The sequence below is a fragment of the Dromiciops gliroides genome, chromosome 1 (assembly GCF_019393635.1).
Source record: "Dromiciops gliroides isolate mDroGli1 chromosome 1, mDroGli1.pri, whole genome shotgun sequence".
Lineage (NCBI taxonomy): Eukaryota > Metazoa > Chordata > Mammalia > Microbiotheria > Microbiotheriidae > Dromiciops > Dromiciops gliroides.
The window spans coordinates 320,780,514-321,068,871 of NC_057861.1; the positions used below are offsets into that span (position 1 = coordinate 320,780,514).

The 288,358-nt window shown below is 40.4% G+C and overlaps 2 protein-coding genes, 1 long non-coding RNA gene, 1 other non-coding gene and 1 pseudogene across 10 annotated transcripts; 3 read left to right on the forward strand and 2 right to left on the reverse strand.

The window, feature by feature from the left end:
• The first annotated feature begins 29,272 nt into the window (after window positions 1-29,272).
• Window positions 29,273-30,753, forward strand: LOC122748727 (annotated as a pseudogene).
• A 942-nt stretch (window positions 30,754-31,695) lies between these two features.
• On the reverse strand, window positions 31,696-144,537 carry SLC14A1 (solute carrier family 14 member 1 (Kidd blood group)). 6 transcript variants are annotated; one of them, XM_043978887.1, is made up of 11 exons: window positions 86,787-86,822; window positions 85,434-85,510; window positions 84,078-84,219; window positions 78,860-79,016; window positions 71,975-72,164; window positions 62,275-62,403; window positions 60,682-60,874; window positions 47,743-47,890; window positions 47,488-47,622; window positions 37,517-37,566; window positions 31,696-34,889 (listed from the first exon to the last, which is right to left on the reverse strand). In XM_043978887.1, the coding sequence occupies exons 3-11, from the start codon at window positions 84,207-84,209 to the stop codon at window positions 34,716-34,718; spliced, it is 1,308 nt and encodes a 435-aa protein (XP_043834822.1). In that variant the 5' UTR covers window positions 84,210-84,219; window positions 85,434-85,510; window positions 86,787-86,822; the 3' UTR covers window positions 31,696-34,715. The 6 variants fall into 6 exon arrangements, with proteins under 6 accessions (XP_043834822.1, XP_043834824.1, XP_043834825.1 ...); XM_043978889.1 differs by lacking the exon at window positions 84,078-84,219 and having other exon boundaries at window positions 86,787-86,845; XM_043978890.1 differs by lacking the exons at window positions 84,078-84,219; window positions 85,434-85,510; window positions 86,787-86,822 and adding an exon at window positions 144,418-144,537.
• On the forward strand, window positions 136,799-136,905 carry LOC122737438. The gene has a single exon (XR_006354273.1). It is a non-coding gene; the product is annotated as a U6 spliceosomal RNA (small nuclear RNA).
• A 19,372-nt stretch (window positions 144,538-163,909) lies between the features above and the next one.
• Window positions 163,910-240,961, reverse strand: SLC14A2 (solute carrier family 14 member 2). 2 transcript variants are annotated; one of them, XM_043975849.1, is made up of 20 exons: window positions 240,788-240,961; window positions 238,068-238,242; window positions 235,708-235,897; window positions 231,253-231,381; window positions 225,345-225,537; window positions 219,320-219,467; window positions 217,472-217,606; window positions 214,014-214,063; window positions 213,114-213,288; window positions 211,240-211,242; window positions 194,244-194,366; window positions 187,738-187,820; window positions 184,258-184,420; window positions 182,733-182,922; window positions 180,486-180,614; window positions 177,293-177,485; window positions 173,262-173,409; window positions 172,439-172,573; window positions 166,050-166,099; window positions 163,910-164,110 (listed from the first exon to the last, which is right to left on the reverse strand). In XM_043975849.1, the coding sequence occupies exons 1-20, from the start codon at window positions 240,959-240,961 to the stop codon at window positions 163,910-163,912; spliced, it is 2,787 nt and encodes a 928-aa protein (XP_043831784.1). The 2 variants fall into 2 exon arrangements, with proteins under 2 accessions (XP_043831784.1, XP_043831783.1); XM_043975848.1 differs by lacking the exon at window positions 211,240-211,242.
• A 33,436-nt stretch (window positions 240,962-274,397) lies between these two features.
• Window positions 274,398-277,581, forward strand: LOC122741482. The gene is made up of 3 exons (XR_006354846.1): window positions 274,398-274,528; window positions 274,620-274,751; window positions 277,447-277,581. It is a non-coding gene; the product is annotated as an uncharacterized LOC122741482 (long non-coding RNA).
• The last annotated feature ends 10,777 nt before the right edge of the window (window positions 277,582-288,358 follow it).

The following is a 288,358-nucleotide window of genomic DNA, read 5'->3' on the forward strand; positions in this document are numbered from 1 at the left end:
AGACACACAAAGACCTACCCTAGGTCCACTCCTTCCTCCCACGAACCTGGGTTTCTGTTCAAGTGGTACCTTGACCAGATCCCACAGAGATAGTGCCTGAGCCTGATGGGGATTAGGTTGCTTTTTCCAGCATGGGCACTGGCACTTGGAGTTCTCAGAATGGGAGCAAATCCATATTTTCTCCAAGAAGTTCAAGTTCCTGTTCCCACTGGCAGGATTTGTAATTGAATTTGGTGGCTCCCTGTCAAGGAAGTGATTAAAAGCTTGGACAATTACTGTTTGTTGTTGAAGTCACAAGGGATTAATTGGGATTAAATTTGCCAGCTTTAGCATTAACCTCGCATTTCCTTTCATTTAATGTTCATGTCGTATTTTCTTGGAAAGTAACTTAGGATGGACCGGTGTTTGCTGAAACCATTTGGAATAAAATAAAACTTTTTTCTTATCATTCTCTTTCTTCTCCTTCCTCCTACCTTAGCACCATCTCCTCATTTTATATACCCATTGTTGATGTATAGTGGAAAGAATATGGAACTAAATTTCAGTAAAATTTAGATTCTAATCTTGATGCATCCAATCCATTTTGCACATCAGCATGAAATAATGCTTTGATAGATTCTTAATTTCATAAATATGCGCATTCCCTCCATGAATGGGATCTCAACCTTTCTGTATCTTTGTATTCTGGGTAATTCTTATTAATTTTCTGCCATAAATATTTCATAGAATGCCTACTCAATGACTTGGTGTTTGTCTTCTAACTCTTTTAATAACTAGTGATGCCAAGGTCCAGACTTTCCTCACTCTTTTTAGGCTATACAGGATCTTAGTAATGCCTTTTGTGCCATTTCTCATGGACAAATTATCATTGGTATTAAGTGAACACGCTTTCTATTTTTCAGGGTGGTTAAGTGACTTGACCCAGGTCACCTGCCATTTTGTTTTTTTTAGATGTTGTGGTGTTCCATGATTTGAAGTCACATGGCATCGAAAGAATGGGGTTGTAGAGAACACCTTGAGATCATTAATAGTGCTATACAATTTCACAAACACAATCCAATTTCACCTCCTCTTATTTCTGAGTCAGTTCATTGTCCATCTGCAATGCCTGTCCAATATACACATATTGTTAGACTGTCAATGGCTTGTCCCTCTAGGCTGCCATAGCCAAAGAATTTAACAGTTGGTAATGATGAACTTCTTCCTTGTGAGCTAACATGTTCCTCAGATAGTAGAAACATTCTGTTTCTAGGTAATAATTTGAAGACTTTTTTCTTGGGAGGCAATTGGGGTTAAGTGACTTGCCCAGAGTCACACAGCTAGTAAGTGTCAAGTGTCCAAGGTCGGATTTGAACTCAGGTCCTCCTGAATCCAGGGCTGGTGTTTTATCCACTGTACCACCTAAATGCCCACTGCCACCATTTATGTAAAGACATCCCTTACCCAAATGTTCTTATAGGACTTTGAATTTCTCTTTACCTTATTTTTGAATCAGTTTATAATTTATATACATGCTATATCTCCCAATTCCACTTGAATCACAATGCTTTCTTGAAGAAAAGCACGATGTTTTTTTTCTCCATTGTATTCCAGTGCCTAGCAGCAAGATGGTATAATGATAAGGAAAAGATGCTGAACATGACCTGAGTTAAAATCCTGCTTCTTATACATTATCTGTGAGACCCTCCCTGAGTCACTTAATTTCTCTCAGCCTCAGTTTCCTTAATGGGAAAATAATACCTATCTCACAGGGTTGTTGTTGTGTGGGTCAAATGAGATGAGATAACTCTTAAGTATACTTTGAAAACCTTAAGTATCTCCCTAAGTACCTTAAGGTACTACACAAATGTTAGCTGATTGACAAATGTTGGAAGGTACTATTAGCTACTATACTAGACAAAAAAGTAGGGGATCTAGGATAAATAGAGCCTTGGGAGACCCCCATATTTAGAGAGTATGATCTGGATGATAAAATAGGAAAGGAGATTGAGAAAGAGAAGTCAAGAATGTAGAAGGAAAACGAGGAAAAAACAATGTCACAAAAATCTAGCTAGGATAGAGTATCCAGGAGACAGATATTATAATATAGGGCACTACAATATAGTGTGGAAGTTAGACATGAACAAATAAAAATTTAATAGAAGAATTCAATGCAATTTAAGGCAGTAATACAAGTACTGTTACAAGCCAATACTCCTCAGTTAATGGTACCAACAGTAAGAGGAAGACATCAGGAGAAAACATAAAATCCCTAGATTTATGATGAAAAATGCTATCCACCTCCAGAGAGAAAACTGATCAACTCTGAGTGCAAATTGAAGTATATTTTTTCACTTTTTTCCACTTTATATTATTGCTTTTAAAAAATGTTACTTTTATTCCTTTCCTTGTTGCAACAAGGCTAATGTGGACATGTAATTGATATATTGCTTACCTTTTAAGTGGGTGGGGGAGAAGGGTGGAAAGGAGAGAATTTAGAACTCAAAATTAAAAAAAATACATGTTGGTTGTTTTTTAAACAAGCAAAAAATAAAAATTTCTAGGTGTTTGTCTTGGTATTACTAATAAATAGATGCTTGACCTTGAGTAAACAGCTTTTCTTTGGGCTTTTTTTTTTGTTATTCATAAAAAGAAGGCTTAGGAAACAAAACTATCACTCTTTGCAGACAATATGATGTTATACTTAAAAAGTCCTAGAGAATCAATTAAAAAACTACTCAAAATTATGGGGCTGCTAGGTGGCACAGTTGATAGAGCACCAGCCTTGGAGTCAGGAGGACCTTAGTTCAAATCCAGCCTCAGACCCTTGACACTTACTAGCTGTGTGACCCTGGGCAAGTCACTTAACCCTAATTGCCTCACCACAAACAAACAAACAAAAACAAAAACAGAAAAAAACAACCAAACAAAAAACTACCCAAATTTATTAACAATTTTAGCAAAGTTGCAGGATGTGAAATAAACCCACATAAATCATCAGCATTTCTATGTATTACCAACAAAGTCCAATAGCAACAGATAGAGAAATTCTGTTTAAAATAACTGTAGGCAGTACAAAATACTTAGGAGTCTATCTACCAAGAACTATATGAACACAACTATGAAATGCTTCTCACACAAATAAAGTCAGATCAAAACCATTGGGAAAATATTAATTGTTCATGGGTAGGCAGAACCAATATAATAAAAATGACAGTTCTACGTAAATTAATCTATTTATTTAGTGCCAAAACAACCAAACTATTAAAAAATTATTTTATAGATCTAGAAAAAATAATAACAAAATTCATCTGGCAGAACAAAAGCTCAAGGATATCAAGAAAATCAATGAAGAAAAACTGCAAAAGAGGGTGATCTAGCTGTACTAGATCTCAAACTATATTATAAAGTAGTAATTATCAAAACAGTCTGGTACTGGCTAAGATATAAAGTGGTGGATCAGTGGAATAGGATAGGTACTAATTACACTATACCTAATAACTATAGTAATCTAGTATATGATAAACCCAAAGAACAAAAACTCATTATTTGACAAAAACTGCTGGGAAAACATACTAGAAAACAGTATGGCAGAAACCTGGCATAGACCAACATCTCATACCATATACTAAAATAAGGTCAAAATGGGTACATGATTTACACATAAAGTATGATGCTTAAGCAAATTAAGAGAGCATGAAATAGTTTAGCTGTTAGATTTATGGATAGGAGAAGAATTTAGGACCAAAGAAGATATAGAGAATATTACAAAATATAAAATTGATCATTTTGATTATTTAAAATTGAAAAGCTTTTGCACAAACAAAACCAATGCAACCAAAATTATAAGGAAGCAGAAAACTAGGAAAGAATTTTTGCAACAAGTATCTTTGATAAAGACCTAATTTCTCAAATATATAGAGAACTGAGTCAAATTTATAAAAATACAAGTCATGTCCCACTTGATAAATGGCCAAAGGATATGAACAGGGAGTTTTCAGACAAAGAAATCAAAGCTATCTATATATGAAAAAATGTTCTAGATTGCTATTGATCAGAGAAATGCACATTAAAACAACTCTGAGATACCACCTCCCACTTATCAGAGTGGCTAATAAAACAAAAAAGGAAAATGTTGGATGTTGGAGGAGATGTGGGAAAACTGGGATACTAATCCACTGTTGGTAAAGTTGTGAACTGATCCAACCATACTGGACAGCAATTTGGAATTATGCCCAAGGGGCTATCAAACTGTGCATACACTTTGGTCCAGTAATACCACTGCTAGGTTTATATCCCAAAGACATCCAAAAGAAGAGAAAAGGACAAAAATATTTATGGTAGTTCTTTTTTGTAGTGGCTAAGAATTGGAAATCAAAGGGATGTCTCTCAATTGGGGAATTGCTAAACAAGTTGTGGTATGTGATTGTAATGGAATTTTTTTGTGCTGTAAAAAATGACAAGCAGAATGGTTTCAGAAAAATCTGGAAAGACTTATATGAACTGAAGTAGTGAACAGACCCAGGAAAACATTTAACATAGTGAATGACAGTTACTCAACAATACAGTGATCCAAGATAATTCTAAAAGACTAATGATGAAGCATACTGTATACCTCCAGAGAAAGAACTGATATTGATCGAACATAGGCTGAAGAATGCTATTTTTCCCTTTTTTTCATCTTTCTCTTTTCTTTGAATCTTCTTATACAAAATGACTAATATGGAAATGTTTTACATAATTGCCCACATATAACCTATATCTGATTGTTTACTGCCTCAGGGAAGGAGGAGGGGAAGGGGGAGAGAAGAGAGAGAGGGATAGAATTTGGAAACTCAAACTTTAAATAAAAATGTTTATTAAAAATAATTTTAAGGGGCAGCTAGATGGCGCAGTGGATAAAGCACTGGCCCTGGATTCAGGAGTACCTAAGTTCAAATCCAGCTTCAAAATCCAGCTTCAGACACTTAACACTTACTAGCTGTGTGACCCTGGGCAAGTCACTTAACCCCAATTGCCTCACCAAAAACAAACAAACAAAAAAAAACAAAAAAAAATAATTTTAAAAAAAGGAAGTGTAGTATTGGGTGATCTCTACATTCTGTTCAGGTTGTAACATTTGAATGTAAATTCCTAAAGGCAGGGACTGTTTTGTGTTTTGCTTTCTATCCCCAATGCTTCGTTTAGTGCCTTGCAGAGTATGCATTTAATAAATGCTTGTAGAATTTAATTCTGGGTGTTTTGGTGAGCTTAGAAAAGGTGTCACAGAGGAGGTAGGATTTGAGTTGGGTCTTGAAAAGTGGGTAGAAGGAGGATGGAGAGTAGGGGGAAGGGCATTCTCCAGGGGTGAGTGGAGGAAAGGACACATGAAGAAGTGTAGTGGTGGGAACATGATGCATCATATCATGCATCACACTTCCTTTTTCACATCTAGTCCTCCCCTTGTAATTTGGGTGAACCACATTCCTGGTGGGTTCACAGGATGTGACACTTCCCATCTAGAAGAATCTCATCTGGGACCACATACACTATCTGAGTGATGGAATCCTGTAAGGTTTCACCTTACCTGGCCAAAGACTCCTTGAGTAGTGCCCAGAAGAGGCGGTTGTAGACATGGGATGTGCTTTAGGTGGGAAGAAAAGGGACCCATATGACTTGGGGAGAACAGGAAGCACATACAAATTTTATGGGACGCTACATAATGGGAGAGAGAGATTTGTTTTCAGAGATTGATCATTCTGATCTATGAAGCCTGTTCAGACACAGCTAATGGCTTACTCAGCCCTCAGGTATGTGTGGCTGGAGGAACCCGAGGGTTTCAGTAGGAGATTTCCTATGAACGGCAGGGACTGGGCAATGGAGGTGACATGTAGATTGAAGACGAGGTAGCCTTGTCCTTCTCACCAGGCGCCCTCTCTTTGTCCTCCTCCATTCCTCCTTTCCACCAAGGAGTTTCACAGGTATTCTCTCCCCACCCTCCACTCTGTCCTCTCAGGGTCCTCTATTCTCCCTAGCCAGTACTTTCTGAGACATTCTCGGGTTTTTTGTTTGTTTGTTTGTTTGTTTTTAGGACTTTAAAGGTTGAGGGGATGACAGTTCAATCAGAATGACTGTAATCTCCCATTTCAAAATCCCAGTCTGAGGCCTTTTTAAAGGTAGCAATTTTCAACAGCAATTTTCCCATTTGGTTATACAGACTTTGTTTTAAAGTGGCCAATAGTAAGTTATACAGAGACATGTGTGTATAAATATTTATATATTATAATTATGCAATTATAAGATACATATGTGATATATATTATATATAATGTGATTATATACATTATAATTATGTCATATTATTATAGCTGTCTAAAAGCAAAATGGACTGGCTCTGGAGGCAGGGTATTCTATAATACTAGAGATTTTCAAGAAGAAATGAGTTAGCTATTTGTTGGTCATGTTGCAGATGAGGTTTCTATCAGACGAGATGTCCTCTGACATTAGGGAAGCAGCTTGGTACAATGGGAAGAACACTAGCTTTGGTTTTATGTACTGCCTCTGACACTATAAGCTGGGTGACCTTGGGTAAATCATTGAACCACCCTGGCCATCAGGTTTCTTGACTGTTAAATGATGGGGTAGTTGGACTAGATGGTTTCTGTGGTCCCTTCCAGTTCTAGAACCATGATCCCATGATTTCTTCCAGCTCTCAAATTCTGAGATAGTTTGTGCTGAGAAATCTTGGGTTCCCACCAGCCAGATTTGGGACCCTTTAAAGACATGGTTAGATTTTTGGGAATGGCATCTGCTATATTAGTGGCACCTATGTTACACTAGGTATTCAGGGGCTGACCTTCAGGGATTAGAGAACCCCAGAGTGGGGTCCCTAATGGTATCCATGGAACTAGGAGCATTAGAAGCTGAGATCCCTCACACTGCTGAGACTCTGAAATCTGGGATTCTATTTTACTCCCACCCAGAGGCATACCTATTCACCAGAGAACTCCTGATTAGCTCAAAGGATGGACCTCTGATATAATTATTTTTTCTTTTCTTTTCTTTTTTCAGGGCAATGGGGGTTAAGTGACTTGCTCAAGGTTACACAGGTAGTAAGTGTCAAGTGTCTGAGGCCGGATTTGAACTCAGGTTCTCCTGAATCCAGGGCCAGTGCTTTATCCACTGCACCGCCTAGCTGCCTGTAATCTGACTTTTGACCTGGTTTCTCAGTGCAAACTGCTCTCTCTAAAGTTACCAGAAGTCTCTTTAAAAAAAAAAAATTAATATTTTATTTCACTCCCTCCCCCCCCAAAAGGGAATAACACACACACACACACACACACACACACACACACACACACACACACGTATGTATGTATATATATATACCTGAAGATGTATTTTATTCCCTCTTTTTTTTTTTCAGGACAATGCGGGTTAAGTGACTTGTCCAGGGTCACATAGCTAATAAGTGTCAAGTATCTGAGGCTGGATTTGAACTCAGGTCCTCCTGAATCCACGGCCAGTGCTTTGTTATTCCCTCTTTGAGCCAATTTTGTTGAGAGTAAGGTTCACATGCTTCCCTTCTCTTTGCCTGATCCCCATTTCCCCCTTCCACTGTAAAATTTCTTTTGGAACTTTGTAATGTCAGATAATTTACCCAATTCTACCACTCCTTTCCCCCTTCTCCCAATGCAATCTTCTTTCTTATCTCTTAATTTTACTTGTTTAGATAATTATACCATCACATTCAACTCACACTTGTGCTTTCTGTCAAAGGATATTCCTTCTAACTGCCCTAATTATGAGAAAGTTTTTAGGAATTACAAGTATGTTTTTCTGGGGGCAGCTAGGTGGTGCAGTGGATAAAGCACCAGGCCTAGATTCAGGAGTACCTGAGTTCAAATCCGGCCTCAGACACTTGACACTTACTAGCTGTGTGACCTTGGGCAAGTCACTTAACCCTCATTGCCCCACAAAAAACCCAAAAAAGCAAAAAAACCCATCCAAGTATGATTTTCCCATGTAGGAATGTAAACTATTTAACCATATGTAATCCCTTATTAATTCTCTTTCTGTTTATGTCTTTATGCTTCTTTTGAGTCTTGTATTTGAAAGTCACATTTTCTATATAGCTCTAGTGTTTTCATCAGGAATGCTTGAAATTTTTCTATTTCATTGAATATCCATTTTTTTTTCCTGAAGGATTAGACTCAGTTTTGTTGGGTAGGTGATTCTTGGTTGTAATCTTACCTCCTTTGCCTTGTAGAATATGATATTCCAAGCCCTCTTATCATTTAATGTAGAAACTGCTAAATCTTTTGTTATCCTTACTATGGCTCTATAATATTTGAATTATTTCTTTTTGGCTACTTGAAGTATTTTCTCGTTGACCTGGGAGCTCTGGAATTTGACTGTAATATTCCTGGGAGTTTTCATTTTGTTATCTCTTTCAGGTGGTGATCAGTGAATTCTTTCCATTTTTGTTTTACTCTGTGGTTCTAGAATATTAGAGCAGTTTTCCATGACAATTTCTTTAAAGATGATGAGTAGGCCTTTTTTTTTTTTTTTAAATCATGGCTTTCAGGTAGTTTAGTAATTCTTACATTATCGCTTCTGGATCTATTTTCCAGGTCAGTTGTTTTGCCAATTAGATATTTTACATTTTTTTCTATTATTTCATTCTTTCGATTTTCTTTGACTGTTTCTTGATATCTCATAAAGTCACTAGCTTCTACCTGCCCAATTCTAACATTTAAGAAATTATTTCCTTTGGTGAGTGTTTATAGCTCCTTTTCCATTTGGCCAATTTTGTTTTTCAATGCATTCTTCTCCTCATTGAATTTTTATACCTCTTTTTACCATTTAGCCTATCCAGTTTTTTAAAAAGTTTTTTTTCATGATTTTCTTGCCTTGCTCTCATTTCTCTTCCCAATTTTTCCTCTACCTCTCTTACCTGATTTTAAAAATCCTTTTTGAGCTCTTCCATGGCCTGGGGCCAATTCATATTTTTCTTTGAGGCTTTAGATGTAGGAGGTTTTACTTTTTTTATCTTCTTCTGAGTTTGTGTTTTGATCTTCCCTTTCACCATAGTAACTTTCCATAGTCAGGATCTTTTTCTGCTGTTTGCTCATTTTCCGACCTATTTTTTTACTCTTAACTCCATGCTAAAGTGGGGCTCTCCTTCTGGAGTGGAGGAGGCACCAGCCCAAGCTTCAGGTTTTTTGTGCCGCAATTGTCAGAGGTAATTCTGGGGATCTGTAAGATTTTGGCTTTTCTAAGGTGGTATGATCTAGGGGGAGGTGTGTTTACTACTCTCCTGTACTATGTTTAGTCTGTGAGTGACTACAAGTACTTTTTCCACCCTGGAACTGTGACCAAGGTCCCTATTCTCCTAGTCACAAGATCTGATGTGCTAGTGCTCCTCCTTGCCCTGGGAGCCCTCCTCCTTCCACCCAGGAGTGAGACCCAGATCCAAGTATAGGTGATGCAACAGAGTCCTGCCCCTGGTGCCAGCAAAGGGACCCCTGTAAATCTCCTTCTGACCTATTATCCAACCCTCTTACCCTCTATGGTCTGAGAGGTCTGGAAAGCACCACCACTGCCACTGCTGATTTAGTAGCCCCTGAAGTCAGTTCCTGGTTTGCTCAGGCACAGTTTGTGTAGGTACAGCCTGTGCTGGACTGTGCTCCAATCTCACCCTGGTGCAACAGACTTTTCCTGGTAACCTTCTAATTTATTTTGGGCTAGAAAATTTGTTTTACTCCATTGTTGTGGGTTCTGCTGCTCTAGAATTTGTTTAGAGTCATTATTTAAAGTATTTGGATGAGTTTGGGGGAAAGCTCAGGAGAGCCCCTGCCTTTACTCTGCCATCTTGGCTCTGTCCCACCAGCATTTTCTTTTTGTTGTTGTTGTTTTTTTTTTTTAAGTGAGGCAATTGGGGTTAAATGACTTGCCCAGGGTCACACAGCTAGTACGTGTTAAGTGTCTGAGGCCGGATTTGAACTCAGGTCCTCCTGAATCCAAGGCTGGTGCTCTATCCACTGCGCCACCTAGCTGCCCCCCACCAGTATTTTCTTAATGGTCAAGTCTTATGTTTATTTCTCAGTCCTAATCCTTTGTGGCCTTTCTTCAGCATTTTATACTGTTGTATATCCCCCCCTCCCCCTCCCCCTGGACATGCTTTCCCAGCTAGGTTTTTATGGTATTGCTTATTTCTCCCACCTATTAGACCAGTCTTTCTCATCTCATCTATATCTGGTCCCTAATTGGATGTTGCACAAGGCTGTCAACTGGACCCCTTTGTTTTTCTTTCTCTCTCAAAAGAAGTATTTAAAATTATTAGCAATCATATGAAATATTATTCACATCATTAATAATAAGAAAAATGTAAGTTGTACTGATGCTGACTGAGAGGAACAGAACCAGGAGAACATTGTACACATTAATAGCAACATTGTATGATGAGCAATGGTGATAGACTTGGTTCCTCTCAGCAGTGCAATGATCCAAGACAGTTTCAAAGAACTCATGATAGAAAATGTTCTCAACATTCAGAAAAAAGAACTGTGGATTGTGAATGCAGATTGAACCATACTGTTTCTACTTTGGGGCTGGTTTTTTTCCCCTTCTTTTTTGAGGTTTTTCCCTTGTGCTCCGATTCTTCTTTCACAACATGACTAATGCAAAAATATGTTCAATGTGATTGCACATATATAACCTGTATGAGATTGCTTTCCATCTTGGGGAGGAGTGGGAGAAAAATTTTGAACTAAACATCATATGAAGACAAATGCTGAAAACTATTCTTATATGTAACTGGAAAATAATAAAATACTTTTTAAAAAGAAAAATATAAGTCAAAACAACTCATCTCATATTCAGCAAGTTGGCAAAGATGATAAATAATGGAAATGTTGTTGGAGGAACTGTAAGAAGACAGACACATTGATATGCTACTGATGAAACTATGAATTGGTTTAACCATTCTGGAAAGACATTTAGAATTATACTAAAAGAAAGTGAGTAAAATGTCAATTCTGTGATCCAGAGATGTTACTGTCTGCTATGTACCCCAAAGACATCAAAAATGAGAAAATGGGTCCCAGATATATCAAAGTATTCATGGTAGCACTTTTTTGTGGTAAGTAAAATTATAAGCAAACTAGGTGCCCATCAATTGAGAAATGACTAAACAAATTTTGATACATGAATGTAATGGGTGCCCTAGGAAATGATGAATTTGAAAACTTCAGAGAAACATGAAAAATATATATGTATATATTATATATGTAATATAATGCATAATATCATATCTATAAACAAATACAGAGGGAAGTCAGAAACAACTAATGGAAATGGTACACAATTGTGATAATCTAAATGGAAAGGATAGTAAGATAAAACTGACCACTGTAATTATAATGGCTAATGATAATATAACTGGCCCTTTATATTGATTATATATGTAATTATGATATAATAACTTTATTATTGATTATGATGATACAATAAATGATATTGGAAAAAGATGAGAAGCTATGCCTCTCTCTCTTCACTGAAGAGGTGGGGAATTCTGAGTGTTGAAATATTATATATTCTATCAGAAGTAGTTTATATGTTAGCTGATTTTGCTGAATTGCTTTCTTTTAAAATCTTTAAAAAATATATGGGGAAGGGGCGGCTAGGTGGCGCAGTGGATAAAGCACCCGCCCTGGATTCAGGAGTTCCTGAGTTCAAATCCGGCCTCAGACACTTAACACTTGCTAGCTGTGTGACTCTGGGCAAGTCACTTAACCCCAATTGCCTCACCCAAAAAAAACAAACAAAAGAAAGAGAAGGAATGGGGTTTGGAGGGGGACAGGTGTTGCACATAGCTATGTGCATGTTGTCTCCATCAGACTGAGAGCACACACACACGCATATATATATATGTATACACACACACACACACACACACACACACACACACACACACATCTATCTTATATATGTACATAGCCAAGGAGAGAAGCTGTTTTGCTTGGCTTTGCATATTTGTTATAAGGAATTTTTTTCCAGTAGGGTGAGTGAGAGAAAATAGGTATGTTTTATTGTTGTTATTCAGTCTTTTCGCTCATGTCTGACTCTTCATGACCCCATTTGGGATTTCTTGGCAAAGATACAGGTGTGGTTTGCCATTCCCTGTAAAGCTCACTTTATAGGTGAAGAAACTGAAACAAACACGGTTAAGTGATTTGCCCAGGGTCACACAGCTAGTAACTGTCCGAAGCTAGATTTGAACTCAGGAAGATAAGTCTTTCTCTAGGCTTAACACTATCCACTGCACCACCTAGGTGTCCTGTTTATTAAAAACACTTAAAAATAGAGAGGGGGTGATGGGGTTCTACAGATGTGGAATGTTGCAAGCCCTTTTAGAGGAGGTCACTGTATTTGTTTTAGCGAATCATTTTCCTTTGTTACAAGAGAGCATCCGTGGAGTGGGGGTAATCTGGAAATGTTTAGTAAAAATAAAACATGTCCACCAAACTTTTTAAAAAATGAAAACTAAGGTTCTAGTGTTGGCTACTGTTATGTCCTGGCTAACCTTAAGCAAGCTATTTAACCTCACGAAGCCTCAGCATCATCACTTGTGAAATGAGGGAGTTGGATGACCTCTGTTCACTTCAAACTGTAAACCTGTGATTCTGTCATCGTGTAGTCTTCATTGTGTATATCTGATCTGTCACTAGGAGAAGGGTACTCAAGATGATAGGGGCCATCGTTGGACCAAATGGTCTCTAAGGGTATTTGCAACTCTAAAAGTTAATGGGCAAGGTTTGTGAGAGGTGGAGGTGAATGCACCTGGATTAACTCTGGCTCCAATGTTTTCTATGGGTGAGCTCGAGGGAGGCTGGTTTACTTCATCACAACATTCATTCCAAGGGCTCTGACTTAAGTCTCAGAGCTCCCCAGAGGAGGTTGGCTCCCTCTATCACATGTCTGCCTCAGAAGCTTCTTGAGGCAGAAAGAATAGCCCCCTTATGCCAGCCCCCCTAACTACCCCCAACCCACCCCTGCCCACAACCCTTCCAAAGGAGCCGGTCCAAATCTCTGTCCATGTTCAATAATGTCTAGGAATTTCCTGCTGCTGACTCTAAAATGAAGTGATTCATTTCTCCGAGATGACTTTTTGCTGTCTATGAGATTTAAATTCATCACATTTTCCCTGTGTATGAACCAGCATTTTCCCTCTGCATCATTCCTTCCTCTTGGATTCCTTATAATGTTACTAGGGCACATTGTCTAGATGGGAACCAAATGACCCAGCCTTAATAGGAAATGAACTTTCCTGGTTTTGTTTTTTTGTTTTTAATTTGCCCTCAAAACCAGAATCGACCTGGAATAGCTATTTTCAAGACTTTGCTAAACTAGAACTTAGTCTACACAATACCATTCCTTGGAGAACATGCTGACGTGGAATATTTTTAGATCTGTTTGAACCACTCTGTGATGGAGGCAGTGTGATGAGGCAGTGTGATAGAGTAAAGAATCCTGGCCTAAAGGTCAGGGGATCTGGATTCAAATCCCAGATCTGTTACTACATGTATGACCTTGGACAAGTCACCAAATCTCTATGGTTAAATTCCTTATGTATAAAATGGACTATTTTCAGCTCTACATCTATGACCCAGGACAATAACAAAGAATGACAGCTCACTAGTATACCCAAGCACAAAGTCTCACTCCATGGGAATTCAGTCAGCCTTTGTTTCAGCTGAGTTCTATTTTTTCTTTTTTTTTTTCCTTTTTTTTTTCCAGGGCAATGAGGGTTAAGTGACTTGCCCAGGGTCACACAGCTAGTAAGTATCAAGTGTCTGAGGCTGGATTTGAACTCAGGTCCTCTTGAATCCAGGGCCAGTGCTTTATCCACTGTACCACCTAGCTGCCCTCTGAGTTCTCTTATATAACCTGGGTTGATAATTGGATCCTACAGAATAGAAAAAGTGTTGCACAGAAAATAAGCTGCCTTTGTGGAAACAAAGGAATGGACATTCTATTACAGATTTCTGACTCCCAATGGCATAATTAAGGTTGTCCAGGGAAAAGATGGAGCCAATTATGTGGCCAAGTGGACAGAGTGCTAGGCTTGGAGTCAAGAAGACTCATCTTCCTGAGTTCAAATTTGGCCTCAGATATTTACTGTGTAACCCTGGGCAGGTCATTTAACTCTGTTTGCCTCAGTTTCCTCATCTGTAAAATGAGCTGGAAAAGGAAATAGCAAAATAATTCCAGTATCTTTGCCAAGAAAAAAATCCCAAATAGAATCATGAAGAGTCGGACACAACTAAAAATTACTTACCAACAAAGTAAGAGATGGGTGAGCGTAGTGGCATACCTCAGCACCTCCATCGTGCTCTCACTGGCATAGTTCTGCTTGATGCCCCTTCTAATCCAGTAGACTAAGGAGCTTTCAGGCTTAAAGTCAGATGTTTATGTTGGGGAGGGAAAACCATGGGTTCCTACCATATACATCTGGAGGGTTCCAATGTGCTCTTCATGCTAAATAATTACAGTGTTACTATAGCAAGTTGGGGTGAGGTCCCATATATAACTAGCAGCTATGTGATGCAGTGGATAAAGCATTGGCCCTGGACTTGGGAGGACTTGAGTTCAAATCTCACCTCAGACACATCATACTAGCTGTGTGACCCTGGGCAAATCACTTAACCCTAATTGCCTTAAAACATCCGGGGCCACCTCCAGTCATCCTGATATATATCTTGCAACTGGACCAGAATGGATCTGAAGAAGACAGTGAGGTTGGTGACCTTGCACAGCCCTTCCTTCCTTAAATCCAATTCAGTACAAGTCATGACATCACCTGATGTCATAGTTCTCTTGGGAACAGACAAAAAACAACAGAGTCTGTTTACTTGAGTGTATAGAGCTAAATTTTGCACCTGGGCAGGTGCAGGGAGAATTTTCAGCTGGTGAAGTCACCTGGACAACTTCACTTTCATTAGGGACTATTGTTCAGTCATTTTTCAGTCATGTACAACTCTTCATGACCCCATTGGGGGTTTTCTTGGCAAAGATATTAGAGTGGTTTGCCATTTCCTTCTCCAGCTTATTTTACATATGAGGAAATTGAAACAGAGTTAAGTGACTTGCTCAGGGTCACACAGCTAGTAAATGTCTGAGGCTAGATTTGAACTCAGGCCTTCCTGACTCCAGGCCTGGTACTCTATCCACTGTGCCACCTAGGGGCTGCAAGAACATTAATGCCTAAAGCTAATACAACAGCAGAAAAACCTATCACTGCGGACAGGGGTGACAGGACACCTAGCCTCAGTAGCTTCTATGCCAAAGTTCCCAGGCCTCACCCTAAGTGAATAGGGGGTGGTTGTTTCAGTATACTCTCATCTCCTTTCTTTGGTGAGAAGTCAAGGGATTCTTCCTCTCCATCCCTATTCTCAGCTCCCACTGAAAAGGAATAGTGGCTCCCAGAGCCAACACTTCCTCTCAAGTTTGTGCTAAGCTACTGTCACTAAATCATGCCAGTCAAGATTTTCCACCTGTCATATTTTCATTTATATGAAGGGGAATAAATAGATAGCAATGAAAAAGACAGCAAACAATGCAGGGATGGGGGGCAGCCTAGATCATGGCTACTTGGGGGCTTTAGTGGTAGGGGACAGAAAATGCTTCTCTCCCTTATCTCTTCCCCTCCCAGAAAAGAAGTAGAGACAGAAAGCAGTTAAAGGGGGGAGGGAGATTGGGGGAGGTAGGGATTATTCTTTTACCCAAAACACAGAAGGGACTCCATGTACTTTGTTTTATCAGTAAGATCTGGGGGAGAGGGTGGTGAAAGGGGAAAGAAGGGAAGGAGCTCATAGCAAGATGCATTTCCCCTCCCAACTTGGCTCCATTCAGTGGATTCTCTCTCTCTCTTTCTATAGTTCAAGATGTTGCCGTGACTGTGAGCACTGGACAAAAGTCTTGACCTGATGTCTGGAGTCTTTGTAGCAATGCTCCTACTTGGCCAGCTGGGAAGTGAAGGGTTCATCATTACTATGTTCAGGGGCTAGAACATAGGTCTCTCCCCCTCAATTATCTTTGCCAGCTGGAATAGGTAGTAACCTGGAACATCTCCAAATGGCAGGAAATGTTTTTAGAATGCATTATAGCACTTCTGTTACATCAGGCTTACTTTCCTGATTATGTTTTTTTTTTTTCTTTGCCCATAAATCAATTGAGAGTGAGATGAGGCAGAAGAGAAGCATGTTGTAGGGTGGGACAATCCAGATGCATCTTAAATCATAACAATTCACAATTTGACATGGCTTTTAAGTTTATTTCCCTCACAACAACCCTGTGAGACATAGAGTATAAGTATTACAAAACCCACAAATATTTTAATGATAATAGTAATAGCTGACATTTATATAGAACTTACACTAGATACTATGCTAAGCGCTTTACAATTATTATCTCATTTGATTCTCACAACAACCCTGGGAGGTAGGTGCTATTATTATTATCTTCATTTTACAGATGAGGAAACTGAGGCAAAAGAGGTTAAGTGATTTGCCCAGTGTCGCACAACTAGTAAGTGTTTGAGACCAGATTTGAACTCAGGTTTTTCTGACTCCAGGTGAGAGAAATTAATATTATGCTATTATATTTATATTATACCATAACATTAATATATTGTACTATAATATGGTATAATATATTATACTGATAGTAATGAAAAAGATAGCAAACAATGCAGCAGTAGGGGGCAGCCTAGATGATGGCTACTTGGGGGCTTTAGTGGTAGGGGACAGAAAATGCTTCTCTCCTTTATCTCTTCCCCTCCCAGAAAAGAAGTAGAGACAGAAAGCAGTTACTATAATATAATATATCATGTTAATATTGTATTATTAATTTGTGATCTACCCTTTTCTTTCTATTTCTGTTCAACCCAACTCCTAGAAAGGTCAGTCAGGCTCTGAAGGGCTGACTGATGAGATTGCTCCTAGCCCTCAAAGAACATGCTTATTATCTTTGGGCAAGACCCTACTCAACTGAGATATCTAATTTGTGTTTAGAGAATAAACAGAATCCTGTCCAGGTGAACTTTTGCCTGGAGGAGGAACCTCCTTGTCCTTGGTGCCATCCATTAGAGTTTGGATCTACCCAGCTCATGAAGGAGAAAACTAGCTATGGAGATCCCAGTGGAGATGGTTTCCCCTGACCAGATTCGTTGAAGCTGCTAAATATCAAGATCAAGTTATGTTTTCAGTATGAGGAACTGAAGACTTTAAGCCCACTTCCCCATTAAATGTCTACCAATCAGGGTTGATTTTCACTTGTCAAGGGAGTTCCCTTTCAGAAAGTATTTAAGGCATTTCAGGATCTCCCTTGGGGTCTTTGGTTACTGAGGGAAACAACTGACCATCAAGTTATTGATTGCTGGCTAGCCTAATTAATAAATTGATTATCGGGGGCAGCTGGATGGTACAGTGGATAGAGCACCGGCCCTGGATTCAGGAGTGCCTGAGTTCAAATCCGGCCTCAGACACTTGACACTTGCTGGCTGTGTGACCCTGGGCAAGTCACTTGACCCCCATTGCCCTGAAAAAAAAAATTGATTATCAATTACCCAGAACCTCTCTCAGCGTTTTCATTCATTTCACAGACCCAACACTTTCTCCACTGTGCCAACTAGCTGCTGCCAGCAGGTGAAGAAAAAAAGCTTTCTAACACTTATTTATGTTAAGAGGCTTAAAAAAAATAAAGTTATGGAAAGGTCTGTTTTTTATTTGATACGATCAAAATCATTCATTTAAAACCAAGAGCCAGCATTGTTTGCAATGAAGAAACACTAGACATTTTCCCACTACAGATAAGTATAAAGCCAGGATGTCCCTTCTTCCCAGTATTATTTGGCATAGTTCTAGAAATGCTAGTCAGAGTAATAAGACAAAAGGACAAAAGCAAAAGTAAAAACAATGACAACAAGGGAGTATATATATCATTAGTCCTATTTTACAGATGAAAATAATAGAACCTCAGATTAGGAAGGTGTGAGAAACAAATTGTGAGAAACCCCATTTAAAAATTTTTGGGACTCAGTGTTGGAGAAGTATCAAAGGCCTTCTGCTCGAGAATGGGCCAGCTCCCTAATGAAAATGACAGCAAGTGTGGGACTCAGGAGCCCTTTTATCTCTCTCCTTTTTTTTTTTTTTTGGTAAGGCAATTGGGGTTAAGTGACTTGCCCAGGGTCACACAGCTAGTGAGTGTTAAGTGTCTGAGGTCAGATTTGAACTCAGGTACTCCTGAATCCAGAGCCAGTGCTCTATCCACTGCACCACCTAGCTGCTCCTCCTTTTATCTCTTAACCTGGTTGGCTCTGCCCTTCTTCCTTAGTTACAATCTTCTGGCTAAGAACTGGTGCCAAACGCTAGCCAATTGGAATGCAGTATAGTCAAAGGGGCAGCCCTCTAAACTTCTCCCCCACTTGACCAGCCTTGGGTCTCTTTCATCATGTGATCCTGATTGCTGGGAAGCAGGGAAGGAAAGGAGCCATTAGTAACCACCCTTCTCCCAGCTGAAATTCACCTCCCAGACAACTTCAATCAGCTTTTGAGGGGGACCCATGTTTTCCCACAGAAGGGACCTTAAGTATTTTGTCTTTCTTTTAAAAATTAAAGTTTTCAATGAACAACAATCTGTTTTTGCCTCCTCCATACCCTTAAAAAAAACCCCAAACCGAAGTATTTACATAAATATACATAGTCAATTGAAACAAATTCCTGCATTGGCCATTTAAATTTTTTAAAAAATGTCTCTGTACCCTGAGTTTATTATCTCTGTCAAGGGGTAAGAAGCTTTATCATCAGTCCTAGGGAATCATGGTTGATAATTGCATTGATAAGAGTCCTTAAGTCTTTCAAAGTGTAGAAAATGGAAAACCCTCTGTGGTGACCTAAAGTGACAGAATGTGCAAGTAGTAAAAATCCTGAAGCCAATTAAGCACATGCCAGTTCATCTACAGAGATCATACCCCTGAGCTATTTGGGGGTTTATGGTCCTTTCAGGGACAGCCTTATCTGCTAGAGTGCTGTTGTTTTTGGTCTTTCTTTCACTAAGAGGACCAAGATATCCGGATAATACCATGACTTATGCTGAATTGTATTTAAGTGAGTGAGGGAGGGCTGTGCAAGGTTACCAACCTCACTTTGTCCTTCAGAGCGATCTGGGTCCAGTGGCAAGATATATATCAGGATGACTGGAGATGACCCTGGATGTTTAAGGCAATTGGGTTAAGTGACTTGCCCTGGGTCACACAGCTAGTAAGTGTTTGATGTGAGATTTGAACTTAGGTCCTCGACTCCACCAGGGCCAGTGCTGTATCCACTGTACCACCTACCTGTCCATGCTAGAGTGCTAGAGACTCTCTGTCTCACCTCTCTAACATCCCTGAGCCATTTGGAGGTTTATAGACTTTTTTGGGGGGGTGAGGCATTTGGGGTTAAGTAACTTGCCCAGGATCATACAACTAGTAAATGTCAAGTGTCTGAGGCTGGATTTGAACTCAGATCCTCCTGAATCCAGGACTGGTGCTTTATCCACTGTGCCACCTAGCTGCCCCTTATAGACCTTTTAAGAGATCTTTATCTGCAAAGATCCTGCTTCACATCCCCTTATCACAGTGTTTGCTTCCAAGGCTTGATTTGTCAGGCTGATTGCAAAATGGAATAAAGATCATCCAGTTGTAGACCAGACCTGATTGACAGCAATAAACCTATAAGCCCAAACTAGATGCCTTAGTATCTCTGAAAGTGTAGCAGATCCCAGCTGCACAAACATCTTGTGCCTGAGGCCATTAATCTTAACTATCCAAGGAACTGCTGATTCCAAATACTCCCCTTGCTCAAGTTAGAGATAGCTCCTCTCCAGAGAAGCTCCCATGCATGCATGTTTTGTTTTGCTGAGCAGAATAATAATAAACAGGTATTTGTCCTACTGAGCTGTCCCTCACTCTGGTTTATGGGGAACTAGTTTTCTCACTGTTTACTGTGGGGACAATTCTCTTATTGACAAAAGTCATCTGTCTTTACAATGTTGTATAAAACATTCTCCTTTTTCTATTTACTTCACTCTGCATCAGTTCACACAAGTCTCTTCAGCTTTCTCTGAAACCATCCCTTTCATCATTTCTTTTATTTTTTATCATTTCTTATAACACAATAATTTTCTATCACAGTCATATACTATATTTTGTTCATCCACTTCCCAAATGATGGGTATCCCCTTAGTTTTACAATCTTTGCTGTCACAGAAAAGAGGGTATAAGTATTTTTGTACCTGTGGGTCTTTCCCCTCTGATTTGGTCTCTAAAACGTATAGGCCTATTAGTGGTACTGCTAGGTGAAAGTCTGAGTAATATTTTGGGCATGGTTCCAAAGCACTTTCCAGAATGGCTTAACCAATTCACAGATCAACTAAAAGTCCATTAATGTGCCTGTTTTTCCCATAGCCCTTCCACTGATCATTTTCTGTTTTTGTCAATATTACCAACATATTAGATATGAGGTAGAACAACTTAGTTACTTTAATTATTAGTATTTTGGAACATTAAAAAAAATATGGGTATTGAAAGCTTGGAATTGGGGACTTTCTTTTTTTATCATAATAATAGCTCAGATTTATGTAACACTCTATGAAGTATTACATTCATTTCCTTTTTACCATCATCCAGCTCCCATTCATATCCCAGCTCTGCTATTTCCTAGCTATGTGACTTTGGGCAAGTCATTTAACCTCCTTGAGGTGCCCTTTCCTCATCTGAAAAATGAGGGGGCTGGACTAGATGGCTTCAAAAGGCCCTGGAAGCTTCAAATCTTATGATCCTTGATAGATCAGTCTGTCTATTTCTGTCTGTCTCTGTCTCTGTCTCTGTCTCTGTGTCTGTCTCTGTGTCTGTCTGTCTGTCTGTCTGTCTCTCTCTCTCTCACACACACACACACACACACACACACACACACACACACACATACATATCCAGTTATCCTTGGCCAATATAAGAACATAGGGGGCCAGTGCTTCCAACTGCACACAGCTAGCTGGAAATTCAACTAGAAAAATCCATCTCTTCCTGTGTTCTTGGTTCTCCTCCCTAGCCTCCATTCCTGCCCTCATCCCTCATCCCCCAGCTTCCCCGCCACCTAGTCCAAGATTGAGGCTTTCGGTGTCCGTGAGGGGACTGTCAAATGCCCAGTCTGCCCAAACTCCGCCCCATAACCTCAGCTGCCTAGCTGGTAGCCTGGCCCAAACAAGTGGTGTAGGGAAGCAGCCAAGTGTGGTCCAGCTCTGGCTACCTTTAACCTTCCCAGACTGGGGAAAAGGAGAAAAACAGTCCCGCCCACCCACTCCACTCCCAGGCCTTAGCAATGGGTTCAAAGCTCATGCTTTTGGTCACCACAGCAAAAACTTTCCACAAAGAGCCTCAAGTGCTAAATGGAATAGAGAAACACACACACACACACACACACACACACACACACACACACACAGAACCATTTAAATGAGGGCCAAGGCCTGTGAATGTCTGAGGGCCTCTGTCCCTCCTCATCGAGCTGAAGAGTGTACCCTCGCCCACTATTCCCTCCTCCTTTTCCTCCCTTTTTTCCAAGTCCATTTAAAAGCCCCTGTTTAGGGAGGCCACCCCCTCCTAACATCTCCCTTGAGACAGTCTGAAACACAGGCTGTGGGTGTTAGGAACAGTATACACACTGTGTGACACCCACTGAATGGAGTGCATTATTTGAGATGTTGAAAGAACCATCCAGGGGCCAGAAATGAGCCCCCCACCTTGCTGTTGCTGGGCAAATTTAGTGTGGCTGATTCTCTGGCTGTGGAAGGGTTCTGGCTTTAGAAATTCAACTTATTCTCCCCATCCCAATTCCTATACCTGCAGGTCTGGGACCCCATGGGCCCCTGTTAAATAAGGAGAGAGGGGCTGGTACTATCTTGTCTGCAGCCTGGATCTCAGGCCCTTGTAGGAACAAACTCATGATCTCTGGCATCTGCTTTTGCCAGAACCGTTTCCCAGGTAGTTTCAAAAGAAAATAAATAGTGTTTTACGGTGGGGTGGAGTTGTTCCCTTGGAGGCTTTTGACAGAGTCCTCCCTAAATAATCATAACAGGAACATTAATGCGATTAATCATTTCTAAGCCCTTATCATCCCTGATTAAACTAACCCCCCACTTTCAAGGGGGAAGGATTTGTTCAATAGGGAGGGAACTTAGCTTTAGTTTCAAGCGTAAGGGGGGACTTTCTTTTTTATGACCAATTTTGAATAAAATTTCTTTAATAGTCTGATGATGAGTGACTGTTCACGATATCCAGTGACAGGAACTTACTGCCCCCTAAGGTTACTCATTCAGCTAATAGACAATTCTAATTGTTAGGAATTTTTCTATTACATGAGAGCTCAATCTTCCTTGTCCATCCATTGTTTCTAGTTCTGCCTTTGGGCAAAAAGAAAAGGTCTAATGTTACTTCAAATACTTAGAATTATCTCTATATCTCCAGTTCTTTCAATCTGTTCTTACATGACATAATCTCAAAACCTTTCAGCATCTTGTTCACCCTCCTCTGGATACTTTGTAGTGAGAGAAATGATTATTTCTTTCTTATATTAATAACAGTTATTGAATTGGGGCTTAGGCTTTTCCACTTCCTATTTCATCATTAAAAAATTAGCCCCTGTAGATTATTCAGCCAACCTTTGAAGGGCAGGACCAATGATAAGATGAAATATTGGGCAAGATACACTCAACTGGGAAAATTCAGATCTGATCAAAAGCTAAAGAAATTCTAGTTTAGGTGAATTGGTGAATTCTGGTCCATTGTGTTTTAGTCACACAGGTCTGAGTGGAAGAGGATCCCCCTTTTTGTCTAGATTGTCCTAGACAGGGGATGATCTGGGCAAAGATAAGTTTCTTTGTCTAAGACTGAGTGATCAGAATCACGTCCCCTAGCCCCTCATTAGAATAAGCCCGCCTCTTATTATAATATCATTCTTTCATTGATCATTAACCAATCAGAGTTGATTGCCACCTGTCAAGGACACCCACTCTTCTAGGGGCATGTAAGCATTGAGAGGCCTCCAGGAGTAGTATGAGAGATGGCCAAATGATCATCCTTTTATTAATTACTCACTAGTCATAATTAATACAATGATTAATTACCCAGAAATTATGTCTCATGAACTTTTCATACATCACAGTTGCTTACCAATATCCTTCCTAAAATATGGTGCCTAGAACTAAATCTAGTGCTCCAGATGTGGACTGATCTGAGCAGAGTACAGATGTGCTTCGTTCTTTATAATTCTTTGTAAGCTTTATAATGACCCTTTTTTCAGTCTGATGTCACAATCAGTTTTTTGGTTGTGGTGTTAGGAGGCTGTGGCTCAGAATTAAATGATGTGTCCATGGTTATACAACTAGTACAATTGCTGGGATTCTGTGTCAAAGAAGACCATATTCCCCAAACTTCTTATCTTTCCATGCATTAGAACTGATTTCTGGCTCTGCTTCGTGGTCCACACCCTGCTTGGCAGCACTAAAGAACAATTTGAGGATGGGATGGAGGTAATCTTCTTTGAGCCCATTCATAAATAGCCTTTAAAAGTGAGAGGTGCCTCATAAATACTAACAGCTTCTTTCATTAATAACCCATTATGTGTATATTCTGTATCTGGTAATTTAATGGGCTTTGATGAGTGGTACACAAATCAAGAATGGAAAATACACAAATCTGCTGCTATTGCCTAGTGAATAAATACACTGTTTTGTCTTAACTTAGATATGTAAATAATGTATTATTTGTATAGTTCTTTACGACTTTCACACAAATATGCACAACAATGGAGAAAAGAGCTTATAATATTTACACTTTCACACAAATATACACAACATTGGAGAAAAGAGCTTATAATATTTACACTTTCATACAAATATACACAACAATGGAGAAAAGAGCTAATAATATTTACACACCTTACCTCACCTGGTTACTGTGAAGATTACATAAGATGAGTATGCAAAATGCTTTGTAATAACTAGAATGTAAACTCCTTGAATGAATGGGGCATGTATGTATAGGATGTATAAGTAAATTATTTGTGGCTAGACTGGATTTTCTAAAATTATTATTACTACTTATATATTAATGGCTATTGCACCAGTTTTGGCAGTAAGCATTTATTATTAATTAATATCACATATTAGAAAAGTATTGGGGGCAGCTAGGTGGTGCAGTGGATAAAGCACCGGCCCTGGATTCAGGAGGACCTGAGTTCAAATCCAGCCTCAGACACTTGACACTTACTAGCTGTGTGACCCTGGGCAAGTCACTTAACCCCCATTGCCCCCCCCAAAAAAACCCCACAACAACAACATAAAAACAACAACAACAAAAAAAGTATCGACCACATGTTTCCCTGACTTCCCCATTAGCCACAGGCTTACGGGCCTAAATAATTATCTACCCAGCATTCTGAGCCAAGATGGTGGGCAGAGAGAGAGAGAGAGAGAGAGAGAGAGAGAGAGAGAGAAAGAGAGAGAGAGAGAGAAAGAGAGGAGAGAAAGAGGAGAGGGTACATGGGGAGCAAAAGAGACTGACCCTAGTGTGTCTGGGAGTTTTCTTAGATAGAGGCCAGTCACCATACATTGATCTAAGCTAATTGGTTATAGCATCATTTAGCTCCATTGATTGGCATGAATTGAGGGGTGGTCTTAGAGAGGACAAATTCCAAAGTTTAGGTGCTTCTTCCCCTAGCTAAACAAAAGAATCAATCTGTATTTTTTTTGTTCACCTGAGGGCTCATCCCAGGCCAGTTTCTGGGGTTCAAGGGAAGAGAGCAGTTAAAACTAATGTCTGGGTTTCTCTTAGAAATCCATTTTTTTTTTTCTGGGGCAATGAGGGTTAAGTGACTTGCCCAGGGTCACACAGCTAGTAAGTGTCAAGTGTCTGAGGTCAGGTTTGAGCTCAGGTCCTCTGGAATCCAGGGCTGGTGCTTTATCCACTGTGTCACCTAGCTGCCCCAGAAATCCGTTATTAATAATTATTTTCTCACAGGGGGAAAGCATTTATTAAGCACTTAGTGTATGTAAAGTTCTGTGCTAAGTACTCAGCACACAAATTGAAAAGTAAGACAATTCCTGTTTTCAGGGACCGTATGTTCTAATGGCGGACATAACACATACGGAAAGTTTCAGTGACGAGTTAATTGGAAAGGCCCCATAATCCTTGGGGTGCAGAAGGAAAGGTTTTGTCTTTAATGTTACTTCTTCTTTTAAAAACATTTTTATTTAAAGTTTTGAGTTCCAAATTCTATCCCTCCTTCCCTCCCCTCCTCCCTCCCTGAGGCTGTAAGCAGATATAGGTTACATGTGTGCGATTATGGAAAACATTATCATTATTAGTCATTTAATGTTAATTCTACTGATAAGATCGTATCTTATGTGTCTAATGTTGAACCATTTGACAGTTTCAAGTTCTTTGGCATCAAGAACTTCCATTTCTGTGTCTTCAGTAGCTTCATCTATAGCACCTGCAGGAGTGGTGGCCAGGCTACATCTCCATAGTGTTTGCTTCCCAGGATCTTGGCTGTGGACAATGGGTTGGAAATGCTGCTCTTCCAAAGTCTCTTTGGTTTGGGGACTTGGACTCTCTCCATCAGGGTTGGAAGAGTAATGGTGGTCAAGATGGTGGTGGTGATTTGACTTGCCTGGTGCATGCTGCTTCCTGCTGCCTCCAGGATAACTTTTTGGTACCCTTGAGGAGAGAAGATAATTTTCTCTTTTATATTTGTGCTACCTAACACATGCTAATGTGTTGGGTGAGCACAGCTGCCTCTTGGAAGCCCTACTTCCCCATAAAACTCAGTTTAAGGGGGCAGCTAGGTGGCACAGTGAATAAAGCACTGGCCCTGGATTTAGGAGGACCTGACTTCAAATCTGCACTCAGACACTTGATACACACTAGCTGTGTGACCCTAGAAAAGTCTTAATCCTCATTAAAAAAAAAAAACAAAAAACAAACTCAGCTTAAGTGCCATTTCCTTAAAGATGCTTTCCCTTACTTCTCATCTTCCCAGAAATCACTTTGCATTTATTTGTATTTATATCTCCTGTGAGGGCCAAAATTTGATATAGAGCGTTATTAGGGTGACTCACCTTAATATTGGGGTCCCAGAAATATGAGGGACTCTTTTAGGTTTAATCTCCCCTTTGAACTTTCCTTTTTATATATTCCTCCCAGGCTAATAAGAAAAGGAGCCTCTGAGCTTTAGTTCATAAAGGATCAGGTTTTATTACTTGGGAATTAATTAAACCACGAAGGTGAAACCAATTAAAGAAATAAGGAAGTAGAAATACAGATAGTCTTAACTCTAAGCTTAGACTATGCAATCCCAGAGCGTTCCCAATTAAGCTAGTTAAAAGGAATTTAGGATTTTCTGTGACTCACCGACCCCAGGGTCAGTATGCAGTTTTCCAGCTCCACGCTGAGACCCAGACCACTAACATGATACCGCCACACCGAGTGCCACCAGACTGCTTGCCAGGCCCAAAGAGCACAAACTTTTTGAACACACCCCACCTCCCAGAAGTTCTCTCCCTTCTGGTTGAGTTCAGTTTTTCCTCCCCCAAAAGGGGAGGTCTGGCATTTTCCTCCCGCAAAAGGGGAGGTCGTTCAAAAGCTGCTCAGTAGCATGCGCAATCTCAGGGTGGGCCAGGTGTGGTTCCTCCTAAATGATTCAGCTAAAACTTTCAATATTAATCTTTGCCACAAATAATTTTTACCATATTCCCCCCTTTGTTTTATTGAAAAACTTGAATGGATTTGCTCAATGAAATAGCTAAAAATAACAGAATATAATATCCTATGCTAACTAACAATATATTAATATCAATATGGAAAAGGGAGAGAGAAAATTTTTTTCCAGAGGGGTGGTCCCTCATGAACGTGACACTTTGACATTGATCTTGTAGAGGGTGGGCCTCTGCAGAGAGTACATGTTACAGATGGTGTATATAATAACAGAAGGAGAAAACAAAACCAACAAAACAAAACTGTTCATATAAAGTCTCTGAGTTCTCTTGTCTTCTTGGAGTGGTAAGATGTCATCAGGAGAAAACTGGACTCTGGTCTTGAAAGCTGGATTCTCTTCTTTAACTGTTTGAACTGCTGGATTTTTACAAAACCTTAGCATAGTGTTGTCAATGATCAAATTAATATATTCCATTACACTCCTATAATTCTTTTTTTTTTTTTTTGCAGGGCAATGGGGGTTAAGTGACTTGCCCAGGGCCACATAGCTAGTAAGTGTCAAGTGTCTGAGGCCGGATTTGAACTCAGGTCCTCCTGAATCCAGGGCTGGTGCTCTATCCACTGCGCCACCTAGCTGCCTCCACTCCTATAATTCTTTATTTCAATTCTTTGTATTTCAATGATAGAATATTGAACATACTATATTCCCTCCAGTAGAAGGGAAGTTTCAAGAAGGGAGAGACTGTCTCACTTTTGCCATTGTATCCCCAGTATGTAGCATCATGCTTGGCACACATTTAATGTGTTAATTTAATTAAATTAAAGACATTTAATGCATGTTTATTGATGGATAGGCAGAGTAGGTATTATCACTATTTTACAGAAATACATTTGAATTGTGGATCATGGAGGTTAAGTGACTTACCTAAGATCACGTAGCTTGTCAGTAACAAAGCCAGTACTAGAATTCAACTCCCATTTTTTTTTATCATAGTACAACACAATAGTTAATGTATGACTCCAATATTACAGAGATCTATAATTTTGTCAATGTTGGTACTTCCTCTACTGAGGTATGTTTGTCATCCTGGAACTTCTCTCAGTGCCTGAGGCCTCCTCACCCTGGAACATACATCATCCCCAGGCGGCCTTCTCATGTTGCAACATACACCATGCCAGCCCCCTTTTCTCACTGGTCAGTTCCTTCTGGCCAACCTTCATTCCAGGCTCCACTTCTGACCTTTTGGAATCCATGTGCCTATAAGGGTACCCTTCTTCCACCCTGTTTTTCTGATCCTTTTCTTGTGTTGTCTTCCCATGTTAGAGTGTGAAGTTCTTGAGGGCAGAAGTTGTCTTTCTTTTTGCTTGTATTTGTATTCTTGGCACTTAACACAGAGTATATAGCACATAGTAAGAGCTTAACAAATTATTCTTGCTTTGCTTGACAGGATCTCAATCTCTCTGTAATTTAATAGATGTTCTTCAAAAGTTGTTGGGCTAAACATTTCAGCCCTTGCAGCCAACCTGATGTTTAGCTTTTATGGACTTTGGTAGGTTGGTCTTTGAAGAAGGTGCCCTATAAGAGTAGTCTATCACTGAGTTATTTTTCTTTTTTTTAAAAAAATAGTATTTTATTTTATTTTTCCAGTTACATGTAAAGATATTTTTCAACATTCATTTTTGTAAGATTTTGAGTTCCAAATTTTTCTCCCTCCACTCTCCCCAAGACAGCAAGCAAGCTGATATTGGTTATACAGTGCAATCATGTTAAATATATTTCTGCACTAGTCACATTGTGAAGGAAGAACCTTAACCCAAGGGGAAAACCAAGAGAAAGAAAAAAACAAACAAAAAGCACCTAACAAAAGATGTGAAAATAGTATGCTTTGGTCTGCATTTAGACCCCATAGTTCTCCTGGATATGGAGAGCATTTTCCATCATGAGTCTTTTGGCATTGTCTTGGATCATTGTATTGCTGAGAAGAGCTAATTCTATCACAGTTGATCATCATACAGTGTTGTTGTTACTGTGTAAAATTTTCTCCTAGTTCTGCTCACTTCACTCAGCATCAGTTCATGTAAGTCTTTCCAGGTTTTTCTGAAACCTGCCTGCTCATCATTTCTTATAATACAATAGTATTCCATTGCATTCATATACTGCAACTTGGTTAGCCATTCCCCAATTGATGGGCATCGCTTTGAATTCCAATTCTTAGCCACCACAAAAAGAGCTGCTATAAATATTTTTGTACATGTGCATCTTTTCCCTGTTTTTATGATCTCTTTGGGATATAGACGTAATAGTGGTATTATTAGGTCAAAGGCTATGCAAAGTTTTATAGCCCTTTGGGAATAATTCCAAATTTGAGCCATCTTTCAATATCCCAAGCAACTGAGTGTAAGCTAGTGATTCTGTGACACCTCCATCTCAGAGGAATAACCCAGGAGTCCCCTTTGCTTCCCCAGAGACCCATGGCCTTCCCACTTCCAGCTGTCACCATGAACAAGAAGAAGATGTTCCTGGGAATGCTTGCACCCCTTGCTTACATGCTGGGTGGAGGAGGCGCTGATTTTACATCCCAGTTGGATATTGGGTCTGCTTGGGATGCCAGTGACCCAGTGGATGATTAACATGCTCCATTAGGCAAGAGGATGGAAGGGGACCAGATGAAGAAAAACCAGGCGGCAGACGATGATGATGAAGATCTGAATGAAACAAACTATGATGAATTTAATTGTTATGCTCGAGGTCTTTTCTCAAGTGGTCCTTATGAAAAAGATGATGAGAAAGCAGATGCTATTTATGTAGCATTGGACAAAAGGATAGATGAAAGAAGAAAAGAAAGGAACATAAGGAGAAAGAAGAAATTGAGAAATACTATATGGAATGTCCATACATACTCAGATCTGAAAAGAAAGTTGGCAGAAATTATGGAAGAAGACTGGCTAAATATTCCTGAAGTTGATGATGCTAGAAACAAACACCATTGGAATCCACAATACAATAAATTTACCCCTATTCCTGATAGTTTCTTTGCTAAACATTTACAGACTGGAGAGAACCACACTTCAGAAGATCTCTGATGAACCCAATTTGGAGGTCTTAATACACCCTACCCAGGAGGATTAAATATTTCATATCTGGGTTCAGTGACACCTGGGTTAATGACACCTAGAACAGGTGAACTGGACATGAGGAAGATTGGCCAAGTCAGGAACACCTTGATGGATATGTGATTGGGTCAGGTGTATGATTCGGTGAGTCAGCAGACTGTGTGGGATCCCAAGGATTATCTCACAGATTTTAATTCCATCATTCCCACACCTGAATAAAATATCAATGATATTTTTAAAAGCCTGTTTATTTTTAAAGTCTGTGAGAGAGATAAATCCTCATCATCCTCCAGCATAGATTGCTTCAGCCCACCTGGAAGAGGTCATTGGAAAATTGTAAGTAGCTCAAATCTCATTATGAAAGGAACAGAAACATGTCTCAAGAGTGAGGATGTATGGCTAGAAGCAACCCATCTCCAGCCTGGTGATATGGCCAAGGTCATGGTTGCTCAAGATCTCTGTCACCTCCCATAGTCTGTCCAGATTTATATCAGAGCAGCAGAGCTAGAAACAGACTTCTGAGCAAAGAAGTGTGTTCTTAGGAAAACTCTTGAACATGGCCTAAACTCTGTTCACTTGTGCAAGGCAACTGTGGAGTTGGAAGATGCAGAAGATGCTAGAATAATGCTAAGCTGAGCTGTACAATGCTACCCCACTAGTGTGGAGTTTTGACTTTCTTTGGTGAGGATGGATGCCTATGAGAATACCAGTGAGATCTTAAACAAAGCACATGAGATTCCCACAGATCTGCAAACCAGATTACTACAGTGAAACTAGAGGAAGCCAATGGAAATACGCAGGTGGTGGAGAAAATCATCGACTGAGCCCTCATTTGCACCCACAAATGTGCTCCAAAAATGGACTAGTGTAAAGGTGGGGATCATGTGTAAAAGGGAGCCTTGGGTGCTGTACAGTCTTAGAGTTGCCTGAGGGTTTTAGAAATTAAGTGAATTGCTTGCAGTCACATGGATAGCATTAGAGGCAGAATTTGAACCTGAGTTTTCCCTTGCCATTGAACCATAATATTGTGGGAAATAATGATTAATAATCGGTATCTTGGGGATTACCCAGTGATTCTCCCCTTCTTTTGTAGTCTTTTCCTCCCTCCCCTCCCCCACTCTAAATTCCAATTCTCCTTGAAAGTAAGTTTCATCTGGGTTAAAGAGTCTTGGGTGGAGACAGATCCATTTATCTGGATGGATGAAAGGCTTTACTGATGAGATTTGGTCTCTCTGTATCACACTTAGGTAGAAACTACTGTGCTCAGATCAGTTTGGGTGGGGGTGTACATTCTTTCTCTGATGTCATTCTTAGGAAGGTTTAAATGCCCTAAGTCATGTGTCCCCAGACTTCATTTTAATATAACCCACCTCCAAATCATGCCAACCAATTAGATTTGATTGCTATGTGATGGACCTCCTACAGTTAGAAGGGTATATAAACTCCACCCCATTATGGGTCTTTGGTCTGAGAGATGACCAATGACCATCCTTTTATTAACAGACTGCTGGCCTATTGATAAAATGATTAAATTATCCAGAAACTGTCTCTCATATTTTTTATCATCATAATATCTTACTGTCTCTTTATTTCTCTCCAACTCCTTCTTTCACATGGTGAGTACCTGGTTCTGTACCTCTCTAATACATTTATTAGGTAATGTTATATATTATAGCTAGCATTTGTCTTTTACCTCCCTTGCTACAGAAATGCTTAAAAAATATTTTTGGGTGAATGAATGAATGACATATCTATGTATCTTTCTGCCTGTCTTTAAAACAAGCACTTATGACTTAATTGTGTCTATATTTATTTATTGGCATATGCTCACATAGAAACGTGTAATACAAATGATAGGAAACACACACATAAGTGCTCTTCAGTGGAACAAAGATAAAAATATATACATGTTATTAGAATAATACTCATTCTATAACAGGATACAAAAAAATTAATACCATTTTAGCTTGTCCTATTTACAGTGCTTTCAAATGAGTATATTTACAGTTATGTGAAATCCTTTCATGAGAAGTTCTATTCAGAACAGAAACTCCCCCATCACCAATCCACTCTGAACATGAGTCATGCATGGATCATCTCCATGGTCGCTCCTTCACTCATAATTGGAGAGGAGATTTCAGAACCTATGCAGCATTCTGTTTTCTTTGTTGTTTGTTGTTATTGTCATTAATTATCCTCCCTGATTTCTAAAGCTCTAATTTCACAAATCCCCCTAAAAGGTAAATGTCAATTCAAACACTGAAAATTTCCTTTTTCCAAAGGCACGTATTTGTATTTAGAATAGTTAACTAGAGGGCAGGGTCTGTGTTTGTTCTTGTCTTTGTATGCCTAGGACCTAGAACATACCTGACATATAATAAATGCTTGTTGAACTGAATTGCAGTTGTAAACTAAAGAAATCAAAAAGCTTTGATCACAAGGGCATTTATATGAGAAAAATTGGTATATTTTCCTAAGTGGAAAAATAGCTATGGTCTATAATCTCCTCCTTGAGTAGTTGAATAAAAGACAAGCTTCTTGAGAGCAGAGACTGCCTTTGTATCTCTATTTCCTAGCCAATTGCCTGGCACATTGCAGATACTTAATAATGCTTATTAAGTGACTGATTACTCCTTTGCTACCCGTCCATCACTTCAGTGAGTTTAGATATGGACTTTCCATTTAGAAACCATAAATAAAAACCAATATTTTCTAAAACTTCCAAAATAACAGATTAGTATTTTAGCATGTATTTTGGTGGCATGCATGAAATGTGTTATAATAACCAACAAGGGGTAAAAGCACCACCACGTTTCCTTGCATTATCTTCTAAGCTGTAACTGAACTGGGCCACTGAGGCAAGTGAGAATGCTCTGTTTACCTCCCCTCCCTGCATTTCCTTCTGAAGAGATGAGAGCTAGACTAAACAGTAGACTGGTGTCTGCTGCTGTTCTAGTGTTTTTTGGCAAAGCAACTATAAACTTCGTGTGTCCAGCTGCTACCTGAGACCTTTTTCTTGTGTGGAAAAAGTGGAAGGGTCTTGAAGGAAGAGGATACATCCATTATTTTTGGTGTTCTAGCACTTCCTGTCACTTGCTAGCTGAGATGTCAATCTGTATCAAGCCAGCCAGCAAAAATATAATTAACCAATTTAAATGGTCACTGGTTGGGCTTGATGCTGGCAGACAGCTCAGTCAGTCGATTGCACTGATTAAAAGAGGCAAAGGGATCATGCTCTATAACTCTTTCGGGGACCCTTAATAGAATATTTTAGCATATAGACTTGAGTGTCATAGAAGTAATCATCTACATCCATTTGGCAGCGTAAATTCCTTTGGTTTCTGAAAGCACAATAGTATTATTATTCTACATAAATTAATGAGAAAGTTTTGAGCATAAAAGTTATTGCATTAATTTAATAGACTATTAATTCAATAAGTAACACCAAAAAGAAATCATTATACCCAATGGAAAAAGCCCCAGGCTTTGAAAATATGAAAAAAAAGTCAAATCTGAAAAAAATGTGACTGTAAATTGCCAAAGGATTAACAACCAATTTTCTTTTAGTCATATTCATGGAGTATTCAAAATAATTTTTATCAATTTAAAGTAAATTGGCCCTGCCAAGTATTTCAAAGGCTAATTCAATCAATGTGTAACTTTCTTGTAAATTTAATGAGATGGTGAAGTTGGGAAGAGAGGTTCATTCATTTTCTTTTCTTCAAAATAACTCTATTCTCAGGAGACAGTGATTTTGAAGTTATTGCCAGACTTCAGCAAGAGTGACAATGCAGGACAGATACTAATCACATCATGTCTCCCTCCTACTCAGCTGTCAGTCTGGAGGCCAAGGAGCCCTGTAACTGGGGGGGACATTAAACAGTAATGGACAGAAACTTGACCTCACTTCTTATAATTAAGTGAAGATTCCTTTAGCTGATGTGACTATTCACCCGGCCATGCTCACAATGTTAGATTTCATAGTGTAGCCAGCACTGAATGTTTCAAGCACATTCCTTTCTATTTGAAGTAACCTTTGGACCATCTGTTGCTTTGGGCTCTCTATTGACTAAAGGCCAGTTAGGCATAGCACTTAATATTTAATACTGTTAATACCTTTTATGTATCTGTTAATTACAACCATCCTATCACACACAGGGGAGAGCAAAACAGCACAGCTGGCTCTGTACTCACTTCCTCTTCTCTGTTAGTGAGTGGAGGGCTTTTAAAGCCCATGACCAATACATTCCTTCATTCTCCAACTCTCCTCCAAATCAAGTATTTACAAATCCATAGCCCTTTGCTCCCTGTCAGAGTATGGGCCTACTGGATTTTTTTTTTTTTGGTGAGGCAATTGGGGTTAAGTGACTTGCCCAGGGTCACACAGCCAGTAAGTGTTAAGTGTCTGAGGCCAGATTTGAACTCAGGTACTCCTGACTCCAGGGCCGGTGCTCTATCCACTGTGCCATCTAGCTGCCCCTAGGGCCTACTGGATTTTGAACTGAAAGGGAACATAGAGGTCGTGTGTTCCAACCTTCTCATTCTACAGATGAGGGAACAGGCCTAGATAGACATAGTGACCAGCTGGGGCATGTTACCTGCTATCTTAGATGAGCTGAAATCAAAGGCATCTATCTTATTGGCCAGAAAGCAACAAGCAAATGAAGGATAGATTTTTTTTTTTATCAAGAATAGAGAGCAGTAAATTGCTGCATGGTTAGTTTAAAAGATTCTACTATAGTAGAAGATATTAGTTCACAGATCCTGCAAGTTGATGGTGCCGTCTGGGTTTGAAATTAGATGGATTGGTTTTGATTTGGTCTTTCCATTACAAAGGGCTTTCTGCTAACTTTTTCTTTGCTTTCAGGTAGAAGGTGCGGTTCTCCTCACAGTAAGTCACTTTGTTGAGTGGCAGCTTGTAGATCGAGTGATTTTTTGTTGTTACTAAGAGGAAGATGAGTGTGGCCAAGCAGAAGGGCCAGGTACACGATGGCAAACCAAACTGGAAAAGAGGGAACAGGAAACAGAGGTAGTTTGAGTCCTCCTGGAATGCTGAGGTAGGATCAGAGTCTGAGAGCTCAGGGACCATCCTGTCTAACCCCCTCACATTACCTGTAAATAAATTGAGGTTAAATAACCTCAGGGAGGTCAAATGACTTGCCTAAGATCACATGGATAGTAAGCATTAGTGGTGGGATTTGAACCCAGGTCCTCTGACTCCAGCATTAGAGCTTTAGCATACATTCCACTTGGTCCATCCCTTCTCCCAGCCCCGTTCCCTCCCCCACCATACTCAAGAAACTCCAGTAATTCCCTATTGTCTCTAGGATAAAATATAAACTCATATATTTAGCATTTAAAAACCCTTCACAATCTAGTACTTTTTAGACTTATTCTACATTAATACCCTTCAAGAATTGTACTTTTCAGCCAACCTGGTCTTCTTGCAATTCTCCATACACAATATTCTGTCTCCCAGACCTCTTCTGGGCTAATAGGGGATCTTGGCTGACACACATACTTGGAAATCATTCTCTCTTTAATGCCCCCCCATAATCCTGAAATGCCATCAGAACTGAACTCAAGCGCCAACTCCTACAGGTTTTGTTATTGCTGAGTTGATTAGTTGTATCTAACTCTTCGTGACCTCGTTTGGGGTTTTCTTGGCACAGCTACTGCAGTGGTTTGCCATTTCCTTCTCCAGCTCCCTTTACAGATGAGGAAATTGAGGCAAACAGGGTTAAATGACTTGGGCAGGGTCACACAGGTTTGAACTCCAGCCCTCCTGATTCCAGGGTTGGTGCTCTATCCACTGTGCCACCTAGCTGCCCCTAAACTCCTACAGGAGGCCTTTCCTAATCTCTATTTGTTAGGACCCTTCTCTTCTTCTCTGGGAAAATATTACTTTGTATTAACTTTCCATCTATTCTGTATCCGAGAAGCAACATGGCTGGTCTTGGAGTCAGGAAGACATGGGTTGAAGTACTACCTCCCACCCAAATTGTGTGTGATACCCTGGGCAAGTCACTTAACTTCTCAATGCCCCTGACAGCTCTCCAAGATTCTAAGTTGCAGAGGAGGTGGCAATCTATATTCCTAGTGAGGGACTCCTTATGCCAATGAAATAACAACTCTTCTAAAAATGTATTTATCTGTCATAACTAGACCCCTTTGCTATCTTTCCGGTCTTTTCATGCCTTAGTCCCCTCTATAAGTGCTGTGTCCTGTGTTCCTCGAACAAGACCCTTCATCTCCTGTCTGTGCATCTTCATTGGCTGTCCTTCATGCCTGGAATTCTCTGTCTCCTCAGCTCTGCCTCCTAGATTCCCTGGTTCCCTCCAAGCTTTGGCTAAAGTCCCACTTTCTATAAGAACGCTGTCCCATTTCTCCTTAATTTGAATGCCTTCCCTCTTAGTTTACTCTCAGTTTATCCTCTGTGGGTGTGGGTGTACACATCCATACAACACACCCACACAGGATAAATTGAGAGCATATACATATGTATACATATATACACACATATACACATATATGAAAATTTGTACATAGTAGTTTGTATGTTGTCTCTCCCCATGAACTTGAGAGCAGAGATTTTGCTTTTGTATTCTCAGTGTTGACCATAATACATACTAGACTCTTAATAAATGCTTATTGATTAACTGACATAGTGTTTCCTTCCAGTAGAATATAAGTAAAGTCGTTGAGGTCAGGGACTTTTTTTTTCTTTGTGGCTCTCCAGTTCCTGTTACAATTGCTGGCACACAGTGGATAATTACTTTTTAAAAAAATAATTATAGTATGCAGTGTTCAGTAGGCACCTCAGGTTGCTGCAAAGCAGTGATCAAAGTTGAGCTTCAGAGAAGGTGTTTACCATGGAAGTGGTAGGATCTAGAAAGGATGGGGAGGACTGCAGCTGAAGAAGGAAGGGCAGGGAAGGCATTGTAGGCCCAGGGAATCACATGTTCAAAGAATTGGGTCTTTTTCTTTTCTTTTTTTTTTGGTGAGGCAGTTGGGGTTAAGTGACTTGCCCAGGGTCACACAGCTAGTAAGTGTTAAGTGTCTGAGGCTGGATTTGAATTCAGGTCCTCCTGACTCCAGGGCCAGTGCTCTATCCACTGTGCCACCTAGCTGTCCCCAAAGAATTGGTTTTGCTGAAAGCACACTGCCTATTTAAGCCATAGCTGTGCTCACTAAATGTCTATTGATCAATTGACTGATATAAACAAAAGTTTGGAGGAATGAGAAGTGATTTTTTAAAAAAAGGAGCCACTAATTTTGGGGGGGTGCTGTATACTGGATGGCTGATTTTTTTTTCTTTTTGCAATTGTCCCCCAAACCCCAAAGACTACCATCTTGGTGTATCCAAAACTGGAATACATTGAGAACTCACTTTTTGCCTATCTGACTAGGTGATGGAATTGTGGCATCTAACAGACAACCTGAAAAATAGCATACATCACCAGCTTTAGATCACATGACTTGGTATTTTCAACAGACCCGATGATAAAATGGATGGTGGATAAAATCAAACTCCTTTGCGTTTGATATAAACCAGTCTAGAGACGTTCCAAAAGAGCTTACAGTACTCATTCTAACACAACAGGAAACTCCAGATAAAGGCATACTTACCACAGCCATCATATGTGCAATTGCTATGGTCAGGTAAGCAGTAAACAGAGCTACAAAGGAAATAAAAGAAGTCTTGGTAAGCAGTTATTATTTAAGGAAAGCACAGTTGCTTTCCAAAAACCCAAACTGCAATCAGAATTAGCTTTCTTTCTTTGGGTTCCCTTCTTTTCACTTATATGCCTTTTTTGGTTTTTAATAGAATTTTACTTCTAGAAAGTAATGAAGAAATCATCTACTCTACTTTTCTTATCTTTTCCAAATAATGAAATTTAGGCCTAGAGAAACTGGGTGACTTTTCCATATCCTTTGTTCCCATTCTGTCCCTGTTTCCACTGATAAGTCCTACAATGTTGTTTTTCAGTTGTTTCAGTCATGTCCCACTCTTTGTGACCCCATTTGGGGTTTTCTTGGTAAAGATACTGGAGTGGTTTGCCATTTTCTTTCTCCAGCTTATATTGCAGATGAGGAAACTGAGGCAAATAGGGTGAAGTGACTTGCCCAGGGTCACACAGTGTCAGAGGCTGGATCTGAACTCAGGTCTTCCTTACTTCAGACCCAGAGGCAAAGAAGTGGTCCAGGCAAAATGTTCTAGCAATATTTGAGGAAGGAGAAATCACCTTCAGCTGAAGGTATCAGCTAAGGTTTTGTGGAGAAGGTAATACCTGAGCTAAGCCTTGAAGGAAGAGAAATATCTTGATGCTCAGAGATGAGGTGGGGGAGGGTGTTCAATGCACAAGGGCAGCCTGAATAGATACATGGGATCAATTATTATTTCATCATTATCTCATTCTTTTTCATTTCTATTTTTCCTAGTTGTAGTCTATAATGATTACTACCATAATACATGCATATAATTTATAAATGAGTAAATATACATATGGTCAGCTAGGTGACACAGTGAACAGAGTCACTGGAGTCAGGAAAATCTGAGTTCAAATCCAACCTCAGATACTTACTAGCTGTGTGACCTTGGGCAAGCCACTTAACCTTGTTTGCCTCAGTTTCCTCATATGTAAAATGAACTGGAGAAGGAAATGGCAAACTACTCCAGTGTCTTTGCCAAGAAAATTCCAAATAGGGTAATGAAGAGTTGGTTATGACTAAAATGACTGAACAACAAATGTAAAATATTAGAAGTATATGTTCAAAAATGTTTACTCATTGGGGTAAATGATCAAGAAAATTCAAAAACCACCAATCTAGTCTAACCCTATAACTCCTTTTCCCCCCAGTAACTCTCTTTTTTTGTGGGGCAATGAGGGTTAAGTGACTTGCTTAGGGTCATATAGCTAGTAAGTGTCAGGTGTCTGAGGTCAGATTTGAACTCAGGTCCTCTTGAATTCAGGGCCAGTGCTTTATCCACTGTGCCACCTAGCTGCCCCCTCCCTATAACTCTTAATATTACAGGCAAGAAAACTAAGACCTAGAAAGAATAAATAATTTGACTGATTTTACATAGGTAAGAAGTAACAGATTTGGGATTTGAATTCCGTTCTTCTGCCTTTAAATCTTCACTGTGGTCACATCCCACCCCCCTCCTCCCCCAACCAAATCAAACTACATAGCACTTCTGGGATTTGAAAACAAGGTCTCTTTTTGCCAGATTGTTAAAGCCACCATGTGAAAGGATTAGACTTGTTTTACTTGGCTTCAGAGGGCAGAGCTAGGAATAATGGGGGATGGAAGATATTGGCTTGATGTAAGGAAAAACCTTTTCGCCAAAAGTGAGAAATAGGCTGCCTCAGGAGGTAATGGTTTCTCCATTGGTCAGTGACCAAGAGGAGGATGGATGACCCTTGTTTTAGGGATGCTCTAGAAGGGGATTCTGCTTAGGCACAGGTTAGATTTGATGGTCTCTGAGCTCTCTTGTAACTTTGAGATTCTGGGACTCTGTGATGACTCTAATCTCTAAAATAGGGATAATGCTAACAGACTTCAGAGAGCAACAGTGAAGATCAAATAACATAGTATAGAAAAAGTAACACTGGATTCAAATCCCAAAGTCTGTTACTTGATACCTATGGGAAAAGAGATGCTTTCTCAATAATCGGATTATTTAATCTTTCTGATTCTCAATTTTCTTACCTGTAAAATTAGGCAGTTGGTGGCTAGGTGGCCTCAGACACTTACTAGCTGTGTGACCTTGGGCAAGTCACTTAACCCTGTTTGCCTCAGTTTCCTCACCTGTAGTATAAGCTAGAGAAGGGAAATGGCAAACCACTCCAGTATCCTTGCCAAGAAAACCCCAAATTGGATCATTAAGAGTCAGACATGACTGAAAAGACTGAACAACAACAACAAAAATTGGGGGATTAGATCAATAGTCTCTGAGCACTTTGTAACCCTAAAGTGCAACAAGAAACTGTACTTGAAGATTCAGCTCACTGATCAGCAGCAACAGTCCATTTTTCTTTTCTTTCTTTTTTTTTTGTGGGGCAATGGGGGTTAAGTGACTTGCCCAGGGTCACACAGCTAGTTAGTATCAAGTGTCTGAGGTCAGATTTGAACTCGGGTACTCCTGAATCCAAGGTCGGTGCTTAATCCACTGTGCCACCTAGCTGAGCCCCAGAAACAGTCCATTTTTACTGAAGTTGGAAACAGCTACCCAGAGGACAAGTGGACAGTTTCAGGGTGAGGCAGACAATGTAGATTCTTGTAGCTGAAGGCCTTGGCCACTTGGCCATACCTCCTGCCACTACTGATCTCTGAATGTATTCATCAACTATTCTCCCTTTTTAGAATTTTAGGAAATGATTTTAGGTGCCTTGGCCAGGAAATTAGGGGCAGGGTCTCAGTCCCTGTTATTAATATTATTGTAGAAATTAGTCTTTCTTTCCACTGCTGACATACGGTTTGAAATATGGCTATTGAGGACGCAAGAATTCTCTTGTCTCTGCATTGCCTCATGTCCCCTTCATACCACTGTTCTAGAATCAAAGAATCACCAGTCAAGCAGACAAGGGGCTTCTAAGGGCCATCACACATGCTTCACAGATGAAGAGACTTGAGGCCCAGGGAAGTTAAGTGATTTGTCCAAGGTCATACTGTTAGTGCTAGAAGTAGAATCGTAATCCAGGTCCTTCATTTCAAGAGCCAGTGCCCCTTTCATTGTGCCACAAAGCACCTGTTAAAGTTTCCACAAAATTCAATTTTAGAGCCTTGTCTGTGCCAGGCCAATTATTGAAATGGCTTGAGGAATTTGTTCCTCTCAGACTTCTACTGAGGAGCTGTTATTCTTCAGCTTTAAGTCAGAAACCTTCTTTGTCTGAGGGAATCAATCTAGCTTGACTGTCATCTACATTTACCAGACCTCACTCGAGTGAACCTGCCTAGAAATGTTGTGCTCCTGAATTTCTGAATCTTCTAGCTGTTGGGCTTGTATTCTCCTATTGAGGGATCTGAGCAAAAAGGTTAGGATTCTAGTCCTGACACAGGAGGCCACTTTTACCGATAAGCAAAAATTCGATAGCTACCTTGCTCATGGAGCCTTGCCAAATAGCTTATGTGCATATAGATTTACAATGTACTTTCCTCAAATCTTATCAGCCTTCAGGATAGCAGTGCCCCATAGACCAACAGACCCACTTCCAGCCATCATCGAAGGGAGAAATCATGGTGAACATGAGGCCTACCTTCCTTATCACTACCAACAGCACCTGTTGACCAACTGCCACTAATAGGCAGAGAGGCCCAGGAGCCCAGATGGTGGTCCCCAGACCACCATTTCCATTTTCAGCCCATCCCTCATAACCATCATCCAGGGAAACAACTTCTGTGGGAAAAGGACTAGCCATGCATGCCCACTGTCAACCAAATGTTACTCTCAGGGCAGGCACGCCAGCCTAGTTGGAGCAGCAAGACTTTCGAGGGAGATCCAGAAGGCAGTGTGTGACAAATAAGTCAACCACTACCTCCTCAGACCCTAATGGAGAAAGCCTGGAACCCAGAAACCAAGAGCTCTGGTTATAGTGACATTAAAGAAAGACATTGTAATGAAAGGCATTAACATCTGCTTGGCTGGTGCTCCTTAAGAACAATAAGGTTTTTTTTCATCTGTCTCACAGCTGAAATCTTCCATAGGTGTCATCTCCCCTTATCTGTCTTTTCTATTTGTATCTCCAGTGCTTAACACAAAGTAAATGCTTAATGAATGTGTTTTTCACTTGTTTTTCAGCTGTGTCCAACTCTTAGAGACCCCATTTGGGGTTTTCTTGGCAAAGATACTGGAGTAGTTTGCCATTTCCTTCTCCAACTCATTTTACAGGTGAGGAAACCGAGGCAAACAGGGTTAAGTGACTTGCCCAGAGTCACACAGCTAGTAAGTACCTGAGTTCACATTAGAACTCAGGTCTTCCTGACTCTGTCTGACACTATCTACTACACCACCTAGCTGCCAAAATAAATGTATTATTCATTCATTATTTCATTCATCCATTCAACGTAGTCCAAATATCATTATCCACATTTTGTGGATGAGGAAATTGAAGTTAGGTGCCTTATTTGAATATACACAGTTAGTTCATGACAGAGCTGCAACGTGAGTCCTAGTCTTCTGACTCCAATGCTTTTCCCCAGTACACTAAGTTGTTTGGATATTTCAGCTCATATTGGTCCTTCCTATTTCTAGGCTCCTCTAGCAGTGTTTTCCAAGTCAGTTTAGACCATAGTACACTTCAGGGCTTCTTGAAGATCAGCTAGTCCTGGGGCAGAGAGATGGCACAGGGGATAGAGCACTGGCCCTGGAATCAGGAGAACCTGAGTTAAAATCCAGCCTCAGACACTTACTAGCTATATGACCCTGGGCAACCCTGTTTGCCTCAGTTTCCTCATCTGTAAAATGAGCTGGAGAAGGAAATGGCAAAAACATTCCAGTACCTCTGCCAAGAAAACTCCAAATGGGGTCACCAAGAGTTAAACACGACTGAAAACAACTGGAGAATAACAAGGACAACAAGAAAAGCCCCAAATGGCTGAAGCGACAGTTCTATGTCAGGGACCCTTTAGAGCTTTCCAGAACTTCTGCTGTTCATGGACATTGTCTCTTCCAACAGGCTATGATGGGCAAGGATCACTCTAATTCAAGCAAATGAAAATCACCACTGTGATAACCTGGCCAATAAAAGATGCCATGTATTTTTCCCATTTTGCACTGATAACACAATAAAAATTAATAACTTAATTATGCCAGATCGCATTTAAAAGTCGACTTGGAGCAGACAGCACTTGGGGGCTTTTATCTAAGTTGTACCAAGTGACCTTACCCGATAAAGGAAAGGAATAATTCTCTGCTAAGTCTTGGTTATTTATCTACTTGCTCAACTTGAAATGGCAAGTCATTTTGATATCACTGTGAAATGGGCACCGTGAAACTGGATGCAACATTTTACTTGCCAAGAATGTGCTTTACCTCAAAGCCCTGTGTAAACAAGCTTTGTTATACCTCCCACCTGTGACATGGCAACACCTTAAAACTGTCCCTCCTGGTGAGAGCATTCTTTATTCTTGACCTTTGAAGGGTTGCTAAGGGTTTCCTCACATCTAGGCTGGCACACTCTCTCCCCTCCAAAAAGTGTCTCTCTTCTCCTTCAGGACTTATGTATATCTCCCTCCTCCCAGAGCTCTTCCCTGACTGATGCTGATGAACATAGTTCTCCTTATTCTATATCTTACTTGAAATTAATAATCAGAAGGTCATCAACATTATTTTTTCTTTCTTTCTTTTTTCTTTCCTTTCCTTTCCTTTTCTTTCTTTCTTTCTTTTTTTTTTCGGTGAGGCAATTGGGGTTAAGTGACTTGCCCAGGGTCACACAGCTAGTGTCAAATGTCGGAGGTCAGATTTGAACTCAGGTCCTCCTGAATCCAGGGCTGGTGCTCTATCCACTGCACCACCTAGCTGCTCGTCAACATTACTTCTAATGTTATATACTTTGCAGAATCTTGTATGAGTTTAACTCTTACAGGGGAGATACCTTGTTGAAGGTGAATCTTTGAAGTGACACTCTACAGGATCAAAGGCTATTTCTGTAGCCAATGAACCAATCAATACCATAGGATATGATATTCTCTCCACCTTTTATCAATTGTGTGACTGTAAAAATATGGCTTGCTTTGGAATGCTATTTGTGAATTGTGTGATTGTTCCCTTCCCATAACTTAAGGATGTCCCTGATATATGTGTGTGTGTGTGTGTGTGTGTATACATACATACATACATATATATATACATATATATATATTACACACACAATATAAATGTACATTATTCTTAAAAAGATTTTATAGAGATGGGAAAATTGGCATATGGATCAGTGGTTACTGATTTTTTTTCTTGGTGTCTTTTTTGGGGAACCAATTACATCTGAGATTTTCCAAAGCATTTGGTATCTTCCCTTCTTTCAAGTATCTTGAGAATCAGTGTCTAAGAGTCTTCACATTTGTGTCACGTTGAGCACAGCTCTTGCCTGTGTCTATTTGGTCCCATTTAGCTGTTTTTACCAACTTTGTTTTCTTTAATGCCATTTTTATATACAAGATATTTGCTGTTTTACAGGTAGTTGATTTTTTTCTCCTAATTTAATCCTGTAGTGCCTTCAGAATAGTCTGGCTTAATTGTGTTTCATTCCACATGTGGCACAGTGGAAAGGGCACTGGTTCTGGAATCGAAGGACCTGGTTTCATATCCTACCTGATATTTACTAGCCATGTGACCTTGAGCAAATCACAAGTCCTGTAGGCCTCATTTTCCTTATCTGTAAAATGAGGGGCACTGGACTAGATGATTTCTAAGGTCCCTTCTAAGTTCTCTACTGCTTTTTTCAGTTTTATATAGTGATACCATGCACCATCTTCCATAATTTTCTTCTATGCAATTTTGCACCTGAAGTTATACTTGAAATTGGTGTTGACCCAGGATACTGGGTATTTTTTGGTTGGCAAGATCATGCATTTCTTGGTTAAAGTAGTTTCCAGGTCATTTTGGGTATTTTGGCAATGACTTCTATGTTAAAATAAGTCAGTTTCCTTTTTAGTGATGCTATTCGGTGCTTTCTATGTTCAGTGCCTCCTGGCTCCTTTTTTTTGTTTTTTGTTTTTTTGGCAGGGCAATGAGGGTTAAGTGACTTGCCCAGGGCCACACAGCTAGTAAGTGTCAAGTGTCTGAGGGTAGATTTGAACTCAGGTCTTCCTGAACCCAGGGCCGGTGCTTTACCCATTGCGCCACCTAGCTGCCCTTCCACTAACTCTTTTATTTGCCTCCCTATGGAAAGCCTATGAGCTGTCCTTCCATTTGGCTGCAACTTCTTTTTTTCAGATTCATTTATAGTGAGGACTTTAAGATTGGTGTAATTCAGTTCCTTTAGTAGTATGTCAATTTGCTCATCCCAGGATGAAGAGCTCGCATTTAGAATGTCAACACTGATGTTTATGTTGATAGACAGGATATAAGTCTGCTATTCTTTTCATATTCTTCCCTTTTCACCAGTCTGCCATCATCAGTGAGAAGTAGTAGGGGATGGGCTGCCCAGGAGTGAGGAAAGCTATTATGGATTTTCCTTTGTTTTATGGATTCTTATGACTAAAGAGATCAGCTAGGTGGCACAGTGCATAGAGTGCTGGACCTGGAGTCAGGAAGACTCATTTTCCTGAGTTCAAATCTGGCCTCAGACATTTACTACTTGGGTGATCCTGGGCAAGTCATTGAACCCTGTTTGGTCCAGTTTCCTCATTTGTAAAAAGAGCTGGAAAAAAGGAGGGGGGACAGCTAGGTGGCACAGTGGATAGAGCATCAGCCCTGGAGTCAGGAGGACTTGAGTTCAAATCTGACCTCAGATACTTAACACTAACTAGCTGTGTGACCCTGGGCAAGTCACTTAACCCCAACTGCCTCACCAAAAGAAAAAAAAAAGAGCTGGAGAAGGAAATGAAGAAGCATTCCAGTATCTTTGCCAAGAAAACCCCAAATGGGGTCATGAAGAGTCAGACACCACTGAAACAACTGAACATCAATGACTAAAGAATTCCTCACCCAATGACCTGGTTCCTGGTGATGAGCTTCTTGGTACTTAGTCTATCTCATTTCTGAGGACCAACCTACCTATCATTGAGACCATTCTCTAAGCCTTTGTAGCATAGTAGGATGTTCTAGAGTTTGTGCTCCATTTTTAGAGACCTTCAAGACCTCAGGGTCACCTCCAGGCCATGATGAGGCAAAGAGATAAGTCAGCTTTTAAAAACCACTTCATGGATGTGAGAACTATAGGAAAAATAGTTGGCTTTTTAGACCCTCAGTTAATGTTCTAATGTCCTGGAGCCATAGTTGGCCTGGTGCTACATGGAAGGAGGCATTGTGCTGTAGCAGTAAGAACACTAGCAGAGAAATCAGGAGATACAAGTTCTAGTCCCAGCTGGACCACTAAGGAGCAATGTGACCTTGATACCTTGAGCAATGGACTTCTTTTTTCTGAACCTCACCCATAAATGAGTTAACAAGGTGCCCCTTATCTCTAACATGCTTTTGATTAGACAATTAATGCATTCCCCAAAGTTTGCAGCCTAAAATCAGCTAATGCACCTAATGGGGTGGGCTTAGTATTTTATTTGAAGGAATTTGCTAATGTTTTCTTTGGCTTGAAACGTTCTTCTGATGATAACAGTAATCTAGATCATTTTATGGCTGAGGAAACCGAGGTCCAGGAGGTTAAGAAACTTACCTAAGGTCACACAGATTCTTCATGTCAAGAGTACTAGACTAGGGCAGCCAGGTGGCACAGTGGATAAAGCATTGGCCCTGGATTCAGGAGGACCTGAGTTCAAATCTGGCCTCTGACATTTGACACTAACTGTGTGACCCTGGGCAAGTCACTTAACTCTTATTGGCCCGCAAAAAAAAAAAAAAAGTCAAGAGTACTAGACTATAGGACAACTTATATTCATTTTCCCCTGAGTAATAATAACAATAATTGCAGCTTACATTTTAATGGCACTTAGTACTTTTAAGTTGTTTCATCCTTATGATCTCTTATTATATTCAAAACAGCCTGGTGAGGTAGATGGGAGATAGATATGATTATTCCCATTTGACAGAGGAAGAAATTGAAGTCAGGTGACTTTCCCAACATATAAAGATCCTAAGCAGAAAGAGTCATATTCTTGACCCATTTGGGATGCTTTTGGTTTTATTTATTTAGCCCCTGCTGTTTAGGGAAAGAGAATCAATATTATCAGACTTTACCTGTCTTGATATTCCAGACTCCCTGCCCAACCCTCTGCCCTAAAACTCACTTATACCCTATCTTCTTCTGAATCTTTGTGAATTCTGTTTCCCTATCACCCCCCATCCCCCAATTCCCTTAGGGCAACTAAGACAGAGGTTGAATTTTTCTTAAGGACTTTGCCAGCTGCCAAGACAAAGTTGGTAGAACACATAAATTTACAGGATATAAACTTGTTGAGTCACAGAGTGTAGGAGGATCCTAGCCCTCATTGGTCAGTGCTGCTTCTTGAGCTAAAGAGCCCCATTTTTACCCCAATAATCTCTGGACCTTGCCCTGCTGTGTGGTCAGCTACCATACTACCTAAAGGGAAAGCTATATGTATATGTATATATACATATATGTATATGTACATTTAAATCTATATGTATATGTATACGTATATATCCTTGTGCACCTTTCATCCATCTTCCAGTTCCTTTTTGTTTCAAAGAGGGGGACCTTTCAAGTCCTTCCCTATTCATAAAGCAGGATCAGTCTGCCTTATACAGTATATCTTTTTTTTTTTTTTTTTTTGCGCGGGGCGATAGGGGTTAAGTGACTTGCCCAGGGTCACACAGCTAGTAAGTGTCAAGTGTCTGAGGCCGGATTTGAACTCAGGTCCTCCTGACTCCAGGGCCAGTGCTCTACCCACTACACCACCTAGCTGTTCCACCAACCCATAGTTATTAACCCAGCTCTGGTGCTTCATTGGATACATACCACAGGCAAGTGATAGGAGATGAGTCTGCCAAGTGAGAGCCATGAACATCCCTCCTATTGCGATACAGGCCAGAGAGCTGTTGAAACCCCATAATCCAAAGTAGATATTTTCAAAAGGAGCTGAAAGGGTCAGGCCTATCACACAAGAGAAGTGGCATCAGTGCACATTTAGATAAGGGAACCAGTATATTGAAAGGAGCTGGAATAGCAGATGCTTCATGAGAGTCCCACCCCTACCAGGGACAGTGGGAGTACCTGCTATTATCCCCACTGTGGATCCAATCGCTGCGTGAAAGCCCGAGAGTGGGGAGGAGAAGAGAATGGCAACCAGGAAAAGGCCACCAGTCCAAGGATTATCACAGCCGTAGATCTGACCAACTCCCACTGGGATGGCTTTGAGTAACTGTAAAATCACCCCCCCCCAAAAAAAAATACAGGTTACTATAAAGAGCCTCAAGTGAATATTGCTAATAGCTATAGATTTGGAACCAAGTCTCACAGGAAAGATGAGACAGAAGGAAGCATGCAAGATGGATTTCTGGTTTGACACTTTGGAACTGGTGTAAATTGGATTGGTGTGGGCACTCCTTCCAATGACTATAGTCACTATTCCTGGACAAGATAATTTCATGAACTGCTATGCTTGAGAAAATATAACTATTGCTAATGTTAATAATAATTCTCGTTATTACAGACCAAACTATTGCCCAGATATAATATTTTGGTTTTTTGTTTTGTTTTTAGTGAGGCAATTGGGGTTAAGTGACTTGCCCAGGGTCACACAGCTAGTAAGTGTCAAGGGTCTGAGGTCGGATTTGAACTCAGGTCCTCCTGAATCCAGGGCCGGTGCTCTATCCACTGTGCCACCTAGCTGCCCCAGATATGATGTTGACTCACAAAAACTCAAGAACAATATTTTTAACGTCGAGATGCCAAATGGTTATATTCTTCAAGCACCATGGAATAAAAAACTTTTAAATCAGAGAGACCTAGCAGAGGAGACCATATTCATGTGGGAAGAGAAGGAAGTACATATTGTCCCTGATGTCCTGTGTGCTACTGAGGATGCCTATGGTGAACCTACCAAGAATGAATTTCCAAACCTTCTATTTTTATTCAACTAAAAAATCCTGTGTCAATTAAACATTGAATAAAAAGATATAATAACAGCATAGCTTCTTGTTCCAAGACCATTTCTATTTGAATTCCAACAAAAAGAAGGGAAGATAACAGTAATAATAAATGTTGTTAAAGACTTGAACTTAGTCTAAAACTTCCATAAAATTAGAAGCAATTAAAAGTATATTGATTGGGGGCGGCTAGGTGGCGCAGTGGATAAAGCACCAGCCCTGAATTCAGGAGTACCTGAGTTCAAATCCGGTCTCAGATACTTGACACTTACTAGCTGTGTGACCCTGGGCAAGTCACTTTACCCCCCCTTGCCCCGCAAAAAAAAAAAAAAAAAAAGGATATTGATTTGGGGGCAGCTAGTTGGCACAGTGGATAAAGGACCGGCCCTGGATTCAGGAGGACTTGAGTTCAAATCCGGCCTCAGATACTTGACACTAGCTGTGTGACCCTGGACAAGTCACTTAACCCTCATTGCCCTGCAAAAAAAAAAAAGTATATGATTCACTAGGACCATCCTTACAGTTCTGTTACTGACTACAAATATTTGTCTAAAGTTTTGGGGGAAGCAAGGTGGTGCAGTGGATAGAGTAGCAGATGTGGGGTCAGATACTTAATAGCTCTGTGACCCTGGGGAAGTCACTTAATGCCTATTCGCCTCAGTTCCTTAAATGGGGATGTGCTGGAGAAGAACATGGCAAACCACTGTGGTATCTTTGCCAAGAAAACCCCAAATGGGGGTCACAAGGAGCTGGACACAACCGAACAACAAGCTCTTCTTTATGTCAGTCATCATTGGCAATCAGTACCTACTATTCTTAAAGACTCAACTATGTAGATATTTCCTGATTACATTTCCTACACAGGTCCAGGCTCAGTATTTTTTTCACAGAACAGGATTCCCAGGAAGGCCTAGGATCTGACTTCAGATAATAAAAGTTTATCCTTGACAATAGAACTATTGATGGAGACCAAGTGATTAATTTTCTCATGACTATTTCCCTGTTTGTCTTGGTTGTTAGGTGGTATACAAACACACCTTAAATTATTTCAAGATGATATATGTCTATGGGCTTCATTAAATCTTTGTGCACTTTTAAACTGTAATAACTTAAGTCTATAGCCATGACTGAAACAATTTTATGACATTTAAAAGAGAATTCATCTTAGGTGGAAGCAATCTCGTTACACAGCTAGCTATCTTACTATACAACTCATTACACAATCTCATTACACAATTTCATATACACAACTATACATTACACAACTGTACGTTACAGATTCATATTTCAGATTCCATGATTGGGGAAAAATGGTTACAGTCAAAAAGGAGGTGAAGCAGCTGTGTCCTGGCAAACAGGCCCAAGTCCAGCTATGGGAAGGAAACTGAAGTTATCTTCAAATGCCAGTGATGGAGAAGTACTACTCTGTGGTAGATAGAGCACAGGAATCTGAGCTGGGGAGACCTGGGTTTGGATCTCACTTGAGACACTTATTAGTTATGTGATGTTGGACAAAGTACTTAACATGTCTCAGCATCAGTATCCTCATCTGAAAGAATGGGTATGATAATAATTCTTCCCGGACCTTCCTCACAGTGTTATATAATGTACTTTAGCAACCTTAAGGACTATTCAGGGTGTTCCAAAAGTCTTAGTGCAGTTTTAAGTTAGAGTAGCTTAACTTACTTGAATAGGTCAGGATTGATTTATTCCAGTGTTACACATTATTCTTTCTTTCACTTTCCTAGTAATTTTGACTTTTGATTTAACTAGGAGTTCTTGTTGTTGTTCTTCCTTCATTTTCCAAGAGGACCAATGACATCACAGGGTGATGTCTTGACTTGCCTGTGAATTGGATTTAAGTGAGGCAGAGTTGCGCAAAGTTGTCAACCTCACTCTCTCTTCCAGAGTCATCCAAGTTCAGTGGCAAGACAAAAGTCAGGACAATCGGTGATGGTCTGGGATACAGCAGATAATCTTGGCACTTTAGATATCTGACCAAACTCTAAGCACTCCATAGCGTCTGCTTCAGCCGCCTTCATGGCCATTAGAACAAATTGTTTTCATCTTCCCATTCTGCCCAGGGGAAGTCTTCACATGCTTGGGGGTAGACATGTCCTAACTCAGTGATGGTTTTGAGGCTTCTAAGTTACCCTCAACCTGGTTTAGCCTGTCTGCTGAGATGGATTTACCAGGTTGTGCACAGTACACAGCTATAAGTTCTTGGAGCCACAGGTGAGTGTTGGGTGACAGGTGGACACCCAAGGTGGATGAGTAGCCCTGAAAAGTGCTCAGCAAGCCCTCACACCAGAGGTGCTAGTCCTCCCTGAACACCCCATACATCCCACTATGAGCTCTAATAAGATAGATTATATACAAATATCTGGTTCAGTAATGACTCTAAAGTTATTATTTCCTGTCACTTAAAATACCAATGAGATTATATTTAATTATTTTGTGATTTTTTTTTCATTGCTTCCCCCCTCCAGTGTCCCACAATTCTCTTGTCAAAGAAAGTATTCATGAATATGGGTGTAAGGTTTCTGTGTTGTTTAAAAGGCCTTTGGTCTTATTCCTTTTCCTGATCCAGTTTAATAATGTAATTCTCACCATCCTCACCTTTTTCTATTATTGCAGTGAAATCACCAAGCCTCAAACTATATGTTGATTTAATTTGGAGGTTCTTTTCAAGTTGTTCATAAAATCTACTTTGACAATTTGACTAATATGAAATATGTTTTACTTGATTGCACATATATAACATATCAAATTGCTTACTTTTTTAGGAAGGAGAGAGGGAAGAAAGGAAGGGAGAAAATTTGGAACTTACATTTAAAAAAATTAATATTAAAAATTATCTTTTAAAGCACTGGCCTTGGATTCAGGAGGACCTGAGTTCAAATTCAGCCTTAGACACTTGACACTTAACTAGCTGTGTGACCCTGGGCAAGTCACTTAACCCTCATTGCCCTGCCCCCCCAAATTATCTTTATATATAATTGGGAAAAAATAAAATACTATTAAAAATAAAAATCAAATCAAATCCATTGCCATCATTGTTGTTTCATAGGCTAAAATTAGTCTCAATTTTTTCCAAATTTACTTTAATGAGCACTGAAATATGAGATGAACAAATGAACTGTGAAATCGTTTCCTGTTGCCTTTCGGCACACAATAAAACTGACTTTCCTAATTCCTTTAATCTTCAAGGAGAGTCTACAAGACATTCTTCCCCTTAATATCTTAAAATCCTACTGTTAAAAGTTAGAAAGGATCTCAGAAGCCATTTAGTCCAACAGTTTCATTTTAGAGATGAGAGAACGGAAGCCCAGAGAGGTTGTGACTCGCCCAAGGTCATATAGGTTTTAGATGGTAGAACTGGGCTTCAAATTCAGGTAATTTAATTCCAAATCCAACACTCTTTCCACTGTCATTTTTCCTTCCTCTTCCTCTTCCTTTAGTGAGACTATAAAGACTGATAGGATTCAGTTCTTTCTAGTAGCACATGTACTTGTTGGTCACTGGAGAATGATCTCACAATCAAAAGTACAAAAGCCAAATTAGAATGTGCTGCTGGTTTAAAAGATATGTACTCCTTAGCATCCTTTGCTTCCCCCCTACTCCAGTCATTATGCCTCTCTAGTCACAGAAGTGGATGGGGGCTGCCCAGGACTGAGGGCTACTTGGTAATTTCCTTTCAAAGGTTGCTGGCTTCAGAGAAGTCATTACTGCATGGGCAGTCTCCTGGTGAAGAGCCTTTATGTACTTAACTAGGCTGATGGGGCAGCTAGGTGGCACAGTGGATAGAGCACCATCCCTGGATTTAGAAGGACCTGAGATCAAATCTGGCCTCAGACACTTGACACTAGCTGTGTGACCCTGGGCAAGTCACTTAACCCCAATTGCCTCACCAAAAAAACAAACAAACAAAAAACCCTAGGCTGATCCTCAGAAAGCTGACTCTATCTGTTGCCAAGACTGTATGGGACACCTTTCTGGTTGGGTAATAATAACAGTATTTATATGTGTGTTAAGGCTTACAAAGTGCTTTATATAAATTATTTCATTTGATCCTCATAATAACTCTGAGATAGTTACTATTATCCCCATTTTACAGACGAGGAAACTGAGGTTGAGAGTGACTTTATACAGAGTCTGAGGTAGTATTTGACCTTCCTGAGGTCAAATTCAGCACTCTAGGCCCTGGGCCACCTAGGGAACTAGAGTAGAAGATGACAGAGCTCAACCTTTGGGAACCCAGGGTCACTCCCATTGGTGTAGGAATTTGTGGAGGATTATTATCATTTCCCTCTTCATCACTGTTTCCATTGATGCAGGTGTGTTAGAGTATGGCTAGGTTGTGCAGTGGATAGAGCACCAGGCCTGAAGTCAGGAAGATCTGAATTCAAATCCAGCCTCAGACGCTTACTAGCTGTGTGACCCTGGGCAAGTCACTTAACTCTGTTTCCTTATCTGTACAATGAGCTGAAGAAGGAAATGGCAAACTCCCACAGCATCTCTGCCAGGAAAACCCCAAATGGGGTCATGAAAAGTTAGACACAACTGAACAACAGTGTATAGAATAGAGGTTAAGTGACTTGCTCAGCACTGCACAGCCAATGTGAGCCAGTTTTCCCTGCCTTCAAGGCCTGCTCTCTATCTACTATGCCATGCTGTCTCTCATTCTATCAGCCTCCTGCATCCACCCGGATTTCCTGCTTTCAGTGTCTCCTGCTCCAATCCATTCTTCACATAGCTGCAACAAAAATCTTCCTAGGGCACAGAACTGATCACCTCACCCCTGGCTCAAAAACCTTAGTGGTTTCTACAATACAAATTCTTCCTCTTGATAGTTTATAACCCTGGACAATTTGCCTCTAACCTGACTTCCTTTTCAGTCTTATTTCAAATGAATCTCCTCGGGGACAGCTAGGTGGCGCAGAGGATAGAGCACCGACCCTGGAGTCAAGAGGACCTGAGTTCAAATCCAGCCTCAGATGCTTGACACTTACTAGTTGTATGACCCTGGGCAAGTCACTTAACCCTAACTGCCTCACACCCCCCCCCCAAACCAAATGACTCCCCTTTCCATTATCCACATTCCATCCAAATAGCATTACTAGCTGTTTCCCAAACTTAACATTCTATTTCATTTTACTTCTCCTCCCTGCTTGGAATCTACCCCTCCTTTTTGTCTCTCAGTCCTCATCTTCAAAACTCCACCTGGATGTGGGTCCTATGAAACTCTTCTTAATTTACCCGAACCCCAACTACAGTGAGTGCTCACTCCCTCCTTAAACTGACTTTTATTGAGTTATCTGTGAACACATCTGAGAGGCTACTTGGAAGCAGGGATGATTCCAATTTGTCTTTGTATCCCCAGCACCTAACACAGTATCTGGCTCATAATAGATGCTTAATAAATGTCTCTTGATTTGAATTGAATATTAAAATCCCAATAAAATGGTATCAGGGTTTTTTTTTCCCCTTTGTATCCCTAGCATGTAATCATAGAGTTGTGAATATACTAAACACTGAATAAATGGTTGTTGGTATAAACAACCTATGGTTCTTTAACTACAACCAAAGTTATACAAGTTTCACTTATTTCATTACTTCAGGGATCTGCAATTTCATCCATGTGGGTATTCTTTCCAGTGATGATAATTGCAACCCCTCTGATTTTTTAGATAATTTTTTAGAGTTTTTATAGTTGAAAGATTTATCACTGTGAGGTAGATGTGGTGACGAGTCTCTGAACTTAGTCTAAACATAAGATCAGAGATTTAGAGTTGGAAGGAACCTGAGAAATTATTTAGTTCAACACCTTCATTTTACAAATGAGGAAACAGTCCCAGAGAAGCCTCAACTAAGGCTTGACCAAAGTCACATAGGTGCTAAGGGATAGAGATGGGATTTGAACCCAGCTCATCTGACTAAATCCAGTGTTCATTTCCAGATCTGGCCATATGAACTCACCTAACTCAACCACTTCCAGCTGCTTCCCATTGCCACTAGAATCAAATAAAAACTTCTTTCTTTAGCTTTTGTAAGATCTAGATGACCTGCCTCCAACCTATCTTTCCAGGCTCATTGGACATTATTCCCTTTCCCACACTCTTCAGTGCAGCAAAATCATCTTTCTCTTTGTTTAGCCCTCACAGACACCAACATCTCCAGTCTCTATGTCTTGGCACGACTATCTCCTATCCCTGGAATGCATTTCCTCCTTACCTCTGGTAGAGAGTTTCCTTTCTTTTAAGATATACATCATATACCATCTTCTCCCTGCAGACTTGCCCAATCCCTGCAGCTGTTAGTGCCCTACTTCCCAAATTACTTTATGTTGAATTGCTTTGCATTTGTATAATGCATATACATATATAACACATATTAATTTCATGTATATGCTACATATATTTTATAAGTATTTGCCTTCTCTCTCATTCATTTGAATGTAATCTTATTGTGAGCAGGGGCTGTTGCATTCTTTGTATTTGAATCCTCAGTGCTTAGCATGGTGCCTGGCACATAGTAGGCATTTAATAAATGCTAATTGACGGACTAATTTGTTGTACTATGTTGCCCCTCTAGATGACTGATACGCCATCAGGCTCATAATCTAAGCCCTTACAGGTTGGAAAGATGTCTGAGAGTTCCTGCTTCTGTTGGTTTGGCTTTCAATTGCTTAGGATTCCTTCTGTGCCACCATGAAGCAATGGAAAGCATTTTAAGGAACTTTAAAGGTAAAAAAAATGTAATTGGCCCAAGGACTTTATCAGGACATTGCATAATACAATTAGCAACATTAGCTATTATTAACCTGTAAAATGAGGAAGTTAGATTAGTCCAGAGGTTCTTGACCCAGGGTCTATGAACTTTAAAAAAATTCTGATAATTATGTTTCAATATAATTGGTTTCCTCTGTAATCCTATTTTTTAAAAAAATTCTTTAATTCATATAAGGACTGTGAGAAGAGGTCCATAGTTTTTTTTACCAGATTGCCAAAGGGGTCCATGAAACAAAGAGAAAGGTTAAGAACTACTGGTCTCTTGCTGTTCAGTCATTTTTCAGTTGTGCCTGACTCTTTTGAGGTTTTCTTTCTTTCTTTTTTTTTTAAGTGAGGCAATTGGGGTTAAGTGACTTGCCCAGGGTCACACAGCTAGTAAGTGTTAAGTGTCTGAGGCCGGATTTGAACTCAGGTCCTCCTGACTCCAGGGCCGGTGCTCTATCCACCGCGCCATCTAGCTGCCTCCTTTTGAGGTTTTCTTGGCAAAGATACTGGAGTGGTTTGCCATTTCCTTCTCCAGTTCATTTTACAGATGAGAAAACTGAGGCAAACAAGGTTAAGTGACTTGCCCAGGGTCACAAATTTAATAAGTGTCTGAGGTGGGATTTGAACTCGTGTACCAAGAGATTCCAGGGCTGGCAATCTATCCGCTGAGCCAACTATCAGCCTAGATGATTTCTAAAATCCCTTCTGGCTTTCATGCTCTTATCCTTTGCCTTACTAAAACATTAGCTAAGGTGGTCAGTCAGTGGGTGAAAGGATGCTGTTCTTATAATCTCATGGGTTTCTGAGAAATGCATAAAGACTGTCTGAGGGGGCAGCTAGGTTGCTCAGTGGATGAAGCACCGGCCCTGGAGTCAGGAGGACCTGAGCTCAAATCCAGCCTCAGACACTTGACACTTACTAGCTGTGTGACCCTGGGCAAGTCACTTAACCCCCATTACCCTGCAAAAAACAAACAAACAAACAAAAGATTGTATGGAAACTATTTACAAGGGTAGCTTACTTATTCACCAATGTATGCATTTTCTTGGCTTATTATGCATTGCAGAAAATCAACTTAAGAGACAGGGGCCACTAACATTTGATCTAATTGCCAGCATGGCTTAAAGTCACGTGCTATGAGACAGCAGTCTAACTGACTTTTTCTTTTCCCCTCCTCTCTCAGTAGTATCTAATTTGGTGATGTTACTTTGTGCCTGGAGACTCATCCCTATTGATGTCAAAGTGATTAGTTGGAAAATGAAAACTTCAGCCCCATATCTAGTTGTTTGGCAGAATTGTTTGTCTTTGAGCAGAATTTGCCTAAATTGACCCATTGTTGGGTAGAATCTGAACTGCTGTAAAAGTCTGCTCAGAGCTGGTGCTGGGGGAAAATTGGGAGGTTACAGTCATAATGATGACTCCTTACTGCTTTAGATAGAAACATTTATGGTTTACAAAGTGCTTAACATCTATCATCTCATTTGTGTCCTGCAAATAGCATTCCCTGGGGAATGCAGCATAGTATAGTACAACATAATTGGGTTGGAGATCAGGAGACCAGAACTGGGGAGGACTCTCCTACCATCTGGGTGAGTTTAGAGAAGGCATACATTTTCCAGACCCCAGTTTCCATATTTATAAAATAGAAAAATAATTTCTTTCCTCCCTTTCTTCCTTCTAAGTACCTTCACACCCTTCATCACCCCTTGACCTGTTTTCCATGGTGCAACACCCTACCCAGCATTGACCTTTCCTCACCTTCCCAATGAACCTTTCCTTCTCAGGACAAATTCTTGGTTCTTTCTTTTGGTTAACAATTGGCCAACGTGATAAACTCGTTCAAATGAATGTGTCAGGGGCAACTAGGTGGCTCAGTGGATAAAGCACCAGCCCTGGATTCAGGAGTACCTGAGTTCAAATCTGGCCTCAGACACTTACTAGCTGTGTGACCCTGGGCAAGTCATTTAACCCTCATTGCCTTGCCAAAAAAAAAAAAAAAGTACACTGTCAAATGAATGTGTTAATAGGAGAGGCCTAGAGTAGGTCTCCTCCTCATTCTCTTGGTGACCTTCCTCTTACTTCCCTCCTAAAAACATGCATGCATTTTCACAGGGACCTTCTGGAGACAATGACTCTAAGAGTGGGAAATGCAGAGCACATAGGAAGGCGAGAAGGGGACTGTCACATTAGGCCGAAGAAGTTATATTTTATGTGCAGGTAGTACCTGTTTAGGTGGTTGTTTCCCTTAAGGCTATATCTCCCATAGACTGTATTTATCTTGTAATATGTATGTATTTATGTGTGTGTTGTCTCCTCTACGATAATGTAAGCTCCCTGAGGAAAGGTATCATTTTTGCTCTTTCTTTGTATTATCAACCCTTAGCACAGGTCTCACACATATTCTACTTAACAAATGTGTGTTAATTGTTTGATTCTTATTCCATCCATCTGAAAGCCTGGTTCTGGATCCTTTGTCCAAGAGCTATTAGGAGTAATAGCTTTGTTTGGCGATTGCGAGCTATACTATGGGTTTGGTTCCAACTTAGGACAGCACCAATGTCTGTACAGTCCTAGCTGCGGAGCCAGGACCATTCCGAAGGCACTCTGAGATCATCCAGGGAAGCTTTCAAATATCTCTGGTGTCCTCTGGACCACTGACAAAGGGGAAAAACAATCACTCATAGACTAACTTATGTTGCTGGGTAATAGCAGCTATTTGGAGTGTATAGAGAGATGAATAGCTATCTGGGGCCTTCACCTGGAAATTCACCAAAGCACTTTTCATAGTCTTTTAAAACAAGCATATGGGTTAAAAGGGTCAAGTTTCCTCTCATTTCCTCTAATATCAAGTTCTCTCTGTTTTGCAGTTATCAAAATGACCTTAATTACATTTGCCAAATAAACATAAAAAACCAGAAGTGACATCTTTCAGTTCTACCTCCAACCCTTTTTCTTTTCTATTTCCCCCATTTTCTTTTTTTTTAATAACATTTTGGGGGGCAGGGCAATGAGGGTTAAGTGACTTGCCCAAGGTCACACAGCTTGTAAGTGACAAGTGTCTGAGGCCGGATTGGAACTCAGGTCCTCCTGAATCCAGGGCTGGTGCTTTATCTACTGCATCACCTAGCTGCCCCCTATTTCCCCTATTTTCAACCCCTAATATATACACATGGATGAAGTTAGATGGCACAGTGGACAGGGCCCTGGCCCTGGATTCAGGAAGATCTGAGTTCAAATTTGAACTCATATACTTACTAACTATATAACCTTGGCAAGTCAATTAAGCTGTTTGCCTCAATTTCCTTATTTGTAAAATGGGGATAATAATGTGACTTTTCCTCCCAGGGTTGTTGTGAGAATCAGATGAGATAATAATTGTAATGTGCTTAGCATAGTATCTGGCAAATAGTAAGCACTATGTAGTTTATTATTATTATTATTATTAATGATTATTATCATCGTTATTTTCCTTAGTGATCAGAAATGGAAAACTTGGATGTTGGCTCTACTACTTACTATCTGTGGAATCTTGGGTAAGCCACTTAATTGCTGTGGTCCTTGGTTTCTTCAATAATTAAATAAGAGGATTGGATTAAATCTATGATCCTATCATAAAATGAGCAAAAGTCAGGTTACAGTAATGGAAAAGGACAAGGAACCAGGACATCTGCTTTCTAGTTCTAGATCACCCATTTACTAGTCATATGACCATGGACAAGTCAGTACAATTCTCAGTCAGTTTCATTTTCGGTAAAAGGGAGGAAGGCAGCTGCATGGTATAGTAGAAGGAACACTGGTTTGGGAGCCTAAAGATCTGGGTGTGAATCCCTTCTCCACCTCTTAGAGCCTGAGTTGCTTTGGGCAGATCCCTTCCTCTCTCTCGGGGTCTTAATTTCCTCATCTACAAAATATGAAAGGTAGACTAGATGGTCTCCAAGTTCTATATCTGATGATCCCATGACTGGAAAATGAACAAAAGTCACTTTTATATGGTTCTTTAAGGTTTACAGAAAGCTTTATTCTCAACAATTCTTCCCCTTAACCCACCTCTCCCCCACTTTATATAGTGCCTACAGGTGAGAGTTGGGTGGACACTAAAGGTGGATGAGCAGCCCTGAAATGGACTTGGCAAGCCCCAGAGGTGCTAGTCCTCCCTGAACACCCAATCCTGGGCCATCACTAGTCATCTTGACTTTGTCTTGCCACTGGCCTTCAGTGACTCTGAAAGAGAGAGTGAGGTTGATAACTTTGGTTTTTGTTTGTTTTTTTCAGGGCAGTGAGGGTTAAGTGACTTGCCCACGGTCACACAGCTAGTAAGTGTTAAGTGTCTGAGGTCAGATTTGAACTCAGGTCCTCCTGAATCCAGGGCCAGTGCTTTATCCACTGTGCCACCTAGCTGCCCTGAGGTTGATGACTTTTGTGCAACTCTGTCTCACTTAAATCCAATTCACAGGCAAGTCAAGACATCACCTGTGATGTCATTGGTCCTCTTTGAAAACAAAGGATGAACAACAAACTATAACCCCTACTTATCTGCCAAGCACTATGCTAAGCACTATAAATACTATCTCATTTGATTCTTATAACAGCCCTGCAAAGTAGGTCTTATTATTCCAGTTGAGGAAACGAAACGGAGGCAGAGTTTAAATGACTTGCCCAAGATCATACCACTAGGAAGTGTCTCAGGTCAGATTTGATCTCAGGTCTTCCTGAGTCCCAGGGTCAGGCCTCAATGCACTGTGCCACCTACCTGCCTCCATGTATATTTGTTGGGGGTTGGAAATAGAGAAATAGAAGAGAAAAGGGTTGAAGTGGTCTATTCCCTGTGCCACCTAGCTGGCTATGATAGAGGTGGTGAAGGGGTCATCTCTAAGATTCCTTCCAGTTGCACAATTAATTTTTTACCTAGGATCAATGTTAATGACCTTCTTCAATCAATGTTCAAGCAATCCATAAAATACTTGCCTTTCCAGGCAGTTACTCTGAAGTATTATCTCTATTTTTGTTGTTGTTCAGATAGAGTTCCATTAAAAAAATTAGGATGTTTGCCTCGAGCCAGTAAACTCACCTCATAGTATCTAGAGCCCAATGGGCTTTACAAGAAGACTTTGTTTTGAACCTGATTTTCAAGAAATGTTGAAACAACATTTCTTAACAATGGCAATTCTGATGACTTTAAAACACTATTATAGGTGCCTTGGACACACAAGGGCTTTTATATCCATGCAACAGACCTCTCGCTATATTTTATATAAGGAGGAACTGTGAAAAGAGAATGTAACTCTTACCTCAGGGACATTGATGTGAGACCAGGTAACATTGGGAACAGACGTTACAGGTTCAAATAACTTGGTGGGAAAGAAAGGGTTGTAATGTCCAGTGGCTGCCAAGTACATTGTTAGTGCCATGTTGAAAGGCAGGGTGAAGACAGGGAGGTCCCATTTACAGAGCACTGAGCCCAATGCACTTGAAAAAATTGTACTGAAAAACAAACGAAAGCAAAATATCAGACCAGGAAGACCAACTCAAGAGCTAGAGTATAGGCAAACTTGACTTTATTTTATTAGGTAAACATGCTCATGCAAGGTTGTGTGTAAAATTAGCTTCATAAAGTTAGGATCCATATGAATGTATTAGGGGTGCTACACTGAAAATAATCTGTTGCACATTGAAAAATACTGCTGTAAAGAAAAGCATCTATTCTGTAATTTAATCTGTGTTACTAATTGGGATTTTCATATATTGAAGTTGCGTACAAAAAGGTAAACCTTTACTTTGAAAATGGGTTTCATGAAAGGTAGCATGGGGTAGTGGCTAAAGAGCTGGATTTAGCAACTGGAAACCCTTGGTTCAACCTCCCTCACCCATACCCCCCGCCCCCCAACAAGCTGTGTGACTCTGAGCAGGTCACCTAACCCCAGACAACTTTCTGAGAGTATAAATTATACAGAGCTCTCTATGAAAATAAAATCCCAAGATTTAGATCTTCTCTTCACACCACCTCCCTGCCAAAAAAGAAAGGGAAAAAATTTTTAAATTTGTTTTTTATCCTGCATTCTGGACTAGTTAGAGACTGTGGTCCATGTTCCCTTGAGTGATACTGATTTCTATATCCTCCATTGCATAGAAGAAAACCAAGAGGAGGCACCTTTGCATGCATACAGTGTAGAAGAGAGGGGATTAGTGATTAAGCTATTTTCTTGAAAATAGCTTGAAAAATTTTCTCACGAAAATATATTGAATTATTAGAAAATTTGGAACACAGCCTTGAGAATGTTAAACATCATGGAGATCTATGCTTTGAAGCACTTGCCATCATGAGGAATTTTTCAAGACTGGAAACCTCTATTTTAAAACCATAAGCATGAAGGAGAGAGGCAGCAAAGGAAGAGAGAAAGCTAGATTTGGAGCCAGGAGGACCTGGGTTCAAATCCCACTTCTGACACTTACTAGCTATGCAAATCTCTTAAATTCTCTGAGCCTTGGGCAGCTCCCTGGAACTTATTTGGATATAACCCCATTGGTTTGTGATTCTCACTATAAGCAAAATCACTTTGATGTTAGGATGAAGTAAGTCAACCTTGTCTAATTTTGGCACCAGACATGTATATTTTGCCATTTTCTCACTTGTTATTAGAATGGTATATATTCAATATACCTATATTAATATGGGATGCCATCAAAGAAGAATTTGAGGCTGTATATTTAGAGCATAAATTTGAATAACTCATTTCAACATAAATAGCAATTGAATTTGCTAATTTTTTTTAGCTTGTGACCTCAAATAAGCAGCAGCATTAAATGTTAGTTTTTTTTCAATTGTATGCATGTCCTTGATGTAAATGAAAAAGCATGTATTTCTAAAAACAGGTTGCACTCACCATGTCATGGACATGACAATCACAGGGAATAAAAGCCACCAGTAATAGTCTCCCTTGTTGCAGAAAACAGCCATGAGTATTCCCACCAGGGTGGCATTATAGCCATGAAGCCCAGCTGCTATTGCTGACCTGTAGGAAAGAAGCATTATACATGAAAGGCTGAAATGTGGAAGAAAGATTACACCTGTTCTGCTTGACCCCAGATGTGAGCAATGCATAAATACTAATGATCTAGGTTCCATGCAAGGACACTGTCCTACTGATTACAGCTCTCCTTTTGGGACAAGTTTGGTATGTAGAAAGAACCCTGATTTTGGAGTCAAAGGACTTGGGTTGACATTCTTGCTGTTCAGTTGTTTCAGTTGTGTACAATTCTTCATGAACCCATTTGGGGTTTTCTTGACAGAGGTACTGGAGTGGTTTGCCATTGCCTTCTCCAACTCATTTTACAGATGAGGAAACTGAGACAGATAGGGTCAAATGACTTTCCCAGGGTCACATAGCTAGTAAGTGTCTGAGGCCCAGTGCTCTATCTACTATGCCATGTAGATGCTTCTCATGTACTGTCTGTATTATCCTGGGTGAGGCATCAGACATACATATTCTGCCATTTTCTGTCTCCTCATCTACAAAAAGAGGAAATTGGACTCAATAGCCTTCAAGGTCCCTTCCTACTCTGAATTCTATAATAATGGAATAAAGGATTCAGGGACAGTGAAGAGGGAATAGTGAGTGCTTCTCATATGGTTGATATTGAGTAGGGAAGTGTGTAGGCCTAGAACAGGGTTGCTATATTGCAAGATTAGGGGGGAATTGAAGTCCAGAGGCCAGGATAAGATTGAAGAGCAGGAGTAAAGGAAGAGGGAGAGGAGGAAAACAGGAGATGGTGACTAGAGAGAATTTCAAAGTTCAGGATCATGGAGATGTAACAGTTTCCAGTGATAGGGAGATGTAAGGTAATATCACCCTCTTGAATAGCTGACATAGGGCGGGGGTGGAAGTAGTGGGAAAAGTTAATCACACAAATATGTAATCAATTAACAAAAATATATTTCATTTATTCAACAAACTCATTTCAGTTCAACAAGCATTTACGGAATATAAACCATGTTTTTGTTTTTTTAAATGGGCATGGTTTAAAAAATACAAATAAATACTCATTTCCATGTATGTTTCTATCTTTCTTATTTTGGGGGGGGAGGCAATCAGGGTTAAATGACTTGCCCAGGATCACACAGCTAGAATGTGTCTGAGGCTAGATTTGAATTCAGGTTCTCCTGACTCCAGGGCTAGTGTTCTATCTACTGTACCACCTGGCTGTTCCTATCTTTCTTATTGTTAAAAGGAAGGAAGAATAATTAACAAATTCATGTACTTCTGGTTCTTTTTAGCCTTCTCTTTCCAAAGTCATATTTATTTTTTAGCAACACTTTTTTTTTTTTGTGAGGCAATCAGGGTTAAGTGACTTGCCCACGGTCACACAGCTAGTAAGTGTTAAGTGTCTGAGGCCGGATTTGAACTCAGGTCCTCCTGACTCCAGGGTCGGTGCTCTATCCACTGTGCCACCTAGCTGCTCCAGTCGTGTTTATTTATTATTTTTTTTAAAGACACTTTTTTTTTTTTTAGTGAGGCAATTGGGGTTAAGTGACTTGCCCAGGGTCCCACAGCTAGTAAGTGTTAAGTGTCTGAGGCCAGATTTGAACTCAGGTCCTCCTGACTCCAGGGCTGGCGCTCTATCCACTGTGCCACCTAGCTGCCCTTCGTGTTTATTTTAAAAAGGATTTCTGCCTTGCTTAGAGATTTTTACTTATGAAAGTCTATTTTTCATAGATAAGATAGCTAGGTGGCACCATAGTGGATAGAGTGCTAGCTATGGAGTCAGGAAGACTCATCTTCCTGAAGTCAAATCTGGCCTCAGATACTTACTAGCTGTGTGGCCATGGGTAAGTCACTTAACCCTGTTTGCCTCAGTTTACTCATCTGTGAAATGAGCTGAAGAAGGAAATGACATACTTCTCTAATGTCTTTGCCGAGAAAACCCCAAATGGGGTCACAAAGAATCACATATGAGTGAAAATGACTGAATCTATAGTCTCTGAGGTTCCTTCTGGTCCTAGAGCTACAACCCTATGAATATCTCCTGCAGAATGTACAACTTGTAAAAGCCATCCAGCTTCTTATATATAGCCTTGGCTGTACGTACCCTTAGCTTGGTACTATGGAAAGAGCACAGACTTTGAAGTAAGAAAAACAGTTCAAATCCTACCTCTGACTTTATTTTGGTGACCTTTAGCAAGGCACTTACCTTCCCTGGATCTCAGTTTCCTTATCTATAAATGAGGAGGTTGGACCAGATGTCCTCTGAGGTCTCTTCCAGCTCTGGATCTATGATGCTAGGACCTATGTGTCTATAGATACTGATACTAATGGTCAAAAGAACTAAGGACTGGGGGCAGCTAGGTGGCGCAGTGGACAAAGCACTGGCCCTAGATTCAAGAGGATCTGAATTCAAATCCAGCCTCACACTTGACTCTTACTAGCTGTGTGACCCTGGGCAAGTCACTTAACCCTCATTGCCCCACAACCCCTTCCCCCCCAAAAAAAACCAAAAACATCAAAAGAACTGAGCTCCATAGATGCTGAGTTAACACATGCATAGAGCTTTGTAAACTTTAAATATACAAAGGCTATTATCATTATCATTATTATTTTTATTACTACGTCACCTTCTCAGTGCAGTAGATCTGCCAAGGGTTTTTTACATGTTACCTCAGTTGATCCTCATAACAATTTTGTTAAGATGTATGTGCAAAAGATACTACTGTACCCATTTTATAGTTGAGGAAACTGAGGTACAAAGAGGCTAATGAGCTTGCCTAGTCATACAACAAGGATCAGACATGGGATTTAAACCCAGGTTTCTCCTGACTTCAAGCTCTCCACTGCTCTGAGCTGTCTCCCAAAGAGGGCTGACTGCTGTAGCATTTAGTAAGTCAGACTCCTAACACTATGGCGTATTTAATTAAAATAAAGCAAACCTCATTAAATCAGAATCAGCTGTTTGGGATATGCAATCATATACAGAGGCTCAAGTTTGCTTGTGCCTTGTGTTTGCAGAAAGAATTTACTAGGAAAATTAAGAGTTGTTATTGAGTTGTTTCAGTCACATCTGACTCTTCATGACCCCATTTAGAGTTTTCTTGGCAAGGATACTGGAGTGGTTTGCTATTTCCTTCTCCAGCTCATTTTACAGATGAAGAACCTGAGGGAAACAGAGGTTAAGTGAGTTGCCCAGGGTCACCCAGCTAGTAAGTGTCTGAGGCCAAATTTGAACTCAGGAAGATGAATCTTCCTGAATCTAGGCCTGGTGCTCTGTCCACTGCTCTACCTAACTGCCCCCAAATTAAGAGTATTAATCCACAAACCACAAACATTTAATAAATACCTAACAGAAAGCAGGATTGTAAAAGATAATATTTAAACTGAAGAGTTAACTTTAAAATCTTTCCATAAATTCTCTCCTATGCTGGAATGTTCTCCTTCCCCATCTTGGCCTTTTCCCTCTGTAACGATTGGAATAACGCCACCTGCTGGATACTAACTGTAGAAGAGTTCTGCCCATGAAGCGAAGGTCTTTGAGGGCAAGACCAGGAGTCTTTGGTATCAGGAAGTGACGCGGACTAGTGGGAGGAGGAAGGAGGAGACGGAGGCGCTCTTCCTTTTGGACTCTGGCGGAGAGCGGAGCTAGAAATGTGCTCTCCCTTTAATAGATAGGAATCTAGGCCTTTCTTTTTCTTTACCAAATTCTTATTCTCCTTAATAAATGCTTAAAAGCCTAACTCTTGCTAAAGCTTCTAATTTATTGGCGACCACTCATTAAATAGTTTAGACAGTTTAGCTAGAATTTTAGCCCTTAACAGATGGCAACCACGAAGGGATAAGCTGAACCTCACTTCTGATCTTTCGGTTGGGTAAGAAATTTCCCCTACCCTAACCCTTTAAATCTTGAGTACTGCTGAACTGCCTGGTGTTTTCCCTTTAAATTTTTTCAAATGGACCTTTCAAACTCCCTAATTACCCTATTTTTGAGTTTAGTCTGTTTAACCAGACAAATGGGAGATAAGATCATGTTAATGCTTTGTTTTGCAAATTGCCCTGGTCCCTCCCCTCCTCTCCAAACCCCACCCTCTACTCCTCCCATGGCCAAGCCCATTGCTTCCCCTGCCTGGGAAGTCCAGAGATTTGATGCGCATGCTCAACTTTCTCTAACTACATTTGCAGCTTCAGGCTCAGCCCTTCCCCAGCCTGGCTGTGCTTCTGAGACAACCTTAGAAAACCCTTTAAATTCCAGATATACTCGTTTTGTTCATAATTTTGCTAACCTGCTTTTGTCTTTAATTAGTAATCTTATAAAGCATTTGTATGGTGAAAAGACTGACAGACAATATAGAGGGGTTAAAGAAGAAAAACTTAAGCTGAATAAGAATGACAATCATCACCATAGTTCAAGACTCCGCTTCTTTTGCCATGGAAGGGTATATATTGTACAGAAATGTAGAAGTAAGCAGCAAGGTACTGATATGAATATTGGGGATTTTAGATATCGGAATCAAGAGTGTTCTGAATTCACTCAGATTATTAATGTCAGTTCAGAGGTTACATAGGATTTCTATGCTATTACATATACATTTTGGAATTAATGGTATAGGTTTATTTTCATAGAGATTTTAATGCTTTTGAGATTGTGTCTTATACTTAGTTTCTAAAACAAGGAGAATATTTGTAAAAGCTTTTTATAGTCATGCGATCAAGTTTATATTTTGTAATACTCTTATTAATATTAAGTTCATATTCATTTAGATTTCCCTAGTTTGAATTTCATTGTCTTTTATTATTCCACATGTATTTTCTTCTATTCATTCATCTATCTAATTTTGAAACATGGTTTTGATTTCATAATACAATGTTAATTCTAGGAGTATTGTGCTCCCATATTCTGAGTTGTTTGTTTTTGTTATTTTTTTTCTCAACTGATTATTTGATCAAACTCTTTAAAGCATTTCCCTGGCAAATTGTTTGCCATGGCAAGTGTAAATTGATTCTAGAAGTATTATTTTTGATAAGCATATTCCCAAAAAAAAAAAGAGGGGAACATTTGTAAAAGTTGTCTTTGAGATTGTGTTGTGCTTTAACTTTTATTTAAATATGTTCAGATTTTTCAAAAAAGTAATTGTATACTAAGTAAAAAAAAGGGGTATTATTTGAAATTGTTGCATAATTATATATTGTGTTCTGAGTCAAGATGTATTCACATTTTTTGCAATCATTATTATCCTCAATTTTTAAATCCATATGAGACTTGGATTATGGGAACTTATCATTTAAGACATTAATTGCCTTTATTCTGAGTTATCAGATGCCAGTTGGCCAAGATGCCATCCAATCACAAGAGGAATACATGCAAGAGCAGACACTGAATTGTCACATGAGGGGAGACATGCATGAAGTCAAGGTATGGCCGAGGGAATGGCTTTTGACTAATGTTGAGGTTGGATTCTCTTGGTTTAATATTTTATTTTATTTTTCCCCACAATATTGTACAGATGGCTGGAAGTATTCATCCCACCCATCTTATTCTACGCCTGGCTTCTATGCTCCCTCCTATATGCCTGATGCCATGGACATCTCAATCCCATGCATCTGATTAAGTCTGACTCAGTTTCCTCCAATATGTTCGGTGGCATGGACATATATTCCATCCACCTATTTTAAGCCTGGCATACTGTATGGGCAGTACATATTGCTCAAGTGTGGGAATGCTCATATCCCATCATTTCTCTGTTCTTTTATGGTAACCCCCATAATTATCTCAGGTGTCATGATAAATACAGTGTTGAATTTGGCCTTGACACCTGTTACCAATTATATTAGATTTTTTAAATTTCTCATAATGGCATGAGGATGATTAGGCAGATGATGCAAAAAGTGATGAAACAAAGATAAAAATTATTTTGAAAAATTAATATCACAGCAATTGTCTTCTCAATTACCCTCCATAAGGGGGGGACTATAGTAATATTATATAATATATAATAGTAATATTATAATTTTAAAGAATGTTTCAATTTTTGTTTTATTATATGTTTCATGTGTAACAACTAAGATTCTGAATTCCCTTAGACATGTTTTTGAGAACTTTCATTGTTTGATTTGATTATTGACAAAGCTATTTTAAAGTTGTGTTAAGCTCAATTTTGTAGGAAATTTCCTGGCTGATTACCAGTATCCACACATCAACCCCTGAAAAGACTTCCATTCCACGACTACACCTAGAGGACATCTGAGAAAAGACTTTCAGAGACTTTAAATGAACAGTTTTGTTTTGTTTTTTTCTCTTTTCTTTTTTGGTTATAATATACACCATCTGTAATATGTACTCTCTGCAGAGGCCCTCCCTTTGCAAGACCAATGTCAAAGCGTCGGTTCATGAGGACAAAAAAAAAAATCGCCCCTCTGGACAAAACTTTCCTCTCTTCCTTTTCTATATTGTTGTTCACATATTATTAGTTAGCAATAGTTATTATATTCTTTTTACTGTTCCGTCAAGGAAACATTTTGTTTCTTGAGGAACAACAGGGGGGACTGTAACGATTGGAATAACGCCACCTGCTGGATACTAACTGTAGAAGAGTTCTGCCCATGAAGCGAAGGTCTTTGAGGGCAAGACCAGGAGTCTTTGGTATCAGGAAGTGACGCGGACTAGTGGGAGGAGGAAGGAGGAGACGGAGGCGCTCTTCCTTTTGGACTCTGGCGGAGAGCGGAGCTAGAAATGTGCTCTCCCTTTAATAGATAGGAATCTAGGCCTTTCTTTTTCTTTACCAAATTCTTATTCTCCTTAATAAATGCTTAAAAGCCTAACTCTTGCTAAAGCTTCTAATTTATTGGCGACCACTCATTAAATAGTTTAGACAGTTTAGCTAGAATTTTAGCCCTTAACACCTCCTTCTAAACAAAGCCTTTTCTAATCTCCACCTCCACCCCAGTTGTGTGAGTTCTCTGACCTCTTCCTCAAATTATTTTGTAGTTTGTTTTCAGTGTATCTAAAACTCAAGTCTGGAGGGCAGGGACCATTTCTGTTTCTACTGGGGTATCCCTGGGCCTATCAGGCAGGGTACCACCACAAAACAAAACAAAACAAAAATTTAATAAATATTTGCTGAATTGAATTGGATTTCAGGGATGCAGATAGTCCACAAAAGCAATTGATGTGCTAATTATGTATTTGTATCTATTATGAAGGTGCCTTACAGTCTGCCTCATAGTCCTACATTGCCATCAATGGCTAGTACAAAATGATGGGAAAGTGGGGCAGGCTGCTTGTGTGGGGAGAGGGGGAGAAGGATCACAGATTGGCCAGTCCAGGCCCAGAACTATCGCTTATGAAGTATTCAAAGACTTAGAGCATGTGGGAGGCTAAGGGTATTCCTTCAAATGGCTCTCCATCTTCTCAGTCAAGTAGGCAGAAAGATTATCTGTTGAGATTAAGGGAGGAGGAAATAGGATTGGAGGTTGAGGAAGAGAAAAGTTTGGAAAGTCTTTCTGGATAATGTGCAAGAGGTCAATACATATGAGCAAAAGAAATGTCATTCTGTGCACATGTTCTTATCCTGGAGTCCATTAAATGGTTCTTTAAAAAATATTTTGATAACCAATATGATCGATTTTCTTTGTAATCCAATGTAGGACATTTTATGCATTATTCAGAGAAGGGGCCATAGGTTTCACCACGTAGTCCATAATACGAAATAGGTTAAGAACTTTTGACCTAGGGGGCAGCTAGGTGGTGCAGTGGATAAAGCACCGGCCCTGGATTCAAGAGGACCTGAGACATTTGACACTTACTAGCTAGTGTGACCGTGGGCAAGTCACTTAACCTTCATTGCCCTGGGGGAAAAAAAAAACAACTGTTGACCTAAAGGAAGACCTTTTTCCACAGTTAGGGTCAAGCCCTCTGTGGAACCTTGACATTGGAACAAGAGTCACTAAGAATGAAAAGGCATAGATGGGTTTCAATCCACTTCTAGAGTGGGATGGCGGGGGAAAAAGATGAAAGGCATACCTGCATCGATAAGACCTCAAATTGTTACAAGAATACAAGTACCCTCTGGGATGAAAGGACAACTTCTACCAGGCTGTTCACTGTTGTCTTGGTTCTGGTTTCTGCATGAGCTTAAGAGTTACAGAATGTAGTATGACCTGGAAGTGACCTTCCCTATCTATCATCCTATCCAAGTCAACTAAAAGCAACTCAGGAGGTTTTTTTTTTTTAAAGTACCTAGCAGTGGCTCTTTTCACCAAAATAAAGGATTGTAGATAGATTCATCTCATATTCATATGCAATACTTTGTATTAATCTATCTTGGAGTTAAGTAAAGTTTAGGCCTAGAGCACAGAGGAGGCCCCACTTGGTCTCCCCCTCCTTAGCTGCAGTCGACATTGTGCTAGCTTCAGAACTTTTCTTTCCTGGGAAGAGGACAATAAGGAATTTGATAAACTCACTGTACAAGCATACTAAAGGGAAAAGACTGTAGGCCCTTTCCATGAATTCCCAGGCTGCACACATTTGCTCAACAAAGCCCTTCTGGAGATAACTACTCTATGGTGTTAACACGATATTGTACTCTGCTAACAAAATAAAAATGTATAAACCTTTGTATAGGAAGAGGATGACATAAGATCTTTTTGGTATCAGTTAAATGCAGGCTCTGAAGTCTAAACCTTGGTTCAGATCTCCCTTCTGACGCCTATTTCCTGTGTAATCTTGGGTAAGTCGCTTAGCCTCCATGGCCCTCGGGTTTCTCCTCTGTAAAATGAGGGGATTAGACAAAATGGCCTCCGAGGACTCTTTGCTCCATATCTATGATGCTGTGATGTAATCTCATCCTCTCATTGTACAGATGAGGAAAATGAAGCCATGAGAGGTTGCTCATGGCTGCATGATTAGCAGAGGCCACTAGGTGGCACAGTGGAGTCAGGAATATTTATCTTCCTGAGTTCAAATCTGACCTCATACACTTACTAGCTGTGTGATCCTGGGCAAGTCACTTCACCCTGTTTGCCTCAGTTTCCTCATCTATAAGATGAGCTGAAGAAGGAAATGAGAAACTACTCCAGGATCTTTGCCCAGAAATCCCCAGATGGGGTCAAGAAGAGTCACACACGACTGAAAACAACTGAACAACAACAAATAGCAGTAGAACCCGGGTGTCCTGATTTGAAAGGATTAAAATTAAAATTTTTTATTTTTTTATTATTTTTTTTTTAGTGAGGCAATTGGGATTAAGTGACTTGGCCAGGGTCACACAGCTAATAAGTGTTAAGTGTCTGACCAGGGCCAGTGTTCTGTCCACTTCGCCACCTAGCTGCCCCAGAAAGGATTAAAATTTAAAGGGGCCTCAGAAGTATGAAAAGGTCCTATAATTTGTATACAACATCCAATATCTGTTATAAAAAGAGGAAAAAAAATTATGCTTTTGGACCCTGACTGAAAAATACAAAGGACTTTAAAAAGTAAAGAATCACTTCCTTTAAGAACACATTCGTGATTGTTCTTTCCTGATGAAATTCTTCATTCCTTACTAGCACTAAATTTAAGGGTTGTAACAAATAAGACAGACAGATCCACAGGGATGTTCCCTACCTGTCCTGACTGAGCAGTAGTGCTGTCAATGTGGACACTATATTTCCAAGGCAGCCTGTGAGGGTCCACCAGGCACTCTGGACCAGCAGCCCAATTATGATGATGATTCCACTGATGGGATTATTAATAAACACCACTTGGGATATGCCTCGAAGGATCCAGTCAAGGAACTGAAGTATGACAGGTTTATCTGAAAGAAACCAAAAAGTGTAAGGAAGATTAGTCATTGCTGAGTATTGAAAGCAAGGGCATGTATTCACAGGATCTCAACAGGACAATGAACTTCAGAGGTCATCTAGGCCCTAGCTGCTGCTGCTGCTGCTGCTCCTTCTTCTGCTCCTCCTCCTCCTCCTCCTCCTTCTTCTTCTTCTTCTTCTTCTTCCTCTTCCTCTTCCTCTTCCTCTTTCTCTTCCTCCTCCTCCTCCTCTTCCAATTCCTCCTCCTCCTTCCCTCCTCTTCCTCTTCCTCCCTCCTCCTTCCCTCCTCCTTCCCTCCTTCTTCCCTTCTTCTTTCTTCTTCTTCTTCTGGCAATGGGGGTTAAGTGACTTGCCCAGGGTCACACAGCTAGTAAGTGTCAAGTGTCTGAGGCCAGACTTGAACTCAGGTACTCCTGAATCCAGGGCCGGTGCTTTATCCACTGTGCCACCTAGCTGCCCCTAGGACCTGACTTCTTAAACTGTGGGTCCTCTCCTCATGTGGGGTTGTGTAACTGAATGTGGGGGGTCATGAAAAATTTGGCAACAGTAAAAGGTTATTTAAACCTATTTTATATACCTTTATATTTGGGGTCATGTGAAGATTTTTTGGGGCAAAAAGGGGCCACGAGTAGAAAAAGTTTAAGAAGCCCTGGTCTAGTCCATCTCATACTTGAATGGGTGATGTCTTGACTTGTGAGTGAATTGGATTTGAGTGAGGCAGAGCTGCCAAAGTTGCTAGATTCACTCTCTTCTCCAGAGTCATTGGAATCTGTACCCATTGGTAAGAGTACATGGCAAGGTGGGTGTACCCTAATAGACTTCCAGCTCTAGGGGCAGCTAGGTGGCACAGTGGATAGAGCACCGGCCCTGGAGTCAGGAGGACCTGAGTTCAAATCTGGCCTTAGACACTTAACACTTACTAGCTGTGTGACTCTGGACAAGTCACTTAACCCCAATTGCCTCACCAAAAAAAAAGAAAAAAGAAAAGAAAAATAGACTTTCAGCTCCTCCTGCCCTAGTGGGGCAGCTTGTTATCTGGACCCTGACAGAGTGAGTAGAGTATTTTTTTCTCAGTCTCTGAGGATCTCTGATTGCTGTAGTTGCCCTGGCCATTATTCCAGCTTCTTTCCTCCACTTCCATTCTCTTCCCTTCCACTGCTTCCATAAGGGAGGCAGTGTGGTAGCGTGGAAAGAGCCTTGGATTTGGTGTCAGAGAATCTGAATTTCAATCTTGCTTCTGATATTTACTATCTATTTGACCTTGGGAAGGTCACTTAATTTCCTCGGGCCTCAGTTTCCTCATTTATAATATGAAGGTATTGGACTATATAGCCTCTAAGGGCCCTTCCAATGCTAGCTTTCTTCTGCCTTTTCAATGGCTCTGGGACAGAAGGAAGAAAGACGTGGCTTTAGTGACTTGGCTAAGATGCTCTTCCAGGTTCTCTCCAAGGTGCTAGCTCACCTCTTCTGAAGATGTTTTTGCTGGGTGGGGTCCAGGCCCTGATTCTGAACATTATAGATAATACTTTGAGCCCAGCTTTTCAGCCACTTTGACTACCAAACTGCACTCTCATCTAGTTTCTGTCTTTTCATCTCATTGACAAGAACAGCATGAGAGACTTTCTTAAATCCTTTGCTAAAATTAAGTAAATTACATTTATGGCATTCCTGATCTAGGAACCCTGTCCAAAGAGGAAATAAGCTAAATCTGGTGTGACCTATCCTGGCTCTTTATGATCACTAAGTCACTTCTAAGTCCCCAGATGGTTCACTAGCTCTCTCTTTAATTATAAATTTTACATTTTTGCTAGGAATTGAGATCAAACTCACTGGCTTATGCAGACTCCACTGTCTTCCATTTTTTGGTAATCAGGACAACACTTGCCCCCTTCCAAACCAGTGGTACTGGCCTAGCTCTCTACAATGTCTCACCATGGTTACATTCACATTTGTCAGGTCTTTAAATATCCTAGTTCACCTGAACCAAGCCACTTGAACTCATTGAGAACAGCTAGTTGCCCTCATACTATCTCCTTACTTATCTGGGGTGTTAACACCCTATCAGCCACTTTCTTCTGTTCTTTACAATCCAAGGATTATACTCCTTTGAAAAGAAAACAGACTCACAATGGTAAAACTGTTCTGCCTTCTCTTTTATGCATTATCATCATTCTTTCCACTCCCAGATCTCTGGTTCTCTCACTTTTTTGATCCTCCTTCAGTGTAGCTTTAAAATTCTTTTTGGTGCCCTCAACTTTGCTTGCCAGCCTCAGAATTTTCTGAGACTTAGCATTTCTAAAATGTTCTTATATTTATTCATTGACAGTTCTTCTACCTTAAAAGTTTTTTTTAATTAACAAATATAAATTGTTCCTCCATCTTTTGAAGGATAAAATTAACACATTGATTAATTGTTTTGCTTTTGGCAGAGAGACTTCCAGAGGATGTAAATTGATAACTAAGTTCCCCAATGCTGTTATATCATATCTCTGTGCCAAACTCATGATTTATTTCCTGAATTCATCTATTTCTTCTTTCTGTCCAGGTGGTCTGTAGTATACCTCAATGACAATATCACTTCTGTTTCTGATTCCACTGATTTTCACCCAAATGTTCTCTGCTATGCTATCCTCCCCTGGTTTTGGATTTCTTCCCATGAGTATATTTTAATCTATGATATAATTCTATCCTTTTTATTTATCTGATTCTGTTGAATAAGGTATATCTTTCCAGAGTCATATTCCCATTACACATCTGATCCCATCAATGGGCAGTGATTCATACCTATGAGGTTTAATTTGATTTTGTGAGTGTGTCAGGACCTCGAGTTAGTTTTGTTTACCTATAGTTAATACCTTTCATGTGATAATCTTTCAAATATATGAAAACAGAAAAGTGCTATCTTGTCACTTGACAAAAAAGTACTTCTCCAAAATTACCAGTGATCTCTTAATGGCCAAATCTGATGGTCTTTTTAAAGTCCTCATCCTTCCTGACCTATCTGCCTGCTGTATTTGAATCTGCTGACCCCCCTCTCTTCTGCATAGTTTCTGATACCACTCTCTTTCTAGGTTTTCTTCCTACCTATCTTTCTCAGGTTTTTGTTTTGTTTTGTTTTTGGCTGATTCTTTATCCTGATCTTGACCTTTGTTTTTTGGCTCTGGCCTAGGCCCCCAACTCTTTTCAGTCTACACTTTCTTGATGACCTATAATGTCCATAGCTGTGATAATATTTTCTATGCTAGTGGCTTCCACATCTACATATCTAACCCCAGTCAAGTGCATGAAAAGTAATATGTGAAATTTCTAAAAGGAAGGTGCACCAGATGGTGACGAACTTTCAATCTTAGAAAGAGAAATTTCTATTTACTACAGAGGCAGTGGAATCCTCTTAAGGTTCCTGAGCAGGAGAATCATGTGCTTTAGGAAGATCATTTTATCAGCTGGAGAAGGAAGAGAATGGAAAGAGAATTATTAAGAGGCTATTGTAATTAATAGTCCAGGATAGAAGTGATGAATGCCTGAACTAGAGTGGTGGGTATATGAATGCAGAGAAGTTGATAGGTGAAAGAGATGATGAGGAGGTATAATTAATGACATTTAGCAGCTGACTGAATATAGATTGGGATGGGGTAAAGAAGGGGTAAGATTCAAGGATGACTGAGGTTGTGAACCTGAATTATTAGAATTATTAGGTGTTATCCTTTTTTTTGGAGCGATCGTGTCATTAGTTCGGGAGCTCACTGCCTTTCCTCCCAGGTGTTATCCTTAATAGAAATAAGTTGTATGGACAGGTTTAGAGGAGAAAGAGAAATAATTATGTTTTGGACTTTTCAAATTTGAGAAGCTTATGGTATATCTAGGACAGCTAGGTGGCACAGTGGATAGATTGCTGGGCCTGGAGTCAGGAAGACTCATCTTTCTGAGTTCTTATCTGGCCTCAGACAATTATTAGCTGTGTGACCCTAGACAAGTCAGTTAACCCTCTTTGCCTCAGTTCCTCAGCTGTAAAATGAGTTGGAGAAGGAAATGGCAAACCACTCCAGTATCTTTGCCAAGAAACTCTCAATGGGATCATGAAGAGTTGGACATGACTGAAACAACAACAAATAACAGTATATCTAAGTGGAACTGTCCAACAGGTAGTTGGATGATGTGGGACTGGAACTCAAGAGAGAAATGAAGGCTGAATATTTAGATATAGAAGTCATTTGCATGGACATGATAACTGAAACCAAGGGGGAGGATAAGATCACCAAGGGAAATGATCTGTAGATAGAAGAACCTTGGGGAACACCCCTCGTTAGAAGATGGGATGATTTAGCAAAGGAGACTGAGAAGGAACACACTTCTTACCAGCGTATACTTTAAAACGGAGCACTCAGAAATGAACACAAAATTCCAGGGAGGAGAATAGCGTGACCATCACATCCCCCGTTTTAAACACGATACTTTTGTTCATGCATATTAATGCTTCTGGCTAGTATGTCACACTATTGAATCCTATTGAGCTTGCTGTTCATTAAAACCCTCACATGATATGCTACAGTCTGGCAGCATATGTCCAATATCCTGCTCCTGTGCAGTCGATGTTTTGAAGCCAGTTATAGGTATTTACACACACTTCTATTAAATTGAATCCACAAATTTGATAAGTATGACAACTTTGTCTTCATTCAAGTTACTGATGAAATATTATAATCAGAGCAAGATCAGAAACAGATGCCTGGGACATGCAACTGGAGACCTCTCTACAGGTCATCATTGATCACTGCTTTCATCCAGACATATAGTTAGTTCCAAATCCAATTAACGGCACTATACCTCTCCGTGTCATCCATCGGGTATCAGGACTTTGTCTAATGTCATACAGCAATTCTGACACGTAATGATGCATAACGCATTTCCCTAAGCTGATGAAAAGGAAATATGAAGCCAATAACTCATTCTTAAACCAGGTAGGTGGTGCAGTAGATACAGTGCCAGACGTGAAGTCAAGAAGACTCATCATCATGAATTCAAATCTGACCTCAGACACATACCTTCTCCCTAGGGTTGTTGTGAGGATCAAATAAGGTAATATTTATAAGGGGCAGCTAGGTGGTGCAGTGGAGAGAGCACCGGCCCTGGAGTCAGGAGTACCTGAGTTCAAATCTGGCCTCAGACACTTGACACTTACTAGCTGTGTGACCCTGGGCAAGTCACTTAACCCCCATTGCCCGGCAAAAAAAAAAAAAAAAAAGATAATATTTATAAAAGAACTTAGCCTAGTGCCTGACACATAGTAGGCACTGAATAAGCTCCCTCCCGACTTTCTTTTTTTCTCCTTGCCTTCCTTCTCATCCATCCCATTAGAATGTAAGTTCCTTGAAGATAGAGACTCCTCCCCTCCCTTTCTTTGTATCCCCAAAGATTAGCACAATGCTTGGTACATATTAGGTTCTTTAAAGCTTGTTAATTGGGGGCAGCTAGGTGGCACAGTGGATAGAGCACTGGCCCTAGAGTCAGGAGGACCTGAGTTCAAATCTGGCCTCAGACACTTAAAATTTACTGGCTTTGTGACCCTAGGCAAGTCATTTAACCCCAATTGCCTCACAAAAAAAACAAAACAAAAAAGAGTGAAGGAAGAACAACAATACAACTCATAAGATAGTGATGAAACAATGAGATAATGAATGAGATAAAGCTTGTTAATTGACTGACTGATAGACTTTCAAGACCACTGGTTTTAATTCTGATTTGACTTGCCCAGGGTCATACAGCTAGTAAGTGTCAAGTGTCTGAAGTCAAATTTGAACTCAGGTCCTCCTGAATCCAGGGCCAGAGCTTTATCCATTGCACCACCTAGCTGCCCCCAAAAGGAACTTTCTTACCATTGTCTCATTTATCTTGGGTTTCTACTATTAACCATCTTTGTCCTCTCCTTTCCTTGCCTGAAGATCTTAGACTAGGATATTCACTAGGATATTTTTCACCTAAGAGAAAAAAATATTTCCAATAACTTGAGGTAAAGAAAAGGGAGGAAGCGGATTGGTTCTTACTACTAGGACCAGTGTCTAGAAAAAAATCTGCTATATGTAAAGTTAATCTTTATATATGACCTATTGGAATGCAAATACTCCTCCTTCCCCCACTTTTCACACATACATAAACACATAAATCCTTGTCAGTCATTGACACTTTAGTATTATTTATACCAAATGTTAATTAATTAATTGTCACCTTTACCAGAGTGGCTTTTATAGAGGGAAGAGGAAACAGAGTCAGAAGAAACTGGAGCTTTTGAGGTGAGAAGAAACCCCTTGGGAGCAGGGTACTACCAAGAGGAGAGAAGGGCACAGAAATGTAAACTTTACACATAGAAGATTTTTTTTTCCAGACACTGGTCCTGGGAGAAAGAACCAATCTCATTGATGGAGCTTTATAAAGATAACATCCTTATAGGAGGGAAAATTGAGACTAAGAGATAAAGTCATTCATCCAGTGCCATCGGATCTTCCACTGAGATTTTTGTGTGTATGAAGGCTTTAGATAGGAAGGAGAAGGGAGAGAAAGGGGTGCCAAGGAGGAAGAGAAGTAAGTGAGAGATGAGAAGAGGAAGAGTATTTTTGAATGTTTCTTCCTCAGACAGAATCCAGTGGCAGAAAAACCAGAGAATTATGCCCGCAACTGATATAAAGATAGATACCTTTGAGCCAGTCTGCATACTCTCTCATGTCTCCGGTGACGTAGCCAATGACTCTGGGCATGAACCTTCTCCCTTGCCAGGATGGACTTTGCCCCTCATGGCCGTCCCTCTTAATGACAGTGGGGTTATCCTCCATTGTTATTACTTGCCTAGGCTCCTTAAAGAAAGAGGAGAGCTGATTATTATTTTTCCATTCATAAATCAGATGCTTTGGAAGATCAACTTGGTTAGGGCCATTTCAGTTGGAAAAAGGAGAAGATGCTCAGGAAAGAAAGCACCACTATTTTCCTTTAGAAAGGGAAATAAAGTTGGAGAGGATCACTTAAATATAACCAGTCACCAAAATCTCATTGATCCATAAGATTACATGGAGAAGAGCAGGACTTCATTCAATCGTGTCATTTCCCAAATGCAGGCTAGCTGTCAAGGATGCCCTTGTTTGTACGATAAGGAATGGGCTTATAAGGATGGGGATGGGTTGCCCTAATATTAGTGTAATTTAGAGATGTATACATATGCACAAAAATAATTTGTTTCTCAACTAAGAAAGACAGCTTTCTTAGTTAAGTTTTTTTCTTTTTTCCCTCCAGAAAGGTCTTGTTTAAATGAACATTTTTAAGGGAAAAAGATTTAAAGAAACCACAAGGTATAAAAACCCAGCTTAATGAATTAATATTGCAATTGAATTGATTATTTTGCAAAAGTATTGCCTGAGGGCAGCTAGGTGTCGAAGTGGATAAGGCACTGGCCCTGGATTCAGGAGGACTTGAGTTCAAATTCGGCCTCAGACCCTTGACACTTACTAGCTGTGTGACCCTGGACAAGTCACTTAACCCCAATTGCCTCACCAAAAAAACCCAACAACAACAACAACAACAACAACAAAAACACAAAGTACTGCCTGAGGGAACCAGGAATCCAGATCTCCCTTACCATAGTTTAAAAATGATCCAAATTAAAATCGTATTGAGGTACAAATTTTCAGGCATATGCTCTGCTGTGTAAAGCGAGATACACTTAAATTATTCTAAAACAAATCCCTTCCCCTGTGAGTCAAAAGGACAAGTGACTACTTGAACTTTTATTCAAGTTATCCAAACATATTGTGGCTGTGACCATGGGGTGCTGGGGTTTTTTTTGTTGTTGTTGTTTTGTTTTTTTGTTTTTTTGTTTTTTTTTAGTGAGGCAATTGGGGCTAAGTGACTTGCCCAGGGTCACACAGCTAGTAAGTGTTAAGTGTCTGAGGCCGGATTTGAACTCAGGTACTCCTGACTCCAGGGCCAGCACTCTATCCACTGCGCCATCTAGATGCCCCGGGTGCTGTTTTTATTGACTATTTGAGTCCATGAAATAGCCCAATAGCATCTTCCATCCAAATGATTTTGGAGAAGTGAAGAAATTGTGGATAACAACAGCAAGAATAAAACAGGAATACCAATGGCATTACTATGAAAAGAATGCAAGAAGCCAATACCAAGAGCATAATTGGGATAAATTTGTCATAGGAAAGTACTGGTGACAAATCTTTGTAACTGCACAAAAGGAAAATGCCAATGAATTACCCAAAGTAAATATGCAAAGGAAAATACCAGACACATGACCATGATAAGTAAGCAAAGAAGAATGCCAGATACACCTAAGATAAGTATTCAAATGAAAACTCAATGATATAAGGAAAACAAGTGTGCAAAGAATAGTGCCTATAACATAACCAAGATAATCGCCCAGAGGGAAAACCTCAATGTCTTACCCAAGAGGAGCATGCAAAGGACAAGACTAGGAAAATTATGCAAAAAGGAATGCCAATGCTGATCAAAATAAATGTGCATATACTGTGCAATCAGGATAAGTGTGAAGAAGCAAAGGTCAATGACATGATGAAAAATAGCTAAGTATGCAAAGGAGAATGCCTTAAATATAATCACACTAACTGAAAAGGCAAATACTAATGACATAAGTATTAAGCAAAAGAGAATACTGATAATATAAGCAAGAGTAATATAGGGGGAAAAAAAGCCAATGACACAACCACAAGGGTACAAAAATACCAACTACCTAGCCAAAATCAGCATGCAAAAAAAAAGCCATATTGATTATGTCAATCAATGTCCAAAAAGAATACCAATTACATATTTAGGAGAAATGTGCAAAATGAGGATGCCAGCACCATACATAGTAAAAGTGTGTAACAGAAGCAGACCAAGGGCATAGCCACAATAAATATGGACTAGAAGAATGCTTATGATACAAGGGTCTAGTACATAGGATCAACCTAGGTTTGGATAATAGCAGTAACTTTTTTTTTTTTTAATATGGGGGTGGGGGAAGGACAGATAGGATCCACACCCATGATTTCCTAGCTGCTGGGAATTGTATGGGAACTTCCTGGACTGTTACAAATAGTCAAGTCTTCTGTAATTTATAGCTAATTTTGTGCCTTAGAGAGTCACCTGGGACAGTGAGAGACTAAGGCCCTTTTCCAGGGCTGTACAGCTTGTGTCAAAGGCAAATTTTGAACTCAGGTCTTCTTGCCTCCAATTCCCATCCTCAATACCCTGACATGCTAACCTCTTATTTATTATTATTATTTGAGGCAACTGGGGTTAAGTGACTTGCCCAGGGTCACACAGCTAGTAAGTGTTAAGTGTCTGAGGCCGGATTTGAACTCAGGTCCTTCTGAATCCAGGGCCGGTGCTCTATCCACTGCGCCACCTAGCTGCCCCCACTAACCTCTTATTTTAAGGAAAAAATGAGGGGAAAAATCAGTGACATAACCTCAGGTATGCATGCAAAGAAATGTGGACAAGGGCAGAATTGCAGTTACCTTACAATAACATACACATGGTAAGAGTACCATAGGAAAATGCCCAAAGCATAAAACCATAATGAGATCAGTAGAGAATATCAGGGTATTACAGGGTATTACTGCTTGATAGCAGAAAACACAAGGCAGGAATAGGATGAGTGTCCAGAGATAGACCCAAGTCCTTTCTCACCAGTCAGGCTGGGAACAGGCACTATTGATCAATGCTAATTGTGAGATTTGCTTTTTTTTTTTTTTTTTTTTGCAGGGCAATGGGGGTTAAGTGACTTGCCCAGGGTCACACAGCTAGTAAGTGTCAAGTGTCTGAGGCCGGATTTGAACTCAGGTCCTCCTGAATCCAGGGCCAGTGCTTTATCCACTGCACCACCTAGCTGCCCCGAGATTTGCTTTTTGATGCCTATTATTCCATTTACAAAAACATTTACAACCAAGATAATTATGAAAGGGCAGTTAATTCCTGAGGTTGCTTACTATATTATTATTATTTAGTATCTGTCTTTTGTCTTGGAATTTTCTTTTACTTTCAGTGGAGAGGTGAACATTTACGCTTTAGCTACAGGGCCACATTACACATCTAGCTGACTTTTAGTGGACTGCCTTCTTCCTCCCCTCCCCCCCAATATGGGAGACTATTAGTTATCAATGGAAAAATGCAAGGTAATTATTTAATGAATTAAAGACCAGTAAAAGAGTCAATTAGCCACTAGAATCTGAGATCCTTGCATTAAGCTTGTTTCAGTAGAATGAAAACTGCTTGAGGCAGGAATCATTAAAAAATCTTTTTATTTCTAACCTTAGTACAATGCTATGGGAAGATAGTAGGCATTTAATAAATGCTTGTAGAGTTGAATTGAATCTTTATGGGAAAGTGGTCTTAGATGGACAACTCCCTGAGGACAAGATATGCATTTAGCATCAGTCAGTTGACTCCAGGCACAGGCGCTTTGAAAATGGCTTTTGATATTACTTGAAGGACTTAGCTGCTAGTTGGATATACCATCCAATAAGAGGCTCAAGCGCTTGGTTTTTTAGACACAGCAAAAAAAAAAAAAAAGTGAGAGATTAAAATTCCTCTTCTGTAATTGTCTCTCTCCTAGAGTATGTCTTCTGCAGAACTGGAAAATTCTATGAAAGGCACAGTAGCCTGGTCAAGACAAAGGTGTTCAATCTAGCAACCTGGCTTTCCATGCATTCAGAATCCTAAATCCTAAATCCTAAAAACAAAAGCAGGGTTATATGTCCACTGATTAAAAAGTGATCTAGATATATGGCATATTCCAGGATGAATATATTCATGTTATCAAACTTGGGGACTTAAAAAAAATCAAACCAAACCAAAAAACCCTCTGTTATTATGGAACTTTGGAAATTGGGGTATGAATGAAACCAGGTATGAAAAATCTGGCCAGGAACAAGTGTCCAAGCTACAGAATTAAAAATAAAAGTCAAATCACGTTATCTTTTCTTCATATTGGCAGCTTGACATAATTAAAGTTTATTATTGTTCTTTTTGCCAACGTTTGTTTCTAGGAGGAAGGAAACTTTTAAAAAATTATTCTTAAAGATCCCTGCCGCTGTCTCCATAGAGTCTTATAGATATTTCTTCTAGATTTCTGGAGTATCACAGAGCAGTTGTGTGCTGCTCAGCCTTTTAAATATTTTGGTTATGGGTAATATGTATTTTGCCAGTTTAAATGGAATTTTTTAGCTTCTGATCACCGAAGAAGTACTGGAATACTTGCTCTCTATCTCTGCTTGTTTCTCCTGCTGACCCATTAATCTAGTCACTAACTGGGCTATTGCGAAAACATTACTTGAGGAATGCCTAGCACCCTTTTACCAACATTCTAGATTTCAGTTATGGAGATTGTAATCTTAGCTAAGTTGACAAAGGCAAAAAAAAAGCAATGGAAAAAAAAATCAATATTACACAAGATTTGACTGCATTGGAAGTTGAAAAATGAAGGGAAAGGGCATTGAATGAAAATTCATCCACTGATCCATCCCAACATTTATTCTACACCTACCGTCTATAGTACTATAAGGAGTTATGATCATATGAATTTCATTTGTATTCTGATTTTCCTTCTTCGTTTGCCAATGATTTGCAGTCATCATTCATTCAATCATTTCTATATGCTAGATGAGTTTCCTTAACTCACCCAATGTGGTTTATTAGTTCCAAATTTCCTGGTACACATTTCCCAGCCTGCCCACCTAATTTCCACTGGTTTCAGAGAAAGTGTCAGATTTTCAAAGACTTCATTAATACAGGTCAGATTGAGTACTTTTCAGATATCAGCCAAGAACTCCCAGGAATTCCCCCACATACACTGCTATGAACCAGATCCCAAAGATCATCCACAGAGGGAGATTGTTTTGAAATAGACCTACCTGCTCCTCCAGCCCATCCACAAGAGGTAAGCTTAGATGTGTGCCTTGGGCTTCTGCCTCAAAAGTTTTGTTTCCAAAATTGTTTGTATTATGTGGGGTGTCACCAATGCCATTCAAAGTACGTCCATTCATCCTTCCTTTCCTCCATATGACAAAGGGTAAAAAATATGTAAATCAGGAAACATGCCCTCTGCTGAAGTGCAGTATGGAGTGTAAGATGGAGGCCAGAATGCCAAGAATGAGGGAGAAATATAATGATCATTCATTACTGGGGCTATTGCACCTCCTAATCAAAATATGCACAAGACCAGGGACAATATGTCCCACTGTTTTCACCAATATGCTAGTCGCAGGAAGAGATGCTTTACTCTAGGATTCTACTCCTCTTTCTAGCATGACACATCAAACTCCCAATAGACCAAGAGACAGACTTTGATTCCAATATTATTTCATAGCTCTTTCTGGTGAATTGTCAGTGTGTTTAGGAACTTTTTTCTCCCAAAACTGAAGATTTCATGCCTTGAAAATAATAAAGCCAAATTGTCATGTCTCCATCTTGTGGTCAAATGCAGATATAAAAAAAGCAGGCAAAATTATGGTGATCTTTTTTGGGCTATAAAAAAAGCAAAAAAAAAAAAAAGGTTTTTTTTTAGGGAGGGGGATTGATTTTTTTTTTTTTTGGACAATACTCACAGAAAGCTTTTATTCACAGCTGAGCTTCTCACCCCATTGCTCAAATTAGGGAATTCTTTTGTTTTCAAACCAGCAGAAGGCTTAAATGAAATCTGTTGGTAGCATGCTTTAAACCATTCAACAAATAATAGGTAATTTTTAGACACTTCCACAAAATATTGTTCCTTCCTCAAAAGTAGGAATTCTAAATCATATTAGAAAGCAATAGAAAGGTAACTAGCAGGACAAAGTCTGTGAAATGGGAAAAGCAATGGGTAAAATACCTAATACCCTTTTCCATTTTTGGAGAGGACTCCCTTATGCCTAAGAATACCACCCTTCCTTATGAAGGTCTGACTAAACTCTTTAATTTCATCTGCTGGGTTGGCCTGGAATTGAAAAGTTTCAATATAACAATTAAGGCATGCTACGAACTGGCCTCCCCCTGAATCAAATCTCTTTCCCTATTCCATGGTGCTGTCTGTTTGAAATCCCATAAACCTGAAGACTGGCAACACTGGAGGCCAGCATTACTTTTAAGTTATAAAATCAATTGATGGGTTTACAATAAAATCTCCAGTTAAATAACTAACATAGAGTTCTTTTCTAAATGAGGACTATTCAAATATCCATGTTCTAGTATAAACAGAACTTTTGTCTCTAACATATGCATTTTGTACTTACAAACAGTCTTTAATATGGGTATTCTCAGCTCTGATGCAGCAGGTGGAGTCCGATCTTTTTTTTTTTTAAGCCAAAGGCTGGAATAAGAAAAAAGAAATTTTCTTGCATTCCCACTCCCTGGTTAGTCCTTTTCTTTCAATTATCTATGAATCCAAGCCTGGTAGTTTGCATATATACAGTTGTACCATCAGAGTCGTCCTAGTCAGTGACTTCAGATGTGATAGAACATCTTTTTCCATTCAGTATGGGTTTTTGTGAAATAAACTCTCTCAGCATGACAAGACACGTAGAAAAGCACACAAATCCATAATTAGGAAGGGCCATACCCTGTGCCTCACTTATTCCCACTGAGTCATAGAAATATAAGGTTTCCTGTGCTATTTAACTATTTCAAGAACACAAGCTTCTTCAGTCTGGGTATCATTCATGAAAACTAGAGGAACCTAGAATCACTGTTTTGGGGTTGGGGGAGGATTTCACAGTTCAGCGGGTCATAAGATCATATGCAGGTTTTTAGAAAGAGAAAACGCCCTCCTTATTTTCTATTATAATAATAATATCTAGCATTTATAACAGTCTTTGAAAATTCACAAATACATGTTATCTCATTTGATCCTCACGACAACCCTGGTAAGTAGGTGATTAATACAGGGGTGTCTCAAAAGTATCAATGCAGTTTTAAGCCTTAATAATTTTGTCTTCATTATTTTAGCTTGATAGTTAAAGCTACATAAAGACTTTTGCTACATTCTATGTTTTCCACATTTTACAGATGAGAAAACTAAGAGAGGGCAAGTGATTTGCCTAAGAACACACAAGTAGTAAAGTGACAGAGCCAACATTTGAACTCCAATTCCATGGCTGTGTCGGATAGTTGAGAAAACTGAAGTTTAGACGATAAGAAATTTGTCCAAGGTCACATAGGTAGTCAATGGCAGAGCTGGTCCAAACCCACCTTCTTTGACTCCAAATTGAGCATTCTACTGAATGACAATTTAGCAGTCAAAGGGATTCCCTTGCCATATATCTTGTTACTTTTGGTCAAGTTTATTCTTCTACTCTGTCTTAATAATCAACAACAAAGAGGAAGCAAATACTTTACCGGACGATAATAGCGCACTCAAGCTTAGTCTTACAGAAGCGGGTGGTTTGGGTTAAAAGAAAACAAGAAACCAGAAGCTGACAGCATTCCCTGAACTGTCCCTTTAGATCTAGTCTATTAGTTCAGGCATACAGAAACTATACAGTGTTCCAAGGAAGGGAGGGGGAAATAAAGAAATGCAGTTAAAAAATAACACAAATTACCCCGTAATGGGGAAAACCCCAAATAACAGACATTAAGAGGGTACTTACAAACTCCCTGGCTTCTCCTTGACAGAAGGCAGCGACTGATAAAGCCTTGGGCCAGGCTCTTTGGAAAGGGAGAATGCTAAGTTGAGGAAGATATGGTTGGGGAGGGAGTCTTTATGTACCACAAACCCTACTCTGCATATAAATACTGGCCAGGTGTCTCCTCCCACTTCTGGTACAAGAGGCCAAGAAATGCTGAAGAACTAGTCATTTGACTTTTCCACGTTAAGTCTTACTTGGTCCCTGACATGGTGCCAAGTACTGGACCATCTTTTCCACTGGTTTCCAGGCTATTTGTCCAGCTGGCCTTCTTTCTTTCGAAGCTTTGTCTTTTCTTTCTCCAAACTGTTGTCTTGGAAACAACCTCCTTCTGCCCATCTCATCTCCTTCCTCTTTTCTCTCCCTCCCAACCCCAGAAGTTCTAACTCTTGAATCGCTTCCCTCTCATTGGACTCCAGCTGGGAAAAGGACAACATGCTGCCATTTTAACCAGAAATTGTTCCTTGGTTTAGGCTGCTCCCCAAATGGGTCCTGGGGTGACGAGACGATTTTTCTTAGGGTGGCATTTTCTCTATGAAAGAATTCACTTCTGGACAAATGCATTCATGAAAATCTAGAACTTGGGATGAAAAACCATCCTACCCAATACCTATGCGGAGTGTGAGCAAATTCAAGCCCCTTCACTGAAAGGAACCCCCTTGCCAGGAGCACACAGCCTCACACCCTGTCTTCCAGAAGCACAGTCTTCTCTCAGGATAAGCTGGTATGTTTGCAAGGGTTGGAGGCAAACATTTCTTAACCAGGTAAAGTTGAAAGCAAAGTTGAAGCTCTCTCCTTTCCTTCCTTCCTTCCCTTTTCTTCTCTGGCTTCGGGATTGTGGCCTTCCTCTTTATAACACAGACCTGGAGGCATCCTCAGTCACCTGGTCTATACTTCAATTGTGAATCATGATGGGGATGAAATGAAAATAAACATAAAAAAGTTGGCAGCCAGCTGCTTTGGCCCCTCCTACCTCCCCAAAGCCGGGACTGTGATAACCCTTGTCTGCCTGCAGCAGAAGTATCTGATCTGAACCGAGTAAACTCTCTTGCACCACCCACTGGATAACTGGACAACGGCCAGGCTTGGTTTGAAGTGTCCAGGAATGACAATGCTCCCTGTCCAGATGGCATCCTCTTGGCAGGGGGGTGGGAGGTGGGGGTGGGGGAGTGGGGTGGAGATTAGAGGATCATAGATTAAGAACTGGGAAGAAACTTACAGCTGATTTAGTCCAGTCCTCCTAAGGCCCAGAGAGGTGACTTGGCTAAAGTCACATGGGTAATAGCAGCATGAAGATTTGAACCTATGGTCTCAGCTTCTAAATATAGTACTCTCTCTACTCTGCCTTAATGATTTTTCTTTCTTTCTTCTTAAAATTAAAAAAAAAATTCTATCATAATGCTGTGCTTTCTAGAATATAGGCAAGGAGGGGGTCAGGAACGTCACTGGAAGGTTGGGGAGCTGGGTGACAGGGGCAGAGGTCATACTATGCATCATGCCTTTTACTCCTCACATTTCGACTTAAGTAAATTATTCAAATGAACATCAAGGACTGAAAATGGGAAGCATTCCTAAAATATGAAGGGAAGTGGGACCTTAACAATGCTGGGGGCTACTAGATGAGAGGAAGAATCATATGTATATGAAGCACGATTGGTAGAGTCACATTCTTGACTTCCTTCCTACAGCTGTCTCAGAGTCACTGACGAGAAACCTGGTCATGACAGGGTTTACTCCCAGAGCCCGGGGTCCTGGGAAATTGGCTGAGCTAAAGCTCTTTTTTGTGTGTGTGTGTGTGAGGCAATTGGAGTTAAGTGACTTGCCTAGGGTCACACAGCTAGTAAGTGTTAAGTGTCTGAGGCCAGATTTGAACTCAGGTCCTCCTGACCCCAAGGCCAGTGCTTTATCCACTGCACCACCTAGCTGCCCCAGAGCTTAAGCTCTTGATAAGGGTAGGAGGATGGTTGTCATAGTATATATGAAAAGTGATGGGCAGTAGTAGAGAGAGCTGAACTAGGAGTCAGGAAGACCCAAATTCAAGTCCCTCTTCAGAGACATATTGGCTGTGTGATTTCGGGCAAGTCACTTAACCCGGTGCCCTGGGCCATTTAGTATAACTATAAGTTGCTGAACACGTGCCGATCTGCATGGATAGGAGCCTCTTGATCTAGAGTTCCATATGCCAGTGAAATCATAGGTGTACTACAAATATAATTATACGTACAAACGTGTGTGTGTGTGTGTGTGTGTGTGTGTGTGTGTATGTGGTGGGGAGGTGGCAGCTACTCACAAGCTTCCAGGTACTAACAAGATAGTTTCCCTCCCTTTAGATTTGGTTAGTTGTTTTGTTCCTGAGATAGAGATAAAGAATTTATAAAGTGTCGACTATATGCCAGGAATTGTGAAGCAAGAAGACAGTTCTTACCCTCAAGGAGATTATATTCTAATGGAAAACAAATATAAATGGGAGCTGGGATATTCTTTTTTGGGGGGGGGCAATGAGGGTTAAGTGACTTGCCCAGGGTCGCACAGCTAGTAAATGTCAAGTGTCTGAAGCTGGATTTGAAATCAGGTTTTCCTGAATCCAGGGCCAGTGTTTTATCCAATGTGTCACCTAGCTGCCCTGGGAGCTGTAATATTCTAATGGAGAAGAACAAGTTGTAAGGGGCTAAAATTCTAGCTAGTCTGTCTAAAATATCTAATGAGTAGTCGCCAATAAATTATAAGCTTTAGCAAGAGTTAGACTTTTAAGCATTTATTAAGGAGAATAAGAATTTGGTAAAGAGAGAGAGGCCTAAATTCATCTATTTATTAAAGGGAGAGCGCATTTCTCTCTCCCCTCTCCACCAGAGTCCTGATGAAAGAGAGCAAGAGAGCCAGCCTCGCCCCCTCTTCCTCCCACAAGCAAACGTCACTTCCTGATGCCAAAGAGCCGGATGTCTTGCCCTTAGACGCCTTCTCCTCATGGCGGAGCTTTGCTACAGTAAGTCTCCAGCAGGTGGCATCATCCCAATCGTTACAAAGTATAAATGGGAGCTGACAAGTGGGGCATGGCATGCAGAACTGGAGGCCAGGTTCTATGCAAGGTAAGAGGTAGGCTCACTTCTCAGAGCCCAGAGTCCCACGGGTGCACCCACCCCCTCTTAAAACAGAAAGATCCTTACTCACACCATTAGGCAGCCAGCTCAGGAGGGTGGTCTTTCCTCTTCTTCCTGCCCCACTTTCTGAATCCTTCTAGCCACTTCCCATAGCTGTCACAGAGACTTCAGAAGCAGAGACTGCAGTCCGCTGGTCAGAGTATCTGTTCACTGAGGGAATGCCTCAAAGGACTGCCTTGGCTGCCCAGCTTGCCTCAGGAGGCATTTATTGTCCTGCTTTCCCGGGCTTTGAAGAAGCCCCCTGAGCTGTGGAATCCCATGCTTTCCTCTTAGCTGAATATTTGTCCTGGGTCTCAGATACAATTGCCTGAGGTACTGCAGGTGTATCCTTGGATCTCACCACCAGAGGAGCCCACGTGACCTAGTAGGTCTTAGCATTCATGTTTCTGTAGTCACCCAGGGTTCAGCTAGTCAGGTTTCTCCTGGTTTTTTGTCGGAAAGCTTTAGAACAAAGACTTGGAAGAGGAGGGTATTTCTTCAATTACTCATCTCTTTCCTTAATTCCTGGACAGGAGAAGGTCAGACATGCTGGGGGGGGGGCAGCTAGGTGGCACAGTGGATAGAGCACCGGCCCTGGAGTCAGGAGTACCTGAGTTCAAATCCAGCCTCAGACACTTAACACTTACTAGCTGTGTGACCCTGGGCAAGTCACTTAACTCCAATTGCCTCACTAAAAAAAAAAAAAAAAAGACATGCTTGGGGACTGTGATTCAGTCTGGCCAACTGAGTGGAGAGGAGTCTGTATCCCACTGAGGACATGACTGGGACCCCATCCTGCTCTCCTACTCTTTCCAGCCTATCATCGGCAGACCTTCATCCTGAGGAGGTCATACTATCAAGGCAAGACACTCCATGTATTCCTTGTTATCCTAAAATATCACACTATGTGAATAGCCGTTTCCTTTCCTACCTCTTCTAAAACTCTTATCCCCATCCCACTCAGTGCCATATATCTCCAGACACAATTTGTTCCTCTACCAATCCCTTCTACTCTTTGAAGAGGCAGCTGGTGGCCCAGTAGACAGAACAGTAGGCCTGCAGTCAGGAAGACATGAATTCAAATCTGGCCTCAGATACTTAATGGCTGTGTAACCCTGGGTTAGTCACTTAACTTCAGTTTGCCTCAATGAAATGAGGATAATAACAGCATCTACCTTGTTCGGTTGTTGTGAAGATCCACTGAGATAATATTCATAAACATACTGCTTACCATGGTACCCAGTACATAATAGGTGCTCTATTAATGCTTATTCTCTTCCCCTTCTATTCTACTATCAGGAAACTCTACTATAAAGATATTCCCCTATTTCTTTTTCCTCAATTTCTCCTTTTTTCCTCCCTGTATTACTCAAAGCCTGGCTTTCCCTTTAGAACATCACATCCCTGGCTAGTTTATCTAAGGCAGCAGGTAGAGCTTCTTAGAATGTGACAGAGGGGTTGGTGTACTCTACCTTGGAGAATTCTCAAGCCATTATCTACCTCTAGATGGATTAGAAAGATGACCTTTGAATTCCCTTCCAACTCAAAGAATCTATGCTTCTAAATGTTTGAGAGTGTACTGGGTTTGTAAGTACTAAAAAGCCAAAGCCAAGTTGGCCCGGCAACTGACGACAAAATTTTCCACTTCCCATTTGCTGTGGCCTGGGAGAGAGAGACTGAATTTAAGGTAATTTTAAATGATTACCTACTTGTAAATCCAGTGATATTTACTTTATTTCTCATTCTCCTCAATCACTATGTAGCATTGATTACTGAAAACTAGCTATCTCCTCCTTCTTGAAAGTCTCTCCTTCCTTGGTTTTTATGTTGTTGTTAACTCTCCATGAATCCATTTGTGGTTTTATTGGCAAAGATACTAAAGTGGTTTGCCATCTCCTTCTTCAGCTCATTTTACAGATGAGGAAACTGAGGCAAACAGGGTTAAGTGACTCACCGAGAGTCACACAGATAATGAGTGTCTGAATATGGATTTGAACTCAGATCTCCCTGACTCCAGTCTGGTGCCCTATCCACTGTACTACCTAGCTGCTCACTTGTCTTTTATAACACCATACAATTCTAGTCCTCTTGCTACCTCCCTTTATCCCTTGTATTTCCTCCTTCATGGGTCCTTCTTCCTTTTGGCCCATCAGTATAGACCTCTCTAAGTTTCTGTTTTGATCCTCTGTTCTCTCCATGTATTTTCTTCATCTACGGCATCATGCCCTCTAATGTCTCCAACAAATTCTTCAAAACAGATGATTTCAATTCTGTCATCTATCAATCTCAATTGGGTTCCTATCCTCCATCTCCCCATCTCCAAATGCCCATTGAACATTTCCTCTTAGATGCCATACTGCTGACTTGAAACTCAACGTGTTTGAACTAATTTAGTGCTCATTCTCCTACAAACCGGCTTCCCTTCCTCGTTTCTCTATTTCTGTCAGTGGTTGCCATCATCCTTCTAGCAACTCAGGCTGAACATCAGTCACCTTGAATTCCTTCCTCTCTACCATCTGCTCATATTCTATCAGCCACCAAGTCCTGAAGATCCTTCCTTCCTAATACTGTATCTCTTAAACCTATTCCTTCCTGTCTATTCTCAGTGCTACCACCCTAGGGTGCACCCTCATTACCTCATACCTGAACCAGACATATAGAATCATAAAGATGAAAGGGACCCTTTGTAAATCCCCTCCACCACATTCTGGATACAGGGACATCCAGCCTCTCCTTGAAAATTTCCCATAATGTGGAACTCAGGAAATGCACAATTCATTCCATTTTCAAACACCTGTAATGTTAGGAAGCACTTACTTGAGCTTTTGCCCTGTAACTTATACCCATTAGTCCTTGTATTGCCCATTGCAGTGATTCATAAGTCCAACTACTTTTCGTTCAAATATTCAATATTAAAATATTTTTAAGGCCATTATCACGTTCCTCCTACACAGTTTCTTCAACAGTTGCTTATATGGCATGGTTTTGAGTCTCACCCTCCTGGGTGTCCTCCACCAGTTTATTCTTGTCACTCTTACAACTTAGAACCTAGAAATAAGCACAATACCCCAGATATGATCAGACCTGGGCAAGGTACCATGGGACTATCAACTCCCTCATTTTGGACACTATCCTTTTATTAATGCAACCTAAGCTCTCATTATCTCCTTTTTGCATGTGCTAATCTAATTTCATTTCAATGTTAATATTTATAACTGATTTTTGAACTTGATGATAAAACTTTACATTTCTCTCTATTCAATTTCACCTTTTTTTTTTTTTTTTTTAGTGAGGCAATTGGGGTTAAGTGACTTGCCCAGGGTCACACAGCTAGTAAGTGTCAAGTGTCTGAGGCCAGATTTGAACTCAGGTACTCCTGACTCCAGGGCCAGTGCTCTATCCACTGTGCCACCCAGCTGCCCCCAATTTCATCTTAATAGACTCTACTCATCATTCTAACCTATTGAGATCTTTTTTGAATCCTCATGCTATAATTAGAAATATTTGCTATACTTCCCAGCTTCATAGGATTTTATAGTGTCAGTAAAGATGTCCTTTAAACTGACTTTTATTGAAATATTTTCATATCATTTACATTTCCCATATAATTCCTTCCTCCTTTTAGACAGTGACCCTTTATAAGAAAGTATTTTTTAAAGAGGAAAAAAAAAGAGGAAAAGCAATAAACACTATTGAGAAAATCTAAGTTTATATGCAATATTTTACACTTGTGTCCTCCTACCTTTGCTAAGTGTCTGGTGGGGGTGTCTTTTATATCTCTTCTCTGGGGTCAAGCTTGTTCTTTAATATTTCACAACACATAGTTTTGATTGTTTTGGGATGGTTTTTCTTTTCCATTTAAATTGTTATAGTCATTGTGTATGGTATTTGTTGACTCCACTTCATTCTGCATCAGTTCATATAAGTCTTTCATGCTTTTCTGCATTCACCATTTTTTGTATTTCTTACACCATAGTAATATTCCATTGTATTCATGTACCACTACTGGTTTAACTATTTTCCTGCCCTCTCCTGAGGGCACTCACTTTACAGCTCTACCAATAATTCATCAGTGTGCCTATCTTTCCACAACCTTTCCAACATGGGCTATCCCCATCTTTTGTCATACTTATAAACTATGTCCACTTAAATTTTAATTCAAGTTGTTGGTAAAATATTGGACACAGCAAAGTCAAGCATAGAATCCTGGGTCATACCACTAGTCCCCTCACTCCATTATGAATGAGACAGATCCATTCAATTATACTGTTATCCAACCAATCCATCTGATTATATTATCATCCAAGCTGACATTTCTCCATCCTACCAAATGAGTACTTCCACTGAACCTTTGCTTCCTTCTTCTTCTTGCTTAGCTATAGCTTTTAAAAGTCCAGTTTATTGCTATTTCTGTTTTCAGGGACCTAAACATTTGTAGGCATTGCAATTCTCAAACCACTCCTTTGTATCTGTCCATAATTATGTGCCTCTGCTTCCATTTTTTCCTACATCTTTTTTTGTAGTTAAACACCCTAACTTTATAAATGAGGAAAGAGCTAGAGTACAACGTCTCCACGCAGAGAGGTTTCACCTCTTTCTGGGTAGGGGCCCACATCCACTCTCCATTCTTGTTCTACTAGAGCCTTGCTCTCTGCAGTTCACCCTCTTTCTCCTCTGATCCCATTTATATGAAAGGTAGAACTCAGATCTCTAGTAGCCAAAATGTCATTAGCCAGTCACCAAAGCTGTGATTGAAGATTGGCTGGGGAAGATGCTATTCTTCTTTCTAAAGGAATATGGAGGGAGGGGTGGGGCAGCTAGGTGGCGCAATAGATAGAGCACCGGCCCTGGATTCAGGAGGACCTGAGTTCAGATCCAGCCTCAGACACTTGACACTTACTAGCTGTGTGACCCTGGGCAAGTCACCTAACCCTCATTGCCCCTCAAAAAAACAAAAACAAAAAACAAAACAACAACAACCAAAAAAAACTAAAGGAATACGGGTCATATTCCCTACGTCTTAGCTCAAAGTCTTCCTTCATCAGCCCACACAATCCAGAGCTTAGCACAGTGCCTGGTGCATAGTATGTTCTTCCTAAAAGCTTATTGACTGACTTACTGAACTCCTTCACCTTCCAGTTTCCCCAGAATTTGTACATGAGCAGCCTAACTTTGTGTCTGAACTTGCTTCAAGGATTTTTCTCTATTAGAACAAGCTCTCCCTTCTCCCACAATTTATTTGCCACCAGGCAGTTACCTTTAGTTAAGGTTCCAGGAATAATAAAAAAACCCACAATACCATAGAGCCCTATTAAGGAGACAAACACTGCCTTTCAGTGAAATGTAACAGGGTCAACAAATACCCAGGTCAAATTACTTGATGGCACTTGACAGCCAGTTGGATCAATTGATCAACCAATTTAACTAGTCTACTATGTTTTTCTTTGTGAGACACTTTTTGTTTTTGTTTTTTTGTTTTGGGGTTTTTTTTTTTTGTTTTTTATTTATTTAGGGTTTTTTTTTTGGCAGGGCAATGAGGGTTAAGTGACTTGCCCAGGGTCACACAGCTAGTAAGCGTCAAGTGTCTGAGGCTGAATTTGAACTCAGGTCCTCCTGAATCCAGGGCCAGTACTTTATCCACTGAGCCACCTAGCTGCCCCCATGAGACACTTTTTGTGATAGCAAAATGTTAGAAACAGAGAATGTGTCCATCAATCAAATTTAACAGAATATTATTACACTGAAAAAAATGATGACTATGAAGAATAGAGAGAAGTATGAAGAGAATTCTATGAATAGATGTAGAGTGAAATAAGTAGAACCAGGAAAACCAATACCCAACTACTACATCAATTTAAGCTGAAAATATAAAGAGAAAACTGAACACTGGATAATTAAAGTGACCAAGTTTGTCTTTGAAGAAGATTGGGGGAATTTGTTATTATTCAGTTGTTTTAATCATCTCTGATTCTTGGTGACCCCATCTGGGGTTTTCTTGGCAGAGATACTGGTGTGGTCTGCCATTTCCTTCTCTAGCTCATTTTACAGATAAGGAAACTCAGGCAAACAGGGTTAAGGGACTTGCCCAGGGTCACACAATTAGTAACTCTGAGGTCTAATTTGAACTCAGGTATTTCCGACTGCAGGCCCAATACCCTATCCAGGGTACCAACTAGCTGCCCAGATGAGAAAATAAATCTTCCAGGGCAGCTAGGTGGCACAGTGGATAAAGCACTGGCCCTGGATTCAGAAGGACCTGAGTTCAAATACGACCTCAGAAATGACAATTACTAGCTGTGTGACCCTGGGCACTTAACCATCATTGTCTTGCCAGAGAGAGAGAGAGAGAGAGAGAGAGAGAGAAAGAATAAATCTACTTTATTTGCAGAGGTGGGAGGTTATGGGTGTGGAACATCATATGTTATTGTTCTTCCTTTGTTCGGGAAGAGGACCAATGACATCAGCAGGATGGTTTTGTCTTGCAAGTAAATTGGATCTGAGTGAGGCAGAATTGTGCAAAGTCATAAGCCTTACTCTCTCCTCCAGAGCCATCAGAGTCCAGTGGCAAGGCAAAGGTCAGCATGACTAGCAATGGCCCCCAACTGACTCAGTTGATATCTTAATTTGGATAAACTGCATTTTATGACTATATTGTTGTCTTCTTTATATATACAATATATATATATATTATATATTATTGTATATAATATTATTATTATATAATGTGAGGGCCAAAATTTGATATATGAAGCATTATTTGGGTGACTCGCCTTAATATTGGGGTCCAGGAAATATGAGGGACTTTTTAGGTTCACCCTCCCCTCTGAACTGCCCTTTTTAGATATTTCTCCCAGGCCAATAAGGAAGGAACCTCTAAGCTTTAGTTCACAAAAGGATCAGATTTTATTACTTGGGAATTAATTAAACAACAAAGGTGAAGCTAATAAAAATCAAAGATAAGGAAATAGGAAAATAGAAATACAGATATTCTTAACTCTAAGCTTAACCTATTCACTGCCCAAACTGTTCCCAATTAAGCTAGTTCAAAAGAATTTAGGGTTTTCCATAATTAGCTCACCAAACCTGAAAGTCTACAGTTGTTCGTGCCACCAGAACAGCTAACACACCACCACAAGGGGAGTCGCCAGACTGAGAGAGCGAACATGTCACCAGCGCAAGGGCCAAGAAGGAAGGGGCCGAGTTCCGGAAGATGCCTAGCGTTCTGGAAGCAGCCTGCCTCCCTTCAGGGAGTGTTCAGTCTCTCCTCCCCCAAAAGGGGAGGTCCTTCAAAAGATGTCTATAAAGAGTTCTCCTTCTGACCTCAGTAGCATATGTAACCTCAGGGTGGGCCAGGTGTGGCCCCTCCCAAATGATTCAGCTAAAACTGCGATATTAATCTTTACCATAAATAATTTTTACCACAATAATATTGTTGTTTATTGTCTTAATAAAAAGGATGGCTCCTTAGATAGGTCAAGGAAAAGCAGCTAGGTGGCACAGTGGAACAAACCACTGGGCCCAGAGTCAGGAAGATTTGAGTTCAAATTCAGTCTCAAACAGTGGTGTGTCCTTGTTCCTGTCACACGAAACTTCTGTCTGCTGAGGTTTCCTTAACTGTAAAATGGGGGTAATAATAGCACCTATTTCTCAAGGTTGTTGTGAGGCTCAAATGACATAATATTTTTAAAGTGCTTAGCATAGTTACTGACATATAGTAGGGCTATATAAATGCTAGTTATTATTTTTTATTATTTTAATTTTTGTTATATTATTATTATTTTTAAAGTGAGGTGTTAATATCAATGCAAAGTAAAACTTTAGATTAATCTCCACCCTTCCCACCACACTATGTGCTCCATATTGTGTTAGATGCTGTGGGGATCCAAAGATAAAAAAACCAACAGCAACAGTGCTTGTCCCCAAGGAGCTTACATTCCAGAAATATCTTCCATGGACTCAACTAGAAATAATGAAAATCCCAAATAAATGCCTGATCCTTTCACCTAGTTAAATCACCCGAGTTTATACCTGGCCACACACTCTGTAATAACAACAACAACAATGACAGAAGGTGAAAAGCACCCGAAGATGCTGCCTTCTTTTCTAACTGAATTGTAAGTTCCTTAAGCAAATCTTAAAGTGCTATATAAATTAAAGTGCTATTAGAAGTCACTGTATCCCTGCAGGGCTTAGTTCTCAGAAGAGTTTCAATGGAATGAGGGAGTTGGACTAGCTGATCCCTAATACCGTCAAAGAGTTGTCAAAGTCTTCCAGTGATTATGATCCCTGAATCCCCCTCAATAGATACTTTCCACCATATTTACTGATTTACACAACAAGGTGATGGATAAAAATGTGGCATTTTCATTTTAAAAAACAGATAGGGCAGCTAGGTGGCACAGTGGATAGAGCACCGGCCCTGGATTCAGGAGGACCTGAGTTCAAATCTGGCCTCAGACACTTGACACTAGCTGTGTGACCCTGGGCAAGTCACTTAACCCCAACTGCCTCACCAAAATAATAATAATAATAATAATAGTAGTAGTAGTAGTAGATTGCATATTTTATTACTGGTTAGACATCATTCAGAGATTTTCCTGATACTGTAGTTTTGATTGATTTGCATAAAAGTAATTTGCTCCTTGAAAAGTGTCTGTTCTATTTTTGTGTCCCCTTGTTAGTCTCTGCAGATTGGAGTGTCCCAGAGGCATTGCTAGGAATTTTGATGAAGGTTTTCCTAAAGAAAAAAGAGCCTGCTAGGAAACGTTTTGGCCCTCGTCCCTACCCCCCAAAAAGTCTGCAATAAAAAGAAATCTGGAATAAACAAAATGTTTCTTTGTGGTTTGTTCTGGGCTGTCCATGTTGGGTATTTATGAGAAACCTTTGATCAGTCAGACAAATGCAGGGGCATGCACAGAAGGGGGAGGGCTCACAGTGACTCAGAACAGAGCTTGGAGGGGATAGCAGCTGCTGTGGCTGGCCCTTACATCTCACAGTGCTAGCTTGACAGGGAAAACAGAGACACCTATAAGTTTTTTTTTACTCAAGGGCCAGAGGGGAGAGTCATACCCCACCTTATACCCTTTAGGAAAGACTCCACCCACTGCCTCTATCTCTAGCCTTGGGGCATTTTTTAGCCCCAAGAGGTATTTAGAAATAGCTCTTTTTACCCCAGGGAATTGGGATGCTGAGGTATGACTGGTGGGGCTTCACACCTTTTGTACAAAATCCTGCTTGAGGTAGAGTGGTCAGAAATTAATACTCTTCTCATAACTCCTATCATATGCTTCTGCTTGTCTCATTTTAAAAATAAAATTGGACATAGGGATAGCACAACAGCAGAAAGAGATCTAACATCTGATAAAATAGGGACTAGACCAAATTCTAATATTTCTAAACTGAACCTTTGAGGTTATCTGGTCCAATTCTTTCACTTTAATAAGATAAAGAGATTGGGACCCAGAAGGAGGAAGTGTTTGGACCGCAGCTAGTTTGTGGCTGAGGTAAGCTTTGAACCTCAGACTCTTGACTTCCATGTCCCTGTTTTTACCTCAGATACCACCTACCTCCCAATGGTCATCCAAAATATCTGTCATTTTAGAGGATGGGGCGGTACGGTAGAAGGGGGTAGCTAGATGGCACACTGGGCATGGAGTCAAGAAGACTCATCCTCAGATACTTACTAATCCTAAAATAATTTGGGTTCTAGTTTAGCTTGTGATTTATTCTGACCTAGCAAGTCATTTGAATCTAGCCTAATAGTTACTACTCATCTGTCCAATGAGTATTAGCAAATGAATAATGAAAAATCATTTATTAAGCACTTGATATATGCAAAGTCCTGTATTAAACACTGGGGATACAAATAGAAAAGCAGTATCAGGGGATGAAAGGAGTAATATATGGGAAAGACTGGAAGAGTATTCAGCATTCTGAAAAATTGAGATATTGAATAATGAAGCAATAGATTTTTAGATCTGAAAAGAATCTTAGCGATTACTTGCCCAGACTTTTCATTTTGCAAAGGCTATGTTGTTATGATTCCTGCCAGGTTTTCTGGAAAGAAAGGCAGATTTGGGGAGTTAACGGCTAGTTAAGAAGAGTCTAAAATTGGCATTTAAATTTCTGGACCTCAGCTTAAACTATAGAAATCACAGAATCTTCTCCAGTGATGGAGTGCACCTAATTAGAGCTAGTAAAAGAGCTGATTATAGTTTTGCAAGTCTCATTAAATGGCTTTAAACTGAAAAGGGAAAGGGAGAAAATGCATTTTTATATCTAACATGCTAAGTATGATAAAGAATAGCTATAACAAAGGAAGAAAAATAGGAATGAAGACTCCCTGAAATTGAGGAGTCAAAATTCTAAAAAAGAGTCAGTAATAAAACCCATGGTGCTCTCCCTCCCTCTGTCTCTCTCCCTCTCTCTCTGTGCCTTCCTCCCTTCCTCCCTCTCTGTATCTCTCTTTCCCCACCCAACACCATACACATTCATTCATATACCCTTCTTCCCACCCCCTCTATCTCTCTCTCTCACACACACACACACACACACATACATCACACAAATAAAGGTAACAAAGGAGGAAAAAAAAAGATTCTAATTTAAGAAAACAAAGGGGGTCTTACAGATATAGCTGAGAATTGGTGGGGTGGCACCTGTGACTAGAATGTGGCTGTGGAAGGCAATATATATATATATATATATATATATATATATATATATATATATATATATATTTTTGGCAGGGCAATGGGGGTTAAGTGACTTGCCCAGGGTCACACAGCTAGTAAGTGTCAAGTGTCTGAGGCCGGATTTGAACTCAGGTACTCCTGAATCCAGGGCAGGTGCTTTATACACTGCGCCACCTAGCCGCCCCCGGAAGGCAATATGTAATTCAAAAAGAGTGGTACAGATAAAAGATGTTCTTTACACTTGGGTTAAAAAAATCAACTTAAGTATAAGATAAGTTAGATATGGGTAGGTTATCAGTCTACTGGAAAGTAATCTAGCAGTCATTGGTAGTCCATTTTCATGGACTACAAACTCAATGAGTTAACATTTTGATATGATAGCAAAAACCAAAACCAAAACCAGTGAATGCAGTCTGAGGCATGGTGTCCAGTGCTAGGAGATGATTCTTTGGCTCTTCCCTTTCCTTGTCAGGTCATATCTGAAATATCATGGGTATTGTATTTTAGGAGAAACACTGGAAACTTAAGGGTATATAGAGGGGCAGCTAGGTGGCGCAGTGGATAGAGCACTGGCCCTGGATTCAAGAAAACCTGAGTTCAAATTTGGCCTCAGACACTTAACACTTACTAGCTGTGTGACCCTGGGCAAGTCACTTAACCCCAATTGCCTCACCAAAAAAAAAAAAAAAGAGTATATAGAGGAGAACAGCTAGTTTGGCTAAGAACCTTAAGATCATGCCATAGAAGGGTGGACTGAATGAACTGGGGAGGAGAAAAGGATTTCTTCTTTGGGGAGGGGGGCGGTGATTTTCAAATATTTTACAGCTTTCCAATAATAACATACTTTCTTGTTCTTGAAGGGATTCATTCTTTTGTGTACGGAAGATTAGACTTTTTCTTCTGGGCCTCAGAGAATGGAACTATGAATAATAGGTAAAGGACAATGATTTCAGCTCACTATTGCACCAAGTACATTGACACATTCAAGAGAAGTATGAGACAGCCCCACTTCTCAAGGACTTACAATTTAGTTGGGAGGTAAGACATATACTACAATTGTGGTCTAATCAAAGTGGATTCTCCATCCAATAGTTCATATTGCATCCCATTCACATCTCATCTGTGATTCTTATCTTTATCTTTCCCAAGATCCTTCAGAAAGGATCTCTCCAATGCACTGAACATGTTTCTCTACATTATCAGTTCTTAAACTTTTTGGTCTAAGGATCCCTTTAAGCTCTTAAAAATTATCTATGGGGATTTTATCTATTGTTATTTATTGTATTAGAGATTAAAATGCCTTGGTATTATTATAAAAATAATTTTCACATCTTGAACCCCTTGAAAAGGTGTTGAGGACACACAGCATTCTCTGGGCTACACTTTGAGAACTGCTCTTCTGTGTATTTCTGGCATTCTGTGAAATAAAGTCACAGAATATAAAGGTAGCTTATTCAATGAGCCATGTGAGATGTTAGGAACCCCCCAAACAACTGGCCACCTCACAGCTCTGTGGACCCATAGAAACTTTTTAATGCCTGGAATTGCTGTTGAGGATCTGATTTTGGTGGGTACTAGGTCCAGATCTGTGTAGCAACCATCTCTATTAACACATGCCACTCAATTTGAGATTCCAAAGACTTGTTTCAGAACCCAGTTTCTCCACTTTCCTGTCAGGCAAGTCATTTGACCTTTCTCTCTTTAAACATTAATTTTATCAATAAACTTTTTTGGGGGTGGGGCAATGAGGGTTAAATAACTTGTCCAGGGTCACACAACTAGTGTCAAGTGTCTGAGGTCAGATTTGAACTCAGGTCCTCCTGAATCCAGGGCCTGTGCTTTATCCACTGCAACACCTATCCCTCCCCCCATTAATAAACTTTTAAAGTGGGGATGTCACACTATAAACTTCATAGGGTTATTGTAAAGAAAGCACTTTGTAAACTGTAAAGCATTACAGAAATACAAGCTATTATTATTAGGATCTATACCTCTCTATATAGCTAAGAGCCTCCAAGAATCTCTGAAATTCCTGAACTCTATTAGTCAGGAATTTAACTGGAGTTACAGGGAAGTTTCCAGCTTCAAATCAAATAGCTGCCTGGGACCATTGACCTCAAATCAGCAGCAGAGTCACTATTCTTCTGACTACTTCTTTCTTACCCTTGGGGTATTCTACTGACTTTTGTTAGCTCTTGTCTACATAGGATAGCTCAGAGTCACAACCACACACTAAGAGAATGTCTAGTTCTTACACCTCAGTAGATCAGAGCAGAGCGTAGCAGATAACCCCCCAAAACTGAAGTCCAGAAGATAATAACAGTGCATACCCCAGCAGCAACCAGCAGAGACAATACCCTGAAAAGCAGGGGTGTGACTCCCAGCAGAGAGAGTATGATGAAAACAAGGGGCATCAGCAGCTCTATAGTTTCTGAGGGATGAGTTGGCCAAGTTATGTGTATATCCTGGCTGCATGTATTCTTGTGTTTGTGCTTTCCAGGAATATGTTCTTCACACATATGACTTCTGACAGGTATGTGTATACACACTATTCAAATATAGAGGTGTCTATGTGTGAAGCATGTGCATGTATACATATACATGCATGTATACACACCATTCACACGTGCATGTTGGGTTCTTGGTACATGCCCCTTCATACATGTTCCTTTATCATGTATTCACTATCTGTATATCCTCCATGTTTCTTCCCTGTTCATGTGTGTTCTGTCTTTCCCCAGTAGTTATACAGTAATCCATGAAAATATACCCCGTTTGTGCATGAAGAAATCCTTTCTAGTCAATTTTTTTTGCTATACTATTTGAACAGGTATCATTTGTTTTAAACTAGAGGCAGCTTGACATTGTGGATAGAGAACCAGTCTTGGAGCCAGGAAGACCTGAGTTCAGGTCTCAAATCTGACACATACTGGCTATGTGATACAGGGAAAGTCATTTAACTCTAAGTCCTCAAGATAACTCTTGAAAACAGGGGTTTAAACCCTTTTTTCCCCCTGTGTAACGTCCTTTGTTAGTCTGGTTAAGCCTATGAACAATTTTTTCAGAATCACATTTTTAAAATAATTGAAGGAAATGCTAAATTTCAATGACAAATTAGTGAAAAGAAAGATGTAATTTTTCCCCATCTTAGTTTATAGATCCCTAAATATGGGAATTATTAAGTTCCCATCTTAAGAACTCCTGCTCTAAGACCAAAAGGTACAGAGAAGGTGCCAATTTATATTGGTAGAAAAAGTTTCTTGAGGTGTAATTTCAGTATTCCAGAGAAATTAAAGGTTTAGTTCCTGTCCCTTTCTTCTATAAATCTTCTATAAATCACGAACAAATGTTCTTAATAATGTTCTGACTGGAATCAGAACATTGTATACAGCAACAGCAACATTGTATGATGATCAACTGTGATAGACTTAGCTCTTCTCAGCAATACAATGATCCAAAACAATTCCAAAGAACTCATGATGGAAAATGTTTTCCACCTCCAGAAAAAAGAACTTGGATTCTGAATGCAGATTGAACCATACTGTTTTTACTTTTGTTTTTTTCCTTTTTGAGGCCTTTCTCTTTTGTCCTGATCCTTCTTTTACAACATGACTAATGCATAAATATGTTTAATGTGATTGTACATATATAACCTATATCAGATTGCTTTCTGTCTTGGGGAGGGGGGAGGGAAGGGAGGGAGGGAGAAAAATTTGGAACTTTAAATCTTATGAAAACAAATGTTGAAAACTATCTTTACATGTAATAAAATACTTTAATAATTTAAAAAATGTTCTGACTGGTAAAAATAACTATATTGGTGGGGGCTCAAATTATTGTTGAATCAGTGCTGATTCATAGATTGTTCTGACTGGCTGGTAAGGATATATAGCTATACTGGTGGTGACTCATGAGCTTTATAATTGAGTCAGTGTTGATTCATAAATTGCCTCAAAGCTGAAGTAATTCTTCTAGGGGCTCATGTCTGCAGGTATTGGAGGAGAAGGATAGTAGCTATATTAAAAACACAAAAACCTGTCTTTGGTCAGCAGCAGGACCAACCAGCTAAGAGGGTATGGATGGAATAGTCCACATCCTCTCCTACAATGGGAAAAACAACTCAAAGTTCATTTTCCATTCAGCTAGCAAATGATTTTCCTAAAACACAGGTCTGACCATGTCAACTGCTATTCAATAACTTCCAGCAGCTCCCTCTTACATCCAGGGTCAAATGTAAAAATTTCTGGCATTGAAAGCCCTTCAGAATCAGACCCCCTCCTACCTTCCCTGGCTTCTTACACTTTGTCTCCTCTTCTCCTTCCCCTCATGTACTCTTGGGATCCAGTATCACTAGCCTCCTCACTGATCCTCACACCAGACTTCATCTTCCAACTTGGTGTTTTTTCATTGGCTGTTCCCTCCACCTGAAGTTCTTTCTCTTCTCATCTCTGTCTCTTGGCTTCCTTCAAGTCCTACTTAAAAATCACACTTTCTACAAAAAAGTCTTCCTTCAATCTTGGACTTATCCTATCGTGTTGTACATAATTGTTTGCATTTTAATCTTCTGCATTATACTAATGTGTGGTCCTTGAGAGCAGACACTGTCTTGCCTTTCTTTATATCCCCAGAACTTAGCACAGTGGTCAGCACATAGTAGGTGCATAATAATGCTTGCTGACTTGACTTTTGAGGGTGGGACAATAACACCATTTTACAGACTATTAGAGCTCTTTTGGCTCTAATACTGCAGAAATGATCTAGCCTATCCCCACCTTTACAGATGAGGGGATGTATGTTCACAAAAATCAATTGACTTGCTTAAGATGACATAAGCTAGTTATTGTCAGAGGTCCTGGAGTGGCAGCAGATGATACATGTTGAATGCTATTAGGCATGCCAGTGCCTCAGAGGCCCTAAGTGAATCATCATCCATTACCCACTCCCTGGCAGGGTAGTTGTTGTATGTCGTGTCTTACTGAACAAGGACAAATCTGGAGGCTCTATCTAATTTATGGGCTTTGCCTTGTGCTAAGTGCTTCATAATTGTCTTGGCTATTCCTTCCCAGCAGTAATCCTAGATTACTATTGATAAGAGACGAGAACTAGAGGCATAATTTAAAACTATTCCTTTGGCAACAGGGAGGAAGCCTGGCAGTGGCAAAATTCCAAGTCCCAGCCCTCTCCATCTCATAACACCCCACTCCTCCAAAGCTGGCACTGTGGGGAGGTTGGTTCTTTGCCCAAAGTTCACGGTAACCTGGTAAAATGCCCCAGGATTTCATGAGTTCTTTTACAATCCTGACTGCTTTAATTTCCACATCCCCTATTTCTAGACTAATTGGTAGTGTAACCGTCTGATGCCTGGAACCTTACCACCCTGATTCCAGAGACATGAGCATCACTAGACCCCCACAGTGCAGTGAGCAACAGGTTGTAAAAGGCCAGGAGCATGTTGTAATGGCAAGAAGTTATTTGTAGTCAAAAGGTTCAAATCTCAGCTCTCTTCCTCCCTGTGAGACCTTGGAAAATTCACTTCTTTCAGACTTATTTTCCTTCCTTACAAAATCACGAGGTTAGGGGGCAGCTAGGTGGCACAGTGGATAGAGCACTGGCCTTGGATTCAGGAGGACCTGAGTTCAAATCCGATTTCAGACACTTGACACTTACTAGCTGTGTGACCCTGGGCAAGTCACTTAACCCCCACTGCCCCGCGCAAAAAAAAAAAAAAAGTTGGATCAAATTACCTCTATGGTCCTTTACAATTCTTGATAAGGCCTTGTTTCCCATGGCCTTATTGTGTGAAACAAAGCCCCAGGGCAGAAAGCTCTAAGGAGCTTGAAGAGTTCAAATCTAATAATCCATCAATCAACAAGGATTTATTAAAGCCTAACATGTTTGGGCCAGCAGACTAGGCATTTGGGATTACAAAATCAAAATAAAATAATCCCTACTTCCAAGGACACCATAGTGTCAGGGAACCACAGGACCAACCTCCCTGCCTATAATCCTATGAATTTACAGGACTGATATTTAGAGTCATGAATAACAATGTTTGGGATAAATTTAGTTGAGAATAGGGAGATTTGTGGCATGGAAGACAGCTTAAATGAGTTTAATTCTGCCTATGACCCAGGAGACAAGACACTAGCTGGGGTACACTAGTGGCAATTGTAGCAGGCTGGGCAAAAGACCTCAAATTGAGGTGTAGCAGTTGGCCATGAGGAAGTTATCAGTGACCTAGGACAAAGGCCTATTCACACTGTGCTAGTCACTGCCCTACTGGTACAATCCAAGCTTTTGACCCATGGTGGTCCCTTCACAGGATCAAGGATTAGCCAGAAGATCCAAAGGCAACTTCACGATGGATTTCTTATATGCTAGTCACCAATGGTAACATGCTGAAGTCTACTTAGACCAATGTATGCCCTTTGGAGAATTCATTGCAACTGTAATTCTTCTGAAATTAAGGTGGCCCATTGTTGGAGCACCAATCAATTAATCAACTAATCAACAAAGACTTGTTAAATACTTACTATGTACCCAGCACTGTGTTTCTAGTGTGCATGTGAAGGTGATATCTATAACATCTATGTCAATTGGTATGATATGTATACTAATCACTTAGATGTGTTGGATCTTAGAGTTATAGAACTGTGCATACCCTTTGATCCAGCAATACCACTGCTAGGTTTATATCCCAAAGAAATCCCCTAAAAGAGGAAAAGACCTATTTGTACAAAAATATTTTTAGCAGCTCTATTTGTGGAAATCAAAGGAATGCCCACCAACTGGGAAATGGCTAAACAAGCATGATGGTGATGGAATATTATTGTGCTATAAGAAATGACAAGCAGGATGATTTCAGAAAGGCCTGGAAAGACTTATTTGAACTGATGTATAGTGAAGTGAGCAGAACCAAGAGAATGTTGTGCACAGTGACAGCAGTGTTGTTTGATGAATGACTTAACTATTCTCAGCAATATAATGATCCAAGGACAATCCCAAATGACTAATGATGAAGCGTACTATCCACCTCCAAAGAAAGATCTGATATTGATTGAACACAGACTGAAGCATGCTATTTTTCACTTTCATTTTTTTCCTTTTATTCAAGTTTTCTTGTACAAAATGACTAATATGGTAACGTCTTACATAATTGCACACTTATAATCTATATCTGATTGTTTACTGTCTCAGGGAGCAGAGAGGGGAGGGAGTGGAGGAGGGATAAAATTTGGAACTCAAAACTTTAAATAAAGGAGTAAATACTCCTGGGAAAAGAAATTGTTGGAACTTTCCTATTTTCCAGGGAACCCTGGCTTGGAAGCTAAGGCTAAAAATAAATCTGAAGCTGAAGTGGTCAATCAGGCCCCTTCACCTGTTTGACATGCTAATTATCCCCTGTGCTTATAACCACCAAGAGGCCTGTATCAGGTGTTCAACTATTGTGTAAAGAGTGCCAGGCATGCTAACCCTGGTTCCTCACTTCACTGAAAAACCACTCTGAGAACTGTTTACCCAAGAACACCTGTGTTTGTAGTTTTCATCCTTAAATATCCCAACCCTGATGTAAGTGGGCAAACCGTCTTTCTAAGAAAGTGACTCTGCTTACAAGTTGTTTCCCTCACTTTAGAAATTAAACTTCTGTTTGATTTCTGACTCTCCTGCCTCTTGCCTGCTCTGTTAGCTCTGGCCACCCACAGATTAGAGACTGGTGTCAATATGGTTAACATTTCAGTGGTGTCAGAAGTGGGATTGTACACAGATGATACAAGCAGGAACGAACTAGGTGCCACTGGAGAGTTTTTGAGTCACACCCCTAATCTGATGAGTCTTCTGCCTTTCTCTCTGCTCCAATCCCCAAGTTCCCACCTTGGTCAAGCTTACCATTCTTTGTGAGGAAAACTCCTAGGCCCTCTGGTGAAGTGATTCATCGTAGTTCTCTCAGGTAAAGATATCCTTTCTTAAACTGCACACCACTCTCAAAATTGTAACTGCATGCCTCTGTTGTTCCTAAACTGCACACCTATGTAATTGCATGCCTCTTTTAAACCAGTAAATGAATGCCCTGTTAGGACTGTAATTGTGTACTCTGGTAAAACTGTAACTGATTTTGTCTCAAATTTGTCTCCATCTTTGTGAGATTGTGAATATGGGACAAGCATGTTTTAAGACTAGGACTGGGACAGGAGGTTTTGCTAGCCCACCTCCTGACGGGACATGCACTTCTCAAATGTATAAGAAATACGACCGCAACTGTCCCTCATGTTGTCAGGCTTGGATGGATTTGACTAAAAATGACAGAAAATTCTCCTGGCTTCATTGGGGTAATTTCAATAAGACCACATTAGATTATTGGAGACAAAAAAAAAATTGATGAATAAGAAAACTCACCCCCTTGAATGGAATTGTTTCAACAAATAATATTAGAAGGCAAAAGAAAGAGAATATGAGTTGGAACTGGAGTCAGTAAAGGAACAGATTAGAACAGTTGAAAATCTCTCCTAGCTGTCTGCAAACCACCCAGCTGTCAGAAATATATCCACTCTCACTGAAACTCTGTTCCTTCCCCATTTTCTAAGTTCCCCTTCAGGGTGCAGCTCAAACTTATCGCTGGGAATACCACTGAGGATATTCACTCACAACCTATGGTTTCAAGCCCTGGCAGTGTGGGGAACTCCAAGCTATTGCTAAGGCATACCTGAACCCCAGGGAAGATCCTATAGGCTTTGATGAGAAGTTCTGACACCTGGTATTTGACCAAGGTATTTGGATCTGTATCAATTCATGGTTACCCTCTTCAGGAGAGGGAAAACTAAAAACTGGTGCCAAAAAGGAAGGAGCCAGAGGAGGATCTTAAAATCAGTTGGGGGGCAGCTAGGTGGTGCAGTGGATAGAGCACCAGCCCTGGAGTCAGGAGTACCTGAGTTCAAATCCAGCCTCAGATGCTTAACACTTACTAGCTGTGTGACCCTGGGCAAGTCACTTAACCCCAATTGCCTCACAAAAAAAAAAAATCAGTTGGGATGCGGAGGGTTGGGGTCAGGAGCCTTAACAAATCACCCAGATTATGGGTGACAAGCTCTTTGAAGTCATATCCCCCCTTGTGTTCCCTTGACCCATTGATTTAACAAAGGTCAGGGTTACCAAACAGAACCTGTAAATGGTTGTGTTCTTTCTGGAGAGCAATACTGAATAAAATCTGTATAACCATTCATATGGTTTGACTAGAAAATGCCAATTTGGAGACTATACCCAAGGAAATTCCTACTCCTTTAAGGTAGTTGTACAACAATGAGATGTTCAGAGCAGTGTTATTTATAATAACAAAAGAATGGAAAAACCTAAATATCCCAGAAGAGAGGCTATCCAAAACATATGGAATTCCATAAAACAATGAAAAATGAGAATCATGTCAACTTGTGCATACCCATGGAAAGTCCATATTAATTTAATCAGCCGCCAAGTCCTGTTAATACTAGCTATGTGATATCACTTTTATCAGGCTTTGCTTCTTCCCTCCTGCTGCAACCACTCAGAGTTCAGTTTCAAAATCCAAAATAAATAGATAGGGAGACATTCAGAATCCTATCTAGAAATATTTCAACCAGAATGAAAATACTTAATAGAGGGGTTGAGAGAGTAGCTATACAGCAGCAGCATAGAGTCTCATAATATACTAGAGGATATAGATCTGGAAGGGATATCAAGGGTCTTCTAGTTCAACCTCTGATCCTGCACATGAAGGGAATTTCCCATTTTCCATTTGCTCTACTTCATGATCAGCTATGCTGGTAAATGTTTAACAATCAGCTTTTCAGGAAAGAAAAGGTACACATGACACATTTTAATTTGCATTATTAATATTTTCTCTATCACTCTATCTAGACAGTCAAGAAAACAATAAATCAAGTTCATGTAGCATTCGCTGATCAAAGGTGTAAATGCTCACACTGAAAACCTAACCTTGGTCTTCAAGTGGTTAGAGCTGGCTCTAGCTCATCATTACTGATGATCCATTAACATTTATAATCAATACACTAAATTTTTGTGTAGTTTAATGTTAGAGTTAAAACAACCTGTTGCCTGCAAGTTGCCAGAAAAAAAAAGTCAGGAGAAATACCTCTGGGTAAACATGAATTAATTACTCTCTTCTTTTGGGGTGGTTTTCACATCAAAGCATTTTAAATGATAAAAATGACTCTAAAATGAACTCTGCTAAAGTGATTTTTCTTATTGCTTCTTAATCCTAGACCCAAAACCATGAAAAAATATGGTGACTCACCTGGAAGAGACCACAGAAGTTATCTAATTCAATGCCCTCATTTTGTAGAAGCTGAGGACCAAAGACAGTATGTGACTTAAAGAATGACAGAGGGTGAACATTAACATTCAGGGACAGTCATCACTGTTAAAAGGATACGCGTACAGTATGGAGTAAGTATGCCCCACCCTCCTTCCTTGTTGGTTTGCCCTGTTCTAGTTATAGGTATGGAGAGAGTAAGAGAACATTTAGCTGTCTTTGATGAATTCAAGTCACTAGGTCTGGATGAACATATCCCAAGTAATATCCCAGAGATCTGGGAGCCTGCCAAGTCTTTGACAGAGATCTTTGAAAAGACCATGGAAGGGGCAGCTAGGTGGCACAGTGGATAGAGCATTGGCCATGGATTCAGGAGGACCTGAGTTCAAATCCGTCCTCAAACACTTAACACTTACCAGCTGTGTGACTCTGAGAAAGTAACTTAACCCCAATTGCCTCACCAATAATAATAATAATAATAATAATAATAATAATAATAAGAAGAAGAAGAAGAAGAAGAAGAAGAAAGAAGAAGAAGAGGAGGAGGAGGAGGAGGAGGAGGAGGAGGAGAAGGAGAAGGAGAAGGAGAAGAAGAAGAAGAAGAAGAAGAAGAAGAAGAAGAAGAAGAAGAAGAAGAAGAAGAAGAAGAAGAAGAAGACGATGACGACGACCACCATGGAGAATGAAAGAGGTATAGCAGATCTTGAGAAGAAAAATTGCAGTCCTAGTTTTTCAAAGTTAGAAAGAGAATAGAGTCTGGAAATGATAAACCAATGAACTTGTTGACTTTGATTATTGGGAAAATTCTAGACTTGATTGTTAAAGTGATGGTGTCTGGGAATAGGAAGTGATAATCATAAAGAGGTAACATGGCTTCATCACAAATAGGTCATTCCAGATGAAACTTATGTCCTCTTTAAACAGGCTAACTAGACTAATTAGAGACAATATGGCAGAGTAGATAGACATCTAGCCTCAGAGTTGATAAGATCTGGGTTCAAATATTACCTCTGACATACACTGGCTAAGTCATTTAGCCTTTTAGGGTCCTCAGCAACTTTCTAACACTACAAATGGCAGAATAGGTGTCAATATACATTGGGAGAAGGAGTTACTTCATCTGGGAATTCCCTATAAAAGTGAAATCATGGATTCAGGACCCATAAATAAGATTTATCCTACTTTCTATAAAGAATTTGACAGTATCTCAGGATACCCCTATGGACAAGACAGAGAGATGTAGGCTAGATTATAAATTATATGGATTTGGAATTAGTTGGATGGCTGCACCACTAAAGTAGCCATGAGTGGCTCTGTGTAAATATGCAGCAAGGTATCTTGTGGAGTCTCCCAGAGGTCTATGTTTGAAGTTGAGCTATTTAACATTACCAATGACTCGGATTATCAAATTTGCAGATGATACAGAGATAGGAGGGACTTCAAAGTTGGGGCTCCAAAAATGCTGTACCATGGATCCAACCATTCTGGAGAGCAATTTAGAACTATGCCCAAAGGGCTATCCATCCGTGTGTACCCTTTGATCCAGCAATATCACTGCTGGTTTATATCCCAAAGACATCCCCCAAAAGAGGAAAAAACCTATTTGTACAAAAATATTTATAGCAGCTCTTTTTGTGGTGGCTAAGAATTGGAAATCAAAGGAATGTCCATCAATTGGGGAATGACTAAACAAGCTGTGGTATATGGTGGTGATGGAATATTATTGTGCTATAAGAAATGATGAGCAGGACGATTTCAGAAAGGCCTGGAAAGAGTTATTTGAACTCATGTATAGTGCAGTGAGCAGAACCAGGGGAATGTTGTGCACAGTGACAGCAATATTGTTTGATGAAGAACTGTGAATGACTTAACTATTTTCAGCAATATAATGATCCAAGACAATCCCAAAGGACTAATGATAAAGCATGTTATCCACCTCCAAAGAAAGAACTTTTATTGATTGAACACAGACTGAACGATACTATTTTTTACTTTCTTTCATTTTTTCCCTTTTATTCAAGTTTTCTTATACAAAATGACTAATATGGTAATGTTTTACATAATTGCACATATATAACCTATATCTGATTACTTACCACCTCAGAGAGGAGAGAGGGAAGAAGGTATAGAACTTGGAACTCAAAACTTCAAATAAAAATGTTTATTGTTATTTAAAAAATGCTTTAGGAGGGAGCAGCTAGGTGGTGCAGTGGATAAAGCACTGGCCCTGGATTCAGGAAAACCCGAGTTCAAATCTGGCCTCAGATATTTGACACTTACTAGCTGTGTGACCCTGGGCAAGTCACTTAACCCCTGTTGCCCTGAAAAAAAAAAGCTTGAGGAGATTATACTGCATTGTGCAATATAAAGCCAATAAGATTATGTTTAATGAGGATAAATGGAAAGTAGATGGCCTTTCCAAATAGTTTAGCTACAATTGATAGAAGAGATATAGGATGATAGTGGGGATGGAAGCATCAAGTTGCTTTTTTCAGGATGAGAGACATGACATGTTTTTAGGCAGTAGGAAATGAGCCAGTAGACGGGGGGGGGGGGATTGAAAATAAGTGAAAGATTAGGGATGACAGAAGATGGAATGGGATCACTGGAATAAGGAGAAGGATTAGGCTTCATAAGGAGTAGGGTCACTTCATCGTGTGAGACCAGGGTAAAAGAGGAGAGAATGACAAAAGACATGAGTGATAGGAGATGAGGAAGAAGGGAAAATACCATTAGTCCCTGAGACATCTGCTTGTTGTCTATAAGCCCCAATCAACTTAACCTGGTGCCATCCTCCCAAAAGAAATGTCATCTGTCCTTGCCTGTCCTTGTGCAATTAGGGGAGATTTGATCTCCTCCAAGAGGTCAGCAAGCCTTGTGGTACTAATCTCCTAAAAAAGATTATAAGAGGTAGATGAGTCACATAAAACAATTAACATTGCTTAATTGTCAGAGAGGGGTGTGATTAGTCTCACACGAATGCCAACTCACTTTTCTTAGGATAGTCATTCGCAATGTTCCATGACTATCAAAACCCCCTTCTTTCCTGCAGGTCAGGAAAGAGGGTCCTCCCACCCCCTTCTCATTGGAGTCTCTGGTCTTACTGAGGTGGTCAGTCTGACTCACTTTGTTAACAGTTTTATTAATCACTGTTAATAACCTGATTTTGCTCAAATAACCTGATTTTGCTCAAAGTTTACCTTTATTGAAGTTACTCAGGACAAAACTCAAATCTCCAGTTCACTTTTCAGCCTATTGAGTGATTTGTATTCCAACTTAAGATATTTTAGGAGACAGAATACTCAGATAGGGTGGCCATGGAAGAAATGGGAAATCTACCCAAATATCTACACAGAACAACAACCTGGGTATTTCTCAAACTCCTTGCATAAGTGGCTGATCTGCTGCTATTCCTATATTCATTGTACGTCAGAAGGTCAGGCTATCAAGGCAAACAAATGATAGGAAGGTTGGAAACCCAAGAGAGGCAATACCCAATTCCAAACAATCATATCATTTTAGGGGCCTAAAGATATGTCAATAAGAGAGTCAGTAGTCTCCTACACTGCAACTTAGTGAAAAAGTTAGCACTGCTAATACCAGTGGAAAATATCAGGGAAGCAGGAAGCCCATTTCCAGTTGGCAGAAATATCCAGGGCTTTGTAGTTGGTAGAAAAAAAGTTAAAAGAGAATACAAATCTCACATTGGTTGAATTACTCTGGTACGATGAAAGACTGTATGGATAGGGCACTTGATAGTCAGGAAAAGGTAGGTTCAAATCCCACTTCAGTCATTGTTAGCTATGTGACCCCAGGCACATCACTTAACTCTGAGTCTGTTTCCTTAATTGTAAAATGAAGATAGTGATATACTCTATTTCCTATGGTTGTGATGAAGATCAAGTGAACATATATACATATATATATGAACACCCATATTTTATTTATATATTGTATACTATATAGTTGTAGTTAATATATAAATGAAATAAATGAAGTATTATATAAATGTCACATATTAATAAATATACATCTCTGTTAAATATCAAATAAATTTATTTTCTATGTTATATATGATACACATAACATATGAATATATAATGAACATATATATCCAAATTGTTATAATAGTATATAATATATATTACCAAATAGATATAATAGTCATAATATTGGATGACATGTATGTGGGGCTTTAGGATTTGTAAAACATACATATTATATATAATCCTTAAGCCCCATATACATGTCAGTCAATATTATGACTATTATAACCATTTGTTAATATATAAGCTAGGGAGATGGGAGGGAACTTAAAACCATAAAGAATTCCTTTTTTTCCAAGGTGAGCTTTTGACTTTGAGAGAGGACTTAAAACCATTAGAGAAATCTTCCTTCAAAGGGAAAAGTTCTCGAGTTACCCCAAGAGGGATTGATATCCTATTTTGGGAAATCTTAAAGCTCAGAAAATTTACGGGGGGTTGGGGGGACTACTGGTTTTTCTTTTTACAAGAAGGGATTCTTGAACTTTAGAGGATTGATTTCTTCTGGAAGAAGCTCTTGGCCTTATGCTAAGAGCCTTATGCTTAAGCCCTGAAGAAGTTCTTCAGTCATTTCAGTCATATCCAACTCTTCATGACCCCATTTGGGGTTTTCTTGGCAACATTATTGGAGTGATCTGTCATTTCCTTCTCCACATCATTTTAGAGATGAGGAAACTGAGGCAAATAGGGTTAAGTGACCTGCCACATAGGTAGGAAGTGTCTGAGGCCAGATTTAAACTCAGGCAAATGAGTCTTACTTATTCCAGTCCCAGTACTCTATCCACTGCACCACCTGGCTGCCCCAAAGGGAGGGGTGCTCTCCACTGAAAGGTAGAAAAGCTCATCTTCCAAGTTGTACAAAAAGGAGGAAACAAAAATTAAGCCGCCCCCCCCCCCATTAGGAGTGTCATGTCTTTGTGTTTCTCTGTGCTTCCCTTCCCTCCAGTACATCTAAGAGAAAATTTCTGAGATTTTGAAGAGCTCCCCTTTTGTTGATAACATGCTAATTAAGTGTGGAAAAAGCTAGGCAGTATACAGTACTAGATCCATTTTTATCATGTGCTGCTTTGCTTTTGTTAATCAAATCCTGTCAGAGATCAGATGGTATTTGTATGTTTTATGCACTAGTTCGCCTTGAGGAACTAGACACCATGGAAAGGAAAATCAGTTTCAAAGCAAGTTTGCAGTTTGAATTTTGAGAACTGTCTTTTTTTTTTTACCCCAAAAAGGAGAGGTTTATTTGAAGGAAGGAGTGTCTCGAAGGGGACTGAAACTTGGCCTTTATTCTTATTTATTTAATTTGTTTTTTAATTGTTTTTTTTTCCATTTGTGTGTGTGTGTGTGTGTGTGTGTGTGTGTGTGTGTGTGAGGCAATTGGGGTTAAGTGACCTGCCCAGGGTCACACAGCTAGTAAGTATTAAGTGTTTGAGGTGGGATTTGAACTCGGGTCCTCCTGAATCCAGGGCCAGTGCTCTCTCTATCCACTGCATCACCTAGCTGCCCCGTTTTTTAATTGTTGAGAGGCAATTGGGATTAAGTGACTTGCCTAGAGTCACAAGCCAGTTAAGTGTTTGAGGCTGAATTTGAACTCAAGTTCTCCTGACTCCAAGGGTCCCTGCTCTACACTGTGCCACCTAGCTACTCCATCCTTACTTTTAAATATCCTGAGTAGAATTTATTTTAAATATTAGAAATTGTAAATCCATATTTAATTGGGCTCTGAAACTTTTTTTTCCTCAAAGAATGACCCAGGGTAGCATGAAAAAGAAACTGATAAGTTAAAAAGATATAGCCCAGGGTATCTAAGATAAAAGTAGCCCTGGGAAGTATTAGATACAGATGATTGCTGTTGAGCTTAATTTTCATGATGCTACCCAATATTTGGCATCAAGGCAATGTGTTCAAAAATAAGTTTTTGTCCTTAAAGTATACTTTGATCAAGATTTCTCTATAATGGCCTTGAGGGCAATCAATTAAAAATGTCAGCAATTAATATTTAAAAATATATGCTACTAAAACAACAAAAAACACACAAAAAAATTTAAAAAATAAAAATAATATATGCTACTATGCCATTATATAAGGAATGTTAAGAACTGAAACATGTAACTCTTGATTTCGACATTACAGAATGTTATCTGGGCATTTTAAAGAAAGGAGGGGAAAAGAAAACTATCTAGATTCTGAAAAGTGAAAAGTATCAGTGAGATTCCCAAATGGAGTAAGTAAAAAAAGAAAGAAAGAAAGAAAGAAAGAAAAGAGAATAAGTAAAATTTAAATTAGAAAAACGTTTTAGTTTACTTCTGTGAATGACACAACAGAACTTAATTGTTGGTTGAATAGATCAGGTGTTTGTAAACTGCTAACACCCAGTGCATCGTGGGCCATCACTAGTCTTTGACTTTTGTTTTGCCACTGGACTCTGATGACTGTCAGAGGCAGTGAGGCTGATGACATTTGTGCAGCTCTGCCTCACTTAAATCCAATTTACTATTAAGTCAAGACATCACCCTTTTGATGTCATTGGTCCTCTTCTGGAATGAAGGACAAACAACAATAAAAAACAAATATACTGGGAGAACCTGGAACCCCTTTCCTGTGCCTCAATAGGACTATAAGCTGCTCCAGGCTTCTTGCCTTGAACTGTAATACTTTTGTAAATTTCATGTTACCGTTTTATAATTGCTAAGAACATCTTGATGGATTTTTTTTAAGGGAGGCAACTGGGGTTAAGTGACTTGCCCAGGGTCACACAGCTGTTAAGTGTCTGAGGTTGGATTTGAACTCAGGTACTCCTGAATCCAGGGCAGGTGCTCTACGCACTGCGCCACCTAGCTGCCCCATCTTGATGGATTTTTAGAGGGTGTTTGTTCCCTAAACTTCTTTGGGACAAAGATTGTGCATTATAGGCCTCTCTCTCCTTCTGGGAGAGTGGAAGAAATATGGGTGCTTTCATCTCCTAGAGAATGGCAGAATTGCAACGAATTATCAGTGATTCAACAGAGTTTAGCCTTTGTGGGTGGGTTGATGACAGTCACCTGAATTGAAATAAATTCTGCAACTTAGGAATTAAAAGCTTAGGAAGATTTTGGTTTTCTTTAACAACATTCTGTGCTAAAGGAGAAATTCACTGCAGGTGGCGCAGTGGATAGAGCACCGGCCCTGGATTCAGGAGGACCTGAGTTCAAATTCAGCCTCAGACACTTTACACACTTACTAGCTGTGTGACCCTGGGCAAGTCACTTAACCCCAATTGTCTCACGGAGGAGGAGGAGGAGGAGGAGGAGGAAGAAGGAAGAAGGAAGAAGGAAGAGTTCTGTAGACAGTCTGGGATATGATTGAAATTTAGAGGAATCGAGCAAATAAAGGAGATGTTTAGGAGAAGACCATGAAGGCAGTAAGAAAGGTATGGTTTTGAAGGCCACTGGAGGAATATATAAAGAAAAGAAGGAAGATGGTTTAAACATGTTAGAAAGAAAGGTTTGAATTCTGTGGAGCAGTTTGGAACTTTGTCCAAAGGGCTATAAAACCATGCATATTCCTCGACCTAGTAATACCACTACTAGGTTAGTTTCCAAAAAGAGAGAAAAAACAAAAAGTTGAGTTCAAAATTGAGGAAATGCCCATGAATTGGAGAATGGCTGAACAAATTGTGGGATCAGATGATGATGGAACATGATTGTGCTATAAGGAATGATGAGCAGGATGCTATCAGAAAAGCTGGAAAAACTTACATGAGCTGATGCAAAGTGAAATGTACTGTATACAAAGTAACAGCAATATTGTAAGATGATCATCTGTGAATGACTTCAGTGTGTATGTGTGTGTGTGTGTGTGTGTGTGTGTGTGTGTGTGTAGATTTAATTGATCAGATTGATTGTGAGGTGTCCTAAAGAATTACAAGACTCAGATGACCACAGGGAGACACCAATGAGAAAAGTGTCTCAAATTGGGAGAGGATAATGATTATATTTATAGTGAGAAAAAGTAGGTTATCTCCTCATTATGTTAATCTCCTCCTTGTGGGAGGTTCATGGGAGGTCTTATCCTAATTTGGACTTCCCGTGGTCCTAAGATAATCTCCAAAGTGGGTAACTTTTTCCTTAGAGGTGTGTTTTTGGGGTTTATATGTCTTAAGGTGAACCTAAGGACACATTTGGTCCTTTCTGCACATGTTCCTAAAGACATGCTTAAACTTGTCAGACCCTAAGGGTCTCTCTGTTTTTGGTATCTCTTTACTTAAGATCTGGTTTCTAGGTGTCCTGTCATCTAGGAATATTAATGGCTACTAATGGTTAATGGTCCCTAGTTACTGTCTCTGTTGAGGGTGAGGGTTGATAGAGACTGGAACCCTCTTGGTTACTGTAAGAACGTAAACCTTAGTTTCTTTGTTAACCCTTTTAGGTACTATTTTGTGTGTGTGGGTGTGTGGGTATGGGTGTGTGGGTGGATGTGGTGGTAATGAGGATTAAGTGACTTACCCAGGGTCACACAGCTAGTAAGTGTCAAGTGTCTAAGGCTGGATTTGAACTCAGGTCCTCCTGAATCCAGGGCCCATGCTCAATCCACTGCACCACCTAGCTGCCCCTTCTTTTAGGTACTATTGATCTTAGGTTATCTGTTAACTCCTTTTTAGCTTCTTCTATCAACTTGGCTATTTTCAGCAATGCAATGATCCAAGAAACTCTAAAGGACTTATGAGAAATGCAATGCATCTCCAAAGAAAAAAACTGATGGTATCTGAATACAGATCAAAGCACAAATTTTTTTTAGCTCCTTTTTTTTGGTCTGTTTTCTTTCACACCTTGACTAATATGGAAATGTTTTGCATGGCTACACATGTATAACTTATATTGAATTGCTTGAGTTCTTAAGGGGGAGTGAGGAGGGAGGGAGGAAGAAAATTTGGAACACCGTTTTAAAACTTGATGTTAAAAGATGTTTTTACATGTACTTTGGGAAAAAATAAAATTCTAAATTAAAAAAAAGACAGGTCTGAGGAAGGTTTCTGGTTCTGTTGAAATAAAGATGTGAGAAAACATGTTTATTTTTTATGATATGGAAATTATATTAACAAAATTGTAGCTTGAAGTTCCCAGGCTCCAAAGCAGTGAGATGGGAATCCAAAGCTGCCACTTCCTATCTCTCACTCTCAGGGTCAAATAAGAGGGTGGGGATTGGAAATTAATCTGCAGGTGATTTTAAATGGAAATAAAGATAAGGTTATATAGGGAGGTGGGAGTACTACTCTGTGTCTTTGAAAAAGAGCTCATTTATAACATTGGGCTCCCAATTTTTTTTTTTTTGGTGAGGCAATTGGGGTTAAGTGACTTGCCCACACAGCTAGTAAGTATCAAGTGTCTGAGGCTGGATTTGAACTCAGGTCCTCCTGAATCCAGGGCTGGTGCTTTATCCACTGCGCCACCTAGCTGCACCTTAAAAGACTTTTAATCCTAGTTGGACTGTGTGCAAAATTTCTGTCAGAAATATTGTTAGAAAAGTAAATTCTCTTTTGACCTGGATTCTCTTGGTTTATAGATTTAATTGTTAAAAGAATGATATATATTTGAAAACTACTTATTTAGAAATATAATAGATAATCGTAACACTTTTCTGTAAATTTGTCACAGCAAAGATCTCTTAAGATATCTTCGCCTGTGAAATGTGGAGTCCTAAAACCTTCCCAACTCTGCTAAAATGTAAAGTGGTTAAGTTTGAGAATAGTGCTGGAGTCTTGCAATATTCTGGCGACAGAGCAAAATGTCAATACTTTAAGGTGTCAAGATCTAGCCCCACACCCAGGCTAGAAGGTGGTAATTTAATTTTAGTTGGCAATAATCACAATATATTTTAAGGTTCCCCACACCCATAAAATCATATATCTATATAGAAATTACAGAGGAGGGGGGCAGCTAGGTGGCACAGTGGATAATGTACTGGTCCTGGATTCAGAAGGACCTGAGTTCAAAACCGGCCTCAGACACTTGACACTTACTAGCTGTGTGACCCTGGGCAAATCACTTAACCCTCATTGCCCCGTCCCCCCCCCCAAAAGAAAGAAATTACAGAGGAGAGATTCAGTTCCTATTTCTGCCTGTCATACCTGAGTCATGAAGCTTTAATTTCTTTAGTATATAACATAACTATTCTAAAATTAAAAACTACAGCATAAACCTTGCTTATTTGTGAGAAGGGGGAGCTAAGAGAGTTAAGATAATGAGATACAGGTTCCTAAACTTGCCATCCACTTGCTATCAAATATTCTTGAAATATCTCAAAATGATAAGGGAATAATTAGGCAAATATGAAGAAGCCTGCAGGACAGAAATAGGAATCTGTTCATTAGTAAGGTTAAAATCAGAAACGTCTTCTATTTTGTTTTAAATAAAAGAATTTCAGTGGAATCAGTTGTCTTGGAGGAAAGTAATAGAACACATTTAATCTTATGTTGTCTGTTATAAATAAAATGAGAAAAACCATATTTTAGTCAAGTCTAACCACCTCATGGGGTTGTTTATGGGAAACAGTTTGTAAAGTGCTTAGCACAGTGCTTTGCCCTTACCTTATCTCCAGTACTATATTAACTTTGGTCACTGTGATTATTTCATTTTCAGTGCTCCATTCTAGATAATGAAAGTCTAGGGTTTAAATGTGGCTACTATATATTATCTTAAGTGTTTATATTGTTATATTGGTCATAAGATCTTTTAATGTTCCCTGGGCTCTATTCCTTGGAATGGCCAAAGCCCATGATAAAATTCTCAGGAACTTCAGTTTGAAAAAGTGGCATCACACACCGTGAGAGTGAGACCAGACTCCTTGGAGCCTTTTGCCTGGATCAAAAATCATAATACCCTACCAGCCCTCCACCTACAATAGTAGAGAAAGACTTTTTTTTTTTAACAACAATGCCTTATATTATATAGCCCAGCATGCTTTTAGCTGACCTAACAATAATAGTTGTGAATTTAAACTGGTAGTGCCTTAGATGTATTTCCTAATGATTTTAATGTGAGATTCCTTTATCTTACATGATTTAATTTACAGTGATTTGTATTTTCCTATGAGGATAATTAGTCAGAACTTATCGCTACTGTCACTTCTCTTTCTCAGGCTAAAGAGATAAGGAGTAATGTTCAACCCATGTATGTTACCTTTTTGCCGGTTGTGTCTTTAATGAAATGTGTTTTGCATTAGTCCCTTTCCAAATTATAAAAACTGCAAGTTTAAAAAGCCAATTGTGATAGAATGAATCATTTTCTATATAATTTGGAAATGCATTTGACTAAATTGATGTCATCTGACTGGTAATACATTTATTTCATGTTTTTTTGTTTGTTTGTTTTTTGTTTTTGTGGGGCAATGGGGGTTAAGTGACTTGCCCAGGGTCACACAGCTAGTAAGTGTCAAGTGTCTGAGGCCGGATTTGAACTTAGGTACTCCTGAATCCAGAGCTGGTGCTTTATCCACTGTGCCACCTAGCTGCCCCTGTTTCATGTTTTAAATTTCACCTGTATGTTGTGAAACTTGATATTATCAACACTGTTAGGAATATTACTTCTCTTATAATTTGGATATTGTTAAATTATAAATCCAGAGATTAAAAAGTTGTTTTAACTCACGACAGAAAATGTTCTCAACATCCAGAAAAAAGAACAGTGGATTATGAATGCAGATTGAACCATACTGTTTCTACTTTTGGGCTGGTTTTTTCCCCCCTTCTTTTGTGAGGTATTTCCCTTGTGCTCTGATTCTTCTTTCACAACATGACTAAGGCAGAAATATGTTTAATGTGATTGTACATATATAAACTATATCAGATTGCTTTCTGTCTTGGGGAGGAGGGAGGGAAGGGAGGGTGGTAGAAAAATTTGGAACCAAAAATCCTTTGAAAACAAATATTGAAAACTATCCTTACATGTAACTGGAAAATAATAAAATACCTTTATTTTAAAAAAACAAAATAAAACAAAATAGCCAAAGATCAATATTCTGAAGAAACACATAGAGAGATATATCTGTTATACTATATTAAACAGAGAATCCAAAAACCAGGTTATAAATAAATGTCTGAGATAAGCTTAAAAAAAAAAACCACAGTTGTTTTAAAAGCTGCTAAATATTTTCTTGTATATATTCTATTTAATTAGGATTATAACAATAGTTCCAAAGATTTCTTAGGTTGTTTTTATCTAAGTTTTTTGAGACTTGCTATTTGGGCATAGTTATAAGATCTCACAAGGCAGTTTGGTGGCACAGTGGACAGAGTACCAGGCCAGAAGTCAGAAAGAGTTGGGTTTTGTAACAATTGGAATGACGCCACCTGCTGGAGACTTACTGTAGCAAAACGCCGCCATGAGGTGAAGGCCTCTGAGGGAAAGCCATGCGGTCAAGGTCCTTAGCGTCAGGAAGTGACATTTGCTAGTGGGTACTGTCTATCAAGGCTACCAGCCAATCAACTTGAGGAGCCTCCCATTTCTGGGAGGGGGACAGGAAGTAGGAAGCGGATGCTGGCCGAGGGGTTCGCTCTCTTTTTGGTTCCTGACCTCGCCATGGTGGGTCGGATGATGGGGTCTCTTAGCAATAGTTAGATTTTTACCTTTCTCTCTGATCCTAATGCACTTTAATAAATACTTAAACATTTAAATACTCTTGCTAAAGCTTATAATTTATTGGCGACCACTCATTAGATTTTTTTTTTTTTTTTTTTAGTGAGGCAATTGGGGTTAAGTGACTTGCCCAGGGTCACACAGCTAGTAAGTATTAAGTGTCTGAGGCCGGATTTGAACTCAGGTACTCCTGACTCCAGGGCCGGTGCTCTATCCACTGCGCCATCTAGCTGCCCCTACTCATTAGATTTTAGATAGTTTAGCTAGAATTTTAGCCCCTTACAGTTCAAATCTGTCCTTAAATACTAGCTGTATGACCCTGGGCAAGTCACTTAACCCTGTTTGCCTAAGCTTCCTCACCTGTAAAATGAGCTAGAGAAGGAAATGGCAAACTACTCCAGTACCTTTGCCAAGAAAACCCCAAATGGGGTTATGAAGGGGCAGACATGACTGAAACAACTCAATGACAACAAATTCTATTGCAACAACATGAGAGTAATAATAATTGTATTCAGCCCCAAACTATGACTGGTGAAACTTTGTGTTTAAGGTTTAAATATTTTGGGACTGTGAATTTTATCTTAGAGATTTATTTTCGGGTATATTTATGTCATTAAGTTAGTGTTTCACCCTTTCAAGAAAAATGCTGGCAGCTCAACGGCATTGACCTCTGTGAACTCCTATCGGTAGTTATCTGTCCCTGGGGAATAATTGTTGGGTGCAACCTTGTGAAGAGCCTGGCTGTGATATCCTGTCATACAATTGGCTGCCTATATGACTCTTGCCTGGAATTAACACAGAGCTAAGGGAGCATCTTCCCCTCGCTGTAGATATATATCTTTTTGTCCTTTTATAGCAAATTTCTATAATTATGGCAGGTGGTCATCAGGAGATATGAGCACAATACTTATTCTATTATTTAATACTAGTATACAACCAAGTTACTATAATAAGATGCAAGCAGGTAAGATCTTGTTTTTAATCTTAAATTATGGTCATTTCTATGTCTAAAAAACAATTGTATTCTTCACCCTCTGCAGAAACCAGACATTTAAAAATGTTTAGGTGGGGCAGCTAGGTGGCACAGAGGATAGAGCACTGGCCCTGGATTCAGAAGGACCTGAGTTCAAATCCAGCCTCAGACACTTAACACTTACTAGCTGCGTGACCCTGGGCAAGTCACTTAACCCCAAATGCCTCACCAAAAACCAAAAAACAAAACAAAAATAAACTTATAAAAATGTTTAGGTTTTGATTGCGTAGAGTGCAATTGTTATTTGAATTTCTTAAATATATCAAGATAACAATTTGCTATTTTATATCCCATGAAATTAAATGATAGTGAAGTCAATGCCAGTTTAGAAGAGCACCTTTAAGCTTAGCTTACATGTCTGCTTTGGTAAATATTAAATCTTTAACCAGAAGGGCTAATTTTACAAGTCATATCCACATAGATTTTAATTTTTTGTGTTAAAACAGCTTTAATCTCAGTCTTCAAGTCTTCTCGGCACAGTAAGAAATATTGCACATGATCAACATGTATTGTTTCAGGGGTGGGGGTGGGGAGACAGGGAAATTGCCTTCTTAGAAAGTACAGCCTGGTAGGGTAGCAGGTAAGGAGGAAAGGGGTGCACCCTGCCCTGCCCCCCAACCTAGGGCCAAAGTGCTGGAGTACCCCTCCTACATGGACCTCCACCCTTAGATTTTTTTTTTAAGGTTCTTCCTTCAGTCTGTTGTTGGCAGTGGCTTTATGAGATACAAGGTTTAGATAAAGATAGAAACACCAAGGGGTATATAAAACTTTAAATTCCCTGAAGTTCCTAATGAATTCCTAATTTGATGTTCTTCTTATAGCTCTGGTGTTAAATGGATTAGAACCTTAAGGTTTGAACTGGTTTTCACCACATTGGAAAAGTATAACTTAAAGAGGCTGCACTAAATTGTACTAAGGTCTGTTTTGAAAAAGATTTTAGCAGAAACCTTTAAGAATCTCTACCAGTAACCTTAACCAGAGAAGCAGATCTTCTAGAAGAAGCTGTTCCCTTCAGAGCTGCTTTGAGAACAGACCCATTCCAGAGTGCTGGAAAAGATGTTTTCAGAAACTAGATGACTTTGTGAGACATCTGAGCCTTGAGATGTGATGTACTAGTGACATAGCACAGGATGATGAATCAAGGTAAAGATGGTTGCAATCTACATTTGTTACAGGGTCTGTACACCCACAACATTGAAATCACAGATCCACTAGGAGATTTGAATATTTTCTTTATTGCCTACTAATTGGTGGAATTCTGGAACCCTCTCTGAAAAAAGAAAAGCAAGAAAAACACTGCTCAGCATTTTGTACTCCTTGATAATGGGGACAGAGGGAGCATGAAGGAAAATGTCCTATTCCCTCTGAAAGACAAAAGGAATTTAGAATTCTCCCAGGAGTCCCAAGAAGATTCCAACAGCCTCCTTTGTATCTTTGCAGTTGGAGAATTTGTCAGGACAAAGAAACCTATTTGTAATTTCACTTATGCAATAGCAATGTAATCCCTGTTCAATAAATCAGAGAATTGCAATTCTTTCTTTACAACCATTATCTCTAGAGTTGCTCTCCTGGAAAGCTACTGAACTCTTAGAGTGGAGAGGACGAAATGGTACCTTAACTTGGCAGTTTTTAAAAGGCTCTGGCTCCCTCTAGTGACAATTTCAAGAAGCAACAATAACAATAAAAGTAACGGTAATTTAAGTGCATTAAAAAAAAAAAAAAGATGTAATGTTGAAAAGGAGTGGCATCGAACACCAGAATTGTGCCCAGCCTGCCTACATTTAGTGACCGAATTGCCACCTTTCAGTACAGGAATGGGAGGGGAAGTAGGGTTAAGTGAAGAACCAAAGTGGGAAAAGGTGAAAACTAGTCAGACTAGGGTTTGAATGCTAGGTCTGCCATTTTATAGCATTGTAACCTTGGGTAAATGACTTGGTCTTTATGAATTTCAGTTTTCGTCACCTTAAAAGTAAGAGACATTGCCTATTTTGACTAATTTTCCATCAATTTGTGGTTTGGTTTGGTTTTTTGGGGGGGGTTGGTTTCTACTCCCTGAACATCATGCCTCCTCCAACACAAGCTCATCACCTGAAATATCATCATCATGGAGACTGACTCAGCTTTGATATTGAACACCTTTCTCAGCACCCTCCATTGCCTCTCCCCTCTGTCCGGAGGACTGCAGGGTAAACCAATAAATCCCTTCTCAAAGACTGCTGTTTTAGAGGGCTCAGAACTTCCCACTAAGGCTTCATTTTCCCTAAGGCTTGATTTAGACTTCCTCAGCATCACGCCTCTGTGTAAGGTGTCCGCCTTTCTCCATTCCCTATCCCCTTTTCAGCTTCCTTTCTGTATTGTCTTCCCACAGTAGATGCTAAACCCTTTGTGGGCAGAGATTGTCTTGGTTTTTCTTTTTGATATCCTGAGTCCTTAGCACAATGCCTGTCATTAAAAGGTGGTTAATAAATGTTTGTTGACTATGGGTCATGCAGTGACTGGTATAGTATGAGTGCTTTAAAAAATTCTAGGGGCAGCTAGATGGTACAGTGGATAGAGCACTGGCCCTGGAGTCAGGAGGACCTGAGTTCAAATCCGGCCTCAGACACTTAACACTTACAAGCTGTGTGACTCTGGGCAAGTCACTTAACCCCAATTGCCTCACCCAAAAAAAACCAAACAAAAGAAAGAGAAGGAATGGGGTTTGGAGGGGGACAGGTGTTGCACATAGCTATGTGCATGTTGTCTCCATCAGACTGAGAGCACACACACACACACACACACACACACACATCTATCTTATATATGTACATAGCCAAGGAGAGAAGCTGTTTTGCTTGGCTTTGCATATTTGTTATAAGGAATTTTTTTCCAGTGGGGTGAGTGGTGAGAGGGAGAGAAAATAGGTATGTTTTATTGTTGTTGTTCAGTCTTTTCGCTCATGTCTGACTCTTCATGACCCCATTTGGGATTTTCTTGGCAAAGATACAGGCGTGGTTTGCCATTCCCTGTAAAGCTCACTTTATAGGTGAGGAAACTGAAACAAACACGGTTAAGTGACTTGCCCAGGGTCACACAGCTAGTAACTGTCCGAAGCTATATTTGAACTCAGGAAGATAAGTCTTTCTGTCACTTAACCCCAATTACCTCACCTAAAAAAAATTCTAGATATACATACACACATACACACATATGTGAGTGAGATTTTCCCCACTGCTTAGATATAGGTGATTTAACCATGGTAATAATCAGTTTATAGACTACAAAACTGTGATTGAACATGTCTAGGTATTCTTTAGTAGTTTAAGTAAATGAAGGAAGAAAGAAAGAGACTAGTAGAACAAATTTCAATATTATATTGCCATCAGGTCTGAAAACCATCTAACTGACATTCATCTCTTTGGCTTGCAATCATCTGCACAGTGGATTTTAATTCTACCTTAGTAGCCAGCAACCAAGGAGGCATTGTCTTAAGTGGAAAAATGAAATCCAACAGGTTAGCAACTTGGATGATGTAAGACTGATGGTTTCTTTCTTTCTATTTCATACTGATTGTACATGTACCACTTGGATTGGCTTTAATTTGTGGGAGGAGTTATTGTTATCCATGGATCCTGAGACTCGGGGTCTTTGGGTCCTAGACCTGAGACTGGCTTTACTGTGAGACAGGATCCCTCTCTCAATAAACCTATTTTCTTCAGCTTGGAGACTTTGGTTTTTCTTCGTCTAACCCTGCGATTTAGAAATTTTCACAACACATACACATCCATATATATGCACACATATAGAGAGTGCACTTTATAGTACTTTATACAGAGAGAGAGAGCGCACTTTATAGCTTTCAAAGAACTCTTGTAATTATTATTCCTTTCGAGTAGATACCACAGTTCCTTATACATTTTAGTACTGTTTAGTCATGTCTGACTCTTTCTTGGTTTACCATTTCCTTCTCCACCTCACCTTACAGATGAAGAAAATAAGGCAAACAGGTTTAAGTGACTTGCGCAGGGGCACAGAGCTAGTCAGCATCTGAGGCCAGATTTTAACTCATGAAGTCTTCCTGATGCCAGATCCTGCACTCCATCCACTTCACCACCTAGCTGTCTCCTGTATAGAAGGCATTTAATAAATGCCTAAGTGTTAACAAGTGAAGCATTCCAATGGGAGCTGGGAGGGGCAAGGGCATACATAATTATACATAAAATAAATATAGGGAAAATAAACAGAAAGCAGTTCACATAAAGTAGTTGGAGAGGGAAGGGCACAGAACGTGTTCCATGAGCAGGGTCCTGGAGGAGGAAGATAGGGATTCTATGAGGCAAAGGTGAGGAAAGAGGGCATTTTAGGCTTCATGGTCATGAAGACATGAAGATGGGAGATGGAGTGTTATAAGTGAAAGACAGAGAGAAGACTGATTTTCAGACTGTGGGGGAATATAATGGGGCTAGAAAGATCAGTTGAAGCAAGGGTGTGAAAGGCTTTAAAAGTTAACCAAAGGGGCAGCTAGGTGGCACAGTGGATAGAGCACCGGCCCTGGAGTCAGGAGGACCTGAGTTCAAATCTGGCCTCAGACACTTAACACTTACTAGCTGTGTGACCCTGGGCAAGTCACTTAACCCCAATTGCCTCACTAAAAAAAAAAATTAACCAAAAGGGGGGCAGCTAGATGACGCAGTGGTAAAGCACCGGCCTTGGATTCAGGAGGATCTGAGTTCAAATCTAGCCTCAGACACTTGACACTTACTAGCTATGTGACCCTGGGCAAGTCATTTAACCCTCATTGCCCCGCAAAACAAAAACAACAACAACAACAACAAAAGTTAACCAAAGGCCAAAAAAAAAAGAATTTGGGGGCAGCTAGTTCACACAGTGGATAAAGCACCCTGGATTCAGGAGGTCCTGAGTTCAAATCTGACCTCATAATCAAGGTTATGAAGCTAAGACAATAGGAAAATGGTGGTATCTTCAACAGAAATTGAGGTTCTTGGAAGGGTTTTGGGGGGGGAAATAGTTCTATTTTGGGCATGTTAAGATGGAAATGTCTCCAGGACATCCAATTTGAAATGCTGAAATGAAAAGAGAGTGAAAATAGAGAAGATCTAGGTTCAAGTCCTGTTTTCCATACATACTGGTTGTGTCACCATGGACAAATCATTTAATGATTCAGTGCCTTCAGCATCTATTTAAGATTATGCTACAGAAGAGATAGGGCAGCTAGATGGCATTGGGGATAGAGCACTGGGTTTGGAATCAGGGAGACTCCTCTTCAGGCCTCAGATACAAGTTGTATGACCCTGGGCAAGTCACTTAACCCTGTCTGGCTCAGTCTCATCATCTGTAAAATGAGCTGGAGAAAGAAATGGCAAACCACTCCAGTATCTTTGCCAAGAAAACCCGTAGGGGGGTTAGGTAGAGTTGCACAGGATTGAACAATACCAAGTACCACCCTCCACTATTCTGCATTGCTTGATGGTATCAAAGATTGTCCCTTTCTTCTCAACCCCCAACACCATGATCCGTGACATAAATGCCTGAATTTCTGCATCAGCCTTTAGATATTTCCTCCATTTTCTCTGCTCATAGTAGTGTTCCTAAAATGCTACTTTCATCATATCAATCTTTTACTCAAGGACTTATGTTGATTACCTATGGCCACCCCCCATGAAGCTTTCTCCAATCCTCCCCTAGCTGTTCATTCACTCTCTGTCTTCAAATTACCTTGTAGATATTTAAATGTGTACATGTTGTATCCGCTTAATAGAAGGCAATGTGGTTTGTTGGAAAGAGCCCTGGATAGGGCCTGAGTTTGAGTCTTCATTCTTCTACTTAATTGTGTGATCTTTGCCAAGTCATTTAACCCGACGAGACCTTAGTTTCCCCATCTGTAAAATGAGAGAATGACCTCTGAAGTTGCTGAGAGGTCTAAATCTGAAAGACTGTTTCATTTTTTGTCTTTGTATCCCCAATAATTAGCATTGCATATGGTAGCCTTGGGCACAGTGAACACTTAATACATGTTGGTGGCACTGACTTGTCCATCATCTGGTCCCATTATGGTTTTTCAACCTTATCTCCCACTGTTCCAGTCAGGCTGAGGTCCTCACTGTGCTTGTTGTGGATGCTATTCCTCCATCTCCTGACAGGGGGTATTTTTTCTGGATGTCACCCAGGCCACTTGACTTTCCTGGCTTCAAGTCCCTGCTAAAATCCCACTTTCTACAAGAAACCTTTCCTGAATCCCCTTAGTGCTAGTGACCTCTCTCTATGGATTATCTCCAGTTTATCTTGTACACATCCTGTTTGTACATAGTTGTTTGCATATTGTTCTCCAGTTAGACTGTGAGCTCTTTGGAAATAGAGACTGTTTTTTGTCTTGTATTCTCCTTACTTATCACAAAGGCTGAAACAGAGAAAGAACTTAATAACTTCTTGTTGGCAGACATGTCATGCTTATATCTACCTCTTTTCCTCCCTAGTCACCTCTTCAAAGTATTTGATTAGATTCCTTACTCCTTAATCAAAACCTCTCAGATCTTTCCAGCCAACATTGACCTTGACCTTTTCTGAATTTCTATGGTATTTAGCGTCTGTACCTATTTAGCAAGTAACTGTTTTCTAGTTATTTTATGTATCTAGATTGTGGACTTTTTGTACAGTACCATAGGGACAGGACCGTGGGCTTACTTGTTCCCAGACAACCAACATAGGATTAGACATAGTAAATACAAAATCATTACTGGCTGATTTAATCACAAAATTAGAATTAAAACTGGACCTTTTAGGCCAACTCACACTTAAACAGAAATGTTATCTCTAACTGTCCTAACAAATGATCATCTAGCCTTTTCTTCATTTTTTCCCCTCAGAGGCAATTGGGATTAAATGATTTGCCTAGGGTCATACAGATTGTGCCTGAAACCAAATGTGAACTCAGGTTTTCCTGATTGCAGGGCTGGTGCTCTATCTACTGCCTCCACCCCCCTTCCCCAAAGCCTCCTAGTCAGTCTTTTCTTGAAGATTTCTAGGGAAAGGGGACTCATTACCTCTCACTTTTTAATTTTGGTGAAGTTCTAATCGTTGAGAAATATTTCCTTCTAGTCATCTGTATTCTGTCTCTCTGTAATTTTGACATCGATCCTAGGTCTGTTCTCTGGGGCCAAGAAGAATGAGGATCATCTTTTCAAATTGATCCACTCATATGTTTGAAGATCACAGTCATGTTGTCCTCTAGGTCTTCGCTAAGTCTCCTATGCCTTCTCATCTCTATGCTAAACTGTAACGATTGGAATGACGCCACCTGCTGGAGACTTACTGTAGAAGAGTTCCACCCATGAAGTGAAGGTCTTTGAGGGCAAGACCAGGAGTCTTTTCTTTGGTGTCAAGAAGTGACGCGGGCTAATGGGAGGAGGAAGGAAGAGACTGGCGCTCAGTCTCGCTCTGCTTTCCTTTGGACTCTGGTGGAGAGCGGAGCTAGAAATGTGCTCTCCCTTTAATAGATAGGAATCTAGGCCTTTCTCTCTCTTTACCAAATTCTTATTCTCCTTAATAAATGCTTAAAAGTCTAACTCTTGCTAAAGCTTATAATTTATTGGCGACCACCCATTGGATATTTTAGACAGACTAGCTAGAATTTTAGCCCTTAACAAAACATTTCTAGTTCTTTTAACAAATCCTGGTCTGCATGGTTTCTAGACCTTTCATTGTCTTGGTCAATGTCTTTTCTAAAATGTGGTCCCCAGAAACTAGACACAATATTCCAGACATAGTATGTGGAATACTGAGAAACTATCATTTCCTTCACTCTGGACATGAAGCTTCAGTTAGTAAACGCTAGGTGGTGCAGTGGTTCTGGGTCTGAAGTCAGGAAGACAATTCAAATCTGGCCTCAAGACACTTCCTAGCTGTGTGACCATGGGCAAGTCACTTAACCCTATTTACCTTGGTTCCTCATCTGAAGAACAAGCTGGAAAAGGAAATAGTTAATAGCAAACCACTCCAGTGTCTTTGCCAAGAAAACCCCAAATGGGGTCAAGAAGAGTCTGACATGACTGAACAACAATAAAGATTCAATTAGCCTTTTCGCTGCCATAAAAGTGTGATATCCTACCTTCCCTTAATGGCTCGTTAATATTAAATGAAGCATCATTTATGAATTCATCTAAATGCTCATCTCTTGATCATGAGTTTCATAAGTACTGTGTGAAATAGGACTCTAGTGTGTCCTAAGTTTATCTTTTTTTAATTCCAAGGGTAGTTCCTTAGGCCTTTGCTAAGATCTGCAGAACAGCTTTTCATTTTTATGGACTTGAAGCATGGTCCCCTTCAGACAGACTGAAGTCCATCTTTGACTTTCTATACTTGAAGAGTCCTAATTTAAAAACATTACTCCTGCAGCAGCACCTCCCCATCCCCACTTCCAGACCCCATTCACCTCCATTCCCTTCCTACTAATCCAACTATTTCTGAATCACAGAAACCAAGGACTGGAAGGGAATTTAGAGGTCACTTAATCCAACCCGTGTCTGAATGAGAATCCCCTCTGGAGCACACCTGACAAATGGCTAGCCAGTCTTTGCTTGAAGACCTCCTTTGAAGGAGAACCTGCCCCATCCCTGCCTCTTTAGGCAGTTCATTTCCTATTTGGTTTGTTCTAAGTGTTAGGAAGTTGTCTCTCCCCTTAAGCCTAACTTTGCCTCTGCAACTTCCTTTGCTTTTAGTTTTGTCTCCCGTGGGGAGCCAAAGGAAACAGTTCTTCAAATATTTGAAGACAACCATCCTATTTTCCCCCAAAGCCATTTTGTCCAGTTCCTTCAGCCAATTCCCATATCCCATGATCTTCACCATCCTTCTTGACTGACTCACAGTTTATCCTCCTCCTTCCTAAAATGCAATGTACCATTAAAATTTAAAATTGGGTGTCCAGATCTTTCCCTAATATACCATAGTGTTTCTGCTCTCTCTACTTATGTATGTGTGCATTGAAGCCTACTTTACAGAGTTTGAGAGTAACAACCTTTATTCGTTCAAATGAATGTTTAAATATAAAATATTTATTAAAAATAAAATGTTTAAATATGTCATATTCACTTTTACAAGGCATATCAAGATTAGCATAGTGTTATATAGCAAGAAGAGACAGGGGAGGTGCTATGTATCATGTAAAGAGTCCTGAGCTAGGAGGCAGGAGACGGAGTAGGGCAGAATAGTGAAAAGAGAGTGGGGGGTGCAGCTAGGTGGCTCAGTGGATAGAGCACCGGCCCTGGAGTCAGAAATACCTGAGTTCAAATCCGGCCTCAGACACTCAACACTTACTAGCTGTGTGACCCTGGGCAAGTCACTTAACCCCAATTGCCTCACTAAAAAAAAAAAGAAAAGAAAAAAAAAAAGAAAAGAGTGCTGGGTTGGGAGTCAGAGGTTCAAATTCCACTTCTACTACTTAGGAAAAAAACCCCAAAACCCCTACTAGATTTGGAGGATTTGGAGTTAGAGGGCATACGTTCAAATTTTGGCTCTCTCATTTGCTACCTGTGTGACTTTGGGAAAGTCATCTTAACTCTCTGGGTCTCAGATTCCTACTCTACAAAATGAGGGGATTTGATAAGATGAGCTCTAAGGTACTTTGTCTAGAGGCAGCCAGGTGGCCCAATGGATAGGGTGCTGAGCCTGGAGTTAGGAAGTTGTTCAGTCAGTTCAGGAGTCAGTTGTGTTCAACTCTTCAGGACCTCATTTGGGGTTTTCTTAGCAGAGATAGTAGAGTGGTTTACCACTTCTTTCTCCAGCTCATTTTACAGATGAGGAAATTGAAGCAAACAAAGCTAATTGACTTGCCCAAAGGACAGATCTGGACTCAGGAAGTTGTCTTCCTGATTCCAAGCCTAGTGCTTTATCCATTGTACCACCTCTCTGGCCTGGAGTAAGCGAGACCTGAGTTCATATCCAGATACACTATTGTGACCCTGAGCAAGTCATTTAAACCTCTATCTGCCTCAATTTCCTCAAATGTAAAATGGAGATAATACCAGTACCTACTCCCCTGAGTTGTTTTGAGGATCAGATGAGATAATAACTGTGAAGTGCTTAGCACAGTGCCTGGAATATAGTAGGTGCTTAATAAATGTTCATTTCCTTCCTTACAGCTCTGGATACCATCATCCTAAATCTGTAAGTGGGAATAAGACTTGCTCCTTCAGCTTTAAAGAATTGTCATGAGGATCAACTGAGAAAATTTGTGAAAGCTTTTTAAAAAGAACTTGTTACAAAACCCAAAGTACTATTATTGTCATTAGGATAGTCTCCAAAACTACAAATTCAAGAAATACACAGTTGAGAGACAGCATTGGTGTAGTGGGTGACCTTGGGCATCACTTAACCTCTCTGCATCTCAGTTTACTCATCAGTAAAAGGAGGGGTTTGGACTCAGTGGCCCCCAACGGTCTCTACAGCTTCAAACCTATGATTCTATTAGCCTGTGATCTTCATCATAAAAAATGAGGGTATAGACTTGATCTTGATATTCCTTCTAGTGCTTCTATGAGATTGCCTGAATTTCCTTTTTTTTTTTTTTTTGGCGGGGCAATGAGAGTTAAGTGGCTTGCCCAGGGTCACATAGCTAGTAAGTATCAAGTGTCTGAGGCTGGATTTGAACTCAGGTCCTCCCAAATCCAGAGCCAGTGTTTTATCCACTGTGCCATCTAGCTGCCCCCTTCTAAAACCATGATCCTGTGACAGTAACTGGAATGTAGTTAGCACTTAATAATGCTCTGTCTATCCAACATCATTAATTTGGGTTACTGAGGATAAAAGGAGTATATTTTGTGGCAACTGGCTGGGATGGCTAGAATCATCAATTTGGTCAGAATGTATAAAAAGGCTTCATCAGAAACATACTACTACTACTACCACCACCACCATCATTATCACCACACCTCCACTACCATTTATATAGTTTTTAATATTTGCCAGGAACTGTGACAAATACTTTACTGTTATTGCTGCTGCTGTTGCTATCACCACCAGCACATGTAGAAAGAACACTTTATGTTCCTGAAAACCCTCTCTGATTCATTATTTCAATTGATTCCTCTTGAATTCTCATCACTCTTTCAAGCCTTGTTGAGATTATGTTTTTCCCTTTTCCCCCTTTTTTACATATTTATGAAATAAAGCAAGCATTTCCATAACATAGTACAATAAAAAAGATGATTGTACATGAAACTGCAAATCTACTATTCCTTGCAAATATACAACAAAATTATCATGTATATTTATTTTTCTTCTTTTTTTTTTTCACTCCCTACCCCTCCACATGCATTCCACCCTAGAGACGGCTACCATTAAACACAAACACATACTTCTAGTTATCTTTTCTTTCTCTGGATGCAGACAGCAGCTTTCTTCATATGTCCTTAAATTTGGATATTTATAATAGTCAAAATAACTTATTCATTTAAAGTAATTATTAAAACAATATTGCTGTTACTGTATACAATGTTCTCTTGGTTCTGCTCATTTCACTTCATTATTTTATGCAAGTCTTTCCATATTTTTCTAAGATTATTGAGTCTAAGATAATTTATTATAGCACACCATGACAATCATATACCACAACTTGTTCAGCTATTCCCCAGTTGATGGGCATCCCTGCAATTTCCAATTTTTTGCCACTGCAAAGAGAGCTGCTATAAACATTTTAGAACATATAGGTTCTTTTCCTTTTTCCCTAATCATCTTTGGAAATAGACCTATTAGTGGTATTTATTCATAAATTGTTCACTTATCCATAAGTCTGATAAGTAATATGTTCCATGTTCTAATTTTCTTATAAAAACTCCTTTATATCTAAGTCATTTTGACCTTATCTTGGTAAATGGTATAACATATTGGTCTATGCCCAGTTTCTGCCATGCTGCTTTCTAGTTTTCCCAATAATTTTTTACCATATAATGAATTCTTATCCCAAAATCTTACGTCTTTACACTTATCAAATGCAAGGCTGTTGTGTTTATTTGCTATTGTAAATTTTATGTCTATTCTCCTCCATTGATCTACCTTTCTATTACTGAGCCAGTAGCAGATAGTTTTGATAATTAGTGCCTCATAATATAGTTTAAGATTTGGTACTGTTAAACCTCCTTCCTTTACATTTAAAAAATTATTTCCTGTGCTCGCTTCGGCAGCACATATACTAAAATTGGAACAATACAGAGAAGATTAGCATGGCCCCTGCGCAAGGATGACACGCAAATTCGTGAAGCGTTCCATATTTTAAAAAAATATATATTTCCTTTTCTATTCTTGACTTTTAATTTTTCCAAATTAATTTTGTTATTTTTTAAATTCAGTATTTTTTTTGATAATTTAATTGGGATGGCACTGAATACATAAATTAGTTTGAGTAAAATTGTCAATTTCATTATATTGGCCCTGCCTACCTATGAACAATTAATATTTTTCCAATTATTTAAATCTGATTTTATTTGTATAAAAAGTTTTTTGGAATTTTGTTTATAATATTCCTGAGTTTGTTTTGGCAGGTGTACTCCCAGGTATTTTACACCATCTAGAGTTACTTTAAATGGGGTATTTTTTTTTTACTATCTCTTCTTACAGAGTTTTGTTTGTAATATATAGGAATGCTGATGATTTATGTGGATTTGCTTTATATCCTGCTACTTTGCTAAAAGTATTGTTTCAACTAGCTTTTAGTTGAGTCATTGGAATTTTCCAAGTATATCATTATATAATCTACAAAAAAGAAAGTTTTATTACCTCATTCCCTATTCTGACTCCTTCTATTTCTCCCCCCCCCATCTTATTGCTATTGCTGGAATTTCCAATGTAATACTGAATAATTATAATAGTTATTTATTAAAGATTGTGATTTTTAAAAAACACTTATTGTCATCCCCTAATTTGGATGTAGCTCAGAGAAGATAGCCTTATCAGTACTAGTAACTCCTTTTTTGGTTAATTAATAGTAGAATCAAAGATTCTTGGAGTTGGAGGGGTCTTCGAAAGCATCTATTCCAATCCACATCCAAATGAAACTCCTTTTTAAAGCCCTCCTGACAAGTGGTCCTATTCTCGCCTCTTTCTGAGCACCTCTAAGTAACAGGTTGCTCATTACTTCTGCAGGAAGCTCTTGGAACACATTACTTTTTCCCAATAGAAATAGCTAACATATCCCTTCAAGCAATTCCAAATGGATTTTTTAGGTGCCAGGATGTACAAGGAAAGTGACTGGTACTACTGAAAATCTGCAGAACATTCGTGAGTGCTGTCAATTATCCTGAAACTAACACTCTATATTTCAGCCCAGAGCCGTGTATATATTGAGCCTTGTATGTGATATAACAGGAAACTTCGTGACAAAATCACACAGGACATAAGCTTGACCCTCTTAATATTTTCTACATAAACACATGCAATTGGCTGCAGGAAATACTGGTGGAGACCCCAATGCCACCTTACAACAGGAGAGCAAAAAGATCATCAGAATGAAAGTTTTCTACCATCTGGTGATCACCTGTTTTCCAGTCTAAACCTTACATTACATTACAAGCCTTTATACACTCTAGGTTCTGGAGGAACTGGACTGTGACTGTTCTCATATTCTAGCGCTGTGCATCCACAGGGGCCAAGAACTCACTCTTGCCTCTCACAATCCTTGTCTTTCTTCAAGGCTGAGTACAGGCACCATCTCCACTGTGAAGCCTCCCCTGATGCTCACAGTTGTTAGAATGTTGTTCCTTCCACCTCCCGTTTCCTTGCATTTACTAATTTGGTTACATTGTCCATCTTCCTAGTAGAATGCAAACTCTTTGGATGCAAAAACTGGTTACTTCTGTAAATGAAGTTCTGTAAGAACTTCCGCTTACCAGAGTGCCTTGCAAATTAGTAGGTATTTAATAAATAGTTTTTGGTTTCAATATTTATTATCTTCACATGTGATTTCTTTAGGAGAAGAAGCTCTATGGGAAGGAAATACCCTTTACAAATGCAGATCTGTACAAGACCAACTTAGAGCACATGTTTTGTGTCATGGATTTTCTCAGCTGCCTGGTGAAGTCTAAGAATAACGTTTTTAATGCAGTTATAAAAATGTTTTGTTTTTTTTTTTTAAGTTAATGGGCCCCAGCTTAAGAGCCCCTGTCTTAGCTGCCTCTGGCGCTGAGAGGTTAGGTGACTTCCCTAGCTTTAGAGAGCCAACATGTTATCAGAGGTAACACCTGAACCCCTCAGGCCTTCCTTAGGACAAGCTTGCTCTCTATCCACTTCAGCACCCTTTTTGCTGAGTTGGATCACAATTATATAACAGGGCACTTTTTTTTTTTTTTGCGGGGCAGTGGGGGTTAAGTGACTTTTTGAAGCACGTTCACACCCATTTGACAGATGTGTCAAGGGCAGCTGGCCACATAAACATCAAATACAGCCAGGAAATATTTGCATTGCCACAGAGAGGTCAGAGTAAAGGGAATTGCGGTGGAAGTCATCCTTCTAATCCTTTCACCAATCTCCTTATCAACTCCCTCCCGAAGAGGTGTGTTCTTAAACAACTGTAAATCAAAGTGTAGCAATCTATCAGTTCAGGGTTAATTATCATATTCCTACCTTTAGATGTTCAAACAACACTTTGTCAGGAATGCTTTTCCTTGGTCCAGTTAGCCAAGCTCTGTCTTCCATCTTCAGAAACAACTGAAGGTTGTTGCTACAAAGTCTTGACTAGTTCCCGGGAAGAGAGGTGGGTCTGCTCCTTTCCTAGCTATCTATCCAGATCCCTAAGATTGTGCTGGGAATGATTGGTTTGGGAGAAGGCTCACATGAAAGGGGGAGGGAACGTACATGAAAGGGGGAGGGAACGTAAAGGGAGGACTAGACAAATCACATCTCTTGCTTGAGCAAAGAAATCCCTGAAGAGGAGCCTGAGCTAGGGAGGAGGGGCAGTCCCCAATTTTACCTCCATGAAGGAGAGGAAGTAGGAGGTTGATGTATGTATTTGAGTCTCAAGTCTTTAGCATCGGTCAGCAGAACTGCCCCCCCCCTTCACTCCCACCCCTTCCTCAGCCTCTCTAGAGGCTGAAATCTTATGTTTAGAGCCACCGAAAAGATAATTCTGTCCACACCTATTTACTCCCTTCTCGAATAAGCACACTTGCCCTAATCTTTGTAGCTCTCAAAACATTTTATGAGTTTGACCTGTGTTTGGTTGGGGGAGGAGAAGCAGGAGCTGGGAGGAGCTGTGCTTTATGTATTGAATGATATAGTTCAGAGTGATTTGAAAAGAGATACCGAATTAATAAGAGAATTGGTTTTGCCCAATTATATATATTTATTACAAGAGGAATTCTATTTGGAAGGGGATTAGTGGGTAGTGAGTGATAGATGCACAACTCCTCCCCTTCCCCTTCAAAGAAACAAATATCATCAAATATCATCAAAAAATCAAATATCATCAGTAAAACATATTCGAAAATGTTCAGAAGAAAACAATTGCAAAAGGGGACACACATAGAGCTATTTTGTTTCTACTTAGTTAAATCTCTCTCTCCCTCTCCTCCCCCCTCTCTTTTTTCTCTCTTCTCTCCCTCCCTCCCTCTCACTTACACAGAACTTTTTTTTTAATGTACATAACAGAAGTTCATAGTTTCTTATCCAGTCCTCTTATCTTGTTCTTTGTATATTTGGGTTTTTGTGTGTTGGGATGATTATTAAAGTCCTGATAAGAAAGAAAAAAGGTATAAAATCCTATGCAAACATGTAAGGTTTTATTCTGATGATAGTCACTTACAGAAAGTGGTAGAGAGCATGGTATGAATTGCCATGTCATTTGAGTGCAATATTTATAGGACTTATGAATCCCTACATCTCCTTAAGCAGGTTACCTTCTTGGTCAGGGAACTGGAATATAAGGAAGGCTAGACAAAGCCCAAGAAATATTGGCTGGATCTTACTGCCCCTAGAGTTGGAGTTCTTCCCCTGCAGTCCACACATCCTAAGGGGCCTGTTAATAGATTGGGGGGGGGGGTGTCTGTGAACTTGGGGGAAAGTGGCACTAACCTAACTGGGAGAACTTGGCTGAAAGTGGTTCTAACTCTAACTGAAGTGTAGTAGTACCTTCCGTTATGATTATTTTTTAAACCATTTTAAGAAGAGATCCATAGACTTCACCAGGCTGTTGAGAACCCTTATTCAATCTAAAGGATAGTGAAATGCTGTCTTGTTATATTTCCTGTAAATAAGGCAGCTAGGTGGCACAGTAGATAGAGCATGGGCCCTGGAGTCAGGAGGACCTGAGTTCAAATTTGACCTCAGACGCTTGACACTTACTAGCTGTCTGACCCTGGACAAGTCACTTAACCCCAATTGCCTCACCAAAAAAAAAAGACTTGAGAACCTTGGGCAGCTAGGTGGCACAGTGGATAAAGCACTGGCCCTGTATTCAGGAGGACCTGAGTTCAAATCCAGCCTTAGACACTTGACACTTATCAGCTGTGTGACCCTCGGCAAGTCACTTAACCCTCATTGCCCCACAAAAAATAAAATAAAACTAAATAAATAAATAAAATAAAAACTTCCTGTAAATACAGGGAGACAGACCAAGCCAGAAGCTGAAGGCAAATAGCAAACTGGGGTACCAACCTTATGTTTTATGAGCTTGTGTCTTTCAGAGACTGCCATAGGCAAAACTATGTCACACACAGGTGAAGTGTGTCTTGGAAGTGCCACACCTCCCTTTCCAGCACTCCTTTCCATATTCCTACTCTCCTAATCCCTCTGGTTTCACATACCTTATCCCATTCTTGCTTTTAAGGACTTGTTAAACTCATCTCTATAAGATATTAGCTGATTAAGGTTTAAGAAGATAACGATTCAGGTTGATGGGAGGAAAAGGTTTCGGTACCTAAAGAATAAAAAAAGTTAACACATATTTGTTGAATTAAAAAGAAAATTAGTATGACCATGGGCTGTAAGCTAGACTTTGAAATCATCTAGTCCCAGTGCCTTTTTTTTTTAACAGATGAGGAAACTGAGGCCCAGAGAGGTTCAGTTACTTGCCCAAAATGACACAGGTCATAAGTAACAAAGCTGGCATTCAATCTCAAGTCTCCAGGCATTAGATTCTTTTAGATTCTTTTTTTTTATAGGGACTAATTTTATTTCTTTTGAAAAAATGTTTAAATTTTATTTTATTTTCAGTTCATGGAACAAAACAAACATTTCCATAATACAGTATAATAAAAAGATGACTGCACATGAAACTATGAATCTATCATGTACAACTTGCTATTCCCTCCAAATATACAACAAAGTTATCATGTAAATTTCTTTTTTTCTTTCTCCCCCTTCCCCTAGAGATGGCTACCATTAGATACAAATATATATATGCAAAATTGTTCTATACATACTTCTATTTATTAGTTCTTTTTTTGGATGCAGATAGTGTATTTCTTCATGTGTCCTTTATTTTTAATTTGTGTATTTATAATAGTCAAAATGACTTAGTTGCTCAAAGTAAATTTTTTTTTTTTTTTTGCGGGGCAGTGAGGGTTAAGTGACTTGCCCAGGGTCACATAGCTATTAAGTGTCAAGTGTCTGAGGCTGGATTTGAACTCAGGTTCTCCTGAATCCAGGGCCACTGCGCCACCTAGCTGTCCCCAAAGTCATTCTTAAAACAATATTGCTGTTACAATGTTCTCTTGATTCTGCTCATTTTGCTCTTCATCACTTTGTGCAAGTCTTTCTATGCCTAATTTTTTGTGTTTATTTGTTTTGTTTTCTTGCAGGGCAATAAGGGTTAAGTGACTTGCCCAGGATCAAGTGTCTGAGACCGGATTTGAATTCAGGCCCTCCTGAATTCAGGGTCAATGCTTTATTCACTGTGCCACCTACCTGCCCCTTTCTAGGCCTTTCTAAGATCACTGAGCTCATCATGTCTTAGCACAGTAGTATTCCATCACAACCATACACCACAACTTGTTCAGTCATTCCCCAATTAATGGGGATTCCTGCAATTTCCAGTTCTTTGCCACTACAAACAGAGCCACTAAAAACATCCCATTCTATTCAAAGTTATAATTACTATTGGTAAATGTTCTTCCATAATATTTTTACTCGCTATTTTCTCTCAGCCTCTTTTTTTTTTTTACTTTATCCCTGTTACCTTATCTTCACTCCCGACTTTAACCACCCCCTCCAAGAGTGCTCCCCATAGCCTCCCCCCAATCTCAATCCACACACCCTTCCAAAAGTCCTCCCTCTTCCTCTCCCCACACCCCTCAATCACTATCCCCCATTCAACAAGCATTTATGAAGAGAAAGAGAGAGAGAGAGAGAGAGAGAGAGAGAGAGAGAGAGAGAGAGAGAGAGAGAGAGAATGTGTGTGTGTGTGTGTGTGTGTGTGTATGTGTAGGGCAGGGCTTCTTAATCTTTTTCCAGTCTCCACCCCTTTTGGCCCAAGACATTTTTTGGTTTTTTGTTTTGTTTTGAGGCAATTGGGGTTAAGTGACTTGCCCAGGGTCACACAGCTAGTAAGTGTTAAGTGTCTGAGGCCGGACTTGAACTCAGGTCCTTCTGACTCCAGGGCTGGTGCTCTATACCTATTTTATATACCTATATAACTGGGGACCTGTAAAAATGTCTTGGGCAGGGGCAGCTAGGTGGCACAGGTATATAAAATAGGTATACAAATCAAACATTTATTACCAAGTTTTTTGCAACCCCCACATTCAGTTATGAAACCCCCATATGGGGTTAAAACTCACAGTTTAAGAAACTTTGGTCTTTGGGAGGCTAGAAGGCAGAAGTGAGGAGAGAGAGCATTCCAGGCATGGACATAGCCAATACAAAGATCTGCTGTTGGGAGATGAAGTGCATGTGCAAGAAAGAGCAAAGAGGCCCGTGTCACTGGATTGTGGAATACATTAAGGGAAGTCAAGCATAGGACAACAAGAAAGGGGAGAAGGGGCCAGGTTGTGAAGGGCTTTAAAAGTCAAGCAAGGGGCAGCTAGGGGGCGCAGTGGATAAAGCACCGGCCCTGGATTCAGGAGGACCTGAGTTCAGATCTGGCCTCAGACACTTGACAGTTTCTAGCTGTGTGACCCTGGGGAAGTCACTTAACTCCAATTGCCTTACCAAAAAAAAAAAAGTGTCAAGCAAGATTTTATAGTCAAGTCCTGCCGTCCTTAGGAAGCTCCCCAGCAGCTGATAGGTTGTGGTCTTTTAGGTCTACCCCTGCTCCTCATGGCTGTGACCTAGCTTCCTATCTCACAGCTATCTCACAGCTAGAAGATGGGGGCTAGGGGAGGGTGGGCCTGGCTCTATCTCATGCCATTGGACAGTAAGCCAATCATCCTTATAATTCATTCCCTTTTCTGCATTGCTAAAATAAACTTTTTTTTCTTCTACAACTCCCACTTCCTTAAATTTTAGGTGCCTTCACAGACTGCTCCTTTCACCTTATCAGTTCCCTACTGTTCCCTTCCCAAGTTCATGTTTATTACCTCCTTAGCTGAAGAGGCAAGAGCTCATTCTATCCTCATGCATTCCTAGGACTCAGAGCAAACTGGCTCCTTCTTGGGGGCCAGGAAAGAAGGAGGGGACTTCTAGCCATTGGGAGTGAAGGAAAACCCACATTTTGCAGAGGTAGCAACATCGTCCCAAAGTCCCATTCCTCAGGAAGGAAGCTCTTTACCGAATCCCTAGCCATGTCCCATAGTTCTTACCTAAGGGGTACCTATGAGACCCTTCCAGCCTCATCTCCTGGCCCAGGGTCTCCCTTACCTCATTGTTGAGCTAGTTGACAATTCTATTAGGGCTCCTTGCAAATCCAGCACTGGGGGCTTCTGCTCCTTGGTGCAAAGCACATCCTTTCAGTAGATTCCAGCAGCTGGCCTCTTGCCAACCCCTCCTCCCATAGCCCCCCCTCCCCACCTCTGCACCTGCTAACTTCTCACACCTGCTGCTCCTCAGCCCCAACAGAGTCCCTCAGTCCAGTTTGTTCCCTGGCAGCACCAAGCCCGCCTGATTCCTGGATAGGCCCCAGTTGGGGCAGTTACAGTGCTTGGCTTCCCCCTCCTATGTTGGCAACAGTTCCCTCAGTCTTTTTCCGGGGGCCCCTTTTATTTAGCCCGGATGTGTGGTTTGGTTTTTTTTTTTCTTTATTCTTGTTCTTTTTCTATGGGTAGGACCAGCCCTCACAAAATTGAGAAGTGGCTCAAGTTTGGATTTAAGCCCTTCTTTTCTGGACCCCCTTTATCTGCGTCTCTCATGTGGCTTCATGCCTGCCTACCATCTCCAGCCCACACACATCCTCCAAGATTCCACATCTTCTTTAAAATCCTCAAGTCAGTATCTCAGTCTCTGGGTCTCTGCCCTCTGCTAGTGGGTGGTAATAGGTTAGTTACTCGGAAGTGATTCAGAGTCACTGAATCTCAGAACAGAAATCCCCTCCAAAACAGCTCAGCAAATTGTCTTGCTGGGAGGGTTCTAGTAGTGGTCAAAGGAATTTCAGACACCTGTGGCAGATGGGTGTCTAGGGAAATAATTTTGAGAATTGGAAGGTTTTTTGTAAAATATAAACTCCTCAGATCAGAGACCATTTTAATTTTAGTCTCTATGTCCCCCACATCTAGCACAGAGTAGGCAGTTCTAAAAGTTTGTTGAACTGGGAAGCCAGCCTTTACAAACCATGTGACATAAACAGTTCCCTACTATGGCCTGAGGCTGGGGCTGGGGCAAAGCACATACTGCGGAGGACTTTTAAAGAGATTAAAGATGTTTTGTTGTTACTGACTCCAAGAGATTAAATGCTTGGCATTCAGAAAAGGGATTCTCTATCTGTGTCCTCTCTCCCTGAAAGCTATTTTTTTTAATCTGTTCACCCTGATGAAAAGGGTGTGTACAAAAGCAATCCCCAGGATGTGTACTTTGAGTAGCTTTTAGAGAAGTCTCTGAATCTTGAAATGATAGAATGGATTTTAACTTTAATCTGAATTTGGAGCTGATGTGGGCAGGAAAATTTGGGGTTAAAATGATCATGAGTCGTCCCAAAAGAATTACAAGACTCAGTAACTCAGTTTACCAAGTTTTATTGCAATGCTGAGAGTGATCACAGGGAGAGAACCAGAAAAGTAGAAAGGTATCTCTCGAATAGTGAAAGAAAAGACAGTTATATTTATAGTATAGATAAATTGATTATCAATCTCATTATAATAACCTCCACCTTGGGGAGGTACAAAGGAGGGCCTGTCCTACTCATTATAATATTCTCCACCTAGCGGTGTTACAAGGGAGGGCTTATCCTAATTTGGAGTTCCTGGGGTCCTAAGCCAACCCCTGAGGCGGGTACCTTTTTCAGTGGAGGTGTGTTTGGAGGTGTAACAATTGGAATGACGCCACCTGCTGGAGACTTACTATAGAAAAGTTCCACCATGAAGTGAAGGTCTTTGAGGGGAAAAGCAGGAGTCTTTTCTTTGGCGTCAGGAAGTGATGTTTGCTGGTGGGAGGAAGAAGGGGGGAGCCTGGCACTCTGACTGGGCTCTCTTTCCTGGGGACTCTGGCGGAGAGTGGAGCTAGAAATGCTCTCTCCCTTTAATAGATAGATGAATGTAGGCCTTTCTCTCTCTCTTTACCAAATTCTTATTCTCCTTAATAAATGCTTAAAAGCCTACCTCTTGCTAAAGCTTATAATTAATTGGCGACCACTCATTAGATATTTTAGACAGTTTAGCTAGAATTTTAGCCTTTAACAGAGGGTTTACATGTCATAAGGTGAATCTGGGGACAAATTTGTCCTTTTCTGCACATGCCTCTTAATGATTTCTATGGCTAGTTTCAAAATATAATCATTTTTCTTTAGAATTTCTATAGCCTTGTCATTTCCTTTATTGTTATTTGACTTGACCTGTTTTTATGGGTACTGATCACTGTGGGTACGAGAACCCCGCATAAGTTATCCATTAACTGGGGTCTAATTCCCTTTTGGAGCTAATATTTGAATTAAAGCTTGGGTCTTAGGTTTTTCTGTTAACCCTTTTTTCACCTCCTACATCAGAGCCTTTAAATGTAGGGTGCTGGAGACTTCACTGTATGTTTGTGGAAGTCATAGACAATGACCATCTGGCCATTGTGAGTTCTTTCCTGTCCTTGGGTCTATAAGGTATTTGGAGTCCCTTGTGCCTGGTTGAAGAAGGAACTGGAGCCAAGAAAACTGGAACCAGGGGCCAGTTAGGTACTCCCAATTGTCCCAGCAGTGGGGAAGGTAATGTTTGCCACTGCTGGATTAGGTTGATAGTTTAGAGAACAGCAGAAAACTGTAAGGGATCTGAGAGGGTCCCAGGGTCCTAGCCTCCATTCTATCCCACACATCCCTTCTGGATGTTATCTTACTCAAAAACCTTCAAAGACTCTCCACTGTCAACCAAATAAAGTCTGCACTTTTCAACGTGACATTTAAGGCCCTCCGCAATCTTCTTGTGGCCCATTTCCCCCTAATCTTATATTATTTCTTTTCACATATTGTTCTATGTAACTAAAATATAGTAATTGTACCTACTTGATCATATCTCATGTATTTCCATTTTTGCTCATGCTATTTCCTATGTTTGGAATGCCCTTTCCAACCTTTTAGAATTCCTTAATCTCTTTCTATTGAAATTTGATCCCTCTTTCAAGGCTTACTTTAAATATTGTCTCTGCAATGAAAATTTCCCTGATGTCCCCAGCACAGCCTCATATGGGGGGCAAAACTCTCCAGTATAAGCAGAACCAGATTAAAATGGAATTGGAAAATGTTTAGCAAAATAAATAATAATCCAATGCAACATAGATAATGCCAATTTGTGGTCTTCTAAGTCAACAAGCCGCTCAGGAAATTTGTTTCAATGTGAGTTAGACACCACTGCCCTATAGCACTTGGCATAGTACCATGACTATTATAGTCATTTAACATATTTCTGTAGATCAAAGATACTGAAAAAATACACGATGGCAAAAAATGGCTATGAATTCAGTGAGGCTTTAAAATCATTTTATATTTTGTTAACCAAAACAATGGTTGCCTATGTTTGAAACATAGTAGGACAATAGGGACAGAGATTTTAGGACTTGAAGGGTCATTAGAGGTCATGTAGTCTTCATTTCATAGGGGTGAAGTGATTTGCCCCAAATGTAAGACATTTCAGTCTAGAAAAGGTTATTCATGCTCTATTTTGTTCAAACAAATAAACAAATGGCCATGCTTGGCATGCCCAAGAATCTACTAATTTCTTGAAACAGCTTCAAGGCCTTACGCTTGGTAACCCCTTATCTAGTCCCACAAACCATTTCCAATTTACCAAGTTTTATGTTCTAAATGTTCCTTTGCTAGTTAGATGTTGCAAGTTTGGAATACATTTATTTATTTCTTCTACAGAAACAATGTTATATGTGGCTATAAAGCTCTTTCAGCAAACCACATGAGTCTGTTTAACTCATCACATGCCTAAGTAAGGAAAGGCATTGAGGTATAGTGCACAGGTAGCCTCTAAGCCAGGTGGACCTGGGCTCAAGACCTGCCTTAGACACATACTAGCTGTGTGACTCTCTAAAAAGTCTCTTAATCACTCAATCCTCTAGACCCAAGGTGTCAAACCAGATTAAAGTGTAAGTGGTAAATGCTTAACAAAATAAATAAAAATATAATGCAATATAGATAACATTAATTTGTGGTTTTCTAAGGTAGAAATGACAGCTAGGTATCTGTTTCTATTTAAATTTGATACCACTCTTCTAGGAAGCTCTCTAAGACTAGAAGTTTCAGAGAAGTTGATGATCTGCTTTGGTAGACAGAACTCTCTCACCTTGGACTTCCCTGGTGAATCTCAATGGTGAATCCCAATACCAATTCCTTGTTGAATAGCAATGAAATTACAAGTGCAGTATGAATTCCTATACTGTGCTAATTATGGTCCTGAAGAACCTCCTTATTTAATAGAAATGCTTCTATGGAAAAATTAATTCATAGTTCCAATTTGGAATGTCTGCAACATTCTTCCCTTTCCTGTCTTCCTACCATTGCTCTAACCTCCTCCACCCCCAATTCCAATGGGAGAATCTTCATAGAAGATTCACACACAAACACACACACACACAACAGAGTTATAAATCTGTCTGTGTACATGTGCATGTTTACATACATATATAGTTACATACATGTATACACACACTTAAACTTACATACATATATATTCATTAGAGATTGGCCTGTACTTTTCTTTCTCTTTTTTATATCTCTATCATTTAGGTGTCAAGAACATATCTGTCTCACAGGAGGAGTTTAATAGGGTGCCGCCTTTCTCTTATAGCCCTGAGGAAAACCCACACCCTACATTCTATTTTTCAAAATAATTTATTTGATGTTACATGTTTATTTTTTGGAATAGCTGATAGAATTTACTTGTAAATCCATTTGGACTTGATTGTTTTTTTCTCCACCTTTGCAGAAGTGAATTTGTTATTCGTTCAACATTATTATTGTTACAATTATTTTAAATTGATTTTTGTTATTCTGATTATTTTTTTAAAATCATCTCAATCTTTTAGCTTGTCAGTTTTGTTGACATATAATTAAGCAAAAAAATGTCTTCTAATCAATATATTTCCCTCCTGGATCATTGCCATGAGGAACATGTGTAAGACAGGTTATAGTGGAGAGTTCTGATAAAAGGTGATCCACTGGTGAAAGAAATGGCAAACCATTCCAATATTTTTGCCGGGGAAACCCCACAGACAGTATTAAAATGACGTAAGATATGATACCAGAAGAGGAGCCCCTCAAGTTGGAAGGTATGCAACACTCTACCAGGGAAAAGCAAAGTACAACTACAAATAACTCCAGAAAGATTGAAGTGACTGGGCCAAAGCCCAAAGGAAGCTCAGCTATGGATGTGTATGGTGAAAAAAGGAAAATCTAATGTAAAGATCAGTATTTCATAGGAACCTGGAATGTAAGTTCCATGAACCAAGGTAAAACCAAGGTAAAAAAGAAAAAAAAAGACATGGAATAGTCAATAAAATGGTGAGAAAGGCAGTATTGAGGGGTATAATCTCAAAAATGACAGAATGATATCAATTCAGATCCAAGGCAAACCATTCAATGTCACAGTGATACAAAATCTATATTCCAACCATTAATGCCAAATAAGTTAAAGTTAAACAGTTCTATGAAGACCTACAACATCTTCTAGAAATACTCCCATCCCCTCAAAAAAAGATGTCACATTCATCATAAGGGATTGGGATGCTAAAGTAGGAAGTCACAAGATAATTAGAATAGCATGCAGATTTGGTTTTGGAGAACAAAATGAAGCAAGGAAGAGACAAATAGAGTTTTGTTAAGATAACTTGCCGGTCCTAGCAAACAATCTTTTTCAACAACCCAAAAAGCAAGTCTACACATGGACATCACAATATGATCAATGTCAAAATCAGATTAATTATATATTTTGCAGCCAAAGGTAGAGATGCTCTATATAATAAATTAAAATAAGACTTGGAGCACACTGTGGTACTAATTATAAGTTTCTTATTGTAAAATTTAGACTTAAATTGAAGAAAAGCAGGGAAAACCATCAGATCATATGGGTATGACCTAAATAACATCCCTTATGAATATGAAGTACAAATGATAAATAGATTGAAGGGATTCGATTTGGTAGAGTGCCTGAAGAACTATGGACAGTGGTTTGTAATACTGTATGAAAGGCAGCAATAGAAAAAAAAGTTCCAAAGGAAAAAAAAGAGCAAGAAAGCAAAATGACAAGAAAGCAAGAAAATGATGATGACAACAATATTCCAAAGAAAAAGAAGAGCAAGAAAGCAAAAAGTCTAATGAAGCTTTACAAATAGTTGAGGAAAGAAGAAAGTGAAAGGTAAAGAAAAAAGGGAAAGATATGACCAACTGAATGTAGAATTCCAGACAATAGAGAGATAGGAAGGTTTTCTTAAATAAGAAATGCAAGGGGCAGCTAGGTGGCACAGTGGATAGAGCACCAGCCCTGGATTCAGGAGGACCTGAGTTCAAATCTGACCTCAGACACTTGACCCTGGGCAAGTCACTTAACTCCAATTGCCCAGCACAAAAAAAAAAAAGGCAATGCAAAGAAATAGAGGAAAACAATAGAATGGGAAAGGTGAGATCTCTAAGAAAATTAGATGCATCAAGGGAACATTTCATGCTAAAATGGGCATGATAAAAGAAAAAAATAGTAGGGACTGAACAGAAATAGAAGAGATTAAGAAGATATGTCTAGAATATACAGAACTATAGAAGAAAGATCATAACATGACTAATAACCATGATGGTGTGATTACTGATCTAGAGCCAGACATCCTAGAGAATGAAGTCAAATGGGCCTTAGGAAGCATTGCTAACAATAAGGCTAGTGGATAGTGGGAGGTGACAGAATTCTAGCTAAGCTATTTAAAACCTTAAAAGATGATACTGTTAAAGTGCTGTACTTACTATGCAAATTTGGAAAACTCAATAGTGACCACTGAATTGGAAAACATCAGTTTATGTCACAGTCCTAAATAAGGTCAATGCCAAAGAATATTCACATTACCAGACAATTGTGTTCATTTCACGTCAACAAGGTTTTGCTTAAGATTCTACAAGCTTGGGGCAGCTAGGTGGCACAGTGGATAAAGCACCGGCCCTGGATTCAGGAGTACCTAAGTTCAAATCCGGCCTCAGATACTTAACACTTACTAGCTGTGTGACCCTGGGCAAATCACTTAACCTCCATTGTCCCCCCCCCCCACACACACAAAAAGATTCTACAAACTAGGCTTTAGTAATATGTGAACTGAGAATTACAAGAGGAGCAGGCTGGTTTTTGAAGAGGCAGAGGAACTAGAGACCAAATTGCCAATATTCGCTGAGTTATGGAGAAAGCGAGAGAGTTCCAGAAAAACACCTACTTCATTGACTATACACTAATACCTTTCATTGTGGATCATAACAAAGTGTGAAAAATGCTTAAAGAGATAAGAGTACCAGATCATCTTACTTGTCCTGAGGTACTTGTATATGGCAACAGTTAGAACCAGGCATGGAACAACTGATTGGTTTAAGATTGGGAAAGAAGTACAACAAGGCTGTATGTTGTCACCTTATTTATTTAACTTATATGCTTTCAACTGAACCAGAACCAGCATCCAACCTTAAGATGATTGGAGCCAAACAGAGCAGGCTAGAGACAGGTGTCAGGAATTAATTAGAAGTCTTAATTTCAAAGTGAGGAAAATAGCTTGTAAGCAAAGACATGTGCCCAAGACAGTATGGGGAGATCTTAGTACTTATACCAATGACTACGAAGTGATCTGTAACCCTGACAATGAGGGGTAACAGCAACAATGTGACAAGTTTGATTCATAGCAGGACATTAAGATCGGAACATGGGTACTTGTCTGAGCTTGTCCGAGCTTGTCCAGTGCTTGTCCAAGCTCAGAGAACACTTGGTGCTGGTCAAAGCAATACAATAATTATGTGATTTTTGCCAGAGAGTGAAATTATCCAATGAGTGGGCTCAAAGAATTGATGTTTTGCCAAGCTAGGGGCACAGGTTTCTTGCTTGGCCTTAACTCTGTGAAACAGGGAGTTTCCTAATATCTTGTCAATGCAGAGTACATTATGTGATATTCCAGGGTGGATAAATAAAAAGGCAGAATTCAGATTGTAAGGAGAAATATCAACAATCCCAGATATGCAGATGACAGCACTCTGATGGCAGAAAGTAAAGAATTAATAAGCTGCTTGATGAAGGTGAAAGAGGAGAATATAAAAGCTGGCTCGAAGCAGAACATTAAAAAAGCTAAGATCATGACAACTGGTCAGTCCTATCACATACTAGTAAACAGAGGGAGAAGAAATAAATGGAAACAGTGTCATATTTTATATTCTTGGGCTCAAAGATCTCTGCAGACAGTGACTGAAGCCATGAAATTAAAAGAATCTTGGTCCTTGGAAGGAAAGCTATGGCAAATCTGGACAGCATACTAAAAAGCAGGCACCACCTTACTGACAAAGGTCTGTATAGTCAAAGCTGTGGTTTTGTGAGAGTTCGACTATAACGAAAGCTGAACACCACAGCACTGATGCTTTTGAACAGTGGTACTGGAAAAGACTTTTGGGAGTCCTGAGAGAAATGATTTTTTTCTCTTCCAATTTAATAGCTAATTATTAAAATTGTGGCAATGTAAGCCCCCCCCCCCGCCACCCCCTATTTCCTTGCCCAATCTTTCAAGGACAGGGATGATGGAAGACAGAATTAAAATTCTCCTCATTCTGGGTATTGCTACTCTACCCAACTCGATTGGATTTTCTGCTTAGGCTAGGGTGGGGGTAGATTTTTTTTTTTAAGTGAGGCAATTGGGGTTAAGCGACTTGCCCAGGGTCACACAGCTAGTAAGTGTTAAGTGTCTAAGGCCTGATTTGAACTCAGGTCCACCTGACTCCAGGGCCAGTGCTCTATCCACTGTGCCACCTAGCTGCCCCATATAGATTTTTTAAATAGATTGCCTAAGGCTAGGGGTGGTCTGGCTATAGGGATAGTCTCTCTTTGACATGACGTCACTCTCAGCCCCTCACTGTAAAATTCATTCTCTCATTGTTAACCAATCAGAGTTGACTGTCATCCTCAGGAATACCCCTCTTTCAAGGGTATATAAGCCAGGTGCCTGCAGCCATGATTGTCTTTGGAATTTGAGGGTGCCATGGGCCTTTTATTAAAATGCTGGCATTATTAATAAGGTGATTAAATTATCCAGAAATTATGTCTCTCAAACTTTTTTTTTTTTTTGGTGAGGCAATTGGGGTTAAGTGACTTGCCCAGGGTCACACAGCTAGTAAGTGTCAAGTATCTGAGGCTGGATTTGAACTCAGGTCCACCTGACTCCAGGGCCGGTGCTCTATCCACTGTACCACCTAGCTGCCCCTCTCAAACTTTTTAAACCTCACAGTTCCTTGGACAGCAAAGCAATCAAATCAATCAATTCTTTAAAAAATTAGTTCAGATTATTCATAGGAAGGACAAATACTGAAGCTGAAGCTTAAATATTTTAGCGACATAATAAGAAGATAGGAGTCATTGGAAAAGACCCTGAATTTTGGAAAGATTGAAGGCAAAAGGAGAAGGGGACAGTAGAGGATGAAATGGATAGACAATTTCCTGGAAGCAATAAATATGAGCTTGAACAGACTTAGGGAGATAGTGAAGGATAGAAGGGTCTGGTGTGCTATAGTCCATGGGGGTCAAAAGGAGATGGATATGGTTGAATGACAGAATAACAACAATCAATTTATTACCTCTTCAACTATTTTGAACTTTCCTATTTCATTTTTGAGCACAATAATTTGGTTTTTCTTTCCTTTTGAGGCAAAAGATTTGTATTTTTTTAACGAGCTGATAGTTTTGTTTTTTTTCAATTTAATGAGTTTTCGTTTTTTTTGATTTTCAGAATTTAAAATTTGTGTTTAGTTGGGATTTTTAGAGAAATGCCAAATTCATCAGTTAGTTATCTCTCTCTTTTTTTTTTTTTGGTGAGGCAATTGGGGTTAAGTGACTTGCCCAGGGTCACACAGCTAGTAAGTGTCAAGGGTCTGAGACTGGATTTGAACTCAGATCCTCCCGAATCTAGGGCCAGTGCTCTATCCACTGCGCAACCTAGCTGCCCCTTACATGCTATTTTCTAACCAAACCAGATCACAAGATCTTACTCAAACTGCACTTGCGATGTCCCATTCCATTCAATGGCATCAACCTCTGGATAGAGGTATGCCTGGCATAAGGAATCAACACTTGGTCCAAGTACCACCTCCTCTGAGAAACCTTTCCTGATACACTTCTCCAATTCCCTAAGCTATTAGGACCCGTCCTTCTCATATATTTGTGAAGTACTTTATCTTATATCTTCTTCCTAATCTTATCCCTCTTCACCCCCTACTTTGTATCATGCTTCTTTTTTTTTTTAATTTTGTTTTAATTTATTTTTGTGGAGCAATGAGGGTTAAGTGATTTGTCCAGGGTCACACAACTAGTAAGTGTCAAGTGTCTGAAGCTGGATTTGAACTCAGGTCCCCCTGAATCCAAGCCCAGCGCTCTATCATGCACTGCGCCACCTAGTTGCTCCCTGGTATCATGCTTCTTTAGTAGAATGTAAGCCCCTTAGGGCAGGCACTTTTTCCTTGTGCCTTTGTTTTCCTATTACCTAGCATGTGCCTTATACATGCTAAGTGTGCTTGGGACATAAGTATTCATTAAATTAAATTGATGGTGTGTGAGGCAGTCCCTGCACAACTGCAGTGTGATGAGGGAGAAGGAATTCCAAGCCATGACAACTGTCAAGGGAAGAAGGAAGGGGATTTTCTGTTACCACTGGGCAACTGGGTTGGTTGAACTATTCCTATGTAACTACAAATAACAGAAGAACATAAGTAAGTAGTACATTAGTTGAGTATTTCTTGGTATAGGCAAAGGAAATTCAAGATCCTACCTTACTAATAATGAGTTTCATGGGGGGAAAGCCTGGCCTTAGTGTGAATAGACTGTTTTGAATGTAATCTCTGATATTAGGGATGGTGCTCAGTCTGAATGCTGCAATATCACAGTGCTCATTCATACTAAAACTGAATTTTAGATGGGAAAATTCCAAACATTCAGTCAATAAATTATTGAGTGTCCTCTATAGGGCTAGCCTTGTGCTAAACACAGCTGTCAGGGTCAAGCCTAATGCCCTGCTGTCATCCTCACAGTTCTCTCTTCTCACAGGAGATACATTGGAAAATAATGTCCTGGAGATTTGGCTGGAGGTCAGATCTATTCAGGTCCTTAAGGACCTGGTATTGCCTACCTTTTTAGATTGAAAATACTCCTGGGTTTGGAGGCAGCTGGTTGGCACAGTGGATAAAGCACTGGCCCTGGATTCAGGAGGACCTGAGTTCAAATCTGGCCTTAGACACTTGACACTTACTAGCTGTGTGATCCTGGGCAAGTCACTTAACCCTGATTGCCCTACAAAGAAAAAAAAAAAGAAAGAAAGAAAATATTCCTGGGTTGAATAGCTTCTTCTTGTAGCTGAGCTGCAGTATTTAGGTTGGAACAGATTACCTCTTCCCTGGCTGCATCTACCTGGAAATCTCAGAACCACCTGTTAGAAGGTCGTCCTTCCCACGTGGTCTAGGTTGGCATAAGCCAGCCTCCTGGGAGAGATCCCAGGTGTTGCTTTCAGTCTTAACCTGGTCTCTGCCTGTCATTGTGATCTCAGCTTCCCACTTTTGACTCATCTAACCACTCCAGCCTTGCCTGTACTTCCCGTCAGCTGGTTTTGCTTCCCACCTGTGCCCTCCTCCCTTCATGCTCACTTTGTGCACACTGGCCAGGAACCCCGACTCCTTTTGTTGCTTATTGGCTCACCCTCACCCAACCCTCTACTTATGTCCGTTGGCATTGCTCTGCAGTTCTGTCTAGCCCTATTCTAAACAGTCACCTATAATGTCAGTGGGACAGTCCCAATTTGGGGTAATGTCTCAGTTTGGTACTGTTCTCCCTAATAAACTCATTTCTCAAACGGTTCTCAATTTTGGGGAACAGTTCTGGGTGCTTTACCAGTCTTGTGTGTACAGAAGAACAGATAAGGGCTTCTTTGAGACCTGAAGCCATACCCCTCTACAATGAAATATTCCTATCCCTCATGGGGAGTGTCTACTCTGTGGGTTCACGGACATAATTTACTTCAGTGTTTCTACTGCCTCCTTTTATGGAGATCAGTCAGTCAACAATTATTCAGTCAGTTAATAGTCAACAAGCATTTATTAATCACTTACTGTATGTTACTCACTGTGTTAAGTGCTGAGAATACATGGAAAGGAAAAAAACAAACCAATAAATCCAAACATGGTCCCTGCCTTCAAGGGGGTCACATTCTAATTGGGGAGATGATATGCAAACAATTGTGTATGTATAAGAAATATGCAAATTGCAGCTTATCCTAGAAGGAAAGCACTGGGGGTAGGGGTGGTGATGGGATGTCATGGGGGTACTGGGAAAGGGCTCTGGCAGAAGGTCGGATTTAAGTGGTCTTGAAGGAAATCGGGGAAGCCAGCTGGGAGGTGTAGTTAAGGAGAGAGAGCATTCCAGGCACAAGGAACAGCCAGGGTAAAGGCACAAAATTCAGAGATAGAGAATCATGTGTGGTTAACAGCAAAAAGCCAGTGTCACTGGATATTAGAATCCATTGAAGAGAGCAAAGCTAAGGAAGCCTGGACAAATAAAGAGACTAGATTGTGAAAGACTTTAAAAGCCAAGCAGAGGGGCAGCTAGATGGTGCAGTGGATAGAGCACCGGCCCTGGAGTCAGGAGTACCTGAGTTCAAATCCAGCCTCAGACACTTAACACTTACTAGCTGTGTGACCCTGGGCAAGTCACTTAACCCCAATTGCCTCACTAAAAAAAAAAAAAAAAAGCCAAGCAGAGGATTTTCTATTTGATCATGGAGTTAATGGGGAGTTTATTGAGTAAGGGGTTGATATGGTTAGACCTGTGCACTTTGGCAGCTGAGTGGAAGATGGACTGGAGTAGGGAGAGATGAGAATGGGTTCAACATCTAGTCTATTTTGGGGGTGTCACACTTTGAATACACTGTTTCATTATGGCCATAGAAAGCTATGTAAGTCTTTCCTTCCTTCCCTCTGTTGTAGGGAAAATAGGGTAGGAGGTTTGGGGTCCTTAGAAATTCCTCTTTAAAGAATTACACTCTCTTGCACACAAATCTAATTGAATAAGATAGTAGTTTATTTAGGGGCTGGGGAAGGGAAACCAAGAGAGAAATCCTTGGACTTCTCATGGGGAGAAGGCATGGCACAGAGCATGGCTCTGAGATACCAATCTCCTTGAGCAGGAGACAGGCAGGTACTTTTATAGAGGTCTGATGGTGGTCCAATGAGATGATTGTCTGACTGCAGAAAGTTCCCCTATTGAGAGAGGACCATCCCCCACTGGGGGTGGCTGGGAGAATTGGGTGAGGGGTGGCTGTGGATCTCTCAAGCCATCTCTCTCCTACTCCCCCACAAAGGCAGTAGTTACACCCAATCTTATCTCCCCAGGGGAGGGGGAGACTAGAATGAAGGGTGATGGTCCCAGAGCTAGCCTGGTCCTGATCTGGTTCCACTTATCTCTTTAGGTGTGTCTTTCCTTTGGTTTAGTTTCTCAAGGAGAAGGTTCTTTGATGTACCCCAGAAAACTTCTGGGGTGCTAGGCCCTATAACCCTTCCTTCTTGGAGCTTTTCAGTTAACCAGCTACCTCCTGTACTCCTATACTTTGATAGAGCCATGATCTCAGCTATATGGGCATTATATGGGCATTTCTTCTTTTGGTGCAAGTCTCAACACCTGCATGCTGTATTATCTTGTTTGATTTTCATCTATCACCTCTAATAACAAGAACTGTTATTTATATAGCATTTTAAGGTTTGTAAATTACTTTACCTATACTATCTCATTTTATCCTTATAATTACCCTATGAGGCAAGTGCTTGGTACTACCCCCATTTTACAGATGAGGAAACTGAAGCTGAGGGAGGTTAAGGGACTTATCCAGGGTCACTCAGCTAGTAAATGTCTGAGGTAGAATTTGAACTCAGGTCTTCCTAAGTCTAAGTCCAGAACTCTATATATGATACCATTCAACTGCCCATAAATCTTTCTTCCAAACACGATTTGCCAATGTGCTAGAAGCCTTCTACCCAAGTTGTTGTCTTATTTCTTCTCAATATATTGTGGATGTTAGTGCAGCCCTCTGGCTCTTCATTTGTTAACTCACTCACTTAGAGCACTGGCCCACCTTGGGAGGCAGCATAGTTCAGTGTAAAAAATTCTATAATTGGAGTCAGAAGACCAGGGTTTGAATTCTTGCTGTGCCACTTTGGAGTTAGGCCCTGGAGTTAGGAGAACCTGACTCAAATCTGGCCTCTGATACTTACTCCCTGTGTGACCTTGGGCAAGTCATTGAACTTCTCTGGGCCTCATATGTAAATAAGGGAGTTGAACCAGATGACCCCTAAGATTCCTTTGAACTCCAAATATATGTTTCTGTCCTGTTTTGTGGTCATACATATGTAGAAGTCTTTTAATTCATATCTTGCATGTAAATTATTATTAACATGCTGCCAATGGATTGATGTCCACCATGCATCTTTTTATTGGTGTTTGGGTTACTCATATTTCTGATCCCATGGAGGTCATGCTTTTCCACAATTTCCAACCATACAGCATCAGTTCCTTGAATACAGTCTCTGCTTTTGCACTGGCTTTTCTCCATGCCTTGACATCCTTCAAGTAGCACCTTCTCCAAGAAGCCTTTTACAATCTCCTCAGATACATTACTGCTCCCCCCTCTCAGATACTTTCCATCTATTCTTGTATATATCTTTGGGGGGGGCAATTGGAGTTAAGTGACTTGCTCAGGGTCACACAACTAGTGAGTATCTGAGGTTGGATTTGAACTCAGGCCCTTCTGGCTTGGGGGCTGATGCTCTATCCACTGTCCCTTATACTAGTATAAAGTTTGTAAGTACTGTGAGAACCAGGTGAGCTTTCTGAGGTCGAATTGGTATCCTGGAAGTTGCCTCACAATTCATGGACCTCCTTTCAGTCATGTCAATGAAGGGACTTGAATGCTACCAGCCGATTGGAGCTGTGTGTGGGGACCACCCCTCTTCCAGTGCCACAGGGAGCTTCTAGTCAAACTGAATGAGGCTCTTTCTCTTTGATAGCATGACCTGCTGGGTGGAGGCTCCTCTCCTCTCCTCTCCTCTCCTCTCCTCTCCTCTCCTCTCCTCTCCTCTCCTCTCCTCTCCTCTCCTCTCCTCTCCTCTCCTCTCCTCTCCTCTCCTCTCCTCTCCTCTCCTCTCCTCTCCTCTCCTCTCCTCTCCTCTCCTCTCCTCTCCTCTCCTCTCCTCTCCTCTCCTCTCCTCTCCTCTCCTCTCCTCTCCTCTCCTCTCCACTCCACTCCACTCCTCTCCACTCCTCTCTCCACTCCTCTCCTCTCCACTCCTCTCCACTCCTCTCCTCTGCCTAGCTCATGTGCCTAGATGGTCTGGGTGCCCACTGTCCAGAATTCCTGTTAGAGTCAGAGCAGAAGATAAGGCTAGAAGGGCACATAGGTGCCAAGGGGAGTTCCAGGATGCTTGAGAGCATTATAATCTCTGACATCTCAAGACCTGAGTTCAAATCTTGCCTCAGATACTTATTAACTGTGTTACTCTGGGCAAGACCTTTAACTTCTTTCAACCTCTGTCGCTCCATCTGTAAAATGGAAATAATAGCACCTACCTCACTGGGTTGTCACAAAGATCAAGATTACTCACAGAAAGTTCTTTGCAAAGCTTAAAGCATTATATGTGTTAGCTGTTATTATTCTTAGTTGCATCTCCTGCAGAATTTTGTTATTTTCATGCATATATTTAGGATGCTTTGTTTGAGGAAAATGTTTGAAACTAGATTTTCTTTCAGTAAAATGCTTGCAAAAGTCCTGCAGACAATAGACCCAACACAATCTTATGTTCATTGCACCTTTTTTGCAACTGGAAGGATGCTGTCTGTTACAGAATTTGCCAAGGTCCTTCCTGTTTCCCTTGACTGCTTTCATCAAGGATACCCTCATTGCTTCTGTAGATTTCTTAGAGGTAAGTTGACATTTTTGTACTGTTAAGAGACTGCTTTTAAAATATGTTGATGGGGCAGCTAGGTGGTGCAGTGGATAGAGCAGCGGCCCTGGATTCAGGAGGACCTGAGTTCAAATCTGGCCTCAGACACTTAGCACTTACTAGTTATGTGACCCTGGGCAAGTCACTTAACCCCAATTGTCTCACCAATAAAAAAAAAAATGTGTTGATATCTGTTGGTTTTGATAGGCTCTGTTTGGACAGGACTAATCTGACTACTTACACTGTCTCATGTACCACCCATTTATCATCTATGTGTAATTTGTGCAAACAGCATTTTGACCAAATTGCAAAGTTAGTTGAGCCTGTCATTGGTTTGGGGATTCCTGCCCTCCCCACAGAAATGATAACTGACTGGGAAAATAGACTATTTGCCTCGGTATCTTGTAGACAGACTGAGATGTCTCAGGCTGAAGACTTTTATCACAGCTACCAGCAACTTACCTGCTAACCTTGGGTGATCTCTCTCTCTCTTTTTAAGTAATAAACATTTTTATTTATAGTTTTGAGTTCCAATTTTTATCCCTCTTTCCCTCCCTCCCCATGCCCCTCCCTGGGGTAAATCTCTTATGCCCAGTAAAAAGAGGAGAGTAAAATACTTAACAATTCAAGTGTTATTTAAATGCTCAACATAAGGAGGAAAATGTTTTCTCCTTTTAAGCCAACCCCATTATAACTCTTGGGTGTAAAATCCTTAATTGTTTCACATTTCAGGACTTGGGGGCAGCTGAATGAGTAAGAGCAGCCTAGTGGTTGTACTTGGGCATCTACCTGTCCCCAAAGAGTGCAGAAATAATAGAGTATGGTGTCCCCCTGGCTTTTAGGTTTAATTACTTGTTCAAAGGTTTCAGGAGGAAGTTTTCCTAGAAATATTCTAGAAGGGATATTTCTGGGGGTTTGCTCAAGTAGTCATAAGATGCTGGGTTTAGAGCTGAAAGGAACCTCAGGGAGTATCTAGTGGAATGCCCTCATTGTACAGATAAGGAAACTGAGTTTGCCTAAGGTCATGCAGGAGATTGAAACCAGGTTGTTAGACACCAGAGCCAGCACTCTCTTCACTGTCCTATGAAGTAATCAATTAATAAATGCTTGTCGATGGATGGATGCATACAGCCAGCTGTATCTTATCTGGAAGAGAAGTAGGACATCATTTCTCTTTGGACAGATGCAAGTAATCAGGGATCTGGGCACGCAAGGAGATGGGGATGATTAAAATTGAGCTTACTAAGGAAAGGAAATAGCAGATGTGCGGAGGTTTGCCTATTTTCCCAAATGAAATTTGCATTCAGTTACTCCATATCAAATTTAGAAAAGCAAGAACACATCCTCAGCATTAATGAAACAATTCATTTTATTTATTCTGTAAAGCCTGCTAAGTGCCCAGTGAATACATTAAAAAAAAAAAAGCCGTAACATAGAATGATGATTCCAGCAGAAATGAACGACACTGCATCCTGTGGTGTTTTTCTCTTGGCAGGCTTCTGATCACCAGTGGGAGGGTCTTTTCCGCCTTTGCCCCTTGCTTCATTCTTTAAACTGACTGAAGTGGAAGGCATGGGAGAGCCAGCTGGGGCCGTCACACTGGGGAAACAGCACAGGCGCAGATTGTATTCCTACCCATGTGTGCTGGGTGATATACAAAGGAGGTGAGGAGGAAATTGAAGCCATTAGCTTTACGAAAGGAATTTGGGTGATTTATGAGCCACTTGCCTAACAGGAAGTACATTACCTATGTGTCAGGGGCTGGCACTAGACCTGGGATTGTTCCTTGGACTCCCCACCCTGTGAGATGAACAGGGGAGGGAGGGAGCTGTTTGTTGGAAGTGAGTCCCTAATCCAAGGGTTTGAGAAGGCTGAGGACCTTTCAACTCCAAGTTGTTGTGGTTGTTCAGTTGTGTCTGACTCTGTGCGACCCCATGGTCTTTGTCCATGGGCCTTTCTTGGCCAAGTTACTGGAGTAGTTTGCCATTTCCTTCTCCAGTGTGTTCCCATTTTACAGCTGAGGAACTGAGGTTAAAAAAAAAAGTTTAAGTGACTTGTCCAAGGTCACACAACTAGAGTTGTCTGAAGTTGGATTTGAACTCGGGTCTTCCTGATTCCAGGTCCACTGCAACACTTTCCTGCCCAGGTTACAGGTTCTTTTTTTTTTTTTTTTTTTTTTTGGTGAGGCAGTTGGGGTTAAGTGACTTGCCCAGGGTCACACAGCTAGTAAGTGTTAACCGTCTGAGGCTGGATTTGAATTCAGATCCTCCTGAATCCAGGGCTGGTGCTCTATCCACTGTGCCACCTAGCTGCCCCCAGGTTACAGATTCTTTAATAAAGTGCCTTCAATTGAAAGAGAATACTAGTCTTTTCCATAAGAATATTCTTTTTCGTCCAAGACTTAACTTCTAAGTTTTCAGCCAACCAAACAGCCCATTGTCAAGTGTCCTCAATCTAAGCTCTATTCCGTCTCTGAGACTTAACAGCTGTGAAGAGAGCCTGAAGCAGGTGGACTTTAAATGAGGGGAAGGGTGGGGTAAGATAGGAGAGGGAGAGAGAACACGGGTCTGTTGGAAAATCCACCTCCTTGTTGCCTGGGTTTCTAAGACAGATAAATCAGGGAAAGGCTCTTCCTACATTCCCAAAGTCCTTGGTTCCTTCATGAATCTGCAATATGGTTCAGTTAGCAGAAAATGCAATCCCATGGTACTGCTTCGAGGACCTAAGCGGAGGTGCAGATAACGGACTTAATCAGTGTTCCAGCCTCAAGTTCCAGGAACGGCTATGGCTCAAAGAGCTTCTGCCATTGGACAGGTATTATTTTTATTGCCTTCATATTAAAGATCTTCTTTATCTCCAGCGTGGCTCAAAGCCCTCACACTGTAGACAAGACTGCTAGTTTGGCATGATAAAAAAGCTTAGAATCAGAACATCTTAGAACTTGGGAAGGACCTGAGACATCATCTGGGCTGGCCATTATTCCATGAAGATTAAGAACCTGAAGCTCAGAGAGCTTGTGATTGGCCCACGGTGCCACAGTATGGTTGTGGCAGAGCTGGGACTAGAACCCACGTCTCCTGATTTCCAACCTAGTGCCACACTACTTCCCTAAATCAGACAGACTAGACTCTTGGTAATCTGATGACCAATTGCTAATGTTGATTTTAATTCTTTGATTTTTGAAACTGGCTTATTTCCTCCTTGGTGTCCTTATACTGAAGGGTACACGTTGAATATTAAAACTATTAGTGTGGATGTGGAGTGATAAGGGAATTTCTCAAACTGAACTAACTCTTCAAAGTCTAGTATGTGGCATACAGAAGGTCAAACTAACACTACTATAAGGATTATACATCACATAGTTTAAATTACTTGTTTCCCAGACAGTGATTAATAATTAAGGATAACTGTGATGGATTGCCTGATGCAAAGGATCATAGAATGCCCAGGAGTGGGGTAGAGTGGATTTTCAATAGGAAAAAGGTCTGGCTCTAGAGAACAAGGGGTTTGACATGGTTGTGTTGTGGCAGGTTAGGAAACTACATAGGCCTGATATTTGGTCATGATGGAGGCCCTCCGGTTCCTTTCCTGAGACAAATAGTAGAGCCGGTTGGCTTCTGGGTAAGTGACTTTGTTGAGAGGTAACTTGTAGATGGCCGAGTTGTTGGTCGTCAGTAACAGGAAGGTGAGTGCCGAGAGACAGAAGGGCCAGGTACATGAGGGCAATCCAAACTGGAAGGAGACATGGGGAAAAAATAAAAAAGATGAGATTATTTTCATCGACCTTCATGTTTCAGTTGAATAAACATAGACTAATAGTGAAGATACTTGGATAAAATAAGACATGACTCCCACTTTCAAGGACCTTACAGTAGGAGGAGTGAGGCATGTGCATAAGTGGCTCTGTGTTAATATTAATATTAGTAAATGTTAATTGGTGAAGAAGGGGCATGGAGTAGTGGACAGAGGCCGTGCCTCAGTCAGCAAGATCTGGGTTTGAGTTCTGCTTCTGCAAAACCTATTTCTGTATTAGCCATGTTGTAAAAGAAAACACAAACTAAAACAATAAAGATAAAGAAATTGTTAAAAAAAAAGTATGCTTCAATCTGCATTCAGAGTTCATCAGTTCTCTCTCTTGAGGGGGATAACAGGTTTTTTTGTTTTGTTTTGTTTTGGTTTTTTGCTGGGCAATGAGGGTTAAGTGACTTGCCCAGGGTCACACAGCTAGTAAATGTCAAGTGTCCGAGGCCAGATTTGAACTCAGGTCCTCCTGAATCCAGGGCCAGTGCTTTATCCACTGTGCCACCTAGCTGCCCCCTGGATAACAGTTTTTAATCATGGTTCTTTTGAAATTGTCTTGGATCATTATCTTGATCAGAGCAGCTAAGTCTTTTACAATCTATCATCCTTACAACATTTCTGTTACTGTATACAAAGTTCTACTGGTTCTGCTCGCTTCACTCTGCATTAGTTCATATAGGTCCTTCCAGGTTTTTCTGAAACCATCCCCCTCATCATTTATTTTATTTTATTTTTGTGTGTGAGGCAATTGGGGTTAAGTGACTTGCCCAGGGTCACACAGCTAGTAAGTGTTAAGTGTCTGAGGTCAGATTTGAACTCTGGTCCTCCTGAATCCAGGGCCAGTGCTTTATCCACTGCACCACCTAGCTGCCACCAGCTAATGTGTTTTATGTAATCCATTCAGTAGTATTCTCTACAAAGCACCACTAAGATTTGGGGAAGATACTGAAATTAGGTAAAATGTGACCCCTGTCTTAAGGAAGTTTACAGCCAATAAGGGGATGTAATGAATAGACAAATTATCTAATTTATAAGCACATAAGGTGGGGCAGGTAGGTGATGAAGTAGATAAAGCACTGGCCTTGGATTCAGGACCTGAGTTCAAATCCAATCTCAGGCACTTGACACTTACTAGCTGTGTGACCCTGGGCAAGTCACTTAACTTTCATTGGGGGGGGGGCATAATAAATAAGTACAGAAGAGTTGCAGGATGCTAGGTGATGTCTGATAGGAAAAGAACATTACCAACTGGCTGGGAAGGAAAGTCAAAGGTCACATGTCATGGAGGAGGTGGCATTTGAGTGGATGCATATATATTTGTTACAAGGAAAGGTTTCTACTTGGGGGATGGGAGAGAATCTAAGAGATGCTTGTTCCTCAAAATTACAAACTTCACAAGGCCCTTAGATCACAAACCCCCATTACAGAAACTAAAGAAACAACGGCAAATGAATTCAGGTGTGCCCTACTTTAAACCCCAAATATTCAAGTCTTTATTAAAGGAAAAGACAAATTAGGGGGTAATTGAATTAAAAGAATGAAGAGTGATGGATCGCTCTGCAAAAGAGTTTCCTACTGGATTGCTTTTAAACAGGTTGCTCTGCTGTGTTTAAAATGGAATCTGACCAGCCAAAAATTCAATTAGATGATGTCTAGGCCCTTGTCAACTGTGTGCAGGGCACACCCATATACCTGTGCTGGAGATGTTTGTGGGAGCAAGGACAGGTGGTGGAAGATAAATGTGGTGAAGAAAGTGGTGCAGGGGATGGGGCATAGAGGAGAGGGTTTTAAAGGTCAAGACGGCTGTAGATGAGAGGCTGGTTTGAGGTAGGACATTCCAGGTGACTTTGCTGATCTCAGATCAACTTACCACAGATAACATGTTGGTGAGGGCGGCTCCCAGGTAGGCTGCAAACAGTGCTAAGAAAAGATAAGAATGGGAAAGTGATGAGTAAATGTTTCATTGGCTTTTGGATAGGGCCTCCCGGCAGCTGCAAACACATCAGCTCTCATTGGACCTGGGCTGACAGAGTTTAGAGAGAGAATGGCCCTCGCCTGTCTTCTGGCCAAATTTTACATTTGAAAAAACTGAGACTCCCAGAGGCCTGGGGCCTAGAGGCACGAAATGACTTGCCCTACATCACACAACTAAGATATAAAGCTGAGATTCAAAACTAGCTTTCCTGATCTGGAATTCAGTTCTTTTTTCTTTGTATTTGCTTTCTGTTGTCAGACCAAAAAAAGAAAAAAAAAGAAAGGGGAAGAAAAAGGATTTTCTTTTTATTGCTTGGCACCTCTGAAAAGCATTATCTTTCACAGAAAAAGGTAAATCCAATTAGAGGTCATATGTACTTTTTAAAAAATAGATTTTTTTTAAAAAATTTTGTGGGACAATAAGGGTTAAGTGCCTTGCCCAGAGTCACGCAGCTAGTGTCAAGTATCTGAGGCCATATTTGAACTCGGGTCCTTTTGAATCCAGGGCAGGTGCTTTATCCACTGTGACACCTAGCTGCCCCTAGAAGTCATACATACTTTTTTTTTTTTTTTTTGCTGGGCAATGAAGGTTAAGTAACTTGCCCAGGGTCACACAGCTAGTAAGTGTCAAGTGTCTGAGGCTGGATTTGAACTCTGGTACTCCTGAATCCAGGGCCAGTGCTTTATCCACTGCTCCACCTAGCTGCCCCTAGAAGTCATACATACTTTTAAAAAAGGTCCCAAATCCAGCAGTGAGAGTTCCTTCAGGCCCTACCATCTTGTATTCCAGTAGCAAGCACTTTCAACAGTTTAGACTGTAAATGAAAATTTTAGCATATGGCAAGGGTAAGTAGATCCTGGGGCTCTTAGCTGGAATCCTTTATTAGGTGCCATTAATAAACTATATATTTATTAACGTATCAATAAATAAGATATAATACATTAATATAGTATACACATTAATATAATATGTAGTACATATTTACTAATATATATACAAATGCATGTATAACATATAAAGGTATATAAAATTTGTACATATATATGAATGTGTACATATATTATCTATATCATCTATATCCATATCCCCCAGAGAGGAACAGTAGCAGTAGTGAAAGCAGAGAATACTGAACTATTTCTCTCCACAATCTAAGTCTGTCTGTAGCCTTTCTCTCTCTCTCTTTCTCTCTCCCCTACTGATAAGTCAGGGTTATGCCAAGGATAGAACTAGTACAGCCTCAGGAAATAAGCTAAAAGCACAATATAAATGACAGATGGCTTCTGATCAGAGGTGTGCTGGTAAACATTTAACAACCAGCTTTATGGAAAAATGTATATTGGACACACGTTTAACTTGAATTACTAACATTTTCTCTATTACTCGAAAGTCTTGAAAATCAACAAAATAATAAGTTAAGCGCTGATTTACAGTGTTTCCTGATTTCCAAGGTATAAATGTTTACACTGAAAATTTAATAATCAGCTCTTTGGAGCCTGTTCAGGCTGGCTCCAAAACACCCCTGTTTCCAGTGCAGAAGAGTGGAGAGGGGGTGGGAAGGAGGTTGGGAGCCATTAAAATGAAAGAATAAGATGATCTCTCTAGAGAGCTAGAAGGGACCTCAGGGAATATCTAGTCCATCCACCTCATTTAAAAATTTTTTTTTTTTTTTGTGAGGCCACCTCATTTTATAGTAGAAGAAACTGAGGATCTGGGAGGACTAGCTCAAGATACTAAAAGCAAATAAGCATAAGGGGTAGAATTTAAACCTAGCTCTTCTGACTTCAGAGTCAATATTCTTCCCACTGTGCCATGCTTGGACATTTATTCATTCTAATTACTCGATTGAAATTTATCAAAGGTATTGCAAGTTAAGGACTGGGATCCCAATGCTAAGAGCAGGGATACAAAAATTAGTCTCAGTAATCCCTGGAGTAAGAGTCTGGAAGTTGACAGAGTTCTGGCTTCTGAGTTAGGAAGCCTGCCCTGACACATCCTAGAGGAAAAAATGGGGGTGAATTACTTAACCCCATTTGCTTGGAGATTAGGAGTTTCTCCCTTGGGCTTCTCTAAACCAATGAAGTCACAAGTTTGAACGCTCCCTAAATTCTAAATAAATACAAATTTTTAAAGCTACCAGATAAACAGAGCTCAGGCCTATCTGTGCAGAATTGCTGTGCAGAATGTCCCAGGATAGTATTGGAGGTTCTGATAGACAAAGGGGACATCTTCCTGGATCAGGGTTTGATTCTGACTTGCTTTTTGCTCTCTCTATGTGCAGTCTGGAACCATGGGATGCTTAACTTCTCCACAGAATGAATGAGTCATCTTCGGCAGCAGGGGTGCCTCTTAAGGGTTCAGAGGTATTCCTCTGGGTGGGGTGGGATAGAATCAGAGCATCTAGTGGAGCTCTCGCTATACCAATGCCTTACTGATTTAGCAAAACCTCATGTAAAGAGGCTAGGGAGCTATGGCTATAACCCCTGTTCTGTTATTTCCTAGTTGATCTCATGTCTGTTCAGTGTCTATGTTTCCACTCGACCCAAAACTTGCAGGGGCTCCTTGGATGATAACTGCACTTCAGCATCCGTTAAATAGCCCATCAGGCCACATTCCTCCTTTAATTTCTGTGTGTATAGCAAACTGCTGCTTTCTGCTTCCAAACTGAGTAACCACATCTTTTGGGTTGTTAACTTCCAGTGTACTATCTTTCTTCCCCTTTTTAAAAAAAAATTGTAGTCAGGAAATTTATGAGTCACATAATGTCCCTTTAATTTAAAGGTTAGAAATCTTTTGAATACTGTACAGGTAAGCTTTAGGATATTTAAATATGGCATTTCCACATGTGAATATGGGACAGGCATGTTAAAAGGTTTTTTTAAATTACTAGCCAACAAGTTAATTGATTATAGGTCTGTTTCAAGACATTGCTCTGGCTTACTTAAACAATTCATTGAGAAAGGGAAATTCCTAGTCAAAGCTTTCATGTCATACTAGATGTTAGATATTTTTCTTTTATTTCTTTTTTATTTTTTAAAGCAATCAGGGATAAATGACTTTGCCCAGGGTCACACAAATAGTAAGTATCTGAGGTCAAATTTGAACTCAGGTCCTCCTGATTCCAGAGTCCGTGCTCTATCCACCACACCACCTAGCTGCCCCAACTTTAGATGGTTCTTTAGACTTATATGGTTCTAAGAACCAGCAAATCATAGAACGTTAAGGTTGGAAGTGAGCTTAGAAGCTCAGACGTTTATTTCATTGATGAGGAAATTAAGACCCCTAGAGGGAAGGTAAATACTGTATACTGGGTATTGGTAGTTAGGACCAGAACCTAGATAAATATAGCAAAGTAGCTTTGGATTTGGGTTCTGAGAACCCAAATTTAAATCCTGGCTCTGTCACTTATCTGTATGATGTTGGATAAATTATTTCTATTCTCTGAGCTTCATTGTCATTGCCTATAAAGTGAAGGTGTTGGACTAAATGACTTTCAGGATCCTTTTTACTTCCAGGGAGCCCATGATCTTCTAATATCCAGTCCCAAATCCTTTCTATTCTATGTTGCCAAACATTTTCCCTCATTCTAACTGAGGAGACAAGAATGCTGAGGGAGAAGAGTCACAACTCCAAGATCAAAATGTGGTTTAGCATCTCTTGCTCAGCCTGGGGTAGAGGTATTTGGTCCTAACAAGTCAGGGCTGATAATAAAGAATTTTTTGTCTTTGTAGCTTCCTAGTTCATAAAGGAAAACTTCTTGGTTTTGAAGAAGTGTGGCTTGAATTAGGATGCTTTCTGGGATGATGTGACTCATAGCTTCCTTTGAAGTCAGTGGGAACTTCAGGCTTCATGTGGTTTAGGGGAAGTGAAGGGAATAGGAAGAAGTGATGAATGAATGAATAAATACTTATTGACTTGTATGGTTAGAGAGGACTGGCTGAATTGGAGAAGGGAAAATCAACCTGTTGCTATTTTATGCCCTGAAGGCTCAGTGTATTCTGACCTGTTGGAGAAAAAAAAAATTCTATCACATGGAGCCTTCTTAGACTCTGTTTGGAAGGTTTTGGTGACTAGAAATATCAGAAAACCCTTCCTAACCATCAGAGCTATTCAACAATGGTATGGCTGCCTTGGGAGGCAATGTCGCAATGACTCTTCAGGCAGGGACTGGGTGGCAGACTAATTCCCCAGATTTTTAACTATGAGGTGCCTTACCTTCTGTATCTATGAAATGAGAATCGAACTAGATCAAGGGTTCTCAGCCTGTTTTGTGGGTTCCCTTTGGCAGTTTAGGGAAGCCTAAGCCCTCTTTATCAGAATCATGGATTAAGAAAAGAAGATATTGATAACAATTTATTTTAAACAACTTAAAAATAAAATAGTTGAAAGAAGTGCTTGATTTCAGCTAGAAGTTAGTGAAAATAAAGATGCAATTTTTTCACATTCAAATTCTGAAGACCCCAGGTTAACTCTTTGGACTGGATGATTGCTGAGACCTAGAAAGGCCGGGTGATTGACCCAAGATCACAGAGGTAAGAACAGGGCCAGGACTCAAGTCCAGGTCACCTGACTCCAGACCTAGTGTTTTTTATGCTGTTACCATAATGTCTGGCAGCCAGTCATGTAACCATTGGGCAAAGAAACCAGAAAGAAAAGGAGGGAAACCCCCAAACCAAAAGAAAGAGCATTTTATATTTGAATCAGGTTTTACAGTTTATAAAAATAAAATAAACCACCTCCCTCCTCCAATGCCCCTACTCTTTCTCACGTGAATTCTTTAATTTGGTCCTTACAACAGCCCTGCAAGGTAGCAGGCTAGCACAGGTCATTCCCATGGTAGAGGAATTACTTGGATTTGCTGAGAGCATTTCTTGAAGTGACAGAGTCCTTGAATTCAGATGTGACTCAAAACTGTGTGCCTTCCTCACTCATTGTATCCTACTGCCAAGTCAGCTATTGGTGGCTCAGTGGATCCACCTATGCTAGGTCTAGTCAAGAAGACCTGAGTTCAAATCTGGTCTCAGAAACTTACTAGTTGTATGATACTAGGAAAGTCACTCTTTTTTTTTTTTGTCTTAGTTTCTTCAACTGTGAAGTGGGGATCATAATAGCACCTACTTTCTAGGTTTATTGTGAGGATCAAAAGAAATAATATTTGTAAAGTACTTGTAATGCACAGCAGATTATCTAACAGAAGCTTGTTTCCTTCCCTCCTTGTCTCTCTCTCAGAGAAAGAGCTAATTGTTTTTTTTGCATGTGGTCGAATTCCTACTTTTTGGTGAGAATATAAAAACCACCAAATCACCAACTACTATTTTTTTCCCTTCTAAAATGTTACTGGACTGCTGGGTAAACAAAGCCCATTGTTCCTGGAGTGAGGGCTTTGAATCTATGGCAGGAGTAGGCCCACTACTTGTTTATATACAGGTGTAACAGGTGTCACAGTAGATAGAGCACTGGGTCTGGAGTCAAAAAGACTCATCTTTCTGAATTCAAATTCAGCCTCAGACATATACTAACTATGTGACTTTGGGCAAGTCACTTCACTCTCTTTGCCTCAGTTTCCTCATCTGTAAAATGAGCTGGAGAAGGAAATGGCAAACCACTCCAGTATCTCTGCCAAGAGAACCCCAAATGGGGTCATAAAGAGTCAGAAACAACTGAAACAATTGAACAACAAACAAACAAATGAAATTAATACAATTTTGCACCTCATTTTGCAAACTGAATCACATTTTCCATGTGCTGGAGGAGTTTGCTCTTTATTTTTTTGCAGGGCAATGGGGGTTAAGTGACTTGCCCAGGGTCATACAGCTAGTAAAGTGTCAAGTGTCTGAGGCCGGACTTGAACTCGGGTCCTCCTGAATCCAGGTCCAGTGCTCTATCCACTGTACCACTTAGCTGCCCTGAATTTGCTCTTTAAAGCAACACTATCAGGAATTCTTTTGGAAAGTGAAGATTCCCTTTGTAAAGCAAACAATTTTTCCCTGAAATAACTTTTGTGTAAATTAGGAATGTCATTTCTCAGGTTTGTTTAAATAACCATGTTTACATAGCACTTTGAGGTTGGAAAAGTGCTTTCCTCACATAGGACAGAGTTTTGTTATCCTTCTTTTGCAAAGGAAGAAATTAAATTACAGAGAGATCAAAAGACTTGTTCAAGATTGAGTCTGGTAAGTGACGTCTTGTCTCCACTAATCACTCCATACCACCATGCTTCAAGTAACACAGAGAGAGATAGAGAGGGACACATATTCCCAGTTAGGAATTAGGTGTGAGCTACCTACCACAGGTGATTGCGAGAAGGTGTGTCTGCCAGGTGATGACGTAGAACATTCCTCCTATTGCGATGCAGGCCAGCGTACTGTTGAAGCCCCATAGGCCAAAGTAGATAGAATCGAAGGGTGTGGCCAAGGTGAGGGCTATAAGAAAAGTCAGGTATTGATACCACCACTACATGGAGGGTAACACTGGAAATAGAGCAGCATCCCCTTTTCCCTCCACCCCATCCCCTCAGCTGTCTCCTTTCTTTCCCATCTTTTCCTTGGCACTTTCCAGAGCCAGTGACACCTAGGAGCATTTAGGTTTGGGGTTTCATTCAGTATAAACCAAGTTGCAAGGACAGTCATTGACACGGGGCTCAAGGGTGCAATGACACAAATGACAGTGAGGGATGGCATCAGTCATCCCGTGGCTGCCCAGAGTAACATTTCAGGAATATTGGGAAGGCTTCTTGGTTCCTAAAAGGCTTGTTCTATCTGGGAGATGATGGCTGGAATTCCTTTAATGCTGATAGATACCTCCTTTCATTCCACAAATAGAGAAAAAAGCTTTGAATTTAAAAATGGAATGATGTCTTTTAATTATACTAAGTTGTAAATGACTGATATACACTGAAAATGGGGGTGGGGCAGGGGTAGACAGCCTGATGACTGGCTAAGTGCTTGAAGTATAAAGGCTGGGGGTGTTATCAGAGAGCAAATGTGCAAAGAAACTGGAGCCTGGGATCTTAAAAGGGGACTTCACCAACCTCACGATTTTGCTCAGGGGCTGCCCTAAGGACCAATATTCTCAGGGGCCATTGGTGATGGATGAACAACAAGACCGTACCTGCTAACATCCCCATGGTAGATCCAATGGCAGCATGCAAGCAAATGAGTGGTGAGGATATAAAAAGAGCGACAAGGAAAATGCCTCCAGTCCAGGGATTATCGCAGCCATACACCTGGCCGATTCCAACAGGAATGGCTCTTAAGAGCTGGAAGTAAGGACCACACAATGGCATGCTTATTATGTAGGTAGATGATATAACAGAATAAAACCAGAGTGAGGGAGGGCTCAGTATAATGGCAGTTTTACTAAACCAGAAGTCAGGACACAAGTTCTAGGTCTGTGTGACCTTGGGCAAGTCAATTTTCTCTGGGCCTCATTTTTCTCCCCTAGAAATTGAAGGGGGTTAGGTTATAATATCTTTAAGATCCCCATGACTCAGGATTCTATAGTTCACTATAATTTTTTTCCCCGTAGATTTTTTTTGGGGGGGGGGTGAGGAAATCAGAGTTAAGTGACTTGCCCAGGGTCACACAGCTAATAAGTGTCTAAGACCTTTTTTTTTTTTTTTTTGGTCAGGCAATTGGGGTTAAGTGACTTGTCCAGAGTCACACAGCTAGTAAGTGGCAAGTCTCTGAGGTCAGATTTTAACTCAGGTCCTCCTGAATCTAAGGCTGGTGCTCTATCCACTGTGCAACCTAGCTGCCCCTTGAGACTGGGTTTTAACTCAGGACCTCCTGACTCCAGGGCTGGTGCTCTCATAGTTTTTTTTTTAATTCAATCCAGCCAAACTTAATAAGAATGAAAACTTTTATTCCCAAATTATTAGAGGATTTACAAGAATAAATCTTATTTAAAACAGTGGTGTCAAACTTGAGTAGAAAAGGGGGCCACCAAAGAATAAATGAGGATCCCTGGGGTGGCATATTGATTTAGTTTTAAAGTGTAATATTATCTATGTTTCATTGTATTTTTATTTATTTTGTTAAATATTTCCCAATTACATTTTAATCTGATTCAGGCCACTGTGGAGAGTGTTGGCACCTCTTCTATGTGTTTGACATCTCTGATTTTAAAAAATACAAAGAAATGAAGAGAACTCTTTAAGGATTTCATGGTATGTTAAACTTCTCAAAATCAAAACATGTTAGAGCTGAAATGAGTCTCATGCTATTTTTTTTCTAGCACTTTCCCTTTACAGATGAGGAACTGAGATAATCGAGTAACTTGCTCATAGTTGAATAACAGAGCCCTATTGTCTTGAGCTGCAACCTCTCTACCCCATAGCTCAATGCTGCTGCTTTTTAAAAACTGTACTAATGCAACCTTTTTCTTTTTTCTTTTTTTTTTTTTTTTAGTGAGGCAATTGGGGTTAAGTGACTTGCCCAGGGTCACACAGCTAGTAAGTGTTAAGTGTCTGAGGCCGAATTTGAACTCAGGTACTCCTGACTCCAGGGCCGGTGCTCTATCCACTGCGCCACCTAGCTGCCCCTGCAACCTTTTTCTTAAAAAAAATTATTGATATCACATACATTTCCCAGTGTGTCCCTCAGTTCTCCCCTTCTCAGAAAGCCATCCCTTATAAAGAATAAACTCTAAGGGGGGAAAAGTTCAGCAACCCAAATCAACATGTCAAAAAAAGTCTCATGTTTTATGCAAATTTGTTCTACAACCATGGGCCTCCCTATATGCAGAGAAGCAGGAAGAGGGATAATCTCATATCTCATCTTTGGGGCTGAGCTTCAAATTAGAATCTGTTAAGGGATCTGTTTCAATTGTTTTGTTGCTGTTCTTCCTGCATTCGTTGTTGTGGCCCTTGTAAATACCATTTTCCTGGTTCTTCTTATATCACTTTGTATCAGTTCATGTTTCTTCCCTGTCTTTGTTATCTACTGCACAGGAATATTCTGCTACATGCAAGTCTGCTTTGTGAAGCTGCTCCTTCCCCAGTCACAGAATCTTAGGTTCATAGGCCTTTAGCTCAAAGGGGCCTCAGAACCTATCTTACCCAACCCCATCACTTTACAAATGAAGATCTGAAGCCTAGAAAGGTTAAGTCATTTATTTGCCCAGGATCATGTAACTGGGGTTTTAGGCAGGATTTGAATCCAGATCTTTTTGACTCTGAGTCCAAAATTTTATCCACTCTGCTGTGCAACGAATGGACTTCTACCTAGCTTCCACTTTATTTTTGCTACTACAGAAGAGGCTGCTCTAAATATTTTAGCACAACCATTTTCTATTCTAAAGCATCTCCCTATCTTTTTTTTTTTTTTTTTTTAGTGAGGCAATTGGGGTTAAGTGACTTGCCCAGGGCCGGTGCTCTATCCACTGTGCCACCTAGCTGCCCCCTATCCTTTATTTTTAAAACTTTTCCTTTTCCCCTGACACATAGATAATGAAACTCCCTCAGTCCAGAATCTGCTGTGGATTCTTCTTTACTTATTGGGCAGCTAGATTTCCTGAATAAGGGGCCTAGAATCAGGAAGACCTCAGTTCAATTGGGGTTAAGTGACTTGCCCAGGGTCACACAGCTAGAAAGTGTCAAGTGTCTTAGGCTGGATTTGAACTCAGGTCCTCCTGACTCCAGGGCTGGTGCTCTATCCACTGTGCCACCTAGCTTAACCTCACTTAACTTTTATTGCCTCCAAAAATATTTTTAAATGCTTGGATTGATTTGTTGGTCTTGGACAAATCCCTTCCCCACTATTGGCTTTAATTTCCTCAAATGTAAAATGAAGGAGTTGGGTTAGATGATATTAAAGCTCCCTTTCAGCTCTAAATCCTATGATCATTTTTGACAATCAGTTGAATATTAGACTTCTCAAGTCTTTGACCTCCACAAAAACCTTCTGTGGTTCACTATTGCCTATTATAGACAAACTCCTCAACCTGGCATTTAAAGACCTCCACACTCCAACTCTAACCTGCCTTTCCAGAATTTATTTCCTTTCTTCCTCTCTCCTCTTTCCTCCCTCCTCTTTCCTCTCTCCTCTCCTCCGCAGGGCAATGAGGGTTAAGTGACTTGCCTAGGGTCACACAGCTAGTAAATGTCAAGTGTCCGAGGCTGGATTTGAACTCGGGTTCTCCTGAACCCATGCCTGGTGCTTTATCCACTGTGCCACCTAGCTGCCCCCAGATATTTCTTATTATTTTTCTCCATGAACTCTGGGCTCCATACAAATGGGCCCAGCTCTTCTGAACTTGGCATTCATCTCCTCTATCTGTGGGTTTGCCTATGCTGTCCTCTCTGGCTGGAATACATTTTCCCCCACATCTTTATTTCTCAAAATCCCTATCTTCCTTCAATGCTCGACTCTGGTGTCTTGCTTTATTAATAAGCCGGCCTCTTCAGATTGACTGGTATTTACCTCTCTCTTTGAAGGTTCCCTCGTTTTTTCCCTTGTTTTTATAACCCCAGCACCTAGTGCAGTGCCTAGCTCCTCCTAAGAGGTGATTAATAAATATTTGTTGAATTGACTTGTTGAAAATTTACCATATAAGGAGTACAATATACACCTGATCACAGTCGTGTAAAGAGAACAACAACAAAAAAGAAAACTGAATGCAATTATAATGACTGGGGTTGGTCCCTGAGAAAAGCTGAGAAAATTCAGTGCAGGAGGGGCTCTTTTGGGCATGGGTTGCTGCACGTACCACCTGCTAGAGAAAGGGGACATGCTGGTCAGTTTTGCTGACCTATTTTTTTCCTTCTTCCTTTTTAAATCTTACTAGGAATGACTGCTTGGGTAGGAGAGAGGGGAGGAATGTGTTCAGAATGAAAGTTGGTATAGAAATGAAACCCCCAAACAAAAAGTATCAATAGAAACAAGACAAATTAAGAATAAAACAACAACCCCCATGGAGACATCTCCCTGGTGGTCTCCCTGTGGTCACTCACAGTATTTCAATAAAACTTGGGAAACTGAAAAAAAAAAAAACCCAAACCCCAAATAAAAACAGTTTATGTAGTCAATAGCTTAACTATGCAATTACACAGCTGCGGGGATCCCTGTGACCCCAGGAAAGTAAATACCATTTTCAAAACCAATTTAAACGAAGGCTTCTCTTCTACCTTCAATGACACTTACCAGCGGCACTTGGACCTCAGACCAAGTGATGTTGGGTACTGAGGTGATGGGCTGCAACAGGGTCGTGGGAAAGAAGAGGTTGTAATGGCCTGTGGCTGCCATGTACAATGATACTGCAATGTTGAATGGGAGTGTGAAGACTGGGAGGTCCCATTTATTGAAGATGGTGCCCAGGGCACTGGAAAGAATTGGGCTAGAAATGGAAAGAACAGAAGGAGATCCTTTAAAAATTCATTTCAGATGGGCAGTTAGGTGGTGCAGTGGATAGAGCACCGGCCCTGGAGTCAGGAGTACCTGAGTTCAAATCCAGCCTCAGACACTTGACACTTACAAGCTGTGTGACCCTGGGCAAGTCACTTAGCCCTCATTGCCCCACCAAAAAAAAAATCACTTCAGTTAATGTTTCTGTCTTTTAGAGGGGCGTGTGTGTGTGTGTGTGTGTGTGTGTGTGTATGTATGTGCGTGTATGTATTTTAAAGGCACATGGTCTTATTCTTCTGTCCTCTGGGAAATGACCAAACAGGGAGTTGGAAATCCTTGCTCCAGGGGTATCCTTTAGGGGTTTTTCTGCCTCTCTCAGCAACTGGTGGGCCATGGGAGCCTGATAGATCCAGACCTGGCCTCATCTGATTCTACTGTCAAACTTTTTTTTTTTTTTAAACTGTCAAACTTTTTGCCATCTTCCCTTTGGCCTCTATCTTGACTCTGTAACAGCCAATTGTGGGCATCTTGGACTCTCTGGAATTCTAGGAATCTCCTGGCTGGAGCACACTGAAGAACTTTGGGAGTGGTCAAGGATGTCCTCAATAAGAAGGCAGAGCTTTATGTTGGCTTGAGAGCAGTTCTGAACCTTTCTGTGACATAGACCCCTCTATCAATGTGGGAAAGGCTACGGACACCTTCTCAGATTCATATTTTAAATGCATAAAATAAAATATGTAAGACTACAAAGGAAACCAATCATATTAAAATACAATGAAAAGTTAAGAAAAAAAAAGAAACAAGTGCATGGACTCCAGTTTAAGAACCTTGGCTCCAGAGTATCAGATTTGGGAATACTGACAAAGGGGCAGGGACTGTGTCCCTTGGGCCCATGGCTCCCCTCAGCTGTAAATAATTCCCTGAGCATGTTTCATGGACCCCAAACCCAGGATGATTTAAAGCAGTGGCAGCAGGGTGACCACCAGTGACTGTTTATGGGTTGTTCCATAATGTTGAGGAGGGCTTCTCAAACATTTTCTACTCGTGATCCCTTTTTGCCCAAGAAATTTTTAGACCACCCTGGGCATACAGGTATATAAAATAGGTCTAGTAGTAGGCCTCCACCAGTCATGGATGACCATGGATCAGTGCCTTGAAGAGCCACAGGCCACAATGTGGCTGTGCAGTCCTATATGGGATCCACAGCTCCTGAGTGACTTATAACCGGTAACTGCCGCATCCCTTGTTGTATCTACCCCATGAGGAGTAGCTGGGGTGTCCTCTCCAGGTCGCTGGCCTGGGCGGGTCAATATGGAAAGCAAGCTGTTGCCCATGCAGCAGGTTTTCCCTCTCCCTGACATTGATGGATCCAAATGAGAGGCAGAGCCAGTACAGTTTGGCACCAGTGCCACCACAGGAGTTGCCAGAGGGATGTGATGTCCAACATCTAACTGCCTAAGGGACTGCGACTCCTGATTTTTCCTCGGAGTTAACTCCCGAAGCCTTTCCCATATATGGGTATAGCCGCAAGGCAGTAGAGGTTTAAAATCAGGGTTTCCTTCCCCTAGGCGGGTTGCCTGCCAAGGCTAAAGAGCCCCACCTGCCCGAAGCGACTGGTTTTAAGGTGCCAATGACTTGCCTTCACCCCTTCTCCTGTTAGTGGAAACAGTTCCGCCACGAGAAGGCCAGGAGTTGGGCTTCGGTTGTCAGAGGCTATTTGAGACGCACGCTATTGGAGCATTTTATAGAGTGGGAGCTTATCCCCACTCTCGGCCCAGCATGACTGTTGTCAAATTGTTCACGACCCCCATATTCAGTTATGTGACCACATATGGGGTCCCAACCCACAGTTTAAGAAACTATAATGTAGAGCATATAGGCATCAGGGTAGACATTGTAGGAAAATGCTGCTTAGCACTCGTGTGCTGGAGAGAAAGATGTTTCCCTTTGATACTCCTAGGATCTGAGATGTCGTAAATATAGGTACTTTTCTCACCAACATGAACTTTGACACTTTACCTCCACCCCCTTTTCTATTTCCTTTTTTTGGGGGGGGGCAATGAAGGTTAAGTGACTTGCCAAGGGTCACACAGCTGGTAAGTGTCAAGTGTCTGAGGCCCGCTTTGAACTCAGGTCCTCCTGAATCCAGGGGGTGATTTATCCACTGTGCCACCTAACTGCCCCATTCTATTTCCTTTTGTACATTGTCTTCATTCCTTAGATTAGAAGCCCCTTGAGGGCAGGGACTCCAGAGCCATTGTTTTTTTTTTTTTTTTAGGATGATACATCCACAGTTGGAAGGCACATCAAAGACCATCTGGTCCATCTTTATACAGTTCAGGAAACTGAGACCCAGAAAGGTTGAGTGACTTGCTCAGTCACATGGGCAGTATGCATCAGAGGAAGGATTTGAACCTGGCTCTCCAGACTCCAGAGCTAGTGTTTTTCCCATGATACCACACTGTCTACATCCCTGGGTGAGGAAGCAGAACCAAAGGACCCCATACTCCTCAAATAGTCTGTACTGAGGAGGTTGCCTCACTCTTTGGGTAAGGATTCAGAGGGTGATGATGATGGTACTGGCCTACACTGGGGGGAGGATGGCCTTCTCTAGAGAGGGATTCAAAGAGGTAGGAGGGAGATAAAGGAGCTAGGGAGGGATGGAAGCTCAGAGCCAGGACACAGGACAGGCTCTAGGGTGAAACTTGGAGCTTAGGTTCCCCAAGAAGAGAAAAGAGGCTTTGGAGTTTTCTTGGCAAAGATACTGGAATGCTTTGCCATTTCCTTCTCCATCTCATTTCATAGATGAAGAAACTGAGGCAAACAGGGTTAAGTGACTTACCCAGGGTCATACATCTGGAAAGTGTATAAGGTCACATTTGAACTCAGGTCTTCCTGACTCTGGGCCTGGAACTCTATCCGCTATGCCACCTAGCGGCCCCAGGAGAGTACCTATTCAATTCATACCTACAGTCTTATTGATGGGACTTACCAGGACATGGACATAACAGTGACAGGGAGCAAAAGCCACCAGTAATAATCTCCTTTCTCTGAGAACACTGCCATCAACAAGCCCACCAGCACCCCATTGTAGCCGTGAAGTCCTGCTGCAATAGATGACCTAGGGATAGAAAAGGAGAGCAGGCTTTAAGTGAGAGGGCAGCAAAAGAGCTGGCGTCTTCCGTGTCTATTGAGAAAGGCCAAAGCATCTCTTCTCTCCCTGGTCCCCTAACCTCCCTCAGGGTCTGAAGTTCTGCCATCAGAAATTCAGGACCTTTGGGGTTAAAACCGTCCCTAGGAAACAAACAACCAAAAACCAAACAAAAACAAACACACAAACAAAAAACCTGTCCCTAAACTCCATGCAGATTTCTCTGGAGTAAATTATTATTCTGTTGTAAATCACTGGCCCTTGAGGGATTATTGACAAAGGGGTTTATAGTGGGAAAAATGTTAGCTTTGAAGTTAAAGGACCTGGGCTCTCTGGACCTCAATTTCCTCAATTGTAAAATGAGGGGGTTTTGATGAAATGGCCCCAAATCTATGGCCTGTGACTTGGATTTGAATCCCGGCTCTGCCACTTACTACCTGGATGACTTTAGAAAAGTCATTTAACCTCTGTGGATCTGACTTTTTAAAATGATGGGGTTGATTGCTGTCTCCAAGGTTCTTTCTAGCTCTTAATCTTGTTTGTTTAGCATTCCAAATAATAGTAACAATAATTGCTAGCACTCATGTAGCACTTTAAAAGTGCTTTATGTATATTATCTCATTGAAGCCTCAAAGCAACCCAGGGAGGTAGGTGCTATAATTATTCTCATTGTGCAGATGAGGAAACTGAGTTATAGAGAGGCTTGGTGACTTTATAGAAGAAAACCGGTCTCTGAAAGAACGAGATGAGAGACAGGTAAAGGGAGGGAGGAAAGATATAGAGCACAAAATGGCACCAGGTGAGAGCAGGTTGGATAGGAAAACTTGGGGATGAGGGATAACTACAGAGGGCCGGTCTGGAACCTGGGAAGACTTGAGTACCAATCCTGCCTTTGACACATAGTAGCTGTGTAACCTTGGGTAATTTGAAAACTGCCTCCCAGGGTGAAAATCTAATGAAATAATGTTGTAAAGTGCTTAGCACAGTATCTGACACATAGAAGGCTCTTTTTTTGGGTGGGGGTGGGGCAATGAGGGTCAAGTGACTTACCCAGGATCACACAGATAGTAAGTGTCGTCAAGTGTCTGAGGCCACATTTGAACCCAGGTCCTCCTGAATCCAGGGCTGTTGCCTTATCCACTGAACTACCTAGCTGCCCCAACCTTGGGTAATTTGGAGCAAGTTTTCATACGGTTAATTGTTTGCAATTCTTTTGAGAAGTGTTTTTATCCTTAGACCACCTTTTCATTGAGAAATGGTTCTTGGTCTTATATACTTATGTCAATTCCTTGTATATTTAGAAAACCATCAGTCTTTTAACTGAACTTTTAACTATGCCGTTAGAATATTTTCTTCCAGATATAATCTCTTAGGAGGGAAAATCAGGACTATTACTCTGAGGATAGAAAGAATGCTGGAGAAGATTCAGGTTGGAAAGTCTTCTAGTGGCATTAATATGGTGTGTTGTCTGTATCCTAGGGTATTTGTGGGGAACGTCCCTCTGGAAACCTTGAATTGCTATTGAAACATGAGCAGTTGGCTGGTCTAACATGAACCTAGAGCCTTGTAATGATGCCACCTACTGGAGACTTGCTGTGGGAAATCTCCGCCATAAGGAAAATGCCTCAGAGGGCAAGGCCATGTGGCTTTTCCTTGGCGTCAGGAAATGACATTTGCTCATGGGTGCTGTCTATCAAGGCTACCAGCCAATCAACTTGAGGAGCCTCCTATTTTCTGGGAGGAGACAGGAAGGAGGAAAGAGAGCTCTCTCTCTTTTGGGTTCCTGACTTGATGGTGGTGGTGGCGGCAGAGGACTTCACAGGAAATTTGAGGAAATATAGGAATGCCAGGCTGTTGGAATTCTGTTCTCAATCTTTTTCTTTCTATTTTCCAATAAACCCTTAAAAACCTAAACTAGTTTTATCAGTTATTTTAGTCAGTTTCCTCCAAAACTGGGGGAACAGATTAGAATCCACATTTAGAATCTTAAATTACACAGCCTGTAGGCAGATGGTGCTCTTCTCCATTGTAGAGACCTCACTAACCCTGCCCCTAGGTTGCTGGGCTGTTTAGCCTCCCAGGACTTACCTGTCTTGACTCAGGATGAGGGCTGTCAGAGTAGAGATGACAGTTCCCAAACAGCCTGAGATGGCCCACCAGGGGTTCTGGACAAAGAGGCCAAGGATGATGATGAGGCCACTGAGAGGGTTGTTCACAAACATCACTTGGGATGTGCCCCTTAAGATCCAATCCAGGAATTGGAATACAGGAGATTTGTCTGAAAGAGGAAGACAGTTTGCCTTAGAGACCTCACAGGAATGCTGGGCTGATAGTAACACGGTGCTTGTAATACTGTGGTAGGCACTTGGGAGGGAGGAGGGACACATCAAAGGGGAGACATTCATTTTTGTTTCCCTTGTGTCTAAGGCTGGGTTTGCACTTAGCAAGTTAACTATCATTTAGCCCTAGGTCAGGAGTTCTTCACTGTGTATTTGAGTGATGGATTTTTTTTGGCAGTCTTAGGGAAGCCTATGGATTCCTTCTCAGAATAATGTTTTTAAGTGCATAGAACAAAATACACAGGATTAGAAAGGAAACCAATTCTGTTGAAATATAGCTATCAAAAGTTAAAAAAAGTTCACAAAGTTTGTGAACTTTTTTTTTTCCAAGTTCATAAACACCAGGTTAGAACCCCTGAGTTAGGTGAGTGTTTTGGTGTCAGGTAAAGAATGCTGGACTGGTGGGGCAGCTAGGTGGTGCAGTGGATAAAGCACCAGCCATGGATTCAGGAGGACCTGAGTTCAAATCTGACCTCAGACACTTGACACTTACTGACTGTGTGACCCTGGGCAAGTCACTTAACCCTCACTGTCCCATTAAAAAAAAACAAAAACACTGGACTGGGATTTAGAAGACCTAGTTTCCAATGCTAGTCCCCTCATTTCCATGGTAATATCATAGAACTAGAGCTAGAAGGCACTCAAAGATGATCTAATTTAACACCCTTATTTTACAGAGGAGGAAATGGAGGCCTAGAGTAGTGAGGTACCTAGCCCAAGGTCATAGAGGTTGTAAGCATCAAAGGCAGGACTTGAACACAGGTCTCCAGAGCCATTATCTTGTGACCTCAGGCAAATTGCATCACCTCTCTTGGCCTTACTTTGCTCACCCATCAAATGGAGGGATTAGACTGGAAGGTGACTTCTAGCTCTAACAAAATATAAATTTATGAAGGAAAATGCATTTATGATCCCCCCTCCCCCAGGAGGTTTGGGGGCTGTTACATAAGGGTCACAGTGCCCTTCCTGAAAGGCCCTGATCCCTGGTTCAGGGTGATTGTTTGGGTCATACTTCAGAGACTTCTTTTTTTGTTTTTTTCGTGGGGCAATGGGGGTTAAGTGACTTGCCCAGGGTCACACAGCTAATAAGTGTCAAGTGTCTGAGGCCGGATTTGAACTCAGGTACTCCTGAATCCAGGGACCGTGCTTTATCCACTGGGCCACCTAGCTGTCCCTAGAGACTTCTTTTTGACAGGGCTTTGCATTGCCCTGGGTGCTAGTAGGAGATGGATTCCTCTGGGTGAGGATGAGGACTGTTCTTGCTTATACTTTACCTTTAAGCCCCTCTCCACATTCTTTCATTTCTCCTGTGATGTAACTGAGGGCTTTGCTGAGTCTCTTCCCGCCAGCGGCCAAGGAACTTTGGATCTGAGAGGTCTTGGTCACACTAGTTTCCACCTTAATCTCAGTGCTGTCCTCCATGTTGTTACTGAGATCCTGCTTGGAGGAATGACAGACAGACAACAGGTTTCCATATCCTGTAACTCTTCCACTGAAGCAGGGTACAATAGAAAACTCACCAGATAGAAAAGCAAGAGAACTGCGTTCTGGCCCTAGTTTTATCCTTAATGTGTGTATATCAACTTTCTGTGCCTCAGTTTACTCATGTCAAATGGGGATAATCTTTGCCTTCCCTATCATCCAGCATTGTTATGTGAGAGAAGCAATGTCCCATGAGGATGTTTCTAAACATATAAAGTGCCATAAAATATACAAAGGGATGTTATTGGAATAATAATAAGCAGGAAGGGGTATAGCAAGGAGCAAAAATTCGTGACTTTAGGAAGGGAAATGATGGAATGCTTTGGACGACAATGTTTGTAGTTGAGGCCTGATTTGAGGGATGCTAAGAAAGAAACCCGTTGAGTAGCTTTGTCTTTGTTTACAGAATGCAAAGAAGAAAAAAATCGAAGATTTCCCCTCTCTTTTCCCTGTTCTACCTTGCCCCCAGAGTGAACATCCCAAAGGTTAGACAAATGGTAGAAAACTGAGGCAAATTGGTATGTGAAAAGAGACTGGATTTAGAGCCAAAGAATCAGGTTTGGAGTGACAACTATGCTCAAGTCCTTCTGTATGGTGAGGACCCAAGCTGGAAGAAAGAAAAAGAATAAGCGTTTATTAAGTGATTCCTGTGCTCCAGGCCCTGGGCTAAGCATTTAACAAATAGTATCTCATTAGATCTTCACAACAACCTTTGGAAGTGGGTGCTACTATTATTCGCATTTTACATTTGAGGAAACTGAGGCAGAAGTTAAGTGACTTGTCCAGAGGCATACAGTTAATATCTGAGACTGTATTTGAACTCGGATCTTCCTGACTTCAGACCCAGCACTCTATCCATTGTGCCACTTAGCTGGTGCTATGATAGAAAGACCTCTACATTTGTCCTCTGCTACTTCTTGCATGACTTCCAGCAAGTCAATTAACCTCTGTCTGACTCAGTTTCTTCCTTTATAGAATAAAGGCAAGGGGAAGGAGACTTGAGCTGATTGATAATCACTAAGGTCTTCTACCAGTGTTGAATCCTAAGAATAAGTTTGAGAATGTTGAGATAAAAAGTTGATCCTACCAACTAGGCCAGCCAAGTCAGAAGGGAGCTCATCTCTTTTCCTTGACAACAGATACACTGTCCCACAATGCATGGCTAATCTCTGACATTTTAGTCATACTAATTAGTCTGATGCACCAATAGAGGCAGTGTTAGTGTTCTCTGTTTTCCATCTCCTGGGGGAGATCTTTATAGGCTATTGATCCTTTTGGTAAGTCCAAAGCCCTTTCTGTAGGAGAGAATGCTTTCCTCTCAGGCTCTTTTTTTTCAGTTAGGCAGTTTTGGTGGATAGAGCACTGGATCTGGAGTCAGACAGGCCTGAGTTCAAATCTAGCCTCAAACCCTTGCAAGCTTTGTGACCCTGGGCAAGTCACTTAACCTCTAGTTGCTTCAGTTTTCTCATCTGTAAAATGAGGATAAAAATAGCACTTTGCTCCCAGGGTTATTCTGAGGCTCAAATGACATAATATTTGTAAAGCACTTTGCAAACTTTACAACACCATATAGATGTTGTGGTTATTATTTTATCTCAACTCTGGCCATTCAACATGTAAAGACCTTTATAAGGTCTTTATGGGGGTTATGGGGCCAGAAGGAGTCTCTTCAAAGGAGCTGGGACTGAGTTGAATGAATGCCTTTACTTAGAATTTTGTTACAAATGTGTATGTGTTTGTATATCTATCTGTTTGAACAGGAATCTTTTTTTTTTTTTTTTTTTGGTGGGGCAATGAGGGTTAAGTGACTTGCCCAGGGTCACATAGCTAGTAAATGTCAAGTGTCTGAGGCCGGATTTGAACTCAGGTTCCCCTGAATCCAGGGCTGCTGCTTTATCCACTGCGCCACCTAGCTGCCCCCTACCTATCTGTCTGAATGTCTACTTATCTGTCTGTCTGTCTACCTACCTATCTGTGTGTGCCTGTGCCTGTGTGTCTATTCTATCTAATCTGATTTATAAAGCTAGTATTCCCAGACTGCTCTGACATCTTTGTAAGTTAAGTCATATTGCATGCTGTTACAAATGGGATAGCTATTTCTGAGGCAGTGTGGGCAGTCTATCTTTCACTCCTCATCCCAGTTATTTTACAGATTGAAGAAACTCAAGCCCATTGAAGCCCAGTGACTTTCCCAAGGTCACATAGCTAGTAGATAGTGGAATTGTGGAATTTGAACTTAGGACCCCAGTGCTCTGTCAACTGGCCCACCATTCTGCTAACCCCAGAGCACTGATTCTGAGGCTGTCTTAGCTTTGTGACTATGGATGAGTTTTTGAAGCTTTCAATCTTAGTTTCTTTACCTATAGAAAAGGGATAGAATTGTATTCTTAGGGTGGTTGGGAGGAAAGTGCTTTGTTGTTAAGTTGCTTTTTAGTCGTGTCTGATTCCTTGTGACTCCATTTGAAGTTTTCTTGGCAAAGAAACTCGAATGGTTTGCCATTTCCTTCTCCAGCTCATGTTAGATGAGGAAACTGAGGCAAACAGGGTGAAGTGATTTGTTTAGGGCCACACAGGTAGTAAGTATCTAAGGCCAGATTTCAATTCATGATGAGTGTTCCTGACTCCAGACCCAGTGTTCTATCTACTGTGCCACCTAGCTGTCCCTGTGAAGCTTAAAGAACTCCATAAGTGTGAGCTGTTGGCATTTGACTGACCATTGACCTGTATCTGGGTAACATGACCTTGGGGCTCTATTTGGTTTACATACCATATGATCCACTGAAAAATTAAAACACCTTGAATTGAAGTTTTGTTTGTACACAAACAGAATGGTGTTCATTTTGGAACTGGAACTACCCACTCTTCCCATCCTTGTTCTTAGACGCTAGCTCTATTGGTTTAATTTCATGATGGGAAAAGCTAGATGGTGCAGTAGATAGAATGTCAAGCCTAGAACCAGGAAGAATCATCTTTGTGAATTCAAATCTGGTCTCAGACACATACTAGTTGCGTGACCCTGGGCAAGTCACTTAACCCTGTTGGCCTCAGTTTCCTCATCTGTAAAATGAACTGGACAAGGGGATGGCAAAGCACTCTAGTATCTTTGCCATGAAGAGTCAGATACAGCTAAACATTGGGCAAGTCACTTCACCTTCATTGCCATGCAAAACAAACAAACAAACCGATACAACTAAACAACAACAGTTCCATGATGGGCATTACTTTTCTCTTGTGAGTGTCTCATGCTTGAAGAGGTGCTTTGCAGTACTCACAAAAAATTCGTGTGTGGGCTTTTGGTAAGGATAGGGAAACTGAACCTTGCTTTGTCTCTCTTGATGTTCAGCTCTTCCAAATACTGGGGAAAGAAAGGAAAGAGAACATTGATTGGTTAGGACATTTGCATGCTATTATTTCCATAGAACATCTTTTGGGCAAGTTGATTGCAGTGTGGTGAGGTAAAAAGAGGAAAGGGAATTCTAAGACCTCGATTTGAATCTCAGACCTACTACATGCTGTCTGTATGACCTTGGGTAATCCATTTCTTCCCCTGGGCCTCAGAGTCCTCATATATAAAAACAGGCTGTTTGCAGACATGGTTTTATAACATTTCTTCCAACTCTCAAACCTGTGTTTCTACTATTCAGCTGTGTGACTTGGATGAGTCTCAACCTCTCTGATCTTTTAGCTCTCTCATTAGGAGATCAGCCTAAATGATCTTTGAAGCCAAAGCCTCTTATCCTACTCAATATTATCCAATCAATTTGTAAAAGCACAGAAAATAAAATGTTAGAGCTAGAAGATCAGCTTAGAGATCAGCAAGTCCATTCCCTCAATCCCCTTTAATTTTATTGATGAGGAAACAGACCCAGAGAGGTTCAGTAGGAGAGCTGGGGCTGGAGCCAGTATTCGTATTCCTGTAAACTTTATCAAGCTTAGGATAAATGGAATGAGAGATAGAAGAGTATGGTACATCTGTAAGAGGTCTTGGGTTCAAATCCAGTCTCTGACAATTACCACCTATGTCACCATTTAATCTCTCTGGGCCTCAGTCCCTTGATCTGTAAAATGAAAGGTTTAGACTGGGTGGGTTTTGAGGTCCCTTCTAGCTTTAAATCTCTCATTCTTCCTGCTTTCTGATCCTGTTACATCCATGATCTGCTCCTGCAATGAGATAAGACAGATGGGTAATCAAACCCAGAGGCCTTGACTCCAAGTGTAATTATATTTATTGAATTTCTTAATGTGCTAATCAGTCATCAAACCCCATGTGGAGCAATGAGTGATCTGAGGGGATTTCTAAAATGCCTATGATAACAAGCTAACAGAGAAGTTCTTAGCAGTACATATTCATCGATCTCTTGTCATCAGTGTTTCTTTCTGTCAAGTCGGGAAGACGGCTGTTCCTACTAGAGTCCCGTAGGGAGTCTTTTTTGGACAGGATTATTAGGCTGGTAGAGAAAGGAATGTTGTACATGTAAATTAACTAGATTTTTAGCAAAGCATTTTGCAAAGTCTCATAACTGTTCTTGTGGCAGAGATGGAGGGGTGTGGGCTAGATGGGAGTATGGTTAGGTGAGTTCAGGGCTAGTCGAATGGCTGGCCCTAAAGAGTAGCCATTAATAGTTTGATAGTAACACGAAAGATGCTCTCTAGGGGTGGTGCTCTAGGTATTTGTGTTTGGGGTCTGTGTTGCTTGTTTATTTTTATTTTTTCAATCATAAAAGTTTTTTTTTTATCATTTTCCAGTTACATGTAAAAATAGTTTAACATTTATTTTCATAAGATTTTTAGTTCCAAATTTTTCTCCCCCCCCAAAGGCAGAAAGCAATCTGATATAGGTTATATATGTACAATCATATTAAACATATGGGTTTGTGTTATTTAATGTTTTAATTAATATCTTGGATAAAGGCTCAAATAGTGGGCTCATCACATTTGCAGAAAAGCCAAAAATATTTTTACGGATAAGAATGTTGGATTGATTCTACCAATATTAAATTTAATAGAGATAAATTGTATTATCTTATAGTTGGGATTAAAAAAATCAACTCGTGGGGGCAGCTAGGTGGTGCAGTGGATAGAGCACCGGCCCTGGAGTCAGGAGTGCCTGAGTTCAAATCCGGCCTCAGACACTTAACACTTACTAGCTGTGTGACCCTGGGCAAGTCACTTAACCCCAACTGCCTCACTTAAAAAAAAAAAATCAACTCATGAACATGTAATAGAGGAGGTGTGGGTGGACACATAATTTGTCTAAAAAATGGGGATAGGGTTTGGTGGAATAAATCAGAGGTGTCAAACAGGGAACCTGAGGGCCACGTGTGGCCAGCAACAACCAGCTCTTATACCAGTTTAAAATGTAATGGGGGGGGGGGTGGCTAGGTAGTGCAGTGGATAAAGCACCGGCCCTGGATTCAGGAGTTCCTGAGTTCAAATCCGGCCTCAGACACTTGACACTTACTGGCTGTGTGACCCTGGGCAAGTCATTTAACCCCATTGCCCCATAAAAAAAATGTAATGGGGGGTGGGGCAGCTAGTTGGCGCAGTGAATAGAGCACCAGCCCCGGAGTCAGGAGGACCTGAATTCAAATCCAGCCTCAGACACCTGACACTTACTTGCTGTGTGACCTTGGGCAAGTCACTTAACCCCAATTACCTCACCAAAAGACAAAACAAAACAAAACCAAAAAACAAAACAAAACAAAAACAAAAAACCCAAACAAACCCCAAAAATGTAATTGGGAAATATTTAACAAAAAACAAATAAAAATACCATAAAACATAAATTACATTACATTTTAGGTTTTGGGTGATAAGCAGTCCATGGGGATCTTTATGTACACATTCGTGGCTCTCTTCCTATTTGAGGATGATGCCACTGGGCTATGCAGTTATCCTTTCCACATCAAGATTTTCCCCATCTCAGTTTCAACATATTGCTGGTTGGTGAAATTAAATGGGATTTTTGGGGGGAGTTTTACAGAAGCCACAGATAACATGTGAAGGCCAGCAGACAACACAGAAAAAGTTTAGAAACTCAGAAATGCATGAAATATATGCATTGTATTTTTACTTAGCATTGACCTACAAATAGCCTATGGCCAAATACTCAACCCATATTTTACAATAAGGTTCTGTAAACACACCATAATAGAAAAAGGAAAAAAAAAACCAGATTTCTGCTCTGTTATGAAGGGAGAGCTAAAAAAATTTTATGTGGATTTTTCAGATCATGGGGGTGCTGCATCCCCAATTCCCCCCACAATGTGGAAGGGATAACTAATAGTGGAAATAGTGAATAGAGCACCAGCCCCTGAGCCAGGAGCACCTGAGTTCAAATCTGCCCTCAGACACTTTATACTCACTAGTTGTGTGACCTTGGGCAAACCATTTAACCTTGATTGCCTTGCCAATAAAAAAAACAAAACAAAACAAAAAAAACCAAGGTAGGAAAAAATGAAAATGTAATATAGCAGCCTCCTAAAAAAATCTAATGGGATCATAGGCTGCATTAAGAAAAGTATAGTAAAGACAAGAGAGAAGATAGTCTTCCCTGGTCAAATCATTTCTGGAATATTGTTTAGGCAATGGATTTTAGGAAGGGCACTGTGGAAAACACTCCACAGGGAGGGAAACAAGGAGAATGGATGGTTTTGAGATCATGACATGAGTGTTTGTTGGAAGAACAAGGGGAATTATATTTGTTTTGCGTGTTCAATTCATGGGAGCAATTGTTTGAAATTGCAAAGAAGTAAATTTCTTTCTTTCTGTTTTTTTTGTTTTGTTTTGTTTTTTGGTGAGGTAATTGGGGTTAAGTGACTTGCCCAGGGTCACACAGCTAGTAAGTGTTAAGTGCCTGAGACCAGATTTAAACTCGGGTCCTCCTGAATCCAGGGCCAGTGCTCTATCCACTGTGCCACCTAGCTGCCCCGAAGTAAATTTATTTCAAAAGGAAAAACTTCCATGTAATGAGAAGTTTTTTTTTAATGAATGGGTGGCCTTTGAAGGTCATAAATACTGGGTAGGATCTCAAAGGCTGTCTAGTCCAAACCTACCAATTTATAGAGGAGGAAACTGAGGCCTAGGGAAGTTGATGACTCATCTATGACAAAGCTGTTACGTTTCAGAAGCAGAATTTGAAAGCAGATCCTTCTGAAAATTTTTAAGAAATTGTTCAGTTGTGTCTAATTCTTTGGAATCCCATTTGGGGTTTAATTGGCAAAGATATTGGAGTGGTTTGCCGTTTCCTTCTCCAGCTCACTTTACAGATAAAGAACTGAGGCAAACAGGGTGAAAGTGACTTGCCCAGGGTCACACAACTAATTAGTGTCTGATGCCAGATTTGAACTCCGGAAGATAAGTCTTCCTGACTTCAGGTCTGAGCAATCTATTGCACCACCTAGCTGCCCTTTCTTTCTATAACAAAATTAATAAAAACTTACTTATTTCATGTTTTCTTTTGAGAAGTGTTTCATTCCTGATTCTTTGGGTCCCTCTGCTGGTCAGTTATGAGGATAGCAATTTGTCTATTGGAATGCTTGTATTTCTAGTCTGTTAGGCTCATCTTACCCATTTGCTAAGCACACAAAGTTTTTCAGTTGCTAGGTAGTTTTCAAAGAAATTAAGCCTGTAATTATGAATGGGCTTGGAAAATGATATTATAAGAGCAAGTAAAAAATTGTTCCTGAGCTCTGTGAGGAAGTGAGACTGTTGGCTCAGCTGATGAGTTATCTCTTTGCCCCTTTGTTTTTCTTTGCTATACACAAGTTCCTCCTGAATGTCTTTTTCTTCAAGCCCTCTTTTTAACTCATCTACTGGACTTTCTTACTTTTCATTAAGTTCTTTCCCACACAACACTGCTGCTCTTCCTTCCTTTTAGTCTTTTTTCTAGCAGGGATAGCTTTTTTTTTTAACTAATCAACTAACCAATTAATTGATTAATTAACTAATCAATCAATCAATTAATTTAGAATTTTCCTCAAGTTGCATATATAAACAAATTTTCACATAGATTTTTAAAACTTTGTGTTCCAAATTGAGCAGGGATATTGTTAACTTTTTCGGGACCTCTAAGCCCTCTTCCAAATCATCTCAACTTGCTCCATCAGAAAAAGAATTCTGGGTCTGAAGGACCATGGAAGTGCCTGCCATTAACATACCTCATGTATTTTTATCCCTCCAAGGCAATGAGGGTTAAGTGACTTGTCCAGGGTCACTCACACAGCTGGTAAGTGTCAAGTGTCTGAGACCACATTTGAACTCAGGTCCTCCTGAATCCAGGGCTGGTACTTTATCCACTGCGCCACCAAGCTGTCCCCCTCATGCACTTTTAAAGAACTCTTGAAACACTTCCTTTTCTTCTTCTTTTTTTTTTCTTTTTTTTTTTTTAGTGAGGCAATTGGGGTTAAGTGACTTGCCCAGGGTCACACAGCTAGTAAGTGTTAAGTGTCTGAGGCCGGATTTGAACTCAGGTCCTCCTGACTCCAGGGCCGGTGTTCTATCCACTGCCCCACTTGCTTTTCTTCTAAGGTGGTTTAATACATATTCCATTTGGCTAATTTAGATGCTGTCCTGCATGGGAGTAGACTACCAGCTGGCATTCATATAGTGCTTTAAGGTTTGCAAAGCACTTGGCATATATCATCTCATTTTATCGGCGCAACAACCCTGGGAGGCAGGTAAGGTTATCATTCCCATGTTACAGGTGAAGAAATTGAGATTGATCATGCCCAGGATCACGTAGCTAATAAATGTTTGATAGGATTAGAGCTCAGGGCTTCCAGATTCTAAGTCCTACACTCTTGACTATGCTTCCCAGCCTCTTCATTTGCAGTCAGAAGGACTGCTTTTGAAATTCCACCCAGCTAGTTAGTTGCTCTTTATGGGAACTTCTTCATAAAGGTATGTTTCCTATCGCCAAACCCAGGATTTCATTGATTCAGCGAACTCCAAAAGCAGCAATTTTCTTTCACAAAGTCTTTCCTGATCTCCTCTGTTGTTAGTCCCTTCCCTGCCTCCAACACCAAAATTAATTTGTATTTATATTTTGTATTGCGAGGCAGCATGATAGAGTGGATAGAACCAGCCTCAGGGGCAGGAATCCCCGAGTTCCAAGCCAGCCTCTGACACATATTTAGCCGTGTGACCAAATCACTTCACCTCTCAGAGGCCTAAGCAACTCAATTCCAAATATTGTGGAGTAAATGACTGTATGGGTAAAGGAAACTCCTGCTTTTGGAGTTCACTGAATCAACGAAATCCTAGGTTTGGTGATAGGAGCCTGCCTCTAGCAACCAGTACAAGACTGCAATATTAATAGCTGCTTCAGAAATGTGTGTTGAGTTAGTATCTACGCCTCAGTTTCTTCCCCTGTAAAGGTTGGGGAGGTGGGGGAGGGGGTATTGGACCAGATCATCTATGAGGTCCCTTCTAGATCTTCGTAAGAAGACCTGATATCTCAAAGGTTGGGGCTTTCTTGACAGAATCTCTCTCTATAAAAAGTAGTTACTCTCTGCACTCTGCCTTGACCAGGCCAGTTCTAGGTATTGTGTTGAGTTCTGGGTACCACATTTTAGGATACAGATGTGAGGAAGAGGGCTCCCAGGATGGAGAGAGGACCAGTTTGCTGAGAGTCTGGAATCTGAAGAGTCCGACTTCAGAAACCCTCCAGCCTGTGGTGGTTCCATCCCTATTCTTAGACCCCTTCCCATCCAGAGTAGTAGATGAGAGGACAAGAATGGGGAGAGGAGCAGAAAAGAGGAAGAAGCATCAGCCTCACCTTTACTCCTTCTCCGTATAGATGACCATTCAATGTGAAATATGCTCCGTCGTCTGGGTACAACAGCTTCCAGGCTATCATCCGCTTTTTCTTCAACCTTTGGGGGCTGCTCCTCACTGCCACCTGGCCAGGGTTGCAAGATCAGAGACAAATTCCAATTCAGTCCAAGTTGTGTTCTGAATAGAGAGGGTGAAATCGGGGAGCCATGGGAAACGAAAGTCAAATATGACAGCCCAAAAGGATGAAGCCCTGCAAGGCTCCTAGTGGGCCCACCATCTCCAACAGACACCATGCACTTCTTTTCTTCTCTTGGTTATACCCAGGTCTATGTGGACACTATTTTACGTGCCTCCTTCTCCAAAGCTGGGTGTCACAATGGAAGGAACTCGGGACTTGGACCCAGAAAACCCAGATTTCATTAGGTGCTCTAGCACCTAATTGACAGTGCCCAAGACCATGTAATCTCCTTGTGCTTTTAGCCTTTTTATCTGTAAAATGGAGATAGTGTTTACACTGCTTTTCTTGCAGTAGTAGTGTGAGGACAAAGCTGGTCAATTTTAAAGCACTGAATGTGAATTGTTTTTCCTTGAGCTCTGTCTCTGGCTGCTTATGATTCCCATTTATATAGGGAACACCTAATGAGGAAATCCCCCATCAATGAAGATGGGCACTGTTCTACAATCATTATTGGAGAGTAGCCTGGGGGCAATGAGAGGTTAAATGGCTTTTTTGGGAGGGGCAATGGGGGTTAAGTGACTTGCCCAGGGTCACACAGCTTGTAAGTGTCAAGTGTCTGATGTCAGATTTGAACTCAGATCCTCCTGAATCCAAGGCCAGTGCTTTATCCACTGTGCCACCTAGCTGCCCCCAGTCAAATGGCTTCTTGACCATATCATACAACCAATTGTGTGAGATGGGACTGGACAGGTCTTGACTCTGAGGCCAGCCCTCTACCCACTATGCTATCCTGCTTCTCTAATACTCCCTTTTAATAGAAGCCTTGATTTTGTCTACCCATGGATTAACTTCCCTGCTTCCTTATTTATTAAATTCAAACCATCCCACTTTTTCCAAACCCACCAAGCATCCCTGCTCCTTCCCAAGCAAGAGATCCAGAAGGGACAAAGAGCATGAGGCTGAAAACATGGGTCCTGAGTAAAAATGTCAACAACTCTGGGGAGGGAGAAAACCAAGTTTACTCGGTTGACCTGAATTAGTGGGGTGGGAGTATTTAGAGAAGCAAAACATGAGGCAGATTAAGGAAGGGTAAGGACTAAAAAGCAAAGTCAAGATTAAGAGGGAGTTGGGTTTTTTTTTTTTTTAGTCCAACCCGAATGTCTGCATGAAAATAAAAATTTGGTGATATCATTTTCTCAGAGAGTGAAAGATCATAAATTATCCATTCCCAGGTAGGCTTTGTGACTTAGTGATCTTCTCTTCCTGATTTAAGATGGGGTGATGCTTAAACAAAAGGGATGGATCTCTTAGAATGGAAATACATCCCCTGAACGCCAGAGGGGAAAACGTTCTTTGATGGAATGCCATTCCTAGTTGTTCTCAACCCACACTATGCAGGTGTCTGCCTACTTTGCCTATGGATTGGCCTTGAGTAGAACAAGGGAAACTGCCTATTGGCTCTAATGACTGCTTACCATCTCTTAGAACGAGGATGCCAGGAAAGTCGGCAATGGACCTTTGCTGCCTTCTTCCTACTCTTGCCCTCTCCATCATAATCAACCACATTTCACATGAATCACTTCTCTAATACATCCTAAGGCCAGCGTGAATTACTGGTCACTTATTCACTATCAGCTGGGTTCGCCAGCTTCCAGCTGTGCAGTGCTACAGCCGTGAATCAGATCAGCTACAAGAGACGTTGGCTTGTAACCTGTCACCTTAAATTCCCCATACCATGGGAACAATTACACACTCAACACCTGGTGGCTGCCTGGACTCCAGCTGGAAAGTAATAATTTTTAATTTTACTTTAATATAATGCTTTAAAGCTGTCAGAATTGCTGACCTGTTATGGTCTCTGAGCTGCAGAGGACGGGTATTATCCCCATTCAACAGATGAGAAACATGAGGCATGTCATACATCTATGTTCAGACCATTTGCTTGCTCAAGGCGAGGCTAGTGAGAACTATGAATGTATGGGCATAGAGACTAGATGGGTGATGCCATAAGGGATGATGAACTCCACTTGACACTTACTAGCTGTGTGACCCTGAGCAAGTCACTTAACCCCAGTTGCCTCACCAAAAAAAAAAAAAAAAAAAGAGAGATAATGAACTCTCCAGGTAAGAAGAACCCCTCAGGGAAGCACCTTCTCTGCAGTTTATAATCTTTTTTTTTTTTTTTTAAGGGCAATGAGGGTTAAGTGTTGCCCAGGGTCACACAGCTAGTGTCAAGTGTCTGAGGCTGGATTTGAACTCGGGTCCTCCCGAATCTAGGGCCAGTGCTCTACCCACTGTACCACCTAGCTGCCCCCATGAATTTATAATCTTAAAGAGTTGTTTAGAACATGGAGAGATCACTAGTTACCATATGTTAGAGGCTGGACTTGAACCCAAGTCTTCTTGGCTTTGAGGCCTGTTCTTTCCCCACTAGGCAATACTGCCTCCCCTGGATATAAAGCAATGGATAAATATAAGTTGCTCTCATTATGATTCGGGCTGCTGAATCCCTCATTTCACCCAGTATAGGGCTTTGCACCTAGAAAGTGCTCACACTCTTGATTATCTCCTGGAATTGGGGGTAAGTCTTAGGAGTTAAGTAATTTCTCTGCATGCCTGTGGTGTTTGAAGCATGTCACTCCTCCCCAAACAAGCCTCATCAGGTACCCCGATGCAGGGGACCTTGTGCTGGATGTGGTTCAGGTCCATTCCAGGTATGTGGTGCCTACCCAGGAAGTTCCCTGAGCTCCAGTGTTTTCCCAGGCCAGGGTCAAGTGATGCTTACAGGTAAGAGAGGGGCAGTTACAAGTGATAATGATTTGTTAGGAAACACTTTTCTGGAAGAGTAGCCCTCTCACAGTAGCCACACCTGACCTGACTTCTAGCAGAGACCCTGTAAAATGCCAACCATCCAGATGCTGGAGGTGACAAAGGCCACTTTGAGTCTTGGAGAAAAACACACAAGCCACAGCAGAGGCTGCATTATCTTCCCTCTGGTAACTTCTAAATGGTCTCTCTTGATGGGGGAAAAAGACTAGACAAAGGGTTCAGATTTTCTTTGCTAAAAAGGCACCTTTGCTGACAGGACACAGGGTCTGCAAGGCTTCTCTCTCTGTTATTGGGTTTTGGATGTGGCTCTCAAAACCAATTTCCTAGAGCAGGCTTTATTTCAGCCCCATATCATTTGTTAGAAAGAACAATGCAGAACTCACACTGTGGAGAATTTTTGTAGCCACAGTTTGACCCATTAGTCACACCTTCTGTATATCTCCCATGCCTCAGCATCTCTTTTGACCTCCCTGCCCTCTGCCTCTGCACACTCACATTCAATTCAAGGCAATTCTTCAGCATTAAAAGATACAGTCACTATGTTTTCCTTCCAAAGATACAGGTCTGATGAGGTCACTCCTTTGCTCAAAATCCTTTAGTGGCTCCCTATTGTTTCTAGGATGGAATGTATACTACTAAGCCGGGGACTTATGATCCTCCTCGGTTTGGTTCCTATTTACCTTTTATGACCTCATTTCATGTTCATTTTCTTCATACACTCATACCTTTCTAGATTTTTTCCTCCTCACACTCTACATTCCAGCCGAACTCCACTGGCAGCATGTTCCTTAAATATGTCTTGCTCCCTCCTGCTTCAATGTATACATGCCTACTGCCCATGTGCCTAGAATATACCCCTGCCTCACCTCTGGGCATTGGGATATTTCTCTTCCTTCAAAGCTTAGCCCAGGTGCTCCCTTCTCCATAAAGCCTTAGCTGATATCTTCAGCTAAAGGTGATTTCTCCTTCCTCAAATATTGCTAGAGCATTTTGCCTGGACCACCTCTTTGCCTCTAGGTCTGAAATCAGGAGGACCTGAGTTCAAATCTAGCCTCAGACACTAGCTGTGTAATCCTTAACAAGTTACTTTACCTCACTTTCCTCAGCTGTGAAGTGGGGATAACAATAACATCTACTCTCAAGGTTGCTGTGAAGACCATGAGGTAAATATTTGTCAAGAGCTTGACCTATCCCTCGGTCCACAGTAGGCGCTTAATAAATGCTTGTTTCTCTCCCTCCCCTCTGTCACATTCTACCTTGTATTATATTGATTTGTATGCAAGTCTTATTGGTCCTAATAGATTTTTACACCCCTTCTGGGCAGGAGCAGCATCATTTTTCATCTTTGTCTTTTCAGCACATAGCTCAATGGCCTTTGCATAGAATTCAATTTAACTCAAGAAACATTTATTTACTTGTGCCTTGAAAAGAGCAGTCCTTGTGGTTGAGAGAAGAATCATCTCTTTCCATGTTGGATTCAAATTTTTAAAAACTATTTTTCAGAATATCATAGAATCATAGACTGCTAGAGTCGGTAGGGAACACAGAGAGCATCCAGTCCTTTGATTTTACAGATAAGGAAACTGAGCAAGGGCATGTAACTAGTCAATGACAAAACACTGTTCGATGTTTCTGTAGGGTGGTGGTTTGTTCAGTCGTTTTCAGTTGTATCTGATTCTTTATGACCCCATTTTGGGATCTTCTTCTCAAAGATACTGGAGTAGTTTGTCATTTCCTTCTCCAGCTCATTTATAGATGAGGAACAGAGGCAAACAGGGTTAAGTGACTTACCTAGGGTGATACAGCTAGTGTCTGAGGCCAGATTTTAATTTGGGAAGAGGACTCTTTCTGACTCCAGGCTTGGCACTCTAACCATTGTTCACTTAGCTGCCCCTTCTATAGGGTACATTGATATTTAAACCATTCCTGACATTTCCTATGGGAAGCAAAGGACATAGGAGAAAAATTCCCCCTCCCTCCCAAATTTCTAGAAAATCTAAGAAGAGGAAAGGCATGTGGAAAGAGAGAATGAAAGATTCGAGCCATGTCAACATGGACACCAGAATGTGAAGTACTTGAAATCATTGTCATCTAATCAAACACTAGCCAACTCTCAATATTATTATTCATAACAACTCATGTTGCTACATTAGGATTTACTTACAAATCTCATTAACATTAGGATTTACAAAGTATTTTCTCCATCAAAACCTTCAAGGATAGATAGTGGCATTATTATTATTCCGCATTTTACAGATGATGAAACTGAGGTTCAGAGACGTTTTATGACTTTACTCATAGAAGAGACCCATTAGAGTCAGGATTTATGAGTCTGGGTCCATTATTCCTTTTATTATTTCCTACTACCTCTTTCTGGGAAAGGAAGAGTGTGAATCATTTAAAAAAAATTTAATTAATTAATTAATTTGGGGGGAGGCAGGACAATGAGGGGTAAGTGACTTGCCCAGGGTCACACAGCTAGTAAATGTCAAGTGTCTGAGGCTGGATTGGAACTCAGGTCCTCCTCAATCTGGGGCTATTGCTTTATCCACTGCCCCATGAATCATTAATTTTAGCAATAGTGTTTAACCTTCTCACCTCTTCACACCTCATGCTACTGTACCTTTCTCCCAAAGATGCTCACCAGTTGACTAATTGGTTGGATTGGTTTTCATCTTCTTTTATATACTTTGCCTACTGGGAAAGATGGAGTGAAGAAGAGTCTTCAAAAATATACCCAATCCATGGTCAAATGCTACCAATTTCTCCTTCAATATCTTTCATATCTATTCCTTCTCTCCATTCTCACTGTCCTGACCCTTGGTCTTCAGCTCCTTATATTTGCATTATTTTGTTTTTGTGGGGGTTTTTTTGTGTGTGGGTTTTTTTTGTTTTTTTGTTTTTTTGGTGAGGCAATTGAGGTTAAGTGACTTGCCTAGGGTCACACAGTTAGTAAGTGTCAAGCATCTGAGGCCGGATTTGAACTCAGGTACTCCTTACTCCAGGGCCGGTGCTGCCCCATATTTGCATTATTGAAAAAAAAAACAAACAAACAACTTCCTGACCAGATTCTCTGACTCTTCCATCACCAATATAACTTACACACTGTCAGATTCCTTATCCAAAACACAACTTTTATCCCATTACTCCCTTATATAGGAAGTTAAAATGGTTTCCTGATCATCTATCATTGTAGATTCCAATTCCTTCACCTAAGTTTTGAGCCACTTCCCCCCACCTTCCCATCTGTTTGCATTTGATCTATCCAAATTGTTTCCAAGTCTTCTCCTATTCAAGCCCTTCATTTCCATTAGGCAGGTCTCTTCGCTGACATGATAAGTCCTGTCCTACTTTTAGCTAGACCTCCATCACCTTATAACCCAAATAGACCGACCTGTCATTCTCTTCTGTGCCTTCTAAATCTTTCCCATTTTTCGGTGCCCAACCCAACTTCTTTCTCTTCTATGAGGATAGCAGAGAGAATATTCATTCCCTTCTAGGAAGATAGGGGTTGCCTATTGCCACCCACAGTAATCTCTCAGTTCTCTACATTTCTTTGCCAATTAGAATCAAATAATTTTCAGAGTTGGAAAGGAACTCAAAGGTCATCTATTCCAACCCCAACTTGAAGTATGAATTTTTCCCATGGCCAATATTATCCCATCTATTTTATTTATTTTTTCTTTTCTTTTCTTTCTTTTCTTTCTTTCTTTCTTTTCTTTCTTTCTTTCTTTCTTTCTTTCTTTCTTTCTTTCTTTCTTTCTTTCTTTCTTTCTTTCTTTCTTTCTTTCTGTCTGTCTGTCTGTCTGTCTGTCTGTCTGTCTGTCTGTCTGTCTGTCTGTCTGTCTGTCTGTCTGTCTGTCTGTCTTTCTTTCTTTCTTTCTTTCTTTCTTTCTTTCTTTCTTTCTTTCTTTCTTTCTTTCTTTCTTTCTTTCTTTCTTTCTTTTTTAGGTTGGGCAATGAGGGTTAAGTGACTTGCCCAGGGTCACACAGCTAGTAAGTGTCAAGTGTCTGAGGCCAGATTTGAACTCAGGTACTCCTGAATCCAGGGCCAGTGCTTTATCCACTGTGCCACCTAGCTGCCTGGTCTCCCATCTATTTTAAGACTTCTTGCATCAGGGTCCTCCTTTCCTTCCAAGGCAGGTTTTCTACCTTTGGACAGCTCTTACAGTTGTTATAAAGTCTGTGGTACTGACTTAGAATCAGGAGCACCCTCTTCATTGCTGAATTGTTCACCAGGGGCTTTATGTTACCCCTTTCTCCTCAATTACATTATTAACTCCTTAAGAGTGGTGTCTTCTCCTTCTCTTGTGTTTCCTCAGAGCACCTACTATAGGGTAGGACCATAATTGTTGGATCTGGGTCTTTTGACATGGAGCCCAATATTCCTATTATGCTCTGCTACCACATTTTCTTCCTTCCTTCCTTCCTTCCTTCCTTCCTTCCTTCCTTCCTTCCTTCCTTCCTTCCTTCCTTCCTTCCTTCCTTCCTTCCTTCCTTCCTTCCTTCCTTCCTTCCTTCCTTCCTTCCTTCCTTCCTTCCTTCCTTCCTTCCTTCCTTCCTTCCTGTGAGGCAGTTGGGGTTAAGTGACTTGCCCAGGGTCACACAGCTAGCAAGTGTCAAGTGTCTGAGGCCGGATTTAAACTCATGTCCTCCTGACTCCAGAGTCAGTGCTCTATCCACTGCACTACCTAGCTGCCCCTATTCAATATTTTTTTAAAAAGGGCAAAAATATTGAATAAACTACAAACTGCTTTTACAGACAAAATATGAGCTAAGTTTGAAAATCTGGCATTAACCACAGACCAAAAACCCTTAACATTTGTCTATATATTAGGGAGCCTATGTTCCAGGAAGTGAACTATAATTTGCCTCTTTGCAAGATACTACTATAACATGCTTACTGTGCTTCTCATTTTATGTAAGGGTAACTTTTTTATGTTTAAAGAAATGCACAATGGATTTGGAAGAATTGCTCTGATGTTTAAAAAATAAATAGGCATCTAACTACAAGGTCACCCCCTAATATGGATAGCTATTAAAACATTCTATTACCTACAGCTTCAAAACACTCAATAGAAATATCACCATGAGATCTGCTGAGAGAGGAAGTTTAGCATAATAGAAAGCTGGGGTTGAATTCTAGAAGGTTGAGGTTAGACAATAGCTGTATAACCTTAGGTAAGTCACTTAATTTCTCTGGGCCTCAGTTTCTTTATCTACAAAATAGAGCTGGTTTTAGGACCTAATGAAATAAAGTATAGAAATCACTTTGCAAACCAAAAAGTGCTATGTAAATGTAGGCTCTCCTTAGGATGCAGGTAGTTATTGCTCTCTTCAGGCAGTAGTTCCAAAAACCACAGTCACTTAATATTAAGTTCCCCAACTTGTATCCCTCCAAAAAAAAGCATAAATGATTTTTTGAAAACAAGTATTTTTTACTTATAGGGTATGGGATTCCCTTTCTATTATTCTGTCTCTATTTGTTACCATTATTTGGAAATGTAGTTTATTCTGAGGATTTATTTTGTAGCCTGCAACTTTGCAAAAAATATTGTCCCAATTAGTATTTTTGCTGATTTCCTAAGGTTTTCCAAGTCTACCATTATGTCATTAGAAAATATAAATGGTTTTACCTCCTTTTTTACTATCTTTAGACCTTTGATTTCTTTCATTGCTATTGCTAGCATTTCCAGAACTATATCTTGTGAGTAGTATAAACAGTTTGATTAGATAAAAGAGGGAATAAATTCATCTTTAATTTATATAGTTACAAAAGTTGTGATACTTTAAATAAAGAAAGCTAAGATGAGCTTAATCTTAAATACATCCTAGAATGGCTAGACTGACCGCTATAGTCACATTAGTTTTTTTTTTTAAATCTTCCATTTATTTTATTTTTTCCAGTTACATGTAAAGGTAGTTTTCAACATTCATTTTCATAAGATTTAGAGTTCTAAATTTTACTAGGACAGTATATAAATCATTGAAATCTACAAATAATTCACAGATCTATTATAGCTAGTACTCAGCATTCAATACATCAAATGGATCCCCTGACAACAAAATGTTGTCTATTTCTGGGGAGGAAAAGCAGGAGGAACATCAGAGAAACAAGACATTAGGACTGGAAATGACTTTAGAAATTATCTGGTCCCAACTATCTTACAGAAGGGGAAACTGAGGCCCAGAAAGGTGAAATGATTTACCTGAGGTCATATAGTTAGTTAGGGACAGGACTGGAAGTAGAACCCAGGCCCCCAGACTCCTAATCCAGTTCTTTCTACTAAACCACAATATGTACACAGTGATAGGAACATGGTACCCAGTCACAATCTTGCAAACCAATGATGGATGCAGGGACCACTGGTTTTGTCACATCCTCAGGATGGAAGGCACAGGCTGACCAGGCTTCAGAGCCCTTCTAGATTAAGCAAAGAGGAAGATAGAAATGGGGTACTTATGGGAATTTAAGGAGATCCTGGGAATTTGAGGGACTCCTAATGGTTTAAAGCACACTAAGAGATCCAGGGGCATCATATGGCCCCTGAAGCCTCTAGCACTCACTTAGACCCCATCATCCTATGAGACATCTTAGTGAGGCAGAAAGTGTTGGACAGGGATCAGATGACCTGGGTTCTAATCTCAATTCTGTCATTAGCTAGCTGTGTGACCTTGGAAGAATCACTTCATTACTCTGGGTTCTGCTTTCTTCCTTTCTAAAATAATAACAACAACAATAGCAGTAATAATAATTAGCTACATTTATAGAGAGCTTGCTATGTGTCAAGTACTTTATAAATATTTCATATGATCTTCATAACAACTTTGGAATATAGGAGCTATTGTTACCCCATTTTGCAGGGGAGGAAATGGATCTAGGTCAAGTGAGTTGTCCTGGGTCACACAGCTAGTGTTAAGTGTCTGGGGTCAGATTTGAACTCAGGCCCTCCTGAATCTAGGACTGGTAATTCATCCACTGAGCCACCTAGCTAACCTCTGAGGCTGAATTTTAACTCAGGTTTTCCTGACTGTAGGCCTCATGCTCTATTCCCAGCACAGCATAGCTGCCTCATGAAGGGATTAAATTAGACAAGCTCTAAGTTCTCACCCAGTTCTCAGATTCTGTGATATGTTGTCCGCAAGTCCCCAAGGCCCAAGACTTCTTTGAATGTAGCTCAGTGAAAAAGGGTAACAGGAAGAAACAAACCTTTCTCCTTCCCCTGTTGATGAGTTGGAGGGTCCTGGCGAGAGGTGGGTCCTTTTTCTCTCCTGAGACCTCGTCCTTGGGCTCCCTTCAGCAAGAAAGCACCAGACCATTGGGGTTTTGGGGTTGCTTCTTGTCAGTGACCTTCCCCTAGATGAGGGTGGTCCTTCCAGCACTCAGTGTCCAGGTGCCTTCTCTCTAGACTCTCATCTCCTTGACCCTGAATCACTTTATCTCATTCTCCTATTTAGTGACTTGAAAGTCTCCTTGCATCTTCTAAATTCATGCCTGGAGCATCTCTGCCAATGGGCGTTGGGTACCATGGAGGAGAAGGAAGAGCAGGAGATGGAGGAAGAGGGGAAAACTATCCTCTTTGCAATTTACTGGCTTCCTTCTCTCTCTCTTTCTCTCTTTCTCTCTTCCCTCCCTCTCTAGCCTCCCTGTCGAGTGATGATTTCCTAAATTCCCCAGGCACGGTAGGCTTTTGTTATCATGGTCTCCCTATTGGTTTGTTGGGGCAAGGAGCCTTTCTTAAAGGGGTAGTGCCCTTGACTAGTCAGCCTGATGTGCCATCCCCTGCTGGTACATTACATCCTGGCTGCCTTCTTCACCAGCAAAGGGTTTCAGGATTATTCTGGGCCTAGTAACTGCCTTGAAGGCAATTATCTAAGTGCCCCTCCTCTCCCCTTCCACCTCAGGGGGAACATCAATATCCAGCCTCAATAAGCTCCTTTAATTCCTTTCTCAGGCAGGGAGCAGAGTAGGCTTCCTCTCCCCAGTGGAAATTTCTGCCTAGTCCTATCCCTAAGGTGCCTTGCACCTTTGCTGTGGAAAATTTCAGCCCTCTCCTCTTTCTGAATGCTGCTAGCCCTTCCTAAAGAGAGCTAAAGAGAGTCCTAAAGACTCCTGTATCTTTGTAGATGAGGCTTTCACCAAGAGCTCCCAGTGGGAACCTAGGTCCTCTGCTTCAGGAGAGAGTGTCCCAGAGATCTTTATATTAGGGAAATTCTCCCTCCCAGTTCCAAAAAGGTTGTATGCTTAGGCATGCTGGGGACTTTGAGATGAGGCCCCAATCTAAACACACCTTGTTTGGCTTCATGGGCTCTAGGGGCTACGCATCAGCTGCCTAGGGCCTGGGAACATGGTAATAATCAGGAGAGGGTGGCCCACCCAGGTTTGGAGACTTGGAATTAGACACACTTGAGCAGACAAAATCTGAGCAGGCCCAGCTGACGTCAGAGTCCCCTCTCCTACCTCACTAGCTGGTGTGGAATTACTGAGGAGAGGGAGCTGGGATGGGGGCATTCCATGAAAAAGAACAATAAACAAATTAAAAGGACCCAGAGCTGGTCCAACAGTCCAAGGAAAGGAGGAGAGCTGTGTTTAGTGTTGGTCCAGCTTCCTTAGATAGTGGCAAAGGTAGCAGCTTCTTCCATGTCACCTATTCTAGATCTGAAGTCATCTTCCAGGGTCTCTGAGTCTTTGTTGTTTCCCTAGTTACCTTCAAACTCACAGCCGAGCTGCCCTGCTTCCTTCTTTTTGTCTGTTTCCATTTTCCTAATGGTTTCAGCCTTCTTTGACCAACCCTGACGCCTGAGCTGGTGCCCTCATCCCAACCCACTTCTGGAGCCTTACATGGTAATGGAAGCGAGTCAATTTCCCAGTTGCCTCTTAACTAGTCTATTCGCTCTCAGCAGTGACTCTAGGATGCCACGTGTGAAAGCACTTAAGTCTTCTGAAAAGGGCAGAAATAATTACCTTCAGAAAAGTAATCTAGTGAGTTCAAGAGGGTTGAAGGATTCTCTTCCTGGACTGAAGAGAACAAGGTTGTCAGTAACTATAAAACATGCAAGGCCTAGTCATTGGAAAGCCAGGCAGGGACGAGCAGAAGGTGCTCTGAGTCTTTTCTCCGGCAGGCCTTGCAAACTGTTGTGATTGGAGATGGAAGGAACTGACTGCGGGAGCATTAGGCTCCTTGCTTATTTGGGACAGGCAGTAGTGTAATGGATAGACTCAGAACCAGGAAGACTTGGGGTTAAAGTACTTCCTCAGATATCTGCTAGTTGTACAACTATGAGAAAATCACAACTTTTTTGAGCCTGTTTCTTCATCTGTAAAATGGGGGTAATAATACCCACTGAATCTTCCCTACAGGCTTGTTGTAAGGCTCCAGTGAGTTAATGTTTATTGAACATTTTTCCAACTTGAAAGTGTTATATAAATGACATTCGCATTTTGAAGCAATGGGATTTTATTTCCATATTGTGGAAGGTACTTTAGAGATCTTATCCAAGTCCCTCATCTCACAGATGAGGACACTGAGATCAGAGGTGAAATAATTTGCCCACAGCTCATCCAAGTCACCTCTGGCAGAACATGGTTTCAAGCTGATTCTTCTGGGTTTGGATCCACTATTCTTTCTATGACTCTGCACCTGCTTCAGGACCATTTTATTTGATATCTCTCAAGACTTCACCAAACACTGCACTTTTCTCTTTAGCTAAATCCTCTAAACTTGTAGGAGGTGCCTGTTTTTACAGAAGACTAGTAATTCTGCACAGGGCTGATTAGGAAAAGGTAAAACACAATAGAGAAAGCCTGGGCCAGACCTTTGCTTCTGTCCATGGACATAAATACCTCCAAGTATCCTTTGCACTAGGGGAGTGAGCACTGGGGAGGAGTGGGTCCCCTAGAGAGCTTATTTTGAAGTCACTAAGGATAAAGTGGCTTTTCTAAATGTTTCCAATTCAGGGCCATTTCTGGGGACAAGAGGTTCCTTTTGGAGGAAGAAGGCCTCATTTGTCTCATAACAGAATGACTAAAGGGAAATAACAAGAATAGTCTTAAAAACTTGAACAAAAATCAAACACCTTTAAAGTTGCTGAATGAGACTATAGTTTATTGGGTGGAAATCAGGCGTACAATGGAGTGGCCAGCCCCAACAAAGTTTCAGGACACCGATTCTCCTCATAGTTTTCCCATCTACCAAGCCCCAAATAACTTGCATATTGAAATAGAAAAATAAACAAGCCAATAAATCACAAGCCAATTATAGTAATCACAACAATACATGCTAGGAAGACAGCTCTTGATAGGACTTTAATATTTTAAAGGGGGGGTAGGGCTTTAATATTTTTCTTTGGTGGTATTTCTCAAGAGTGGTCATGTTAGGGAAATTACACTCCTTTGTTAGGAGGGCAGGATGGAGGAAGGGAAAAGAGGAATTTCATTGGCAGGGCCCAATTTGTCTACATACAATAGTTTTGAGAGCTTTGATTGAAATGGTCCTCAAAATGCCTACCGAGAGATGAAGTGGCTAGTGGGGGGTAATTCCTGAGGAAAATTGTGAAGTTATCAAAATTTGTCTTTGTTTTTCTCAATCTTTTCTGTCCCTTTCCTTATAATCTCTGTAGAAGCCTTTACCTGACCCTTTCTTAGTACCTGTCAAAGAATCATGGAGTCTTAGATTAAAGGGTACTTAAGATATGCTCTAGTTCAAGATTACCTATCCCCAAGAAGGAATCTACAGTAGGAATCTCTCTTATAGCACTCCTGGTGAGGGGGTCATCCAGCTTCTTTCCAAAGACTTTCATTGAAGAGGAGCCCACCAGCATTCTGAGGAGGCTTATTCTACTGTTGGACAGCTCCAAGTATTATGAAGTCCTTCCTCATACTGAGCTGAAATCCATCACCCTGTTACTTCTACACATTGGTCCCAAGTTCTACCTTCTAGAACTACATAAAACAAAGCTAATTCCTCTTCCAGAAGAAAGTCATTTAAATATAACTATCTTCCCCCATTAGTCTTCTCTTTTCCAGGCTAACCATCCCCACTTCTGTGAATGATTTCTCTTAGAATTGCATTTCATTGTATGCTCATCACCCTACTCTGGGTAAGCTCCAGTTGAAACTTGGTGCCCAGAATTAAATACTTTCATGTCCTCACGTTCCCTCTACCTCTTCCTTATCAAAGCTGAGAAAAGACCTGCTAAACCCTTTCATTATAAGGTATAAAAGGATCCATAACACCTAATTTATTACCCTTCCCAGGAATATTTGTATTTTGATAGAAATAAAGCCTGAAGTCAAAGGAAAGAAACCAAAATCATGAAGAATTCATGATAAATTGGGACAATTTTAGGAGAACAGAATAAGGCACTCCTGTGCATTCACAATAAGCAAGTGAATGCCTACTCTATCCACATGGGCAGCCAATTCTGTGGGTTAGTCCAGTCAAAATTGTTGAATGGGTTTAATTAATTAATTAATTAATTTGTGGGGGGTGGGGTGGGGTAGGGAAGCAGTCAGCATAGACTTATGGTAACTAAATCCTCTTCTTTATTGTGGTTCCCTGAGGTGTAGCTTCCAATGACTCAACACACAAGGTAAATTTTAGAAGCCTTAACCTGTAGGTGTTTTTCTATTTTAGAAAAGCCTATAATAGGTCTTTGATCATACCCCTCATGCCTATCTCGAGAAGACTTCTCCTGAATAGGATTGCTTCCTTCTTTCCTTCCTTCTTTCCTTCCTTCTCTCTCTCTCTCTCTCTCTCTCTCTCTCTCTCTCTCTCTCTCTCTCTCTCTCTCTCTCCCTTTCTCCCTTTCTCCCTTTCTCCCTTTCTCCCTTTCTCTCTTTCTCTCTTTCTCTCTTTCTCCCTTTCTCCCTTTCTTCCTTTCTTCCTTTCTTCCTTTCTTCCTTTCTTCCTTTCTTCCTTTCTTCCTTTCTTCCTTTCTTCCTTTCTTCCTTTCTTCCTTTCTTCCTTTCTTCCTTTCTTCCTTCCTTCCTTCCTTCCTTCCTTCCTTCCTTCCTTCCTTCCTTCCTTCCTTCCTTTCTTCCTGCCTGCCTGCCTGCCTGCCTGCCTGCCTGCCTGCCTGCCTGCGGGGCAATGAGAGTTAAGTGACTTGCCCAGGGTCACACAGCTGGTAAGTGTCAAATGTCTGAGGCCAGATTTGAACTCAGGTCCTCCTGAATCCAGGGCTGGTGCTTTATCCACTGCACCATCTAGCTGCCCCCAATAGGATTGCCTTTGAAAGCTAGATTTTGAATGAGCTAGGATGACTTCTAAATGTCCAAGGGTGTTTGGAGGAATGGAGAGCAGTGGGACTACCACACCATGAGGATGAAGGGATAGCAGTGTGTAGAGGAGGGAAGTCTTTTGTTGTTGTTGTTGTTGTTGTTTTTGGTTTTGGTTTTTTTTTTAGTGAGGCAATTGGGGTTAAGTGACTTGCCTAGGGTCACACAGCTAGTAAGTGTTAAGTCTCTGATGCCGGATTTGAACTCAGGTCCTCCTGACTCCAGGGCCAGTGCTCTATCCACTGCACCACCTAGCTGCCCCAAGGAGGGAAGTCTTAATGATGTCACAGGAAAAGCTACCAATTTCAGGAAGCCCTTTTTCTTGGCTCTAACCAATTGACTAGATTCTTGGGAATTTTCTGAACTTTAGGGCAGAAGTTGACTTATCCTATATGGGAGAGGCTATCATCTAGTTTTCCTTTTACTGCCCAGAAGAAATACATGAATCCTATCTTTCCTGATGACCTTTTAAAAATTACAATAGTAATTCCTTTGGCAAGTTGATCCATTATCTAACAATCCAGCAGCCCAGTAAGTGTGTGCTTCTGTCTGACTAACTGATGAAGTAACTTTCTTCCCATCACCAACACCCTCATGCACAGAAGAATCCTGTGATTGAGTTCAGATATGTAATCCTGCCATATAGAGAGATAATGAAAGGTTTCTGAATGCAAAGGTTCTACCAAACATACTGCACATTTTATTTTCCTGAAGAATTGAGTTTCCAATTCAATTAAACTTGTAGTTCTGTCTGAGGTTGAAGTGGGAACTTGAAATAAAAAACAGGCATCCGACAGGATACCTTATAAAACACACTCTGTTGACCTAGAATGGAAAGGACCTAGGGGTGGGTTAGGGGGTGAAAGGGCAGACCAGGACTTTTTCCAAAGGAGTTTGCATAGTGTTTCACATTCAAATATTTCCTTTTGTCTGGAAACCTAATAAAAGAGCATGATTAATAGAAAACTTTCAGTTCAGACCAAATATTTTGGGTCTGCTCTGAAATGGGTAGGACCATTTCTCACCCTGTGAGGAATCACAGCTAGAAAAGGGCTGTTGGGCCTTGTCAATGAACTGGCCTTATGAATTGGTAGATGAAGGTTTTTTTCTTTGGGGTTGGACTTTGAGGGAATGCCAGATAGAGTTCCTTGCAAAAAAATGTTTCTCCATTGCCTGTCTTATCCTAATATCTTCATTCATTTGCTTTTCCATACATTTTTGTTTGTTGTGTTTTTTTTTTTTTTTTTTTTTGCAGGGCAATGAGGATTAAGTGACTTGCCCAAGGTCACACAGCTAGTAAGTGTCAAGTGTCTGAGGCTGGATTTGAACTCTGGTCCTCTTGAATCCAGGGCCGGTGCTTTATCCACTGCTCCACCTAGCTGCCCCTATTTTTTTGATCATCTAGAATCCCTTGTTCATATTCAAATATACCTGGGAAGGATCATGCCTTATGCTGTTTTTAGCTGACATCTTAAATCCAGGCAATACCTTATCAAGGAATGGTTGATAGCCACCCAAGGGCAAGACTGGGACACTATGGATGCATGGAGGATAGGACTGTCCTGAGGAAGGGGAGGTTTTTGGCAAGGGAGATTGGAAGGCACCAAAGACAAAACCACTTACTCCCTGGTGCTGGGAACTCCACTGAGGGTAGTCTTTGATAGAGTCCTGAGGTCATGACCCTTTCTGTCACTTTATATATACACACACCACCTTTCTTCCCAACATCTGAACAAAGGTGAATTGGTTTCCCAGCCCTAACTTTCTACTTCTTTTTTCATGGCTAGACCTAAGAGTAGGCCTGGACTGAAGTAAACTATTCAAAGGCCTAAGCACAGAGACTTTCTCATTCATATCCAGTTAAAAAATAAAATACACCTGTATAGTATTTTATACTTTTAAAAATGCTTATATATTCAAGAGTTCATCCATTCTTCATGAGATGGCATGGTCTGAGAGGCAGGTCAGGCACATACTAGTATATTCATTTGGCAGATGAGGAAATTGAAGCCCAGAGTGTTTTAGTAATTTGTCTTAGATTACATAGCAGATTTGTAGGGGAGAGCCCTGGAGTGCTGACCAGGGTATTGTACTCTGTATTATAGCATGTTTCCTCTATACTGCTGGCTCAGTGCAGCATAGCCATTGTACAACTGAAGTCCTCAAAAGACTAGGCAGTTGTGAACGTCTAGGAATAGAACTCCTATGGGACTGGAATCTCTAATCTCACTATTCTTTGTCCTTCTTCTTAAGAATGTCTTTTAGGTCACCCTGGAGATGAGGCTACCTTAGTTTTAATCCATTTCTTGCCCTAATATCTAAAAATGGGACTTATTGTTATGGATGACAGGCTTTCAGACCAATGTTGTTGGATCTACAGGATGAGCCCAGACTAGATCCCCCCTCATTGCATTTTGTATATTTGCTACAGGTAAAGATTGAATTCAGGTTAATGTCAGAGAAGGACAATTAGAAAATTATAGAATGAAGGTCCTACCCGTCTCTACTGTTAAGGCTAAGATCATAGATTTTGAGTTAGCAGGCACTTTAGAGATCACCTACTCTAATTTCCTCGCGTGAAAGGAGAGGCAGCATTCTTGCCTCAGGTCATACAGGAAGTAAGTAGCATAGCTCAGATTTGAGTCTAGGCTCTCCCATCCACATCTAGTACACTTCCCTTGGCTGTTCCTTGGTTACAGATGAGATACTATCTCTGTTCAGTCACTAATGACCCTTGATTAAAATGGGAGCTTCTATAACTCAGTTTGAATTTTTCCTATCAGACTCAGTCAGCAACTTTTCAGACTGACAATTACACCCAGGCATTTGACTTAAGCTTGACAGAAGATGATCAACATCCCAATAGATATATAAACAGGATTCTGATTTCATGAATTTGCTGATTGTTGCTCCCTGTCACTGAGAATTAGTTGTCCTTTAACCCTCATCTCTTAAAAAAAAAGTGTGTGTGTATGTGTATAAAATCACTTCAGTTTTTTAGGCTCTCTTTTCCTGGTTCAGACCTTCTGTGCCACCCAGTTCTGACTTAAAACATGTGAATCAGGATGGAATTTTCCCTTTAAGGGGGAAACCTTTTCTAAAATTCACATATAGGCTTCCTATATTGATTTATACATGGGCACCACTGTCTCCCTAGTGATTCTATATAGGGAGAGAATCAAGCTTGATTTTATAACATTTACTATCTGGTTAAATACTCCAATAGGATTATGTCTTAATCACCTTGCCAGAGACTAAATAATGTCTCTGTTTTAAGTCAATGGACTTTTAAATGCCCTCCTTAATTTTAACTACTGCAAGCTCATTACTAGCTCCCACTAATATAGGATGATGAATGGTTACGGGGAATTAAGGGGAAAGAAGGAGGAAAAATCATCTTCGATGAAAAGTGAGTTACGGATTTTTTTGGTGGGGGGGAGGAGTTATTAGAAGAGTATGGGATGGTAAGGGAGGTTAGCATCATGGGATGTAATAGTTGACTTGCATGTATTTAGTATCTGAAGGAGCAGACATGGAAGAACACAGAAAAAGAACATTTTTTTGATGGGGCCCTGGCTAGTCACCGGTGGGGCTTTCCTTTTCTTCCGTGCTTCTCACTGTCAGGTAGTAGATCCTGTTGGCTTCTGGGTATGTGACTTTGCTGAGCGGCAGCTTGTAGATGGCAGGGTTTTTGGTCGTCAGAAGCAGGAAAATGAGGGTTGAGAGGCAGAAGGGCCATGTACCGGGTGGTAAGCCAACCTGAAAATCAGCATATCAGGTTTGAGTTTTCTGATGGGAAGTGGGACCATGGGAGGGTTGTCCATCCACAGGGGATACGTGGGAAGGACATGAGGAAAGAAGGGAGTAAATCTCCCCTCCCCTCAGTGGACAGATGGGGCCTATCAGGAAGCAGGCTTGCAAGAACTGTGCTATGAGATCTAAGGTTCTGGTGCCCTTGGTCATTTGTTTCCCAGGATTTTTCAGTCTGTTGCATACATGGGCACTTTGTTGGGATGCCTTCCAACCACATCATACATATGCACACACATGCATGCAAATAGTTTTGAGGCACAGAGACAGATATGCCTCATATTTATAAATTTAAACAGAAACATGGACACAACCATAAATATTAAAAGTTCATATGTGGATGTGCATGAATATATACCTATACATATGTACTCATAAACATATTCAGAGACACACATACATAAACACACAGACTCACATATGTACAACCATATAAGGTACCCCCATAGGCAAAGATACAGAGACACACAGAGGGACCTGTAACTTTCCCACTAACCCACAGTTTTCTGCATCATACACTGAATGGAGGGAGGAGGCCTGGTAGATCACAAATTGCCAAGCGGCACAATGGACTGAATATCTCTCCTCCACAATGGACTGAATATCTCTCCTCCACAATGGACTGAATATCTCTCTTCCACCCTAGGTTCCCACCCCGGGAATTCCAGACTTACCACTGACATCATGTTGGTAAGAGCTGCTCCCATGTAGGCGCAGAATAATGCTGGGAAGAGAAAAGTAATTGAGTCAAAGGGAGGGAGTCCTTGGTGGGAGATCCCATTATTACACAGGATTGGAGTCAGGTTGTTGTCATCCTGGGCCCCTCTCCTTACATACACACAGAGAACTGGGACACTGGCTTCCTCTTTCTATGAATCGTAGATTCATAGATCTAGAGCCAGATGGGACCTCAGAGGCCCTCTATTCTAACCCTCTCGTTTAACAGTTGAAGAATTTGAGGCCTGCATGAATTAATACCACATAGGTAGCGAGTCTCAGAGGTAGGATTTGAATCCATGTCTTCTGACTATAAATCCAACAGACTTTCCACAGTACTTGTGATCTGTAACACTTGCTGCTATGGGCCCAGGGTACCTCAGAAGTTTTCTGGGGTAAATCAAAGAACCTTCTCCTTGAGAAACTAAACCAAAGGACAGATACACCTAAAGAGATAAGTGGCGCCAGATCCGGACTGAGTTAGCTCCAGGACCACCACCCTTCATTCCAGGCTCCCCCACTCCTGGGGAGATAAGATTAGGTGTGGCTGCTGCCTTTGTGTCGAGAGGGGGAGAGAGATGGCTTGAGAGATTTGGAGCCACCCCTAACTCAACTTACCCCAGCCACCACCAGTGGGGGATGGTCCTCCCCCAATAAGGGAACTTTCCACAGTCAGATGATCGCCCCATTGGACCACCATCAGTCCTTTATAAAAGTATCTGCCTGTCTCCTGCTCAAGGAGGAGAAAGGTATCTCAGAGAGCCACGTGCCATGCCTTCTCCCCATTGGAAGAAGTCCAAGGACTTCTCTCTTGGTTTCCTTTCTGTAGTGCCCAAATAAAATATTATTTTATTGGATTTGCACATGAGAGGGTGTAATTCTTTAAAGAGGAATTCCTAAGGACCCCTACTCCAAACCCCCATCCATTTTCCCCATAACACTTGCTGTTTACAAATCAACCAGCATATCTGACCCTCAGTTTGCTTACCTATAAAATGGGCATAATAACAGTTTGTATTACCTATATAGGACACAGAGTTTTTTGTGAGGAATGTGTTTTGAAAACCAGAAAGCTATTCTTTCTTTTTTGTTTTTAGTGAGGGTTAAATGACTTGCCTAAGGTCACATAGCTACTAAGTATTAAGTGTCTGAGGCCAGATTTGAACTCAGGTCCTCCTGACTATAGGGCTGGTGCTTTATCCACTGCACCACCTAGCTGCCCCCAGAAAGCTATTCTTAATAATTACCTTCAGGCAGTGAGAACTGGGCCTGGAATCAGGAAGGCCTTAGCTCAAATCTAGCCTCAGACGCGTACCAGCTGTGTGACCCAGGGCAAGTCACTTAACCTCTGTCTGCCTCAGTTTAGTTTCTTCAATTATAAAATAAAGATGACAACCATACCTATCCCCAGAATTGTTGTGAGGATTACATGAGATATTTGTAAAGTGTTAGTACAGCACTCGTCAGATAGTAGGGGCTATGGAAATGCTTGTTCCCTTTCCTCCCTTTCTCCTTCCCTGGTGCCTATCATAGCCTGCTTTTTGTTAACTAGTTCTCTTTTTTCCCCCCTGTATATATCTTGTTTTCCAGTAGTTAGATTGTGAACTCTTGAGGACAGGAACTGTGGCTTTTGCTACCTAGTGCATGGCTGGGTAGCTTGGTTGTTTGATTAAGGTAGTGATCTTCCCATATCTAGAGGCATTCCAAGAGAGTTCAGATGGATTTGTGTTTCTGGCAGAGATTTTTGTGAACTTTTCCTCTTCCTCTTGGTATGACTCAGTTTCCCAATCTGTAAAACGGGAATCATAATACCTTTTTTTTTTTTTTTTTGGTGAGGCAGTTGGGGTTAAGTGACTTGCCTAGGGTCATACAGCTAGTGTCAAGTGTCTGATTTGAATTCAGCTCCTCCTGAATCCAGGGCTGGTACTTTATCCACTGTCCCCATAATACTTTCAAATGTACCTCCTGAGACTGTGGTGAGGGAAATGCCTTGTAAAATATAAATTGCTATAGAAATTCAAATCATCATTGTTGTTGTGGTCATTGTCTTTGTCTGTTTACTGACCCCAGCATATACCTTCCTCATTCCTACATCTGTAATTTTGTTCATGGGGTTTCACCTGCTTGGAGTCTTCCTCTCCCTCCCCCCCCCCTCTTGGCCTCTCCAAATCCTTCCCAGCCCTCAAGCACCCATCCAAGCCCTCTTTCTTCCTTGAGGATTTCTTGAAATATTTCAACCCACAATCTGGAGAAAGGGCCATTCTTATTTAAACTCAAATAAAAGATATTGATACCTGACACTGATCTAGTTTTGTTTACATTTCCCAGTGCCATTTCTTATGACCCTCACTACCATTCAGAGTTGTTCTTGAATCCTAGTTCTACTACTTACTACCTACATAACTTTGGACTAGTCACTTGCCCTCTCTGTGACTCAGTTACTCATCTTTAAAATAAGTAAGGAGGGGAAGCTAGGTGGCACAGTGGGTAGAGCACTGGCCCTGGATTCAGGAGGACCTGAGTTCAAATCCGGCCTCAGACACTTAACACTTACTAGCTGTATGACTCTGGGCAAGTCACTTAACCCCAATTGCCTCACACACACACACACACACACACACACACACACACACACACACACAATTAAAAAAAAGTAAGGAAATTAAGCATTTATTAAGCTCCTATTATGTGCTAGGCACTGTGATAAGTGCTTTACAAATATTATCTGATTTGGTCCTCAAAACAATCCTGGGAAGTAGATGCTATTATCACCCCTACTTTAGAGATGAAGAAATGAAAGCAGAGAGAGGTTAGGTGATTTGCCCAGGGTCACACAGTTAGTTAAGTTTCTGAGGCTGGATTTGAACTCTGGGTCTTTCTGACTCCGGGTCTGGTGTTCTATCTACTACACCACCTAGCTGGGTGATTTGGTCTAGATGGTCCTTTTAGTCTCTAAGTCTTTTCTTTATCTCCTAGAGGACCTAGCACATAGTAGGTATTCAGTACATATATGCAGCCTACTGAATGTCCCATTGCATGTTCTCTATGTTGTCTGTGTCCATAGGCCCTGTCGAGGTTTCATCAGAGTGATGCCTTAAACATTCTCACTGCTGGTAATGTTTCCAATGTGCTTCCAGATATGTTCATGGGCGCCACTACTCTGGGAGGCAGATTATCTCCATCTGACAAATGGGAAAACCAAGGCCCACAAGGTTGAAGTGATTGCCCCAGAGTCATGCAGATGGTGAGCATAACTTCTCTGGGCCTCAGTTTCCTCATATGTAAAATGGAGGTGTTGGGCTGAATGATCTCTAAGATTCTTGCTATCTTTACATCTGTGATCCTGTGTATGTGTTTTGTGGCCAAGAAAAGAATAACCAGGATGCCCCTGGCCCCGGGCTCCGAGGATACCTACCACAAATGAGTGCCAGGAGGTGCGTCTGCCAGGTCAGGGCGTAGAACATGCCGCCGATGGCTATGCAAGAGAGGACACAGTTGTAGCTCCACAGGCCCATGTAGATGGTTGCAAAGGGTGTGGCCACCGTCAGGGCTATGGAACAAGATGGGGTATTTTCAGCAGGCCCAGAGTCCCTGGGACGTGGCCTTGCCAGGCCGTGGGTGACAGGGTGGTGGTGGTGGTGGTGAGGAGCTACATGGGTGTGACTGTCACATCCTCCTCCTCTCCCCCACCACATCAACAGCCACAGAAAAAACTTCAAATGTTCTCCCAACTTAGGAACCCAGAAACTGGGGTGGAGGAAGTCAAATGCCTGTTCTGCCTCCCTCTACCCCATGTTTCTCATTTACTGGTCACACAGCAATTCATCTCTGCTAGGAAAATGTCTTGGATTCAAACTCTTCCTATTGACACCAAATCCAGATCTGGGGTCATTTTTATTGCTGTTGCAGACCACTCCCCCTGCCTACACTACCTTGCTTTCTCCTGTAAATTATGTGTAAAACTGTGAAAAAATGGGTAGTTGTCTCCTCTCAATGTGGATATAACAGTCAGTCATGTTACTCCTGACCTGTTTGTAGGACAAAGGTCTCAGATCCCCTCCTCCCCTCCAGGTTAACAAAATCACATGGTTCAAGGAGCCCTGGTCTCAATAAGTTCCACTCCAGAGTTGTGTCCATATAAGGAAGAGGCGTGGGAATATTGCGTTCTGATTAGCTAGTTTTTGCATGTAGATTGCAACCCTTGAGTAATCGGACCAGTGATGAAAAAGGGGAGGGTCCATTCATGTTAGGGACTAGGGTATAAAACAGAGCCTGTGAGCCCCCTTTCTTTGCACCCACTAGCTGCACACTAGGGTGCCTCCTTCTCATGAGAAGGAAATAAAGAACCTTTGCCACATTGCTGGTGAGTTCCTGAGAATTATTGAGAAGAGGATGGCTTTTCCCTCACAAAAACTCAGCTTAAAACTCCATTTTCCAGGAAGTCTTCTAGATTTACTCCCCTTCCTGTCCCTCAGCCTCCTCTACACATTTCTGTGTCCATTTGCACTAGGTTTGCTGGTGCAAAGCTTTGTAAGTCTCCTAGTCTTCCCCCTCCCCCATGTGTATGTGTGTGTATGTGCTTTGTCTCCCCAACCTGACCTCTAGCTTCTGTAATGATTGGAATGATGCCACCTGCTGGAGAGTTACTGTAGGAAAGCTCCGCCATGAGAAGAAGGCATCTGAGGGCAAGCCATGTGGCTTTCTTTGGTGTCAGGAAGTGATGTTTGCTCATGGGTACTGTCTATCAAAGCTACCAGCCAATTAGCTTGGAGATGTGTGTGCATGTGGATGGGATGTTGCCAGGTTCATAGCAGGCTTGTGGGATGAAGGAGGTGTGGTTCGCTCTCTTTCGTGAGGACTCTCATAGAGAGCGGAGCTAAAATGCGCTCTCCCTTTGATAGATAGATGAATCTAAGCCTTTCTCTCTCTCTTCACTAAATTTCTATTCTCCTTAATAAATGCTTAAACGTCTAAACTCTTGCTAAAGCTTCTAATTTATTGGCGACCACTCATTAGATATTTTAGACAGACTAGCTAGAATTTTAGCCCCTTACACTTCTTAAGGAAAGACCCTCTATCTTCATTTAGTTTGGCATCCTTCCTCAGTGCCTAACATGCACCTACTGGTCACTCAATACAGAAAATGAATGGCAACCTCACCCATACTTTAAAAGCCAACTCTTCAGAGAACTGGAATGAGGGGCAGGAGCAATGCTCTGTAAAAAGAATCCCGTGAAGACATAGGCAAGTAGATTCCCCCTACCTGCCAGCATGCCCACAGCTGAGCCAATAGCGGCATGGAGACAAATGAGTGGTGAGGAAATGAACAGGGCCACCAGGAAAACGCCGCCTGTCCAGGGGTTGCTGCAGCCGTACACCTGTCCGACCCCGACGGGAATGGCTTGTAAGAGCTACAAAATCAACAGAAAGCAGGGCAGGTCACCACAGAGCATGGACTGATGCACATGTGTGCTGCTTGGGCCACACCTTGGGCAAGTAATGAAGTGGAACAGGAAGGCAATTCTGCGCCCCCAACTGTGGGAAAGAAGAGTTCACTAACAAAGACAAACAGCTCTTCACTCTGCCAGCCATCAGGCATTTCCACACCCCAAGCATGATTTGGGGCAGCTTAGGGGCTTTTAGAAGGACTTTTCAAGGCTTGTGGGCTTTCATCTTTTTTTTTTTTCTTCCCCCTTTTCAGAGCAATGAGGGCTAAGTGACTTGCCCAGGGTCACACAGCTAGTAAGTATCAAGTGTCTGAGACAGAATTTGAACTCAGGTCCTCCTGAATCCAGGGCCAGTGCTTTATCCACTGTGCCACCTAGTTGCCCCCATGGGCTTTCATCTTGAGAGCAAAAGTTCAACCCAATAATAGTATGAAAGAACTTTAGAGGCACTGAAGAGTCTCCTTAAATCCATAATAACTGGGGAGTCATTGGAGCTAGGAGCGAATTCTGAGTTCATATAATCCATTCTATTCACTTTATAGGGGAAGAAGCTGAGGTGAAGTGACTTACCCAGAGACACATAGCTAGTAGCAGCACGGGGGCCAGAATCTAGGTCTCGGCAGAACAGGGATTGTTTTGCCTTTTTTTAATTGGTAATTTTAGAGCTGAATAGAATCTGGCATATGGTAAGTATCTAATCCATGTTTGCTGATGACTGCCAACCATAACTCAGAGAGTGGCTAACCCTCTTCTAGAGTCTATGGGGCAAACAAGAGAAGAAAGCTTCCTTATCATTCTCACAGAACTTAAAGACCTGTTGGGAAGTCAAATGCATGGAATATTAGAGGGTGATAGAAAGTATTTCCTGGCTCTTGAGGAGGAGCATGACAGGATAGAAGCTAGCAGGGTGAAGAGGCTAGACCAGAGTGGGAAATAAGGAAAGTGAGAGACAATAGTGGCAATACAAGAATGTGGCAATGAGTGGCTGGACTACAATGGAGGAATCCAGGGATCAAAGAAATGGATGAGAGATACTTTAAGAATTAACAATGGGGCAGCTAGATGGCGCAGTGGTTAAAGCACCGGCCCTGGATTCAGGAGTACCTGAGTTCAAATCCGGCCTCAGACACTTGACACTTACTAGCTGTGTGACCCTGGGCAAGTCACTTAACCCCCACTGCCTGCCAAAAAAAAAAAAAAAAGAATTAACAATGTACAATGTCAGAATTGGAACAGAACTTGGGATCAGGGGAGTCTAGTCCAGTATGTATCTGAATAATTACCCCCTCTACACCATCTTCAATGGGTGGTCATTTACCACCTACCTGAAGGGTATCATTGATTGGGGAACTCACTGCTTCCTGAAATAACCCTGCCCTTGAGAAGCTAGTCTATTAGAAAGTAAGATATTGAAATTCTGCCCATATTGATACTATACTTTGATATGTAAATAAGACAAAGCTTTTCTTTGTTTTAGTCTTGAGTATGGATAACTGGCATATTCACATGTGATACTCGTACGTACCACCCCTTGCTAGGGCTCTTATAGGAGTTAGAATCTGTAACATCCCACCTAGCCCTTAATTATCTTGATTTCTTGTTATTTTGTTTTTAATTCTGATTCATCTTCCATTCACTTCATAAAGTTCGAAATACCCTCTTAGGGGCAGCTAGGTGGCACAGTGGATAGAGCACCGGCCCTGGATTCAGGAGTTCCTGAGTTCAAATCTGGCCTCAGACACTTAACACTTACTAGCTGTGTGACCCTGGGCAAGTCACTTAACCCTGATTGCCTCACTAAAAAAACAAAAAACAAAAAACAACAAAAAAAAGAAATACCCTCTTAGCCTGTTTTCTAGTCTGAAGAGGGCTTGTCTTTGCAGTCTATTCTCACTCAGCAAAAATGAATAAGTAGTAGCATGGTATCATGGACTGGGAGGTTTTTGTTTTTTTTTTTTCTTTCATGTGCAATTTTGTAAAACAATTCCATGTTAGTCATTTTTTGTTGTTGTTGTTTTTTGGTCTTGGTAAGGCACTTGGGGTTGTGACTTGCCCAGGGTCACAAAGCCAGTATGTGTTAAGTGTCTGAGACTGGATTTGAACTCAGGTCCTCCTGACTCCAGGGCCAGTGCTCTATCCACTGCACCAACTAGCTGCCCCTGTTAGTCATTTTGTATGAAAAGACACAAATAAAAGAGAAAGGAAGGAAGGAAGAGAAGAATAGCATTCTTCAGTCTGTGTTCAATCAATATCAGTTCTTTCTCTGGAGGTGGATAATATGCTTAATCATTGGTCCTTTGGGATTGTCTTGGATCATTGTATTGCTGAGAATGGTTAAGTTATTTACAGTTCTTCATCAAACAATATTGCTATCTCTGTGCACAATGTTCTCTTGGTTCTGCTCTCTTCACTATACATCAATTCATACAAGTCTTTCCAGGCCTTTCTGAAATCATCCTGCTTGTCATTTCTTATAGCACAATAATATTCCATAACCATCATATACCACAGCTTGTTTAGCCATTCCCCAATTGATGGGTATTCCTTTGCCTTCCAGTTCTTAGCCACAACAAAAAGGAGTTGCTATAAATATTTTTGTACAAATAGGTCCTTTTCACTTTTTTTGGAATGTCTTTCGGGTATATAAACCTAGCAGTGGTATTGCTGGATCAAAGGGTATGCACAGTTCTATAGCCCTTTAGACATAGTTACAAATTGCTCTCCAGAATGCCTGGATTAGTTCACAACTCCACCAGTAGATTAGAGTCAGACTGGGAATTTCTAAGACCTGGGTTTTTATTTTATTTCTGCTGTTAACTAGGTGTATGACCTAAGGTGTCACTTCTCCTATCTGGACATTGGTTTCCTTATCTGTAAAATGAACCATTTGGATTAAGTGACCTCAAAGGCAACCTTCCTACTGTTCTGTGAGTCTGTGTATGCTGCTCTTTCCACAATCAGACTGGAAACTCTCTAGGGACAAGGATGTGGGCCCTCTATTTCTTTTCCTCTTTTTTTCCCCCCTTCCTTCTTAGTGTCTTGTACAGGGCAGGATAGACTGCAGACAGACCTTCCAAATGAGGTGGTCTGGAGGATATTAGAGATTCCAAGGAGCTGAGGAGTGAGTGCATTCTAGGCATGAGGGATGAAAGGTACCATTGCACATGGACAGGAAATGGAGTGTTGTGTGAGGAACAACAAGAAGGGCAGTTTGTTTGTTACAGAGTGAGTGAAGAGGAGGGATGGGCAATAGGACTGAAAGGGCTAGACAAGTATTTGCTGACCCACGACTACAGGCTGTGTAAACTGGTCACACGATTCCCTTGGAGCCTAAACCCTGATTTTTCATTAGGGGACTCTCTAATTTCTTTTAGGGCTTCTATTGGAAAGGCCTGTGTTAGCTGGCAAGTCTGGCCTAGGAGTGTTCCAATATTCAAACACCATTTCCTGGCACCAAGAAAACACTATGTACAATAATGAGGAACTTGGCTTAGACCCAAGGAACAGTCTGGAAATCTACTAAATAAATACCCCACGCTCCCTACGCCTTGCCAATGTCCAAGGAATGTAGGGTACTGAGGAAATCTAAAATCCATTTCTTGAGCTAGAAATGGAGGTTTTTATGAGATTTTAAGCCCAAGCAGGCAAGAATGAGAGGAATGAGAGGACAAGTTGCTTTGGAACAGAGCCTGTATTTGCCACTTCCATTTAAATTCATATTTCAGCCTGGTCAGCTGTGTCAGGGGGTTGTTCTTCCCAGCCTGGTACCCCTGACACCCTGGGGGGAAGGGCAGCCAGGTGAGTCTTGGAAATTTACTTAATACTAACTTTCCAAAAACATCCTTCCCTCTATACCTAACCCCTCACAAATTCTCAGCTTAAGAAAGGTGGAAAAGAAAAGGAAAAACCCAAAACAAAATAACCTAAGCAAGTTCCACCTTTATTTTAGAGAGAAAATGAAGAAAAATGGCCTTATCACATAAGAACTAGGCAGAAACCTGGTTCTCACCTAAACCAACCCACTCATTTTACAGAGGCAGAGACTGAGGCAGAGAGAGGTGAAGTGATTTCCCCAAAGTCACATAGCTAGTAGGGAGCAGAGTCAATACCCAGACCTAGGATTTCTGGGTGTCATTCTAGTGACTTTTTAATACCAAACAATACGGTTTCCCTGTGGTTCAGGGCTCAAATTGACTGGAAGAAAGAGAGTAGTGGGTGTTAGCTGTATTTTACTATCTAGCCTGGCATCTTAGGTCTGGGGTAGGCTGGGCCTGGGCCTACAGTAGGATGAAGTAGAGGAGCTGTGGTTTTCATAACCTTAAGATGATGCGGAAATGACCTGCAGCTTTTCCTTATTCCGACCCTGGCGTTAGGTGGGGAGTGCAGGGCATACTTTGAATAGACAACTTCCAACAATTAGTGGACTCACAAAGAGACACATGGCCCCTCTCCTTGCCCACTCTGAGCCTGTTTCCCACCTCAGCAATTAGAGCTTTAGTTCACAAAACATAATACCCTCTTGCATTCTGGGATGTGTGGCTTCTCCAATTCGGTCACAGGTACATGTGGATAACAGGTTGTAAGCTCTTTGAGAGTAGCAAACTTGTCTTGTATTTCTTTAGTACTCCCAAATCCTCTCAGCTAAAGTACCTAGTATTCTTCTCTTCTTGAACGAATAAATTTAATCAGCATTGATAGCGAATACCAGACTATTAATTTATCTCAATTTAATCATTTAATAAATCAACAAGCTTTTATTGAATACTATTTGCCAGTCACTGTGCTAAGTGCTAAGACAAAAATTAAGCAGTTGGGGGACAGCTAGGTGGTGCAGTGGATAAAGCACTGACCCTGGATTCAGGGAGACCTGAGTTCAAATTCGACAAGCAAGTAACTTGACACTTACTAGCTGTATGACCCTTGGCAAGTCACTTAACCCTCATTGCCCCCACAAAAAATAATTAAGTAGTCCTTGCACTCAAGTACATTCTAGCAAGGGAGACAACCTATAAATGTGTGTATTTATATACATACACATATGCATATGTGTATACTTTATATATTATATGTATTTTATCTTTATATATGTGTATGTTATATAAAAGATATAATTCACATGTAATATGGTTATCCTTTCTATGTCATAGAGGTTAGAGGCATGGCACTACTGTGTTTTGGACAATCTGCATAACATTTTTTGGCCCTCCCTTCATACCAGAGAAGAAGTCTCAATTATTATGGTCTTAAAAGAAAAAACTTATTGATATCATACAATACTATACATACATTTTATGCATTTCTGAGTTTCTAAACTTTTTCTGTGTCATCTGCTGGCCTTTGGGTGTTGTCTGTGGCTTCTGCAAAACTCTCCCAAAGTTCCCATTTAATTTCTTATGCTGATTCGCATAAAAAAAACACAGTGGGGAAAGTTACAATGTGGAAGGGATAGCTGGATGTACAAATTCTAATATAATAAGTAATGTAATTAAATTTATAATATATAAGTATTATCTATTATACATATTAGATGTAGTTATAGATAATCATGTGTCTATAAACACACATTTATATGCTGACACATATCTATGCATATACACATGTGTGTGCATGTCATATGCATATGTATATCTGCAATCTCTATATACCCATACCCATGCACAGTTATATGTATATGTTATGTGCATGCTTGCATGTGAAAATATATAATCAAAATGAGAGTGTAAGGGAAGGGGGTAGTTGTGAAATAATGGGATTGATTTAGAATAGGCCAGGTTTGGACAGAAGGTATCAGTCATAATACTAGGTGGTTAAGGAATACCAAGTAATCTTGGGGGGACTTACCAGAGGCACTTCAATCTCAGACCAGGTGATGTTGGGTGCTGAGGTAATGGGCTGCACCAGGGTCGTGGGGAAGAAGAGGTTGTAATGGCCGGTGGCTGCCATGTACAGGGACACAGCAATGTTGAATGGGAGTGTGAAGACAGGGAGGTCCCATTTTCTGAAGATGGAACTTAAGGCACTGGAAAGCACTGGGCTGAAAAAAACCAAAACAGTCATTTCATGAATTATCAAGGTCACCTACAAATTCATGATGTTTGAGTGTTTTAAAGTTCATTAAGTACTTTCTTCACAATAGTTTTAGAAGATTCAATTACTATTCTTTTTTACAGATAAGGAAACTGAGGATCAGAGAAGTTAAGTCACTTGTCCGTGATCACACAGCTATTACATGTTAGAGCCAGGATTCAAACCTAGATCTCTTGATTCAAGTCAGTGTTCTTTTTTTTTTTTTTTTTTTTTTTTTAGTGAGGCAATTGGAGTTAAGTGACTTGCCCAGGGTCACACAGCTAGTAAGTGTTATGTGTCTGAGGCCGGATTTGAACTCAGGTACTCCTGACTCCAGAGCCGGTGCTCTATCCACTGTGCCACCTAGCTGCCCCTCAAGTCAGTGTTCTTAACCACTATACTCCATTGCCTCATCACCAAATATGCTCTAAATAAACTTACCTTTATCCCCACCCTACCCTCTCCATACCCTGCTGTTGTTTGTTGTTCATGACCCCACTTGGGGGTTTCTTGGCAAAGACATTGGAGTGGTTTGCCATTTCCTTCTCTAGCTCATCTGACGGATGAGAAAACTGAGGCCAATAGGGTAAATGACTTGTCCAGGGTCACAAAGCTAATATGTGTCCTAGCCCAGTCTGATTCCCTTTATTGCTTTACCTAATCACTACAGGAACTTCTCGTTTCAAAGACATTTCCAATTAACTGAAGCTTTTTATGCTTCTGTCACAACAGTCTTCTCAGATGGAATGCTTTCTTCTTCTTCTTCTTCTTCTTCTTCCTTCTTCTTTCTTCTTCTTCTGATGTTGAACATAGCTTTTTTTCATGGGAAACAAGAACTCCTACATTCCGATGTAATGTAACACAGGAAGGGCATAAGCATTTATTAAGTACCTACTATGTGCTTGCTAAGTGCTTTACAAATATTATGTCATTTATTATGATTTTTTTTGGGGGGGCAATGAGGGTTAAGTGACTTGCTCAGGGTCATACAGCTAGTAAGTGTCAAGTGTCTGAGGCCGGATTTGAACTCAGGTCCTCCTGAATCCAGGGCCGGTGCTTTATCCACTGTACCACCTAGTTGCCCCCTATTATGATACTTTAAAATATTTTTATAGTACTCATCTTGTGCCAGGGATTGTGCTAGGTGTTACTATCTCATTTGATCCTCACCATGAGACTGGGAGGTAGGTGTTATTGTTATTCCCATTCAACATACAAAAAAACTGAGGCCTACAGAGGTTGTGACTTGCCCAGGGTCACACAGCTAGTGAGTGTGTTTAAGTCCAGAATGTAAGTCAGGTCTTTGATTCCAAGCCTAGCACTCTATCCACTGAACCACTGATGTACCTCAAGAATCTGTACTAAAGCCCTTCTCTGCTGCTTCATCACAGAAAGTATGTTCTTTTGGGAACTTAGCACCAACGTTGACTGAATTGTGGACACCCAGCATCTCTTGGTAGTCCTGGCTAATGAGTAGCAAGTACAAGAAAGAAAGTACCACCTCTAGTTCTTAACATCCCAAATGTCTCTCTCTCCTCATCTATAAGTGTAGCTAGGTGGCGCCATAGTGCATAGGGCACTGGTTTTAGAATGGGGAAGGCTCATTTTTATGAGTTCAAATACAACTTAGAAATTAGCTATGTGACCCTGGTCAAGTCACTTAACCCTGTTTGCCTCAGTTTTGTCATCTGTAAAATGAGCTGGAGAAGGAAATGGCAAACCACTCTAGTATCTTTGCCAAGAAAATCCCCCCAAAAAGATTCATGAAGAGTCAGACACAATTGAAATGACTCACAACATATGTGCAACTCCTGTTGTCAACAGTCATCCAAAATGTCTGGCTAGACCAAGCTAGTATGAGTTCTCAAAGGCTGTGCAAGTGGAATATAAACTGTGATGGGATCATCCAAGCTTAGAAAGGCTTCTCACATGGGTTCAAACACAGAGACTTGCTCTGTCTTCCAAAGACAAGCTTAGCTGTATTTGAATACTGGATATTCATCATCAGAGGATTGGCCATTAGCTAATTAACATATTTGACACCAGAAATCCATGAAATTCACTCCTCAGATATGAAGAGGTTGTGATCTATGTCTGAGAAGGGAAAGTCTACACAGGTGAAATCATCTTTTGATGTAGTAGAGAATACAGCAATGCCCCAGGGTTATGGAGGCATACTCAACCTTTAACCCCTGCACTAAGTGGCTCCAGATCAAAACATGCTCTGTTTATAATTTTTGTTTCCAGTTTTTATAATTTCCCATCCCCTTCCTTTGTTGTCAGCTATGATCACTACTTCTAAGTTACTGTGTTTTATATAAGCAATTGTCTAAAGTGTCCAAGGAGGCTTCTGTATCAGTAACTTTAGCAAGGATTTTTTTTTTTTTTTTTTTTTTGCTGAGGCAATTGGGGTTAAGTGTCAAGAGTCTGAGGCTGGGTATGAACTCAGGTCCTCCTGAATCCAGGGCCGGTGCTCTATCCACTGCACCACCTAGCTGCCCTCTTTAGCAAGGATTTTAGCAACTCTTTTCTCAGTGCTCAACAGAGTTTTCCCACTTCCTGTTTTTCACTCATTGAGGCTGCTAAAAGTCTGTCTCACCAGCTTGTTCCTGTGTCTGGAATTTTACCCATTAAATTCACTTTTATGAATTAAACTTTCCTTCTCTAGGTATTCCCTTTTGAAATATAAGCCTCCATTGGAGATATAATGCATGAAGTCTTCAACACCTTAGTATGAAATAGTTTATTATTTTCTTTCTTAACAGGAAGGATAAATGGCAACAAAATTGCTTTTGGGAGAGGGAAGTGCTAAAAAAGGAGATTTGGGGGTGCCTGGAAAACAAACTTTGACAGCTTCATTATTTTGTTATGGGGCTAGTCCTAATGGTCTGGTCAATCTAGGTCTATTTTCTTCATGTACAAACATTAAGATTTACACAGATTCTCTTTTTCTCATACTCTTGGATGTGAAAGCCTTTAAGAAAATACCCACAGAGATCAGTACTTCACCTTATTTTTTCCTGGGCAGGATAAGAAAGCTTCGAAAGGCAAAGTAATTAAGTCAGGATATTAAATGTTATACCATATTTTGAAGTGCTTCTGGGCAGTTATTAAATACTATTCAACCTAAGTTAAGCCAATTTGTTTTAAAAGCCTCACAAGATGGAAATAAAAGAGATTTCCTTTTTGGAGATGTGAAATATAAATTATTCTCCATGGAACTGACTGGGAGCGGGCAGAGTATGCTGATAAAAGGCAAACACTAGACCAAGAGATAGGGATTTTCTAGTTCCGGTCCTTCCCCTAAGTAACCATGTGGCTAGGGTGAATGAATGCCTTTCTCTGGACTTTAGTCCTTATCTGTGAAATGTCCTCCCTCAGACCATACACTGATCTCTATTTCATGCCTTTGTTTCACCTTCTGAATTTGTTTAATCCAATGAGAGACCTAGCTTGACCTCAGTAGGGATTCTGTGTGCCCTTTTCTCCCCAGATGTGTGAGACCTACATAACATCTGAAGACCTTTTTGATTCAAATGATCTCTTATTCAGTGGTCTTCCTTTTGTTACTGCCTAGATAAAGGGAGCTCTCAATTATCCTGGGGCTAATAATTCCCATTAGTATATTAATCTGGGCAGCTAGGTGGCATAGTGGATAGAGTGCCAGGCCTGGAATTAGAAAGACCTGATTTCAAATTTGGCCTTATGCACTTACAAGCTGTGTGACCCTGGGCAAGTCACTTAACCCTGTTTGCCTCAGTTTCCTCATCTATGAAATGAGCTGGAGAAGGAAATGGCAAACCACTCCAGTATCTTTGCCAAGAAAACCCCAAAAGGAGGGTAATGAAGAGTCCGACATTGCAACAACAACCACCAACACCAACAGTATATAAAGTAACCCATAAGTATGTATTGAGCATCCAGTTTAGGTCCAGTAGTCTGTTAGATGCTGTTGGCATTTTAAATTAGTAGCCTTATTAGACTGCAAACAAGGTCTGTATAAGTGACAAAGTGCCTTGGCCAGGAAGACCTGAGATCAAATTCAGCATCAGACATTTACTAGCTTTTCAACCCTAGGCAAGTCAACCTCTGCTTACCTCAGTTTCCTTAATTGTCAAATGGGGATAATAATAGCACCTACTTCCCAGGGTTGTTGTGAAGATCAAATGAGATAATTTTTGTAAAGCCCTTAAGTTCTTAATGAATGTTGAATTAAATTGCTCCAAACAATCTCTGTCCAGACCATGAGGTGGTTTTCAATTCCCTCATTTTCACTAGTTCCACAGGACAGATTTTAGGAATAATTAATAGTGATGACAAAAACTATACCTTTCTTTTATAAGTACAAGAAGTTCAAGTATTTCTACACATGTGATATCATTTCTTTTTTAGTGTTACAACAGTCCTGTGAGTTGTACAAAGCTCTGCTATCATAATCCTCATTGTACATGTGAGACAATTGAAAACACAGTAAAGTCAGCCTTGTCTAAGGTCAGATAGTAAGGAACATTAGAGCCTGTTCTGAAACTTTAAGTTTCCTGCCTGACAGCCTTTAGAGATTATTAGGGGGAAGGGAAAGTGAACAAGCATTTATTAAGCACCTACTATGGACTATGAACTGTGCTTTACAAACATTATCTCATTTGATCCTCGTAACAATCCTGAGAGGTAGGTGCTCTTAGTATCCCAGTTTTACAGTTGAGGAAACTGAGGCAGGCAGTGGTTAAATGACTTGCCCAGAGTCACACAACTATTAATGTCTGAGGCCAGTTTTAACTCAGGTCTTCCTGACTCCAGGACCAGAACCACCTAGAGACCTCAATATCACAATGGATAACAAATGGAAGAGGCAGCATTTGAATTAGCCTCTCTTAGCATGAAATCTAGAACTCTTTCTACTGTACTTCTGTATCTTGTTGGGGGTTCCAATGATTGCTTATGCCTTTTATATTTTCTGTGGGTAGAATAAAGATTGTCATATACCCAACTCCATTTGCTATCTTGAGTGTTGAGGGCTCTGTTACCTACATTTGGGATATCCTAGATATGAGCTATGCCATGAATATATGAGGAGGGTTTGGCTGGAGTAATTTTAGGTGGAGAGGATTAGCCAAAGACATAGAGTCACCCTTTTGGGGTTTAGCAACATGGAGATTCTGCTTTCTGTAAGCCCAGAGTCGTTGGATAACCCTAGGAGATAACTGGTACTGTTGTGAGGAGTAGAGTTGAGGGAGGTGGGTGGGACTACTGTTCCTTACCCATGTGATAATGCTACTTCACACAGAAAATTTGTATGGTACAAACTTTCATTCGCTAATACTTTGTACTAGACTTTGTTGACCAACTCCACTCTTTGGCCTACTGTTCTGGCCTCCATTTTGTGTCTTTATCTCACTCTCTGAGTTTGTTTAACCCACTGTATTCTTTGCTTTGATCTTGGCATGGTGTCCTAGTTACCCTTTTGTCTCATGGTGTGTGACCTGGGTCTTTGTCCCACAAACTACGTACAAACCCTATCATTTGTCCCTAATCACTGTCACATGTGTTGGTTTCATCCCCTTGAGAGTTGGGGACCTAAACAAAGGCAATATCGTCACCCCTGAGTCCCTTGCCTAAGAATGAACAGGTCAGGGTCCTAGCTTAGGCCTTGGGGCAAGTATATTGGATCATGACTTTTTCTTACCATGTCATTGAGGTAAAGGTAACTGGAAACAGAAGCCACCAGTAGTAGTCTAGTTTCTCTGAGAACACAGCCATCAGTAGTCCCACCAGGATACCGTTGTACCCATGTAGTCCTGAGGCAATGGCGGACCTTTGGGACAAATGATAATATTAATGATAGTAATATCAAACACTAATAATAGCTAGTGCCTATATAGTCCTTTAAATTTGCAAAGCACTTCACAGATATCTCACTTTAGCCTCACAACAACCCTGAGAGGTACATCCTATTACTATTTCCCATTTTGTAGATGAGGAAACTGAGGCAGACAAATATCAACTGACTTGCCCAGGGTCACGTAATTATGTGTATGAATCTGGATTTGAACTCAGGTTGTCTTCCTTAAAGCAGGTCCGGTCTTCTAGCCCTTGCACCAAACCTTGAAGTTGGATCCAGCAAGAGCTCTGAAATCTTTCTCTCCCATTGATCAGCCTAATACTGATTAGTCTTGATTTCATTTTAAACTTTTTAATAAATATTTGTTGAATTCAACTGCTCCAAGCAATTCTTTAAATTTCTAGTTTTCACTACTATAGGACAGCTTTCAGAATAATTTCTGGTGATGAAAATAATAGTTTCTTACATTTATAGAGCACTTTTACATATGTAATTTTTATTTTCCAACCTTATCAAAATCCTCTGACTTAGGTAAGTAAAATGACTCAACTGAGTTGGTTCAGAAAACTCACAGAGCACCCAGCTCTCTTTTATATAATAATAATAACTAACATTTATATAGTACTTACTATATGCCAGGTGCTGTGCTAAGTACTTTACAATTATTATCTCATTTGATTCTCATGACAACCCTAGGAGGTACTATCTTTATTTTCCAAATGGGGAAACTGAGCCAGAGGTGGAATGATTTGACTACTTCCTTGTTCCAGGCCTGGTACTCTATTCCCTGTGCCACCTAGCTGCCCCATTTGTTTCACATACAGCCAATTCTTGTTTGAATTTGCTTCTGTTTCTGTATTATTTTGGGGCTATTTACCTCCTTTTTACCACTCTCTCTTTCACTTTCAAGTACCACCCCCCTAGAGCTCATGTATAGGAACACTGAGTCTCAGCACAGAAAATAGTAGGTGTGAGTGTTTCCCCAAGTTAAATATGAATGTTTTGGGATTGTTGGAAGACTGAGGTCAATTTGTGTCTTTGCTTCCCAGCATACATGTGGGTAATTGAGGCCACTGTACGGTTTTTTTTTTTTTTGTTGTTCTCAAAGAGGACCATGATGTCAGGGTGATGCCATGACTTGCAGTGAATTGACTTTAAGTGAGGGAGGGGTATGCAAGGTCACCAACCTTTCTCCTCCAGAGCCATCTAGGTCCAGTGGCAAGATATACATCAGAATGACTAGAGATGGCCCTGGATATTTAAGGCAATTGGGGTTAAGTGACTTGCCCAGGGTCACACAGATCACATTTGAACTCAGATCCTCCCAACTTCAGGACCAGTGCTCTATCTACTGTACTACCTAGTTGCTCCATACATTTCAGTATTATACTGGGAAAGAAGGACAGAGGTTTGGTAGAGACTAAGCTACCAAATGTTAGATGGTGCAGTGGATAGGGAGCTGGGCTGGTAGTCAAGAATATCTGAGATCAAATCCAGCCTCATACTTACTAGCTGTGTGACCATGGGCAAGTCACTTACTCTGCCTCAGTTTCCTCAACTGTAAAATGAGGATAATAACATTATCTACCTCCCATGTTGATTGTGGGATCAAATGAAATCATATTTATAAAGTGCTTAGCATAGTGCCTGGCATATAATAGGTAATTAAATGCTTATTCCCTTCCCTCTCCTAAATCTGAATCCATAGTCTTTTTATGTCCAGTTTGAATAGCCTCATTCTCCCTGTCCCCCCAGCCCTTTCCTTCTCCCCCAGCTTTAAAGACTATATTCTTAATTATCCTTGTAATTCTGGGCAAGGCTGTCCTTGGAGAGATACTGGCCTAGGGCATGTTACACCTTATGTTTCACCTCAGGAAAAATGTCTACACAATGTTTTTATTACAGAGATGTCAAATGTTGGAAACAACTTTATTCAAATTACATTCTTGCAGATGTTTTTGGCCTTAATATTCTTGGCACCCTAATTCCACTTTTATAAAATCTCTTCCCCAAGGAAGTACTTGCTATTCCTAGAAATCTATTGCCTGTGCTCTGGCTAACACACAAAAGGTTTAGCTTGTGTGTGTTTGGGAGATGAGTATGGTTGGGACTTCTGCAGAAGGAAATGGGTTACTGTATCAGTAGGCCCTGAGGAATGAAACATTTCTTATTTTTAAGAGTTTTAGGGGTAGGATGGATGGGCAATGGCTGATTGTCAGTAGATACTTGGTCTAGTGGCCTGGCATGTTGAGATTCCTCTAGGCTACTTTTGGGTGATTATCTAATCCAATTATAATGAGGCCATAACTTATTGATGATGATCTGGACATGTCCTTAGACCTATCAAACAGAGTCTAGAGTTTTGCTACTTCTGGTGTGCTACTAGTGTGGTGTCGTGTCAAGAGCATATGGGATTTAGAGCAAGAGGAAATAGGTTCAAATCCTGGTTCTATGACTTTCTGTCAGTTTGACCTTTGGCAAGTCACTCAATTTTTTGAGAGGCAGTTCCTCAACTGGAAAATGAAGAAATTGGACTAGATAATCTCTCAGTTCTCTTCTAGCACTTGGTCCTATTCCTTCCTAGGGATCAGGTCCATGTCCAAAGTTTTTTTTTTTTCTTTTGCCTGTAGAAAGGTCTTTAGTGCAGAACATTCTATCATATTGGGTTCCCTGAGCGCCAATCTATTATGCTCTAAAACAGAGATGTCAAACACACAGCCCTCTGGCTGCCTATGGCCCACAACATTCCCAAGTGCCACCTGAACCATGTTAAAATGTAATTGGGAAACATTTAACAAAATTAATAAAAATATAACAATGACAGATAATTTTGTTGAATCATTTCAGTCATGTCTGATTCTTTGCGATCCTATTTGGGGTTTTCTTGGAAGAGATACTGGAGTGGTTTGCGATTTTTTTTTTCTCAGCTCATTTCACAGTTTAGGAAATTGAGGCAAACAGGGTTGAGTGACTTGCCCAGGGTCACACAGCTAGCGAGTATCTGAACTCATGAAGTTGAGTCTTTCTGATTCCAAGCTCAATGCTCTATTCACTGTGCCACCTAACTTCCCCTAAACAGATTATTATTATTATTACTACATTTTATTATTACATTATAAAACTAAGTCAACATGCAGTTGGCAGGTCTTTATGGATTAATGGTCTCTGTTTCTCTCTGAGTTTAACACCATGCTCTAAAGGCATCTTCAGGGAAGCTGTTGACCCTGTGGTATAAAGAATGAGCCTGGCCCCTTTTAAAAATTAGGGTTAGGGCCCTGGAGTCATTTCTCTGTCGAGTTGCGTCTGTGGAATCTGAGACGTCAACATACCTGATGGCTCTGGCAATCTTAGTTATAACACAACTGATCCTGAAACTTCATGTTTCAGCTTCACCAACTCCCTGCCTCTTTTGGTCAGACAAAAAATGACCTCTGGGTCATTGCATACATTTACCGCCCCCGCCACAACAGACCACCTTTCCCAACCCCCCTCTGGTCAGGAAGGTCCCTTTGCTGATCCTTGCATAGATCATGCACATGCCTTCCTTCTCACCACTCTGCTTTCTTGATGTTGCTTCTCTTTCCTCTCCTGGATTGCCCTTCCTGCTCTCTCCATTTTTCATAATAGCTCACATTTAGATCGTTTACAAAGCATTTTCCACACAGGACCCTTGTGGGTGAGGCAGTACATATGTTATTATTCTTATTTGTGGGGAAGTTTTAGGGTTATGCCCCAAGTTCCATAGCTAATAAGTTTCAGAATTGGGATTTGAACTTGGGTTCCTTACTAAAAGACCCCCAACTCTATTACCATCTACCCAGTCTCTCAATGAGCCAGTCACCACCCCTTCTCTCACCGTTCTAGCCCTAATTGGCATTCTGTACTACATATTGTCTATATTATACACTTTAATACTTGGGTCTTTTATATTGTTTACTATTTCTCATGTTAGCATTTTTTAGTTGGGTAGATTAAAAAAGAAGCTCTTTGAGGGCAGGCCTTAGGTAATTCTGTATTTTCCCACAATTCTTTTTTTTTTTTTAAGTGAGGCAATTGGCGTTCAGTGACTTGCCCAGGGTTACACAGCTAGTAAGTGTTAAGTGTCTGAGAACGGATTTGAACTCAGATCCTCCTGACTCCAGGGCTGGTGCTCTACCCACTGTGCCACCTAGCTGCCCCCTTTTCCCACAATTCTTAGCACAGTGAGGAGCATATAGGTGTTCAGTAAACATTTCATTATTTAGACACGGTGAGGTGTCCAATAAAATAAATATCCCTTCCCTCTTGTCCTGGACCTACCTGTCTTGACTCAAGGCGAGGGCAGTCAAGGTAGAGACCACAGCACCCAGGCCTCCAGTGATTGTCCACCAGGGATTCTGGATGAGGAGTCCAATAAAGATGATGATTCCACTGACTGGGTTATTTACAAACATCACCTGTGCTGTCCCTCTCAGGATCCAGTCGATGAACTGGACAGCCAGTGGCTTATCTGAAAGAGATCCATATGGCTAAGGCACTGAGGTCCACCCCATACTTCCTTCTATGGTGAAATATACCTGCTACTGGAAGCCGAGGTAAGCCCATCAAATGCTTTCCCTGAGTCTCCCTTTCCTCTTCTGTAAAATGGGGGTAATAATATCTGTACTACCTACATTGCAAGGTTATTGTGAGGAGGATGTCTTGTAAATCTCAAAGCTCTACAGAAATGCTATCTAAAACCATTATGATGGCTACCTGAGGGTCCTGGGGATCCTGGGGGAAATAGAGCCTAGCATTCTATCTAAAGGGCATCAAGTCTTGCTCCCTTAAAGACTGTGGTACTAAAAAAAAAGAATAGAATAAAAAAGAATAAAGACTGTGGTACTGTCAGGAAATTGGTTTATGAAGTTCTAGTCATAGGCTCAGTTGGTGAAGATATCCTATGGACATTTCAAGGGAAATTTATTGGGACAATGGCTAGGGGAAGAATGGCTAGTTATGCAGTACTGTATAACTTAATTGTGAGCTAGGATTTGGGCAAGAAAGAAAGTCACCTGGAGAGAAAAGAATGCTGGGTAGAAAATTAAATAACAAGAAAAAAATCCTCTTTGCCCAAGCGGGGAAATCAGCCTGGGTCCAGGGTTCAGGGAAGTGGAACAGGTGGCCTAATGAAAATTGGACAGCAGGGTCTAAAGGCAAAAGGACACACTGTCCTACCTTTGAGGTAGAATTTGCTAGGAGGATAAGAAGGATTCCAGAATATGGTTGCTATACTAGATACTTGTTTTTCTTTAACTGAGAAAGTTGGGAAGGAGGGAGAAGATGGAGAAGACAAGGAAGGGATAGATCCCATGAAAATATGGACCAGAAATAAATGTAATAACTAAATGATTAGCATCATGTTGGCTTAGCCTAAAAAAGACTTAAAAAACAAGCAAATAAATGTTAAGCCCAGATCACACCAAGGTTTATAGAGGGGACAGTCCAAAGAAGCCAGTGATTCCTTCTCAGAATGTTTTTAAAATGCATAAAATAGAATTATAGCATTACAAAAGGAACCAATTATTTTAAATACAGGTATACAAATATATATTTTTAGGAAGTTTACAAACTCAAGGTTAAAATTGTTGACTAGATGGAAGCTAAGGTACCCACTAAACCATAATTTCATAGAATTACAGAGTCTATATAGATTCTATAGAACCATGGAAGGTTAAAGTTAGGACGGATCTTAAAGTTTATCTAGGTCAGATGGAGAAACTGAGGTTCAGAGAAGTACAGCTAGTTAGTGGACTAAATCAAAAGTCAACCTCAACTCACCCAATTGACATAAGAGTTTAGTGGAAGGGAAGATGATCAATGGTCCAAGGGTTCTTAAGATGCAGTGAGAGGTAAGAGAGCAATGCTTGAGAATTTGAGGGGAGTAATAATGGTAAGGCAAGTGGTAAGGTATGATGGTCCTCGATCTTACAAGTATGACTGTAGTTGGTGATACTTGGCTCTTTCAAGCAGTGGGTAGGTGGGAACAGGAATACACTACCTGAATGACCTTAGGCAATTATTTCCCTTCTCTGAGGCTGTTTTCTCAATAGTAAAGTGAAGGATGTTGGACTAGGTAATCCCTTCCAACTAAATTTATGATTAAAAACAATTTTTTAAATAAAGTATTTTATTTATTTATTTTTCCTGTTACATGTAAAGATAGTTCTCAACCTTTGTTTATACAAGCTTTCCAATTTCAGATTTTTCTCCCTCCATCCCCCCTCCCCTAGACAGCAGGCAATCCGATATGGGTTTTTTAAATATATATGTATATGTGTATATGTATGTGTATATATAATAACATTAAACATTAAATTTATGATTTTAAAATCTTCAAACATGATCAATATTGAGACTATACTGGCTATACATAATTCCAAGGTTAGTAGGATTCATCATCTCTCTCTCTACCTATTTTCCCCAAAGCTAGTGTGTAAGGATGTCTATTTGTGGTGGGGGGGGAGGGGAGAGGGAGGCGATGAAAATAATATCTGTGATTAAGTCTGCTAATGGGAGAAAGAGATCTCCCTCTCTCTGCTACTGGGAAATGTCACTTGCCCTTGGAAAGAGCTTGCTTGGGGGATGAGGGAGGCCCTCTGTTCCAAGGTCTTACAGTGATGATCCTTGGCCCACCTTACCTTTGATCCAGCTGCTGCACTCCTTCATCTCACCAGTGAGGTAGCCCAGTGCTGTGAAGAGGCTGATGCTACTGCCACTGAAGGCTGGGCTCCGGGATGCAATGCTTTCCCTCCTCTCTCTCCTGGGTTTTTCAATTTTCACCATGGGGCTGTCCTCCATGGCTGACCGGAGACCCTTTTGGAGTGAGGGAAAAGTTGAGAAAAGGCACCAGACTCATTACTCATTCTATGTGTGTGGGGGGTGATAGTGGGGGACAGCATAGGGATTGTCATTTAGGGACTGGTGCTCTTCTGGTCTCAGATGAAGGATGGGGAAGGGCTGGTGAGGAAAGATTGTTCTTTTGTTCTCCACTGTCCACAAATGCACACATGCCCATATAGAAGCCATCACACTGTTTCCCTAGTTGTCATGTGCCCCTATCAGACCAGTATCCCCTTTTCCACATCTTTCCTAATCTTCCTTTCATCAAACTTTTGCATTCTGGGTATTCCCTCAAAGACTTGCTTTCTGTTATATGGAAGCTAAGGAGTCTGATAAGCATAGTCAGCTATATTAGTTTCCACTGACATTTTAATAGGAGCCTTCTGGAGAGGAGTGACTCTAATGGTGGGAATTTGGGGCGATGGTAAGGGAGATTTTCCCTTCCCTCTCCCCCTATCAGAAAGAACAATTGTAAACTAGTTGCCTACTCTGCACATCTGTGGGTTCAGACCAAAGTGGAACTATCAACACAGTGAGGCCCACTCCTAGAGTGGTAGTCATCCCCATCTTTTAGCCTCCTCCCTTATTAACCTAATCATTCTTTCCCACCTAGAAGAGTCATAGAAGAGCTGAGCTTTTCCTCTGGCATTGCCAAGAGGGCCAGGAGGTGTCTTGGGAGCTCGCGGGGCACCTGAGGCACCTTGGAAAGACACACTCAGTCTTTCAGGCTGTTACTTAGTAAACAGCCTTTCCCTGATGGGCAAGGAGCAAAGCCTTAGAATTATATGCTCTCAGAAATGAAAGGACCTTTGAAATTATCTAGTTAAGCCATTCTAAATTTTTTTCTCCCTCCCCTCCCCCGCCTTTTTGTGAGGCAATTGGGGTTGAGTGACTTGTCTAGGGTCACACAGCTAGTAAGTGTCAAGTGTCTGAGGTTGCATTTGAACTCAGGACCTCCTGAATCCAGGGCTGATGCTCTATCCACTGCACCACCTAGCTGCCCCAGCTGCCCAAATTTTAAATTTCTTTTAAAAAAAATGGGTTTGTTATTTCACTGGAGTTTCAGGGAACTCCATCTCCTAGTGTTAAGATACAACTATAAGCTCAGTAGTTTATAGTCTTAAGTCAAGGGACATTGAGAATTTGAGTCCAGAGTCACATATCCACTAAATACAAGAGATGGAACCTAAACCCAGGTCTTCATGGTTTCAAGACTGCCTTTTAGCCCTATTTTACAGGTAAAAGAACTGAGGTCCCTATATCAATGAATATGATGCCACAAGGTTACTATCTGTATTACTGGAGGGAATGTTATAATAAGAAGATCATAGGTGTATTTGAATAATGTCACATCTAAACTACTGGAACTCATAACCACAGATCTCTGAAAACTCATTGGTAAGCCCCCTTGACCAAAAGAAATATAGAGCCACATCTAAAATCTAAGTCTCTTGACTGCCCAAGTCCAATGCTCATTCCACTGTATTAAGCTGTCTACATGTATGTCTGTTCTGGGAAGACTTGTCAGTGTGGAGATATAAGGTTTTAGAGGAAATAGGATTGGAGTCAAGAAACACATAAAGGGCATAGAGAAGAGGACTGTGGCCTTCTTCATGTGTCCAGGCATGTCAGGACAAAGGGGACACCCTTCTTCAGATAGCGTGAAGTGTGGAAAACTCATTGTCCCCAAGAGATGGCATACTATGACAACATTTATCTATATTCAGGAACGTATTAGATTAATCGTTGTCAAGCTCTCCCCCAGCTCTCTAATGGGACCCTGATGGCTCTTTGAGACATCTGATTCCTACATTAGAATATTCCTGTCTGCTCTATCAGGCTGCACTGGGAAGACAGGAGTCAGATATTTCTTTTGGTCAAGGGGGCTTACCAATGAGTTTTCAGAGATCTGTGGTTATGAGTTCCAGCAGTTTAGATAAATCATGCATTATCAGGGGAAGCTGAGGATGACTGAGGCAGACTTTCAGTCTTTTAATGTCTACATCAGGGAAACTATCACCCCCTCCCACAATCCTTCCCTTGGTTCTTCCCTAGGGCCCTAAATAGGGAATCTTGGACCAAAGGGACAATGGGGCTGGCCCAAAGTAGCAATTTTGATGGTTTTTTTTTTTTAACTACCTGCTTTTATCTTTTGGGATCCCGGAGAAGGGGGTTCAAAGGTGGGTGTGCTACAAGATATTCTTTGAACTTTTCAGCAAGTGTTCTTCAATGTGGCTATTTGAAGTGACTTCTTTGGTTAGTGCTCAATAATATTAGCTATGCCACTAACCTTGGGCAAGTCACTCTCATCTGTAAAATGAGGGGGTTGGGCTAGGTTATCTCAAAAGTTTCTTTTAATAGTTCAAACATCATATAATTCTATGATATGCCGCTATGGGTGACCTGCCTATCTCCTAGCTCCTCACAACCCTGTCTTCAGGTGAAGCTGCAATAATCACTCATATTGAGTCCAACCATCTTATCCCACCACCAGTCGTATAAGAATTGGACTGCATACCTTTTCTTCTGGCATTTCCAGGAGGGGAAGACCTGGGTGGGTGTCTGGGGAGCGTAGAGGCCATGTTGGACACATGAACTCTGACTCATAGAGTCTGCATCTGTCAGAGAGAGAGTCGACTAAGAGGGGGCTGCTGTGGGTCTCAGACATGTCCTTTGGAGGCTGGCTGCTCATCCTGCACTGTGATTAGTGGATAGAAAAAAAACAACACACAATCTGGCAGTCAGGGAACAGATATAGAAGGGCTATGTATAAGGTTGGGTAGGAGCAAGTAAATCATAAAATTGGTTCTCTGGGGGACAGTAATATACCGACACATTTCTAAGGTTTGAATTCAGTAGTATAGCTCTACCACATGTCTCTGGAGAGGACTTAAGCCATTCCATCTGCTTGAAATGTCTCCTTCCAATCTCTCTTACTATGGAAATCCTTATTCATCAAGGCTCCAGCTGAAATGCCACTTTTTCATTCATTCATTCATTCATTCATTCATTCATTCATTCATTCATTCATTCATTCATTCATTCATTCATTCATCATTAATTAAGCACCTACTATGTACCAGAAACTATCTTAGGTGCTTTAGATACTAATAAAACCCCAAACATCAGGGTGTTGACATTTTATTGTGCATGTTGGGGGAGGGAGTAGATAACATGTACACAGATAAGTAAATCTATAGACAAAGTAATTTCAGGGGCATAGGGAGGGTTCTGGTGACTAAGAAAATCAGGAAAAGCCTTCTGTCAGAGGTAGCATTTGGGTTGAGCCTCAAAGGAAGTTAAGGATTCTAAGAGCTTGAAGTGAAGGGGGTGGGGAAATGCATTCTAAATATGGGGGGCAGATAGCCTGGGCAAATGTATAGAAATGAGAAGTGGAATGTTTTGTCTGGTAAATAGCAAGTAGGTTGGTTTGAATGAAACATGGATTCCTGAAGGAGAGTCATTTGTATATCTTTTATACAATTATTCCTGATCTCATGACTAGACCCATATATACAGGAGAGATGGCTAGCTGGGAACCAGAGACGAGGGTGGAGTTAATTGCCCTACTTAAGGACTAAATGTATGCTTTTGACCTTCAACCATGAGTTGGGATCCAATAAACAGATATTAAATTTAATTGGAAGAGAAAATCCTGGTTTTTGGTGGGTTGTGGATAGAGTAGGGTAGGGTCTTGAACCTCTCTGGCATTGAAAGTCATGGCCTTGGGCAGATAACTTAAGGTTTCACCATCTTTAAAATGGGGATAAGGATTCCAGCTCTTCCTTCATCAAAGGGATGCTGTGAGGATCGAAGGAGGTAACATCTGAGAAAGAGTTTTGAAAACTGTAGCATACCATTGAACAATTTGAAAAAAAGAAAAGAAAAATTTGTCATCATCGCTGCTTGTTAAAAAGACTTTCCAAAAAGAATGGGGAAAAGATGACTCATGGGAGTAATTGGAGAACCAATCCCTTTTGAATATTTCTCTCTCCAGATGCCACCTCTGGATGGTTTCAACTCTCTGTCACACTCATGTTTTATGAATCTTTGACAGTGGTTCCCAACCTGTGCATGTAGAATCCCTAGGGGGCCATGGAGTCATGGCAAAGGGTCCATCTGTTCAGCAAGCATCGGCATGTTGATCTTTATTTAGCTCCAACAAAATATGCAGCGTGACTCAGTATGATGAATAGGCGAACACACCATCTGTAGACTGAACTGTCTCACACATATATGTATTATTCTTTTCCAAATAGAAGTAGAGGCTGTGGTGATGGTAATGCTCCAAAAGCATTAGTGAATTCATTAGCAATCTTTGGTCATGATTTATCTTTTTATTCAGCCAGATTAATATTACAACTGCTATCATGAGGGTGTCTGTGACATTTTTTAAATTATAAAAGGGATCATCATACTGGAAGAGGTCGATGGTGGGCTAATGTCAATCTGAAGATTCACAGTCTAGGGTGGCAACATTTAGGCTATCTCTTACTTACTCGTGGGCATTTTACAATAGCTGTTCAACTTGGCATGCATTGATCTAAGTTCAGTCAGGCTTTCAACTCTATTGCTCGACTGAAACTGCTCTCCCAAAGGCTACTGGGAACTTCTTTTTTTTTTGGTGAGGCAATTGGGGTTAAGTGACTTGTCTAGGGTCACACAGCTAGTAAGTGTTAAGTGTCTGAGGCAAGATTTGAACTCAGGTACTCCTGACTCCAGGGCCAGTGCTCTATCCACTGTGCCACCTAGCTGCCCCACTGGGAACTTCTTAATTGCTTAATCCAATGACCTCCTCACCTTTCATCTTCCTTGACCTTTCTGCAGTCTTCATCATTTTAACCACTTCCTCCTCCTGGATAAACTCTCCTTCCTTGGCTTCCATGATATTGCTCTCTCATGATTCTCCTACCTGAAGGATCAGTGCTTCTCACTTTCCTTTTCTGGTTCAACATCCATTTCCTGTTCCCTAACTTTAGGTGTCCCTTGAGGTTATGTTCTGGGCTTTTTTTCTTTCATGTTCTAGTCTTTTACTCCCACAGGCTCAGTTATCATCTCTACACAGATGGCTTCCAAATCTCCATATCAAGCTCAATTATCTCTCCTGAATTCTAGTATCTCATTACTAATTTCCTATTGCACTTGTCCAGCTGACAACACAAATGCAAAACATTCAAAATGAAACTCATCTCCCCACGCAAATCTTATCCAAACTTCATTATCTTTGCCATCCTCTCAGTCATTCATGTTTGAGACCTTCTGATCATTTATGACTCTGCCCTCTCCCTAACTCTTCACTAAGTTGCTCAGTCCTGTCAATAAATGTCTACAATATCTCTTTAATTTTTCTCTGCCCTAAGTCCTGATCACACTCACTTGACAGTCTACCAATTGGTTTCCATGTGTCTTTCAAATCTCCAAACCACCCTTTACACAATTGTTAAAATAATCTTTCTAAGGCACAGATCTGACCATGATCTTTCCTGGTTCAAAACCATTTAGTGGTTCACTGTTATAAGGAGGAACCCTCACGAATAACATTGAAAACTCCTCAGCCTCTTATGGCATCCTTATAAGTTGATTCCAACATATTTTTCTATTTATATTTTGCATTACATTTCTTCACTACTAGCTGTAGCTTCCTAAAATCAACTTCCTACCTTCTTCCTGTGTATTTCTAGTCTATCCATTCCCCCTCCCTCTTTCTACAATATATGTACTCTCTATCCCTCTATTCCTCTTTATCAGATTTTGTATCTCTTTCAACTGTCAGTTCAAGTACTCTTTCTTTCATGAAGATTTCTTGTATTTTCCTTAAATTTTCTTAGAGCTTCTTGTTTGGATTTCTGCTTTGAACTGTTCACTCTCAAATTTGTATCATGTTATCTATATGGAGAAAGACTAGTACCCATGGACCAGAGATTTTGTTGCCATCAGACCTCGATAATAAAGGTAGGAATTTCGAAAAAAAGGCACATCCTCTGCTTCATTTGCTTTTGTCCCAGATTCATTTGCATGTCCAAAAGGCAGCATTATGGGAGCCTGGAGGGTGGTCTCTTTATGCCAAACTGCTCATCTCCTGTAGATTTGTGTGTGTGTGTGTGTGTGTGTGTGTGTGTGTGTGAAATGGATTTTGGAGATATACACTAAGAGTAGGAGATTGGAAGAAGTTAAAAGAAAATTTCCAACCTCAAATCAGGTATTTGTCTGGAGCCAAGGATTTTGAGCTGGCTTCTGGAAAAGCCGGTCAAAAGAATAGACAATCTTTGCCTAAGAATTTTGATGTTGCTGCTTTGTTGTTATTTTTCTTTTTCTTTTTTTTTTCCATAAAAGCATTTTATTATTTTCCAGTTACATGTATAAATAGTTTTCAACATTTGTTTCTATAAGATTTCTAGTTTCAAATTTTTCTCCCTCCCCCCTCCCCAAGATAGCAAGCAATATGATATAGGTTATATATGTTGTTATTTTCTTTTGGCTACTTGACTAGGCTAGGCACTAAAGGAATTTTAGTTCTCTTTTGCCCTTCCCAGCACTATCTTCCACCACTATCCTGGGAGAACAGAACAGTAGGGAGTCCACAGGGCCAGGAGAGATGGAAAAGATGGAAAGCATATACTACTAGTAGAGAGTAGTCTGAGGGGCAGCTAGGTGGCGAAGTGGATAGAGCACTGGCCCTGGATTCAGGAGGACCTGAGTTCAAATCTGATCTCAGACACTTGACACTTACTAGCTGTGTGACCCTGGTCAAGTCACTTAACCCCAATTGCCTCACTTAAAAAAAAAAAAGAAAAAAGAAAAAAAAGAGAGTAGTCTGATGGCATCACCAAAGTACAAATTCAGGGGTACAAGTTGCCCTATTCATACATATACCCACATGTCAGGATGTCTATCTTCATTCCCGGTCTATTTCTTTCCATACAGATTCCCTGACTACATGCGTGTTCTCTGCGTGCCTTCTCATGTGTGTCCCTGTTGATTCATATTCTCTACATATGTGCCTTCCCCATTGGTGGGGTGGTAAGTTTTGACATAGTGTTATCTATACACGTATAAGAGAAGTTGTTTTTGCCCTTAAATTGCTGTGTGTTTTTACATGAAATGATTTTGCTTTGAACTGACATAGTGCAAGGCCAGAACCTTGTAAAAAAGTAAACACTTCAGTTGGGGCTCATGAGCTATGGTTTGAATGGATGCTGTTCCTAAAAGTACTTCTAATTTGAGATAGCTTACTTGGGTTCCAGAAAAGGTGTGTATATGTCATATAAACCATAAAAACTTTGAGGGAAAAGATTGTTTTTTGTGTTTGAATCATAGACCTTTTAGATTCAAAGCATTTAATAAATATCTGATTAAGTAAACTGAATTGAATTGATTCAGATTAATCTACTTAATCAAATTTTGGAGGGGTGGGGCAATGACGGTTAAGTGACTTGCCCAGAGTCACACAGCTAGTCAGTGTCAAGTGTCTGGGGTCCTCCTGACTCCAGGGCCAGTGCTTTATCCACTGCCCCACCTAGCTTCCCCCTCAACCAATAAAAATTTCATCCAACATCTACTTATGAAAAGAGATAAGACAAGAGGTCTCCCTCCAAGTACACCTACAACCTCCGGAATTCGGATCCTATGAATTTGTTTATTGAAGGAAAAAGATTTCAAGCCCTGCAGGCATTTGGCCTAGTGACAGAAACAGAGGGTAAAGGAGAAGATTTTGTTCTCCCTTCAGGTGAGGAAATTGGTCTTCAATCTGATAGGCAAATGAATCAAACAGAGATTAGAGTATAATAAGGGGGGCAGTTGGAAGTGAGGATGTGAAAGAGGCTGCATGTCTCTGATTAGTTTGTCACATCTAGGAAAGCTCTTGTTTGAGGGGGAGGATTTTTCCAGTGATAATCAACTCAGATTGTCCCCTCTCCCTTCCCCATAGGCTGCTTGGCTGATTTCTTACCTAACAAGAAGATCCCTGTTTTTCTGCACAAATATGTTCTCCTCTCTGAAAAAGAAAAGGAAAATGTCACTTCCAGTCTGGTCCTTGAACTTGGGAAAGGAACATTAGGGATCAATCACACTAGTCAGAGAGAGGATCTGCTTTTTCTTTTCAAAGACCATGCCTACCATGTTTTTTTTAACTATCCTGCCCTAGAGATACCTCATAATAACACCAATTACCATAATGAAAATAAAACTACCTCACACTTTATGACAGAAGAACTAGCTTTTTCATATTTTTGCAAAGATGTTATAGTCTCTCTTGGAGATGACAGACAAAATTGAATTCTAGTTGTTCTTTTTGTTCCCTACCTGCCTTTGGGTGAAGGTAGGGAATATTTCTAGTTACCTGCATCATTGCATAGAAATAAGAACAGCACACCAAAAGTTGATCATGTGATCAGGATACTTCCTGACTGTCTGAGAGTAAGCCTAGGATTATAGAATATACTGATGAGTTTGATCCAGAGAACCTATTCGGGGATACCAATTCATTGTTGTTGGTGGTGTGTTCTGGAGTGAAATATAAAAATCTTATCTGTTTCCCATCTAGAGAGAATCATGGTAGTCTGGGAAGCTGTAGCTAGACTGAATATCTTAGGGAATTTTAGGACCACCTAGTCTGGGAGTAAGTAGATTATTTTTATATGTACTATATAAATTTTTTATTTATTTTTAACTCAATTTTTATTATCAGCTCCAAATTCCTTCCCTCCCACCTGCTCTCCCCAAGTTGAGTAGGAAAAACAAAACCAGTTACAAAAACGTATAGTCAAAACAAATTCCCACATCCCACATTAGCAATGTCCTATGTGTGTGTATATATATAGATAGATATAGATATATTCACATATATATGTATATATTTATATATGCCTGAATTTGTACTCAGAGTCTCTCCATCTGGAAATGGATAGCTTGTTTTATTGCGAGTCTCTTGGAATTGTGGCCAGTCACTGTGTTGATCAGTGTTCAAGTCTTTCAGAGTTTTTTGTCTTTATAATACTGCTGTTACTATAAAAATTGTTTTCCTGCTTCTGCTCACTTAACTTTGTATCAGTTCATACAAGTCTTCCAAGATTTCTCTTCATCATTTCTTACAACATAACAGGATTCTATCACATTCACAAACCACATGTTCAGCCATTCCCAATGGATGAACCACTTTCAATTCTTTGACACCATGAAAACAGCTGCTATAAGTATTTTTGTAACTAAGGCCCCTTTCTTCTTTTTCTAAACAATTTGAGGGTATAGATCTAGTAGCAGTGCTTTCCAGAATAGTTGCTTTTCAGCATAGATGGGCTAGTTCATAGTTCTACCAACCATGTATTAATGTACCTGTTTCCCACAGCTCTTCCAACATTTGTCATTTTCCCTTTTTGTCAACTTTGCCTGCCTGACGTTATATGCACATTTAATTATCTTGCTCTGATGCATTATTTCTGATTTTTTAGATTTCCTTTTCCTAGCATATAAATCCTATAAAATATATTCTTTTCTTTTTTTTCTTTTGGTGGGGCAATGAGGGTTAAGTGACTTGCCCAGGGTCACACAGCTAGTTAGTGTCAAACATCTGAGGCTGGATTTGAACTGAGGTCCTCCTGAATCCAGGGCCAGTGCTTTATCCACTGCACCACCTAGCTGCCCTAAAATATATTCTTTAATTAAAAAAATAATAAACATTTTTATTTATAGTTTTGAGTTACAAATTTTATCCCTCCTTCCCTCCCCTCCCCACTGCCTGAGGTGGTAAGCAATCAGATATGGGTTATACATGTACAATTATGTAAAACATTACCATATTAGTCATTTTGTACAAGAAAAGGAATAAAAGAAAAAAAAGAAAGAAAGTGAAAAATAGCATCCTTCAGTCTGTGTTCAATCAATATCAATTCTTTCTTTGTAGGTGGATAGTATGCTTCAACGTTAGTCCTTTGGGATTGTCTTGGATCATTGTATTGCTGAGAATAGTTAAGTTATTCACTGTTCTTCATCAAACAATATTGCTATCTCTGTGCACAATGTTCTCTTGGTTCTGCTCACTTCACTATATATCAGTTCATACAAGTATTTCCAGGCCTTTCTGAAATCATCCTGCTTGTCATTTCTTATGGCACAATAATATTCCATCACCATCCTATACCACAGCTTGTTTAGCCATTCCCTAATTGATGGACATTCCTTTGATTTCCAATTCTTAGCCACCACAAAAAGAGCTGCTATAAATATTTTTGTACAAGTAGGTCCTTTTCTCATTTTGGTCATGCCTTAATATACATTCTTACAGTATTGAGTGTATAGACACGAGGAAAAGGGGAGAAAATGCCTGATCAGGGCTTTGAGTTATGATAGTGATAGCAGAAGGATAGGAAAAGATAATTAGGGACTGAGTGTGGTAGATCATTGAATTCAGGAAGATGTGTAAACTCTGGTACCATGGAAGATCAAGAGGCTCAACGCATTGAGTTGGAATTCAACAATAAGTCAGTCAGATAACAAGCACATGACATACTTAATATATTCTAAGCTCTGTACTCAGTGCTACATATTCAAAGAAAGGCATAAGCAAGTGATGAAGAGATACCTGAGGACAAAGGTTAAAGCTATTTTGAATTGACTCCAGTAAGGAATCGATATTGTAAAGGGCTAAAATTTTAGCTGTGAAATCTAAAATCTAATGAGTGGTTGGACCGCCTTAAATTAAAAAATATATAGCACCGATCTTTGGGCATTAAGTATTTATTAAAGTATATTTAGGGTTAGTAAAGAGAAACACGTGGATAAAGTATCCCTATTCTGCCTGTCCCCTGCTGCCTCTGCTGCCAAGCCCAAGTCCGGATACCAAAAAGGTCTCACTCTTCTCTCCTTCTCCCAGAAGCCTACTGTGAAACCGGAACAGGGCCGTCCACACACGCAACTCCAAGCTAATTGGCTGGTAACACTGATTGACAGCTACCCACAGATGGCAGACACAATTTCCTGACTCTGAGAAACCCCAGAAAAGGTCACTTCCAAATGCTAAAGTCACATGTTTTCTTTTCACGCCAGAGCTCACAGTGTCCTTCCCAGCACGGGGTGTCATTCCAATTCTCACAGTACCCAAGGGAGCACATGTGGTTCCATCTAAATTGAGACCAAATGCATGGCATGTGATTATTCATATGTTTTTATATGGTAATATTTTGAATTATATTTTTGTTTGTTTTTGTTTGTTTTTGTGAGGCAATTGGGGTTAAGTGACTTGCCCAGGGTCACACAGTTAGTAAGTGTTAAGTGTCTGAGACCAGATTTGAACTCAGGTCCTTTTGAATCCAGGGCTGGTGCTCTATCCACTATACCACCTAGCTGCCCCTTGAATTACATTTTTCAAAAGACATTTTATTGATCTTTTGTATTTACACAATCTACACATCTCAACATATCCCCCTTCCTTTATTTCCTTGAGAATTATCCTTTATAACAACAACAACAAAAAAGTTTGGCAAAACTAACCCCTTACACACACAGACACACAAAAAGAACATTTTGTGTGTGTGCGCACATGCGTGTGTGTGTGTGTGTGTGTGTGTGTGTGTTTAAAAAAGTATTTTAACATATTTGAGAACTTAAGGGACATACATCTTGCCTCCTGTGAAAGAATATACTTTGGATCTTAGGCTTCCCTGACTCAATTTGCAGCCTGGGGGACCAATGGAAGGGACCTTCTTCCTCTTCTCTGAGGATATCATCTTCAATTCCTTCAAGGTAAGTCTTTCCCCTTACCTTGCTTTCTAATTTCTCTGATTGTTGAACCACAACTAGAGGCAGTAAGCTTCTTGGACCCTCTGGTTTCTGAGTCAGCTCATCTTCTTGACTTTGGAAAGCTGCCTCACTTCTATCCTCATGTCCTGTTCCCCCTATTTGCTTCTGCCCACACTCTCTATTTTGATGCTTGGTCCCCTGTGTTCATACATGTCTCAACTGAAACCCCACCTTCTATGAGAAGCTTTTCTGATTCCCCTTAATTCTAGGTCCTTTCCTCTGTTTGTCATTCCTATTTATCCTGCATATAGCTTGCTTGCACATAGTTATTTGCAAAGCTGTTGTCTCCCTTATTAGACTTGTGTAGCCCTTCGAGGTCAAGGGTCTCTTTCTGACTACCTCCCTAATGTTCCTTTCCCAAGTTGAAGGACCAGACTGGAAGTAAGAACTTGGAATACAAATAGAAAGGTGAGACAGTCCATGCTTTGCAGACCTCAAAACTCCTTTCTTTTTGCCTGAGCCCCAAATGGTGCCAATTCTCCTGCTCCTCAAATGCTTTGATCATAGTAGTGTATGCTCATGTTTCTGACACAGACCTTGTGATCTCCATCTGACACTTGATCTAATCACCTGTACCCTTTACTGACCAACCCCTTGCCTTCTAAGACCATGCTGATGGCCCTTCCTGAGTAGGAAGTTTCCTGGCAATGCCTTCTTTACCTCCCCCGTTGATGCCATAGCAAGTCTCAGGCCTGGTCTAAATTCTGTCCTTGGAAAGGGAACTATATCAAGCCATTATAATTAATGGATACTTTCAAATCAATTGGTTTATTATATGAGTCATCCTAGCTGAGTGTAAAAACTTGAGGGCAGGGGAAAGAAGACACATACATTTTTTTTTTCCTGAGGCAATTGGGGTTAAGTGACTTGCCCAGGGTCATACAGCTAGTATATGTCAAGTGTCTGAAGCTGGATTTGAACTCAGGTCTTTCTGAATGCAGGGCTGGTGCTTTACCTACTGCGCCACCTAGCTGCCCTGACACATACATTTTAGAGGAGAAAAAGGGTATCAAGGGTTAGAGGTTGTTCCAAATGGGGTTACTTCTATGGAATTCTTAGGAAGTCAAGAGCAGCATGATGGCTCTAGGGGAGGGGCATGGAAAAAGAGTATTGAAAAAGGCTATGGATGAAATCCAACGATCCATTTCAATTGATCAGATTCAGCCCTACCATCATCTACCTCATCTCTCCAGTGACCATTCTTCTTATTCTGTAGAGGACCATGCTTTCCAGTTTATGGGGAATCACACACAAAGCAAAATCAATGAATCCCTGATGTACAGTTTCCTTTGCTCATGGGTAGGACTGTTTTGCCATGTCTTACCCTATTCCTTAAGATGAGCCCCAGCCAGGCTGGTCTCATAGTTCTGAATATGCTTATACATTCCTTCCTCCAGGTCTTTGCTGAAGCTGTACCATAGAACCTGTAGTCTTCTCTACCTCCTCACAACTCTCCAGATATTACCCATCCTTCAAAGCCTAGCTCAGGTGCAACATCTTCCATGAAACTGTAATGGTTGGAATGATGCCACCTGCTGGAGACTTACTGTAGAAAAGTTCCACCATGAAAGGAAGGTCTTTGAGGGCAAGAACATGTGTCTTTTCTTTGGCGTCAGGAAGTGATGTTTGCTAGTGGGAGGAAGAAGGAGGAACCTGGTGCTCTGACTAGGGCTTTTTTTCCTGAGGACACTGGTGGAGGAGGGAGCTAGGAATGCTCTCTCCCTTTAATAGATAGGAATCTAGGCCTTTCTTTCTCTCTTTACCAAATTCTTATTCTCCTTAATAAATGCTTAAAAGTCTAACTCTTGCTAAAGCTTATAATTTATTGGCGACCACTCATTAGATATTTTAGACAGACTAGCTAGAATTTTAGCCCTTAACGAAACCTTCCCAGCCTACTCAAATCAAGGCAATATCCTGCCTTACAATGATTTATTTTACTGTTTATCTCTTCACCTATAAAGACTTAGGACTTTATTTTTAGCTATGTTCATGTATAATACACTCAAGCCATATATTTGTGTTTAACTAAAATGAAATGTGATTCATTTTGCCTTGAGATATTCATGATATGCTCCCTCTTTCTTCTACTTTTGGCTCTGATTCTTTTTGGCATATGGTAAAAGTAACAAGGTGGCCCTGAAAGCAGCTGCCAGGCCTGTGTGGCCCTAACTGAGACTGCCGGCCTGGTGAAAGGCTGAGATGAGTTTGAAATAGGAGGCAGTAGCCGTTAAGTCACCTGGCAGTAGGTGGTAGCTTTGGAGGTTCACCAAAGGTAGACCTTGGAAGGACCAGTTACTGCTTTACCTATGGCTTGAGTGCAGGGTGCTGCCAGGGCTGTATGTATTACTCTCCCTTGGGGTACCAGCTGACAGCCACTCAAGTAGACCTAGGAAAAATAATTTTCTCAGTTTCCTCAAGTAGAAAACAAATAGCCTCTACTAGATGATCTTAATTTTACTACCAGCTTTAAATCTATAATCTGATAATGTCTTTACCTTAACTTGTAGGTAAGCTCAGGTGCAGATGATTCTGTGACTATAGACAGTGCATGTTATAGGGGTCCAATAAAGATGAATGAAATGTTGGGTTTGATCTAATCTGGTAGCTGTACCCAGTTATGATAAGATATTACATTAGGCACTTAATCAAACCCAATAACTGCTAAGAAAAGCAGCATGGAACAATGTAGAGAGTGTTGATGACCAGAGTTCAAATCCTGCTTCTGACACAGGCTGGGCAATGAGGGGCAAGTCACTTAATCTCTCTGATCTTCAGTTTTATCACCTGGAAAATGAAAAGGGGATTGGACTAGATGATCTCAAGTCCTTTTTAGTTATAAACCCATGGTCCTAAAAAGTAACTAAAGTTAGGGAAAAAATTGGAAAATTATTTACTTTTAAGAAGTACTTTCCCAGGGGCAGCTAGGTGGTGCAGTGGATAAAACATCGGCCCTGGATTCAGGAGGACCTGAGTTCGAATCCAGCCTTAGACACTTGACACTTACTAGCTGTGTGACCCTGGGCAAGTCACTTAACCCCCCATTGCCCCATTAAAAAAAAATACTTTCCCCTTTGTGTGAAAATTGTGTTCTAATTCACAAGAGGAGGCAACCTGCTTTGAATTGTTTCCAGCTATGTGAACAGAATGCATTGGACCTTTTGTCATCCTTTGCCCAGTCCCTCTTGGGACCCTGTGCTTTGAAAGCTATGTGTTGGTGAGGCTAGGAGAGGGAGGAGTGGATTGTAGCTATGCAATAGAATTTAGGTTATTTTTTTTTTTGCATGAAGTTAACTAGGTCATATGGAGATTTGAATACAAAACCTTGTCAACCTTAGGAAAAGGTAGCAGGAAACAGTGGAAAGAATATTGGTGGTATAGTAGCAGACCTACAGTCACACCACACCTCAGTTATCTGCTTCTTGTGTCAACTTGGGCAAATCACTTGCCCCTCTGAGCTTCTTTTTTACTCTCTGTCAAATTAGAGGGGTGGACGAGATGAGCTCAAAGATCCCTTCCACTTCTGAAGCTTACAATCTTATTAACAGCCTAAATCCTTTACAAAGACAAGAGAATCTTGCTTCTTGAGGGTGGTTTAATAATGGCTCAGCTTAGAAAGATGATGATTATAACATAGCAATAATAAGTATTTTCTATATTACTTTAAGGGTAATGAGCTGTTTTGCATGCTTTATCTTATTTGATATTCACAACAATCCTTCAAGGTAGATGCTAGCATGATCTTCATTTTATGGAGAAAAAAAGTTGAGGCACAGAGAATTTAGTTGACTGAATCAAGATTCCTCAGCTACTAAGTGGAAACAGGGAGATGGAGATGACTTTCCCAGGTGCCTTCCTGACTGTAAGGTTCTAGGGCAAAGTCTTTTGCATTTTATATAATTGATAATGATTTTTAAGAATTTGGTTGAGGGGCAGCTAGGTGGTACAGTGGATAGAGCACTGGCCCTGAAGTCAGGAGAACCCGAGTTCAAATCCAGTCTCAGACACTTGATTCTTACTAGCTGTGTGACCCTGGGCAAGTCACTTAACCCCAGTTGCCTCAAAAAAAAAATTGGTTGAACTTGAGGCTGGGATGGGGGTAGAGAGTAGGATAAAGGATGATATTAGTTTTCTGATTTGATTACTTCTTCCTTCTTGCATTGTCACACCTCAAGGATAGTACCTCTGTGACCCAGTCTGAAGATATAGGACAAGGTTTTGTCCTAGCCATCTAGAGAGAAGAAAGGCAACCCAGAGATCCAGGGGACGCTCCCAAAGAAAACTGAGAGCCGAAACTTGCCTGGAGATCTCTGGTACTTGTTCCCCCTCTGGTGGCTAACAGGTATTATAGCATTCTTCCTGCTTTAAAAAAAAATGCATTTCCTTTTAAAGTTGGGTATCCATTAAGGTTTCTCCTCCTCAAAATGGAGAATTGAGATGGAAAGTGAAAAACACCCAGACATGTACCCTACATGATACTAAAAATCTGTAAGATATAGGAAAGCGTACCAGGGATTCATGTTAAAACACCCCTGGGCTTCAGTTTCCTTATTTGTAAAATGAGGTTGAGTTATGAATGATTTCTAAAGTCTCTTCCTGACCTAAAGTTCCATGATTTTGTGACTCTAAATGTTAGGGTGAATCCAGAATCCATAAAATTCCAGTTGAAAATTCATTTCGAAACCTATTTTGCTGTCTGCAAGAGTCAAAGGAAGATGTGACCCAGAAAGAGAACCAGAGATTTAAAGCTAGAAGGGGTCTTATAAGCTACCTAGTTCAATCCCCTTGTTTTACACATGAGGAAACAGAGGCCAAGACTAAGGTCACACAGCTAGTAAATGACAAAGCCAGGATTTCAAACTGGGTCTTCTGACTTTTTATGCCACACACTTTCTATTATACCAATGTGGCTTTCTTAATTCAAGAATTTAAAATTTCTCTGTCTCCTTTCATGCATAAGAGGAGGTTTCTAGCACTAGCTAGGTGGTACAGTGAATAGAGCACTGGGCCTGGAGTCAGGAAGAAGTGAGTTCTTCCTTCCTTCCTTCCTTCCTTCCTTCCTTCCTTCCTTCCTTCCTTCCTTCCTTCCTTCCTTCCTTCCTTCCTTCCTTCCTTCCTTCCTTCCTTCCTTCCTTCCTTCCTTCCTTCCTTCCTTCCTTCCTTCCGAGTTTAAATCTGACATTAGATACTATCTGTGTGACCCTGGGCAAGTCATTTTAATCTTTGCCTTAATTTCCTTAACTCTAAAATGTTGATAATAATAGCACTTACCTTCCAGGATTGCTGTGAGGTTCAGATGTAATAATATTTGTAAAGTGTTTATCACAGTGTCCACCATGTAACAGGTCCTTAATAAATATTAATTTCCTTTCCTTCCTTCCATGAAGTCATGGGTGGAGGGGGGAGTGGCACAACCTTAAACATTTTAATTTTACTTTTCAAACCCATTGTCTGCAGAATTCTACCAACAGTGTTACTACCTTCCTTTGTACATGATTGAGGCATTCAGAAGTTACATGGTTACCAGCTTTCATATTTTGTAGCATTTATCTTCCTATCACGATCTCATTTGGTTCTCATAACTCTGGGGTGAGGGGCAGGTAGGTATTATTGTGTCCAATTTGCAGATGAAGAGACAGAATCCGAGAATCTAAGGGGCTTAACCCAAGTCAGTGGCAAAGCCAGTGTTACAGTCCTGATCTCCTAAGGGCTAGCCCTGGGCTCTTTAGAATACAGGGTGGCTGAGGTCACAGCAAAGTGACAGGATGCCAGGACTATACTCTGAGCTTTCAGTGCTCCATCCTAGTGTTCTCTTCATTATACAGCAAAGACTTATTTTCATCTTTTCTAGGTTACCATTGCCATGGAAACTCAGGATGTCCCACTGTCACCTCAAACTCAACATTTTCAAAACCAAACTATTCATCTTCCCTTCCAACTTTATTCTTTCTCCTGACTCCCTTATTTCTGTAAACATCACCACCATCCTTCTGATCATCCAGGCTCAAAACCATGAGGTCATCACCCTCCCTCCTGTACTAGCCTTATCCTAGGTTCTGTCAATTACACCTAGGATCATGGGCTGTAAAAGTCATCTAGTCCAGCCCCTTTAATTTTATAGAAATAAAAAAACAACTGAAGCCTCGGTAGATAAGTAACTTGTCAAGGTAACAAGAAGCAGAAATGAGATTGGAGCCCAGGTCTTCAGCCATTTTTTTTTTCTTCTGCTATGCCAAATGACTTTTACATTGCCATATTCTTTCATTCCTTGGTACCATCACTGGTCCATGACCTCTCCCATGGGTAATTACAAATAACTTCTTAGCTGATATCTGTGTCTCCATTATTTCCTGCCTCAAAACTATCATGCCTGATTAATATTCCTAATGGATGGATAAAATGATTGTATCGCTACATTGTTCAAAAAGCCTTTCATGTCTCTCTGTTGTTTATTGGGTTTTGTTTGTTTGTTTGTTTGTTTGTTTTTTTCTGAGGCAATGGGGGTTAAGTGACTTGCCCAGGGTCACACAGCTAGTAAGGGTCAAGTGTCTGAGGCTGGATTTGAACTCAGGTCCTCCTGAATCCAGGGCCAGTGCTTTATCCACTGTGCTACCTAGCTGCCCTGCTTGTTTATTGTTTTTTATTGCTGTTGAATCATTTTTCAGTCATGTCTGATACTAGGTGACCTCATTTGGGGTTTTCTTGGCAAAGATCCTGGTGTGGTTAGCCATTTCTTTTTCCAGCTCATTTTACAGATTAGGAAAATGAGACCAACAGGGTTAAGTGACTTGCTCAGGATCTTATAGCTTAGTAAGTGTCTGAGGCCAGATTTGAACTCAGGAAAATAATTCTTCCTGACTCTCTAGGCCTAGCATTCTGTCCACTGTGGCAACTGAATATCCCTCTGTCCATGAAGATTTTTCTGATTCTAGCTACTTCTCTGAAACCCTGGGCTTCTATAGCTTTGTCCACAGTCAGTCAGTGTTGTAGCTGTGTAAGTTATATGCAAGTCTTCTCTCTTTCTCTCTCTCTTTTTTTTTGGAGGCAATTGGGGTTAAGTGACTTGCCCAAGGTCACACAGCTAGTAAGTGTTAAGTGTCTGAGGCTGGATTTGAACCCAGGTACTCCTGAATCCAGGGCCGGTGCTCTATCCACTGCGCCATCTAGCTGCCCCCTCTTCTCTCTCTTTTTAGACAGGTAAGTACCTTGATGCTCACATATGGTGATGTATATGTAATTGTGTAAGATGCTTCAGGACAGGGAAAGGGTTGATGGGTGGAAACAGCAACAACTGAGCTGCATTTAGCGCTTTTAGGTTTGTAAAGCACTCCCCCCCCCCCCCCCCCCCCCGATAATGAGGGTTAAGTGACTTGCCCAGGGTCACATAGCTAGTAAGTGTCAAGTGTCTGAGGCCGTATTTGAACTCAGGTCCTTCTGAATCCAGGGCCAGTGCTTTATCTACTGCATCACCTAGCTGCCCCCTAAAGCACTTTTTAAAATGCATACAAAATGTATTTCTGTGGTGCTCTACAAAATACATGATCTCTACTGTGCCATTTATTGTCTAGAACTGCATTAGAAAACACTTTATAAACGCCAGTTGAATTGAATTTTCTATCCACACACATAGTAGGCACTCGATAAATGTTTGCTTAATTGAATTAAATCACATTACAATGAAGAATTATTGCTTTGGCAGGAGGAGGAGAGGCATGGCAAATGCCCTGCTAAGGGAGAATGGAATTACACTTTCCTTTGTTCTCAAGCTGAAGAGTGCTAGAGAAAGAAAAGAACTATAACTTGGCTTGACTGAAACAATGCTGTTCAAAAGGTTTCCACATGGTGCTGGCCACCTGTCAGGATCAGGCAGTGAATTAATTTCCTAAAGCACATTTCTACTGGTTGGTATATGTCCCAACTGGAGTACACTGAGGCCTCTTCCAAGAGTATATATTTCTCCACTTGAATCTCTTGGGTTATCTTGGCACACCATGCATTTTTCTCACCTTCAGCAGTACTCTATCCACTGATCCATCTAGCTGCCTCTAGGTTAATTTTACCCATATAATAATTTTTCTTCTGGTTCAACTTGTTTATTATCCATACTTTGTCATTTGGCAAATGAAATTATACCATCATCATTAAAGAAAAAAGTCAAAATATTTTCCTTTGCTCCTCTTTCTTTTTTTTGGATAATAAACATTTTTATTTTAAGTTTTGAGTTCCAAATTCTATACCTCCTCCCCTTCCCTTCTGCTTCCCCGAGGCAGTAAGCAATAAGATATAGGTTATACACGTGCAATTATGTAAAACTCAAATAAAAGAAAAAGATGAAAGAAATAAAGTGGAAAATAGAATGCTTCAGTCTGTGTTCAATCAACATCAGTTCTTTCTTTGGAGGTGGATAGTATGTTTCATCATTAGTCCATTGGGATTCTCTTGGATCACTGCATCGCTGAGAATAGTTAAGTCATTCACAGTTCATCAAACAATATTGCTGTCACTGTGTAAAATGTTCTCCTGGTTTTGCCCACTTCACTATAAATCAGTTCATATAGGTCTTTCCAGGTCTTTCTGAAATTATCCTGCTTGTTATTTCTTATAGCACAATAATATTCCATCACCATCATATACCACAGCTTGCCTAGCCATTCCTCAATTGATGGGCATTCCTTTGATTTCCAATTCCTAACCACCACAAAAAGAACTGCTATAAATGTTTTTGTACAAATAAGTCTTTTTCTCTTTTGGGGGATATCTTTGGGATATAAACCTAGCAGTGGCATTGCTGGATCAAAGGGTATGCACAATTTCATAGTTTTTTGCTATAGTTCCAAATTGTTCTCCAGAATGGTTGGATCAGTTTACAACTCCACCAACATCCTCTCCAACATCCCACATTTTCTTTTTTTGTTATATTTACCACTGATATGTGTGAGGTGGTGCCTCAGAGTTGTTTCAATTTGCGCTTCTCTGATCAATAGTGATTTAGAGCATTTTTTCATATGACTATAGATTTAATTTCTTTGTCTGAAAACTGCATGTTCATATCCTTTGACCATTTATCAATTGGTGGAATGACTTGTATTTTTATAAATTTGATTGAGTTCTCTATATATTTGAGAAATGAGGCCTTTATCAGTGACACTTGTTGAAAAATTCTTTCCCAGTTTTCTGCTTTCCTTATAATTTTGGTTACATTTGCTTTATTTGTGCAAAAGCTTTTTAATTTTATAGAATCAAAATTATTTTACATTTTGTAATGCTCTTTATATCTATTTTGGTCCTAAATTCTTCTCCTGTCCATAAATCTGACACATAAACTATTCCATGTTCTCTTAATTTGCTTATTTTGGTATCACCCTTTATGTGTAAATCATGTACCCATTTTGACCTTATTTTAGTATACAGTGTGAGATGTTGGTTTATACTAAATTTCTGCCATACCGTTTTTCAGTTTTTCCAGTAGTTTTTGCGAAATAATGAGTTTTGGTTCCAAAGGTTTGGAACTTTGGGTTTATCATATACTAGATTACTATAGTCATTTACTATAGTGTAATTCATAACTATTCCATTCCACTGATCTACCACTCTCTTTCTCAGCTAGTACCAGATTGTTTTGATAATTGCCCCTTTGTCATATAGTTTGAGATCTGGTACTGCTAGACCACCTTCTTTCAGATTTCTTTTCTTTGATTCCCTTGATATCCTTGACTTTTTGTTCTTTCAGATAAGTTTTGTTATTATTTTTTCTAGTTCTATAAAGTATTTTTGATAGTTTGGTATGGCATTAAATAAACAGATTAATCTAGGTAGGACTATTATATATAAATTTAGGTGGAGAAGTGATGCATTTGGACTTGAGACATACAGAAAGCAGTCCTGGTTTACTTGGATCTGACACTAATTCTTTGTGTGATCTTGTCCATTTCCACTCTCTGGGCCTCAGTTTGAATCTACAGGACCTAGATTCAAATCCCATTTTATCAATTATGACCTGGATGACTTTGGGAAAGTTATATAACCTCTCTGGGGCTCAGTTTCCTTACCTGTGAAATGAAAGGATTAGACTAGATGAATGGGCACTGAGAGTGCTTTCAACTCTCAGATTGTGTGAATCTAGGAGATATGACCTCTGTCTTAGGTCTCTCCCAGCTCCATTATGCAGCAAAGCCCCAGCTGTGAAATAGCCTGATGTCATTTACCTCCTTTTTGGTAATATCAGGAGAGTTAGTTAATCAGGCTTTCTAAGATGATTGGAGGGACACAAACCAGATCTAGGAAACCAAAATTGTGAGAACTCTGGTAAAAACTATGTCCAGGTTTTGCTTCCAACATTCTTTGTCAGCTGAGTTTATCCTTAAAAATACCAAGTGTGTTTTCCCTTGGGATTGACAACACTCAGCAGGGATGACTAAGAGGCTGTCCTAGAATGACCTTTGAGGGTCCTTCCAGTTGTACTATTCTAGAATTCTATGAGCTACAAGACTTGGATGACCCATTCTGAAACAGAGGAATGCAGGAAATGCTCATACCACATTTCTTTTCCAATCTTGGCAAAACCATTTGTTGCCCACTGTTCATTCATGTCGGCCCTCCTGACCTCCACCATGAGTATTTGTTTCCTTTTGATCAAGAGCAAAATCAATCTGGATGCACATTGTTATACTATATGTCTCTATAGGGTTAGCACCAGAGGCAAGACAGTACTCTGAGGAGGTCTCCCAAAGGTCCTAAACCCTTAGAATCACTTTGGGGGGGTCAAGTTACTTAAGGCTTTTCACCCTCTGGCCCCATCTGACTGAGCCAATCAGTTCCCTACTCAGGTTTGACAATTGAAACACTGAGTTAATTGCTCTGCATGAATGTGCATAGATGGAAGTTTCTCAGAATAAACAATCTGATAAAGGTAAATAAATTCATGATAAAAATGTAAGCTTCTTGAGTGCAGAGCACCTCAAGTGTGGTGCCTGGCACATAGGTGACACTTAGTAAATACTTGCTGGTCGAATGCTTGTTCTTTAAAAGGTCTCCATGTTGAAATAGACACACTCTATTCCTAAAAGCTCCCAAGAGGTAGACTTGCATAGTCACTCATTGCTTGGTGCTAAGTATGTATGTACCTTTCATCTCGAGGCCAGAGTACTAAATGGGAGGAAGAGGGGAGAAGGGAATAAACAGTTATTAAATGCACTGTGCTAAGCTCTTTATAATTATATTTGATCCTCACAACAACCCTGGGAGGTAGATACTGTTATCTTCATTTTACAGTTGAGAAAACTGAGGCAGATAGAATTTAAGTGACCTGCCCAAGGTTAAAGAGTCAGCCAACTAGTCCAGGGAGTAAGAAGCAGATTCCAGATTTGTTCCTCTTTCCACAGTACCACACTGCCAGAATTTCCCAGCCTTTCTTTCTCCTTTCTCTGGGAGCAACAGAAGCTATTTTAAAACCACATCACCATTTTTTCCCCCTTTGCAGTGGGAACATTTCCTTACCCAAGCTGGAGGAGTTGGCAGGCATTTGTACTAATATTTTGTAGGTATGTGTAGACTGGTCCTTCTCAGCACTGGGTCTATTTATTGTCTGGAGAGTTGTGGCTTTAGGAATCCTTAGGAGGTCCTTGAAGAAATGGTTCTGATTATCTGGTCTTTTGTTGGGATGACTGGGAATCTCGCTGATCCAGAGCACAAAAAACTTAAATGGGACAGAACAATTCAAGATGTTTTTCTTCCTTTAATAGGCTCTTGGATAGAATACGCGTGTTATGACTTATAGCTACACTAGAGAGAGCACCGGCTCGTAACACTGAATGATAGTTGCCATTGTCTAGGTTTAGCCCAGACACAAATAATTGAGGTAAGATCAATCAGTAATAAGATATTTATTAAGTACCTGCTGCTATATGCCAGGTACCTTGATTGGCAATGGGGACACATGTATAAAAAATGAAACAATCCCTACCCCCAGTGAGCTCCCATTGTAGTGGGGGAGGGGCAATAGCTTCACATTAAATATACACTGAGTTTTTTCATTAATTCTAGCAATTACTCAGTGTGACTATAGTTATACTATGCCAGATAATATAACATTAATAAATCCAATATACAAAGTATTTAAATATAAGGTAGTGTGGGAAGGAGGGCATAGGCAGTTGGGAGGATCAAGAAGAGCTTCTTCCAGAAGATAGTGAATGAGTTACTTCCCTCTTGAAGGAAGAGAAGGACTCTATGAGGTGGAGAGAAGGAGAGAGTGGCACATGCGGTGGTCAGTGCAAAAACATAGAGATGAGAAATGGTATGTCGTGTGATTAAAAAAAAGGGAAGGGGAGTTTGGCCAGATCACAGACTAGGGGAAGGGGGGTAACTTACTTTTTAAAAAAAATTTGATTTAGTTCTCTATATATTTATTTTATTATTATTATTTTATTTTTGGTGAGGCAATTGGGATTAAGTTACTTGCCCAGGGTCACAAAGCTAGTAAGTTGCATATGTATTTTTTAAATTAATACTTTATTACCTCCAATAACATATAAAAACAGCTTTAAACATTTATTTTAAACTCAATTTCCAAATTCTCTCCTTCCTTCCTCCCTCCCCCCCATTGAAAAGGCAAGCAATTTGATGTAGTTGACACTAGTCTTAATTATCATCTGCTAGAGAATGACAAGTCTGACACTGATCTCTCTCATCCTCTTTTCACTCTGATACCTCCTCCTACTTATAAGGAATACTCGTATGTCTCCTTTGCTTTGTAACCCCAAGGACCATGTCGAGACCATGTTTTCTAGACCAACTCTCAGGGGATATCTAGGCTAGCCCCCTGTCTCCATGCACAACTACTCGTAAACAATCAAAAACACATGGGTTTCTGGTTTACTCAGTGATCTCAAAGACTCACACAAATCATAACTCAGGGTACCATCAGATGTGATTGTTGAACCACTCTGTGATCTGGGAAGATCATTGGGAACAGGAGAGGGACAGAGCAGTCAAAGGGGAAAAGGCCTAGTCTTCAAGAAAGGAACAGAGGAGTCTGAAAACTCTGCACATGCGATCTTGGCTTTGATTCTTGGCAAGATTCTGAAATGTTTTACTTAAGGAACAGTTAGTGAATGTCTGGAAAACAAAGGGGTGATCAGAAAGAACCAGCCTGGCTTCATCAAGCGCAGGTCATGTCAGCCTGACCTCATTTCTCCTTTTTGAAAGGCTTACTAGACGGGTAAATCAGTGGAATGCTATCAACGTAGTTTGCCTAGATTTGAGCAAAGCATTTGACAGAGTCTTTCAGGTTACTTTTTTGTGAAAAAAAGATGGAGAGATGTCGGCCAGACAGTCATATAATTAGGTGTTGTTGGAACAGACTGAATGGCTGGACCCAAGGAGTAGTTTTCACTCATTCAAGGTCAGTTTGGAAGGAGGTCTCTAATGGAGTGGCCCAGGAATGTCTTTGGCTCTGAACTAACATTTTAAACAGTAACTTGGATAAAGGTGCAGGTGGCATGCTTATCGAGTTAGACACAAAGACTGGAAGAAGAGCTAACACTGGAAAGAAGAGCCAGCATCCAAAAAGATCTCAATATGTAATAATGTTGGACTGGATCTAATAAAATGAAATTTAATAGAAATGAATGTAAAGTCTTACATGATTTTAAAAAGTTTATTTCACAAGTACAAGATGAAGGAGGCATGGCTAGATCATAGTCCATCTGAAAAAGCTTTTGGGGGTTTTATTGGATTTCTAGCTTAAGGCTACACAAAGAAAGCAGAGCACTCAGAACTAGTGAAGTGATAGGACATTGAAAATCTGGAGAATGACCAGGATGGTGAAGATACCAGGTACTCTACCATAAAAAGATAAGCCCAAGTAACTGGGAATGTTTAATATGGAAAAAAGAAGAGACATAGGAGGTACAAGGTAACGATTTTCATGTATTTGAAGGGTTATTGTAGGAAAGAGGTATTGGAAATATCTCTAGCAGTTTTTTATGGTAGCCCCAAATGGGAAACTAAAGAAGTATCTTCCTATTGGAGGGTGACTGAGCAATATCAGTTTAACAGTATATTAATGTGCTATAAGAAATGATAAAATGTACAATTTCAGAGACTATCGACATAACCTTTATGAAATGATATGGAGTGAGATGAGCTAAGGTTATGAACTTGGGAGACTGGAGGGCTGGCAGTGGCTTTGAGAGAAATAGGGACATTTGAAAGAGAGGATGTGGGAGTTCTGTTTTGGATGTGTCGAGTTTAAGGTGTCTCCTGGACATCCAGTTTGAAATGTCTCATGGGTAGTTGACAATATAGGACTTAAGGCTCTTTTTTTGTGGTGACCAAAATTTGGAAATGAAGTGACTATTTTCCTGTTGGGGAATGGCTAAACAAAGTATGGCATAGCAAAGTAATGAGATACTGTTGTGCTGTAGGAAATGATGAAATGGACAATTTCAGAGGAAATAGGGAACAGCTTTATGAACAGATGCAGAGTGAAGTGAACAGAACAAGGAAAACAATTTATACAATGATAACTTTGAAATAAAAAAAAAAACCCAACAACTCTCATAGCCTTTAGAACTCTGATCTACGCAATGATCTACCATGAATCCAGAAGAATGAAGTGATTCATTCAAGATGCCGCTGACCTCCTGACACAGAGGTGGTAAATATAAAATTCAGATGTGCCTAATGTGGGGATTTGTTTTGTCTGTTTATGTTGATATGTAGGGATTTTTAAAAAATGCCTAAGCTATGAAGTGTGAAGGACAGATTAAATAACACTTGATACTTGGGGGGGGGGGAAGGAAGAGGATTTGGGTTTACTCTGCTGGAGCTTTAGAAGGAAGTGGCAGATTTTGGCTTGATATAGGGAAATCTTTTCTAGTAATTAGTACTATCCTACAGTGCCTTGGGAAGTCATAGAGTACCTTTACCTGGAAGGCTTTGAGAGATGCTTGGATGGTCACTGTCAGGAATAGACTAGAGGGTATTCCTTGTTTTTTTTTTTTTTGGTTTTGTGTGAGGCAATTGGGGTTAAGTGACTTGCCCAGGGTCACACAGCTAGTAAGTGTTAAGTGTCTGAGGCTGGATTTGAACTCAGGTCCTCCTGACTCCAGGGCCCGTGCTCTATCCACTGTGCCACCTAGCTGCCCCAAGGGTATTCCTTTTGAGGTATGGATTGAACTCTATTATCTATAATATAAAATATTTTATATAAGATAAAATTCCATTGCAGCATAGTAGAAAGAACACTATATGGTGGCTCAGAATCATAGCATTTTAGAATAGGAAAAGGCCTTAAAGGGTGTATGGATGCAGGATCGCATATTTACACCTGGGAAAGGACTTCAAAAGTCATCAAGTTTGATGCCTTTATTTTTATTTTTATTTTTTTTTGGTGGGGCAATGAGGGTTAAGTGACTTGTCCAGGGTGACACAGCTAATAAGTGTCTAAGACTGAATTTGAACTCAGATCCTCCTGAATCCAGGGCCAGTGCTTTATCCACTGTGCTATCTAGCTGCCTTTATTTTTATAGATGGGGAAAGTGAGGCCCAAAGAGATGAGGTCGCCTGCCTAAGGATACATAGGCAGTAAGCAGCACAACTGAGATGCTAGCCCAGGTCTTTTGACTTTAAATGTAACACTCTTTCCACTGCCCTCCCTCCTTTTTTGTAATTAAAAGAAACTATGATCCAGAGTGAGCTGCTAGGTGGCGCCATAGTGCGTAGAATGCTGGGCCTGAAGTCAAGAAAACTCATCCTTCTGAGTTCAAATCTGGCCTCAAGACTTACTAGCTGTGTGACCCTGGGCAAGTCACTTAACTTTGTTGCCTCAGTGTTTTCATCTGTAAAATAAGTTGGAGAAGGAAATGGCAAACCACTCCACTTTGCCAAGAAAACCCCAAATGGAGTCCCAAAGAGTTGGACACAACTGAAATGAATGAACAACAATGATATGGTCCAGAGTAGAGAAGAGACCATCTAAATGTTACAGAGCTAGTTTGTAGTACTATCAGGTCTAGTACTCAGGCGTTGTGATTTCTAGACCCATGTCCTCTGTCCTATACCATACTTCTTTAGCCTCATTTAGAGGCACATAGGTGGTTCAATGGATAGAGCACAGGGTCTGGAGTCAGGAAGAACTGAGTTGAAAATCTAGCCTCAGATATTCACTAGCTGTGTAACTCTGGGCATGTCACTGAAACACTGTGGGTAACAAAAGCAGCTACTTTCAGTGTTGTGAGGACCAAATGACATATTTTTAATATGCCCAATACACAGTAATAGGACCTTAATAAATTCTAGTTCCCTTCCCCCTTAGAGTTGGTAGGGATGTTAGGGATCATCTAGTTCTACCACTCATTCAATGAGAAATCATTTTTACATGCCTGACAGTTCTGAGCCCTACTTAAATAGCTTCAGTGTTGGGTAGTTCACGACCACAGGAGACAGCCAATTCCATTTTTAGACAGTTTTAATTGTTAAAATGTTCTTCCTTCAGTTGATCCAAAATTCTCTTCTTTACAAGTTTTGCTTCTTGGTTCTGGTCCCAGCTTCTCGATTAAAATAGAACAAGTCTGTTCCTTTATGTACATAACAGCCCATCGAATATTTGAAGATGGCTATCATCTCTCCACTTAGTTTTCCCTTTTCCAGGTTAAACAATGTCAGTTTCTAAAATGATTGTCATAGACTATAGCTGATATTTTTATAATACTTTGAGGGTTACAAAGTGCTATAAATTTGTTACCTCACTTGATCCTCAGAATGACTCTGCCAGGTAGGTATTGCAGCGTTTATGAATTACTCCCATTTATAGAAAAGAACACTAAAGGTAAAGAGGTAAAATGACTTGCCTGTGGTCAAGTTGCATTTAAATATCAGAAGAAGTATTAAAATCTAGGTCTTTTCTTACTCTGAATAATGCTTTCCATCTTTCTACCCCATCTCTCATAGGGTATTTCCCTAGACCTTTCATCATACTCATCATTCTCTTCTGGACATGTTCCACTTTGTAAATGTTGTCCTTAAAATAGGTTACCCATAATGGAATAATATTTCTCCAGATGTGATTTGAATATATTTCTAGTCCCCAAGCTCTGCCATTAATTAGCTGACTAGCTGCTTGACCCCAAGTGAGTCATTTCACTTCTGCGGCCTTGGTTTCTTCATCTATAAAGTGAGGAAAATGATATTTGTACCGTGAAGCTGTTGTGAGGCAAATGCTTTATAACCCTTAAAACACCTTATAAAATGAGTTATCATCATCATCATTTTATTATTATCCATATGTTTTTCAATGGGTTTCAGATAAAAATAGTTCTGAGATAAGTTGCTACCCCATTATTATTATTATTAATGTTCTAGAAATTACTGTATAGGTAGATAAAATACCTTTTGTAGATGCTAAAAGTATTAGGCTGTAAATTCATCTTCTGTGGCTTACTGAGAGCATCTTAGTACAACAACAACAGTAGACAATAAGGATGAGGTGCACTTTACCTTATTCCGAATGTGATTTTGATCCTCTCTATATCATGATAGCTAAAAAAACAAAAACAAAACCCAATTGTGTAGATTGTGAGCATTAGGTATGGGATTTCCATTAAAATGCTATTTTTAAATTTTGAGAGATTGGTATTTTATCCAGGAGAACACAGGTGACACTATGTTCTGTGGTCGTGGTCCGGTTCCAGTACAGTTTACCAGTTGTTAGTTCTCCATGGTATTTTAAGGTGTCTATTTTTAATATTGGGACTTGTCTCTCATTCCATGAAAGCTAGTGAGTTTTCTGATGTATAATTCTAGACACTTGGTCATGTATTGCTAGGTATTCATAGGACTGAAGACCTAAAGCTGAAAAGGATCTAAGATCATTTAGTCTAACAGACTTAATACATATAAGAAAACAGAGACCTGGGGAAGGTAAATATTTTTGCCTCAGGTCACACAAGTAATATGCATCAGAAGCAGTATTTCAACCCAGATAGAAAGGCAGGCAGGTAGTCTGTAAGGAAAGAAGAATTTACTAAGGGTCTGCTATGTGCCAGGCAGGGCAACCAGGTGGTACAGGGGCTAGAATGCCAGGTTTAGATTCATGGAGGCCTCATCTTCACAAGTTCAAATTGAGCCTCAGACACTTATGAACTGTGTGACTCTGGGCAAGTCACTTAACCCTGTTTGCCTCAGTTCCTCATCTGTAAAATGAGCTGGAGAAGGTAATAACAAACCACTGCAGTATCTGCCAGGGAAACCCTAAATGGAGTCATGAAGAGTCAAATGAGACTAATGCAACTAAATAACAAAAATGTGCCAGATACTGTGCTAAGAGCTTTACAAATAAGATCTCATTTGATCCTCACAACAGTGCTGAATGGTAAGTGCAATTATCCCCATTAAACATTTGAGAAAATTGAGGCAGACAGATGTGAAGTGACTTGCCTAGGATCACATAGTTAGTAAAGTATCTGAGGCTAGATTTAAACTTGGGTCTTCCTGACTCCAGGTCCAGGGTTCTATCCACTGTACCACTTAGCTGTCATGTACTCTTATTTCAGACCCAGTGATTTTCCTACAGTACCGTGCTATACTTTTATTGAATAGGTGTCAAATTTTTACAACCTACGGAAGGGTTGCACTGTTTCCATAATTTTCTGCATTATTTACTGTGGTCACTCTATTCATGCTCCTTAAAGACTGTTATCTTTAATTTTTGGTGTCAATGACTTGGTCCTCATTTGCTATCATAAACTTTAGGTTTCCACAAACAAACTTACTTCTTTGCTGACATACCGTCAGATGAATTCACACAGTTATTGCCCTTGGGCAGTTTTTGGATTGCATTCTTGGATCATAACTATTTTATAGACTCCACTACAGTTAAACCCCTATCAATTATGTTCAACAAGTATAATGGTGTATAAAGTGATGTGTTCTTCATTCAAAAGAAATTCTGTTTGTCATATGCTCTAAGAGTGTTTATCAATTCTCTTCCTCATTTTTTTGGTGATAAATGTTCATATTTCCACAGATGTCTGTGAATGATAGGCCTTAAGTTTAATTTATATTGTATAATATTTTGTCTGGATACTTTTCTATTATTGGCATCAGCCAAATGAATAGCAATAGCATGGAATAGTTGTAATTCTACCTCTGACATTTAATAATGGTGTAACTGCAAGTCATTTAATGTTATTTGTCTCAGACAATTCCCTAAGATTTAACAATTCAATCATGGACAGGTAGAGAGTTCTCCATGCTCAGAAAATTATGGATACTTTGAAAAAATCAAAAGTACATATCTAACAGACAGTACTAGCTTTTTGTTTCAAAGTGAACTCCTAAAAGCTTTCTAAGTATAGAGTAAAGCACAGAGGTTTTCCTTCCCTACTAATATATATATATATATATATATATATATATATAAACCAGGAAAGAGAAGAACAAGGTATCCCTATTTGTAGAGTATGTGATTCTTTACTTAGAAAACCCCATAGGATCAGCAAAAATTAATTTTGACAATTTATGACTTTAAGGTAGTGGGATACAAAATAAATCCCCAAGTATCATCAATATTTCAATACAATCCTGTCAAAAACTCGGAAGAAAAGAGAAATTGAAAGACAAATTATATTCAAAATACCTTAAAATATGTAAAATAGGGGGCAGCTAGGTGGTGCAGTGGATAAAGTACCGGCCCTGGATTCAAGAAGACCTGAGTTCAAATCCAGCCTCAGACACTTGACCCTGGGTCAAGTCACTTAACCCTTATTGCCCCACAAAATACACAATATATATATGTATATATGTATATATGTGTGTATATATATATATAATATATGGATAGTGAACTTAGTAAGGCATACTCTGGACTTACAGAAATACAGCAATTAAGAACCCTTTATCAAAATAAAGGAAGACTTAAATAGTTATCTTTCTAGTTAGAAAGATATTTATTGTTCATAGTTAGGCCAAAATAACATAATGAAAATAAAGGTACCACCTAAAATCCATTTAAAGATTATAGCAGAGTACCACAGGATTACTTTCTCAAAGTAGACAAATTAATAACAAAATGTTTAGAATATCATGTGAAATAGGAAGGAAAAGGAGTAATGAAGGGGGCCTAGTTACCATTTTTCAAACTATATTATGGACCAGTAGTTATCATTTGTTATTATTACCCATCAGCTGGGGATGATCATACCTGAATTGTGGACCAGCGTTGTTGTGAGATTAATAAACAGAGATAGAGAGTAGATGAGAAAACTCTTTGAAAAAATATAGTCATGCAAATATAAGATATTATTATCTACCTCTTCATCTCTATTCTTCTAGTCCCCACCTTTGTAGAGGCCTTCAACATCTGGGTCATATGTTGTGATTGTGATTTTACTTTCTGCTATGACATCCTTAAAATTTTGGTGAATACTGTAAAATTGTACAAATGATATAGAGGGGACTATTCCTTTTCCCTCTCTCATTCTTCCAATAGAGGGTTATCAACCTCTGTCATGGTTAGCAGCCTTCAGGAGGTGGTTAGCACAGTGGAAAGAACTCTGGCATCAGAAGACCTGGGTTCAAATCCCTGCTGTGATGCTCAAAACTTCTGTTACCATGAGCAAATCACTTAACCTCCCTGAGCCTTAGTTTCTTCATTTGTAAAATCCTGGGGTTGACTAGATGTCCATTACTGTCTCCTTCTACTCTAGGTAGGTGGTCTTTGTCCAGATGAATAATTCTACCTGGTTATCCCCAAGAAGGATTTGGGAGATAACTGTGGGAGAAACTGGGCTGCTTTGTTAAGCTGCTAGACTAGTAAAGACTGTGCTCACTCAGAAGAGACATCGCCTGCTTATTGTACATGCTCTATGGTCCAGTGCCACTGGCCATGCTCTTCCTCCCATGCAACACATTCCATCTCCTGACTCTATGCTCCTCAGCATTCCTCAAATTTCAGCTAAAACCTCACCTTCCATAAGAAGCCTTTTCTGGCCCCTCTTAATGCTAGTGCTTCCCTCTCTTTATTATCTCCAACTTATCATATATACACACATATACACATACATGATAGGTATACACACAAATATTTATTAGATAATCATGCATGATAACATTTATCATGATCATATATATATATATATATATATATATATATATATATATATATATATATATATATATAACCCTATATGTATGTCTATTTTGTTTGTACTGTGGTTTGCTTATCTCCCCCAGTAGATTGTAAGAGTATTGTGGCCAGAAACTATTTTTACTTTTTTTTTCCCCCATATATCTGGCACTTATAGTAGGCTAGTACATTTTGTTGTTGTTGTTTAGTTGTTTCTGACTTCCTGACCCCATTTGGGGGTTTTCTTAACAAAGACACTGGAGTAGTTTGCCTTGTCCTTCTCAAGTTCATTATACAAATGAGGAACTAAGGCAAAAAGCATTAAGTGACTTGCCCAGGGTCACACAGCTGGTAAGTGTTTGAGGTCACATGTGAACTCAGGCCTTCCTAAGTGCTCTATCCACTGTGCCATCTACCTGACCTCTTCATTCTTTTACCTATACTCAGAATTCCAACACTCAACACCCCAACACTACCTCTGGATTCTTTAGTAGGAATTGTTATGAATATGGATTTTATCCATCTTTTAAAGCCCACTTCAAATTCCACTTACAAGAATATCTCTCAAACTCTGTGACCCTTTTTCTCTCTCCCTTTTCCCCAGGTCAGGGAATGTTCATATTCTTCTCTGCTGGAGGTTTGCTTTCTAACTCCCAGCTCTCACCCCTCACCCCAGGGATAAGTAGTTTTCCCAAATCTTATTGAAATCCTTATTTCAGAGGCTCTCTCTCTCTCTCCTTCGGTGCCATGTGAGTATCCTGTTGGTTCTGGATAATAGAGGACGGCAGTACTACAGAGAGGAGATAATGACAATGGTCATTAATGGCCACATGGTCAAGATGAAGAGCAGAGGCTCACGGATACTACTGTAGAACAATAGGTGTAGGATTTATGTGCTTCCTAATATGTGGTGCCCTGAATGGAACACAATACCACAGGTTTAGTCTGATCTGGGCAGAATAGAGAGGGAGTACCCTCCCTTGAAATCTAAGCCCTACATTTCTCAATATGGCTAATAACACATGCTGTGCTTCCCAAACATTGCTTTTATAATCTCTCTCCATATCTCTAGAACTTTCAGAGAATTGATCTCTTCTCTCCAACCCCAACCCCATACACATATTCCAATGACCTTTGGAATCCAATCCAAATTCCTGGGTGGGGTATTTAGCTCTTCATTCCCCAGTACTTGCCCTAGATCCCCATATCTCTTCCAGGCAGACTCAACCTTTTAATATCCTTTATAGGAACTAGACTTTTCCCTGCTCATTGCCCTGATCTCTGCATGTTCACTTAGCCTGCTCTGTCTTAAAGGCTCTCCTTTCTCCTCTCCATCTGTCTAAACCTTCCCCATCCTTCAAAGGCAACATCATGTGTCACTTCCTCCATTAAGCTTTCCCAGTAATTCTACCCTCTCCCTCTCCTCCTTTTCCTCTCCTCTAAACTCCTTGAGCACTTATATTCCATATATACTATATGGTAGAGAATCATAGATGCAGAGCTGGAAAGAACCATAGAAGTCATCAAGTCTAACCCTCTCTACTTACAGAGGAGGAAATTGAGACACAGAGGTCAAAAGATGTACCCAGGATCACACAGCTTGTGTCTGAGGCAGGATTTGAATCCAGCTCTTTCTCACTCCAAGTATGATGTTCTAAACATTCTCAAACCAAAACCCAGGGAGTTGAAGGGTCTTTTCTGAGGCCATGTTGTTAAATGTTAGAGGTAGGATTTGAATCCAGGTGCTCTCATTCCAGAATTAGTGTTATTTCTATTGTATTTTGCTATATTAGGTTGAATTCCCCCCATTCTTCTCCAATAATCTCCTTTTCTCAAGGGAATAAATGGTTTTTTTCTTCTTTTCCTGTGTCTCCAAGAGCACTCAACTCCCACTGAATATACGAGGCCCTCAATAAATGCATTCTGATTGATTTATGTACTTAGATTACAACTGCCCCCACAGTCATAAAATCCTTCACGTAAACTTGAAGACAATCATCAAACCACCCAAAATTCTAGGAAAAAATCTGGTCTCTGGATACAAAGAGATATGTTAAAATACAAAATCAAATCCTTGGTTTTACTTTCTTGCTTTTCTAAGTCACAGCCCAGCATCCACCAAAAGTTCTGGGTTCCCACTGAACAGGTCCAAGTCCTGGAAATTGATCCCAAAGTGTCATTGCCCTGACCTGAAGTCGCCCTAGGAAAATTCCTTATTATATCCATTGTACAACATGTATCTGAATTTCCCTAAAATGTAGATAAAAGAGGCCCTTTGCTCCCATATAAGTACTCCAGGTAGAATAGGGAGTCTAGGGTGTGGAATAGTCTTCATTTTATGCCCCGAAAATGCAAAAGATACATAGGATTCTTTCTTTCCTTTCTTTTTTTTTCTTTTTCTTTTTTTTTTTTTTGCAGGGCAATGAAGGTTAAGTGACTTTCCCAGGGTCACACAGCTAGTAAGTATCAAGTGTCTGAGGCTGGATTTGAACTCAGGTCCTCCTGAATACAGGGCCAGTACTTTATCTACTCTGTCACCTAGCTGTCCCAGATGCATAGGATTCTACTGACTCGCCTGGAAGGCTGGGATTTCCTTCTTTTCCCTTTGCTGCAACATGGAAGAAGGCATAAGGGGAAAAGAAAAAGAGGAAATCTGGAATAACTTGAGAGAGATAGAATAATCTATATTTATAGATCACAAATAAGGATGGCTGAATGTCAGCCAATCACTGGAAGACAGTCTCTATCTGAAATCTAATCAGTATAGAACAAGGGAGCACAGTCACATTACATAAGAAAGTACCCCTCAATTGCTACTAAACAGTGGCACATTTTCTGTAAACTCATCAGGTAGGTTAAGGCACTCTCTAATCTGTTTGGTGACTCCTCTTTCTTTGTATTCTGCCATAAAACTGATGACTGGAGGGTTATAATTTGTTCAGCTTTGGTGCCTGAAAACATCTACTCCTTCTGCTTTCTTCAGATGGTCTTTGTTCTATTGTAGCTTTCAATGTCTTATCTTAAATAGTTTGAATAGGTGTGGTACCTTTACTTCTTTCAGTAGCATCTGACATTATAAATATTATATAAGTTTAATTAATGACTTCTCCTCTCTTCCATGCACAGCAAGCGAGCCCAGTTTGTGTTAGCCCTTAAAATTCAAGTGTAAAGCAAATCATTTCCCCTTATTTTTTTTGCTGATCTCTGCACAGAAAAAGGACCTGCTTAGAAGAGATAGACACCCCCCTGGAGTGTCTACAATGCTATATATGGATCATTCTATTTGTATACAGTCATTTCCCTCTAATTGGAAAATTTGAATCTGACTCTGAACACCAGGTAAGAGTTGAACATGGGATATAATTGCACACCAGTGGAATAAAATTGTGATGACAATATAATGCCTCTTTTCATCTGTGTAATTATTTAGCACTCACTAATGATAATGACAATGCAGAGGTTTCTTTCTGAAGCTCCTGCCTGCCACGAGGAGTCTTGAAGATGTGCAGAGAGAAGGGGGAAAGATTCCCAAAGCATTGTGAGACATCGGATTAGACGACAGGTAGGACCCCAAGGCAAAGGTTGAGATCTAAGACAAGGACTGATGGGACCTTAGAATGAATTCAATCCAATCCCTCCATTTTGCAGATGTAGAAACTGAGGCTCAGAGATGGAGTGACTTGCCTAGGGTCACATGGCTAGCAGGGAGGAAAAAAAAAAAGGACTTGAACCAAGGGGCAGGGCCAAGCAATTCAAGTGTGATCCTGGCCCGCAGCATACAGGAGTCCATGGAATAGTCCATGGAACAGATTGTGGTCCCTTAAGCATTTCCTAAGGCCAAGAATACATAGAAAAAGTGGATATCATATATAGATCTATACATCAACAGCTTATTCATGGCTGATCTTTTTAAGCAACAGTATAGAGCAGAGATGTTACTCATAACCTCTGACTATAAACAGCCTACTAACCTCACACATGAGGTTGAACTAAATTAAAATATAACTGGCAAATGACTAGCAGAATAAAAACAAGTGACATTGATATAGTTAATGTGTAGTTTTCTAAGTCAATATATGGCCTCCAGGGATCCATTTTTATTTGGGTTTGACACCACTATTGTAGAGTAGTGAGAACTCTAGACAGGGAGTCAGAAGTTCTGGGTTCTAGCCCTGATTCTGCCACTAGCTTTGTATGAGACCTTGGACAAGTCATTTTTCTTTTTGAGTCACAAATACTTATCTGTAAAGGAAAACATTGGATTACATGGTTTCTAAGGTCCCTTTAAGCTCTGGCAGTTTCTTAGCTTAAGATTCTGTATTAGTAGATGGTCAATTGGGTAAATTTGTTTAGATCCAAAGTCATGTCCTGAATTACCAGCAGAGTCTGGACAACAGTCAGATCTCCTGACTGCCAGGCCTTTGCTTTTTCCTCCTGACCCACAATGCAGTCTGACATGAGAGACTGAATGCTATACTTAGATGTGGGTTCAACTCTCACCTCAGATACTTAATAGCTGTGTGACCGTGGGCAAATTGCTTCTTCAAACCTCAATTTCTTCATCTTTAAAAAGAGGATAATGATAGCACCTCACTTGGAAGCTCATTGTGAGGATCAGTGTATATAATGCTATAAAGTATATAAAGAAATATATATCTCCACATACATATATATACATACATATATGTACACATATCTTAAAATTAAAGCACATATGAATATGTTAAAGTATATAAAATGCATGTATATTATGTATTAAAGAGATATATACATGTATAAAATGTACACATCTCTATATATCTAAAGAGATACATAATATCTATATATATCAGAGATGTACATTATATAAAAACATATTTGATACATGTATGTTACATACATTGTATATAATAAATTAGATATTTATGTACATCAAAAACATACATTTAATAAAATATATACATATGTGTACAAATCTCTTCCCCATTTAAATAATCTTATTTCTCCCTACTGTAAATATCTCTTTAATATGTATCTAATCTTAATATCAAATACATATCTAATACATCTTTTTAATACATCTCTTTATACATATCCATGAGATATATGTATATATCTCTTCAATACACATCTTTATGCACATACAGACATGCATAGCACTTTGAAAAGGCTTGTATAAATGTGAGTGTTATTATCCAATGCAGATGTCATCCTGTGGCAGGAGGAAGAGAAAGGGGAGAAAGTGAGGGGTTTGCCTGGTGCCCAGCTGTTAAGCTATCTAGTTGTGTATTATCCATGATTTTCTACTAACCCCCTGTCCTCCCTGTACATTAATCAGGGCAATAGAGAGGTGGCCACGTCCGTATAAGCCACAGCGGGTCTCGGGTGGAAGCCAGTGCTAGTTTAGATTGGTACAACAGAAAGGGATGTGAGGGGTATAGTCATGTGACCTTGGCCAGGGTGAATTCAATGCATTTCCCCTTATCGTAATGAATGTGAGGGGGAGGCTTTGAATGGTCCTTGGCTCCAAGGGGGAGGGGGAGTCTATCTGTATTCATTATTAGCTATTACTCCTGTAAGGGGCTGAGGTGGGGTGAACAAGAGAATTAAATTAATTCCCTTTGAAAGCTGTGCCAGGCAAAGTAAGAGATAGAACAGCCACATTATGTGTTTAAAATACCTCCAGGGCTCAGTTTATGGATGCATTTATATTTATATATTTATTTGAATGTTTATGACTTTCTCTTTATCATTTTCACTTTGGCATCTCTGGGCTCATTATGGTTTTATGGCCTCTTCTTCACAATTGGTGGCTGCACACCCCTGCATGTGATTCTAGGCAGGGCAGGAGGTGATCCAGAGAGAAAAATGAGCAAGATATATACTTGGTTAGGGATGAAGAAGAGGTGAATGAAGCCTGGGAGATGCCAAGCATTCCATTGTGTCCTAGAATCTCAGAGCCCAAGTGGGATTTAGAGATCATCCATTATCCAACTTCCTCATTTTTTTTTTAAGTGAGGCAATTGGGGTTAAGTGACTTGCCCAGGGTCACACAGCTAGTAAGTGTTATGTGTCTGAGGCCGGATTTGAACTCAGGTACTCCTGAATCCAGGGCCGGTGCTTTATCCACTACGCCACCTAGCCGCCCCCAACTTCCTCATTTTACAAGTAAAGTGACAAGTCCAAAGTCACACAGATAGCCAACTGCAAAACTGGACCTAGAAGCTCTTTCTATAGTCCTCTTTTTACCATGTCAATTGCTTCCCTTTTCTTTTCAGATAGACTGTCTAAGGAGACATCCCCCAGTCTCAGCAACCTGATTAGCCCCGAAACCCTAGTATGGCCTGGGTATCCTGTTCCTCTCTCCAGAGGTGTCAGACGTTCAATCTTCACATGTGAACCACAACACTCTCAGAGCAGCCTCAATCAAATGAAAATGTAATTGGGAAATATTTAACAAAATAAATAAATGTATAATAAAACACAGGTAATGTTAATATGTGCTTTTCTAAGTCAATATGCTCCTGTAGGGATCCTTACGTATCATCTAGTGGGCCCTGTTTCTATTTGAGTTTGACACCACTGATCTATAATTCCCCCACTCCCACCCTATTTTTAAACCTTCCATTAAAAAACAAAACAAAACAAAATGGAAAAGCATCTCAATGCTCCAATGGAAGCCAAGAAAGGAAATACAGTGGGTTCTGAAAGCTTGATTCTAGTTTTTCATCAGCTATGGGTTGTGAGAAATTTAGTGAGTCACTTTCTAGTTCTGAATCTTAGATTTCCCAACTGTAAAATTGGACAATTGTGATACAACTTTTTCATCTCTATGTTATCTGGCGTGGTTGAAAATTATCCTGGCTAACCTAATATTCTTTTTTTTGGCGGGGGGGTAGGGCAATGGGGTTTAAGTGACTTGCCCATGATCACACAGCTAGTAAGTGTCAAGTGTCTGAAGCCAGATTTGAACTTAGGTCCTCCTGAATCCAGGGCTGGTGCTTTATCCACTGTGCCAACTAGATGCCCCCAACCTAATATTCTTTTTAAAAGGAAGTTACTGGGTAGCTACCTGTGTGACCCTGGGCAAATCACTTAACCCTCATTGCCCTGCCCCCCCAAATTAAAGTAAAATAAATGTTTTAAAAAAGCAAGTTACCATAGATGCCCTATTTGAAACACCATTTTTCAAAGAATTAGAATAATATAGTGTTATACACAATTTATAGTAAACAGTTTAGTTCTGATGATTTGGAAAGCAGTTAGTGACCGATTAGGGCATCAGTATCATTATGATGAGCATAAATGATCAAGTTGGACTGACACTCTTTTGTAATTTGATTGTGAAAGTACCTTACTGTTAGAAGTCCAGTTTATATACAAAAGGCCAGAGAGAGAGAGTATTTTACATATATCACAGGTCCATGGAATCTGAAGTCATTAGAGTTCTTAGAGGTCAGACAATAACACCTTCATTTTGTCGATCAAAAAACCAGAAGCTCAGAGAAGTGACTTGCATGGATTCCCTTCACCCCTATACCTCAGATCTAGCTGTAATGTCAGTAGAATGATTTCTCTAACAAGCATATATACCCAGTAATGGCTCCCATTTATTAATAGCTGATGTGCAAGTTGCTGCTGTCCTCCGAGACCTCACCTTGGGAGACCAAGCAGGTGTGTTCCACTGATGCTGCTCTTGCTCAAAAATTGTTTCTGGAAACTAATTCTAGGGTCACTTTGCTAGTCACAGAGAATCAGCCTCATTATTTTATAGTCACCCCCAACTTTCTGATCCAAAATGGTGGGGCCTAGCTTGACTGTTCTCCTTACTCACCAGATTTGGGCCCTGGGGACTTTGGATTGCTTTCAAAGACAAAGTCACCTTCAAAAGAATGCGCCCTGGGCACTGAAGACAATTCTGAAAGAGCCTCTATAAATATGCTTTGATCCAGGGCATCTTGGCACAGAGATGTGTGTCTTCTCTGCCTGCTCTCCTCCTTACCAAGGAGACAGCACTCATTTGGAAATGTAAATGCTGGTATATCCTGGTTAAAAACAAAGGCACCTAACTTTACCATCATACACAGTAGATGTGGGTAAGTTTATATCCAGATATCTGCATGGCAGGCAAGAGTAGTTGACTGAAGAGAGAACTGATGTCTCTCAAATTCAAATCCTGACCATATATATACACACACACACACACACACACAAGATAGGAATAGAAATATAGATATATAGTGGCTTTGTTATTCTGGGCAAGTCAGTCATCCTCACCTTACCTGTAAGGTACAGGCAATGTACATAAATAGGGCTCCTCATTGGGAGTTCCTAGTACTGATAAAATCATGGGTCCAGTCAAAATAGGAATAGTAATCACTAGTAATAGTAATGGTAATAAAAACAGTAGCAGCTAGCTGGTACAGTGGAGAGAATGCTAGCCCTGGAGTCAGGAATACTTGAGTTCAAATCCTGCCTCAAACAGTATGACCCTGGGCAAGACACTTAACCCTGTGTGCCTTAGTTCTTCATCCGTACAATGAACTGGAGAAGGAAATGTCAAACCACTCCAGTATCTTTGCCTAGAAAATCCCAAATTGGGGTCATGAAGAGTTGGACACAAATGAAATGACTCAACAACAACAACAACAACAAGAAAAACAATAAATAAAGATAACAAGAAGTCCTGAATGATTTCAATGGGTCTGCAGAAGATGGGCTTATAGTACAAAGCTTTTATTCAATTACAAAAAGCAGTTATTTTTTTCCACTCATGCAATAATCCACTAATACTAAATATATAAAAAGATATAGCAGGATAGCATCATTGTTTCTGTCTGAACTCATCAGAAAAGATGAGAACATGAAAATGATGATGAATAACCAATAATAATAAAGCCCAACTTGTCATCTGTGCCTTGGGGGTGGTACAAGGAGAAGGAAAAGAAAGGGAATGCCAGCCAGGACGGCTGATGGGGTACAGTAGGGGTTGTATTCCCTGAGACATTATAGTAGCTGTGAAGGCCTGGCAGGAATTCGGAAATGCTGCCAACTGGATTCTGGCAATACCACTGATTGGGTTAGCACCCCAGCTCCTAAGAATGACACAATATGGCATAGGGTTTCAGGCTTCCTACTCAGAATCAGCAAGATGAGTGGTTTGACAGTAGAGTAAGTAGCACCCCCTATATATTCTGGTTCCACAAGAAAGCAAGATATATCATAACCAGGGGGGTGCTGGTAAATGTTTAACAACCCACTCTATGAAAAAAACTGTACACATGACACAATTTTGAATTTATATTTTTAGCATTTTCCCATCACTTTCTCAAGTCTAGACAATCAGCAAAACAATAAACCAAGTTGTAATTTATACCATTTGCTGATTTCTGAGGCATAAATGCTTACACAAAAAATTTAACAACCAGCTTTTCTAAGGTGGGACAAGTTAGCTCTAGTGTACCACTGCATCATCATAAATAAGAAATACCAAATATTCTATCTACTGGAAATCTTTCCTTCCTTCCTTCCTTCCTTCCTTCCTTCCTTCCTTCCTTCCTTCCTTCCTTCCTTCCTTCCTTCCTTCCTTCCTTCCTTCCTTCCTTCCTTCCTTCCTTCCTTCCTTCCTTCCTTCCTTCCTTCCGTCCTTCCTTCCTTCCTTCTGTCCTTCTGTCCTTCTGTCCTTCCGTCCTTCCTTCACAATGAGGGTTAAGTGATTCACCCAGGGTCACACAGCTAGTAAGTGTCAAGTGTCTGAGTCCAAATTTGACCTCAGGCTCTCTTGAATCCAGGGCTGGTGCTTTATCCACTGTGCCACCTAGCTGCCCCTTAGATATGAATACTTTCACTATGGACTAGTACTTTATCATAATAGAATTGGAAACAGACTTCACTGGTTATAGGCAAAAGCTTCTTACTGCTTTTTATCAGTGGTACTCTCAGCTTCAAGTCATACAGACACATTGCTGACCAGTGAAGGGCAATCATAAAAATGAACTTCATCCCTAAACTGAGATTAGGTGAAATAGATGAAATGGAAGAGCTAAGGATAGAGCACTGGGCCTGAAGTCAAGAAGATTCATCTTATCTTTGTGAGTTCAAATCTGGCATTAGACACCAGCTGTGTGACTCTGGGCAAGTCACTTAATCCTGTTTGCCTCAGTTGCTTCATCTATAAAATGATAGAGAATGAAATGGCAAATCACTCCAGTATCTTTGCCAAGAGAATGCCAAAAGGGGTTACAAAGAATGGGACATGACTGAAAAATGATTGAGAAACAACCAAGATTGGTCAGTCAGTCAACAAGCATTTATTAAATGCTTACTATGTGTCAGGCACTCTGTTAAGTTCCAGAGATATAAAGAAAGACACAACCATAATCTCTGCTCTCAAGTAGCCTGCATTCTAAGGCCGGGGGGAGACCACACAAATAATTATGTACAACAAGAATTACGCAGTAAAAATGGGAAGAAATCTCACAGGTAAAAGGCACTGGGAGAGGGTGGGATGAGGGGCTGGCAGGGATTCTAGGAAAAATATTGCATGTCCGAAGCTAAAGAGGTAGGTTAATGTCCTTAGGAGGGAAAAACATAGAACATTCATGACTCTGAGTCTTGTTTGCACTTCTATGGTCCAAGTTCATTCCTTGTGGTTTATTTGTCTTTAGATTATTTTTATCCAGCCATAACCAATCTTTTGACCTCCTGTTTCTCATCTTCAGCTACCCATTGAACATCTCAAACTTGAGGTCTCATAGACATCTCATTTTCAACAAGTCCAAAATGAAACTCATTATATTTCCCCCACCCTTCCTAACTTCCCTATTGCTGTTTAGGGCACCACCATTCTCTTAGTCAGCCAGACTTGAAATCTGTGTGTTAAATTTAACTCCTCGCTACTCATATCCAATTTGTTGCCAAGTCCCACAACATCTCTTGTATATGACTCCTTCTCTCTTTTGACATCACCACCACCCTAATACAGGCCCCCATTGCCTCATGCCTGGAATATTGCAATACTTTTCTGGTTAGTTTCTCTACCTTATGTCTCCCTCACACCAGTCCATCATTGTAATATCTGATCATGTCTCCCCCCCATTCAACAAACACCAGTGGTTTCCTATTACCTCCAGGATCAAAAGTAAAAATCTTCTATTTGGCTTTTAAAGTATTTCATAACATGGTGCCTTCCTATCTTTCCAATCTTCTTATAGTTCTTTGCATGCGATCCAGTGACATGGGCTTCCTTGCTGTTCCTCACACAAGACATTCTATCTCTCCATTGCAGGCATTTTCCCTGGATGAAAATCACCATGCCTGAAATTCTCTCCTCCTGCATCTCTACCTTCTGGCTTCCTTGGCTTTCAGGTCTCAGCTAAAATTCTACCTCCTGCAAGGAGCCTTTCCTGATCTCCCTTAATGCTAGTGCCTTCCCTTTTAGAGGTATCCTGTATATACCTCCTCCAGGTGGAGGTAATGATTTTGTGTGTGCGTGTGTAGATAGATCTACACACACACACACACACACACACACACACACACACACACACACATCATTAGCTTGAGCTCCCACTGGCTGAGTTTCCTCCACTGTTAGGGGAGACTACAACTCGTGCCCAGTTCCATTTTGCTATTTAACATCAGGTAGCTTTTGCAAAAAGATATTTACTTCAAAGATATAGCAAGAACAAATATACAGACCACTTCCCTCCATGACACTTAAGACATATACTTTTTCCTATACCATCTTGGTCTCTAGGGAAGTAGGCTTGAAACTTAGCTCCATTCCCACATATCATTGGCCCCACTAAGCTCATGCTTAGATACAACATGACTGCCAATGAGCCCATGTCTCAGCTACTGCTAGGCCAGTGTCTTTTTGGATGTTGATGCTGGGCTGGCTGTGAAACCTTACCTAGACTCTGAATCCCATATTCCTATGACTGGCTCCCCAAGCTTTTGAAACTCCCACCGTCACCATAGTCTTTTATGAGATGCTGCAAACTAAGGCATTAATGAATTAAACCAAAAGAAAATGAAGGAAGAGAAGATAGCTGAAGTTGATAGGTCCTTCTGCATACTTCTGCAGCCAATCAAGAACCCTCCTCTTTAGCAGGTCTTTCATCCAGAGCAAGTTACAGAATTATTCCACATCTTTCCAAGTGACTTTCCCACTTTCTCCACATGGAGAGAGGAGTAAGCCAGACTTCCCTCCCCTACCCCATTATATCTGCTATAACTATCATGAATGAATACATTCTCCCATATCATTTAATGGGAAGTGTAAGAAAATTGCAGGACTGGTACACAGTAGTATGTGTTCCAGGTACTACAGGAGGAAAAGTGCAACTATGCAAGCATTCCCTTAAAGAATGTGTGTGTGCGGGGGGGGGGGGGGGGGGGGGGGGGGGGGTCAAATATGGTGAAAGTAACGCAAGAATGCAATTGAAGATCTTTGAAAAGCCATTGGAAGATTATATCAACATCTAGTTGGTATCCCCAAAAGAAAATTGGAATGTCAAGCAACCCATTTAAGGACAGCAAAAACAAAGCATGTGGAAAGAAGACAAAAAAGCAAAGCCCATTAGAAATTCTAGATTGCCTTTATCATCCATTGAAGGCACAAATGAAAAGGTTAAGGTGATACAAGAAGTCTAAGAGGGACAAAGAACAAAATAAATTATTCAGCATCAGTTAAAAAAATTTACTACATATGTTTGAGAAATAATATAATCAGAGATGAAGAAAGAACCTCCTGCAAAGGAGGAAGATGTGGAAAATTTCTTGACTACATGGTTTCCAAGAAGTCCAACACAAAACCACAGTTGGCTCAAATGAGAAACAGAAAGTTTACAGACTATTAACATGATAAATGACAGAAAAGTTTTGTCAAGGGAAATGACTGAAACTCTAGCTTCTCTGAAGAATTGGAAAGGGCATTCCCCAATTGATAAATGGTCAATGATTGCCTATAGGCATTTTTCAAAGGAAGAAAAACAAGCTATCACATAAAAATGCTCTGAATCACTAATAGAGAAATGCCAGTTAAAGCAACTCCTAGATTCTACTTCAGAGTCATATGATTGTGAAAATTGGCAAAAAAAAAAAAAAGAAAATGATGAATTCTGGAGGGGCTGTGGGAAAAGCAGTACATCAGTGCACTATTGGTGGGGCTGTGAATTAGGCTAGCAATTCTGGAAAGCATTTTTAAGCAAAGCCCCCAAAGCCACTGGACTCAGCAATACCATTACTTAGGCCCTATGCCCCAAAGAAATTAAGAAAAGAGGAAAAGGCCTCATATTTATAATGAATATTAAACAGCTATTAATTAATTAAATAACCAAACAATTCCAACAAGTTAATTAAATCAAAGTGAATGGTTAATTAATTAAATAATTAATGAATATTAAATGGTGTGTGTGGTAGCAAAGAATTGGAATCTAAGTCATCAACTCAGTTGTCAACTCGGGAACGGCTGAACAAATTATGGTGTGTAAATGTAATGGGAATCTATGAGAAATGATGAAAAAGGTGGCCTTAGAGAAACCTGGGAAAACTTGAATTCAGTGATTTAGAGGGAAGTGAGAAGAACAGGGAGAATAATTCTTTACAATATAAAGTAAATACAAAATAGAACAATTTTGGAAGAACTCCATTTGTTCTTGGACACACATATTCCTGAGAATGACTGATGGAGTATGCTACTCATCTCTTGTCGGAGAGGTGATGGACTTAGGGATGAAGATTAATATATATATATATATATATATATATATATAATTTTTGGATATGGCCAGTGAAGGATTTTTTTTTGCTTGAATATGCATGTTTGTAATGAGTTAGTTTTTTTTCCCTTTTTTCTTTTAACTTATTTAATTGAAAATTAAATTAATAAACTAAAAAAAGCAAAATATACATAATAGAGATTTGCAGTTGCATGTACAATACTCTTTTTTCCATCCTACTATTTATAGGGAAATGTCCATTTTACTTGCTGTTTGTTAAGTTTGGAAGAAATAAAATTTAAAAATAAAGGAAACAAACAAACCTGGAAAGCACTGGGACCAGTGAAAATCTATAATTGTTAGTTCAAATGCTTCACAGTGGTACATGGATTACTGGAAAGTCAATTTATCACTTTCCTTTAAGACACAAGATTGATCCTAAATGTAAAGCATGTAAAGCAAAGGCATTGCATTTTTTTTTTTTTGGTGATGCAATTGGGGTTGAGTGATTTGCCCAGGGTCACAGAGCTAGTAAGTGTTAAGTGTCTGAGGCTGGATTTGAACTCAGGTCCTCCTGACTCCAGGGCTGGTGCTCTATCCATTGTGCCACCTAGCTGCCCCTGCATATCTATTAATCAAATTATGAAAACAGTGACCACTCCAACTATACATCAATTATGTGTGTGTATTTTATAAAAATAATTTTTTCAGTTGTTTCACTAGAAAACATTTACTACATACATTTTAGTACCTGCACACTGTGGTATATGCACCTTTGAACATCTATAAACACTTTTAAGAAAACAATATAATGGATGAGGAGTGAATATGATGTGCCAGAATTGTCAATCAGTCAATAAACATGGCAATTTGACCTACTATGTGCCAGACATTATGGTATACACTGTGATTCAAAGAAAGGCACTAGACAGTCCATGCTTTCAAGGAACTCAGTCTGATGGGGATTCACTATGTAAATAACTATGTACAAGCAAGGGGGATGCACTAGAATTAAAGTAGATCAAGAAAAACTTCCTGTAGAAGGTAGTTTTACTGGGACTTAACAGAAGCCAGGGAAGCCATGATGCAGATATGAGGAGGGAGAAGATACCAGGAATGGGGGATAGTTAGTGAAGATGCCAAGTCAGGGGATGGAGTTTTGTTCAAAAAACAATAAAGGAAGGACATTAGTTTCACTGGATTACAGGGTTTCTGGAAGTGGGATGAGGTATAAGGAGGGGAAGAGGGTATGAAGAACAATAATGAGTAACTTAATATCAATTTAGTAATTATTGAACAGGCTGTCCTAGAGTATCAGAACATTTACATTGTCTTTTTTGAGCATCACAAAGTCTTTGATTCAGTTCTGCACTCATGGATTAATCATATACTGCATGTTTATCTGTCCATATCCATGCATGTATCTATAGCTATAGAAAATCTATCTAGGCATATTGAGAACTTTAATATACTTGAGACATACGTGGAATACTTCTTGATTTAAAACACGCTGCCCACACAGTGACGCCAAGAACAAATGATATAAAAGATGGCATTTTCCAGGGAAATAGTTTCAGCTCATTGTGGTTCTTTCTAGTTTTATATCACTGTCTTTTCTATTGAATATCTATCTGGACTCTGAATTACAGAGGGAGCTGAACTAAGACATTAATCACTTGATGTCCATGGATGATGCTGAGCTACATGGCTTTACCAAGAAGCAAATTAACCAGCTCTTTCATTTTGTGGAATAATTTGGCATTGATGATGGCTAAATTGTTTTGTTTGTTTGTTTGGTTTTGGTTTTTTTGGGTTTTTTGCAGGGCAATGGGGGTTAAGAGACTTGTGCAGGGTCACATAGCTAGTATGTGTCAAGTGTCTGAAGCTAATGATGGCTAAATTCTTTTTTTTTTTTAAAGTGAGGCAATTGGGGTTAAGTGACTTGCTCAGGGTCACACAGCTAGTAAGTGTTAAGAGTCCGAGGCCGGATTTGAACTCAGGTACTTCTGACTCCAGGGCCGGTGCTCTATCCACCTAGCTGTCCTAATGGCTAAATTCTTAACACAAACTAAAGAGAAGCTTCATTCATGAATCTAGAGGTCACACTGAACCAGTGGATGAAGGTAATTCCTACATATACCTTGGTTTCCTCCAGGCAAGACACTTCAAGTATAAAGATATAAAAAGGGGGCAGCTAGGTGGCACAGTAGATAAAGCACTGGCCCTGGATTCAGGAGGACCTGAGGATCCTCAAACACTTGACACACTTACTAGATGTGTGACCCTGGGCAAGTCACTTAACCCTCATTGCCCCACAAAAAAAAAGATATAAAAAAGAAGGATTTGGCTCATAAACGCATTAAGAGATTATTAGCATCTTGAACTCTAAGATGAATGGAAAGAACAGATTTAAAGCAATGAACACTTAACCATTACCAGTTTTAGTGTATACTTCCAGAACTACAAAATCAAGAACAATAGATTTATAAAGTATTCCAACAAAACCTATACAATATTAGTGAGACATAAAATCTATTATCTTGAGGTAGCTCTAGAAAGATGAACAATTCCTTTCCTAAAAGGAGGAAAACAAATGATAAAAATTCTTAGAGTATGAGGTAAATAGGTAAAAAACCTAGAGAGAAAAAATTGCAACAGGCAAATATCACTTGACCTAGCATCAGTAAAAGCTGCTAATTGATCTATACCATTGAATTTGTTTTGTGTAACAGAAAGTGGTTTACCTTTTGAAGGAGCTTATGGAATGGCTAAAATCCAAGAATGGAATCATGGGATGACATCGGTATGAACTCAGTCCACAATACGCTGACAAAGAAGCTCTGAACAAATGCCTGAGCTGTGTATTTGTTTGTGGAAACAGAGGGGTTTATGATGGTAATTCAAGATCAGGTCACTGCACCAGAAATTACAGAGGGGTTATCCTTAAAGAGTCCAGACTTAAAGATCAAGTAGATTATTGAAGGCAAGTGTAGAAACTGCAACATATCCCTACATGTTGTAAAAACTTAGCACCTACAGAATACCTGGCAAGATTTGACCTAGTAGCTCGAATTAGAATTCTGCATCAGAGGCTATGTTTCATGGATTGATAGATGCCAAATTACCATTCTATAAATAGAGACCTTAGAATATCCTAGAGAAGTCAACCAATGAATTATATCGTGGAATTGGACCATTATCACAGACTGAATTGCTGCCCACAGTCATCCAGGAATAAAACTGATCCATAAACACTTAAGAACATTTTAAATAAATGTTACCATGCTTTCAAATATTTGTAATCTCCAAGCATCTTGGGTGTGTGTGTGTGTGTGGGAATATTTTCAAAATATAGAAACATAGGGAAGAAATCAAAATCACATGGTAAGAGGATGCTAGGTGGTGCCATAGTACATAGAGTATTGGGCCTGGAGTCAGGAAGACTCATCTTCCTGAGTTCAAATCC

What these genes read in the sequence shown, in the direction of transcription:
- SLC14A1 (XM_043978887.1), bottom strand. Translation starts at nt 84,209, where the DNA reads ATGAATGGACGTACTTTGAATGGCATTGGTGACACCCCACATAATACA. An exon ending in CTCACATCAATGTCCCTGAG is followed by an intron (nt 47,891 to 60,681) that starts GTAAGAGTTACA and finishes GTGATTTTACAG; the next exon opens with TTACTCAAAGCCATCCCAGT. An exon ending in TCTCCTATCACTTGCCTGTG is followed by an intron (nt 37,567 to 47,487) that starts GTATGTATCCAA and finishes TTTCCTTTGTAG; the next exon opens with CTCTGTTTACTGCTTACCTG.
- SLC14A2 (XM_043975849.1), bottom strand. Translation starts at nt 240,961, where the DNA reads ATGAGCAGCCAGCCTCCAAAGGACATGTCTGAGACCCACAGCAGCCCC. An exon ending in CCTTCTCGCAATCACCTGTG is followed by an intron (nt 166,100 to 172,438) that starts GTAGGTAGCTCA and finishes ATCTTTTCTTAG; the next exon opens with CACTGTTTGCAGCCTACCTG. An exon ending in TCACCAACATGTTATCTGTG is followed by an intron (nt 164,111 to 166,049) that starts GTAAGTTGATCT and finishes GTCTCCTTCCAG; the next exon opens with TTTGGATTGCCCTCATGTAC.